Below are 288,358 nucleotides of genomic sequence, written 5' to 3'. Positions count from 1 at the left end.
GGTGAGGCAGGTCGAAGTGCTTCTGAATTTCATTCTTGAAATATCTAGTTCTAATTTCTTGATCATGCTTCCTACACTGGACTCCCAATTAGAAGAAAGTGATCCTCCCAATCTACCCTACGAACTCCCCACAACATCTTTAATCTCCTAAATGATGATGAATGCAATCTCAGTTTGTGTAATCTCTCTTCATAACTTAACTCTTACAACCTAAATATCATTCTGGCAAATCAAACTGCACTCAGATGCCTTTTTAAATCCACATCCGTAATGTTCACAGCAGAACTTGTGTCAAGATTCTTAAGTCCTTGGCACATTGGTGAGATTATGCTGAACTTAGTTAAATATTGCTGGAGTAGTGTACAGGTTGGAGTAAAACCTCTTTAGGAAGGATGTAAATGCACTGAAGAAAGAGGAGAAAACAAATTGCGCCAGAGATGAGAAACTACAGTTATAAGAATAGATTGAAGAGGCTGGGACAGTTTCCTTTGGAGAAAGGTGAGGAGATAGCAGCTTCCAAAATCAAAAGGAGTCTGGTCAGTGTCAATGGAGAGAAACATTCCCTCCGAGGGCGGCACAGTGGCTCAGTGGTTAGCACTGCTGCCTCACAGCACCATGGTCCCATGTTCAATTCTAGCCTCAGGCAACTGTCGGTGTTGAGTTTGCACATTCTCCCAGTGTCTGCGTGAGTTTTCTCCGGGTGCTCCGGTTTCCTGCCACAGTCCAAAGATGTGCCGGTCAGGTGAGTTGGCCATTCTAAAATTACCCATAGTGTTAGGTACATTAGTCAGAGGGAAATAGGTCTGGGTGGGTTACTCTTCAGAGGATCAGTGTGGACTGGTTGGGCTGAAGGGCCTGTTCCCACACTGTAGGGAATCTAATCTAAAGTAAGGAGGATTGACAGCCCAAGGGAGGGCTGGCAAGGAATGGCAGAAGAACTAAACATTAAGCAAGAAAGATCTTTCCACACGGTGAGTAGGTAGATCCTGGAAGTGTTGCAAAGGTAGATACAATTCAGGTATTTCACAAGGGAATTAGATGACCATTTAAAATAGAACATCATTCAGGATGATGGAGAAAAGCTGGAATGGTCAGAGAGCTAATGCAAATATCATGTGCCAAACAGCCTCCTTCTGCACCATAACAATTGTCATTGAGGTTTTCAAAGAATTCTCTTCAACTGATCAGGCACTTAAACACATTTGTCCATCAATATATGACAGTCTGCATTTTTCCACTGACTTAAGCAGTCAGCAAACTTACCTGAAGTCCACCTCAGCCAGAGTTTCTAATAGCTCCGTCCTCACTAGCCAGTAAGAGTTATTCTTCAAGGTCAAGAGGTCAATCATGAGCTGCAAACCCAGCTCGCTGTAGCTGCTGTTGCAGAGGCTTGTGATACAGTGCTAGGAAGAAGGAAATCAGATGAAAACAACCATACTCAACGAGCCCAGGGCAAAATCTAAATTATACAAAGGTTCAGAGTTGGACAACAATACATCAAATTAAAGTTTTTAAAATATTGTCATGGAAAGTGGGTGTCACTGGTTGGGCCACACTTATTACCCACCCAGAGTTGTCTTTGAGAAGATGGTGGTGAGCTGCCTTCATGAACAACTGCAGTCGATGTGCTGTAGTTACGACCACAGTACCATTAGGGAGGGAAATCTTGGATTATGACCCAGTGACACTGACGAAACAGCAACATATTTCCAAGTTAGGATAGTATGTTTGCAGGTGGTTGCTCTAGATGATGGTTGTCAAGCGGTTTGAAGCTGCTGTCTAATGCACCTTTGCATATTACTTTAAGCAACACAAGAATGGAGACCAGGAATAGACAATTCAGCCCCTTGAGCCTTCGCTGCCATTTAATGCAATCATAGCTGATCTCATGTTGGCCTCAACTTCACTTCCCTGCCTGCTCCCATGACCTTTCAACCCATTACTAATTAAAAATCTGCCCATCCCCTCCTCAAACTTACTCAATGTTCCAGCATCTAGTTCACTATGTTCGTGGATTTCTAAGATTCACGAACCTTTCAGACATGTAATTTCTCGTCTGTTTTCAATCTGCTACCTCTTATCCTAAAACTATGACCTTTCGATGCAGGTATAGTCAGTTACAACATTTTAAAGACATTTGGACAGGGTACACAAGTAGCCAAAGGTTTAGAGGGATACAGGCCAAGCACAGGCAAATGGGACTAGCTTAGTTTGGGAAACTTGGTCAGCATGGACAACATCCAACGAGCAGCGAAATCGACGTTTCAGGCAAAAGCAATTCATTAGGAATAAAGGGCTTTTGCCTGAAGTGTCGATTTCGCTGCTCATTGGATGCTGCCTGAACTGCTGTGCTCTTCCAGCACCACTAATCCAGAATCTGGTTTCCAGCATCTGCAGTCATTGTTTTGACCAGCATGGACAAGTCGAACCGAAAGGTCTGTTTCGTGCTGTACAAGTCTATGACTATGAGATTTCCTCTCATTCTGCAAAACTAGACAGAGAATATATTTAAATTGCTCAATCTCGTCATAAAACAAACCTTGCATCTCTGGAAACAATCTAGTGAACCTCCTCTGAACCACTTCCAGTACAACTATATTCCTTAAGTAAAGGGATCAAAACTGTATACAATACTCCAGATAAAGTTTCACTAGAAACCTTCTGTGTTGACGAGAGTGAGAGCATTCAATACACTACAGGGGGTGACTTTCTAGTTTCTGGCTACAGGCCATTGTGAACACAATGGAAAACAACCATAATATTGCCATTATCTGAAATACTCATTTTAGAAATCATCAACGATCACCTTAAATGAAATTCTAAACACTATACGCTCAATTTGCCAACTTTACCAGGTAAAGATCACCACAGAAAAACAGATGGAAACCATCCTGCAGAAGTATTTTCAAATGTCTGCTGATTTGGGATATTGTGGTTGAAGTTCTCTGGTAACCCACCAGGTGGCAGATTCATCCCCCAAATGAAGACCAAAGCTGCTGAAAACCAACAGCTCGCCTATCAGAAGTACTGGGTGGGTGGGCAGGTAAAGGAAGGAGGGAGGGGGGAAATGCACTAGTACAATTAGTCAGTTCTTCTATAACACAATTGCACTTTTGTGCAACCCAACATTATGGAAAGACCACACTTTACAAAACAATGCCTAAAGTGTTGGTGCCGTACAGCCAATATAGGTTTTATAAGTTTGCACTTTAGAAACAGCATCCCCAATATGTCAACTGCATTACAGCAATTTGCTTTGACAAAACACACTTTATAACAAAATGACGTATAAACTGTCAAAGGCAATAATCTCGGCAATTCTGGAATCAATGGGCATCAGTGGGCAAATCCGCCAGTGGTTAGAGTCATACCTGACATACAGGAATGATTTGGAGATGCCGATGTTGGACTGGGGTGTACAAAGTTAAAGATCACACAACACAGGTTATAGTCCAATAGGTTTAATTGGAAGCACACTAGCTTTCGGAGCGACGCTCCTTCATCAGGTGATTGTGGAGGGCTCGACCGTAACAGAATTTAAAGCAAATATTTGCAGTGTGATGTAACTGAAATTATACATTGAAAAATTGATTGTCTGTTAAGCCTTTCATCTGTTAGAATACAGTGATAGTTTCACTTCTTTCAAAAACCCTTTTTTTTCAAAAATTTGCATTCTTGGGTTAGCTGTTAACAATGGTGATAGCTAGACAATGTGTTGAAGGTGTTAGCCCACTGTGTTCTCCGTCTATGACCTGATGTTTAGATCGAATCTAATCTTAAAAAGTGAGATAACAGAGTTCTACATGAATGCATGCAGTTTTTGAGCAAAGTGCAATGTAACTCTGCAAGTACAAAATCACCCCACAAAATGTGTGCGTATGTTCCCCTCCCAGTTGGGGAACACTTCAGTGGTCCAGGACATTCAGCCTCGGACCTTCGGGACAGGCAACAGAGGAAAGTTGCCGAGCAAAGGCTCATAGCCAAGTTCAGTACCCATAGGGAGGGCCTCAACTGGGACCTTGGGTTCATGTCACACTACAGGTGATCACCATTGCACCGCACACGCACACTCACACATATTTTGTGGGGTGAATTTGTACTTGCAGAGTTACATTGCACTTTGCTCAAAAACTGCTACCATTCATGTAGAACTCAGTTATCTCACTTTTTAAGATTAGAATCAATCTAAACATCAGGTCATAGACAGAGAACACAGGGGGCCATCACCTTCAACACATTGTCTAGCTCTCACCATTGTTAACAGCTAACCCGAGAATGCAACTTTAAAAAGAGGTTGTGATTTACAAATGAAAGAAGTGAAAATATCACTGTATTTTAACAGATGAAAGGCTTAACAGACAATCAATTTTTCAATTTATAATTTCAGTTACATCACACTGTAAATTTTTGCTATAAATTCTGTGTTACGATCGAGCCCTCCACAATCACCTGATGAAGGAGCGTCGCTTCGAAAGCTAGTGTGCTTCCAATTAAACCTATTGGACTATAACCTGGTGTTGTGATTTTTAATGACATGCAGCAAGATAGTCTTGGTTACTGGGGGTCAGTTATCTCAGCTCCATGACAACTCTGCAGGAGTTCCTCAGGTTAATGGCCTAAGCCCAACCATTTTGAGCCATTTTATCTATGCCCTTCCCTCCATCATAAGGCCAGAAGTAGGGCTTGTTTGCCAATAACTGCATAACGTTCAGCACCATTCACAACTCCATGGATACCGGAACAGTCTATGTTCAAATGCAACAAGTTCTAGACAATTCCCAGATTTGGACTGACAAGTTGCAAGTAACACTTGAGTCATACAATGCCAGGCTATGACTATCACCAATAGCAGATAATCTAACCACCACCACTTGACATTCAATGGTGTTACTATCACTGAATCCCCCATTATCAACATCCTAGGGGCTACCATTGTACAGAAACACCAATAAACACACAGTGGCTACAACAGCAAGTCAGAAGCGAGGAATATTGTAGCAAGTAACTCACCTCTGAACTCACGAAAGCCAATCCATCATCAACAGGGCACAAGTCATGAGTGCGATGGAATAATGCCCACTTGCCTGGATGGGGACAGCTCCAACAATACACAAACAGCTTGACGCCATCCAAGAGAAAGCAGCCTGCTTGATTGGCGCCAGATCCCCAAACATCACTCCTTCCACCATCCACACTCAATGGCATTAGTACATACTATCTAGAAGATGCACTGCAGAAATTCACCAAATATCTTCAGACTGCACCTTCCAAACCTGTGACCACTTCCATCCAGATAGACAAGGGCAATAGATACATGGGAACACCACCACCTTCAAGTTCCTCTCCAAGCCAGTCACCATCTGGATTTGGAAATACATTGTCATTCCTTCACTGCTACTGGATCAAAATCGTTGAATTCCCTCTCTAACCGCATTGTGGGTCAACCCACAGAAGGTGGACTGCAGCAGTTCAATAAGGCAACTCATCACCACCTTCTCAACAGCAACTAGGGATAGGCAATAAATGCTAGCCAGCCAGCAACATCCACATCCTACAAATGAGTTTTTTTTTAAAAAATCAAAGCCAAAAAGCCTTGGCAGTTCAAGGCGACACTTTCTCCAAGGCAACTGGGAATGAACAATAAACGCTGGCACTTTAATGAATAGAACAGACAGAGAAGGTTCACTTGACTCATTCCTAGGACAAAGGGTTCATCTTACGAAGAAAGGCTTAACAGATTCGGCCTATATCCAGTGGAATTTAGAAGAATGAGAGGTGATTTAATTAAATCTTGTAAAACGCATCTGGATAGGGTGGATTCCAGGATAATGTTTCCTTTGGTGGAGGACTAAAACTAAAATAAAGGTTAGGCTGGTTCACTGTGCAAGATACTGTAGCATAGTGATTATACAACCAGGTAAGCACTCTCTAGGTCAGGGCTAATAATCCACAGGTTGAATGCTCAATTTCCATCAGACAGCCTGAAAATAAAACTGGCTTAAAGTTAAAGTACAGAGTATGACAGTAAGAGATGAACACATATGTACCCGGACTGCAGCACAAGCCAGTTTGCAGGTGACAGAGGATTTATCCTTCAATGTTTTCTGAAGTAAAGGCACACAATCCTCCAACGAGACGCCATGTCCTGAAAATGAAGAACAAGGAACAGGTCTCTCATATTTTAGGAAGAAAGGTTTTAATAATTTGCACTTATTAGCTTTTGCACACACTATTAACTTTTAGCACAATTCCAAGCAGTTGTAGGAAGGAAATTTCAGGAGGGTGATTAAACATGTGCCTTAGCAGTTAAGTTTTCAAAGAGACTTTTAATGGAAGAGAAAGTGTAGCAAAGTGAAGAGGTACAGAGAGAGACGTCAGGAGCTGAATAAATCACTTCACGACCAGTGGTACATCAAAGGACCAACAGTGCCCAAAGCTCTCTACCTCTGGGGTTTCTCACATTTTTGTGTCTGAATACTAGGATGATGATGTCAGCGTGTATGAAGGGGCATAACTACAAATTGAGCGGTGATAGGTTTAAGACAGATGTCAGAGACAGGTTCTTTACTCAGAGTGGTAAGGGTGTGGAATGCCCTACCTGCTAATGTAGATAACTCAGCCACATTAGGGAGATTTAAGCAATCCTTGGATAAGCACATGGATGATGATGGGATAGTGTAGGGGAACGAGCTGAGAATAGTTCACAGGTCAGCGCAACATCGGGGGCTGAAGAGCCTGTTCTACGCTGTATTGTTCTATGAACCTGAAGATTGATTGATTAAAATTGCATTGATTCATTGCAAATGCATCATACACCTCCCAGAATAGCAGAAGGAAAACTAGAAGTACAGTTAAGACCATAAGGTACAGAAGGAGAATTAGGCCTTTTAGTCCATCAAGTCTACTTCACTATTCTGATATGTTTCTCAAACCCATTCTCCTGCCTTCTCCCCATAATCCTTGATTCCACTGCTAGCAAAGAACCTGTCTTATATACAATAAATAACTTGGCTTCCACAGTCTCCTGCAGCAATACATTCTGCACATCAGGCTAAAGAAATGTCGCATTTCTGTTTTAAAGGCCCCTTCACTCCAATGCTGTGCCTTTGAGTCACAGTCTTTCCTACTAGTGGAAACATCTTCTCCGCGATCACTCTACCCAAGCCGGAGTTCTAAGTTTCAAATGAGAACACCCCCTCATCCTTCTAAACTCGGGAATTTAGACAGAGTCCTCAGCGGCTCATCATTTGACAAGCCGTTCATTCCCAGAATCGCTCTTGTAAACTTTGTCTACTATTTCCCCAATGCCAGCAGATTACAAAAGGATCTTGATTAGATGGGCCAATGGGCTGAGGAGTGTCAGATGGAGTTTAATTCAGACAAATGCAAGATGCTGCATTTTGGGAAAGCAAATCTTAGCAGGACTTATACACTTACTGGTATAAGGGAGTGTTGCTGAACAAAGAGACCTTAGCGTGCAGGTTCATAGCTCCTTGAAAGTGGAGTCGCAGGTAGATAGGATAGTGAAGGCGGCGTTTGGTATGCTTTCTTTTATTGGTCAGAGTATTGAGTACAGGATTTGGGAGGTCATGTTGCAGCTGTACACGACATTGGTTAGGCCACTTTTGGAATCTTAAATGCAATTCTGGCCTTCTGTTAGAAAGATGTTGTGAAACTTGAAAGGGTTCAGAAAAGATTTACAAGGATGTTGCCAGAGTTGGAGGGAGCTATAGGGAGAAGTTGAACAGGCTGGGGCTGTTTTCCCTGGAGTGTCAGAGGCTGAGGGGTGACCTTATAGAGGTTTGCAAAATTATGAAGGGCGTGGATAGGGTAAATAGGCAAAGTCTTTTCCCTGGGGTGGGGGAGTCCATAGGTTTAGGGTGAGAGGGGAAAGATATAAAAGGGACCTAAGGGGCAACTTTTTCATGCAGAGGGTGGTACATATATGGAATGATGTGATGGAGGAGAGTACACTTGCAACATTTAAAAGGCATCTGGATGGGTATACGAATAGGAAGGGTTTGGAGGGATATGGGCCAGGTGCTGGCAGGTGGGACTAGATTGGGTTGGGATGTCTGGTTAGCATGGGCGAGTTGGACCGAAGGATCTATTTCCATGCTATACATTTCTATGACTATGTAGTTCTCTAGATACAGGGCCCAAAACTACTCAACATTCCAAATGTGGTCTGACTAGAGACTTTTACCGCTTAGGATGTATATGTCTGCTCTTATATTTAGCCCTCAAAATGAATCCTGACATTGCAATTGATGCCCTAACTACCAACTTAAACTGCATTTTAAATTTAAGAGAATCCTGAACTAGGACACACAGTCCCTTTGTGCTTCACGATTTCCAAAGCCTTTCCCCACTTAGGGAAAAAAAGTTTACTTCTATTCTTCTTAATAAAGTTCATAATCTCACACTTTGCCACACTGTATTCCATCTGCCAATTCTTTGCCGGCTCTTCCAACCTGTCAAAGTACTTCTACAACCTCTGCCTATCTTGGTGTCAAATTTAGCAATAACGCCCTTATAGTTCCTTAGTCCAAATCATCCATGTATAACATGAATAGCCGTGGTTGCATCACTGACCCCTGCAGAACTTCACTAATCACCAGCTACCATCCTGCAAAGGAACCCTTTCTCCCCACTCTCTGCCTTCTGCCAACATGTTTTTCAATTGAGCAATTGCTAAGAGTATGCAGTAATACAGCAGCCCTGGAACGAAACCTGAAGAGAGCTAGAGATGAAATTAAAAGCCATGTGAAACATTCTACTTGCCTGTTGTGCCTCGTACTGTGGCAAGCCAATTTTCTGGATTAAACCGAGTCTTGGTCAGAACCGAGTGAATGAAGGTTGAAGAGAGAAGGGCAGTGGCACCTCTGATCTGTGGATCTCCATGGTCGACATACTTTAAAATATCCGATATGCACTGCTCCTCTGCAGAATGAATGGAATCAAAGATATGTATTTTACCTCTGATATATTCACAAGATACCAGGAGGATGAAAATGTGTTGGAGGAAGTTCAAAGAAGGTTTATTAGACCATTAACTGGAATAAGTAGACTGTCTGATGACCGAAGGTTGAACAGGCTGAGTTTGTACCCAAAGGAGTTTAGAAGAGCAACAGGCAACTTGATTGAGGCGCACAAGGCCCTGAGTGGTGCATATGAAGAGGAAATTTCTTCTGTTGGGAGAATTGAGAAGATGGGGTCACTGTTTAAAATCCGGTGTCACCCATTTAAAATAGGGATTTAATGAAATGTTTTCTGAGCATTGGGAGTCTTTGGAACCCTCTTCCTGAAAAAGGATGTAAGAGCAGTCATTGAATATTTTAATGCAGTGGTAGATAGACCCTTGTTAAACAAGGGGCTGAAGGGTTAATCAGGAGTAGACAGGAATATGGATCTGAGATTACAGTCAGATCAATGATCTTTCTGAAATGTGGAGCAGGCTTGAAAGGCTAGAAGGTCTACTCCTGCTATACATGGTCAGAAATCACAACACCAGGCTATAGTCCAACAGATTTATTTCAAATCACAAGCTTTTGGAGTGTTGCTCCTTCATCAGGTGCAGTCACCTTTCAAAGGAGCAGCGCTCAATAAGGTTGTGATTTGAAATAAACCTGTTGCACTATAACCTGGTATCATGTGACTTTGTTCACCACAGTCCTGCTATACATGCTCATACTGGAAATAACAGATTGATTCACTATTATATACCACAGTATAGTGATCATGCATCTGGACTATCAAGCCACACATCAGGACGAATAACCCACAATATGAGAGCTCAAATTCCATCATGGCAGTCTGAGAAGAGCTCTGATCAGTTATTTTAGAAATCTGATATTGTCAGCAGTTAACAGCAACAATGAGGCTGTCGGATTGTCAAAAGTACAACTGGCTTCTTGACCATCCTTTCGGAAAGGAAAGATGAAGCCTTTACTTGATCTGGATGATCAAGGTTGACTCAAAAACTGCCTGGAAACCATTCTCAACAAGGGGTAGACAATAAATGCCAGTAGTGTCAGGATGTACTCATCATCTATTAAGACTTCAGCTTACAAAGCAGATCCTTTACTCGAAGCAAGTTGAGTGCACTTTCATTTAGTATTTGGAAGAGCTATGCCAGGGATCATACCAACATAGTGAATGTGTTTACCTCTTACTTTCAAAGTTTTGTTTTCATTAACACAGTCTATAAATTTCCAGTCTACAATGTGTGTGTTGAGAATAAACTCAGTAGGAATAAACTTCATCTAAAAACAGAATATCCTCGAAATAGAAAAGGTGGCTGCAGCTCATTGTTATTCACTCTCAACATTAGCCACTCCTGCATCTTCCAGATAAGCTGCTTGCTACTTTAATCAGACTTCCAGCTTTTGCAATTATTTCTTTCTCTACTGCCACACAATAAATTGTAGCTAACAGTTTCCTAAAAAACAAGCATACTTGCAAGCCAAAGCTTCCAACATTAATTTGCAAGTTTTGCTTTGAAATGAAGGAATAACTGAAAGAGCATTCAAACAAGTTTCCTATTTACTTATTGCAAATTCGACAAAGGAAATGGAAGAATCATTCATTACTATATCAAAGGGGCACATTCTCTCAACAGATGATTATGAAGGCAGATACTTGACAAACATTTAAAAAGGAAAGTACTACAAGCATTGCAAAGCTGAAATACAAAGTCGCTGGTTTTACTTAAATGGTCGAGCAGCATCTTTGGAAAACTAAAAAGATTTCAGGATGGCAACGTTTCATCAGAAAGATATCCAATTTGTTGACCTGAAAACATTTCATTTGCTATTTCCTCTAAGATACCGTAACAGCTGCTGAGTATTTCAAGCTTGTTCTATTTCTCTAACATAACAGACATCACGAATCATGAATAAAAAGCAAAAAAAAAAATTGCAGATGCTGGAAATCTGAAACAAAGAGAATGTTGAGAAACTCAGCAGGTCTGGCAGCATCTGTAAAGAAATAAAAACAAGTTAATGTTTTATTCCAGTATGACCCCTCCTCAGTTCCCAAGTTCTTCTTTCCACAGATGCTGGCAGACCTGCTGAGTTTCTCCAAAATCGTGATCATCTATCAAAGAGGAGGATGAGAATGGAGTGGTTGTGGGGAGGGCAGGACAAGAGAGATAAATGTTGAGGTGGAAGAGAGAGTGAGAGATGTCGCTGGCACCCTTCAATATCAAACTGAAGAAGTAATCAATGAACCATGTCATGCTAAATGCACTCGTTAATTAGAAACATTATTTTTCCATTACCTTGACTCTCTAGAACTTCAAGTGGGGTCCTATACAGTTTAATGAAGAAAGCCTCAGGATGAAGTCCAATTGCTGCTCCAACACAACTCACTGCCAGTGCTTTGACACTGACCCTCACTTCTCTGTCAGGGATAAGACCTATATCAAGGCAAAGTTCAACATAAGGATCAATATTGTGCAGAAAAAAAAACAATAGTGCACATTCAAGTCACGCAGATTATCTTGCTTACCATTCTTCTGTCCCATTAAAAGAAACGATGCACTAAGGAGACGAACACAATGGACCAAAGGGGCAGCATTCTCATCTGTATAATGACCAATGTCGCCTTTTACCCGGCAAGGCTGCTTTTGGATAAAAAACAAACAAGTGTACAATTTTTGTGCTGATGAAATCAAACACTGCACTTTTCTAGAATGCAGAGCCATCAGGTATTTTACTTAAGACTCTTACTGGTCATTTAGCTGCTGAAATGAATAGCAGACCAGTTCTGATCAGAGCAGTCCAACCTTATATGTTTTATCACCTTTGTTGACCTTAGCAAGAAATACCATAATTGACCTCAGAGTTACGCAAGAGGGAATTGGCCACCAAGGATTGGAGAAACCACAAGATTTTGGACATTTGTACTCCACCTTGAAGTACCTAAGCACGTTCCAGAAAATAAGGCTGTGAAACACAATTAGTACGTGGAAAGTGAATATTTTGAGAAACTTAGTGGAAACACAAAGCATGCAAAAATCCCAAAACGTAAAATGAACCACAGTTATTACGCCACAGGAAGTGGTTTATCAATAGCTGCTGAGTGAGCAAACAGGACAACCTAACTCTTGCAGATTACAGGAAAATTCTGCAATTATATAAATTAGCTTGTGTTGACTTCAAAATTGGAGGAATAACTTTAATTTCTATAGTACTTTTCTAGAACTGACAACCGGAAGCGGCAGAGACAAACCACTACAAATGCCGGAGGAAACATCACAGAAGCGCTTCACGGGAGGCTCCCAAGCACTGAGGATGTCACCTAGACAGGGGACGAAACGTTTGCAACACAAATTCCCAGCTCGGCGATCAGAACCACAACACCAATTAACCAACACCACTAAAAGTTGATTGAAGGAAGGAATGCTGCCAAATAGAGAATTAGGTATCTTTTCTGGACCATAAACAGATAGAAGGTTTAAGGTTTATCTAAAAGATCACACCTTCAACAATGCACCAACTTCTTGGTACTGCCCAATGTAACTTAAGATGCTATGTTCAGGATCCAGAACGTAACTGAGAACCCCAATTTTCTAACTAATTAAGTTCATACAATCATACAACACAAAACAGGCCCTTTGGTTCATCAAGTCCGTACTGTCCGTGTATCATCCTCTGGGTGAAAAATATACCTCAAGTTTCTCTAAAGTGAAAGGTGGGAGGTTTAAAGTTATACTTTCTCGTTACTGACCCTGCAACTAAATAGAACAGCTCTTTTCTATTGACCTCATCAGCACCCTCAATCTTATACACCCCTATCAAGTAACCCCCTCAACACTCTGTTCCAATGAAAACAACCAGAGTTTATCCAGCCTCATTTCATAATTGAAGTGCTCAATCCCAGCAACATCCTAGTGAACCTCCTTTGCAAATACATCTTCCCTATAAGGTAGCGACCAGAACTGCCCACAGTACTCCAGATATAACCAAAATACTATACAGTTCCCTGCTCTTATAATCTACGCCTCATTCACTTAATGCAAATTTACTCAATTGTTAGTAGCCAAGATTCACGTTATAACTTGAGATATAAAAATAGAAAATGCAGGAAATATCCATACTGAGAGAAGCAAGAGTCAGTTCCGGTTAATGACAGTTCATCAGAACCAAATGGCATGTTATCAATCTGAAACCTTAAGGCTTTCCTCTCCACATATGCCGAGTGTGAGATGAGTGGTGTTCCACAGGGGTCAGTGCTGGGAACTTCTCAGTTCATGATCTACATAAATGATTGAGAGGAAAACATAGATGATCTAATTAGTAAGTTTGCAGATGATACAAAGATTAGTGGAGTTGTCAGAGGATACAGCAAGATATAGATCAGTTGGCAACATGGGAAGAAAAATGGCAGATGGAGTTTAATTCCAACAAATGGGAGGTGATGCATGCTGGAAAGTAAAGTACAGTTGAAAATTATACAGTAAATGGTTGAACCCTTTGGAGTATTAATATGCAGGGGTATCTGGGTGTGCAGGACCACAGATCACTAAAGGTGGCAATGAAGGTAGATAAGATAGTTATGTCATGCTTACCTTCATGGGAAGGGGCAATAAGCATAAGGTTAGGCAAACTGCTGCAACTTTATCGAATTTTAGTTTGGCCACACTTGGAAAATTGCCTATAGTTCTAGTCACCACACTACCAGAAGGACGTAGATGCTTTAGAGAGGGTACAGAAAAGGATTACCAGGATGTTGTCTGGTATGGAAGATTTTCACTGTGAAGAAAGGTTGGATAAACTGGATTTGTTTTCACTGGAACGCAGGAGGTTGAGGGGGTAACCTGATATAAGTCTAAAAGATTGTGATTGGAATGAATAGAGTAGAAAATAAGGCTTTTTCCCAGGGTGGATAGGTCAATTACTAGGGGACACGGGTTACTAGGGTTCAAGGTGCTTGGGGGTGGGGGGGGGGGGGGGGCGCGGCGGGGGGTGCTTACAACAGATGGGCGAGTAACATTTTTCATCAAAGTTGGGTGAGTGCCTGGAACATGTTGCAGAGGTGGTGAAGGAACCAGACACAATAGCAGCATTCAAGAAGCAATTGGACGTATACATGAATAGGAAGTGAAGACAGTTTTAATATGGAAGGGGAAAAAAATCTATCACCGCAGGCTTGGAGGTATGATAGGTCTGTTTCTGTGCTGTACTGTTCTTCATTCTTAACATCTTGCCTTTTTATTTTTGACTTCCAGTATCTACAATATTTTGACTTTTCATGTATGGTATTTGGTTTCACCAGATACATTGGGGCAACAAAAGGGTTCATTTCAACGTCAAGTTAATAAAGTATTAACTCAATTAACTCAATTGCCTGAATTAAAGTAGGACCCTATAGACAGAAGGTTCATGAAACGCTTCAGGTTAAAGCGAAGTCTGCAAGTATGAAACTCCCTGACATGCAAATACTATTTTAGCTTTCAACTTACCAAAACTAAATGACATTGACAATAAAACTACGGCAACATTATTTATATGAAATGCATATCTTCAAGTGAATGAGCAATTGGTGATGGCAAGACGCCACTACTCTCACCTGAACCTCTATGCTTCTTTCTAAATCCTATACCATTGTTCCCAAGCCAATATAAATTAGTTATACTTTCACTTCTGGCTCAGAATGCTCAGAGCTGAATTCTCATAAAAAGCCTTGGGCACACAATCTGGGCTGACCTAGCACAAGAGAGGGTGCAGAACAGATTCACCAGGATGTTACCTGGGCTGGTGCCATTAGCAATGAAGAGGGACTAGATAAGCTGTGACTGGAGGACTAGATTGAGCTGTGCAAAGTTACAAGGAACACAGATGGGGTTGATAAGGATAAACCTTTCCCCCTCAGAAATTAGGTGGGAGCTGGGGTCAATAGTCTGGGAGTTCCTTTTACAATAAAGAGAAGGTTTAGAGGGGATCTGAGGAAAATGCTTTTCAGCCAGAGGGCAGCGGTATCTGGAACACTCCGCCTAAAATGGTGGTAAAGGCCAAAATTCTCAAGGCCTGTAAACAAGTATTTAGAGGAGCACTCAAAATTACATTGCATTTTAATTTGGGGGAAAGATAGAAATAAAGATAGAAATGCCCAGTAGATGGAGTAAAGAGAAACATTAAGTACTTCAGATTGATGACCCTTCATCAGAATCGACGGTGTGTTTTACCAATCTGAAACCTTAATGCTTCTCTCGCCATGTACGCCAAGGACCTGCAACATCTTGCCTTTCTTTTGACTTCCAGCATCTGCAATATTCTTATTTCTCACTATGGGATATAAGACTATGAGCCAACTGCTGAAAAATGGGATTAGAGTAGCTGAATATTTGGTGACTGGTATGAACACAATAAGCTGAAGAACTTTCTTCCATACTGTAAAAGCTCTAGGACTCTATCAAGGGAGAACTGCACAACTGGGAGATGCCATTCAATAAACATCCCATTATTCGGCTCCAATATATGTTGACCATTACATAGCATTAGTACAGAATCTTCTACAGCCCCAGTCAATATACATCGTACAACCCAATTTCGTCAAAATTATCAGCTGATTTGGGAAAACTGAATAATCAGCTATTACTGAATGATTTGAAATTAGTTACTTTTTAATGCTTAACCACGTACCAGTGCCTGAGCTTCAAAAAAATATATATCGTGCAAAACCATTTAAGAGTTGTCTCCACAATAGTAAATATATTACATTTACATGATGCTGAGTATCACAAGTTTTTAAGAGGAACAATGGTGAGTTAATGCAGTGTATCTTCTAAAAAGTATACACTGTTGCCACCATGCATCGATAAAGGAAGAAGTTAATTCTTGTGGATATGGCACCAATCAAGCACTATCCTGGTTGATGTGGACCTTCTGGAGTGTTGTTGGAAAGGCACTCATCCAGGCAAGTGCACAGCATTGGAAAAACATTGACTTTTTACTTTTGCGTCTTTAAAAGCTGTGGACTATGAGGAAAGGGTAGTTTTTAAAACAGGGGTGACTGCATATCTTCATAGCAAGGAAACTGATACCTATTGTGAGCTGTTTTGTAGTTATAGATCCCTGCAATATGCAGACATGCAGGAACAGAGGAGTCATCTACAAATAAAGCTGAAGCTGACTGGTTCTCAGCTAAACGAGAAGGTGAGAACTAGAAACAAATTAGAGAGACACATACACAAAAAGAAATAGACAAGTGTGTTCTGTTGTTCTCAGGCAGAAGCTGCCTGTTCTCTGCGATAAGAAACTCAGTTTAAACTTGAAAAAGTTAACTTACCTGCAACAGTTGCTGCAAGCTAAGACTTTTGAATTTCCAAAAGTTTCAGAGACATTTTCTAGGTGAATTAATCTGTACTTCTGACAAAACAGTGCTTCCAGAGAAAGAAAAACAAACACCAAGTATCTGGCTAGCAAAAGAGAATCATTTCAACAATGAATTCGGGAAGCAAAGCGCAGTGTTGGCTGCCACACTATATGAAGGATATGGAGACTTTAGAGGGGGTGCAAAAGAGGTTTACCAACATGTTGCTGAGATTGAAGCATATTAACTAAGGAGTGATTGGGCAAACTGGGATTGTTTTTGCTAGAAATGAGACTGAGGGGCCAGCTGATACAAGTATACAAAAAAAAGTATGAGGCGCATGGATGGGGGTGGATGGAGGTCTTTTCACCCCCAGAGTGAAAATATCAATCATGAGAGGGCATAAGGTAAAAGGTGAAAGGGAGTAGGCTCAAAAAGGAACTATGCGATGCAAGGTTTTATTTTAAAAATCACACGGTGGTAGATGCCTGGAACACATCACCAGGAGAGGAAGCAGCTATAATAGCAACATTTAATAGACATTTAGACTGACACGTGAACAGGCAGGGAAGAGAGGGATAAGGACCATATGCAGACAGATGGGGATTAGTTCAGAATGGCATCATTGTTGGCACAGACAGGTTTGGCCAAAGGGTCTGTTCCTGTGCTGTACAACTCTATGTAAAGATCACAGAACTGATTTTTCAGCTTTTCCTCCAGCAATAATTCATTTTCCCTATTTGTTTGTGTATGTGTCTGAGGAGGAGTTTATAAAGGGATTAGAGTTTCAGTTATTAGTGCTGCATGCCAATGGTTTATCACTATTTACTTGTAGCTATAGAACAAGTATTTGTAATAAATATAATTCTTGTTTAGTACAAAAACCCAGCCCAGGTTTTCTACTGACCTTGGTATGAAAGTCAAGTAAATTGTGGTACTATGCAAACCCTCAAAAAAAAAGAGGCTTTAATAATTGGCACAACTCCATAAATAGTGGAGCCCAACTTACAGTAGGTTGTAACAATATTGCATCATGTCTGATGAGTGCTTTGCAGATAGTGGAAAAGCATGTCCATAGTATTTACATGGTTGGTATAATTCAGTTTCTTGTCAATGGTGACTCCTAGGGAATTGAGAGTGGGGAGATTCGCTGATCCAGATTCCCTTCTGGAAAGTACAACAGTGGCCCCACCACCTTAAGAACTTCAGTTCTAGAAGGCAGTTCACCACTACCTTCTCCAGAGAAATTAAGGTGAGCAACAAATGCTTCCCACACCCTGTAAACGAATAGTAAGGAAATACCATTAAGGATCAAGAGGCTTTAGTCTGATTCCTCCTTGTTGGAGAAGTCAGTACCTGGCAGAAATACAGTGTGAATATCGCTGAACAATTATCAGCTCAAGGAGCAAGTGAGGACTTCTGATGCTGGACAGTCAGAGTTGAAAAGTGTGGAAAAGCACAGGTTAGGTAGTGTCCGAGGAGCAGGACAGTCAGGCATAAGCCCTTCATCAGGAATGTGAAGGGAAAAGGGGCTGAGAGATAAATAGAGGCAGTGGGAGTTTGGGGGAGGCGAGGTAGTTGGGAAGGTGATCAGTAGATGCAAATGGGGGGGGGGGGGGTTAATTGCAATGAGTCAGTGGGGAGGGTGGAGCAGATAGGTGGGAAGGAATTGGACAGGCCAAAAAGTGCAGTGCCGAGTTGGGTATGGGGGGGGGGGGGGGGGGGGGGGGGGGAGAGAAGAGAGAAGAGATTTGGAAACTAGTCAGGTTGATGTCATGTGGTTAGAGCATCCCAAAAGGTAGAAGATGAGGCATTAAACCTCCAGTTGTTGGGTGGCTTGGATTTGACAGTGGAGGCGGTCCAGGACGTTGTTTGTCCTTGGAGGAGTAAGAGGGGGAATTGAAGTGGTCGGCCACAGGGCACTGGGAATGTTTAGTGCCTATGTCCCAGAGATGTTCCCTGAAACCTCCGTGAGTTGGAGTCCTGTCACCCCGATGTAGAAGAGACCACATCAAGAGCAATGGACATAGTAGAGGAGGTGCAAGAGAGTGAGATTAAAAAAACCTCAATAGTTTTTTAAAAATTTTAGATAGGCAACTGGAGGCTAGAGAGTAAAAACTGAAAAATGGGATTAGGTTGGATGACAAGATGTTCAGATTAGTTTCATTTGCTGTGCTTTACAGTACATATTCTATAATCTCTACACCTGAGTAAGCAGAGAATTCGAAAATGGTCCACTTTAGAAAACAGAGAACACTTATTAAAAAGTAACAATGTCCCAAATTGGTTCCTTCTGCAATTTAAGGCCTGATGAATAGAGTGAAGATCAATTTTTGTGTACTCTTACTACTGAATGGAAAGAATTGAAGAGAACACACAGGTTAGCCAAACTGTGCAAGTTGACAACATCAACTCTTAACTTGGTGGGAACCATGAACATTTATCATATCTGTACCAACAGCCAAAACCAAACTGCAAAACCACACACTTTAATTTAAGGGGTGGTAGGTATAGGACAGATGTTAGGGATAGATTCTTTACTCAGCGAGTCGTGAGTTCATGGAATGCCCTGCCAGTAGCAGTGGTGGACTCTCCCTCTTTATGGGCATTGAAGCGGGCATTGGATAGGCATATGGAGGATAGTGGGCTAGTGTAGGTTAGGTAGGCTTGGATCGGCGCAACAGAGGGCCAAAGGGCCTGTACTGTGCTGTATTTTTTCTATGTTTCTATGTTCTACACTAGCCCTCAGCTGTCATAGCAACTTCATACTGGCAACAGCAGTCAAGAAATTAACAAATATTGATTCATCTTAAATCAAATAGCAACAAACATAAACCTGTGCTCCACACCAGACTTTTCCCACATTCTGTCATCTCACCCTATCAACATTAAATTTACAATATTCAATCCAATGCTTCCCTGCTACACAAGGGCTTCCTGGTCTGAATTTCCAGTATTTCCTGCTTCTACAACATATTCTTAATTAATGGCTTAGTCTGTCTTGATCACATCCTTTGGTAGTCCATTACACAGGTTTACACCCTTTGTTGCAAATCTCTAGCATTCAGTCTTGCATCTACAGCTCCTGGTCCTAGAATGACTTCATAACTTTAAACATTCCATAATTTCCTATTCTAACAAAAACAAATCTATTTCTTCAGACTTTGCTTGGAATTTTTCAGTTGCAAACCACCACTCAAATGAACGCTTACTATGCTTATTCTATTGCCTCAACACTTCATGATTGTGTAAAAGCCTTATAAACCCTGTTCTTTACGTGACACCATTACATTCCAAAATAAACAGTCATTAATACAGGGAAATGCTGACTTCAAGAAGATGCAAAGCACTGTCTCACATGACCCCTAAAAAGAGCCTATCCTATTATTTTCCCCTTTGCCTGATAGAACAAGTCTCTAAGATCATTGATTACTTACGCTAAGGTTCTGATCTAACCACTGCAGAATAACTATTTACAGTTTATATTTAAAGCTACAACCAATTTTGAGTTTGCACAGTTGTTTCCAGCTCTCTGAAGCTTTTTTTTGGGGGGTGGGGGGGTGGGTAGGAGTCACCATCCTGACCTCAGGACCACAAGCCTCCTTACTATTCCCACACAAAACAATAACCTAGCTAGATTACTGTCCACGTAATGTGTGCAATGTAATATTGTTGTGAAGACCTACATTTGGACCCAAGCATTTTCACTGAGCAATTCTGACATGAGTTTGGAGAAAAATATATATATAGAGTTAACACTTCCAGAAGAGTCATATTAGACTCAAAGTACCAACTTCATTTTTTCCACCGTAAATCCTAGCGAGACCTGTGAGTTTTTCAAGCACTCTTTTTCCTTCTGATCTCCAGCCTCCACTAGTTTGATTCTATATTATTAAAACACTATATAGATTTTGCATTTAACAGGCTGGAATGGAGAGATCGTGCAGGTCACAATATCAGGAACAAGGATGACTGGCATCTGTTTTTCTTGTTGATGTATGGAAAACCTGACAACAACCTGCATTGATACAGCAATGATCAAGCAGTAAAATTTCCCCACATATGACAGAGCCAACTTCCACAAGAGCAGTATCAGAAAAACAAAATCAACCAACACTAGACTGCAAGTTGATATTAGCAACAGGTTACAAAAAGCTTGGCCAAATCTTAAAAAGGAGTACAGAAGCGAAGTAGAGAGGGAACTCTATAGTTAATACTTAGGCTGCTGAAGGCACAGTGGTCAAATTTTGGACAAAGGAAATCAGCAATGTTCAAGGGGACAGAATTGAAGGATTGTAAATCTGGGAGGATAATTAAGAAGCCAGCTTCCAAACCTATGCCCATTCCCATCTCAAAGAAAAGCACAAGGGAACACCACCATCTGCAAGTTTCTCTTCTAGCCATTCACCACTCGAACATATGAAAATATAATTACCATTCTCTCAATGTCACTGGATCTCCCTCCCTAACAGCATTGAGGGGTCTATCTATATTAAATGGCCTGCAGTGATTGAATAACACAGCTCCCATCATCTCTGCCAGACAACATCCAGCATCACACACATCCAGTTAATAAAAAGTTGTCTTAGTAACTGATGGTTTGCTATACTGTGTAATCTGATTTACTGTAACACAACAAACAGTTATGGGCAGAGATTATACAAATTAACCTTCTAAATTTGAGAGAAAAGAGGCTTAAGGATGACCTGATCAAAGTCTTTAAGGTAACAACAGGAAAAAGACAGGATAGACAAAAGATAAACTATTTCCAATGATTGGGATTCCAGAATTAGAGGTATAGTCTGATAGTTAGACTAGACCATTCAGCAAGCACTCCTACACAAAGGGTGGCAAATGTTTGGAACCCTCTTCCACAAATGGCAGTGGATGTTAGATCTGTTGTTAATTTTAAAATCAGAAATAATACCTTTTGCTTAATAAAATGTACTAAGGGATATAGGCCAAAGCCAGGTATATGGAGTTAGGCCACAGATCAGCCATGATCTCACTGAATGGCAAAATCACCCAATTTTCTAATTAAATCATTCATAGTCTCCCCTTCAACCATTCTCCGAGGGGATGTTTTAAGTCATTACCATTCGTTTTGTTATAATTTTTTTTTCCCCCCGAACAGTCCATCACATTATGCAGGCACAAGGGCTTCAGATGAAGGATAATTCAAAGTAGATTCACAGTAACAAGATTCCAAATGGTAAAAGCTGTAAACTAACACTTTCTACAGCAGTTAGCCATTATCACATCATCCAAAGTCTCACAAAGCATACATCATCTCTGAAAATGATCAAAGTAATAGCTACCAGAAAAAACAAAATCATATTTACTACTGACAGAAAATGGAATCTTGTGGGAAGGACCACTGCAGAAATGTCAGGATACAAACTCAATTACCTGGGAAATAATCACTAGCCATTGAAATCTCTCCCTTGTTAAAGTTTAAAATTTCAACACTGTGGTTCTCTAGGAAATCATTAAGACTACATAACAGAAACATTTGGAATCTTGCATATTATGGAATGATACAGTACTGGAAGAGTATTGGCCTATTGTGTAATAGATCTTTGAAAGAACTATACAATTAGTCTCTTAGTTCCTCACTCCTTCCCATTCTCCCTTTTCAATAAACTTTGAAAGAATTCATTTGCTTATTCCAGATGTTTAGGCAATAGATTCCAGGTCATCAGTTTGCTCCCTGATGACTAACTCTTATCAATTATACTTCCTTTCAACTTACTCTGCTGCAAGGTGGCAACAATTGCAATTTCGCCAACTTTTTGAACATAGGAATTAGGAGGAGAAGTAGGAGCTCACTCAGCCCCTCAAGCCTGCTCTGCCATTTAAGATGACCACTGCTGATCTGATTAATCAACATTCTCACCTCCCAAGAAAGCCTTCAACCCCTGACTTCTCAAAAATATAACTACTGCCTTAAAATATTCAAGCACTCTGCTTTCACAATATTTTGAGGGAAAAATATCCAACACAAGGCCTTCAGAGACAGAATATTTCCTCATCTGCTTTAAATGGACTCCTTATTTTAAAACAGTGATCCCTACTTCTAATTCTCCCATAACAGGAATCCTTTCTACATGTACCTCTCTGGATCTTATTGGTCACCCCTTACTCCTCTAAACTCCAGGAGGGTACAGACCTAGCCTGTCTAACCGACCTTCATTCAGACAACCCACTGGATATTAACCAAGTAAACCTTCTCTGAACAAATTTCAATGTATTTCTATCCATGCCTAAGTGAAATGACCATTACTATGCCAGTAGTCCAGATATGGTCTTAACAATCCCTTGAATAACTGAACTATGATTTCCCTACTTTGATATTCAATTCAATAAACAACATTCTATTATCTTTCCTTTTTAGCAAGTTTTGAGAAGATTTGTAGCACAGGTTGAGATTCTGGATACAGGCTTGCTCACTGAGCTGGAAGGTTAGTTTTCAGACGTATCGTCACCATACTAGGTAACATCTTCAGCGAGCCTCCAAATGAAGCATCAGTGGTGTAGCCTGCTTTCTATCATTGGGAAACTTAAACATCTGAATAGAAAGCGGGCTACATCTTCAGTGCCTCATTTGGAGGCTCACTGAAGATGTTACCAAGTATGGTGACAAAATGTCTGAAAACTAACTTCTCAGCTCAGTGAGCAAACCTACTTTGTTTTCTATTTCGTATTGCATCACCCGAAAATGTAGCCTCAATACCTTCAGATGCTTCACCCATTGATATAAATAGCAAATTACTCTTACAAATAGAAAATAACCCATTTTTGCTTACTCTGTTCCCTGCCTCACTAATCTTCTACCCATGATGATACTGACATCATGAGCTGCTTTTTCTACAAAAATCTTTGAAATGGCACCCTACCAAGCAACTCCTGGAAATCCAAGTACAGTATACCCACCAGTCTGCTTTATCCAGAGCGTGCTACTTGTTCAAAGAACTCCAAACTGGTTAAACATTTCTCTTCCACAAAATCATGTTCATTCTACCTGACTATTTTGACATCTAAGTGCCCTGCTAAAACAGATTAGATGAGTGTAGAAACAGGTCATTCAACCCAAAAAGTCCACAGTGACCCTCTGACCCACCCAAACCCATTCCCCTACCCTACATTTACCCCTGACTAGTGCACCTATTATATATAACAGCAGTTTTGATTCCTGATGAAGGGCTCCTGCCCGAAATGCCGATTTTCCTGCTCGACCTGCTGTGCTTTTCCAGCACCACTCATCTTGACTTTAATCTCCAGCAATCCGCAGTCCTCACTTTCGCCCACTCAGACCCATTCACCTACATTTACCCCTTCACCTAACATTACGGGCAATTTAGCATGGTCAATTCAGCTGATCTGCACATCTTTGGACAATAGGAGGAAACCCACAGAGACATGGAGAGAATGTGCAAACTCCACACAGACAGTGGCCCAAGGCAGGAATTGAATCCAGGTCCCTGGCACTGTGAGGCAGCAGTACTAACCACCGAGCCACCATGCCACCCACAGACTATTATATAGAAGCGCAGTTTTGAACATCTCCCTTATGACAGCTATTAAGCTAACTAGTCCTTAGCTTTCTGGCTCTTTTTTTGAAAAATTGGGAGTTGCATCCACATTTTGCAACCTAATGGAACCTTCCCGGATTGTGGGAAATTTTGGAATTTCCAAGTCAAAATATCTTACCCATCACCTTTTAAACACTCTAGGATTAAATCCATCAGAACACAGGGACTTGCCTGCAGCTCCAACCATTTGTTCAGTACTGCTTCCCTAATGGATTTTTTTTATTTGAGTTTTTCCCTCCTTTCCTTTGGAGCAGTTTCCAAGATGATACTATTATTAAGACAGATGCAAAATAACTGTTCAATCATCTGCCACATCCTTATTTTCCCATTATCAACTCCCTAACTCACTTTCTAAAAGGCAAACTCTCATTTCATTACTTCTTTAAATTTTAAGTTTTTAAATTCTCTCATTCTTATGAACTTTCAACAATAAATTGCATTTAAACAATGCTTTTCATAGAGTAAAGGTTTGCACGCCACCTCACAGACGATTTTCAAACCCAATCTGACACTAAGTTGAAATGTTGATGTCACGACAGATGACCAGAAACATAGTTGAAGAGACAGATTTTAAAGAGTGACAGGAGAGGATAGGAAGACATGAGGAGATCTAGAACAGCAATTACAAAGTTTGGGGCCCTGGCACAAAACAGGTATAGTTGCCAAAAATGGAGTTAATAAAACTGGAGATGCATAAAAAGGTCATAATTGGAGAAATTCAGAAATCATCTCTGTACCCTCTTTACGGCTTCAGCATCCTTCCTACAAAGACGATGGCCAGAATTAGTCAGTTCATTCTAGTCTCTCACCAGTGAAACAGTTTCTCCTTATTAACTGTATGGAAACCTCAATTAAGAAGTACAACATAAAGATATCTCACCTTGGTATCAAGATCTGCTGAATCAACGCAGTCATCCTTCGAGACAAAACGATCAACACTGCTGTCAGAGGACTGCCGGCTGTGGCCCATGTGACTTAACAAATGAGATTTGTTTACTGCTGTAAGATTAAGAGAAATTATTTTTCTACTCTGCTTTTCTAAATTAAAATATAAAGATTTTCCCCTAATTTCGTAGGTCAACTTGTGCCACTTTCTGGCTATATTTAGAAGCAGATCACCTACTCTCAGGCAGCCACAATGCTAAGCTGCAGTCAGTCTTGAGCACGCAATCTTTGCTGACATTCTAACATTGCGCTGAAGTATTTCCCTGCATTTTATAAGGCCTTAACTTGTCAAATGAGGTACATCAAGGTTATCTTTCCCCAATCTGGTGATTCAGGTGAAAATCAAGGGTCCATGGCACTATTCAAACAAGTATAAAAAGTTCCCCTGGTGCTTTAATCTAACATTTCTTCCTCAGCAACACCATCAGAAAATGATTAACCAGCCATTAACTCCACTGCTACCTATAAATTCTTATTGTGCATCAAATAACTATTGCCTTTGCCAACGCATCACTTGATGAACTTCAAATAAAATTCACCATACATAAAGCGCTTTGAAACTTTTGAGACGCACATCACGGTGCTATATCAATGCATTGAAGTAGTCTTCTGATCAGTGAGGATGCGCAAGTGAGATTAGCTCAGTCTCCAAGTATACTTAATTTACTTTTCTATGGCAAGCTCATGATTAAGGTCTTCCTGTGTAACTGAATTGGGGCTCCAAACTTGCAACAGCAAAAAAAAAACAGCATGAGCGCAGCATGCTGGAATACCAAATGGCAGTACCTTTGCCATGCAAGTTCAGTTTCACAGCTTGAATTTTCCAATTTCAACCACATCCTTAGCCTGACATGTTAGTTAAAGGAAAGCACTTCACCATGCAGGAGTGTTGAGGGTCAAGTGGAAAGTTTGATTGGAGCCAACAATACACACATCAGGTTCCAAAAGTTGCTAAGTTTGAGCATTGGTGGGATGACTGGATTAGTGCATTGGGGGGGAAAAAGGAATACAACAGAAATTACTTTCAAAATACCTCACTGGCCTTTCACAAAGGTCTTTGCAAAGCTGGGTCTCTGAGATAATGCAATGGAATCTCCAACGTACCATAAGCACCCAACTCTCACCATATTTATGACAGTCCAAGACTGAAAAAGTTTTTGCGTTTTATCAATGAAATTTGGTTCTGATACAATGCAATAGTTCTGTTGTTGTGCAGTCTAGCGTAAGAAGAAAATCACGCAACAGCCACACCATTTAATGGGACTGGAATAACAGTCAATACAAGTAAGCAAAGTTCACGCTCTGCAAATAACAGTCTAAATTCTTCAATTACGTTGAAGCTAATTTGCAGAACCGACAGTGCTAAAGTTCACATTAATTTGAAGATTTGCCTCTTGATTTTCTAATCTTTCCTATGAAAGGTTTGCTACCCATTCATGATGGCAAAATCACCATACCAAAACATTTTATATTGCAGATAAATAATGAGGAAATAAACAGGATCAGTCAGGGACAAACACTGGAAAATTTCTTCCTGAACACACCCAGCCCTTCAAACATCAGGCAATGAAGTATGCCGTACTAAAATGTTGATGGTACTCAACATAACTTCCTTTGCGTTGAGAAGACGACTCAAATAGGTGCCCAACACTATCCATCAAATCACCCTAACTCCAGCAGCAGAAATCTAACACCACTATTCAAGAGAAGGTGAAGGAAAAGAAGCAGTTATGCTGACATTAGTCAATCATTGCAAAAAAGTGCTAGAATATATTTTTAAAGAAATCTTAACAACATACTTAGAAAAGCACAATGATCAAATAAAGTCAACATGGTTTTACAAATAATGTTTGACAAATTTATGAAGAGTTTCTGAAGATCTAACCAGTAGGGAGGATGAAGGAAGATCAGTATTATACTAAGATTTTAAAAAGACATTTGCTAAGGTGCCACATAAAAGGTTAAGGGGCAAGATTCATGTGGTTAGAAGTAATATACTACATCGACGAAGTACTGGTTAAAGGACAGAGAACAGAGGGTAAGGGCAAGTGATACACAGTGCAATGGCAGGTTGCAATAAGTGGAGTATCACTTGACTAAATGCTAGCCCCTCAGCTATAGATAGAATCCACATTAATGACTTAGATACGGAGCCCCACAGCAATTAACCAAGACTTGTCAACAATATAGTTAGGTGGCAATATAAGCTGAAAAGAGGATACATGTATAGGCAGGTTAAGTGAACAGTCAACAAGGTAGCAGATGTGTTATCATGTATGGAAGTAAGATGTTATTCATTTTGGTATTATACTGTAATAGGAGACAGAGTCTAAACTTTAACCTTCATTAACCTTCAGAGCAGAGAAATTTCACATCAGAATCTTCAACGGTTAAATCCTTATTCTGTGACAATGGTCCCTAGTTCCAAATTGTCCAGCTCAGTATCTATTCTGTCCTCCTAAAAAGGCTTGCACACTTCAACTTAACCACTGATCATTCTTCTTAACTCCCAAGAACATTACATATTATCTCACCACATAGGATAGTATTTATACAGGGAATAATTCTACAACAACTAGAGTTTGTGGTATCTTCAAGATAATGAAACATTAAAATTGCTCCACAAGTAGATGACATTAGGGTAGATGACCAATAACTTGTCCAAAAAGGAAGCTTTGAAGAACATTTAAAGAGGAAAAAAGAACAGAGTTACAGATTCCAAGAGGTTATTAGAGAGAATTCCAGGAGCTTAGTGCCTGAGCAGCTGAATCAACAATGATGGAGCTATTATAATAGAGGGTGCTGAAAAGATCAGAATGGAGAAATGGCAGACAACTGGGATGGGTGCAGGACTGGAAACGTTTAGAAATACGGAGAGCCAAAGCCATGGAGGAATCTGAAAAAAAAAAGGGATGAGAAACTGAAAGCTGAGGAGATGCTTAACCTAGTGTTAAATGCACGTCAGCAAGTACAGGGATAAAGCCTTTGTTGTACTCCTTCTGTGATAAGTATAGAATTTCTCAGGTAATGAGACCAGAACTAAATCATTGTCCCTGGTGTGTGACATCACTAAAGCCCAATACAATTCAGTTACAGAATTAGGGAGTAGTTTTAATCTGGGTAGTCACTCCCCAACTATCCAAATTTCAGGGAATTCAACTCAATTTTGTAAACGGTCCTCGTAATTTAACCATTTGAATACAGGTGTCATTCTAGAAAATCTGCACCACACTCCCAAGATTAATAAAGCATTATCAAAGCATGATGCCCAAACCAAACATGTATCCAAATTTGGCCAAATTGGAGGGTTATGGCCATAAGAAATATGAACGAGTGAGAGGCATTCTGCCCCTCTAGCCTGCTCTGCCATTCAGTAGGATCATGGCTGATGCAACAGTCCTCACATCCACTTTCCTGCCTTTTCCACATAATACTCTACTCCCCAACTGATCAAGAATCTATTTCAGCCTTAAATATACACAAGGAATCTGCCTTCGCACAGCAGTCTGTGGCACGGTGTTCCAAAACTTTTCAACCCTCAGAAGTAATCCCGCATTTCAGACTTAAATCAGTTGCCCTTTACTGAGTGTGCACCCTCTGGTTCTAGAATTTTAAAACAAACGTCTCACTAGAAAAAATCTGCAGTCACCTCTTCACTGTCGATAAAATCCTGTACGTTGGAGGAAATAATCCAGAACATGTGGGATTTACAAACTTGACCGTCTGCTCAAACAAAGCTTCTGGGGAACTTAATACCACGCAGGTTAACAAAGTAAAAGTAAATAGCATAATGGGAAACAGACAGCAAGAGCTAAGGAAATCTGATCAAAACTCCTGGAAACACTGTCAAGCTTTGAAAAGTAAACGGTCAAATTTTGGCTATCTGAAGACATTTTTACCACCAGTTTGAGAGGTTTAGACCATGCACGTTACAACAAGCATTTTAGGGCTATGGTCCCCGTCCTTTCCCCAATGTTCATGTTTTGTTTGACCTTTTATACTTGAGGGTCCCTTTAGACAATTCCAAACTCAGAAGCAGTGGGATCAGTTGACAGTCTTCCAATTCTCTTGCCGATGGAATTTACAGCAACAGTTTTCATTTATAGATCGCCAAAATATTACAAAATTTCACAGCAGGATAATCAAACAATTTAACAAAAAGCAATATAAGGAGGAGTTAAGTTCTAATTAGTATCGCAAAAGAATGGAAAGAAAGGCAGAGAGTTTGAAAGGAGGAAGCTGCAGAGCTAAGGGCCCTGGCAGCTGAAAGCATATACGCTAATAAGAGAACAATTAAAATAAGGGATATCGAATTGGCAAGATTTGAAGGAACACAGATCTCAAGAGGGACGAGGAAATGGGGGAAGGAGCAGGGCTGTCGGAGTGAGGTTGAGAATTTGAATTTAGACGCTGCTCATAATGAAGCCCAATATTAGGCAGAGAGAATACAGCAAATTAAACTTGATGCAAGTTAGTGCATGGCAGCAGCTTTGGGTGAGGATTAATGTGAGACACCAGCTAGGACTGCTGGACTAGTCATGCCATAAGTCATGACATAGAAATAGGTCATTCAGCCTAACTGGTCTACGCCAAGTATGTACAGCAGCTGAACTCCTCCAAAACTACTGCATTTCACCCCATCAACATGTGTTTTTATTCCTCCCTGCCTTGTAAAATCATCATATGTATTAGAATAATAGTCAAATTTTGACATTTTAAGGTTAATTTTATGGGGTCAACTATTACATGGATACCACTTTTGAGTGACTGAAATTCATACCGTATCATTACAGATTCATAGAGATGTACAGCATGGAAACAGACCCTTCGGTCCAACCCGTCCATGCCAGATATCCCAACCCAAATCTAGTCCCAACTGCCAGCACCCGGCTCATATCCCTCCAAACCCTTCCTATTCATATACCCAGCCAAATGCCTCTTAAATGTTGCAATTGTACCAGCCTCCACCACTTCCTCTGGCAGCTCATTCCATACACGTACCATCCTCTGCGTGAAAAAGTTGCTCTTGAGGTCCTCTCTCACCCTAAACCTATGCCCTCTAGTTCTGGACTCCACGACCCCAGGGAAAAGACTTTGTCTATTTATCCTATCCATGCCCCTCAATTTTGTAAACCTCTATAAAGGTCACCCCTCATCCTCCGACGCTCCAGGGAAAACAGCCCCAGCCTGTTCAGCCTCTCCCTGTAGCTCAGATCCTCCAACCCTGGCAACATCCTTGTAAATCTTTTCTGAACCCTTTCAAGTTTCACAACATCTTTCCGATAGGAAGGCAGAAACCAAAGTGATCTCTAAATGAATAAGAGAAAAATAACGAATTACGATAATTCTGAAAACCCAGAGCAGAATGTGACAGCCGGCTGACTGACACATAAACGCTGATCTATTGTTATCTGTGAAGAACTAGGATCCACTTTAACATGCGCTATATGGAAAATTCCAGACATTTTCATCAAAAATAGGGGGCTGGCTTTTACATGAGATCGACTAGAGTATACACGGCACCTAACTTCCCTTTGCAGTTGATCAATGAAGGACATGTTTACTTTGTCTAAAACAGATGAGGTGGAAGGCTGGAGTCAAATCAGTTGTGCTATTGAGAACCTGTAACATCTGAATTCAGCAACCTTCATCAGGGACAGCTCTGCAAATTCTCAGCAAAGCCACGCAATACAGCGTTTCACATAAACAAAGCCTAGTGTATACATTGGACAAGTTCAAGTAAATACGACCTACACAGTGCTAATACATTTTAATAAATGTACTAAGCTTTTATCATGTCAATTAGTTTCTTTCATTTTTTTCAATTAGAATTTAATACTTCAACCCTAAGTTTTTAAAAAGAAAATTGACTGTCAAGATAGAAATCAGTGATGAAGTTTAAAAATATCCATTGTGGCTTGATTATTTTTACATATAGATTCTATGCTGTAGAATCTGTCAGTGTTTACGCTGGAGAATCCTCACTTTCCTACATCTTACCCTGCCAGCACATCTTTCTATTTCTTTGTCCTACACGTATTAATCTAACTTTTGTCTTAACTATATCTATTGTATTCACTGCAACTACTCATGGTGATAAGTTCCGCATTTTCACCACTTTCTAGGTAAAGAAGTTTCTCCTATCTATATATATGTCTTATTTTTCATTTCCAACACAAATGAAGACATTTTCCCTGATATTGTGCTATTTCTTGCCCCCAAAATGAAAATGCAGGAGAAACATGCAAATGGTTATAACTCAAAAATAAGAAATATTCAGCGCATAATAAAGACTATGATGTCTAACATTGCTAGACGTATAAAGTAAGTGTTTTAGTACAGGCCGTTCTGCTGTAACAAAATGTTTCATTATTGCAAGTTCACTATAACATGATTTAGAAACTGTGCCCCCAGTTTGTCAAAGGGCAAACTTTTAAAGCATGCGTTGGTTATAATGCAATTTCAGCTCCATCAGTTTCGATGGTGCTGCTACAATGCAATTTTGTTGTAATATTGGCTTACACAAAAATGGAACTACCACATCATAGCAGAACTGACTGTAATATCAAAAATTAGGTTTAGAACAATAATGCCATTTGTAATGAGGTACAATGGAACTGAACAAAGCTGCATTAATTCTCAATTCAGTCCTTACTTTAATAGGACATGACAACATACCAAGAGTGGAAGTTGTGAAGCTGTCTAGAAGCACATCTCCAGGAGTATTTGATGTATCCTCCTCCTCATCTTGAAGCTGTCCAATCTGCATTGCTGAATACTGACTATCTGTCCCGTCGAGTACCTGGTTCAAACAAGCAGATCCAGTGTTTATTTGCAGTAACAGGTTTTGCATCACTTGCAGCATTTTCCTCTTAACTGAATCCTCATTGCTTCCCACTTCCTTCCAATAAAGGTGCCGACCACCCACTTGATGGTTGCACGTACCAGTAATTATCTTATCTAACTGATGACAGCTCGGAAGATTAAAAGTATAAACCGGTGGAACATTTCCAAAATCAAGAGGTGTTTATAATCAGGCAAGTGGTCTGTCAGATTGTCTTGTTGTTAGAAGAGAACAATAGCAACATCTTCAGATAAAAGCAGATTGATTTCTCCAGGAAGAGATAGCGATGGAGGCTAATTACATTCCAATTATGAGTGTAAAACCAAGTAGCACCTACTCAGGGATGACTGACATTACCCAATCAATTATCATGGTCCTTATTTGAGTGCTGTTGTCACTATGTAGCCAAGAGAAAAAAAGACTGCCTGCACAACAGAATCCATGAATTCTTCAAACAAAAAAAGAAATTTTAACTGTCTTTTGCCAAAGAAGAACAGAAACAGTTGGAGAAAATCAGTAGGTCTGACAGCATCTGTGGAGAGAAAAACAGTTAACATTTCAAGTCCAGTGACCTTTTGCGAGATGTAGCGACTGAACTTAAAACATTAGCTGCTTTTCTCTCGACAGATGCAGCCAGTCCTGCTCAGTTTCTCCTGCACTTCCTGTTTTTATTTAAGATCACCAGCATCCAGAGTTCTTGGCTGCTTGCAATTAGTGGAATGAAGTGCTAGATTACAGTAACATTGTCATCTTGCATCAAAGGCTGTTTGTCTTCCAATTCCAATAGTTCAATATTGGGTTTGGGCAGGGGCGGGGGGGGGGGGGGGGGGGGGGGGGCAGGAGGAGGAATGGGGATGGGGATAGGGATGGTGGTGACTAGAAACAGTGAAACCATACATTATTTCTGTACTGATTTATGGAATGATACAAGTGGAGAGTCTAAAAAGGTGGAAATGCACAGCAGGTCAAGAGTTAAGCCAAGGGCTCCACCGGTAACAGAATGGATGAAATCCACTTCTGGAACTGCTGTCACAAGTGTAGCCCACTGAAGGCTAACAACTGTAATTTTGGCAGAAATGGTTCAGAAATGTAAACAAAAGATGCACCAGAATTCATTTTGCTATCACTATCAGCTGTCAATGAAAATTTAGACATCCATGATAACAGCACCAGCAAGTGGGTATTACAAAAAAGGTAAAAACCAACAGAGGCAAACAGCAATAAAGACACAATACCTAAAAAACATTAGTAAACATATATTTCAATTAACAGACACATTTAAGAAGATAGAAATAGCTCTAATCTTGGACGAAGATAAGATGTGTGAACATGAAGCTATATATTCTACTCAATTCTCAAGACAGCATCAGACTGAAAGATTTGGTCAAAGTTGTCTCATGTAGAAGAAAATTTTTACTTCACATACTTCGGACTCCATTAAAAATCTTCTTAGCATGCCTTTTCAACAATGAAAAACGTTTGCACTCTGAAAGCCCCCAATAAAAAAAAATCAAAGATGTTCACTGCAACTTCCAGGAAAATCCAACTTAACTTCTCAAAGCATTCAGGCCAGCATGCAGCAGTGGTGATGTGGGCCAGCACCAGCAAACCATGCACACTAAGCTCTGGAATTCAGTCAAGATGCTGTACGGAAGGGTCACGTTGTGGCCAGTCGTTTATTCAAGGGGTCCAGCAAAAATAACGACAGTGATAGAAGTCAGTGGCACAAGGAAAAGGAGCTGAGGAGACTTGGCAGTGCAATACAATGGTAAAAGTCACCACTGAAAGTCGGCTGGAGGGGGGCACAAATTGAGACCGTCAGTCAGCACAGGAGGAGAGTCACCAGTCAGATGCGAGGAGGGATAGGAAAGAGCAAAACTGAAGTGAAACGGAAGTAATAAGACACCACAGAGGAAAGAGGTGGTGAGGGGGAAGGTACGAGAACAGGATAGGGGAGGTGGGAGGGAAGACACTGAGATCAGAGGTGAAAGGTGAGAGACTGAGTGGGAAAGTGACATAATGAAAAGTAATAGTAAGAGGAAAAAAAAAGTAGAAGAATCACTTTAGGCCACATGTGCAACTTGCGACCAGCATCAGACGATGTTCAGAAGCCAGAAGCCCTCACAGCCATAGATGGGTCAGAGCAGCAACTTTGGAAAGGAGTTTTTTTTAACAAAAGTATTTCAATGGGTACAAGCTGCTGACCTTGTCACTGCTACTAGCTGAGGAACTGGTGGAGAAAGTGGTAGTATCCAAGTCTGAACCCTCCATGGGGGAGCTGTGAGAGATGTCAGGACCCTCAGTGGAGGACTGGGAGCCCCCCTCAGCCCGCTGCACACTTACAAGCTCAGAACTGTCGGACGGGGTCACGGCTGAATCTGGGCCCTCGGTGGTCTGCGAGCTCTCACTGAGTGGAGATATGGCCTGATTGGTCCTATCGTTCTGGTCTACGTTGGTGTCTGACTGAATGGTGCTGATCTGGCTGGAACTTCGGCTCAGTGCCTCATCAACCTCCCCTTCAACTGTGAGACCTGTCAAGTCTGATGTCGCTGAACTATTGAGATCGACAGACTCAGCAGTCTGCAATGTATGCTGAGATCGAGGCTGTTGGGTAATGATGTCATGTCCAGCAGTATCTGGAATTGGGCTTGTTGACTCCAGGTTAGAAACCCCTGAAGGTGATGGAACCTCAACAGCTCCTTCACTGTTCATTGAACCTAAAAAAAAGTGTAAAAACACATTAGCAAGCTCACATATCTATTGAATACTTTAAAAAAATAAATACTTGACTATAATACATCACAAAATGGGATCATTCTCACTCAATTATCAAATGCAATGCACAAATGCGGTACATTATTCAATAAAAAGGATGAGAACACTAGTTCTTGTGCTCAAGCCTTTGGAGTGCCATTATGAGCCTACATACATGCAGTTGTCCCACAGAACAACAAACTCTGATCCTGAATTTCCATGGGATTGTACTATCTCAGGATAGAATTTTCAGGGGGAAAATGGATCCTATGACTGCCACTGCAGTTACTCCAGCAATTCCACTGATCTCTAATCTCATAGCTGTTGAGATCAAAACCCGAGAGAAAATTCAGGATCTCCAGCCATATTACGAAAGAGCATTTGTCAGCCATGAAGCTGTCAGGTTAAGCACTGATGTAGCGTTAGAGACCAGTTGGGGTGTGGAAGCAAGTTTAATGACAGTCTTTTTCTAACAGCGCCACATGGGTTTAGGACTTTGGTCAGGCAGATCTGCTATGCCTGTGGGGAGTCAATCCAGACTCAGATAAGGTCAGATAAGATAATGCTCTCAGGGAGCGGCAGGGCCGGGTGCAGACTAAGAACAGTTTCTGCAAAGGTGGGAGGAGGGTTTAAATCCTGGGTAGTGAAGGGAGAGGTCAGGCACAGTGGGAAAGTGGTTGTGCAATGAGGGATTGGGTCCTGTGGCTTGTTGGGTCAGGGTTTGGGTCTAGTAGGTGCGTTGTTGGATAGAATAAGGTAAGCATGGGGTCAGTTAGACAATTACTCAGGAATTAGATTATGTATTTAAGGGTCAAACTTTTCCCAAGTAACTACCCACTTAAATTCATCAGCACCTTTCAAAATCACTGATGTAAGTGAAGACTTTCAGTGGGTTACAGATGTCAATTAATTGCCCAGCAGAATGTTCAACTTCCAGGGATGTTTCTTTGGAGTCTACTACAATGGAGATTCTGTAAGGTCCCTATGTGCAACTCCCATCTACATTGGAGTAATAAATGGCCATTGGAAAATCCAGGCTTACAGTTCCTAGAGCAGGTGGTTTTTCAGGACGAGGACCTGTATTTGCCTTTGGAGCAAAATAAAAGGAAATCACCCTTATGTATTATTTGTCCTGGTCCGATTTTCACAGTGAAGTAGGAAACTGGGAGAGAGCTACGAGCATCAGCAGAGGAAATGGCCGGTCGGCCAGGCATTGTAAAATGAGGTCTGAACACACTGCCGATACATACCTGGAAAAGTAGCAGTGCTGACCTCTGATCGGGTCTCCGGATCATCTTCAAGTCCATCCTCTTCTCCGGAAACCATTTTACCTATTAACACACAATGGGTGAAAATAAAGCTTCAAGTGTAAACAAAAAAATTTTATGTAAACTGCCAAACACATTTAGATGTTCAGAAAGTTATCAAAAACAAATTTGAAACAAATCATCCAAACTGGTAAGCCTACAGAAATCTTCAAATTCCTAATGCATCCATACACTTAGTACTCCCACTACTTGCCGGTGATAAAGGGAGTGAATGTTGAAGAATGGTTAATGGGGTGCCAATGAAGCACACTACTTTGTACTGGACTGTGCTGAACTTCTAGAATATTGCTGGAAATTGGACAATATTCCATCACATGCCTGACTTGTAGACACACATGATGAGGTAAGCGGTAAATACAGAGGAACCTCGATTATCCGAATGTCAATTATCCAAATTTCGGATGATCCAAAGATGATCTCAAGGTCCCAATAGAAACACTACAAAAGAGATGTTACCAACACTGATCAAACCTTGCGTTTACAAGTGATTAAGAGTGAATTTAGCTTACTACAATGCTACCAAGAACGGTCCCCACTCCCACTCCCACATATTTTCCCTGGAGGTCGAGACAGGGTGTACCCTAAACTTCCCTTCCCCAGATAATCTCTCCAACATTGTCAAAAAAGGTGTGTGTGGCTGCATGCGAGTGTGCTATTTTGTGGCTCACCCCCCAAAGGCAGTAGTCTTGCTGACTGCGTCCAGTCCGGCTTGCTGTCTCCATTCTGGCAGCAGGACAGGGACTTTGGGAGGGGGGGGGGGGGGGGGGGGGGGGGTGGTGCAGGGCAGGGCATTGCACAGTGTGCTACTGCCTAGTCTCCTGAACGGGGAGTGGACATAGCAGGTGCTCACTCTGTCAATCCCATTGAAGTGGAGCAGTGAAGGGGAGAGGCTACAGCAATGCTGCAGGTCCCTTACACACAAGTGTGCGTCTGCTCAGAAATAAACCCTGAAGAGGGAGGGAGGGAGCAAAGCAAGCAGAGAAGAAAAAGGAAACGTCAGAAAATTGAGGCCCAGAGGAGAGACATTGAATCAGTGAACAATCAATAATCCAAACGTAGTACTGCCTGCCCATCTCGTTCGGATAATCGAAGTTCCTCTGTATACAGAAATCCTTGAAGGTGACAGGGTAAGTGTAGAACACTTAAAAAGGGCATTAAAACAAGGCTCAGGAATAAAAAAAGGTACTGAGTAAAAATACAAGAAAGGAATTCTAAACCTTTACAAATCAATGGTGTGATTCCAGCTGGGACAGTGTGCCCAGTTCTCTCACTTCAGGAAAGCGGTCAAGGCCTCAGCCAAAATGCAGATGATATTTCTGAGAATAATAACAGTTACAAGGAGACTGAAAGGATGGGACAAAAACAAAAATGCTGAAAAACTCTCCAATTCTGACAGCATCTTTGGAAAGAGAACAGAGTTGATCCTTTCAGTTCACTATGACTCCTCACCCTCATTGAAAAATTGAAGGACTGGAACTTCCCAACATTATAGTCCCTTCCGTACCCCAAAGGTGGAATGGGGCACCAAGATAAATAACTAGTGAATTTGTTCATGGTGGTGCTGGTTGGGAGGTGAATGTTAGCTAGAAGAATTTCATTGGGCGAAGGAGACTTCTGAAGACGACACATCTGACAATGCAGTGTCCTAGAACACCAAATTCAGCGTTGATTATCAAACAAATCCAACAAACCCTAAAGTGAAAGATCAATGGTCAAACCCCTTCCTTTTGGTGAGAACGTTGCCATGAAACCAAGATATTTACTTATATTTAATACTTATTTAATTACTTTAACGAAAGTAAATATGTATAACCTTCAATCATGCCATTACATGGTACTTTACAACATGAAAATAAGAATTTTGAACCAACAGTTCCATGCCACTATCTGCTTCACACAATCCTGGTTCCACCCTTGTTCATCTAATCTTACCAAGATCATAAGAAATTAGGCAATTCGGCCCATCGAGTCTGCTGAGCCATGGCTGATCAGCTTCTCAACCTCATTCTCCCTCTAAACTTTGGTCCCATTAACAATCAAGAACCTATCAATCTTGGTCTTAAATATACTCAAATGGCCTGGACTCCACAGCCTTCTGGGGCGATGAATCCCAAAAGGTTCACCACTCTCTGGCCGAAGAAGTTTCTCCTCATCTTTGTTCTAAAGGGTTTTCCCTTTACTCCAAGGCTGTGCCCTCAGGTCTTAGTCACTCCTGCTAATGGAAACATCTTCCCAGCATCCAGTCTATCCAGGCCTTTCAGTATTCTGAGTTTTAATTAGATCCGCAGCATCCTTCTAAATTCCACTGAGTACAAAAGACAGAGTCCTCAAACATTTCTCATATGTTAAGCCTTTCACTCCTGAAATCATTCTTGTGAACATCCTCTGGACCAGATCCTGAAGTACAGGGCCTAAAATTGCTCACAATATTCTAAATGTGGTCTGACCACAGCCTTATAAAGCCTCAGAAGTACATTTCTGTTTTTATATTCAAGTCCTATCAAAATAAATACCAACAATGCATTTGCCTTTCTAACTACTCACTCAACTTGCAAGTTTACCTTTAGCGAATCATGGACTCGGACTCCCAAGTCTTCAGATTTCTGAATTTTCTACCCATTTAGAAAATAGTCTACACCTGTAGTCTTCCTACCAAAATGCACGACCATACACTTTCCCACATTGTATTTCATCTGATACTTCTTTGCCCACTCCTAACCTATCTAAATGCTTCTGCAGCGTCCCTGCCTCCTCAATAGTACCTGTCCCTCCACCTATATTTGCATCACCTGCAAACTTAGCCAGAATGCCCTCAGCTCCTTTAACTAGATCATTAGTGTATAACTTGAAAAGTTGTGGTCCCAACACTGACACTTGCGTAACACCACTAGTTAACGGCTGCCATCCTGCGAAGGACCCTTTTATAGCCAGCCAGCCAATCTTCTATTCATGCTAGTAATTTGCTTCTAACACCATAGGCTCTTATCTTATTCAGCAGACTCTTGCTCGACAGTTTGTCAAAAGCCTTCTGGAAGTCCAAGTTGATAACATCCATCGGCTCTCCCTTGTCTAACCTGGTCATTACCTCAAATAATTCTAACAGATTTGGCAGGCATGACTTCCCCTTGATGAAACCATGCTGGCTTCGTCCTACTTTACCATGCACTTCCAAGTATTCAAAAATCTCATCCTTCACAATGGACTCCAAAATCTTACTAATATCAGGCAAATTGGCCTATAATTCCCCAGCTTTTGCCTCACTCCTTTCTTAAAGGGTGGGAGACCTTACCGATTTTCCACTCCTCTGGGACCCTCCCGAACTCATGATTTGTGAAAGATCATTAACTTCTCCACTATCTCTTCAAAACTCTAGGGTGTAGTCCATTAAGTCCAGGTGATTTATTTACTTTCAGGCCTTTCAGTTTTTCTAGCATCTTCGCCTTGGTGATGGTCACCATACCCACCTCTGCTCCCCCTCAGACTCTTGAGAATTTTTAGGATGTTACACTTCTTCCACTGTGAAGACTGTTGCAAAGTATTGTTCAGTTGCTCCACCATTTCTTTGTTCCCCATTACTTCTCCTCCAGTTTTATTTTTCAGCAGCACAATGTCCACTTTTGCCTCTTTTAACTTTTAGATATCTGAAGAATCTCTTCCAATTTTTTTTATATTACTGGCTAGCTCTCCTCACATTTCATCATCTTCTTCCTCCTTTCTTTTATCATTGCCCTTTGTTGGTCATTGTAGGCTTCCCAATGCCCTTCGCCATGTTATGTTTTCTCTTTTACTTTTATGCAATCCCTGACTTCCCTGGTCAACCATGGTTGCCTCATCCTCCCTTTAGTATGCTTTTTTTCCTGGCTATGAAGCTCTACTATGTCTCCTGAATTACTCTCAAACTCCTGCCATTGCTGTTCCACTGTCTTTCCTGTTAGGCTCCTCTGTCAATTCCAGCCAGCTCCTCTGTCATGCCTCTGGAGTTGCCTTTATTCAACTGTAACACAGTTACATTGGATGCCAGCTTCCCCTTCTCAAATTGCATCATTCTACCATAACTTTTTCTTTCTATTCCTTTCATCAGTGTTTACCTATCTTCCACTTAAATGCATCAATATTACCTACCTCAATTATTTCCTGCCATTTTCAGTCCTGCATTCTCATCTAGTTCCTTCTCCTGAATTACTTGTTCAATTTATTAGTGACTATTGCTACAGTCCAGAGTGGAAGCATCTTTGCATCCATCTAACTAAAACATTTCATAATCTTGAAGACATCAGACTTGGAAACAGGTTGGGGATCTTGTCAGTGCTTGCCTGTGAAGCATTTTTCCAATCACTTTGAAATCCAGAGACTGACGGAGGCAAATTCTGGGCATGATGCTAAAGTGTCCGAAATTATTTTGAAAGACATTCAATACTGAACTATTCATCTTGTCCCATTCACCCACAGCTACTTTCAAGATGGCAAAAAGTCAAAATAATGTAAAAGAGAAATGCACAAGTAAAAATCAATATGGCAGCATGTCAAACTGCACTGCAGCATCAGCCTTATTCTAGTGTAGAGCTGAGCATCACAATTTACTCAGCAGGAAAGGAGAATGCCTCCTGACAGCAGTTTCTTCATTAGTGCAAGCAGATGTTTATCAGAGCATCATCATTTAATACATTTTAGAGAAATGTATCAGAAAGCTGCACTGAAAGATTTGGGAATCTTAATGCATGAATCACAACACATTAGCATCCAAGTTCAGCAGAATATAGAAAAGGTAAATGGAATGCTGGTCTTTAAAGGTCAGGAGTCTTGCTAAAACCAGACAAGACACTGGTCAGACCATAGCTAGAATAACGTGAACAGTCCTTCACACCAGGTTATAGTCCAACAGGTTTAATTGGAAGCACACTAGCTTTCGGAGCGACGCTCCTTCATCAGGTGACAATCACCTAATGGAGCGTTGCTCCGAAAGCTAGTGTGCTTCCAATTAAACCTGTTGGACTATAACCTGGTGTTGTGAGATTTTTAACTTTGTAAACCCCAGTCCAACACCAGCATCTCCAAATCGTGAACAGTCCTGGTCCCCTTATCTAAGGGGAGAAAGGCAAGATTCACTAAGGTGATCTCTGGTATGCAAGCATTTCTCATGAGGACAGATTGAGCAGGTGGGTTCATACTAATTGATTTCTGTTTACTCTTAGATTAGATTACTTACAGTGTGGAAACAGGCCCTTCGGCCCAACAAGTCCACACCGACCCACCGAAGCGCAACACATCCATACCCCTAACCTAACACTACGGGCAATTTAGCATGGCCAATTCACCTGACCTGCACATCTTTGGACTGTGGGAGGAAACCTGAGCACCCGGAGGAAACCCATGCAGACACGGGGAGAATGTGCAAACTCCACACAGTCAGTCGCCTGAGGCGGGAATTGAAGCTGGTGCTGTGAGGCAGTAGTGCTAACCACTGTGCCACCGTGCTGCCCACTATGTTTAGGAGAACGACAGATGACCTTATTGAAACACAAGATTCTGAGGGAGATTTGGCAGGGTAGATGCAAAGAGGTTATTTCCTTTGTGGGAGAGTATCAGACCAGAGGGCATCTCAATGTTAGGACAAAGAGGACGAAAAATTTCTTCAGAGGACAGTGAATCTGCTGAACTCTTTACCACAAAGGGTTGTTCGACCTGGGCTATTAAATACATTCAAGAGAGAGTTCAACAGATTTTTTTAACCAGTAAGGAAATCAAAGGTTATGGGAAAAAGGCAGGAAAGTGAGGTTGAGTGATTTCAGATCACCATGATTTCACTAAATTACAGCATGGACCCAATGGGCTGAATAGCCTACTTAATGTTCCGAGGGTTTATGGTCTAGCTAATTGGATTGGTAAGTGCAGTTATTCATGAAAGACACAAAACTAATAGCCATGTCCTAAAATGTGCAGTGTTCTCCACATGGTGTACCATGGCCCAGCAGACAATTCCTCATAGTGCAACCTAAACTAGGATATGCCTTCAAGAAGTAGAAAGGAAAAAGGAAATAGTGGAGTGGTTAGCAGGAAGTGAAATTTATATTGTAATTATCACTTCTTCAAAACTTCAACACACAGTTTAAAGTGCATTCACGGAAAATAAGTTTTCTTTCTACACCTGACATTGAACAATTTGATCCAGGAGACATGCAGTGCTTGGCAACTTGGTACCTACTGCTTGTCAGTGAAAGATGCAGCAGTGATCCTTATGTAATCAACAACCCATAAACAAAAAGGATTTCTACAACCCAAATCCTAAACATCTTTAGTTTGGAGTCAGCCATTTTCAACACCAGTCAATTAAGCTCCATAATCAAAGTTATAGCTACTGGGTGGTATCGGCTATCACTGCAAACACAGTGCTAACAGAGCGACAATTTCACCTTCCTCCAAAACATGGATAACCCAGGTTTACTTAACATGGCAGAGTCTCTCTCACATCCAGTTACTTTCAATAATTTATAACATTGTTGTCACAATGATACTGATGCCACTAAGCTACATGAAAACTTGTATTAAAACTCAATGGTGTGATTCAAACCATTAGTTAAAAAAAAATCACACCACACCAGGTTATAGTCCAACAAGTTTATACCACTTGGTGTGGTATGATTTTTAAAAACTGTCTATCCCAGTCCAACACCAGCTCCTCCACATCATGACAAACCGTAAGATTTGCATGCATAATTTTTAATGTTATTTGGTGAGAGTTTGGGTTTCTGGTTTTTGAGTGTGCATCTAGTAGGATTTTCAGTAAATCTGAAGTTATGCATTTGTGCATTCTCCGTATTTCCATGGTAATTTATTTTGAAATTAACTTTGAAGCCTGGCTGAAAAATGAATGGGTTTTGTGCACAAATGAACTTTGGTTAATTTTAGATTTTTTGTCACCCAGTTGGTAAATAGTGGAGCCTCAAAAAGGTTTGTAACAGTGTGACGGAATTTGTTTTCCTGTAAGTCAGGGGGAGTGCATGAATATGTTATGCACGTGCCATTGAGGGGTGGGGGATGCTGTGGTGGAAGAGAAGAGAGGGAACTTTTTTTGTTTCATGTTTGACCTTTACTGAGGCAACCGTGTGATTCCTTAGAACAGGGTGGCTGAGGGAAGACTGATCAATATACTGAATTAGATTACTTTAGACAGAAGAGAGTTATTATTAATCCCAGAGCAGAAAAGTAAGGGATTAAATACTTGAAGTGGAGGACACATGAAGCTCAGATGTATGGTAACTCCAAGAAGAAGTTATTGCAGTTCAGTGTACGTTATTTGGAGGTGTTAAGCACAAGGATATTGGAGTGATGATTATACAAGTGGTGTTTTGGGAACTGTACCATGGTGCTATACAAAAAAAACTTTCTAATTTATAAACAAGTGCTTTGGGATTAAATGCGATTATACTTTTACTTTGTTTGAAATTATTGAATATTATAAATTTTAATTGAATTGATATTATGATTCTTAATTGAATACATTTTCTGAGCTGACACCAATGTTAAAGTTCACTTGAGAATGTAACTTTTTTAAAAAAGTTCTGCAATTTACATAAGAAAGAAATAAAACTACCATGGTCATTCCAACAGATGAGAGACTTAAACAATCAAGGCATTTTTCTACGTATAATTTCAGTTACATCACACAGTAAACTTCTGTTATAAATTCTGTGAGTTACAATCACGTACTCCACAACCACTTGATGAAGGAGCTGTGCTCCGAAAGCTAATGCTTCCAATTAAACTTTGACTATAACCTGGTGTTGTGTGAAAGCAAAATATGACCTATTAAGCCAGATTCCTAACTGGGATATAACTTTCCCAGCAACAACATCAACGGGATCAAAATGAGCTTTAATACAGCAGGGTACAGACTCTTATGAACCTAATTCTTCTATCAATCACAGTACTGATGCAGCTTTCAAGGCACAAAGCAAGTTGGAGAAGGTAAAATTTGGGGCATTTTCCTGAAACATGAAAATATAATCTATTGTTAAACAAGTTTCACTGAAATCCAGCCACGCAGTTTCTTAATAAAAGCACAATACTTGTGAAGGACACAAGAACGAACAGCACAGCTTGAAATTCATCGTTCAATAATATATATTGTAAGGATTGTGGATAGTCACCTTTCTGCTTCCTGAGGACAAGAGGACTGCCTGGAGAACCCCCTCCAGCTGCATGCAACAGAACAGAAGAAGAAAAAAAGACAAGAAATATAGAGCCATAAAAACAGACTGAAGCCACAATGAAATATACAGCCATGAAAAAGGAGACTGTAACCCACAATTATTACAAATGGTAACCTACACAAAACAGATCTAAAAGAAAAGTCAGAAAGAAAATCACTTTCCTTGCCTATTCCCCTTGCATTCAGCATGTAAACAATCCTAACAATTCTCATTTATAGGTGCAGGACACTTAAAATGAGAAATTAGTTTGTTGCAATATTCCTCCATTACACTGTTCAATGTATTGCCATCTGTCAGCCGAAGAGTTTGCATTCTTAGCACAAAACAACTTGCTCTCACTACGGCTTCAACAGAAAAGAATGACCCAGAAGCAGTGATATACTGAGTGGTGATCAGTAACCTACAGGACATCAGGAGAGGAAGAATGAAATAGAAAATTATTTGAATCATGACTGTCCAGAAAGGCGAATTACTTTGAATTCCTCCTGGGCATTCACAAATCAGATCAAACTGCAAAACTGGCCCAAACACACAGTGTGAGAACTACTACCTCTTGGCAAAAGATAGGAAGTACCATAAAGAATTAAAGACTATTGGTTACTATGAACAAGCTATTGTAAGAGTTACAAAGGGTAAACTGGAGGAATATTTGGGCGGGGGAGGGGTGAGGAAGTTTTAAGCTTTGAAAAGGGCTGAAGCAAACTGGATTGATGAATGCAAGCTATAAAACATTCATTTTGGTTGAAAGTCTGAAACCTTCAAAATATTTAAATTCAAGGTATTCCCTTCCCAGCCAAGTAGCAAGCTGATTTTGAATGCTATCTCCTTCCCTACACTGTCGCTAGATCAAAATACTGGAACTTCCCAGCATCACTGAGGATGTACTTACACTGGATGGACTTCAGCTGTTCAAGGAGATAGTTTACCACCTCCTACTCAAGGGCAATTAGGGGTGGGCAGCAAATACTGGCCTTGCCAATAACAAGCACAGCCCACTGAAGAGTTTCTAAAAGTGTTTCAAATTAGCTATGTAAAATGGTTCTGGGAACATTACTTCCAATCCCATTACAGCAGATAGTGAAATCTGAATTCAATAAAAATTAAAAAGCTTAACTAACACAGAAATAAAAATTTTAAAAAGCTGGCAACACACATCCACAAACATTCAGTCCTTTTAATAGCAGTAGTACATACCAACTACAAGATGCATTGCTTGAAATTCACCAAAAGGTTTTTTTACAGCATCGTCAAAATACATTGCCACTTCCACTTAAAGGGTAATGGCAGCAGATATACAAAAACCACCACCCCTTCATCCCGACTGTTCCTTCAGTGCCAAAACCAATAAGACGTCAAAATCTTAAAACTTCCTCCAGTGCAGCATGGTAGATATACACCCTAAGACTGCTGTTCAAGAAGGCAGCTCACCACCATACTCTCAACAACGCCAACACATATTGGAAAAGCTGATGGTGTTTTTTGTAAATTCATTCACAGTATGTGAGCATTGCTGGCAAGGCCAAACTTCTTTGCTCGTTCATATTTGCCCATAGTCAACCACATTTGTGTCTGTGGAGTCACATGTATGGTGAAACGGTTGGGGGGTGGTGGCGGTTGTCATCATCTCCTCCTCCTCGGATACCATAGGGCAATTTAGTATGGCCAATCCACCTAACTTTGGACTGTGGAAGGAAACTGGAGCACCAAGGAAACCCACACAGATGCAAGGAGAACATGAAGACTTGATATAGACAGTCGCCTCTACAGCTGGAATCAAACCCAGGTCACTAGCATTGATAGGCAGTGGTGCTAGCCACTGAGCCACCCCTATTCAGGGACATGTCAGCACTGCATTCTAATTATTTTATTAGTGTATTGTTTTAAACTCCTCTCTTCACATTTTTATTTAAAAATTATTTGAGAGATTATTTGTGTCTGCCACAGTGAAGACAGACGCAGTGTTTCTGTGGAAGTCATTTGCCATTTCCATATTTTCTACTTTTAATTCTCCAGACTAATGACAGGAGTGATGCTCACTTTGGTTCCCACTTTCCTTTTTAAATACCAGATTTGGCTATAACTATTGTGGATGTTGTTCAATTAAAATAACTCAACTACTTATTTTTCATTTCCATCTAGTCTTGTAAGATTAACAGCCTAACTCCAAACTCAAGTCCAGTAATCCAAATAATTTTTTTGCATTTTCTATGTAAAAATTCTTTGCGACAATGAATGCTTCAATTCAGTAAATTGCAAATGCTCCAAGCCTACAAATAATGAAAAAGGAAGATCCCAGATCTTTTACGGACACAGCAATCTGCGTGCATCAAGCAGACCAGGAAGCACTGCCATGAAGGACAAGCATTACTTCACTGTAGACTCCTGAGCATGCAAAAAAAAAAGTAGAGAGATTTCATCAGCAGAACTTCTATTGCTTACATTGCATCCCACTTCTCAACATGACTCACACGGTGCTCTCTTCCCACATCAGCTAGAGGCCATGAGGGCAAGGGTGCAGAATAAAAGCTTAGCGACATTAAAAAGGGTCTTGCACAGAAAGATAAATCAATACTGAATTACCAAAGCCAAAAAACAACAAGGAGGGAAATTTACTCAGTGGGTTCTCAATATTTGGAACGTACAGCCTATGTGAGAGCGAGCGCAAGTATTTCGACCTCCTTTAGACACAGATGGTCAAAACTAAATACTGAAAAAATTCTGCAATGTTCACATAACCCACATTAGTTTATTCAAATTAAAGCAGCACAGTAAGAGCTACACAATTACTATAAAAGAGCACATTAAATTTATAGTGAATATTAATACTACACCTTAATAAATTACCATGTATCTTTACTAGCTTCACTTTAAAAATTAACACAGCAATGAAAAAAGATCAAATATTTTGATTGCTAGACTGTTTCCTATTTCTCCTATTCTGACTTTTGCATTAATCTTTCTTTCTCCTCCTTTACCTTGTTAATTGTTTCAACAGGTCAGGGAGCATCCAAGGAGGAGAATCGACGTTTCGGGCAGGAGCCCTTCTTCATGTCCGAAACGTTGATTCTCCGGCTCCTTGGATGCTGCCTGACCTGCTGCGCTTTTCCAGCAACACATTTTCAGCTCTGATCTCCAGCATCTGCAGTCCTCACTTGCTCCTAATTGTTTCAACAGTACTGCATCATAAACATCAGCATCTTGTTAAGAGTAACTGTTTCTGTGAGAGCTGAGATTTGTTTGTGGGGGGGGGGGGGGTTCAAAGGAGCTGAGAGCATACTCTCAGTAAAGCCAGATTCTGACTTCACCTCATGTCCACACTTACCAACCCTAACCCAGGTTGCTGAAGCTAATTGTCATAAAGACAATTGCTGTCACATAATTAAAACAAGTAGATTTGGTATCTATCAGCCAACTCAAATAGCATCAACTCTGCCCTTACACTGACTGTTGGAACAGAAAGGCCTCCAAACATTTTAAGCTAAAGTTACAAACATAATATTGTTCTGCTTCAAGTGCTATGGTTACATCATTGACAAATCGAACTAAAATCAATAGAAAAGACTTGAAATATAGAATTTGCTGCAATTGGGATCAAGGACAGAATAACCTTTCATACTGTAGTATTCTGATGGTTATATATCTGTATTAAACTGGAATAACAGGAGCTGTTGCAAGAAAAGACACTTCAAACAAATATACAGCCACATTTCTGAATGGAATGTTGGTTACTGGAGAGATGCTAAATTGTCTAGAAGACAGCTAAGGATTATATGTACACAATAAAGGCTTTTTATGCACTGCAGAGATCAAGGGTCATGGACAATCGCAATGTGCATTCACACACAGGGAACATCCAGAGTGTAAAAGGCTTCAATTGACATTGAATAGTAAAGCTGGACTTAGAGTCATAGAGAAGTACAGCTCATCCACGTTGGCCAGATGTCCCAACCTAATCTTGTCCCACTTGCCAACGCTTCGCCCATATCCTTCTAAACCCTTCTTATTCATATACCCACCCAGAAGCCTTTTAAATGCTGCAATTGTACCAGCCTCCACCACTTCCTCTGGCAGCTTGTTCCATACAGACATAATCCTTTGCCTGAAGAAGTTGTCCCTTAGATCCCATCTTTCCCCTCTGACTCTAAACCTATGCCCTCTAGTACTGGATTCCCTCAACCCAGGGACAAGACTTTGGCGATTTATTCTATCCTTGCCCCTCATGATTTTATAAACCTTGATAAGATCACCCCTCATCCTCTATGCTCCAGGCAAAACAGCCCTAGCCTTTTCAGCCGCTACCTATAGCTCAAATCATCCAACTTTGGCAATATCCTTGTAAATCTTTTCTGAACACTTTCAAGTTTAACAATATCATTCAGATAGGAAGGAGACCAGAATATTCCAAAAGTGGCCTAACCAATGTCCTATACAGCTGCAACATGACCTCCCAACTCCTATACTTTATGCACTGACCAATAAAGGAAAGCACACCAAATGCCTTCTTCACTATCCTATCTATCTGTGACTCTACTTTCAAGGAACTATGAACCTGCACTCCAAGGTCTCTTTGCTCAGCAACACTCCCCAGGACCTTACCATTAGGCACATACGTCCTGCTCTGAAGTACATCACATTTATCTAAATTAAACTCCATCTGCCACTCCTCAGCCCATTGGCCCATTAAGGATTGGTGCTGAGTCCACTACTTTTCATGAATTTTATATATGATTTGGATGTGAACATTAGGAGGAATAGTTAGTAAGTTTGCAGAAGACACCAAAATTGGAAGTGCAGTGGACAGTAAAGAAGGTTACCGCAGAGTACAATGGGATCTTGATAAGATGGGTTCACTAGCGCTGAAAATGTGTTGCTGGAAAAGCGCAGCGGGTCAGGCAGCATCCAAGGAGCAGGAGAATCGACGTTTCGGGCATGAGCCCTTCTTGAGGATTGAGGAAAGTGTGTCCAGCAGGCCAAGATAAAAGGTAGGGAGGAGGGACTTGGGGGAGGGGCTTTGGAAGCGCGGTAGATGGAAGGAGGTTAAGGTGAGGGTGATAGGACAGAGTGGGGGTGGGGGCGGAGAGGTCAGGAAGAAGATTGCAGTTTAGGAAGGTGGTGCTGAGTTCAAGGGTTGGGACTGAGACATGTTGGTGGGGGGGGGGGGGGGGGGAAATGAGGAAACTGGAGAAGTCTGAGTTCATCCCTTGTGGTTGGAGGGTTCCTGGGCGGAGGATGAGGCGTTCTTCCTCCAGCCATCGTGTTGCTATGGTCTGGCGATGGAGGAGTCCAAGGACCTGCATGTCCTTGGTGGAGTGGGAGGGGAGTTGAAGTGTTGAGTCACGGGGTAGTTGGGTTGGTTGGTCCGGGTGTCCCAGAGGTGTTCTCTAAAACGTTCCGCAAGTAGGCGACCTGTTTCCCCAATATAGAGGCGGCCACATCGGGTGCAGCGGATGCAGTAAATGATGTGTGTGGAGGTGCAGGTGAATTTGTGATGGATATGGAAGGATCCCTTGGGACCTTGGAGGGAAGTAAGGGGTGAGGTGTGGGCACAAGCTTTGCATTTCTTGCGGTTGCAGCAGAAGGTGCCAGGAGTGGAGGTTGGGTTGGTGGGGGGTGTGAGGACCTGAGGAGGGAGTGGTCTTTTCGGAACGCTGATAGGGGAGGGGAGGGAAATATATCCTTGGTGGTGGGGTCCATTTGGAGGTGGCGGAAATGATGACGGATGATACAATGTATATGGAGGTTGGTGGGATGGTAGGTGAGGACCAGTGGGGTTCTGTCCTGGTGGCGATTGGAGGGGCGGGGCTCAAGGGCGGATGAGCGGGAAGTGGAGGAGATGCGGTGGAGAACATAGTAGATCACGTCTGGTGGGAAATTGCGGTCTTTGAAGAAGGCGGCCATCTGGGTTGTTCAGTATTGGAACTGGTCCTCCTGGGAGCAGACGCGGCGGAGACGAAGGAATTGGAAATATGGGATGGCGTTTTTACAGGGGGCAGGGTGGGAGGAGGTGTAGCCTAGGTAGCTGTGGGAGTTGGTCGGTTTATAGTAAATGTCAGTGTTGGTTCGGTCACCCGAGATAGAAATAGAGGTGTCCAGGAAGGGGAGGGAGGAGTCTGAGATGGTCCAGGTAAATTTGAGGTCGGGGTGGAAGGTGTTGGTAAAAGTGGATGAACTGTTCAACCTCCTCGTGGGAGCACGAGGCAGCGCCGATACAGTCATCGATGTAGCGGAGGTAAAGGTGGGGGGTGATGCCAGTGTCGCTGCGGAAAATGGACTGTTCCACATATCCGATGAAGAGGCGGGCATAGCTGGGGCCCATGCGGGTGCCCATGGCTACTCCTTTGGTTTGGAGGAAGTGGGAGGATTGGAAAGAGAAGTTGTTCAGGGTGAAGACCAGTTCAGTCAGTCAAAGGAGGGTGTCAGTGGAAGCGTACTGGTTGGTATGGCGGGAAAGGAAGAAGCGGAGGGCTTTGAGTCCTTCGTGATGGGGGATGGAGGTGTACAGGGACTGGATGTCAATGGTGAAGATAAAGCATTCGGGACTGGGGAAGCGAAGATCATGGAGGAGGTGGAGGGCGTGGGTGGTGTCCCAAATGTCCCCCACCCAAACAAATTAGATCTTAAATTCTAACACTAATGCATTCATTGAGCTTATTAGTTACTATATACTTCTGATCACTTGAAAGTGTCAATTACATTTATCCATCGTAATTTAAGACATTTCCGTTGCCATTCATTCAAGGAATGTATGAATTGAAAAAGGCCATTCAGCTCCCCAAACTTGTTTTGTCATTCTCTCAGATTGCCACTAAATTGTATCTGACCTCCATCCAGCTGCCTTGGTTATCAGCTATAGCTTAGTAGGAAATTAACGCAGACCAGTCGGATACCACAAACGAAAGACAAAGCAGTTAAACAAACTTCAGTAACTGATAAATTTATCAATGGGCAGGCACACACGCCCTCTTTTAAAACACACAAAAAAAAGAACACAATCTATGCGACTTACCTATTAGTTCCACGATGCTGCCGCTGCGAACACGGTTTGAGACGTCATCACGAGCAATGCTAACTCTAGTAATACTGCCAGAAGTAGTCAAGGCCCGGAGCAGTTCAGGAGGAGGGGTACGGAACAGTTGCTGCAGCATTTCCAAAGCTGCTGTCACCACATTGTGATCCCTATGCTGGGTATAGTGTAGTGTCAATTCGTACGCCTGTACCAAAGGAAACAAAAGAGGCTCATTGTCTTTGATATTTCTGCTGGCAAGAATAATGCAAATTTGCCAGTAGTACTTGATACTAAAATACCTTTTTTTAAAAAAAGTATTACGAGCAAAGCTAGTACTACAGACGCACAATTACAGCTGAAAATGTGTTGCTGGAAAAGCACAACAGGTCAGACAGCATCCAAGGAGCAGGAGATTCGACGCTTCGGGCATGAGCCCTTCTTCAGGGTGTGAAAATACCAGTAGGAATGATAGATCAGCAAGGTCCACAATGAGAGGACAGTTGTGTAGGGCATAAGAACTGGCATAGGCCAATTGGGTGGGATGGAAGGACGAACGGACGCGAACATACACACACAGTCAACTACTTACAAGTTAACATTTACAAATCAAACCACTGCATTCTCTCCTTCCTACTCTGGCTGTACACATTTAATCACACAAAAGTAGATATAGTAGACATATTGCTAATGGCACTGACTGGTTAAATCACAAGATGTTAAGAGGAGTTTCATTCAGTTGAGATAAAACAAATGGTCTACACCTGCAGCAGAATTAAATAAGCTATCAACTTGCCCTGTCTTTACCCGAATGGACAATTTAAACACCTCCAACAAACTTCTGACGTTTGACCCAAATACAACACCTGTAGGAGTTGCTCCAAGGACGGAGAAATTTCAGCCTCCTTCCGGGTCACACCAAAGCTGCCTCGTAAACTGGTATCCTTCACTTGCTGCCGCAATAAAGGCATCAGGTACCGCAACGTGAGCATAACTCCCAGAATAAGAGGAGTGGGTCGGTCTTCTTCCACAGGGACCATAAAACCTGCAGCAGAAAGTAAACAAGCATTGTATATTTTCTCACAGTCAAGTAAAATCAATCGGCATAAACCCCGTTTAATTACTAAGATTAAACAAGTATGCAATTATGACCACTGGTTGGCACGGTTTGTATTTTCATTGTTTTCTAACTTTACAGGTGTTATCAAATCCTTTATGAAATGGCATCAGTTTTTTAAAAAGAAAATATTGGTCGGGTCAACACTCTTCAATTTAAAAATGAAGAGAAACACCATATCAGGAAAAGAGCCTTTTGGTCCTCTGAACCTCATCTATCTTGCAATAAGGTAATAGACAATTCTTTCTCCACCTCAACCTACCACATTAGCCCCATATCATTCAATTTACTTATGTACAAAACACCCATATACAAGTGTATTGAATACACAAAGACATACAATCTGCAATGTTTTCCGGCATGGAAAATTCCAAAAGATAAGTAAATTTATCAGAGAAGAAATCTTTCCAAGATGGCTGACCGCTTTCCTGAAACAGCGACCCTGAATTCTATTTTGTCACCATTTCCCCCAGTCAAGCCCCTGAAGAATTTTATGGGTTTCAATTAGATCACTGCTCATTCTTGCAAACTACAGTAGTCATCATCTACTCAACCAGACGTGGGAGAACAAGGAGCAATTGATTGTCCCCAGCAACTAATGTCTGCAGGAAGTGTGTCCAGCTGCAGATCATCTCAGGCCACATGGATCAGCAGTTGGATGCACCTGAGGAGCATACAGGAGGCAGAGGGTGGAATAGACAGTAGCTTAAGAAGGTTGTCACACCATAGATTCAGTCAGGTAGATGGGTGACCATCAGGAGAGGTAGGCAGATAATGCAGGAATCTCCTTTGGTCATCCTCTCAAAGAAGCATACCACTTTGGATATAGTGGTGGGCTGAATAGCTTCTCAGGGGAAAATGGCAGCAGCAATGATGACTGGCTCTGCTGTAAAGCAGGGTACAGCAAAATCCAAGTATGGAACTGTGATAGGGGACTCCAGTTAGGAACATATTGAGGTGTTTCTGCAGCTGTAAACAAGACTTCAGGATGGTGTGCTGCCTCCCCAACGTCAAAGACTTTTCACAGGAGTTACAGCAAATTCTCAAAGTGGTGCATGAGCAGCCAGAGGTCATTGGTACCAACATCAATAAAAAGAGGTGGTCCTGCAGAGTGAATATAAGGAGTTAGGCAGGAGGTTAAAAAAAAAATCAGGATCGCATGGATAGTAATCCATGTATTACACACAATGCCATGTGATAGCGAGATTAGGAATTGGAGTGACTTGGAGATGCTGGTGTTGGTGTACAAAGTTTTTTTTAAAAAATAATAAAAATCGCACAGCACCAGGTTATAGTCCAACAGGTTTATCTGGAAGCACTAGCTTTTGGAGCACTGCTCCTTCATCAAGTGGACAACCACCTGATGAAGGAGCAGCACTCAGAGCTAGTGCTTCCAAATAGACCTGTTGGACCACAACTTGATGTTGTGATTTTTAACTAGGAATAGGAGGATAGGACAGCAGAATCATGGCTAATCAGCTGGTGGAGGTATTCAGATTTTTGAATCACTGGCACCTCTTCTAGGGCATAAGACGGACAGATTGCATCTCAACTCTTGGACCAATATCCTGGAAGGGAGATTTGTTAAAGCTACTCGAGAGAGTTTAAACTAGTCTGGCTGAGGGATGGGCCACAAAACAGTACTTAGGCAAAAGAGAAGGTTGAAGCTAGCGTACAAGTTAAATAGACGTGGAAGGCAAGAGCATGGCAAGGAATGAGGGAAGGCTAATGAATTAAACTGTATTTCTTTCAATGCAAGAGGTGTGAAAGGTAAGGTAGATAAACTCAGGGCTTGGATTGGAAAAAGGAATGGGATATCATGGCTATTACAAAAACATGGTTGAGGGAGGGACAGGATTGGCAGCTCAATGTCCCAGGGTACAGATGCTGTGGAAGGATAGAAGTCGTGACAAGAGGGAGAAGGTGTCTTTGATTAGGGAAAACATCGCAGCAGTACTTAGAGAACATTCCTGACTGGTCATCCAGTGAAGCCATATAGGCGAAACTGAGAAGGAGTGATCTCTTTAATGGGATTGTCTATAGTGAAAAGGACGAAACTTGAGGAGGAATTGCAGAGTCCTAGTGGACATATTTGCATCATCAACAGCCACTACTGAGGTGCCAGAAGGCTGGAGATGTATAATTATGTGCCATTATTTAAGAAAAGCTGCAAGGACAAGCCAGGGAACTACAAACCGGTAAGCCTAACATCAGAAATGGGTAGATTGGAGGGATTCTGAAAGGCAGAATCTACGTGAATTCACAAAGGCAAGGAATGATTACAGATAGTCACAGAAGGCCATTGTGCATAGGAATACATGTCTCTCAAATCTTGAGTATTTTGAAGAGTTGACCAAAATGATAAATGACGCCAGAGTGTAGAGATTGTCTACATGAACTTTAGCAAGGCCTTTGACACGGTTCCACATAGTAGACTGGCTAGTATAGTTAGATCATATTGGATACAGGGAGAGCGAGCCAGGTGGATAAAAACTGGCTTGATAGTCGGAGACAGAGGGCGGTGGTAGAGGGTTGCTGTTCAGACTGGAGGCCTGTGAATAGTGAAATGTCACAAGGATCAGTGCTCAATCCACTGTTGTTTATCATTTATAAAAGTGACTTGGATAGGAACAAATGGAGGCATAGTTAGTAAATTTGTAGATGACACCAAAATTAGTATAGTGGACAGTGAAGGTTATGTAAGAACACAACAGAATCTTGACTAACTGGGCCAGTGGGCCTAGGAATGGCAGATGGAGTTGAGACAAACCAGGGCAGTTACTGGTAGAGCCGTGGGCAGTGTTGTCACACAGAGACCTAGGGTGCAGGTACATAGTTCCTTGAAAGTGGTGCCATCGGTAGTATAACAGAGTGGTGAAGAGGGCAATTAGCACATTTGCCTTCATAGGTCAGAGCTGTGCCTACAGGATTGGGACATTATGTCATGGCTACGCAAGACATTGGTGAGACCACTTTTGGAGTATTGCATACAATTCTAGTCACCCAGCTATAGGAAGGATGTTACTAAACTGGAAAAGGTGGGGAAAAAAAAAATTTAAAAGGATGTTACAGAGACTAGAGAGGTTGAGTGAAAAGGAGAGGCTGGATAGGGAGGGACTTTTTCCCCTGGAGCATAGGAGGCTGAGGGGTTATCTTATAGAGATTTAATAAATCGTGAAGAGTACAGATAAAGGTAAGGAATTCTTTTCCTCAGTGTAGGAGAGTCCAAAACTAGAAGGCGTAGATTTAAGTTGAGAGGGGCAACTTTTTCCTCACAGGATGGGGCATGTACAAAACAAGCTGTCAGAGAAAGTGATAAAGGCAAGTACATTTACAACATTTAAAAGGCATCTGGACAGGTACATGGATAGTAAAGGTTTAGGAGGGAAATGGGCCAAATGCAGGTAAATAGGATTGGTCAATTTAGGAAGCCTGGTCGTCATGAGCAAGTTGGGCTGAAAGGCCTGCTTCTATGCTGTATGACTAGGACTCTCCTCATAGGTCAACGCAGGAATCAGTCCAGTGAATTTTTGTTACACTCCTGGTATAAAGAACATGAATAAGCTTAAGCAAGGAGACAAAAACAGGACACTGCTGCCAGAGGTATTCTCAGGTGTTCCATATAATTCATGCAAGACACACTTATTTGTATACTCAAACACCTTTGAACAAAAGCTAAAAACAGCAACTGCTTTGCCATTTGCTTGCTGAACTGACATGCTAACTTACCGGAATGCCAGGTTTCTCTGGAAGTAAATATTTCCTAATCTCTGAAGTCAAAATATTCTTAGTTTCCACTTTTCCTGTCAAACTTTACATTGTGTTCCATCTGTGTACTTGCCTACTCACCTAACATGTCTATATCCTTCTGTCGTCTCTTTGCATCCTCCTGACTAATTACTTCATAAAACTAAGTGGAAAAGCAAGCAAACTTCAATAGATTACACCTGTGCCCCTCATTTAAATCATTAGACACAAACTGCTCACGCCATTTACTAATCCTTGTAGTAACTTGAAAATCTCATTAATTTTGACTTGATCATTCTTTTGATTTCTGCTATTACCCGCAATCATGAGTGCTAAGTTTCTGAAATAAAGTCAGAATAAACCATTAGTTGAATTTAAAATTGTACAACTTTGAGTTTAATGTCACATTTCTTGAATTCTATGCCAATATGAACCCACTTTATTCTGATTTTATGCACTTTCTGCTAACATTCTCTATATAAAAATTCCTATATTCTCATCTACAATGGACATTGTGGTTACAATGCAGCAGGGCCAATATAGTCCACCAGTAGATTATGCAATATTGTGATTTTTTTCTTTAATTAGCTCATGGGATATGATCATCATGTACTAGGCCAGCATTTATTGAGCATCCTAATTGTTCTGGAGAAGGTGATGACAGTGTTGTTCGAGAGGGAGATGCAGAATTTTGACAGTGACAGCAAAGGAATGGCAATATAGTTCTCAGTCAAATGTGCAGTCTGGAAGAACATTTGCAGGTGGTGCTTTTCCTATATACTGTGCTCTTGTCCTTCTAGGTGATGAGTTCGCTCAGTTTGGAACATGGTTTTGGAGGGATCTGATGAGTGTATCTTTAAAATGTACACTGTTGCCACACTGCCAGTGATGAAGTAATCTTTTGTAGACTGGATAGGATTAGACTGGACTAAGATTTATTTTCACATGTATATAAAAATACAGTGAAAAATATTTTTAAGTGTGCAAAAGGCAAAGTGTTGCCATGCTCCGGCGCCATCTTGAAATACTGAATACAATGTAAGATTTTACTGTATCTTTCCCAGTTCTTCTTGTTACCCTCCAAGATGACTCTGCTCGCTGCTCAACATCGGCCGAGGTCTCTGTATTGGGTTCCAGGTTCTCAATTACAGGCCCACCACTGTCATCACCACCATTCCCACAACTGCCGCATCCACACTGAAGCAGTGAGCCTACTTCACACCTCCCTGATGCTACTCGAGACATTGCCACTGGTCACCAGTTGCCGGAGTCCTGACTCCAAGCTCCTCCACCACCAACTCTAAAGCCTGTGGCCTAAGCAGCAGAGCTAGTCATGGATCTGGGGCAGTGCACGGCCTGGCCCCAACCAACACCACTGGAGAAAGACATAAAGCCACCACTGCACCAAACAATGAAGATGTGAGAGGGGTTATGGATACTGCAGTTGCGGCAGGCTCTGCTGCATCGTACCCTTGAGTGGCCGAGCCCTGGGATCAGAAACTGAACACTGCCAATCTCAGCAATACCATCTTAATATGTGGTGAATATCAAGTGATTTTATCCTGGATCATGTCAAACTTCTTGAATATTGGTGGAACTGCACACATCCTAACTTGGGTCTTGTAAAAGTGGACATGCTTTGCGAAATCAACTAAGTTATGAGAGTCATCAAGTCATAGAGATGTACAAAACGGGAACGGATCCTTCAGTCCAACTTGTCCATGTTGACCAAATATCCTAACCTAATCTGGTCCCATTTGCCAGCACTTGGTCAGTTTCCCTCCAAACTCTTCCTATTCATATACCTATTCAGATGCCTTTTAAGTGTTGCAATTGAACTAGCCGCCACCACTTCCTCTGACATACACGTACGACCCTCTGCGTGAAAAAGGTTGCCCCTTAGGTCTCATTTTATCTTTCCCCTCTCATCATAAACCTATGCCCTCTAATTCTGGACTGCCCCGCCTCAGGGAAAAGACTTTGTCTATTTATCCTATCCATGTCCCTCATGATTTTGTAAACCTCTAAGATCACCCCTCAACCTCAGATGCTCCAGGAAAACAGTCCCAGCCTTTTCATTCTCTCTCTATAGCTCAAATCCTCCAACCCCAGCAACATTCTTGTAAATCTTTTCTGAACCCTTTCAAATTTCCCAACATTGTTCCGACAGAAAGGAGACTAGAATTGCACGCATTATTCCAACAGTGGCCTAACCAAGATCCTGTACAACTGCAACATGACCAACCAACTCCTGTACTCAATATCCTGACCAATAAAGGAAAGCATACCAAACGCCTTCTTCACTATCCTATCTACCTGTGACTCCACTTTCAAAGAGTCATGAATCTGCACTCCAAAGGTCTCTTTGGTCAACAACACTCCCAGGACCTTACCATTAAGGTGTACAAGTCCTGCTATGAATTGCTTTTCCAAAACACAGCACCTCACATTTACCTAAATAAACTCCATCTGCCACTCCTCAGCCCATTGGCCCATCTGATCAAGGTCCCGTTGTAATATGCAAGGTACCCTCCTTCGCATCCACTAGACCTCCAATTTTGGTGTCATCTGCAAACACACTAATGATACCTCCTTTATTCACATCCAAATCATTTATATAAATGACAAAAAGCAGTGGACCCAGCACCAATCCTCATGGCACTCCACTGGTCACAGGCCTCCAGTCTGAAAAACACCCTCCTCCACCACCTTCTGTCTTCTACCTTTTAGCCATTTGTTTCCAAATGGCTGGTTCTCCCTGCGTGCCATGAGATTTAACCGTGCAAACCAATCTCCTATGGGGAACCTTGTTGACCACCTTACTGAAGTCCACATAGATTACATCTACCGCTCTACCCTCAATCCTCTTACTTCAAAAAACTCAAATCAAGTTCATGAGACATGATTTCCCATGCACAAAGCCATGTTGACTATCCTTCATCAGTCCTTGCCTTTCCAAATATACGTACATCCTATCCCTCAGGATTTCCTCCAACAAACTGCCCACTACTGATGTCAGGCTCACTGGTCTATGGTTCCCTGGCTTGTCCTTACCACCTTCCTACCAAGCTATCCAGCCTCCAGTCTTCCTGCACCTCATGTGTGACTATCAGAGATATAAGTATCTCAGCAAGGGGCCCAGCAATCACTTCCCTAGTTTCCCAAAGAGTTCGAGGATACACCTGATCAGGTCCTGAGGATTTATCCATCTTTAGGCATTTCAAAACATCCAGCACTTCCTCCTCTGCAGTATGGACATTTTTCTAGATGTCACCATCTGTTTTTGTACATTGTATCTTCCATGTTCTTTTCTACAGTAAACACTGATGCAAAATATTTGTTTAGTATCTCCATCTCCTGCAGCACCACACACACAAGCTGTCTTACTGATCTTTGAGGGCTTACTGAATCGTGAAAGGGGATGAATACTGTGCAATCAGCAAGCGTTCCAACTTCTGACCTTAACCTGAAGGGAAGGTGACTGATGAAGCAATTGAAGATGATGGGCTGAGGATACAATATATTTCTTCAGCATTAAATAAATAGCTCGAATATTTGTACACACACTTCTGAACTGATGTACCTCTATTGTTAAAAATATTTTTTTTCTGATATGCCTGTACAGACAGAAAAATAGAAATAACGAATACAAACAAAACTTGTTCAAAAAGAACTTTTGCATGCGGAGGAAAGGCTTTTAGCCTGGGAAAACAGGAGTTTTAAGGACAAAAAAATCTGTTTTGAATTATCTCTGACCTGATCAATGCACTGAGGCTCTGGACCCACTTCCCAGCCTCTTGCTCTGGTTAAGAAGCATACTGTATCTAGCCTATTTGAACTGTGAAACAAGCTCATGGGGTTCAAATGCTCCTAAAGGTTGAGAGCACCCTTTCTTCAGTTTATACAGATTGCTTTTTCACCAAAACATACAGTTTAACAATCCATTCAACCATCTCGACAAACTACACAGAATTAAAATGTTCTGACAGTCTGACAACTGCTTTGTCAGAAAACATTCATGGTTCTGGATGTAGGTTTGCTCGTTGAACTGAAAGGTTTGTTTTCAGACATTTCGTCACAATACTACATATAATCAGTGAGGCTCCAGATGAAGCACTGGTGATACGGCCTGCTTTCTATTTGTGTTTAGGTTGCATGGGTTTGTGATGTAATTTCTTGTGGTGATGTCATTTCCTGTTCTTTTTCTCAAGGGGTGGTAAATGGGATCCAAGTCAAATGTGTTTGTTGACCAAGATCCCGTTGGACTGCCATGCTTCTAGGAATTCTCGTGTCTCTCTGTTGGCTTGTCCTAGGATGGATGTGTTGTCCCAGTTATTTATGGTGTTAAAATATACAGTAAACACATTCCTTCAGAATGACATTCCAGCTACAGAGACTCCCATAGGGGTACTAGGACACTTCACAGATTGCACTAACTAACAACTGTCAGCCCACTGAAGCAAGCTATAAAAAGGGAAGTCTTAATTTTGATCGAAAACCACACTTGAAGAACATACTGTTACGACCACAGGCTAAACCCTCCTGCTTAATTTAAACCAGCAACACAAAAGAATTATCCTGTGCAGTAATCCAACATTTGAGAGACCAACTATTTAAAGTAAAAATTAACAACTTTATTTCTTAAGGTATAACAGAGAATAATTAACTCAACTATTTACACCTCCTTCCTCTAACTTATCTTACCTTTTCCTTCTACAATACTAGTTGTGCTAGCTTTGAACTTTCTTAAAAGGTACAGTACACCTACATCTTCATAACAATACATTATTTATTACTGTCAACAACTCAAGCATATCACTACAAAGATGACATCTGACATACACTACACTACTTAGAGTCAAAAAGAGGTGACAGCATCCCACAGAACTTTATTTCTCACGATCACCCTTATTTTATTGCTTGCTCTTTTCTTCCAGGTGCTGACTTTTTAAAGCCGCCAAGATAGTACTAATAAAAAAAGCAAAGCCACATCCAGAACAGCAAGCTGTTAGAAACAGTAATGACACAGTTCTCCAACTATGAGCTATGCACAGCAGTCCTAAGAGTTGTGTTTGACAGGTCATGGTCACACAAAATAGGAACCGAAACCAGTCATCTCAACATTCAAACTTGCTCTGAATTCATAAGATCACAGCTGATTCATTTGTATTTCAAATTGCACATTCCTATCTACCCTTGATAACCTCAATCTCTTGTCTAACAAGGATCAACCTACCTCCACCTTAAAAATATTCAATGATCCAACTTCCACTGCTATCTAAAGATGAAGATATCCTTCAAGACACTGGGTTTTACAAAGTGTCAATCAGTCTCACTTCAGACAATATAATGAGCTCAATGCTTGGGGAATGCACTGGCACCAATGAAACATTAAACAGTCATTACCAGCTATTCACCTAATCAGTGGGATCTTTCTCCACTCAAAAGAATCTGCCACATTTGCTTCCCATCACTGAGAGGTATTTGACTTTCCATTGTTATCGTTTGTTTTGTTAAATTTCATTTCTCATTTCACTAATGAGAACTGCCCATAACAATACAGTGTGAGAAAAAATTCTGGCCCCTTGCATGCAGTCTGCTTTTCTTTGACATTCCTTCCCTCGAAGGATTGCCTGAACTGTTTCAGCTCTCAGAAGAAATCCCTCAGATAAAGACTGGATTACTCTGTGCTCAGCATGACCTTCAGGATGAAGATAAAGCAGCGAAGCAGATTAACTTTGCCTTTTTTAAAAAAAGACTTCAGTGAACAGTATCATTTCAGACACAAAGGAAGGCACTAGGAGGAAAAGGAGCAGTAACACTGTGGGACCATCAGCACCTCCAATTCACACAGCAACCTCCCCTGAGAACGTAGGGCCATTGCTTCATGGGTTGAAGACTGAAATAGAACTATACAACTACGTTCACCATATGGACGGCTGTGCTTAAGTAGAAAGGTCATTACCAACACTCTGACAAGGAGGGGGCTAGAAAGTAACAAACAGACTAATATGTAGATATTTAAAAACAATCCTTGACCATACTAGTTTTACCTAAAAGCACATTCAATAACCAAGTGTAGAAGTACTGGGTTTTTCTTGAATGTTGACAGATGCTCACAGCAGAGCTGGCTGCAGTCCTACGAATGGTTGGTGAACTTGATTTAAGGTTCCCAATGAAGGTTTTCAATAACATCTGAAATTTTGAAAGTAGATAATAGATGGTTAAAGCCTCTTAGTTATACCATAGCCTTTGGTAAAATTCTATTAGGAACATTTAATAAATAAGCAACACCATACAGTACAATACCTAATATCTTCTCAGTCCACATTTCAGTACTATACTGGCGTTGCTACAAATGTTTGTACACTTTTGCAGAATACTACCGTAATGTTTAATTCGTGGATATTTACCTTTGTAAAATATCCTTCTTGATTTATTTTTCAAGACACTGTTCCAACTACAAGACAATGGTGCTATTATAACCACATTTTCTTCCCTTTATTCTTTCATTAGATGTGAATATTTAACAAGACCAGAATTTGTTGCTCAGCCCTAAATGCCCTTGAAAGTGAGTGGCTAGCTAGGCCATTTCAGAGGGCAGTTAAGAATCAACAACATTGCTGTGGGTCTGAAGTCATATCAGCTCAGGATTACATATTTCCTTCACTAAAAGACATTAAAATCTGATCGGTTTTGAGGATCATAGAACTTCTAGTGTAGAAAGAGACCATTCAGCCCATCAAATCTGCACCAACTCTCTAAACAGAATACCACCCAGACCCACCCACCCACCCTAACCCACCCACCCACCCTACACCTTTACCCATCCAATCCCTGTATCCCCATACATTTTTTTCATCATGGCTAACCCAAGTTACCTGCACATTCCTGGATACTATGGGGCAATATTTTGGATAGACAATCCATCTTTGGATGCTGGAGAAAACCTGAGCATCTGAAGGAAGCTCATGCAGACATGAGGAAAATGTGCAAACTCCACACAGATAGTTGCCCAAAGCTGGGATCTAACCCAGGCCCCTGACACTAAGATACCAAGAAAAAAGGTAGAATACTGGGGCAATGAACAATGCAGGCATGAATTTCACAGCTTGGCGCTCAAGATGCTCAACACTTGGCCACCACCAGTGGAATGAGTTCAAAGAGTACACTCAGAAGTGATAGCTTCCATTCGTTGGTTGAATACAATGTTGGAGGAGATTACAGAAATAAAGTGGCAATGGATCTTGGAAGGGTTATAAACCGACTGAGAATTCTAATATTGATTCATTAAGTCACTAAACACATGGGTGATCAGTGAGTGGGACTCGGTATGAGCTGATACAGTATTAACATAGTTCAACATCCCAAACAGTTTCACAACAGCTTCAAACAAAATTTGAGACAGAGTTAAATAAAGAAATATTACAATAGTGATCAAAAGCTATTCCAAGAGTAGATTTTAGGAAACACTGAGGATACATAGCTAGGTAGAGAGTAAGTTAAGATATGGAAGGTGGAATTATGGCAAAGTTTCAGTTTACAGTGCGTACAAATTGAAAGGTAAGCCAGCATGGCAACAGATTAGTCAAGTCTCCTGCTAATGAAGGCACTAGTAAGGGTTTCAGCACCAGCTGTGGAGATTGATAATATGACACAGGTAGAGATAAACCCGAAAAAGTAAATGCAAGGCTGGTATCAAAGGCCACTTTGACAAACAATACTTAGATATCTGCAATGGTTTCAGGGAGCAAAAGTATAATTGTTGTAATTATTTAAAGAACAGTGAATGAATACTTTAGGTAAAGAGGGGTGGGGTAGTTCTCTTTGAACAATTGAACAAGGTGAGTTAAGTTGAAAGACATCTTGATCTGGTCAGAAACAGCATCTCAAGACTGTGGCATCTTACATTTCACTGAAATAGTGATTAAGCTGGTGACCCAGATATCCCAATAGCCAGAGAGCCATCACAGCAGAATAGACTGGACTTGCACATTATGACCATGCAGAACCCTGACACATCTGACTTTATGGAAATTACTCAAGAAAATTAATTTTCCGATGAGTAATTCCCATGTCTTATGATCCCCACAAGAATCCATTGAAATCAGAGAAATTTGACAGCTCCAAGTCACTTAAGGTTAATAGTTACCCAGCAAATGTACTTGACTCCTAGGTAACAATTAAAAGGGCACATCACTGACTGTGAACTGATTTCCCCCCACCCCCACCTTCAAACAAGTACATTTCCCATTATCCTGTCCAGTCCCCCAACCAAACTGTTCCCTCCACATATCTACACTGTCCCCAACCCCTATTTCACAGGAGATGTCAAAGTGGTTGACTGTACTGTACATTTAAAATCAGAAAACTCAGCTTGCTGACTGCTGCAAAAAGGGTGTGGTTTCTATGAAGATTTTCTTCACATGGGACAAATGTTAACAGTGGTACTGCAGTGACCAGTATTAACAGAGTTTTTTTAAAGTTTTGAATGCTAAGAATTCTTGCCTCTGATTTATTAATTAATGCAGTGCCCCAAATTTATACCTTATGATATTTGAAGGAAAATAAAAGTATATTTTTTGGAACAGATCCTGAAATGGTGTTTCCATTCTGTAAAGGATCTCTAAAACCTGCCCTACTCAAGGCAGACATCAGAGATGAGAGAAAATACATGACATCAGACACTAGATTTAGCTCATGATACACCATCGCATTCCCTTGACATCAGTTATTACACACACACTGTTCCGGCATGTTTACATCAAGAGCAATCCAGCTTTATACTGCAAATAGAACAAAGGCTTTAATTTAAAAATATAGGAGGAGAGCTAGTTTATTGTCAAATTCATTTTCTGGCAAACTGGTGGAAATTCTGATTGCTCAAGGAACAGTGGTCAGTAATCACAACTGACTTCTGAATTGACAACCAAAAAAAAACCCAAATAGCCTTCTTCTATCAAATACAATATAATCCCCAATTAAATCTCTATTGTGCAAAGAAAAACAATGACTACACCCAGAATGAGCATACTGATCAAATCCCTGCCCCAGTTCCTAATCTACCTGGTCAGCACATCACTACTTTCAAACTCGCTGCAGAGCCTCTGCCTCTAGCTATCACCTTTCATCTTTCTCTTTAAAATCAGTGCAATAAATCGGATTCAGGAAGGTGAAAGCCCTTTATGATAGCAACAATCTTACATCAATTATATCCCATTGTGGGCCTATGCTAGCAAGTTAGGGAACTTCATAATCAACACCATGCCTAGAAATTATATTCATGAGTGAAGTAAAAAAATACTTCCTGATGTTACTGCTAAACTGCCTAACACCATTTTTCAGAATTATGAATTTCTCCACCAGAGGAGACATTTTATCCATCTTACCAAATCAAACCTCTATCGTTGTAAACACCTCCACCCCCTTCTAATCACACTGATAAAAACCAGGTTTACACACAAAATCAAAACACAACATTTAAAAGGTATCTGGAGGGTAGGGTTTGGAGAGATATAGGCCGGGTGCTGACAGGTGGGACTGGATTGGAATCTCAGGTCGGCACAGAGAAGTTGGACTGAAGGGTCTGTTTCAATGCTGTACATCTTTATGACTCTAAGTTCCATGTATCCATGTTAATCCTGTCCTCATAACTTAACCTTAAGCTCAAGTATTTCTGCAAATATGAGACATACAAGATATTAGTGAGAACGGTGTGCAGTTCTGGCCTCTTTATTTAGGGAAGGATATACCGGTCCAAAAGGTAGGATAATCAAAAGGTTTACTAGACTAAATGCTGGGATAAGGTAATGGACTTGAGAGAGGGGGAAAATAAAAAAAAAAGGTACCACGAATGAATTATAATGTTGAAAATTCTTTGGGGCTTCAAAAAAGTAGATACTGGAGAAAAATGTTTCCCCAGCTAGGGAATCTAAACATGAGGCTACAGTTTCAGTATAAAAATGTTATTAAAAGATTATTTAGGACTGACAAGGAGAAATTTCAACTTTCAGAGGTCTTGAATTTTTATAATTCTTTACCCCAGGGAACTATGGTCAGTCTTTGAGCATATTAAAGACAGAGGTCAATAAATTCTTGGGTACTAAAGGAATACAATGATATTGTAACTGGAAGAGTCAGGAGATTTCAGCAAAGTTCTTGGTGATGAGATCAGAAAGTTCAAAGAGCAAATGGCCTATTCCAGCTCAATTTATTTACATTCTGCCCAAAGCTTACATATAATTCTTGACAGCAATGCTCCCAACAGGACTTGACTAAGACTCTGTAGAATTGAATCATCTGTCGGTTTTGAAATCCAGCCTCTCGTAAGATACAGAGCAACATTCCATTTGAATTTTTCATCACGTTTTGCACCTCCCCCCTAATTTGAAGAACAGGGTCATTATCCTTGAACGTAGAAGGTTCAGGGCCTCATGTGATTAACATTTCCAACATAAAGGGGAAGCAACTGGACAGATATAGAAAAACTTTTTATCCGTCAGACAGTCCAGGATCAGGGACATAGCCTGAAAATTAGAGCCAGATCTTTCAGGGTGAAGTTACAAAATAATTCTACAGTGGAGGAGTTGCTTAGACCAATTATCCAGATAATAAGTTAAAATTCTTAAACTTCTGCAGTGTCATTTGAAATGTGTTTAAAACGAAATAAAACAAGAGTGATTATGAAACAGTCAGATTTACATAAAAGCGCAAGGAAAGATATAGAACATAGAACAATACAGCACAGAACAGGCCCTTCGGCCCACGATGTTGTGCCGAACTTCTAACCTAGATTAAGCACCCATCCATGTACCTATCCAAATGCCTCTTAAAGGTCGCCAATGATTCTGACTCTACCACTCCCACGGGCAGCGCATTCCATGCCCCCACCACTCTCTGGGTAAAGAACCCACCCCTGACATCTCCCCTATACCTTCCACCCTTCACCTTAAATTTATGTCCCCTTGTAACACTCTGTTGTACCCGGGGAAAAAGTTCCTGACTGTCTACTCTATCTATTCCTCTGATCATCTTATAAACCTCGATCAAGTCACCCCTCATCCTTCGCCGTTCCAACGAGAAAAGGCCGAGAACTCTCAACCTATCCTCGTACGACCTACTCTCCATTCCAGGCAACATCCTGGTAAATCTTCTCTGCACCCTCTCCAAAGCTTCCACATCTTTCCTAAAGTGAGGCGACCAGAACTGCACACAGTACTCCAACTGTGGCCTAACCAAAGACCTGTACAGCTGCAACATCACTTCACGACTCTTGAATTCAATCCCTCTGCTAATGAACGATAATACTCCATAGGCCTTCTTACAAACTCTATCCACCTGAGTGGCAACCTTCAAAGATCTATGTACATAGACCCCAAGATCCCTCTGTTCCTCCACCTGACCAAGAACCCTACCATTAACCCTGTATTCTGCATTCTTATTTGTTCTTCCAAAATGGACAACCTCACACTTGGCAGGGTTGAACTCCATCTGCCACTCCTCAGCCCAGCTCTGCATCATATCTAAGTCCCTCTGCAGCCGACAACAGCCCTCCTCGCTGTCCACAACTCCACCTATCTTCGTATCATCTGCAAATTTACTGACCCACCCTTCGATCCCTGCTCTAAGTCATTAATAAAAATTACAAACAGCAGAGGACCCAGAACTGATCCCTGCGGAACTCCACTTGTAACTGGGCTCCAGGCTGAATATTTACCATCTACCACCACTCTCTGCCTTCGACCGGTTAGCCAGTTTTCTATCCAGTTGGCCAAATTTCCCTCTATCCCATGCTTCCTGACTTTCCGCATAAGCCTACCATTGGGAACCTTATCAAATGCCTTACTAAAATCCATGTACATATCTTGTCATTCTTACCAGTCTGGTCTGTATGGGATTCCAAACTTACACCAAGGTGGTTGAGTCGATTAACTACCCTCAGTTTTACTAAATTGTAACACAGCAGTTCAAGGTGGCCATTCAAGACAACCTTCATCATAATAATTTAGTCTTTGACTAGATAGGGTGCTGTAAAACAGGAACCCAGAACACTTCTTCTGGGAGGCTATGAAGGGTCCTCTATGTCCCATCAGGAGTACACCTGATCGCGTCCCTCTAACCCATGTTCCTGCCTTCCATACTCAACTTGTCACATGTTTTGTCTCGCAGCTAGGCCTGCCCAACTTCCCGCACTTGCGTCAAGTTTGGGAGGTATCTTTTTCTTTGGGACTGCTTGCAGCCCCAGCAGCGAGCACTACTTCCTCTGCTGCAACTAAGACTACAGAGTTGCCAGCCAACAGCTTTCTAAGATAGGACTTCCTCCCAAATAGGGACATAAGTTCCACACGGACCCCATTTAGGCCACCCCCACGATAACAGGGGGCTGCAGGGAAGCCAGGCTGATGGTCATCAAGGTGCCAGCTAACCTTTCAGTCAAAGTAATTTATCTCCTGATAAAATCTTGCCTCAGAGTGAATAAAGAACCACCTATCAGCATAAATACTGCTCCAAAATGAATTAAGGCAATATCTCTCAAAATAATGAAATAGCTCAAGATTACAATCCAGCCTTGAGATTCAGTTGACACAAACTAGTTGAGCTTCAAGGACATGGCCAAGCAATGTTACAAAGCTATCTGAAAAGCATATCCAGAACTGCATTTTTTCATGATTACACAAAGCGCTTAACAATGCAATGGCCAGGCAACACTTGGGAATCCTGAACGGAATTCAGAGAATCAAGCCAAGAGAAACAAACAGAGAAGGAGCAGATAGGGCTGGCATCAAATAAGAAAGAATGAGTCAAGATTAAGACTAACTTGTGTTTTGAGAGCAGGAATTTTGCAACTTAATGTTTTAAAATCTCTAAGTTTAAACACAGTATTCTAAAAGAGGATGGTGGTCATACAACACCCCACCTGAAAAAATGTAATCTACCTGTAATGTGGTAAGAAAACCTAGTGAAAATCAAACGGAAGATTACACCCCTTGTCACAAAGTGGGACAATCACATTTTAAAGACAGAGATATTGAGAAACAGTTGTTGACATAAAGATCAAAAAAGAATTATTTTCTTGTTAGCAACCAAGCTAAATGCTGATTTTCTTCCCTTCCAAAGAGAGGACGACTTTTGGATTTGCAAGGAGTAAAGTATCACAGTGGTGGGCCCTGGTGGTGGAAATTGGTTCTGAAACACTGAGTAGGCGGTGAAAAAACAAACTAGCATGGCAGGGGGAAGTGAGCCTGTGCAAATGCTGGAAGTAACTTGGGGCTTAATTTTTAATGCTACATATCAACGTCAGTAGGAGGTAGAATAAAAATATTTTATGAACCATATTTTAGCTTCAATAGCTAGTTAATGTGCAATCAGATTTTTTGTTCACTGTATTAATTAATTGTCTATAGTATGTTGATTTTAGTTTATTAGTTACAGAAAAAGTCTTACAACACAAGATCTCATCCTTCAGTAATTTTCATCTAAAGCTATCAGGTTCTATGTGGATCATAACAGTCTGACAAGGTGGTGATGGGACACTAATAAAGGGGTTTATGAGCAGGATCTGGCAAATAGGAGACGACCATCTGGCCCCCTAATGTTTTGTCCATGATAATTCCTCAAATACCAATCATATTTTTGCTTTCCCCATAATGCAACAATTTTGTTAACACTTATTAGAAAATTTATGTTTGAGATATACATATCACAGCTCAGCTAGCATTCATTGTCCATTGCTAACTCCCACCTTCTCAGGTCACTGTACTTGATATGGTAAGGTACTGGGAGAAGTATTAGGGAGGAGAGTTCCTCAATTTGGATCCAGGACAATAAAGGATAGGTCGGGCACATTCCTGGATCTGAAGTGAAACTCCCATAAAGTGGTATTCCCATGTCTTAACTGCCCTTGTTCTTCAAGGTGATGGAGGTTGCAAGTTTGGGAGTTGCTGTCAAAGAAGGTTTGGCGAGGTACAAGAACATAGCCTGTCAATGTTATATACTTTGCCATTGGGCACCAGTGGAGAGAGTATAACAATTTAAAATATCGGATGGTATGCCAGTCAAATAGGCAGCTTTGCCCAGGATGGTGCTGAGCTTGGAGAATTATTGGAGGTACAGGTAACTAGGCAAACAGACAATTGCATTACAGGCCTGAATTAGGCCTCAAGGTTCGAGGCAGGTTTTGAGGAGTAAGGAATGTCATAACTCTCACCAGAATATTCAGTCTCAGGTCTGCTCTTGAAACCACAGTATTCATATGGCTAGCCTAGTTAAGCTGCTGGCCAAACATCTTGGATGTTAAGGCTGACCCTCACTGTAAAACATTCCGCATTCAAATAATACATTATTTGAAAGTACCGTATATAATCATGTAAATGGTGATCACATGTAAAAGTCGACCCCTTATTTTTGCCCAAAAAAAAACCTTTTATTTTCCATATATCTCATGTAAAAGTCAACCCTATTATAATCACATTAGTAGGTCAGGAATAAAAGAATGACAAGAGTTAAATTAGGGCCAATCAAGGATAATAGTGGGAAGTTGTGTGTGGAGTCAGGAAATAGGGGAAGCACTAAATAAATATTTTGAGTGTTCACTATAGAAAATGAAAATGCTGGCAAGGAAGGTACAGACACACTTGTATCTAGACTAGAAGAGATTGAGGTTCACAAGGAAGAGATATTAGAAATACTGCAGAGTGTGAAAATAGGCAAGTCCCCTGGGCCGGTTGGGATCTATCCTAGGATACTCTGGGAAGCAAGGGAAGAGATTGCAGAGCCTTTGGCATTGATCTTCAAATCATCATCATTGTCTACAGGAATAGTGCCAGAGGATTGGAGGATAGCAAATGTGGTTCCCTTGTTCAAAAACGGTAGTAGAGACAACCCTGGTAATTACAGACCAGTGAGTCTCACTTCAGTTGTTGGTAAAGTGTTGGAAAAGGTTATAAGAGATAGGATTTATAATTATCTAGCCAAGAATAATCTGATCAGGGACAGTCAGCACGGTTTTGTGAAGGGTAGGTCGTGTCTAACGAATCTTATTGAATTTTTTGACAAAGTGACTAAACAGGTAGATGAGTGTAAACCGGTTAATGTGGTGTATATGGATTTCAGCAAGGCATTTGATAAGGTTCCCCACAGTAGGCTATTATACAAAATGCGGCGGAATGGGATTGTGGGAGACATAGCAGTTTGGATGAGTAATTGTTTTCTTTCAGCAAGCCAGAGGGTTGCAGTTGATGGAACATGTTCATCTTGGTGTCCAGTTACTAGTGGCGTACCGCAAGGGTCAGTGTTGGGTCCACTGCTGTTCGTCATTTTTATAAATGACCTGGATGAGGGTTTAGAAGGGTGGGTTAGCAAATTTGCGGACGACACTAAGGTCGGTGGAGTTGTGGATAGTAACGAAGGACGTAGTAGGTTGCAGGGAGACATAGATAGGATGCAGAGCTGGGCTGAGAGGTGGCAAATGGAGTTTAATGCAGACAAATGTGAGGTGATACACTTTGGACGGAGTAATCGGAATGCAAAGTACTGGGCTAATGGCAAGATTCTTGGGAGTGCAGATGAGCAGAGAGATCTTGGTGTCCATGTATACAGATCCCAAAAAGTTTTGATTGACAGGGTTGTTAAGAAGGCATAGATGGCCTTTATTAATAGGAGGGATTGAGTTCCAGAACCAGAAGGTTATGCTGTAGCTGTACAAAGCTCTGGTACGGCCACAGTTGGAGTATTGTGTACAGTTCTGGTCACCGCTTTATGAGGAGGATGTGGAAGCTTTGGAAAGGGTGCAGAGGAGATTTACTAGGATGTTGCCTGGTATAGAAGGAATGTCTTACGAGGAAAGGATGAGGGCCTTGAGGCTGTTCTCATTAGAGAGAAGAAGGTTGAGAGGTGACTTAATACAGACATACAAGAGATAATCAGAGGGTTAGATAGGGTGGACAGGGAGAGCCTTTTTCCAAGTATGGGGATGGCAAACACAAGGGGACACAACTTGAAAGTGAGGGGAGATAGGTATAAGACAGATGTCAGAGGTAGTTTCTTTACTCAGAGAGTAGTAAGGGTATGGAATGCTTTGCCTGCAACAGTAGTAGATTCGCCAAGTTTAAGTGCATTTAAGTCGTCATTGGACAGGCATATTGGACGTACATGGAATAGTGTAGGTGGGATGGGCTTCAGATTAGTATGACAGGGCGGTGCAACATCGAGGGCTGAAGGGCCTGTACTGCGCTGTAATGTTCTATGTTCTATGAACCTCTACAAAGGAAACTGCATGTTCCCATTAACCCACTAAAACGAAACTGCATTGATTCATTCTGGCAAGTCTACTCATCGCTCTTTGTTTACCATGTTGCATCTCCATTCATTCATAACTCTACTTACCACACTTGGTCTACTACAGCATGTTTTGTTTCATTCATTCATTCATTCATTCAGACCGGTACCAAGTCTCTATGTACTTAGCGCACTTTGTCCACTATACATCCAAAAGTTAATATCGTTAAAAAGTTAATTTTAATTGTGCCATTATATCAGAATAAGGGATATGAACTACATGTATCCTTAATTCTTTGACAAATTTGTTCATGTTGCTGAGGTTCATAACATTAAGAGGGTAAATGGGAGGGAAACTGAAGAATGTGGCAAAAAGTTAAAGACACTTACAGACTCAGATTTTAATAAAATGTTTCATTTTAAGTGTGCCACTATACCAGGCCATGACAATATATTAAGCAGTGAGATTTTGCAGGATTTCAATTAATCCTTGACATGTTAAATTTTCGTACTGGTACGTATAAATAAAATTTACAACCAGTAATTCATTGTTTCTCTTGCTTTTATCCAGTGATTAACTTTACCGCAATTCATTGTGTTTCTCTTCTTTACCCAGGATCAGTTGTGCGATCACATCGACTTCTGCTAATATGGTATTTTGAACTGCAGCATGAATTTCAGTCCCTCAAAACTAGGACCCATGTATTAGTCAGCCCTATAATTTAAACGTTTGAAAACACTCCAAAAAAAACTTGACACTTTCCACAGGTATATATGGTAACACATCAAAACTTGATTTAAAATCTTCATGTACAAATCTAAGGAATGTGCCTGAACAGATTGTTTAGCAGAGGGGACCATGATTGACCAGTCCAGTCTCATCAAATGTTCATATTTCAAAAGCTTCACTGGAGAGCAACATTAACAAGAGCCTTTGGTCTTATTATCCCACAATCTAAGGGAGAAAGGGCCAATTAAACTACCCATATGATGTGTGGCAGGAAGGAGAGAGGAGCTGATTACTTAAATGGAGAAAGATGGCAGAAAGCTACAGACAGAAGGATTTGGGAGTCCTAGATCATGTATTACGAAAAGCTAGCATTCAAGTTCAGCAGGTAATAGGGCAAACAAATGGAACACTGGCCTTGAGTTCCAAGAAAATGAAGTATAAAAGTACAACAGGTTTTCCTAAAAGTATAAAGGCAGTACAGTCAGACCACAGTTTAAATACTATGAAGACTTTTATCTGAAGAAAAACCAACTAGCATTGGAGTCACTCCAGAGACCAGCTACTAGGTTGCTACCAAGTATGGGGGGACCATTCTTGCAGAAGTTAAGTAGCTTAGATCTGTACTCATTGGAATATAGAAGAATGACAGGCAACTTTATTAAAGAAACAATATGCTTAAGGGGACCTAGCAGGGTAGATGCTGAAAGGTTGTTGCTTCCTGTACCAAAGGACATAATTTCAGAATAAGAAGGAGTTGCACATTTAAGATACTGATGAGGAAGAATTTCTTTTGAGGATTGAGAATCTGTGGAATTCTTGACCACAGATGGCTGTTGAGGTTTGTTTCTTAAGAATATTGAAGATAGACAGGTTTTTAAATCAGTATGCAATCCTGGTCTCCTCCCTATTGGAAGGATGTTGTGAAACTTGAAAGGGTACAGAAAAGATTTACAAGGATGTTGCCAGGATTGGAGGATTCGAGCTACAGGGAGAGGCTGAATAGGCTGGGGCTGTTTTCCCTAGAGTGTTGGGAGGCTGAGGAGTGATCTCAAAAGGTTTATAAAATCATGAGGGGCATGGATAAGATAAACAGACAAGGTCATTTCCCTGGGATGGGGGCATCCAGAACCAAAGAGCATAGGTTTAGGGTGAGAGGGGAAAGATATAAAAGAGACCTTAGGGGCAACCTTTTCAGGCAGAGGGTGCTGAGTGTATGGAATGATCCGCCAGAGGAAGTGGTGGATGCTGGTACAATTACAGCATTTAAAAGGCATCTGGATTGGTATACGAATAGGAAGGGTTGAGGGGGATATGGGACAAGTGCTGGCAAACGGAACTCTATTAGATTAGGATATCTGGTCCGCGTGGACGAGTTGGACCAGAGGGTCTATTTCTGTGCTGTACATCTCAATGACTAAGTAACTTGCAAGGAGTTATTTTAAACGTTTAAAAAGACTTTTTTTTTAAAAAAAGACTCCCTTGTGTTGACCACAAAAGCAACTGAATGACCGAACACAGCTAAACCTGACTTTCTTTCTCCAAAGACTCACCAGTATCTCCAAACGTACAAAGTTACAACTGGAGTCTCCTGTGTAGGGCATTCCTTTTTTTGGGTGAATGTTATGAAAACAAACAATAGTCACACAAAGGCAACGGCTTGGGACTGAGTGCAGTAAGATGCTTAACTCTTAGAATTTGATGAATTAGGAATTTCAGTGCAGCCAGAGGGGCGATGCTCACAGGGAGACACACAGGGAGACACACAGGGAGACACACAGGGAGACACACAGGGAGACACACAGGGAGACACACAGGGAGACACACAGGGAGACACACAGGGAGACACACAGGGAGACACACAGGGAGACACACAGGGAGACACACAGGGAGACACACAGGGAGACACACAGGGAGACACACAGGGAGACACACAGGGAGACACACAGGGAGACACACAGGGAGACACACAGGGAGACACACAGGGAGACACACAGGGAGACTAATGTGGTGAGCAAGATGATGACTGGACCAGTACCAGAAAGATACAAAGTTAACTCGCTTAACTCCATAACACAACTATAGTTAAACTTGAAATCTAACTACTAAAACAAATCACGAAGATGGTACAACAGGTGGGGTATTGCAGCTATGTCAGGTGAGAGGTGACAGACACCTGAGAGATTCAGGCAAATCATATCTGCACCAAGTGGCAGCTGCTGATTAAACTGAAGTTTAGAGTGGTTAAAGCTGGAGTCCAAGCTAAAGAAGGGGAAAGTTACATGAGTATTTGTTCCAGGAAACAGCCCCATCCTTTAGGCTAGGTATTTCAGATTTAGTCAATGGTCAGATACAGAAGGGAGTTAGAGAGGGAGGCAGTTAAGATAAGGATCCATTTCTGTGATGGAAGACTATGCAAGAGAGAAAAGGAGAAGAACTTTGAGTCGGTAGGAAATGGCCTGCATCGAAGGATCTTAAAGTAGTACTCTAAATGGCTGCAAAAAATAGCATTTAAATTAGTTATAATCTTCCATAATTCTTAAGATTGTGGAGTACTAGAGCATTGGAAGAGATAATGAAACACCTTTGTGCAAGAAGGGGTGGGGGGGGGCGGGTTTAGGGCGGAACCAAAATGCAGCAAACTGTAGGCATAGATAGTTTGCTTCACATCTGTCATAGGGAAATTGCTAGAATCTGTTATCAAAAAGGCTCTGGCAACATATTTTGAAAATTGTAACAGGATGAGGGAAAATTGTACTTCATTTACTTGAGTTTTTTTTTTAAGATTACCACCAAGTGGATAAAAGGAGAACCAGCAAATGTAGTGCACTGTACTGCCAAAGAATTTGGTAAGGTAGCATATCGAATGTTACCTACACAAGAATACATGATTTGAAATACTGACATTGTCAGCATGTGGATCACCAAGCCACTTAAATTGTCTGTACAAAATTCCTGAAGTGCAAAATTATTTAAACCGGTTTAACACATTAAATCCCAGTAAACCTTATTTTAATAAGAACCCAAGAATTATCAATGTATCATAACTTAGTGGAATTACCTTGGTTTAACATGTTCAGCAAAGTTCTGTGCTAATATCTAAGAAAATAACTAAATAAAGTGTTGCCTCTACAATGAAGTACAAAGTGACTAATTAAAATACCTTGATTTCACTATCATTTGCAAAGTTTCCCAAAGCCATCATGATCTTTGGCACAGCACTAGCAAGTGTCTCCTGCACGGATTCTTCTGATCGCTTGCTGATCCGAGCCAAACAGGGAAGCAGGTTCACAAGGTATGGCCTAGATGGGGGATAAAGGAGTTGGGGGAAATAAAGCAATTTTACTCACTGAAGCCAGAAGGAAAATATTGAGGAAGAGTTCTAATATATTAGATTTAAACTTACCAGCTCTAGAATTAATATATACTTCGATACTTAAACAGTTTTCTTCCATTTCTTTGACAATCAACATTGACATTTATCACAGAATATCTTCAACAAGATGTCAACGTTGAGAAGAAAACAGTTATGCTTTGATTTTCAAAATGGCCTGGCCAATATGGTTTCCTATTTAGACCTGGTGCCTTGCACTGACAAAGTTTAGCGCAATATGGAACAGGAAATAGAGAGGGCTCTGACATACAACACCATGAAGTGGATAGAGGAGAGCTGTATTTACTATGCGACCCTTCCTAATCCCAGTTGCCCTGCACAATAGGTGCCAAATGAAGATGAAGAATTCCATTGAAAAAATTCAAACGAGGGAAAATAATACAAACTACTAAAAGTACTCAACAAAACAACTCTGATTAGCCTTTCTACCTACTAGGTGCTGTGACAGTTCTTCACTTTCAGGCACAGAAGACAGATTTAAAGGCATAACAAGGGATGGAATAGGATAAAATACTCAAATTGGATGTGCTCACAAAGACTTGAAGTTAATCACTATACTCATTTCATGAACAATTCTGCATTACACAGTGCCGAAGGAGGTTGCAGGTTACAGAAGGACATAGGTAACCTGCAGAGCTGGGCTTAGAAGTGGCAAATGGAGTTTAATGCAAAAATGAGAGGGGTGATTCACTTTGGAACCAGTTAACAGGAATACAGAGTACTGCACTAATGGTAAGATTCTTGGTAGTGTGGACGTGCAGAGAGATCTGCGTCCATGTACATAGATCCCTGAAAGTTTCCATCCAGGTTGATAGGGTTGTTAAGAAGGCGTACGATGTGGTAGTTTTTTTAAATTGGTAGACAAACGGAGTTTCGGAGCCATGAGGTCATGCTACAGCTGTACAAGACTCTGGTGTGGCCGCACTTGGAGTATTGCGAACAGTTCTGGTCGCTGCATTATAGGAAGGATGTGGAAGCACTGGAAAGGGTGCAGAGGAGATTTACCAAGTTGTTGGCTGGTATGGAGGGAAGGTCTTTGAGGAAAGGCCGAGAGACTGGAGGCTGTTTTCGTTAAAAAGAAGGTTAAGAAGTGACTGAATAGAGTCATACAAGATGATCAGAGGATTGGATAGGGTGGACAGTGAGAGCTTTTCCCTCAGATGGTGATAACTAGCATGAGGGGACACAGCTTTAAACTGAGGGGTGATAGATACAGGACAGATGTCAGAGGTAGGTTCTTTACTCAGAGCATAGTAAGGGCGTGGAATGTCCTGCCTGCAACAGTAATAGACTTGCCAACATAAAAGGGCGTTTAAATGGTCAGGGGATAAACATATGGACAATAATGGAATAGTATAGGTTAGATGGGCTTCAGACTTTTACACAGACCTGTGAAACCAGAGAACTAAAGGGTCTCTACTGTACTGTAACGTTCTGTGTTCATTGCAGATGCTTTAAACATTATTAGAGTTTACAACAGTTTGGAGATGTTGAATTCAACCGTAAATAAGTGCTAAAGTGATGGGCAGAGATGAATTTCAGGTATTGTAGGTTTTCAGATTTTAAACACCCAAATGAAGTTTGATTTAACAGAAATACAACAGGAATCTGGAACAGTTTTCCAGCTTGAAGACAACAGAAGCCAACTAAAAAAAAGAGACATACACACAGAACTGACCTACACTTCTGTGGTCGAACAAGGTGAGCCAGCTCAGCAAACCTCCAAAGTGCAGCTCGTAAACTCCTTGGTGGGCCATTCTGTGTAACAAAGGGGAAAAAACATTTGCTCAACTAGCACGTGATTATGTGTTGAAAACAGAAACTTCTGAAAAACAGAGAACTCAACCATTGGAAAAACAAGTACACAGGATAGCAAGAGGAAACTAGTGTTTCTATTTCCCCACCATTTCTGCCATAGAAACATCAATATTTCATACTCACTGGGTTTAAATTCGGAAACTCTATATTAAACACAAAATGGAAGCACCATCAAACAGGCAACAGTATTCAAGAATGTGGCCCACTACCATCTTCTGAAGGAGAACCAAGGACATGCATGTGTCAAGATTAGAGTGGTGCTGGAAAGGCATAGTGGGTCAGGCAGCATCCGAGAAACAGGAAAAAAAATAAATAAAAATCGACCCTTCGTCAGGAAGGGCTCCACTCTAATCTTCGCTCTTATCTCCAGCAGCCGCAGTCCCCACTTTCGCCACAGGCACGTATCAGCCGTGGTTTAGTGGGCAGCACTCTTGCCTTTGATTGTTTCCTTTTAAGTGTTAGCCAGGCTAGCATGTTCACATCCCAAGAATTTTTTAAGAAAAACTTTGAGGAGCACAGGTAAGATATGTCACATCAAATCTTATTAACAAAATGCAGTTACTGTGCATTATTTTCCTAGAGCTCTAAGCACAAAAATCTAGGTGACATTTCCAGGCAATATTGGGAAATTTGCTACAAAATGTTGGAGATGTCACCTTTCAGATATGACTTTCAAATAGATGTCCTGCCTATCTTCTCAGGTAGACCTACTACATTCCAGAGTATTATTTTAAAAAGGGGAACATGGGAGTTGTTTCTGCTCTCCTCGCAAATAAATTATCTCTCGATGAACATCATTAAAACAGATTATCCACTTTGCATTATCTTATTGTTGTTCAAAAGAGCTTACTGTATTCAAATTGGTTGTTGCATTTCCCGCATTACAAATATACTTCTTGCTGAATAAAATCACACTGGGAAGCTCTAAGCTCCTGACAGGATCTCTCAAGTGCTACCCTAGAATAGGAGGACGAAGTTTGTTTCAAACTTCCAACTTCCAGATTATTAATAGCTCATGTACTAACTGGAAAATACAGTTACTGTGCATCATTATACCTACTGATACAACAACATCATCTCAACTTCCCCAAATGAAATAGCTCCAAATCCCCACTCTAATAATTTCAATGCTACTCAGCTTTAAACTGCACAGCCAGTGTGTTCCAATTTTATCTCCTAACAATAGTTATTTAAATTCAATGACATTGCTAACCATTACACCCATATCAATTTGACCATTTCACCCAAAGCTGGATGCAGGGCATTAGTGGACTGATCAGTAAGTTTGCAGATGACACAAAGATTGGTGGAGTGGCAGAAAGCACAGGGGACTGTCAAAGAATACAGGAGAACATAGATAGACTGGAGAGTTGGGTGGAGAAGTGGCAGATAGAGTTCAATCCAGGCAAATGTGAGGTGATGCACTTTGGAAGGCCTAATTCTAGAGTGAACTATACTGTACACAGAAAATCCTTGGGAAAAGTTCATGAGCAGAGAGATTGGGAGTTCAGGTGCATTATTCACTGGGCAGCCACCTTCAGTGTGCAGAGTGGTCAAGGCGGCCTTCATCAGGCAGGGTACTGAATATAAGAGCCAGCAGGTCATGTTAGAATTGTATAGGACTTTGGTTCAGCAATATTTACAATACTGTGTACAGTTCTGGTCGCCACATTACCAAAAGGATGTGGACATTTTGGAGAGGGTGCAGAGGAGGTTCAAGGTGAGAGGAGAAAAGTTTAAGGGGGATACATGCAGAAAGTACTGTACACAGAGGGTGGTAGATGCCTGGAACACGTTGCCAGCAGAGGTAGAGGCAGGCACAGTATTTATTTAAGGTGCCTCTGGACAGATGCACGGGTAAGAGAGGAACAGAGGGATATCGATCCTTCAGAACTGGGCAATAGGTTTAGACAGTGGATTGAGATCAGCACAGGCTTGGAGGGCCGAAGGGCCTGATCCTGGGCTATAAATTTTCTTTGTTCTTTGTTCAATCATTTTGATTCAGTTCCTGACGAATTCTAATACACTCAAACATCACCAATATTTACAACTGGGCATTAGGGCAAATGCTATCATAATCCTAGCTGACATTACTATTGGACAAGTCAAATCGTGGAATAATATTGATTAATAAAAACAAATTATTCTTGAACATAGTATTTCACTGGAACACGAGGTTACAGATTTGGTTTTAACAAAAATGTTTAAAAAAGAAAAACCAAGCTGTGTAAATAAAACAGTTCTAAAGGTTTTTTAAAAAAGCACACTGCAGTTTATAGTTAACCCAAATCCAGAGAAATTTCCTTTCCCTATCAAAATGATGGTTTGACTTAACTGCTTCTGATCGGTGCCTGTCCTGTGAGCTGCAATGTTTATTCCCTGGTAAACACAATTCAGCTTAAACTGCCTCAGACTTGTCATGATCAATACAGGTTTCTAACCAAATTTTCCTGGTCAGGAAGTTTACACAAACTAAAACCCTTAACTGCCCTAAACAATGACGTTTTCTAAGAAAGACTACATTTGCATTTGACCCCATTCAGGCCACGTTCAAACTGCTGCCAAAAGGCTTTTCTCCATCCACCCATCCCCCAAGAAAAATACTCTGATAAACTAATGGCTTAAAATGTTTTCTCTCTCTCACTGCAAACTGACACAATGTAAACATGCCAGAATTCTTGCCAACCTGCACTCTGACACACACACACACACATTTTAAAGTCACGATTGCATAAAAACTAGCTAAGTAATTCGCAAACCTTTTTCACAAAATTAAAGCCAACACCTATATGCCACCAGGTTAAAATCCACTTTAAAAAAAGTTAACATATATAAATGTTACAGTCTGCAACATTTAATTTGAACTTAATGCTTACACTAAAGACTAATCATCCTGCTACTTTATGCAATATGTAGGTTCCAAAGACTCATTTTTAACATAAAAACACAAGAAATTGTGTTGGTCAGCTCTAAAAATGACTGATGTGCTACTTAGTGATTAAAATGCTGATGTTTGAACATTCTTTAAAAATTTGACTACACATTCCATTCCCAAAAACTATCTTTGTGAAGCCAGACTTAAAAACATTCCATCGAGTAAACTCACCAAAAGCTTGGTTGCATATAATTACTACTTTGATTCATTTACAGGAAACATTTCTCTCAACTGTTACTAACCTTTTTAATTTCTTTATACAATTCCAGTTGTAACCGAGGCAAATTTGAGTCAGTTAAGGCCTGCTAAAACAGAAAGGGTCATGAATATATTTCAATAATTTCCACTTCGCATAATTTTGCATTGCAGGAAACAAATTCCAACATCTTGCTCCACCCAGTACCCCCAGTGCTTTTAAATAAGTCTCTTTTCCAATATCTACCCAATTTATTTGTCCCAGAATTTTCTTAGCCTTTTACAAACACCTGTCTTGGAGTCAAAATTATGTAATCATAAGGCAACTTTTTCTTTTAGTTTCTGCAATGGTGTGAGACAAAACACCCTGACCATGTATCTCCATTGGCAATTTCAAAAAAGGATCACTGTACTGGATGATACCCGCTGCAACAAGTGTCACAAGTGTAAATTGACTAATCATCCTGCTACTTTATGCAATATGTAGGTTCTAAAAGCACATTATTAGCTTGCCAATAAACATGAGAAACTATTCATTTTCTTATTACTGGACACAAGCAATGCAGTTTCAAAGCAGTGGGTAGATTTGCTAAAATCTTAGTTGATAAATCTCCAAACTGTTATACTTTGGACTATTTTTGATGGAAACACAGCTTAGCTCAGGGATGGTCAGTGCTGTGAACTCGAATTTCTCTTACTCACTCCCCTTCCTTGTGCAAGTCCAGGAAACACAATCCAATTCATGTTGAAATCTGCTGTTTGACAGGGACTAACTATTGGGATGCTCAAGTAGAAGAGATGTCTAAGAAGTAACTTACCTTAATAATCTTATTTAAGCATTCATCTGCTACCATCCGGACATCAGATTCTGCGTCATCACAACACAACAAAAACATTTCCATAGCAATCCCCAATAACTTCTGAAATTCTGGTGAGTTTCTGAAAAAAAGAAATGCAAATAAGTATTGTTGGAATAAAAGGCTGGCATTTGTCTGTAAATTCAGCACGATTAGAGCTGTGCTCTAGTCATAAAAGTATTATTTTCTCATCTGCTAAGTTCCTTAAACAGAATGAAATACAATAAGACATAGCATGCTAATGTCAGCAAACAAACTTTGACACCAATTAACTTTGAATAAGGAGAGATCAGGATAGACCATGCTTGAGGGAGGTTTAAGAACTGTCTGAAAAGGAAATGGAAAAATGAAAACATGAAAACAGATCAGCGTTAGAATTCCAGAGCACAGAACATGAGAAGCTGAAGTGAAACGAACTAAATTTGGGGAAGCATAATTAGTCAGAATTGGAGGTACACAGGATTCTTTGCTTGTTGTAAAGCTAGGAGAGGTTATAGCATTAAGGAAGGAGGCAGCCATGGATCAGAATGTTCACATTGACCTATATTTGACAAAGTCTCAGTGAACACCTCAGTTCTCAAGTGATGCTGCTCAGATTTGAAAAATTTTGCTGCTTTTGCACAAGCAGGAATATTACAACATCACACATTCAACATATCACTAAACTGTAAAAATACAGCTCTGTCTCATTTGACATCTCTTGAAGATCATGAACTGCAACTGTAGTGTTTTCTAAGCTCAGTGCCATAAGAACTTCCATTGCCATATCCCAATTTCATGTTGTCTGCAAATTGCAACATCTTATTCTGAGTCCAGAGTCTCAAGCCTAAATATACGATAAATTGAGAATGGCAGTGGTGCCAGCACTGAACCCTGTGAAGCAGCCCTAGCCACCTTTTGCTAGCCTAAATACTTAGCCACTGAATGTTGTGTCTTGTAAAAGAATCAAGGATAAGGGGCTACAAGATTTAACGCAACTGACAAAAGCGCCAAATGTGATGTTAAAAGACTATTTGGCTCTTGAACGTGTTCCCTGGAAGACACTGACGCAAGAGGGTACTGATGATTATCTAAATAGAAACAAATCAGCTAAGATACAGGGAAAAGGCCAGAGGATAGTACTAAGTTATAAAACTTTTTTGGAGAGTTACTGCAGACATTCTGGCTGAACGGTCTCCTTCTGTACTTTTGTGATTGTGTTTTTTTTAAGCCAAGTTGCTACTCATTCTGCTATCTATCACCAAACTCCATTTGCTCTCATCTTAGTAAACAGTAATATCTGATCGTGAAGGAATTCTGAAAACTCAAATGTTATTTCTTCAAATAATTCAGTAGTATTAATCAAATCCCTTTCAGAATCTGTGATGATATCATAGAACATAAGGCTATTCCATTCTTGACCATATGCCTAGCCAATGAGCATTTATATGCCCTTAAAGTTGGCGAGTCTTCTACAGTCGCAGGCAGTGTATTCCATGCCCCTATTACTGAGTAAAGAAACTATGTCTGACATCTGTCCTGTATCTATCACCCCTCAATTTGAAGCTATGTCCCCTCATGCTAGCCATCACCATCCTCAAAAAAAGGCTCTGTCCACCCAGTTGAACCCTGTGATCATCTTATATGTCTCAATTAAATCACCTCTCAACCTCCTTATCTCTAATGAAAACAGTCTCAAGTCCCTCAATCTTTCCTTGTAAGAACTTCCCTCCATACCAGGCAACATCCTAGTAAATCTCTGAACCCTTTTCAACGCTTTCACATTCTTCCTATAATGCGGTGACCAGAACCGTGTGCAATACTCCAATTGCGGCCACACCAGAGTCTTGTACAACTGCAGCATGACCTCATGGTTCTAAAACTCTATCCCTCTACGATTAAAAGCTAACACACCGTATCCTTCTTCACAACCGTGGCAACTTTCAGGGATCTACGTACATGGACACCAAGATATTTCTGCTCATCTACACGACCAAGAAACTTACCATTAGCCCAGTACTCTGCATTCCTGTTACTCCTTACAAAAGTGAATCACCTCATACTTTTCCACATTAAACTCCATTTGCCACTTCTCAGCCCAGCTCTGCAGCTTATCTATGTCCCTCTGTAACCTACAGCCTCCTTCAGCACTATCCACAATTCTACCGACCTTTGTGTCATCTGCAAATTTACTAACTCATCCTATGCCCTCATCCAGGTGATTTATAAAAATGATAAACAGCAGTGGACCCAAAACAGATCCTTGCAGTACCCCACTAGTAACTGAACTTTAAGATGAACATTTCCCATCAACTACCACCCAGTCTTCTTTCAGCTCACCAATTTCAGATCCAAACTGTTAAAACACCCTCAATCCCATGCTTCCATATTTTGTGCAGTAGCCTACCATGGGGAATCTTATCAAACACCTTACTGAAATCCATATATACATCAACCACTTTACCCTCATCCACCTGTTTGGTCACTTTTTCCAAAGAACTCAAGATGATTTGGAGGCACAACATACCCTTCACAAAACCTTGTTGACTATCCTGATCTCAACTTTTTCTAACACTTTATCAACAACCAAAGTAAGGCTCACTGTTCTATAATTACCAAGGTTGTCTCAAGTACTTTTCTTGAACAAGCGAACAACATTTGCTATTCTTCAGTCTTCTGGCACTATTCCTGTAGACAATACCAACAAAAAGATCAAAGCCAAAGACTCAGCAATCTCCTCCCTGGCTTCCCAGAGAATCATAGCATCAATCTCATCTGGCCCAGGGTATTTATCTATTTTCACACTTTCCAGAATTTGTAACACCTCTTCCTTGAGAGCATCTATCCCATCTAGTCTTGTAACCTGTTTCTCAGTATTCTCCTCGACAACATTGTCTTTTTCCAGTGTGAATCCAGATGAAAAATATTCATTTAGCACCTCCCCATCTCCTCTGATTCCACGCACAACTTCCCACTACTGTCCTCGATTGGCCTTAATCTTACACCAGTCATTCTTTTAAACTTTTTTTTCCTAATCCTATGCAACAACTTCTCATGTCCCCTCCTCACTCCTCTTAGCTTTCTCTTTAGGTCTCTCCTAACTACCTTGTAACTCTCAAGCACCCCAACTGAACTTTCACATCTCATCTTAACATAAGCCTCATTTTTTTTCTCTTGGCAAGAGATTCAACTTCCTCAGTAAACCACAACTCCCACACTCGACAACTTCCTCCCTGTCTGACAGGTGCATACTTATCAAGGACACACAGTAGCTGTTCCTTTAAAAAATTCCAATTTTCTATTTGCCCATTCCCTGCAGTTTCCATCCCCATCCTAAATCTTGTTTGATCGCATCATAATTGCCTTTCCCCTAGCTGTAGCTCTTGCCCTCTGGTGTACACCTGTCCTTTTCCATCGCTAAAGTAAACATAACTGAACTGTGGTCATTATCACCAAAGTGCTCACCTACCTTCAAATCCATCCCCTGGCCAGACTCATTACCCAGTACCAAATTTAGCGTGGCCCACCCCTTCTTGGCCTGTCTACACACAGTCAGGAAACTCTCCTGCACACATTGGACAAAAACTGACCCATCTAAAGTACTTGAACTATAGTATGCCCAGTCAATATTTGGAAAGTTAAAGGCCCCCATAACAACTATCCTGTCACTCTGTCTCCTACCGAGAATCATCTTTGCTATCCTTTCCTCTACATCTCTGAAATTATTCAGAGACCTATAGAAGACTCCCAAACAGGGTGACCTCTCCTTTCCCGTTTCTAATCTCAGCCCATACTACCTCAGTTCATATGAAATATCATTTTCAATATACAGTTGTGCTGAGATATTAAGCAATGGTATTAAGGTATACAGGTCAAAGGCAGGTATATGGAATTAGGCCACAATCAGCCATCATCTCACTGAATAGCAGAACAAGCTCAAAGGACTTTATGTACTGTTCAAACTTTAAACAAGTGACTGATGCAAAAATAACTGGGTAAATGCTTCTCGGACTTATTCAATCATCATTTTTAATTAACATGAGCTGCCATCAGTCCTCTATTATAGAGACTCTACTATAACTTCCTTGAAGTTTTCTTTTCATTCTTGCATGTCATATCACTTGCAATGCCACATTTGTTGCCTATGAATTAGCCTTCAAACAAATGGTTTGCTAGGTAAGCGGCAACCATATCGCTGCAGATCTAGAGTCTGATGTAGACCAGACCAGATTAGTTCAGCATATTGTCTTCCCTAAATATATTCGCTAAAAATGAATCAAGTGGCTTTTTATGACAATCAACAGTGTCATGATTAAACGAGGTTGTAAATCCAGGTTTTTATTGAATTCAAATTTAATCACCTGCCTGACAGGATTCGAACCTGTGACCCAGAAAATTAGCCTGGGCTTCAAGATTGCTGATGACATTACCATTATGCCACCATTTCCAACTGGAAATTATATAATCCAGTCTAGTTGGTCCTATGTCTTTGTGATATTTTATAATATCACATTCATATCGCTGGCCTCTGTGGTAAATGCCAAGGGCAAATAATTAGTCAATATTTTGGTGATTTTGTTATTATCTGAGAGTTTATCCCGTAAGTCTCTTAATAGCCAGGTTCCTAGCCTCTGATTCATATTTGTGCCTGCAGAATAGTACATTTGTTTTTATAGTACACTTATTTTATTTAATACTTCATAATGTTTTTAAACTTATTTCTGTTTCACCACCTATTTTGATAATTAGCATATGCCTTTATCTTTCTTCTCAACTGATTCCCCTTTCATTCTGTTCATTTTTGTTTGTTCATTCGGGGATGACAGCACCATTGACTAGGTCAGAGTTTGTTGCACATCCCTAATTGCCCAGGGCGCAATTACAAGTCAACCACATTGCTGTGGGTCTGCAGTCACATTTAGGCATTTCCTTCCTTAAAAGGATACGAAGCAGATGGGCTTTTCCAATAATTGACAATGGATTCATTGGCCATCATTAGATTCTCAATTCCAGAGAATCTTTTTTAAAAAGTACAAATTCAATATCTACCATCTGCCATGGAGGATTTGAACCAGGATCCTCAAAATATTACCTGGGTCACTGGATTAACAGCCCAGTGATAATACTACCAGGCCCCTGCAATAATATCCATGGTATCTCCTTTTTGATTCCTTTTTTCTAAGGAAATCCAGACTCTACTGATCTCAGAGGAATAGGAGATTTATTTGGAGATTCACACAATAATGTTCCTCACAGTGTTAATTCAATTCAGTGGGTCATTTCAAAAATCACTTTCATCCCATTTGAAAAGTGCAAATGAGTAACTCATGAGCAGAAATTCAACAGATGTTAAAATGCAACTAACTTACCTAAGAGACTGCGCAACAATGTTTTCACATATAGTTAGGCAGTGAGTTACACGGTCTTTCTTCGTTGTGGCAGATTCTTTCTTCCTAGAGAAAACAGAAGTGAGAACAACAATTAACCACCTCCAATCAATGCATACTTTGAAAGGGACAGAATTATACCCCTTTCCAAAACAAGATATTGCAAAAGAGAAATTTTAAAAATGGCAGACCAGTAATCTTTACTTGATGTTTTCAAAGGCAGAGTAAACTACTCAGTGTATTGCTTAGAGGATCACGAAATGGTGTGTGACCAAAAATCATTTGGTCCACTGGCTCTGTCCTACAGCTCTTTCAAAAGAGTTACAACAATCAGTCTCAATTCCCAACTCTTTCCTGGAATTTAGCTCCCCTTTAAGTATTTACAAATTCCCCTCGATTCAGAAAACTTCTCAACTTTTCCCTTCAGATTTCTGGTATTCATTTATTCTGATTACCAATTTGATGTGCAATGCAGGAGTTGGTGCCTGAAGCTGAAGTCACGTCAACATTTAAGTGTAGGTTAGGCAAGTGTTCAAAGGAAAGCATGTTTACATATCTATTTAAGTGAACATATTCTGCACCTGGATTAAAACTGATCTTGTAGAGATAAACAAATGGTCAGCCAAACAGATTATGTAGAAATTGTGACATGGAACTAATGACCTGATTTGCTTGCTCAAACTCTCTGGCAACTTAGAAGAGATTGCTGTTCAAAGACACATACAAGATGTTGCTATTGAAATACTGTCTAAATCAGTGGGCAAAGTCCAGAACAAGAAGGCATATCTTAAAATCAGAGCTAGGCCATTCAGGAGAGGTGTCAGGAAGCAACTATTCACAAAATGTTCACTCCACAAGACTCCCCCATCCTACAACCAGCCCACCCAATGACAGTTTCCTCAAAAAATATGAAGATCAAATGTAAACCTAATGAACAGTGGGGGCTCATTACCAACTTTTCAAGGGCAATCAGAGATTGGCAATAATGCTGGCCCTTGCCAGTGGCACTTCTATTCCAATAATGAATGGAAAGGTGTAGCAGAACAGACTGAGGTGACTTAATTATCTCAACCTGACCCTGGGTAGATAGACGCAGGTTGATTCCAGTAAGTTAGAAAAAGAGGCTACAAATAGAACAATAAACAAAAAACTCTACACTCAGACTTGTAAAGCTGCACAAGTTTTTGCAATGTTGATGATAGAGGGAGAAAACTTTGAAAATTGAAAATTGAAGATTCAATTGGATAGGTGAATGAAAGAAACGAGAATAAAAAAAGGATACAAGAACAAAATGAGAATATCAGGCAACCAATATTGTTTACATGGAAGATACATGTTGACACTTAGTAGGGAAGACATGTGGCAAGATGGGAAGCTGTGCTAATTGAACCGATTGTTTGGAGGACTAGGCTTTTGACTATTCATGTCCCTAACAATGAAAGCGACGAGAGCTGCTTTTTTTGGCCCTTGGATGGACTCCCTCCTATACTGACCTCTCTCTCTCTCACCCCTCCCCTAATAAGCAGACGTGTGCCTGCACTCACAGCAACTAGACTCTCGAGAATTCATCAATATTGCACATTGGTGCTTCAAAAAGATTGGATCACAGTATCATCCAGCTGTGTTTTTATTTTACTTTGCGGTCTTAGTTTCTTCTCTGTAGGTCACCTATTTGGGGAGATGCACAACACAACTTGATTAGCCTCCAGTACCTTGAAAAGAAAGAGGCTTTACTTCAGGTGGAAAAGTCAATAGCAAGTGGTAGCAGAGTACTCGTTTATATGGGATGTCACTGTTATTATGCTCAATCCCTCTCACATATACGTGTGCACACACTCTCACAATGACAACTAAGCAAGGAACACTGGATAACATTTGAACGCAAAAACATTTTCCCTGTTGCCTCAGTGAGATCATTGAACAATCAATGCTTTGGCAACCAAGTCTCAGTGACAGATTATTTATTGCTAATTTCCAAGCCTTGGATAATTTACTTGGTAAGAAAATGGACAGCAAATTCATCACAGCATGAGAGGTATCCAGAGTCCTAGCCAGTATTTATTCCCATAACCAAAAACTTGAAAACAGACGCCAGAGTCCTTAGAAACTTCAGGAGCACAAATTAGCTGTCGTGTTTCCTAGCTTTCAACAGTGAATGCACCTAATTGGTGATATTTTTAAGAGTACAATTGTAAAGGCAGTGGAGGATCACAGGGACTAAGATGTGCATGTATACAAAAAAATGATAGGACAGGTTGAGGGAGCAATTAACAAAGCATTAAAACATCCATATCCCACCAGAAGATGGAAATTCTGCAGTGAACAACTTTCCTTCTTATTCTCCAAAGTCTGTTCATCATCAGCAAGGCTTTAGTTGGGTGTATTATTGGGTGAATACACTCCAATTGCAGAGACGAGTCTAGCTCGAGCATCACTCAAGATTCTTGAAACCATCCAGAATAAAACAAATGGCTCATCCACTGAGGCAATAATGGCAGAGCTCAAAAATAAGACAGGTACAAAGGACTTTGATAGGTTTATACAACATCTCTCCAATAGCCACCGAGACATTGAGGAAAAAAATATGGATGTAGATTATTGAAAGATGTGTGAAAAAAAAATGAGAATTGACAATGGTCATGAACACCAACACTAGAACATAGAACATAGAACATAGAACAATACAGCACAGAACAGGCCCTTCGGCCCACGATGTTGTGCCGAACTTCTATCCTAGATTAAGCACCCATCCATGTACCTATCCAAATGCCGCTTAAAGGTCGCCAATGAATCTGACTCTACCACTCCCTCGGGCAGCGCATTCCATGCCCCCACCACTCTCTGGGTAAAGAACCCACCCCTGACATCTCCCCTATACCTTCCACCCTTCACCTTAAATTTATGTCCCCTTGTAACACTCTGTTGTACCCGGGGAAAAAGTTTCTGACTGTCTACTCTATCTATTCCTCTGATCATCTTATAAACCTCGATCAAGTCCCCCCTCATCCTTCGCCGTTCCAACGAGAAAAGGCCGAGAACTCTCAACCTATCCTCGTACGACCTACTCTCCATTCCAGGCAACATCCTGGTAAATCTTCTCTGCACCCTCTCCAAAGCTTCCACATCTTTCCTAAAGTGAGGCGACCAGAACTGCACACAGTACTCCAAATGTGGCCTAACCAAAGTCCTGTACAGCTGCAACATCACCTCACGACTCTTGAATTCAATCCCTCTGCTAATGAACGATAATACTCCATAGGCCTTCTTACAAACTCTATCCACCTGAGTGGCAACCTTCAAAGATCTATGTACATAGACCCCAAGATCCCTCTGTTCCTCCACCTGACCAAGAACCCTACCATTAACCCTGTATTCCGCATTCTTATTTGTTCTTCCAAAATGGACAACCTCACACTTGGCAGGGTTGAACTCCATCTGCCACTCCTCAGCCCAGCTCTGCATCATATCTAAGTCCCTCTGCAGCCGACAACAGCCCTCCTCGCTGTCCACAACTCCACCTATCTTTGTATCATCTGCAAATTTACTGACCCACCCTTCGACTCCCTGCTCTAAGTCATTAATAAAAATTACAAACAGCAGAGGACCCAGAACTGATCCCTGCGGAACTCCACTTGTAACTGGACTCCAGGCTGAATATTTACCATCTACCACCACTCTCTGACTTCGACCGGTTAGCCAGTTTTCTATCCAATTGGCCAAATTTCCCTCTATCCCATGCCTCCTGACTTTCCGCATAAGCCTACCATGGGGAACCTTATCAAATGCCTTACTAAAATCCATGTACACTACATCCACTGCTCTACCCTCATCCACATGCTTGGTCACCTCCTCGAAGAATTCAATAAGACTTGTAAGGCAAGACCTACCCTTCACAAATCCGTGCTGGCTGTCCCTAATCAAGCAGTGTCTTTCCAGGTACTCGTAAATCCTATCCCTCAGTACCCTTTCCATTACTTTGCCTACCACAGAAGTAAGACTAACTGGCCTGTAATTCCCGGGGTTATCCCTATTCCTTTTTTGAACAGGGGCACAACATTCGCTACTCTCCAGTCCCCTGGTACCACCCCAGTTGCCAGTGAAGACGAGAAGATCATTGCCAACGGTACTGCAATTTCCTCTCTTGCTTCCCACATAATCCTAGGATATATCCCGTCAGGCCCGGGGGACTTGTCTATCCTCAAGTTGTTCAAAATGTCCAACACATCTTCCTTCCTAACAGGTATCTCTTCTAGCTTATCAGCCCGTTTCACACTCTCCTCTTCAACAATACGGTCCCTCTCGTTCGTAAATACTGAAGAGAAGTACTTGTTCAAGACCTCTCCTATCTCTTCCGACTCAATACACAGTCTCCCACCACTGTCCTTGATCGGACCTACCCTCGTTCTCGTCATTCTCAGGTTTCTCACATACGCATAGAATGCCTTGGGGTTATCCTTGATCCTATCCGCCAGGGATTTTTCATGCCCTCTCTTAGCTCTCCTAATCCCTTTCTTCAGGTCCCTTCTGGCTATCCTGTATCCCTCCACTGCTCTGTCTGAACCTTGTTTCCTCAACCTTATGTAAGCCTCCTTCTTCCTCTTTACTAGACATTCAACCTCCCTCGTCAACCAAGGCTCCCTCACACGACCATTTCTTTCCTGCCTGATCGGTACATACATATCAAGGACACGTCGTATCTGCTCCTTGAAAAAGTCCCACATTTCCACCACATCCTTCCCTGACAGCCTATGCTCCCAACGTATGCTCCTCAAATCCTGTCTTACAGCATCGTAATTTCCCTTCCCCCAATTGTAAAAACTTCCTTGTTGTGCGCACCTATCTCTCTAGGGGTGGGAGAGTCCAGAACAAGAAGGCATAGGTTTAGATTTAGATTTAGATTTAGATTACTTACAGTGTGGAAACAGGCCCTTCGGCCCAACAAGTCCACACTGCCCCGCCGAAGCGCAACCCACCCATACCCCTACATCTACCCCTTACCTAACCCTACGGGCAATTTAGCATGGGCAATTCACCTGACCTGCACATCTTTGGACTGTGGGAGGAAACCGGAGCACCCGGAGGAAACCCACGCAGACACGGGGAGAACGTGTAAACTCCACACAGTCAGTCGCCTCAGGTGGGAATTGAACCCGGGTCTCTGGCGCTGTGAGGCAGCAGTGCTAACCACTGTGCCACCGTGTCGTTTAGGGTGAGAGGGGAAAGATATATATTAAAAAAAAGACCCAAGGGGCCACTTTTTCACAGAGGGTGGTGAGTGTATGGAATGAGCTGTCAGAGGAAGTGGTGGAGGCTGGTACAATTACAACATTTAAAAGGCATCTGGATGGGCATATGAATAAGAAGGGTTGAGGGATAAGGGCAAAATGCTGGCAAATGAGACCAGGTTAGGTTAGGATATCTGGTCAACATGGCTGAATTGGACCAAAGGGTCTGTTTCTGTGCTGTACATCTCTAGGACTCTATATAGAGACAATAGGGTTGCCATAATGAGTGACTTAAACTTCCCCAATATTGACTGGGTCTCCCTCACAACAAGAGGCTTAGATGGGGCAGAATTTATGAAGTGCATCCAAGGGGGTTTCTGCCTTCTTCACTATCCTATCTACCTGCGACTCCACTTTCAAGGAGCTATGAACTTGCACTCCATGGTCTCTTTGTTCAGCAACACTCCATAGGACCTTACCATTAAGTGTATAAGTCCTGCTAAGATTTGCTTTCCCAAAATGCAGCACCTCACACTTATGTGAACTAAACTCCATCTGCCACTTCTCAGTCCATTGGCCCATCTGGTCCAGATCCTGTTGTAATTGGAGGTAGCCCTCTTCACTGTACATTACACCTCCAATTTTGGTGTAATCTGCAAACTTACTAACTGTACCTCTTATGCTCTCATCCAAATCATTTATGTAAATGACAAAGGTAGAGGGCCCAGTACAGATCATTGTGGCACTCCACTGGTCACAGGCCCCCAGTCTGAAAAACAACTCTCCACCACCACCCTCTGTCTTCTACCTTTGAGCCAGTTCTGCATCCAAATGCTGAAAAATGTGTTGCTGGAAAAGCGCAGGTCAGGCAGCATCCAAACGTCTAGTTCTCCCTGTATTCAGTGAGATCTAACCTTGCTAATCAGTCTCCACAGGGAACCTTGTCAAACGCCTTACTGAAGTCCAAATAGATCACATGAATTGCTCTGCCCTCAAAATTCTTTGTTACTTCTTCAAAAAACTCAATCAAGTTTGCAAGACATGATTTCCCACGCACAAAGCCATGCTGACTGTCCTGAATCAGTCCTTGCCTTTCCAAATACATGTACATCCTGTCCCTCAGAATTCCCTCCAACAACTTGCCCACCACCAAGGTCAGGCTCACCGGTCTATAGTTCACTGGCTTGTCTTTACCGCCCTTCTTAAACAGTGGCACAACGTTTACCTCCAGTATTCCAGCACCTCCCCTGTGACTATCAATGATATAAATATCTCAGCAAGAGGCCCAGCAATCACTTTTCTAGCTTCCCACAGAGTTCTTGGGTACACCTGATCAGGACCTGGGGATTTATCCACTTTTAACCGTTTCAAGACATCCAGCACTTCCTCCTCTGTAAACTGGACTTTTTGCAAGATGTCACCATCTATTTCCCTACAGTCTAAATCTTCCATATCCTTTTCCACAGAAAATACTGATGCAAAATATTTATTTAGTATCTCCCCCAGTTTCTGCGGCTCCACACAAAGGCCGCCTTGCTGATATTTGAGGGGCCCGATTTTCTCCCTAGTTACCCTTTTGTCCTTAATATATTTGTAAAACCCCTTTGGATTCCTCTTAATTCTATTTGCCAAAGCTATCTCATGTCCCCATTTTGCCCTCCCGATTTCCCTCTTAAGTATACTCCTACTTCCTTTGTACTCTAAGGATTCACTCGCTCTATCCTGTCTACACTTGACATATGCTTCCTTCTTTTTCTTAACCAAACCCTCAATTTCTTTAGTCATCCAGCATTCCCTATACCTACCAGCCTTCCCTTTCACCCTGACAGGAATATACTTTCTCTGGATTCTTGTTATTTCTGAAGGATTCCAATTTTCCAGGTGTGCCTTTACCTGCGAACATCTGCCTCCAATCAGCTTTCGAAAGTTCTTGCCTAATACCGTCAAAATTGGCCTTTCTCCAATTTAGAACTTCAAACTTTTAGATCTGGTCTATCCTTTTCCATCACTATTTTAAAACGAACAGAATTATGGTCGCTGGCCCCAAAGTGCTCCCCCACTGACATCTCAGTCACCTGCCCTGCCTTATTTCCCAAGAGTAGGTATATCCACATACTGAATCAGAAAATTGTCTTGTACACACTTAAATTCCTCTCCATCTAAACCTTCAACACTATGGTAGTCCCAGTCGATGTTTGGAAAGTTAAAATCTCTTACCATAACTACCCTATTATTCTTACAGATAACTGAGATCTCCCTACAAGTTAGTTTCTCAATTTCCCTCTGACTATTGGGGGGCTCTATAATACAATCCTAATAAGGTGATCATCCCTTTCTTATTTCTCAGTTTCACCCAAATAACTTTCCTGGATGTATTTCCGGGAATATCCTCCCTCAGCACAGCTGTAATGCTATCCCTCATCAAAAATGCCACTCCTCCTCCTCCTCTCTTGCCTCCCTTTCTATCCTTCCTGTAACATTTGTATCCTGGAACATCAAGATGCCAGTCCTGCCCATCCCTGAGCCATGTTTCCATAATTGCTAGGATATCCCAGTCCCATGTTCCTAACTATGCCAGGAGTTCATCTGCCTTCCCTGTTAGGCCTCCTGCATTGAAATAAATGCAGTTCAATTTATTAGTCCTATCTTATCCCTGCCTACCCTGTGTTTGACTCACACCTGTTCTCAGCTGTACCAGTCTCAGATCGATCTCTTTCCTCACTATCTCCCTGGGTCCCACCCACCCCACCTTATTAGTTTAAATCCTCCCAAGCAGTTCTAGCATATTTCCCTGCCAGTATATTAGTCCCCTTCCAATTTAGGTGCAATCCGTCCTTCTTGTACAGCTCACTTCTACCCCAAAAGAGATTCCAATGATCTAAAAATGTGAATCCTTCTCCCATACACCAGCTCCTCAGCCATGCATTCATCTGCTCTATCCTCCTATTCCTGCCCTCACCAGCTCATGGTACTGGGAATAATTCAGATATTACCACCCTTGAGGACCTCCTTTTTAAATTTCTGCCTAACTCTCTGTAATCTCCCTTCAGAGTCTCAACCTTTTCCCTTACAATGTCGTTGGTTCCAATATGGACAATGACCTCCTGCTGGCCCCTCTCCCCAATGAGAACATTCTGCACCCTCTCCGAGAGATCCTTGATCCTGGCACCAGGGAAACAACACCATTCTGCTTTTTCTCTGCTGGCCATAGAAACATCTGTCTGTACCTCTGACTACAGAATCCCCTAACACAACTGATCTCTTGGAAGCCAATATACCCCTATCTATGCATTTCATAATTTTAGACTTCTATCAAGCCTCGCAGCCAATATTAGAGCCAGTCTCAATACCAGAAACTTGGCTGTTCGTGCTACGTTCCCCTGAGAATCCATCACCCCCTACATTTTACAAAACAGCATACCTGTTTGAAACGGGTATATCCACAAAAGACTCCTGCCCTCGGGGCCAACCTCTCTCACCCTTCCTGGAGTTAACCCATCTATGTGACTGTAACTGAGACTCCCTTCCCCCCCCCCCCCCTTCCTATAACTGCCATCCATCACATACTGTTGCAAATTCCTCATCACTTCTATCTGTCTGATGTAAGGTTTAGGAAGCTAAAATCGGATAGGGGCCTTGAGGAATTTAAAGAAAGCAGGAAAGAACTCAAGGAGAGAATTAGGAGAGGAAGAAGGGGCCACAAAATGACACTGGCATGTAGGGTTAAACAGAATCTCAAGATATTCTATAGATACATTAAAAAAAAGGTGGATAACTAAGGAGGAAGTAGAACCACAAAAACAAAATAAAGGAAACTTGTGCTTGGAGGCAGAGGGTGTAAGTGACATACTAAATGAGTATTTTGTGTCAGTATTCACTCAGGATATGGAGGATAGTGAGATCTGTGGAGCATGTTAATATGCTAGGATTTTTGAGATCAAGGAGGAAGTGGTGTTGGGTCTTTTGAAGAGCATTAAAAGGTGGATACATCCCCAATGCCTGATGGTATCTACCTCAGGTCATTGAGAGAGGCAAGAGGGGAGATTGTTGAGCTCTTGACTAAATTTTGTGTCCTCATTAGCTACTAGAGGGGTCCCATAGGACTGAATAGTAGCTAGTGTCCTTGTGTGCATGATGGAAAATATGGATCTTTCAGGAAACTATAGACCAGTGAGTCGCACATCGGTGGTTGGGAAGCTGTTGGAAAAAATTCTTAGGGTTAGAATTTACGCTCATTTGGAAAAACATGGCCAGTCATATCTTAGTAACTTCATTGCATTTTTTGAGGAGGTGACAAAGGTAATCAATGAAGTTGGAGCAGTGGATGTTGTCTACATAGATATTAGTAAGGCTTTTGACAAGGCCTCTTATGGTCAGCTCATCCAGAGGATTAAGATGCACGAGATTAGAGGTGACTTGGCCTCATTGATTCAGAATTGGCTTGCCCAAAGAAGACAGAGGGTAGTAGTAGAAAGGCGTTTTTCAGACCGGAAATTCATGACTATTGGTGTTCCACAGGGATCCATACTGGGACATCTGATGTTTGTGACGATACAAAGATCAGTGGGTTTGTGGATGGTGTAGAAGGCTGTCAAAGGATAAGTGGGATATAGATCAGTTGCAAATATGGGCAGAGAAATGGCAGATGGAGTTTAATCCAGATAAATGTGAGGTGCTGCACTTTGGGAGATCAAAGGTTAAAGAAATGTATACAGATAATGGCAGGACTCTGAACAGCATTGACATATAGAGGGATCTTGGGGTTCAAGTCCATAGCTCCCTGAAGGTGGCCACAAAAGTAGATAGGGTGGCAAAAGGCAGCATGTGACATGCTTGCCTTTAGTAGTGGGAAAATGGAGTACAAGAATCAGAATGTCATGTTACAGCTTTATAAGACTTTGGTTATGCTGCATTGGGTGTACTGCAATCAATTCTCATCGCCACGTTATAGGAAGGATGTGGAGACTTTTAGAGGGTGCTGAAGAGGTTTACCAGGATGCTGACAGGATTAGAGGGTATAAGCTATAAGGAGAGGCTAGAAAAGCTTGGGTTGTTTTCTTTGGAGTGGCGGATGCTGCTTGGAGGCTTGATAGAAGTCTAAAATTATGAAATGCATAGATAGGGTTGATGGTCAGAATATATGTCCCCCAGGTTTGAACTGCCTAATATTGGGAATCATGCATTTAAGTTCAGACGGTGAAGTTCAAAGGAGATGTAAAGGGCAGTTTTTTTTTAAAGTGTGGTAGAAGTGTGGTGCAGGGAGATTCAATCGGGGCATTTAAGGAACTTTTAGATAAACACATGAATATGCAAGGAATGGAGGGATATTGATCAAGCGTCGAGAGTGCAGTGCAGGAAAAGCATAACTGGTCAGACAGCAGGAGTACGAGAATCAACGTTTTGGGCATAAGCCCTTCATCAGGAATGAGGTTTGTGGGTCAGGGCTGAGAGATAAGTGGGTTGGGGTTGAGGGATAGGTAGCTTGGAAAGTGATAAATGGATAAAGGTGAGGTAGAGGTTATAGATCAGAGGGGGCAGTGATGGATAGGTCCAGAGGACGGGGCCGAGTTGGAAGCTTAGAACTAGGATAATGTGGGAGGAGGGGAAATGAGGAAGCTGTTGACATCCACTTTTATCCACGTGGTTGCAGGGTCCCAAGGAAGAATATGAGGCGTTCCTCCTCCAGGTGCCGGGTGGTAACGGTTTGGCGAGGGAGGTGGCCCAGGAACTGCAGATCTTTGACAGAGCAGGAGGGGGAGTTGAAGTGTTCAGCCATGGGGCTCTGGGGTTGATGGGTGTGGGTGCCCCAGATATGAAACAATCTGCAAGAAGGCATCCTGTCTCTCTGATGTAGAGAAGACCACACTGGGTGCAACGCATGCAGTTGATGACATTGGGAGAGGTGCAGCTAAATTTCTGACGGATGTGGAAGGATCCTCTGGGGCCTTGGACGGAGGTGAGGGGAGTGCTGTGGGCGCAGATTTTGCACTTGCAGTGGCAGGGAAAAGGTATCAGGAGTGGGGTGTGGGGGTGTGGACCTAATGAGGGAGACGCAGAGGGAATGGTCTTTTCAGAACACTGATAGGGGTGGGGAGGGAAATCTCTCTCTGGTGGTGGGGTCCGTTTGGAGGTGGCAGAAGATGATGTATTGTATGCAGAGGCTGGTGGGGTGGAAGGTGAGGACCGGGGGGGGGGAGTCTGTCCTTGTTGCATTGGAAGGGGTGGGGTTCAAAAGGCAGTGGGGCATGAAATAGAGGAGATGCACTGGAGGGCATCAACCACATGGGAAGGGAAGTTGCAATCATGGAAAGAGGAGGCCATCTGGGACTTTGAGGTGGAATTGGTCATCCTGGGAACAGATGCAGCAGAGGCAGAGGAATTGAGAATAAGGGATCGTGTTTTTACAGGAGGTAGTGTGGGAGGTGGTGTAGTTGAGGTAGCTGCGGGCTTGTAGTATGTGCCTGCGGTTAGTCGGTCGCCAGAGGAGGGGTCCAGGAAGGGGAGGGAGGTTGCCGAGATGGTGATGATGCCGCCGGTGTCGGTGTAACTGCGGAAGGTGGACTGTTCCACATATCCGGCAGGCAAAGCTGGGTCCCATATGGGTGCCCACGGCTATCCCTCTGGTTTGGAGGAAGTGGGAGGATTGGAAAGAGTTGTTGTTGTGGTGAGGACCAGTTCAGCCAGGCGGATGAAGGTGTCAGTGGAAGGGTACTGGTTGGAACAGCGCAAGGGGAAGAAACAGAGGACTTGGAGACCTTCGTTGTGGCGGATCAATGTGTACAGGGACTGAATGACCGTGGTAAAGATGAGACGTTGGGGGCCGGGGAAACGAAAATCTTGGAGGAGGTGAAGAGCATGGATGGTGTCATGAATATAGGTGGGAAGTTCCTGGACTAAGGGGGACAGGACGGTGTCGAGGGAGGAGGAGAGGAGTTCGGTGGTACAGGTGCAGGCTGAGACAATGGGTCAACCAGGGCAGTCAGGTTTGTGAATCTCAGGAAGGAGGCAGAATCGGGCAGTATGGGGTTCACGGACAATGAGGTTGGAGGCTGTGGATGGGACATCTCCAGAGGTGATGAGGTTGTGGATGGTCTGGGAGATGATGATTTGGTGATGGGATGTGAGGTTGTGATCAACGGTGCAGTCGGAGGACATGTCTGCGAGTTGGCACTGGGGTTCAGTAGTGTAGATGTCAGTGCACCACACTATTAATTCACCACATCCCCCACCCAGATCTCAAGTCCCTTTTTTGTGGTCCTGAGTTCCTACTGACTTTATACTCTAAGGATTCACTTTCTCTCTCCTGTCTATACCCGTCATATGCTTCCTTCTTCTTAACTAAACCTCTCTAGTCATCCAGCATTCCCTAAATCTAGCAGCCTTTCCGTGCACCCCAACAGGAATATACTGTTTCTGGACTCTTGTTATCTCATTTTTGGAAACTTCCCATTTTCCAGCCATCCCTTTACCTACAAACATCTGCCCCCAATCAGCTTTTGAAACTTCTTGCCTAATACCATCAAAATTGGCCTTTCTCCAATTTAGAACTTCAAACTTTTAGATCTGGTCTATCCTTTTCCATCACTATTTTAAAACAAATAGAATTATGGTCACTGGCCCCAAAGTGCTCCCTCACTGACACCTCAGTCACCTGCCCTGCCTTATTTCCCAAGAGTTGATCAAGTTTTGCACCTTCTGTAGTAGGAACAACTACAAACTGACTCAAAATTTTCTTCAACAAACTACTCTCCATCTAAACCCTTAACACTACGGCAGCCCCAGTCTACATTTGGAAAGTTAAAATCCCCAACCATAACAACCCTATTTTTCTTAGGGATAACTGAAATCTCCTTACAAGTCTGTTTCTCAATTTCCCGCTGACTATTAAGGGGTCTACAACAAAATCCCAAGAAGGTGATCATCCCTTACTTATTTCTCAGTTCCACCCAAATAAATTCCCTGGATGTATTTCCAGGAACATCATCCCTAAGTACAGCAGTAATACTATCCTTTATCAAAAATGCCTTTCCAAATAATTACTATTACAGCCATTGCCTGTCAAAACTAAAATTACCAGATGAACCTATTACATTTAAGTTCATGGATAACAGCTCGAGAGAGAGTTCCACAAGCAGTACATATGTTACATTTGCTTCAACCAAGAAAGTGAAATAAGCTCAGGTAATCCACAGTCATTAGGAGGACATCACCAGCTTACTCAAGCAACAGGACACAATGCAATTGTCTGCAAGGTGACAAGAGTGCACTTCCAAATTTTATAATGCAGTTTGTCATTTACTACGTGCTAGCTAGACGCACTTGCTTTGGAAGTTCTTATTTTATTCCAATTGACTGTATAGTTTTGCTTTTCAGGACTAAAGTCAGCAACACTATTAAACTTTCGAGCTAATAATCCATAATACAACTCATTGTGTCAAGGTCCAATGAAGAGTAGTATTGGACTCAAGATATTAACCACCTTTAGAACTGTATTCTAAAAGAAGCACCAATTAAGTAATTTAGATGTATTTCTCATGCCACAGATGCTGCCTGACCGAGTTTCTCCAGCAAGGTAAAAACAATGACTGCAGATGCTGGAAACCAGATTCTGGATTAGTGAGTGCTGGAAGAGCACAGCAGTTCAGGCAGCATCCAAGGAGCTTTGAGAACATTGATTTCGAAGCTCCTTGGATGCTGCCTGAACTGCTGTGCTCTTCCAGCACCACTAATCCAGAATGAGTTTCTCCAGCACTTCAGTTTTATTTAATTGTGCTCTCTAGTCTTTCTATTCATTTTCTTCTTGCCCCAGTCAGTCCTCCACTCAACCTCATTTTTTGGCAAGGGATCTTGGGATGGTTTACTACAGACACACATTCAATCGTAACTTTCAGTGTGGAGGTGAATGAATTCACTGGGGGAATGTTTGCATAGCTATGGAGAAACCTGGGCAGAGGGGTAGAGGATGTTGGATTACTTCCATAAAGCCAAAACACAATGAGCACAATGACCACCATTTGGCCCAAGACTAGTTCTGATGATCCAGAGATGCCACAACACACCTCTCTGCACATTATATAAGGTAAAGTTTATTACCAAATAACTATATAAAAGGTAATGTTAAAAAAAATTGCGTCTTGTTGAAAAAAAAAGTCTTTAGGTTTTTGACCTTAAATCATCTGAGTGCAAAATGAAAAACTTCAACAAAATATCTTTATCATCAATACTTATCCTTATATCCTTCTACCTCTTTCTCACTCGTGTTGTTCCAGCCTCCCCTCCCTTTAAATACATCTGTGCTATTCACCTCACCTATTCTGTGCAATGGCAAGTTCCATATTCTAACCACACTGAATGAAGAAGTTTCTCCTGAAGTCCATATTGTACTTATTAAATCATTCCATTTGTATTTCATTATAAAAGAAACATATAACACAGTTTCCTCTGTTTCAAATAGGTACAAATTAGTACTGCAATTAATGCCACAAAAGCCAAAGATTACTCAGCTGAGTTGAGATCAGATTTCAATGTGGATTTTCATATGATGATTAAATATAAAACACAAAAGTCAGTTATAATTTGCTGGGTAAATGTTGTCCAATTACAGAATTACATTCCAGCACTTTCCCGGATCATTTCAAATGAGAAGCATTGGCCAACAGCCAATTTAAGATTGTGGTGCTGGAGAAGCACAGCAGGTCAAGTAGCATCTGGGAGTAGGAGAGTCGAAGTTTCGACGTAAGCCGGCTCAGGCCCGGAACATCTACTCTCCTGCTCCTCAGATACTGCCTGACCGGCTATGCTTTTCCAGCATCACACTATCAACTCTGGTGTCCAGCATCTGCAGTCCTCACTTACACCTATCCAATTTAAGATAGTCAATTGGGCTTGTGGTGCAGCACACTTGCAAATACTGCAACTTAGTATACATTAATAATGAACCTGCTTTCTGAAGACAGAACATTTCTATTTGAAACTCAAACAAAATTACAGCCATGCACTGGCACATTTCCCAGGGCGTTTCTCTGACAAACCAAAGTAAAACTGCCTGGTTTAATATTTAAACAAAGCCTAGAAGTTAACTGTCAATCATCAGTCAGCACAATTCTCCATGGTAATCTCTCCGAACAGAATTCACTTGCTGACCAATCAATGTTTGGCTCTGATGTAGCATAAATGCAGTTTTCCCCCTTAAAACAGGTAAACTTGCATTCATCAGAACATCACAAGTGAAGAGCTTAAAACATGTTTCTTTCCATCAATATTCTAGTTATACACAGGGAAAGAGTGAGGACTGCAGATGCTGGGGAGTCAAGAGCCAAAAGGTGTGGTGCTGGAAAAAGCACAGCAGATTAGGCAGCATCCAGGAGCAGGAGAGCCGATGTTTCGACATAAGACAGCTTATGCCTGAAAAGTCGACTCTCCTGCTCCTTGGATGCTGCCTGATTTGCTGTGCTTTTTCTAGCACCACATTTTTCAGTGCAAGTACAACCAAAGTATGAAATTTAACTATCTCTTACAATATGAAACTTAATAAAAGCCAAACAGCTCTTTTCAATACTGAACGCAATAAATGAGAACACAAGAAATAGCAGTATATTCAGCCACTAAAGTAATCTCTACCAGTCAATAAGATCATGGCTGATCCAAGTTGTGGCCTTAACTTCATTTCATAAATCAGAAATCTTGACTCCCTGGTTGATTAAAAATCTGTAAAGACTATGCCGGACATGAATCATTAAAACAAGTAATATTTACTTGAACCGAAGTGAGCAAATGATTTCTTCTTTATTGAAAGTGAGGAAATCAAAAGAGGGCCACATCCTCTGGTAAAATACCAAAATACCGTCATCTACTGGTTCCTCACTACTTCATAAACAGCACTCAAAACATCTGTGGATTTGCTTAACTCTCACCTTTAGGTCAGCAGGTTGTAGGATTGAAACAATATTTGAACACAAATCACATTTGTACTGCACCTTTAATGTTGCATAATAGCACTCCTGAAATGTTTTGTGACATCAAATCCACAACCAAAATCCACATTAGGAGACATTAGAACTTGTGGGCAAAACACTGGCCAAAGTAATACGTTTTAAAGGAGCCACCCTAAAGCCACCAGTTAGGAGAGAGACAAAGTAGTTTCAGAAGAGAATTAAAAGTTGTGGCCTTGATAGCTGAGAACACAGCTGCCAATGGTCGTGTAGTTAAAACTGGGGATGCACAGATGGCAAGAACTAGAGGAGGTCCCAGAGGATTATAAAAGCTTACAGAAAAAGGGAGGTAACAGCTTATGCAGAGATCTGAAAACAAACTTGAGAGCTTTAAAACAGGGAGAACATCTAGCTGAAAACTAAAGATCTGCTGTGCTTTTCCGGCAATTTCTGTTTTAGTATTGGATTTCCAGCATCCACAGTTCTTTTGGTTTTAAATAGAAATACAGGAGTACAGCGAAAAGTGCACACAGTCGCCATTCATCGGCACCATCCTGGTTACAAAACCATGATTTTTTTTTTAAATTCTAAACCTAGCAGAAACAGAAGAAAAAGAGCAGACCTTAAAGTCCTTGGCCTGGAATCTCAGACAACCGGCAAGTCTCAAATCAATCACCAGTAAGAAGCCACATTTGTGCTGTCACTGTGGCTGCCGCCACTGATTCAGATCGACCGGAGGAGATTAGTGGTTACCCCAACTGCCAGGAGTCATCGCAACCTCACTATAGCAGCGACTGTCACCTCCGATCACCAGGCTGCTAGTATAATGAGATACAAAGTGACTTAAGATACTCGGAGTACTGGTGGGTAGTTTTGAGATAAGCTCAAAAGATAGAGGATGCAAGGCCTGCCCGTAAAATGGAAAGTGAGGCGGACAATCAGTGAACTGCTGAATTTTCAAAACTGCCTTCTTTTTGAAGGGGCTAAAGTTGCAACCCCCCGTTAAAATACGACTGTAGAGATAATATTCTGGAAAAAAAAATGGATGAGGCACCTTCCTGCACCTGAACCATGTTAAACTGTTCCCAGGTTTGAACAAGTTGAACTGAAGGATCTCTTTCCACACTATATGACTTAATCATGTGGAATGAACTGCCAGAAGAAATGGTAGAAACACAGAAACAGTTGCAGGAGTAGCCCATTTGGCCCTTTGAGCCTGCACCACCATTCTATATGATCATGGCTAATCATGCCATTTCAGTATACCACTCCTGCTTTCTCTCCATAGCCTTTGATCCCTTTACCTGCAAAGCGACATATCCAGTAACTTCCTGAATGTATCTAATGAAGTGGCCCCAACAGCCGTCTGTGATACAGAATTCCACAGATTCAGTGAAAAACATTCTTCCTCACTTCAGCTCTAATGGCTTACCCATTTATTCATAGACTGTGGCACCTGGTTCTGAACTTGCCCAACACTGAGAACATTCTTCCCGTATCTAGCCTGTCCAAGTTTCATCAAGATTTTATATGTTTCTAGGAGGTCCCCACCCCATCATTCTTCTAAATTCCAGAAAGTACAAGCCCAGTCAATCCAGCCTTTGCTCAGATGTCAGTCCTGCCATTCTGGGAATCAGTCTGGTTAACCTTCACTGGACTCCCTTGATAGCCAGGGTTTAGATCAGTGTGGTGCTGGAAAAGCACAGCAAGTCAGGCAGCATCAAAGGAACAGGACAATCAACATTTCGGGCAAAAGCCCTTCATCTGATTTTCCTGCGCCACAGATGCTACCTTACCTGCTGCGATTTTCCAGCACCACACTGATCTAAACTCTGGTTTCCAGCATCTGCAGTCCTCATTTTTGCCTCCCTTGATAGCAAGAATGTCCTTCCTTAGCCTCTGAGACCAAGCTCCACACAATACTCAAGATGTGGCTTCACCAAGGCCCTGTATAACTGCAAGGAGAAAGTAAGGACTGCAGATGCTGGAGATCAGAGCTGAAAACGTGTTGCTGGAAAAGCGCAGCAGGTCAGGCAGCATCCAAGGAACAGGAGAATCGACTTTTCGGGCATCAGCCGGAAGAAGGGCTGATGCCCGAATCGTCGATTCTCCTGTTCCTTGGATGCTGCCTGACCTGCTGCGCTTTTCCAGCAACACGTTTTCAGCCCTGTATAACTGCAACAAGATATCCCTATACCCATCCTCAAATCCTCTTGCTCACTCATAGCAGGTTCAATTACAACATTTAAAATACATCTGAACAGGTACATGAATAGGAAAGATTAAAGAGATGTAGGCAATGCGCAGGCAAAAGGGACTAGTTTAGTTTGGAAATTCTGGTCAGCATGGAGGGGTTAGACCAAAGGGTCCATTTCCATGCTGTAAGACTATGACTGGCTACTGAGTCAGCAGAGGGAATTATCTCTCACTATTTGAAAGCACCGTGTCAGTCTATGTCCCTCTTCATTAGAAAAGGTAAAGTCATCATAGTCCCAGAGGACCATAATGCTACTCTCTCATTAGAGTGGTCGTTTAACCAGAGGGTCACTATGCCTCAGTAATATGGGAATTGAACCTGAACTGTTGGCACCACTCAGCATTGCAAACCAATTGTTCAGCCAACTGGGTTAAAACCTCATTGGTAATGCACCATGCCTTTGTTTTGCAATAATTAAACATTTTATTACATACGTATGGGAGTATCACTGAGTGTTGCAGTCATTGCCCATCCCAGGTAAACCTAACATAGTAGATCACCTTCTTGAAGTTCCAACAGTAGTTGTATACCAATGCAGTCTGCTGGACCACTTCTGAGAGCACCAACAAATCAACAATGTTTCCCATTAATAAAAACATTTGGCCCTCATTCATGAAGCAGTTTAAAATACAATGACAAGTAACTAAGGAGGTTTTTCACTTACTGTTCACCATTAAGTTAAAAACATTTTCAAAATTCAAAAACTGCAAGTGTCTACAATGATTTCCTATGCTTTGTACATTTAAAATGTACAGGTAAAAATGTTTTCCATAGTAATTCACAGTAACTCAACCTTATCACTTAGTATCAAAAATTGCATGAAGCCAACTTGTTAACACTGTCAAATCACTTTTCGGACATTACAAATCAAAGAGCGCATAAAAGCATTACTAAGCTAGCAATTAGAGCTTGAGGGATAAATGACAAGTACAGTTGGTGACAGTAAAAGTACTTTGCATTACATTGAAGTGAGCAGCGGGGTTTTCATTTGTTTATGTTTGAGCAAGAATTTTATTAACTGATATAAATGAGGTGATTAGATTACTTCCATCCTTATTTCCCATCCCCCAAGGTAACTGCAAAGGATGCATATGATGGTGCAGAGGTAGGTGTTGTCCTCAAGTGGAGGAATTTATGATGGATTCTAAATGGAACAGACTAGATGGTTTCAGTTTATGAATGCCCTTTTGTCATTCAGCACTCCAGGCAACTACTGAGAAAAAAAAAGCCCAGTCAAGAACTGCTTAGAATAGAGGGTATAAGTTTAAGGAGAGAGGAGAAAGATTTAAAGGTGACCTAAGGGCCAGCTTTTTCACAGAGGGTGAATTGCCAGAGGAAGTGGTGGAGGCTGGTACAATTACAACATTTAAAAGGCATCTGGATAGGTATATGAATAGGAAGGCTTAGAGGGTGATAGTCCCAGTTGCCAGCATTTGGCCCAGGTTAATTTAGGATATCTGGTCAGCACGGACGAGTTGGACCGGAGGGTTTGTTTCTGTGCTGTACATCTCCATGACTCTCCAACTTACACCCTCATGAAACTCAGCATTGGGGCTCCCTTTTGTTCTTGACTCCAAGACTGATCAGAATTTACAAGTGAAAAGTCATCTCCATCACTACAGACAGCAAAAGAATGTAAAACATCAAGGTGATGTTTTATAGATACTCCTTAAGGATTCTCCTTCCCCCAACCAAGTAACCAATGCTGCAAAGGATCTTTTCATCGTGTTACTGATTTTTCCAATAAAAAAAAATCAACATAAGATGTAAACGCTGCTGTAGCAAAGTGATCAATAGAGAATGCCCAGACTCGTCAAATGCTACTAGCTGTTACACCCTTAAGGTTACATCATATCCATACCACCCACCTGCTTAACAATCACTGGCAAACCTCTAGTTATATACAGAGAGTAAAGTCCAATTCCCAATAAAGCAATATTTTTTAATCCTTTCCAGCAATCTGGAAGATGCTCACGATCCCATCATTTGCTGCCCATCCATAACTGACTTTGAAGCAACTTACGAAGTCATTTCAGAAGACAGCTAAGAGTCAATCATATTGCTGTTGGTCTAGAATCACACAAGTTAGTGCAAGTCAAGATGGCAAATTTACTTCCCTAAAAGAACCAAATAGGTTGCAACAAGAACCAATATTATGTTTTGTGATTTTCCAGTTAAGCAAGAAAACATGCTGTTGGTACTAAGTTATAGTTAGGCACAAGATAATGGTGGCAATTACACTTCGATTTACCACAGGGTTACCTGAACTCAACATATTGTATCTCAAGAAGGCACTGTCCTCATGTATTTGATCTACTTGCCAATATGGTTTATGAATAGATATCACTTTATTCCAAAATTGCAGTATATTTGTTGAGTTGCCCTTTCTAAACAGCAAAAATTATACTTCCAAAAAAAAACTTACTTACAAGTTGCCTACATTTTGAATAATACACAAGTGGAAACAAACAAACAGTTGTAGTTCTATTGCATTTTATCAATCTCACAAAGAGGCACAGAAAGCCTGAGTCTCCTATTACACAGATCAATCAGCAAGTGTAGCTCAGCAATGTACACTTGTACACTCCACTCTAAGGATTTCACTAAGGTGTGGCATCAAATGCAGGTTGTTATCAAAAGCATAAAACTGGTAACATCCTCACCAGCTGATGCACCTTCCACCTAGTTTTGTCAACTTCACTTATGTTACCTGCTCCACCCAAATTCCAGTAACCTTCTTATCAATATCTTTATTCACTCAGTATAACAAAAATGCAAAATATCCCTCTTCAAACTGTACCAAGTGCAAAAAGAGATCCAGAGCTAGTTTTAGAAAGTGACTGAACATGCTGGGTAAGTGGAAATTCTTGAGTTTAAAATATACTTTCCCTCCTCCCTACTAAGTTTTTGAGAAACATAATGGCAGCATGGTGGCTCAATGGTTAGCACTGCTGCCTCACAGCACCAGGGTCCCAGGTTCAAATCCAGCCTCGGGCAACTGTGTGTGTGGAGTTTGCACATTCTTCCCATGTCTGCATGGGTTTCCTTCAGGTGCTCTGGTTTCCTCCCACAATCCAAAGGTGTGCAGGTCAGGTGAATCGACCATGCTAAATTGCCCATAGTGTTAGTCAGAGTGAAATGGGTCTGGGTGGGTTACTTTTCAGAGAGTCAGTGTGGACTGGTTGAGCCGAAGGGTCTGTTTCCACTCTGTACAGAATCTAATTTAATCTAATAACAACAATGCCATTGTTTATGGATAAAGCTCAAGAGAAGATCCCATATTAATATTCCCTCCCCCACTAGATGTTCCACAACCTGAGTTTCCACCCCATTAAAAACAAATCAGCATTGTCCATTAAATCGATTAAGCCATCCCAACATCATCTACCTCCAAACAAATTGGACTGTAGCCTGGTGTGTGAGATTTTTAACTCAAAAACATTGTTAGCTAAGCTGAAGCAAGAATCGGGCAGATCCTGGCTGGAGATGCTCAGATGATAATACGAACCCTTCCCCAGAAGCAAATGAAACTTACTCCAGCAGAAGTTGTCTTTAGAAGGCCACTACTGGCTCCCTATCAGATTAAGCCTAGTCGGTTTAGAGAGTTGCATGCAAGAGATAATGAAATGCTTGGTGAATTCAACTCAGGCTATGACTAAGTATCATTTCCAGATGGCAGAGGTGCAGGAGGTACCACTACCTGCAGAATCATTAAATCTTGACTCCCAACCAGGGGATCAAGTACTGGTTAAAACATTGAACCAAAAGGCATTGATGCCCAGATGGGAAGGACCATATGATGTCCTGCTAATGACACCAACTGCAAAATAAAAAAAAAACTTAAGTGGATACATGGGCGGCACGGTGGTAAGCACGGCTGCCTCACAACGCCAGAGACCCGGGTTCAATTCCCGACTCAGGCGACTGACTTGTGTGGAGTTTGCACATTCTCCCATGTCTGCGTGGGTTTCCTCCGGGTGCTCTGGTTACCTCCCACAGTCCAAAGATGTGCAGGTCAGGTGAATTGGCCATGCTAAATTGCCCGTAGTATTAGGTAAAGGGGTAAATGTAGGGGAATGGTTGGGTTACGCTTCGGTGGGTCAGTGTGGACTTGTTGGGCCGAAGGGCCTGTTTCCACACTAAGTAATCTAATCTAAATGTTGACATATTCCCAGCAAAAATAATACACAAATACATCCAAAACTAACAGACATTGCACAAGATGAAAACTAGAAAAGACTAATAATGAAAACTAGGTACATTCAACAAGTCAGTCAGCATGTGGAGAGATCAGAAAAGACAGCATTTCAGGTGTAGGTTCTTCAGCAAACATTAACTTGTTTTTGCACCTCATGCTGATTAACCCAGTGAGTCGTGACAGCATTGTTTCACAATTTGAGCATTTGCAGTTTATAATTGATACCCTTTCCCCATGTCTGACAGTACATCAAAAGCAGAAACATCTTGCGTGCAGCATTGCAACAGAAAAGATACCAATAAATACAGAAATAAGATAACAAAAAGAGTGAAAACTGATCATCTCCCAGATTTCCTAGAGTGCCCTTGAGTTTGGCAGGAACTGTATTTGACAACGTGGTCTGTGCACGTGTGTAATTGTATGCCAGTTGTCTATCATTTCGGTGCACTTGGGTAATAAGGAATGTCAACACACAGTTTGTATATTAGAGAGTCAGCATTGACGTTTTGTACACTGGTTCTTCAGTATTGCTCTACATCAGCACAGCAAGCTCTGTCCTTGGACACCAGCATAGCAGCACATATTTTTGTATATTGGTCTATCAGTACCTGTTTTTGTACACAGGAACATCAGGGTGCACTTTACTGTCACAAGCAGGGTGTGATTTTTGTACACTGGCATGCACGTATTCATGTCGGAGAGATTTTCTGTTCGTGTTTGTATCCTTGTGATACGTGTTTCCCCGTTCATGGATCTCTAGAAGTACTTGTGTGTCAGCGGTGGTTCACCACCTCCCAACAAATCCCCCCCGCAATCTTTGTAAGACCCTTTCTCACCAAGATCGTTTTACTCACAGTTTCTGGCCTGTCTCCTCACTGGACGGACCCTGCTGGAATGACTTTAGTGACTCGAAGGCCTTCATCAATTTCTCCATGGTTGCCATTTTATTAGACAGAGGGAAATATGATGGGACGGCAGCAGGAGAAGCGCTCGGGAACAGCGCTTATTGCAAAAAGAAGTCAACTCGACCGATAAACGCACTGAACTCGTCTCCTCCGCGTCAGGGCCGATGGACGGCTGAGAAGCTTCTAGCAGCGACGGGCACGCGAATAAATCCGGTTACAATCGCAGTCGCCAAAACCGGTGACCACCGCCATCTTGCCAAGGGTGATGCCCCACAACTCATCCGCGGCAACCAAACCTGACGATACCACCTGCCCCGCCTCCAAATAACTGACTGACTGCCCCGTCCACCGGTCGGCAAACGACATTTGGTCGCAAGGACCAATCGGAATGGGTTGGGGGCAGGACCAAATTGGGCAACCTAACCTGACGTCATTCTCGCCCGCTCGGATTTGCTTGCTGATGGAAAAGTTAACCAATCGACGGTCGGTGTTTGAGGTCAGCAGAGAGACCAATGAGAATCGACAGTGTGCGGGAGACATTGGACCAACCGTGGCAGCGAACACGCGGTTTGACTCGCCCTTCACTTAGTTGACGGGCAGAAGAGCCAATCCACTATCGGCCAACCAAAGTTTTCGCTGAAGTTTGGAGGTGGGACTGACCCGCACCGGTGTAATTGATGGATGGATTAACCAGTAAAGATCGGGAAGAGACGTGATTGATGTATGTATTAACCAATCAATGGCTAGACAAATGACCGGGACGCGGAGGCGGGACAGAATTGGAAATTAACGGCGGGTGCCGCTGGCGGGAAAGAGAGCAGTGATGGTTGTGTTGACCAATCAACGGCCAAGTTAGGGCCAATGAGAGAAGGAAAGGCTATCTCCTTGGGCTCCTCGTGAACAGTTTATGTTCGAAACATGGATTCTTTTGCTCTTGGGATGCTGCCTAATCAGCTATGCTTTTCCAACACCACACTTTTTCACTGTGATCTCCAACATCTGCATTCCTCACTTTCTCCTAGGCTCTTTGGATTGTCAATGCAAATAAATTTAGATCCAGAAGATTGGCTTGACAGTATTATGGGCTATCTTTGGAATTTGGGATAAGGTTGGTAGATAGATCCCATAAGATGGGAATTTTCAAGACTAAGGCGACATTTTTTAAGGAGAGACATTTAAAAAATACATGAAGGATATTTTGTTCCCATAGAGGGTGGTTTGAGTGTGGAGTCAACTTTCTGATGAAGTGGTGCACACGGGTATAGTTACAAAGTTTAAAATATATACATGATTAGAAAGGGTTAGGAGTGATGTGGGCCAGGAGCAAACAGATTGACTAGTTTAGTTTGGGATTATGTTTAGCATGGACTGTTTGGACTGAAGGGTCTGTTTCCATGCGGTATAACTCTATGTTTAGAAAATCATCCCCTTCCATGCTACTGCTGAACCTGACCATGGTGAGCAAGAATCCATCGTCCACCTCCTTGTGGTACATGCTTTTTTAAAGAAGAGATGCAAGATTGATCTTGCTGCATTTTGACATTGACTGCTTCAGAATCTGAGGAGTCACAAATTATGCTGAATGTTGAACAATAACCAGTTAGTCTGTAATGGGGAAGTTGCTGGAGTCAATCATAGAGAAGGAGATAACTGAACATTTGGTAAAACAAGGCTCAATTCATTAATGTCAGCATGGTTTCATGAGGGCAAGTCATGCTTGACAAACTTGCTGGAGGATGTAATCAGCAAGGTGGGTAATGGGGATCTGGTGGATATGGTATACATAGACTTCCAGAAGGCATTTGACAAGGTGATACATAAAACACTGATCCAGAAGATTAGATCTGAGGGGGTTACAGGTAAAGTATTGGTTTGGATAGAGAATTGGCTGACTGACAGAAATCAGAGGCTCAGAGAAATGGGTCCTTCTCTGGATGGCAAACTGTAACTAGTGTTTTGCTGTGGGGTTCAGTTCTCAGGCAAAAATTATTTATGATCTATATAAATGATCTTCAAGCAGGGACAGGGAGTAACATAGCAAAATTCACAGATGATATTCAAATGCAGGTAGTTCTCCTTTAATGCCTTTGTTGCGTTCCAGCAAAGTCTCATCTAATCGAAAATCACGAAATAAAAGGGGGGGGGGGCTTATGGAAAAATGAGTGTAGGGGCAGACCAGCAAAAACATATTACTCACAATCACTCAAAAGTCACCCAGACATCTAACACAAATTATAAAGTAGCCTGAATTAAGATTGAAGTCATATTTATTAACGAAACAAAAATAAATTTAACACAGTACATATAAAAAATGTAAGAGACCTGCTGTCACAGACAGCTGCTCTGTTGGAAGCTATGATTTGGAGGTGCCGGTGTTAGACTGGGGTATACAAAGTTAAGAATCACACAATACCAGGTTATAGTCCAATAGGTTTACTTGAAAGCACTAGCATTCGGAGCACTGCTACTTCAGGTGGTTGTGGAGTATAAGATCGTAAGAAACAGAATTGAAAGCAAAGGTTTACAGTATGATGCATAAGAGGTACAGTTAATAAGTTTGCAGATGACACCAAAATTGGAGGTGTAGTGGACAGCAAAGAGGGTTTCCTCAGATTATAACAAGATCTTGACCAGATGGGCCAATTGGCTGAGAAGTGGCAGATGGAGTTTAAATCAGATAAATGCGAGGTGCTGCATTTTAGGAAAGTAAATCTTAGCAGAACTTATACACTTAATAGTAAGGCCCTAGGAAGTGTTGTTGAACAAAGAGACCTTGGAATGCAGGTTCATAGCTCCTTGAAAGTGGAGTCGCAGGTAGATAGGATAGTGAAGAAGGCGTTTGGTATGCTTTCTTTTATTGGTCAGAGTGTTGAGTACAGGAGTTGGGAGGTCATGTTGCAGCTGTACAGGACACTGGTTAGGCCACTGTTGGAATATTGCATGCAATTTTGGTCTCCTTCCTACCGGAAAGATGTTGTGAAATTTGAAAGGGTTCAGAAAAGACTTACAAGGATGTTACCAGGGTTGAAGGATTTGAGCTATAGGGAGAGGCTGAACAGGCTGGGGCTTGTTTCCCTGGAGCTTCGGAGACTGAGGGGTGACCTTATAGAGGTTTACAAAATTATGAGGGGTATGGATAGAGTAAATAGGCAAAGTCTTTTCCCTGGGCTGGGGGAGTCCAGAGCTAGAGGGCATAGGTTTAGGGTGAGAGGGGAAAGATATAAAAGAGACCCAAGGGGCAACTTTTTCACACAGGGGGTGGTACGGGTATGGAATAAGCTGCCAGAGGAAGTGGTGGAGGCTGGTACAATTGCAACATTTAAGAGGCATTTGGATGGGTATATGAATAGGAAGGGTTTGGAGGGATATGGGCCGGGTGCTGGCAGGTGGGACTAGATTGGGTTGGGATATCTGGTCAGCATGGATGGGTTGGACCAAAATGTGTGTTTCCATGCTCTACATCTCTATGACTCTATGACTGTATAACTGAAATTTTATATTGAAAACGACCTCGGTTGTTTGTAAAGTCTCTCATCTTTTAGAATGACCATGTTGCTTTCAGTTCTTTCATATGTAAATCCCAGAACCATTTTTTAAAGTTACATTCTCAAGTGAACTTTAATAATTGGTGCCATGTCAGCCCAGATAATGCTTTGAAGGTGTTGAGGTGCCCTCTTTGAGGCTGCCTGTGCCCCAGTGTTCACACTGATTCTATTTCTAAAAAAGGGATTTACAGAATCTTGCATGGATTCATGCAGTTTTTCAGCAAAATAAAACGTAATTCTGCATGTACAAAATCACCCCATAAATTTATATGTGTGTCTGCGCAGGATGGAGGTGGGGGTGGGGTGGAATGGGTTTGAGTGTCTGTGAGAGAGTGTGTGAGTCTAAAAGGGTATAAGTCTATGAGAGGGTACGTGTGTAGGTGTGAATGTGTGTGCCTATGAGAAAGAGCTTGTGTATGAGAGAGGGTCTGTGTGACTGTATGGGTCTGTAGGTGTGTGTATGTAGTGCAGTGGGGTCACCTGTACTGTGACATGAACCCAAGGTCCCAGTTGAGGCCATCCCCATGGGTACCAAACTTGGCTGTCAGTCTCTGCTTGGCCACTTAGCGTTGTTGCCTGTCCCGAAGTCAACCTTGGAGGATGGTCACCCAAAGGTCGAAGGTCGAATGTCCAGGACCACTGAAGTGTTCTCCAACTGGGAGGAAACACTCTGTCTGTTGATTGTTGGGTGGTGTCCACTCATCCGTTGCTGTAGCCACTGCTTGGTCTTGCCAATGTACCATGCCTCAGGGCATCCTTGCCCGCAGCGTATGAGATGGATAATGTTGGCTGAGTCACATGTGTATCTGCCACATACTTCCATGTACCACTGTCAGCAGCTGACATTGGCGCATGTGCAAAACAGCATGAAGACCAGCATTGACATCACACGTGCAGAATGACACGGACACTAGTGCATGTGTAGCATGGCACTGACATCGGGGCATGCACAGAATGAAGCATGCAAACTGATCCCCACTGGAATCGCACTATTGCCAACAAAGGTAAACGGTCTGAAAAACACCGTTCCTTAATTCTTCAGCAACACTGCTGAAACGCGCATTATCCCACAACTACCTGTAGATGGGAACGTAAGCTGTGATGAGGAGATAAAGAGTTTACATATGAATATTGTTAGGCTAGGGGGATGGGCCAGAGTCTGGAACGTGAGGTTTAATGTGGATAAGGGTGAAATTGTCCATTTTTGGCCAGAAAAATAAAAGGCCAAATTATTATTTAAATGGGAAGCAGATTCAAAGTGTGTCAGTGCAGAGGGACATGGATGTCCTTGTGCATGACTCGTAGGAAGTGGTATGTAGGTGCAGTATGTAATAGGAAAGAATATAATAATGGAATCCTGGCATAAACCAAATCATCCAACGACATTTCCGCCACCTCCAAATGGACCCCACCACCAGGGATATATTTCCCTCCCCACCCCTTTCCGCCTTCCGCAAAGACCATTCCCTCCATGACTACCTGGTCAGGTCCACGTCTCCCCTCCCCAACAACCCACCCTCCCATCCTGGCACCTTCCCCTGCCGCCACAGGAATTGCAAAACCTGTGCCCACACTTCCTCGCTCACCTCCATCCAAGGCCCCAAAGGAGCCTTCCACATCCATCAATGTTTTACCTGCACATCCACCAATATCATTTATTGTATCTGTTGCTCCCGATGCGGACTCCTCTACATTGGGGAGACTGGACGCCTCCTATCAGAGCGCTTTAGGGAATATCTCCGGGACACCCGCACCAATCAACCACACCGCCCTGTGGCCCAACATTTCAACTCTCTCTCCCACTTAGCCAAGGACATGGAGGTCATAGGCCTCCTTCACCGCCGCTCCCTCACCACCCAACGCCTGGAGGAAGAACGCCTCATCTTCCGCCTCGGAACACTTCAACGCCAGGACATCAATGTGGATTTCACCAGTTTCCTCATTTCCCCTTCCCCCACCCCACCCCAGTTCCAAACTTCCACCTCAGCACTGTCCTCATGACTTGTCCTACTTGCCTATCTTTCTTTGCACCTATCCACTCCACCCTCCTCCCTGACCTATCACCTCCATCCCCACCCCCATTCACCTCTCATTTATCTCTCCACCCTGCAGGCACTCTGCCTGTATTCCTGATGAAGGGCTTTTGCCCGAAACGTCGACTTTACTACTCCTTGGAGGCTGCCTGAACTGTGCTTTTCCAGCACCACTCTAATCTAGAATCTGGTTTCCAACATCTGCAGTCATTGTTTTTACATAGCCAGTCGTATTTGGATAGGATAAGTTATTTCGGTATTCTGTTTTCTGTTCTTTGTGGTTCATTCAGTAACCTTGTAAATAAATTCTGTTTTATTTAAAACTAAGTAGTCTGACCAGCTGATTCGCTCATAGAATATCCACTGTACTCTTGCTTAAATCAAATCACAAAATTAAAGTCTGGACTACCTTCCTTAAGCGTTTTGAAGGGTCCGGCCTGGTCCATAACAGATTGCGGGCTCATCCGGGATTTTTTGTAGTTCCGAATTGGGATGTGGGCTTCAAATTGGGACTCTGAGGCAGCGAGTGGTAGGTTTTGGTGTCATCATTCCAGGGGTTGATTGGTTGGGTAAATACAGCTTGGGATAGCTATGGCTCTTTCAGAGACCAAGAGTTTTCTGGTGGTGGAAGAAGTGACCTTGGGGGTTTTACAAAAGGTGGTTAAGGCCAAGCTGTGGGAATTAGCAGGCAAGCTGGAGTTGGAGCTACCTCTTACCATGAGGAAAGACGAGACAGTTACATTGATAGCTGAGCATTTAAATTTGCTGGAAACACCATCAGGATCTGTAGAGGTGGCAAAAATTCAATTGCAAATGAAGCTGCTTGAGTCAGAGGTGAGAGATAAGGAAAGGGCAGCAGAAGTGAAACAGTTTGAGTTACGGTTAAAAGCAGGAGAGAAAGAAAAAGAACAAAGAGTTTTAGCAGAAGAGAAAAAAGAGTTTGCACCTCCAGAAAATGATACTTAGAAAAGAAAGTCAGCTTAAAAGGATGAAGTTGAAGGCTGAAGATAAGCGTAGGGAGGAAGTAGAGTGAACTCTTGTGGAAGAGCAGAAAGTTAAAACGGCAACGTTAGCAGCTGAAGTGACTGATGATTATGAGTTGGTCCAGAAAACATGGTTCCACTTCCAGAATCAACTTCAGTCCATGAGGGATAGCAATTGAGGCAAAGAGAAATCCTCACCTGGAAAGGGAAAGGTAGATCTTGTGGAAGATCATAAGGATAACTTACCACGGGTTAAAAAGGAAACCATTGAAGGGGACAAAGAAGTTGAAAAGCTCCAGTATTTTCATTGCAATAAAGTAGACTGTATGAAATTACAGTGTTGGTGAGCTAGGAAAAGCATTGGAAAGCCAGATGTAAGAAAACACATCAAGCCTGGGAGTTTTGTTGAAGTGGTAACAGAAAGCTCAGTGGAGGCTCGAAAGCTGCACCAGAATGTACAAGCTGGTCGGAGGTTGGTTAAGGAGGAAGTGCCAGATCAGCTTCAAAGATATACCTGCAAGGGTAAAGTTTATTCATATAGGCCAGGAGCAGCAAGTAAAGTGGTTACAATACTAAGAGACACAGTATCCACTCATGCTGAAAGATGAGGAGATGTGTACTTCTGAAGGACTATTGCCAGAAACAGGAATTCACGGTGAGTGAAAAAGTGCTCAATTATGTAAAGTGAGGTTACAGTGTCCAGAAAAGAGTGGAGAATTTATGGTAGGAGTACTGGAACAACTCTCAGCCCCTGGAATACAATTTGTTCTTGCTAATGAAGTAGCTGATTCATTGGTAGGAGTGCTGCCCTCTGTGGTTGAAAAGCCAGGAGAAACTCAGGCAACTAAAATAATGCAGGACACACATATCCTGGAATTTTTCCTGACTGTGTGGCGATGAAGTCACAAAGTCATCAGTTGAAACAGGAGAGATCAAAGAGAACAGATAAGACAACTGAAGTGGCATTAGCAGAGACTCTGTTTGATCGGATGGTTGAAACAAAACAGAAGCAAATAAAACGCTATGCAGACAGATTTAGTTCAGCTAAATTAATTGAGTTACAGCAGAAAGATGAAAATGTAAAGCAGTTGTACCAAAAGGCATATACAGAGAAGGAATCCAAATGTATCCTTGAATGTTATTACCTTAAAATTTATGTCTTAATGAGGAAATGGAGACCATCACATATTCAGGCAAATGAGAAATGGGCAGCAATTCATCAAATCATATTACCAATGGGGTATAGAAAGGCGGTGCTGCCAGTGGCACATGAGCTACCACTTGGTGGTCATTTAGGAGTGAGGAAAACACATGCTAAAATACAAAGACATTTTTACTGGCCTGGACTTCACAAGAAAGTCACCTCAGGCGACTGACTGTGTGGAGTTTGCACATTCTCCCCGTGTCTGCGTGGGTTTCCTCCGGGTGCTCCAGTTTCCTCCCACAGTCCAAAGTTGTGCAGGTCAGGTGAATTGGCCATGCTAAATTGCCCGTAGTGTTAGGTGAAGGGATAAGTGTAGGGGTATGGGTGAGTTGAGCTTCGGCAGGTCGGTGTGGACTTGTTGGGCCGAAGGGCCTGTTTCCACACTGTAGGTAATCTAATCTAACCTAAAGGATGTGGTTGAATATTTGCCAGACATGTCATACATGTCAGGTAATTGGAAAACCACAGGCAGCAATAAAACCTGCACCTTTATTATCTATTCCAGCATTTGAGGAACCTTTTACAAGATTGTGTAGGTCCCCTATCTCAAATGAAAAGTAGGAATCTGTATTTGTTAAAAATAATGGATGTATCGAATAGATTTCCAGAGGCTATTACATTACGCAATATCACAGCTAAAAGGGTTGTAGAGGAATTACCCATATTTTTCCTTAGATACGCCAATAGAGATACAGTCAGATCAAGGGTCAAATTTCACATCAAAATTATTCAAGGAAGTTATGGTCAACTTGGAAATAAAACATTCAAATCTACTGCGTACCATCCAGAATCGCAGGGAGCACTCGAAAGGTGGCATTAGACATTAAAGACCATGTTGAGGGCTTATGGACAGGATTATCCAGATGATTGGGATAAAGGAATTCCGTTTGTGCTTTTAGCGATCAGAGATGCCCCAAATGAATCGACCAAATTCCGTCCATTTGAATTAGTTTTTGGGCATGAAGTGAAAGGACCACTAAAATTGATTAAGGAGAAATTAGTTAATCAAAATTCAGAGACCACCCATTTGGACTATGTGTCAAATTTTAGAGAATGATTAAATAGAGTTGGGGAGTTGGCTAGACAGCATTTAAACATATCACAGCTTACAATGAAACAAGAAGTGGATAAGAAATCAAAAATCCGCAATTTTGCAATTGGGGATAAGGTATTGGTGTTACTTTCAGTGATAGATGAGCCTTTAAAAGGAAGGTTGAGTGGATCTTATCAAATTGAAAGGAAATTGAGTGAGGTGAACTACTTGATTGGGGCTCCAGACAGGAAAAAATCTCACAGAGTGTGCCACGCAAATATGTTCAAAAGGTATTTTGATAGAGAAGGAAAGCAAAGGGAAAAGGTGTTAATGATTGCAACACAGAGGGAAGAACCAAGTTCAGAGGATTCTGAATTGGACATTTCGCAAATTAATTTGGACAATGAGGAAGTTGTCAAAAATTGGGATAAATTATTGAGTTACCTTCCTGAGAAAAATCAGAATGACTTGAAAGAGTTATTACTATCACATGGGGAGATATGCAGAAATAAAATGTTAAGTATGGAAAAGGAAATGGAAGATATGGAATGTAGGGAAATAGATGGTGACATTTTGAAAAATGTTCGTATTGCAGAGGAGGAAGTGGTGGATGTCTTGAAATGCATAAAAATGGAAACAATCCTCAGGACCTGATCAGGTGTACCCTAGAACTCTGTGAGAAGCTAGAGAAGTGATTGCTGGGCCTCTTACTGAGATATTTGTATCATCAATAGTCACAGGTGAGGTGCCGGAAGACTGGAGGTTGGCTAATGTAGTGCCACTGTTTAAGAAGGGTGGTAAGGACAAGCCAGGGAACTATAGATCGGTGAACCTGACGTCAGTGGTGGGCAAGTTGTTGGAGGCAATCCTGAGGGACAGGATGTACGTGTCTTTGGAAAGGCAAGGACTGATTAGGAACAGTCAACATGGCTTTATGCATCAGAAGTCATGTCTCACAAACTTGATAGAGTTTTTTGAAGAAGTAACAAAGATGATTGATGAGGGCAGAGCGATAGATGTGTTCAATATGGACTTCAGTAAGGCATTCACCATGGGAGACTGGTGAGCACGGTTGGATCTCATGGAATACAGGGAGAACTAGCCATTTGGATGCAGAACTGGCTCAAAGGTAGAAGACAGAGGGTGGTGGAGGAAGGTTGTTTTTCAGACTGGAGGCCTTGACCATTGGAGTACCACAAGGATCGGTGCTGGGTCCTCTACTTTTCATCGTTTATATAAATTATTTGGATGTGAGCATAAGAGGTATAGATAGTAAGTTTACAGATGACACCAAAATTGAAGGTGTAGTGGACAGCAAACAAGTTATCTCAGATTACAACGGGATCATGATCAGATGGGCCAATGGACTGTGAAGTGGCAGATGGAGTTTAATTTTGATTAGTGTGCAGTGCTGTATTTTGGGAAAGCAAATCTTAGCAGGACTTACACACTTAATGGTAAGGTCTTCAGGAGTGTTGCTGAACAAAGAGAACTTGGAGTGCAGGTTCATAGCTCCTTGAAAGTGGAGTCATAGGTAGATAGGATAGTGAAGAAGGCATTTAGTATGCTTTCCTTTATTAAGTACAGAAGTTGGGAGGTCATGTTGCATCAGTACAGGACATTGGTTAGGCCACTGTTGGAGTATTGCGTGCAATTCTTGTCTCCTTCCTATTGGAAAGATGTTGTGAAACTTGAAAGTGTTCAGAAGAGATTTACGAAGATGTTGCCAGGGTTGGGGGATTTGAGCTATAGGGAGAGGTTGTATAGGCTGGGGCTGTTTCACCTGGAACGTCAGACGATGAGGGGTGACCTTATAGAGGTTTATAAAATCATGAAGGGCATGGATAGGATAAATAGACCAAGTCGTTTCCCTGGGGTGGGTGAGTCCTGAAGTAGAGGGCATAAATTCAGGGTGAGAGGGGAAAGATATAAAAGAGACCTATGGGGCAACCTTTTCACACAGAGGGTGGTACATCTATGGAATGAGCTGCCAGAGGAAGTGGTGGAGGCTGGTACAATTGTAACATTTAAAATGCTTCCGGATGGGTATATGAATAGGAAGGGTTTGGAAGGCTATGGGTTGGGTGCTGGCAGGTGGGACTAGATTGGGTTGGGATATCAGGTCAGCATGGCTGAGTTGGACCGAAATGTCTTTTTCCATACTGTACATTTCTATGACTCTACGACTAAATACGAAGCTAATTGTGCATGATGTAGATATAGGAGATGCTGTTCTGAGTAAGCAACATCCTTACGGTCATAACCCTTTAAAGTTGGCACAGGTTTAAAAGGAGATTGAACGTATGCTCCAAAACAACATAATCAAAGTGAGTTACATTGACTGGAGGGCATGTATAGGAATGGTGCCAAAACCAGATGATACCCAGCAGTTATGTGTGGATTATAGCAAAGTCTATGCACTTACAAAGACTGATGTACATCCAATTCTGCGGTTGGAAGACTGTGTTGAAAAGGTGTGACAAGCAACATATATTTCTAAATTGGACTTGCTCAGAGGATATTGGCAGGTACATTTGTCAGAAAGAGCAAAGGCAATTTCGACTTTTATGATGTCGAATGGACTGTATCAAAAAAGTCATGCCATTTGCTGTGACAAACATGCCAGCCACATTTCAGAGACTAACCAGTAAGGTCTTTGCCAGATTACCCAACTGTGTCATTTACATTGATGACCTGGTGATTTTTAGTCACACACGGAAGGAACATTTACCACATTTATCGGTCTTCTTCAATCAACTTCGGAAGGCAAGCTTGGAGATAAACCTGGCTAAAAATGAATTTGCCAAAGTCCAAGTGCCCTTCCTGGGCCTTGTTATTGGACACAGAGAAATAGCCCCAGGGGATGTGAAAACTAAGGCAACTGGGGAGTTTCCTATACCATCAATAAAAAAACCCAGTACTATGGTTCCTGGGATTGAATGGATTTTATCAAAGGTTTGTGCCAAATTTTAGCAGTGTGGCTGCTCCATTCATTGAGTTGCTAAAGAAAGGCAAGAAGTTTCAATGGACAGAAGATATTTGACTGCCTGAAAACTGTGTTAACCGCTGCCCTGGTATTAGCCAAACCTAATCATGTGAAACCTTTCAAGGTGGCTATCGATTCAAGTGACATGGGTGTCAGTGCTGTGTTCCTGCAGGAAGAAGACGAGAAGAAAGACCTATTGGGTATTTATCTAGGAAGATGAACATTTATGAGCAGGAATATTCGACAGATGAGAAGGAGACTTTGAGCTTGGTGTTTGCATTGCAACATTTCAGTGTTTATGTTACCAGTAACACATCTGAGACAATTATATACATTGATCATAACCCTTTGAAGTTTGTGGAGAAATTTAAGGACAAAAATGCCAGACTGTTTAGATGGAGCTTGTTGTTACAGCCATTCAATTTGAAAATTGTACATGTGGCAGGTCGAGAAAATGTTATTGCCAGTGCATTGGTGAGACTCGAATGAGATACGGAGGCGTTTGGTGGTGGGAGTACGACAGACTGAATCTGAATGTAGTTGTGCATGTTTACATGTTTATAGTCAGCAGAATGTCTATGTGTGTTTTAGGGTACTAACCATTTTTGTAAGGGGGGGGGGAGTGTGACAAGGCTGCTCATTCTGGCAAGTTTATGTCATTTTGGGGTTTTTTCCAGAGACGTTGTAAATGGTCCAGACTCCAAGAAGTCTGAGAGTTTGGATAGATTTTAGGGCCCACTTGTTTACAGCTAACAGATAGTACCTCAGATAGAAGGCTTTCAAGTTTTAAAAAAACTTGTATAATGAAAGGGGAGTGGCTAGTACAGGAGCTATGGCAGTTCAACAACAGAATGCATGAAGAAGCTGCCATTCTCTCTCCTCTCTCACTTCAAAGCTGTAAGCTTTTGTTCGAGGTATTGAGAAAGCTTGTAGCCTTACACATCAGCTACAGGAGATGCAGGAAAGTGCTTGACCATGGCGGGGAGGGGGGGGGTGCATATTTTCAGAAGAATTAAGGATATCTGTTCTTAGTGTCAATGGATCAGTGTAAATAAGGTGATAATATTTGTTCACTTGTGGAATGTGTGGCAATACTTCCTTCTCACCCCGGGGCCTGGAAGGTGCGCATATTCCACGGTGAGATGTTGGATAAACTGAGTTTCTGGTTTAGATTAGATTAGATTCCCTACAGTGTGGAAAGAGGCCCTTTGACCCAACAAGTCTACACTGAACCTCCGAACAGTAACCCACCCAGACCCATTTCCCTCTGATTAATGCACCGAACACTATGGGCGATTTAGCATGACCAATCCACCCTAACCTGCACATCTTTGGACTGTGGGAGGAAACCGGAGCACCCAGAGGAAACCCACGCAGACACGGGGAGAATGTGCAAACTCCTCACAGACAGTCACCGAGGCTGGAATCAAACCTGAGACCCCGTGAGGCAGCAGTGCTAACCACTGAGCCACCGTGTTTAAGTTGAAGACTGTTAACAAAACTCATACTCAATCGGAAAAGAACTTGTAATTTAATAAGCTGAGAGGAATGTGCATGTTGTAGGACAATCCGTATACATTTCCACACTGAGCAGATTTGAATTTATGAAGCTCAGCTCCCTAACCTCGACTGTTCTGGAATGTGAATGTGTCATTACCCTTACAGGCTAGGAAAACACAAAGGCTGAAACTGAGATAGTAAGGAAGTTGGAAGATGTTCATGTGTGTGAGAGTGAGAGAAAACATTCTTCTGTAAATTACATTCACTGACCTAAGGGTTCAAGTGACATTGAGAGAGACAGGGAGAGACAGGAGGGAAGCTGGTGGAAACATTAACTCTTCATGGTCTGATTTGAGTGTGCACTTGCATGTCATTGATTGAATGTTTGTGTGTTGTCCCCTGGAGCTTGAGATCCAAGAATATCATGAATCTAATTTGCATTTTGGAAATTTCAGATGATTTTAAAAGAAAAAGCCATTTTGTAGGACAATGGTACTGGGCACATTAGCTGAGCGAGGTTACCTCATGATCTTTTCCACAGAGTTTAGACTAGTCTCCTATTATGATGTCCTGTTAAAAGGGAAGGTTATCTAGCCAAAGCAATTGCCCATTTGGCCTCGCTTGATCAGGGGTCCCACTTTGAATTGCATGTAGCTTAATTAGTCAAGCGCACTCAGACCTGTTAATGAGTTTCTCTTCCTCTGCAAACTTTTGCCATTTTATTGCTGCTTATCTGATTAAGGACATGTGACGTTATTGTAATTTTAGTACCAATTTCTGTATAAAGACAGCTTGTTTGCAGCAATAAGGGGAGTGGCCTGAGAGTGCTTTTAGGGTTAAGAGCTGGAGCCGCTACTCTGCTAATGCTTTTAGAACCTTAGCTCAAGCCTGGCTTGTAGGTATCTATGTTATAGTGCAACATTGATGCTATTGGTAAATAAAGGTAATAATTTAAACAATACTGTCGGTAAGAGTTTTATATTCCAGATTATCACAGAGTACGATGTCCGGAATGAACCAAGAGAGGCTACAGGTCAAACCCATCAGGGATTCACTGAGCCATCTTGAATAGGTACTTCAACAGTCTAAGGGTATTTACTCTCTCCTCACTTGTCTTTGAGTTAGAGGAGAAAAATAGAATATGCAATATAAAACATATCTAAATATATAAAATAGAATGAGAAGGCTAATTTCAACAATACTAAGCAGAAGCTGGAAACATTAGATTTGGGGGTGGCTGAGAGTAACTCCACATCTGACATAAAAACCAGTTGATAAGAGCTGAGGACCAGTATGTGAGGATGAAAGATAAGGATGGTAAGATTCAGGAACCCTGGATTACACGAGATAGTGAAAGATTTTTCAAAAAGAGGAAGTAAGAATATGTGAATTATAGGAAACTGAAATTAGACAGTTCCATTGAGGAATATAAGGGAAGCAGGAAAGAACTCAAACAAAGAATTGTGTGGGGTAAGAGGATCCACAAAATGTCCTTTGGCATGTAGTATTAAGAAGGATCCCCAAGGCATTTTATACATATATTATGAGCAAGAGGATAGCTAGGGAAAGGGTAGGTCCACTCAAGCACAACAGATTGAATTTATGAATGGAGCTAGAGAAAGTAGGTGAGGCCTTCAGTGAGTACTTTGCATTGATATTCACCAAGGAGAAGGACACAGATGTTAGTAAGATTTTGTTGACATTCTTGGGCATGTCAGTATTAAGAAGGGGGACATGTTGGGTAACTTGTAAAATATTAAGACAGATAGGGATGGAGTCCCTAGCTGTGCACTCAGATCCTGCACAGATCTAGCTGGTGGGAGCACTTGCAGACATCTTTAATGTCTTCTTTCTGCGATCTGAGCTTCTCACCTGCTTCAAAAAGACCACTATTATCCAGGTGCAAAAGAAAAATCAGACAGCGTGCCTTAATGACTACCACCCGGTATAAGAGCATAAGACATAGGCATGGAAGTAAGGCTATTTGGCCCATTGAGTTCACTCTGCCATTTTATCATGGCTGATGGACATTTCAACTCCACTAACCTGCACTCTCCCTATAGCCCTGAACTCCTTTCAAGATCAAGTATTTATAAATCTCTACCTTGAAAACATTTAACTTCCCAGCCTCCACTGTGCTCTGTGGCAATGGGCCCACCACTCTCTGGCTGAAGAAATGTCTCCTCATTTCCATTCTAAATCGACCACTTCTAATTCTAAGGCTGTGTCAACAAGTCCTAGTCTCCCCGGCTAACGGAAACAATTTCCCAACATCCACGCTTGCTTAAGCCATGCATTATCTTGTAAGTTTCTATTAGATCTTCCCTCAACCTTCTAAACTCTAATGATTACAATCCCATGATCCTCAGCTGTTCATCATATGTTAGGCCTACCATTCCAGGGATCATCCATGTGAATCTCCGCTGGGCATGCTCCAGTGCCAGTATGTCCTTTCTGAGGTGTGGGGTCCAAATTTGGACACAGTATTCTTAATGGGGCCTAACTAGAGCTTTATAAAGTCTCAGAAGCATACCGCTGCTTCTATATTCCAACCCTCTTGAGATAAATGACAACATCACATTTACTTTCTTAATCACAGACTCAACCTGCAAGTTAACCTTTAGAGAATCCTGGACTAGCACTCCCAGATCCCTTTGTACTTCGGCTTTATGAATTTTCACACCCTTTAAATAATAGTCCATGCCTGCATTCATTTTTCCAAAGTGCACGACCCCACATTTGCTCACGTTGAATTTCATAGGCCATTTCCTGGACCACTCTCCTATACTGTCTAAATCTTTCTGCAGCCTTCCCACCTCCTCAGAACTACCTGCCTGTCCACCTCATATTATATCATCAGTGAACTTCGCCAGAATGCCTCCAGTCCCTTCATCCAGATCATTAATATATAAAGTGAGCAGCTGAGGCTCTAATACTGAACCCTGCGGGACACCACTTATCACCAGCTGCCATTCCAAAAAAAGGATCTTTTATCTCAACTCTCTGCCTTCTGTCAGACAGCCAACCCTCAATCCATGCCAGTAGCTCACCTCAAACACCCAGGCCCTCACCTTATTCAGCAGCCTCCCATGAGGCACCTTATAAAAGGCCTTTTGGAAGTCTATCTAGGTAACATCCACTGGTTTTCCCTGGTCTAACCTACTTGTTACCTCTTCAAAGAATTCTAACAGGTTTGTAAGACACAAGCTCCCCTTATTAAATCCATGCTGACTTGTTCTAATCTGACCCTGCGCTTCTAAGAATTTAGAAATCTCATCCTTATCGATGGATTCTAGAATGTTACCTACAACCAAGGTTAGGCTAATCAGCCTATAATTTTCCATCTTCTGTCTTGATCCTTTCTTGAACAACAGGGTTACAACAGCAATTTTCCAATCATCTGGTACTTTCCCTGACTCCAGTGACCTTTGAAAAGTCAACCTCCGCTGTTTCCGAGATAGCCTTCGCTATTTCCTCAGCCACCTCCCTCAGAACTCTAGGATGTAGTCCATCGGGGCCAGGAGATAGATCAATTTTTAGACCTTTTAGCTTTTCTATCACTTTCTCTTTTGTAATGGCTACTATACTCAACTCTACCCCCTGACTCTCCTTAATTGTTGGATATTACTCCTGTCTTCCACTGTGAAGACTGACACAAAGTACTTATTATGTTCTTCAGCTATTGCCTTATCTCCTAACACTAGCCTCCTGCATCAATTTGGAGCAGCCCAATGCCTACTTTTGCTTCTCATTTGATTCTTATGCATTGAAAGAAACTTTGACTATCACTTCTAATATTACTGGCTAGAGTACCTTCATATTTGATCCTCTCCTTCCTTATTTCTCTCTTTGTTTTTGTAGTCTTCCCAATATTCTGATTTCCCAATGCTCTTGGCCACTTTATAGGCTCTCTTTATCTTTTATACATTTCCTGACTTCCTTTGTCAGCCATGGCTGTCTAATACCCTTCCCCCACCCCTCCACCCCAATAATCTTTCTTTTCTTTGGGATGAACCTCTGTACTGTGTCCTTAATTACACCCAGAAAGTCCTGCCATTTTTGCTCTCCTGTCTTCTCCGCTACGGTCTGCTTCCAGTCAATTTTCGTCAGTTCCTCTCTCATGCCCCCGTCATTATCTTTAACCATTACATCCAATTTTGCCTTCTCTCTTTTAAACTGCAGACTGAACTCTATCATATTATGATTGCTGCCTTCTAAGTGTTCCCTGACTTTAAGACCTTTTATAACGTCTGGCTCATTACATAGCGCTAACTCCAGAATAGCCTACTCCCTTGTGGGCTCCATCACAAACTGTTCCAAAAAGCCAACCTGGAAGCATTCCATGAATTCCCTTTATTTGGAGCCACTGGCAACATTATTCACCCAGTCCACCTGCATATTGAAGTCCCCCATAATCACTGCAACTTTGCTTTTCTGACATGCCCTACCTATTTCCTGGTACATCTTGTGCCCCTAGTCCTGACCACTGCTGGGAGGTCTGTATAACTCCCGTTATGGTTTTTTTGCCTTTGTGGTTCCTCAACTCCACCCACACAGACTCCACATCATCTGACCCTATATCATTTAATGCCATAGATTTAATTTAATTCTTAATGAACAAAGCAACCCCACCTCCTCGTCTTGTTGATAAATTGTAAGTTCTTGGATGTTTAACTGCCAGTCCTGAAACCCTGCAACCACAACGATTTATGTTGTTAGTTCATCTACTTTGTTACAAATACTATGGGCATTCAGTTAAAGTGCCTTAATGCTAATTTTCTTATTATTAGAAATGTTGGAAATCATAAGGATATGTGCTAAAGATTAGATTACTTACAGTGTGGAAATAGGCCCTTCGGCCCAACCAGTCCACACCGACCCGCCAAAGCGCAACCCACCCAGACCCATTCCTTTACACTTTTACCCCGTCACCTAATACTATGGGCAATTTAGCATGGCCAATTCACCTAACCTGAACATTTTTGGATTGTGGGAGGAAACCGGAGCACCCGGAGGAAGGTCATGGAGACACAGGGGAGAATGGGCAAACTCCACACTGTGGCCGGAGGCGGGAATTGAACCCAGGTCTCTGGCGCTGAGGCAGCAGTGCTAACCACTATGCCATCATGCCACCCTTAAAGTTATAGAGTCATAGAGATGTACAGCATGGAAACAGACCCTTCGGTCTAACCCATACCTGCCGACTAGATATCCCAACCCAATTTAATCCCACCTGCCAACACCCGGCCCCTATCCCTCCAAACCCTTCCTATTCATATACCCATCCAAATGCCTCTTAAATGTTACAATTGTACCAGCCTCCACCACATCCTCTGGCAACTCATTCCATACACATACCACCCTCTGAGTGAAAAAGTTGCCCCTTACGTCTCTTTTATATCTGTCCCCTCTCACCCTAAACCTATGCCCTCTAGTTCTGGACTCTCCAACCCCAGGGAAAAGACTTTGCCTATTTACTCTATCCATGCCCCTCATAATTTGTAAACCTCTATAAGGTCACCCCTCAGCCTTCGACGCTCCAGGGAAAACAGTCCCAGCCTGTTCAGCCTCTCCCTATACCTCAAATCCTCCAACCCTGGCAACATCCTTGTAAATCTTTTCTGAACCCTTTCAAGTTTCACAACATCTTTCCACTAGAAAGGAGACGAGAATTGCACGTAATATTCCAACAGTGGCCTATCCAGTGTCCTGTACAGCGGCAACATGACCTCCCAACTCCTGTACTCAATAATCTGACCAATAAAGGAAAGCATACCAAACGCCTTCTTCACTATCCTATCTACCTGCAACTCCACTTTCAAGGAGCTATGAACCTGCACTCCAAGGTCTCTTTGTTCAGCAACACTCCCTAGGACCTCACCATTAAGTGTATAAGTCCTGCTAAGATTTGCTTTCCCAAAATGCAGCACCTCACATTTATCTGAATTAAACGCCATCTGCCACTTCTCAGCCCATTGGCCCATCTGGTCCAGATCCTGTTGTAATCTGAGGTAACCCTCTTCGCTGTCCACGACACCTCCAATTTTGGTGTCATCTGCAAACTTACTAACTTTACCTCTTACGTTTGCATCCAAATCATTTATGTAAGTGACAAAAAGTAGAGGGCCCAGCACCGATCCTTGTAGCACTCCACTGGTTACAGGCCACAGGTCAGAAAAACAACCCTCCACCACCACCCTCTATCTTCTACCTTTGAGCTAGTTCTCCCTGTATTCCATGAGATCTAACCTTGCTAATCAGTCTCCCATGCCTGCCTTGAACTTAAGCCCTGCACACATGTTAACCTGTTGCTTATCTTTTTACCTGACTCCAAATTCCCTGTTGCTTTCCCTTTCCCCTCCCCCAGACTCTCAAGTTTAAGGTTCTAGTGACCACCCTATTTATCTTTTTCGCCAGAACACTGATTCCAGATCTGTTCAGGTGGAGACCATTCCATCAGTACAGATCCCCCAGGTTCTAAAACTGATGCCAATGTCCCTTGAAATGGAATCCCTCTTTCCCACACCAATCTCTTAGCCACATGTTTACTTCCCTAACAAACAGGTCCGCCTTCCTAGCCTTGCTGATGTTGTTACTGCCAACATGGACCACAAGTGGATCTTCTCCCTCCTGCTCCAATATCCTTTCAAGCTGGTTGGATCTGTCCTGCACCCTGGCACCAGGCAGGCAACACATCACGCGGGACTCTTGATCCAGCTCCCAAAGGATACTATCTGTCCCCCTAATTAGAGAATCTCTTATAACAACTACTTGTCTTTATATTCTCCCCTCTTGAATGGCCTTCTGCACCACGGTGCCGTGGTCAGCTGGCTCATCCTGTCCTCAGTCCTTTTCCTCATCCGTGCAGGGAGCAAAAATCTCATACCTGTTGGACAAGGTCAAGGGCTGAGACTCCTCCACTCCTCCACTCAGAAACCCCTACCTGCCTCATGTACAGTCACACCCTGTTATTCCTGATCACTAACTGAATGTGAATTACTTAATCTCTCGGGTGTGACTGCCTCCTAAAACAAAGCGTCCAGGTTACTCTCCCCCTCCCGGATGTGCCCCAGTATTTGAAGCTCAGATTCCAATCATCATTTCTGATCTGGAGTTCTTCCAACAACCAACACTTGCTGCAGATGCAGTCACTGCCGTTCACAACAGGATCAGCCAGCTCCCACATCATACAGTTACAGCACATCACCTGTCCAGCCCTCTCCACTTAATTAATTAATTTATACAAATTTATGAGTTAAATAATTTCTAGTACTTCTCAATGGTCTTATTCAACTAACTAACTAACAGTAAACTTCTAATCAATCACATGATACACAAGAAATATCAATTGAAACAACTTACCTTAGCAACACATGAGTCCTTTATTAGTTCATACAGTTTTGGATTACTTGTTACTTTGGTTAGACCCTCTGCATGTGACTCTCACCTACAATATCTTGGTATTCCAGCCATTTGGTTTGTCTCCAGCACCATCTTATTTTTAACGCTTTGTAATTATCTCTCTGCCTCAAGTAATTAGATTATTGGTCATGTCATTCACTTACTGTTCAGCTGTTGACAGTTCACTCACACCATCTGACACTCCGGATCACCTGCAGAGATTTATTATTTGACACTCCACTGACACCATTTGTAGGATCTTTTGATCTCTGCCGATAAATTCTGTGCCTGTATGCTTTTCTTCACTTCATCTGATGAAGGGCAGTGCTCCGAAAGCTTGTAATTTCAAATAAAGCTGTTGAACTATGACTTGGTGTTGTGTGATTCGGACCCTGTCCACCCCAGTCCAACACCAACACTTCCACACCTTCTACTATTGCAGTCCATTTCGGATAGGTAGACCCACAAAGCATTCAGGGAAAGAATTCAAAGATTTTGATCCAACAACACAATGAAATTTTCCACCCCAGATCCCTGATGTAAGAGGGAGGACCTCATTGTAGAGGGCCCTCCACTGGACATCTCCACTGCTGGAGGGTAAAACTGTATGAACTAATTAAGGTAGAGAGATCATATGTTTTCAAGATGTTGGTGTTAAGACATGACAGTAAGGAAGATTCTACAAATACAGAACAGAATGGTGGGATTCAAGGTCGTAGCTCACTACCACCTTCCCATGGACAACTGGGGATGGGCAATGAATGCTGGCAGATGTGTTGATTTGGTTGATGGAGTATTATTTGGGATAATGTGATTATTTACTTTGTGAGGAAGAATGAAACAATATTATTTAAACAGAGTGATTACAGAATGCAAAATATAGATTGAGGCAAAGTGTGAAATGAGGAAAAACATTTTCATGCAGCAACTAGTTACACCAGTTGGAAGCGTGGTGGAGCTTAGCAGCTTTATTTCTGACAATTGAAGATGGAATTTATGAAAATCTGAACGATCAAACATCACCAAACACTCTTTAGTGAGCAATGTAAGATCTAAGAGCCTTAGCTTAAATCCAGTGAGGCAGTTCTGTGGCCAACATTAGGAGGGAGCTTAACAGACAGGCAAAAGTTGGAATGAAAAGGATAATGGAGTTTTAAAAATTCAGGCCATTTGATGGTTGTTTGAGAACAAGAAGCTGATTCAGTTCGGATCCAACCACTCCTCCTCCATCTGTATGTGTTGTTTGAGCAGTGAGTACTGGGAATACTGGTGAGTGGGAGAACTCCAGTAGGACCATAGCAAATGAGCTAATGCATCTTCCTGAGGACTGAACTTGAGGATGCTTCATTCACCAATATCAGACAGTGAGACTGTATACAAATGGCAGTATTTATTAATTTAAAACATTTGAACAGAATAAAAAAAAACCCAGTGACACAAGGCAAGAACCCAAGAAAGTTCCCAGTTCAGGAAGAATATACACACTGGATTAAAAAGAAACACATGACTTACATTAGCACAAAACAGTCACCAAGTAAATTGGAATCAGACCTGTTCGACATGAGATTCTGATATCTAGGTGCAGAAATGCCTGATCAATAATAATTTTGCAGATACAATAACTACATGCTTTTTTTAAAATACAGTTGGAAAATCTCTTTTGAGAACAGGCAACATCTAAAAAATAAAATGCACTTAGTGCAAGACATTGAATCACAAAGGTCAATATTACAGGAAAAAAGACCATCAACTTAAATCCTTCACAGCTTCTGGTAAATGAATCATAGGTAAAATAACCAACACTACACAGTTTTCTTTCTAAAATGTTTGGTACGGATCAATCTGTTGTAATCAGACCTTTAGATTTATAGATAACGTAAATATTGGAATGCTTTCACAGATAAATGAGGTTACAAAGCTTTTGATGAATTACCAGGGCCACTGGTTCACAGTAGCTAACCAAATCAACTTCTGCTTTAACTTCATTGCCAGGAATTTTTAAACTAGGAGTTACAGGAGAAGTGATGTTGTGTGACTTGACCCATTTATAGAACAAGGCCAAGCGAATTAAGGACAGACAAAGTATAAGTGTCATTTTTACTCAATATGAGATTTTCACTGTGTCGGGGGTGAGTAAGGATTCACATTCTATGCTGGAATTAAGAGACATCAAATGTGTCAATTTCCTTTTTATACCTTTGCATGAAATTGAGTTTCAAGGGTTGTATTCTGACTTTTATTAATCCCCCTCAAGACTGTAAAGCAGTGGCCTTAGTTACAATCTCTTTTTAAAGATAAAACACTAGGCCTATGAACACAGCAATAAAGGTTCAATTCCAACAGAACTAAGGCAAAGAAAATGAACAGAATTTACATAATTTGCATTGAGGCAAAAGTTTACCTGGAACAACAGATGCTATTCCAGGTTACACATTTATACACACACACACCCCCATGCACACATATCTACACATTATGTACAGACACATATACATTTGCACATGCATACACATACATACTCTGTGGTATAATTATTAGCAAGCACCTAGACAGCAAATGCTTGTGTGCATAGGCCCATTCTGTACTGAAATAAAATCCAGCCAAGTCACTTGAATTACAAGTTGCAAACAGCACACCACAATTAACATTGCTGTGCTTTATCAGTATTAAAAAAATAATTAAAAATAAACTTTTAAATAGATAATTCCAAAGTCATTCCTGCTAAAATTAATGTGTGCATTCAAGTGGTACTTAATATATGGCTTCTTGTACAACTTTAGTGAAAATATACATCTAGGACATAATTCAAGTACAAATGTACAAAATATGTAAACTCATACAGCAGGTTATTTTTGTTGCAATATAATACATTTTAATACATGTTCCCAGTTTAACCTGAAATATATCAGTTTCCTCCTTTTTATGGTGACATGTGGTCAGCAGCTACAGAGTTTTTGAAGGGTCATCTTCATCGTCACTGAAGCTACTCTTGAAACAGACCTAGAACAAGAGAAATGTACACATTAGGTATTGTGACTGTGTTCAATTTTTGTCACCTCACTTCAAGATAGGACACGGTAATTTTTTGGGGGGTGGAGGCTCACCAGACTATTCTTGGAGTGAGGGGACTGGGGTCATGAAGACAGATTTAAATAACTGTTTCCTGGAGATTACAAAGGTGACAGGTGGCCACTATAACATTGAAAGTGTTTTACAGGGTAAATGCTAAGAGATTGCTCGTGTCTTTCTGACTGCAGTGAGAGGCCATTGTCCCACGATAAGGGGGAATGCTGTTCACGATTACGATTAGGAGGAATCTTTGGAACACTCTACCCTCCGAGAGTTGGGAATACTCCATTGAACAATGTATCTATAACTGAAATTGGCTCTTTTTGGCAATAAAGGGATCGAGTAAGGTACAAACAAAGTTAAAATAGATTATCAGCCACGATCTAACTGAGTGGCAGTCTGGACTGAAGGGACCATATAACCCACTCCTCTTAATTCTAATGCCATAAGCAGCCTTTAACTGATTCCAGCTGGAGAGAAGTCAGCAGTAGTAATTCATAGTGTCTCATATGAAAACATACATCTCTAACTCTGTAGTGTACCTTCACTAAGGTCAGCAGTTTTGATTTTGTGTCCAATACTCCAGATGTGGACTTTAATATCCCAGATGCTTTACTAAACAAAATACAACACTGAACCAAACAACATGTTATCAAGGCAAATGACAAAAACCAAACCGGTCTCTCTTGGATTAAGTTTAAGGGAGGAGCTTGAAGGTGGTGAAAGGGGCTCAGGGAGAGAATTCCAGTGTTTGGAGGGCTATGGAAGTTAAAGGCACAGTCACCAACAGTAAAGAAAATAAAAGTCAGGAACAGCTACACAAATATTGCTGACAAGGGACAGGCATGTTCTTGAAACTTTGCAACTTAATTAACTAAGAGCTTGAGGAGCCTAAGTTCCCCATAGTTTTCTCCATGGCAACATCTCAGCCAATCAGATAACACTGACCAACCAATCACCACCCTTTTCACCTGTAACAAATTGTTTTGATCATTTCAAATTTGGCATTCTTGCATTTATCCTGAAGAATGGCTGGGGTAATGTCTCTCTCTTCAGCAAAACCAGGGTTGTTAAGCATCAGAATGAGAGAGTACAGCTGTCTCAGACAATGGCAGGGCAGGAGGAGATAGCAGTTAGAGATGCATAAGCTTGAAAGGATCTGAAAATAGGGTGAGACTTTTAAAATCCAAGTTGCTTAACTGGGAACCAATGTAGGCAAATGATCGGAAAGCTATGAAAATGATAGGTGAATGGTTTGGTACTAGTTAGAACCTCACTAGTAAAGTTTTGGATTAACTCAGTTTACAGAAAATAGAAGATAAGCCAACTAGGCATGTATGGAAATAAACAAGTCTAAACATCATTAACAAAAGCATGATGAACACACATTCTGACTCAGTTATGGGTAGGTGCACTCTGAGCAACAGAACTGCAGAAAAATCCTTGCTTAACATGGTTTAAATGTTGCCACTGCAATCAACTTTTAGAGTTTTTACAGATGCTTGGTGGCATTCCCCAATGGGGAAGATAGACTTGGAAGATATAAAGTGATTGGGGGCTGTATCAAAAGGGTAGAAGATTTCTGAAATAGATTCAGGTTTTTCAGAAGAGGAAGAACGAAGAGAAACCTGGGTGAGCAAAATAAAAATGGTGGTGATGTTTGGAGGAGAAGGAGACGTTGGTTACAGAATTTAAAGCAGTTTACCTCTCGTCTGCAAAACCTGTACAATAGGCCTCGTTTTGGAGGTGGGTTGGGCTTGTTGCTGTCCGGTACTGGTGATAATGTCCCATCAGTCCCATAGGTATTTACCTCTTTAAAACATTCTGTATCAATCATCTGCAACAGAATTTTAAAAATTAATTTACAAAGAATAATCAATCAGCGATTTTTCTGGTATTCATTCTCAGTGAGTGTCACTGACAAGGTCAGCGTTTATTGTCCATCTTTTGTGGCCCTGAGGTGGTGGGTGTGAAACATCTTGCTGGCACAACTGAACAAAATTTGTTGGATCACTTTTGCTGGACAGTTAAGAGTCAACCATTTCAATACAGGATTAGAGTCAAATATGGGCCAGACTTACCAAAGGTGACAGGTTTCCTTCCCTGAAGGACTTTCACAGACCAAATGGTGTTTGTTTTAAGAAATGATTTTGCACATGCAATCTGCTTTTCGTGACTACAAAACGTCTCAAAGAACTTCAAAGCACTTTTTGTAGTCATTGTTACAGCAAAAAATTAGCAGCTAATCAGTACAAAACAAATTCTTACAAACAGCAATGTGATAGTGACCAGATCGTCTGCTCCTTTCTGTGCTGTTGATTGAGTATTAAATATTGGCCATGACAGGGGATAACTTCTTTGCTGTTTACAGAAGTACTGTCATGAGATCTTTTGCATCCACACAAGCAGGCAAATGGAGCCTTGGTTTAACATCTCAAGCAAAAGATCATATCTCCAACCATGTTGTGTGCCCTCAGTACTGAGCTAGAACGTCAACTTTGATTGTTGTGCTCAAATACTGGAGTGGGACTTGAATCCAGAGCCCTGTAATTCAGAGGAAAACCTGCTACTAACTGAGTCATGGCTGACATACTATTTTAACGTTACAATGATTTTAAACAACTTTGTGGGCATTTTTACAAGCATTAGTTTCCTATTTTCAGATACTTTTTTTACATAAAAGCAGAAAACAAATTATCAATCTATGATTCAAAATTTACTTTTTGCAAGATTGTCAATAGCTTGGTTATTAAGGCAGTACCTAACATATTAAGGTTGTATATTTCATTGTAACATTGAAGCATTGCAGATGACACAAAAGTTGGAGGTGCCATTGATAGTATCGAGGGCTATTTTAGGTTGCAGTGTAACATAGACAGGGTGTAGAGCTGGGCCAAGAATGGCAGATGAAGTTCAACCTGGATAAATTTTGGAAGGTCGAACTTAAATGCTGAATATAGGATTAAAGACAGGATTCTTGGCAGTGTGGAGAACAGAGGGATCTTGGTATTCAAGTGCATACATCCCTCAAAATTACCACCCAAGTGGATAGGGTTGTAAAGAAAGCATATGGTGTTTCAGCTTTCACTAACAGGGGGATTGAGTTTAAGAACTCCGACATTTTGCTACAGCTCTACAAGTCCCTGGTGAGACCACACTTGGAATATTATGTCCAGTTCTGGTCATCCTACTATAGGAACGATACAGAAGCATTGGAGAGGGTGCAAAGAAGGTTTACTAGGATGCTGCCTGGACTGGAGGGTTTGTCTTATGAAAAGTGGTTGACTAAGCTTGGACTTTTCTCTCTGCAGAGAAGGAAGACGGGAGGTGACCTGATCGAGGTATACAAGGTAATGAAGGACATGGATAGAGTCAAGAGCCATAGACCTTTCCCAGGGCAGGATTGACTGACACGAGAAGTCAGTTTTAAGCTATTAGGAGAAAGGTATAGAGGAGATGTCAAAGGTAGGTTTGTAAACACAGTTGTGAATGCATGGAATGCATTGCCAGTTGAGATGGTGGAAGCAGAGTCATTGGGGACATTAAAGCGACTGCTGGACATGCACATGGAGAGCAGTGAGTCGAGAGATGTGTAGGTTATTTTATTTTACATTAGGATTAATCCTCCATACAACATCATGGACCAAAGGGCCAATTCTGTCCTGTACTTTTCTATGTTCTATTATAGAGCTACAGAGAATTGCTCGTTTGCAAAATGCTGCAACTGTTATTTAAGCACACCTTATGGGCAGCCTGTATCAAAAGCACGTCATAAATAGCCAAGAGATAGCATCACACAGCACAAAGAGAGGCTGTTCAGCCCACTGTGTCTGCATCAGCTACTAAAGAACTAATTAATCCCACTTTCTTACTCTTGGCTCAGAATTTGGCAAATGTTTCCTTACCAAGGATTTATCTAATTATTGTTTGAAAAGTCATATTGAGTCTGTTTCCAACTCTTCAAGCAGTGTTTTCCAGACCACATCAAAAATATTTTCCTCACCTTACCCCTGCCAATCCTCTTAAAAAAGTGTCCCCTCCGCTCACTGAAAGTAGTTCCTTCTCATCTACTTGACCAAAATCCTTCATAATTCTAAACAGTATTAAATCTAACCTTAGCCCTCTCTGCTTGATTACTAAAGACCCTCCCCTTGATATTATTCTTGCAATTTTATTTCTGCACTAAGATTTACAGTGATGTTGCCAGGGTTGGAGGATTTGAGCTGTAGGGAGAGGTGGACTAGGCTGGGGCTCTTTTCCCTGGAGCATCGGAGGCCAAGGGAGACCTTATAGAGGTTTATAAAATCATGAGGGGCATAGTTAGGATAAACAGACAAAGTCTTTTCTCTGGGGTCGGGGAGTCCAGAACCAGAGGGCATAGATTCAGGGTGAGGGGGGAAAAGATATAAGAGAGACCTAAGAGGCAACTTTCTCATGCAGAGGGTGGTAAATGTATGGAATGAGCTGCCAGAGGAAGTCGTGGAGGCTAGTACAATTGTTACATTTAAAAGGCATCCAGATGGGTATATGAATAAGAAGGGTTTGGAGGGATATAGGCCGGGTGCTGACAGGCGGAACTCGGCTGGGTTGGGATGGATGAGTTGAACCGAAGGATCTGTTTTCGTGCTGTACATCTCTATGACTCTCTCCAAGGTCCCAATATCTTCCTGAAGGTGTGATGTCCACAACTGGACAGCAATTCATAGAAGTTTACCATAACTTTGCAGCTATGAGGGGATCCTCCTGCATCATGGAACAGACGGTCACGGCCAGAACATATGGATGAATCCAAATAAAACATCACACTACCCTCAATATTAACTCTCAGCCAGGCAGCAAGTATCAAATCCCATCATTAGTATCTGACATTTTGCAAGGAACCTCCATGTACTAATACTGTTAGTCACTGCAGACAGGTTACATTACCTCATTTTGCCAAGGAATGGAGACGCTGCCTGTAACAAATTTGGAATAAAAGTCATCATCTGTCGGATCCAGGTTTACCCCTTTGACTGTGGAAAACTGTTCAATATCCAGGACATCTTTGCAGTAAACTGCTCTGGGCTGCAAAACAAATTTAAAAATCATCTATACAGCACCTTTAACAACTGTCATTGGTTGTGAAGCACTTTACAAGTATTGCCAAAATGTAGTTATTTCTGGATTGTATGAAATGCAAAAACCACTAGTCCACAGCAAGATCCCACAAACAAGGAGACATACAATGGTGATACATTAAAAGAGAAGTGGGTTAAACACATGGAGGAAAGAAATAGAGTGATTGGGTTGGTTGAAGTAGGGTGAAGATGTGGTGAGCATTGTGTAAAACTCCCAGTTTAGACTATTATTTGGCACAAAAGGCCCGTTTCTGTGCTGAATGGTTCACATAACCTTCTGTAGTTGTTTGGTAGTACAGAACTTGAGCACTGCTAGGAAAAGACAGTTTGTTGAAACTTTTCATCTTGCACTCATCAGGATATTTTGTAAGAAATACCAAAGCAAAAATGATGTTTATGTTGGATGATAAGTCAGTGCTGGTTGGCATGTTGGCTTTCATCAGTAGAGGAATTGCCACGAAGAATGCACCAGTAAGATGACTGACAGTTAACTGCCAAGTTTTGTTTAAGTTTTAAACCAGGCAGATTGACTCCAATTTCTCAATATATTGCCCCAAGAAATGAACCATCAAGTGGCTGTCACCCATTTTGTTAAGTTGAAATAGATGCAATGTATGTATACGATCTGGCTGTCTGCAAAGAACAAGTGAGCTCCACGGTTCTTCCTAACAGAAGCCTGGGGATATTTACATCTAACTGAGAGGGCAGATGAAAGATGATTCTGCAAGTATGGTCAGGATTGCAAACCAATCGATTCTTCTCCTCCTCTCAGTTATCCTTTAAGCTCACGTCTGACACCTCACCTGACTGAAGAGTCAGCATTTAGCCTCTCTACTTAAAATAGCGAGTCCACAAATGGGTGAACAGCCAGGTGGATATTTCAACCACATTGATATTCCATAGGCAAATTTGTAGTTTTGTGACAATAGTCAAATCACTGCATACTCACATCTGGAACAAAAGGAGGGTCCCACATGTTTGCCTCAAGTCGTTTGAAGTTGATGTGTCGGAATATCGCATGTTGCTTGACCTCACAAGCTCCCCCTCCTTGACAACCCAATCGTTGCTTTGGATCTTTAGTCAGCAACTGCAAAAGGCCATTGAGATGCAAGAAAATTAACACAAATTAGAGAAACATAGAATGGTTACAGCCCTTGGCCGTGTCGATCTCAACTCTCTGCAAGAGCAATTCTGCCTAGTGCTTCTCTCTTCCTTTCACACTGCAAATGATACCATTTCAGATAATTATCGGTTTGAAAGGTTGTATTGAATTCAGAAGTCTGAAGAATCATACCACATTGAAACATTAACTTTGTTTCTCTGTCCATGGATCCTGCCAGACCTGCTGAGTTTTTCCCAGCATTTTCTGTGTTTCAGATTTCCAGCATCTGCAATATTTTTCCATAAATTAGAGGACCTGTTGGTCCCCACACACAATTTTGTAGGGAGATTGCGCCCAAGTCCTGTGATCAATTCCTCCCTTTCCAAGCTGCTCTAACCTTCTGGACATCCCGTGTTACCACGGCAGCTTCACAATAAATCTTGCAGAAACTACTCACCATCCTACAGATAGAACGTGGCTCTTCTGAGAATTTGTCAGAATATTCCTCCATATCCTCTTTGACACGTCGGTCAACCTCCTCCCGTTTCACTTTCTCCTTACGCTTTCGAAAAGGCGACTGACCCTGAATCATCTCGTAAATCAGACAGCCGAGTCCCCACCAGTCAGGGCTGAATGTGTAACGCTCATTGTTGATAACCTCCGGAGCTTAAAAACACAAAGAAGAATTGCTTAGAATTTACAGCTGAGGCCACTTGGCCCAGCTGGTCTGTGTCATCCGCATGCAAAGACGACCAGCCAGTCCCTCAAGCCTGCTCCGCCATCTTACAAGATCATAGTTGATCTGATTGTGGCCTCAATTCCATTTTACTGTCTAGCCCTCCTAACCTTTGACTTACGTATTAGCCAAGAATCCATCTGCATCTGCCTTAAAACATTCAACAAACACACCTCCTCCGCTCTCTATACAAAAGAATTCCTCAAACCCACAGCTCAAGATGAAAAAAAAAATCCCTCATCTCCACCTTAAATCATGAAGTCTCTGCAGTGCAGATGGAGGGCATTCAGCCCATCAAGTCAGCACTGACCCTCTGAAGAGCGTCCCACCTGATTACAAGCTATATGAGGGATGACTCATGGCTCATTTGCTGTTAGAGTCTCCCACAAGGGGAAATATATGAACAAAGATGGGTAGGCCCCACCATTCAATATGATCGTGGCCAATTTAATAACTCCCATATTTCCACATACTTCCAAAAAACCCTTTAGGGCGGGGGGGGGGGGGGGAGCGGGAGGATGCTTTTGGATGCAGTGCCAATCAAGAAAGGTGCTTTGTCCTGGATAGTGTCAAGCTTCTGGAGTGTTATTGGAGTTGCCCTCACCCAGCTAAGTGGGGAGTATTTCATCACAATCTTGACTTGTGCCTTGTAGACGATGAACTGGCTTTGGGGAATCAGGTGGTGAGTTAGTTGCTGCAGGATTACTAAACCTCTGCCCTGACGTTGTAGCCACTGTATTTATGTGGCGAGTCCAGTTCAAAGTTCTGTTTCTATTGCTTTCATAGAAAGTGAGTTCCAAAGATTTTCAACCCTTAAAATTCTCATTGCTGCTTTAAATTCTTTCAGCATCTACCTTGTCAGCTGCGTTACTATTGGTAGAACCCCTGTCTAAATCAGAAATCATGGATTTACATCTCACTCTAAAAAGTCTCAAATGTATGTTCTTGGCTGATAATCTCAATGCCATACTGAGGGAGTGCTACCTTGTCTAATCAGACATTAAATCCAGGAATTATCTGCCCTTTTAGATGAATGTAAGAGATCTGATAACACTGTTTCAATGAAAAACTGTGAACTCCCTAGCCAGTATCTATCACTGCAACAGATTATCCAGTCAGTAACTCAGTACTGCTGCTGGGAGTTTGCGGTGCATAAATTGGCTTTGCCACATTCCATCAGTGGCACTTCAGAAGAACATCATTGGCTCCACAGCACTTTGGGATACCCTGGGAGTTACTCTTAGAAAAACATCCAAATTAGTCTTTCTTTCTCACCAAGAACAGTGACAAGATGCACCACACCTTTGCATTAAGACAAAATCAAACATAAATCTTGAGCTCTTTTTGACACTAGCTCCATTCTGACATTTATTACCAGAGATTTGTGGGAAGGAATAAAGATGTCTTGCTTCAAGTGTACAAATCTTAGTGAGACCACATTTGGAGTATTGTGCCATTCTGTTCTCCTTACCCAAAGAAAGAGATACTTACCTCACAGGGAGTGCAATGAAAGTCTACCAGACGGATTCCCGGGATGGGGGATGGGGGGTGGTGGGAGGAAAGAGAACGGATATATGAAGAGAACATAGGATTTTTTATGAAATGTGGAAGAATGAAAGGTGATCTCATTCAAATGTGCAAACTTTATACAGGAATCAACAGTAGAAGTGGGAGGGGGCTAGTGGTGAGCACTTCTAGGACCAGACCAATTATGAAGTGAACGAGGAGGAATTCCTTCACCTCAGAGTGGTTGATGTTTGGAATCCTTTGTCCCAGGGTTGGAGGTTTAGTTTCTCCATGTTAAAAACATCAGAGGAACAGAGATTACTGCAGGAAAATCATGTTAAAGTAGAAGAACAGCTGTGATCTCATCGCACAATGAGGTGGCTCAAGGGGCCATCTATTCCTGCTCCCAGATCCTCTGCCCTTATGATGCTGTAACTCTGCAATCGCACCACACTTAGCTACTCCAAACAGGAGGAATCCAAGTTACAGAATCAGGGCTCACGGTCTAAGGACACAGGGTGAGGCATTTTGGACTGAGTTGAGGAGAAACATCTTCATCAGAGAGTGATGAGCCTGTGGAATTCTCTGCCACAAAACAAAGCCAAATCACTGAACGTTTTTAAGGAGTTAGATATAGTTCTAAGGACTAAATGGAACAAAGAGTACAAAAAATAAGTTTATTTTTATTCATTCATGGGACGTGGGAGTCACTGGCTAGGTCAACATTTATTGGCCAGCCCAGAGGCAGAAAGAGTCATTCACATTCCTGTGGGTCTGCAGTCACATGTAGGCCAGACCAGGTAAGGATAGCACTTACTTTCCCTAAAGGGCATTAGTGAACAAGGAGGATTTTTCTGACAATTGACAAGTTTCATGGTCATTATTAGACTTAATTCCAGATTTTTATCTGTGGAAACAGGATACTAAGTTGGAAAATCAGCCATGATCATATTGAATGGTGGAGCATGCTCCTACTCCTAGTTTCTGTTTCACTGTCTCTAGGAAGAGGAAGATCAGACAGGATTCGAACTACAAATGTTAAAAGTAGCTAGAGATGTTTTAACTAGAATTTAGAATATTACAGGATAATATGGCTCTTCCTTTCACAGGTTTAAAATCTTGACTTTTCCTTCCTAATCAGCATCGTGGGTAATTCACCTTTTCAAACACAACTTGATGAGGAATATCTACTTTCAGTCAGCAATAATGTGATCTTGGCCTCGCGTGAGGGGGTGGTTGTTGTACAAGAACAGACATCACCTTATACTTGTGGACTGGAGACACTCTTTTTTAAAAACAGTTTGACCTGTTCCCATAGCATGATGAGCTAGCAGTGAAATGTCTTCACTCAGCCCACGTCCTGTCGGTAAGGCTTAGAGGTGCCCGCACTCACCCATGTAACCAACAGTTCCAACTCTCCCCCGAATCGTCTCATCCTCTGGGATCTGTACGGCTAAACCCAGGTCAGAAATCCTGATGTGCCCTGAGGGTGAAGCAGATTATACAATGTTGGATGGTGAGCAATGGAAAGAGCATTTATCCTGATTGCATTTATACAACACCTTTTAATGTAGCAAGGCATTTTGTAAGAGTGTCTCCTAATAGGATAACAAGAGAATCAAAGGGCATTTGTCCAAAATAACACTAGTGAGTCATTGATGGTAATGTCATGGTCATCCCTCCTGAAAATAGCTTTCACTTTCAGCATTACTAATTCATTGAATTTAAATTAGACCATCTGCTCTGGTGATATTTGAACCCATTGAAGCTTGCTGGGCCATTTCAGAGGGCAATTATGAGTTAACCACATTGCTGTGGTCTGGTGTCACATGTAGGCCAGACAGAGTAAGGACAGCAGATTTCCTTCCCTGCAGAAGCTTAGAATAAAGAGCTTGTTTTGGAAGTCATCTCATGCAAACTATATGCCCTACCTAACTTGACTGACAGTAACCTGAAGGGCTTATGCCCAAAACGTCAATTCTCCTGCTCCTCGGATGCTGCCTGGCCTGCTGTTTTTTTCCAGCACCACATTTTTCAACAACTGACAGTAACCTGTGCCTGCACATTAGAGATACTGGCCTTAAAAGGGCCAGTGATGTTGGAACAATTATCCTGCCAGCAGACCTACAGTACTAGACAGCTTTACTACAATGATCAGGATTCTGAGCATTGGTTTTTAAGCAGTTTAGTGTTGAGTCAAAGAACCACTTTTAGATGAAACAGAGACAGAGTGGCAGAGTCGGAAAGTTGGGCACTGGACAAGCACAATAGGTCAGATAGCAAACGAGGAGCAGGAGTGTCGACATTTTGGGCATAAGTTCTTCTTCAGGAATTTCTGAAGCAGGGCTTATGGCCAAAATGTTTAATCTCTTGCTCCTCATTTGCAACCTGACCTGCTGTGCTTTTCCAGAACCACACTTTTCAACTCTGATCTCCAGTTCCCATTTCTTCTGAGACAGAGTCACAGCATACTATAGGGACAGTCAAGTTGAGGAAAATAACTCCACGCAGTGCAGGATTGAACCCAGAAACCCAGACTTCATAGGGGGCAGAATCCATGAGGATCAGCCAACACAGTTGTATTTATGTTATCAGGGAAACCAACTGAAGCATCTCAACTAAAAATGGCTCAATTTTATAGACTTGAGGTCACCCCTCAGCCTTTCGTGAAAAAAAACCCAACTTGTCAATCCTTGGTTGAAAACCAATTTTTGCCCCCACACCAACAAACCAAGTGCCATTTTCATTTTTAAAAATCTTACCATGATCGTCCAGTAGAATGTTCTCTGGCTTCAAATCTCTAAATGAGGGAAGGGAAAAAGAATTAGATGTATTATGTTTCTGACAGGAACAACAATGTTTAAGATTCAAAAGAAAATCGGATAAATACTTGAGATGAGAAACAATTGCGGAACTATGTTGGAAGAACGGAGAGAGATTAATTGGACTGTTCTGATATTTTCTGATCAAGCTGTTCAGAGATGTTATGAAGAACCCCTGGAACAGGTATAAATCAAAGTCAGGCCTCCTGTCTTAAAAGGTAGGGACACTACCACTGCACCACAATAGCCTGCACAACTTTTTGAGTGCTCCACCATGATGGGTTGGAATGGCCTGCACCTGTGTTGCATTATATAATTCCAGAACACAATTTGGGGAGATATGGCATGGTGTCAATGGGTTATGAATCCTGAGGGCCAAACTCATACCCTGGGTGACTTTTGTCCCCCCAGTCATTCATTGGATGTCAGCATCACTAGCTGGACCAGCATTATTTGCCCATCTCAATTGCCCCTGAGAAAATGGTGATGAGCTGCCTTCTCCAACCACTGCAGTTCATTTGGTATACATACACCCACAATACTGTCAGGGAAGGAATTCCAGGATGAGTGAAATATTTACAAATCAGGATGTTGAGTGATGTAAGAGGGAAACTTGCAGGTTCCCAAGTATCTGCTGCCCTCATCCTTCTTGATATTTGTGGGTTTGGGAGGTGATGTTTAAGAGCCTTGATAAATTAGTAGTCACTGCTACAGTGATAGTAATCACTGCTACTACTAGATATCAATGACAGAGAGAGTGAATGTTCATTGACGTGGTGACAATCAAGCAAACTGTTTTGTCCTGGATGGTGTCAAGCCTCTTGAACGTTGTTGAAGTGCACTCATCCTGGCCAGTCAGAAATATTCCATTTCACTCCTGACTTGTGCCTTGTAAATGGTGGCTTTGGAGAGTCAGGAGGGGAGTTACTCACTCTTCTTTCTGACACCCTCCTGCCTATCACCCTCACGTTAACCTCCTTCCACCTATCACATTTCCAACGCCCCTCCCTCAAGTACCTCCTCCCTACCTTTTATCTTAGCCTGCTGGACACACTTTCCTCAATCCTCAAGAAGGGCTAATGCCCGAAACGTCAATTCTCCTGCTCCTGCCTGACCTGCTGTGCTTTTCCAGCAACACATTTTCAGCTCTGATCTCCAGCATCTGCTGTCCTCACTTTCTCCTGGGATTTGAACCAACCTACCCCAGATCATCAGTTTAGGCCCCTCCATTACCACTCCACCATCACCTTCCTCAACATTCATATAATGCCTAAAAACAGAAACTTACAGGCACTTTATTTCATTCTAATCACAAATTGTCACTTGATATTGGAAAGAAAATCGAAGATGGCTGAATCAAATAATATCAAATCATAAAATGATTTTTTTAACAGCCATTAATTCTGATTTAAAAATCACAACACCAGGTCATAATCCAACAGGTTTAATTGGCTAGCTTTCAGAGCGTCACTCCTTCATCAGGTGGTCTCCAAATCATTCAGTCTGAGAGTATTTTGCCCAGTAATTCCCATGTTGTCCACTAGAGGGATCCATGTATAGATCACGAGAAGGTGAGGGTGAACAAGAGGAAGTGAAAACAGCAGGAAATAAGAAGGAGACACACCACTGCTCAGTTTACACCAGGTACATGCATCATAGACATACCAGCCCCACCCACAGGCACACAGAGACACAAAAACACACACACACACTCCAGCATCATTACCTGTACACAATTCTCTCTTTGTGCAAGTCCTCCAGGCCACAGCAGATCTCAGCAGCATAGAATATTGCTCTCTTCTCATCGAAACCAGGGTTGCCCATATTGTAAATGTGAAACTTCAGGTCCCCTCCATTCATTATGGTTAGTACCAGACAAAGTGCATCCTTTGTTTCATAGGCATACGCTAAACTAACCTGGAAAAAAAAAATCAACATAAAAACAAAAGTCTTCATAATGATCATGTAGACACACAAACACAGGAACAGCTGTGCTATGGTTATTTACCATTAACAGAATCATGCTGCCAGTCCAAAAAGACAGACATTGCATCCACCACACAATTAAAGAGCCTCATGCACGTGGACCAGTACATCTACAATTGGCTGATAGAACCACATAAAAGCAAAGTTCTGTGGATGCTGGAAATCTGAAATAAAAACAAAGTTCTAAAAAAGAGAGAGTCACAGAGACCCATTCTCTGCAAAAACAAAACTCAAGCCTTGCACCTTTCTTGAATTAACAGGAGCTTGAGGAGCCTACAAACCTCCCCCCCCCCCTCCCATTGGTTTTCCTATGGGAAATCCTCGGCTAAAAATTAGTCAGCTTACTAACCAATCAGCATCCCTTTCTACTGAAGTGTCAATTGGAGTGCGCATTTCACATTTGACATTGTTGTACGTGTCCCGATGAGTACAAAAAGGAACGCTTCAGAAACACGAGTCTAGAAGTGTAAGGGCCGACTTGTTTGGACCACAGAAAATCCTGAAGGATCTTGACAATTCGGATGTAGAACACAGTTTAAAAACTAGGGGGTGTTCATTTAAGACAGTGATGAAGATATTTTTTCCTCACAGGAAGACCTAGAGTCTTTGGAGCTCTCTTCCTCAAAAAGCAGCAGAAGCAGTGTTTGAGTTTTTTTTTGTGGTGATAAATAGATTATTGATCAGCGAGAGTGTGGAAGGTTATCAGGGATGAGCAAGACTGTGGAACCAAGGTTGGAATCAGATCAGCCACAATCTTATTGAATGGTGGAGCAGAGACAAGAGGCTGAACGGCCCACCCCTGCTCCTAACTCGTCCATATGTTCCAGTGTGTATCAGCAAATGTATGAAAAAAAGGGCTCACTGGTCCTTCCCCTTTTTAAAAACTCTCCACATTCTTCACCTAATCCCCACCTCCCCCAAACACCAATGTTTCCTATTCCACAGCCAGGATCTGTATTACATACATTTCATTGAGACTAAATGTCACAAACCGAACATGTTGGAAAATTTAAATTCTGCACTGGACTGATAATGAGGATTGGAAAGAAAGGCTATTCTGTTTGACCATGAGATAAATGTTCACCCTAATGTTTGCATCATTACTAACATCATCTACCTCCACATGTAACACCTCAACCCTTCCCCCTCTTTTTAGCTCATCTGCAGCCCCAACTATGCTTTTGATAGTTCTAGACTCAACTATTTCAGTATGTTCCAGGCTGGTCTTCCATCTTCTGCCTTCCGTTAAACTCATTCAAAACTCTATTGCTTTTGAAAACCTCAGAAGCTTTGCCTATCCCTTTCTCTGTAATCTCCGTTCACCCTTCAAATATCAATGCCCATCTAATTCTACTCTCAAGTATCCCCACTTGAGCACTCCCCAGCAAAGATGGTGACATGTAGCGTCATTAGACGAGCTATCGCAAGGCCCAAGACAATGCTCTGGGGATGCATCTCACTACAGCAGCTGGAGGGGAATTTAAACAATTTACAGGATATGGGTCTCAGTGTCGAGGCCAGCAAGTGTCATTCCTGACTGCACCTCAAGATGTCTGTGCATTTTAATTGGAGCAGTTACTGTGTGGAACAGGTATAGGAAGGAGGCAATTACACTTTGGTTGTAAGAATTAAAAAGGGCGACTTATCTAAATGGAGAGAAACTTCAAAATGCTTTGGTGCAGAGAGATCAGAGCATCCTCATGCATGAACCACAGAAACCTAGTATGGCAGGTATGGCAGGTAATAAGGAGGACAAATGGAATTTTAGCATTTATTGCTGAAGGAATGGAGTTGAAGTAGAGAAGTTTTGTTGCAACTGTACAAGGCATTGGTGAGGCTGCATTGAAAGTACTCCATATAAAATTTTGGCCCCTTTACTTGAGGGAGGATGTAATTGCATGGGAGGCACTTCAGAGAAGATTCAATAGATTAATTCCAGAGACAATGTGGAGAGATTGAGCAGTTTTGGCCTATACTGTTCGGTTTAGATGAATGAGAAAGATCTAATTTTTGCGTATGAGATACTAAAGGAGATGGATAAAATAGATAGAGAGAAGTTATATCCCCTTTAGGGCAATCTAAAACAAGTAGTAAGTCATAGTTTTACACTAAGGGATGGGAGATTTAACACAGAGACAAGAAGGATTAACTTCTCTCCAAGGCCTACAAATCTGTGGAATTCATTGCTGCAGAGTGAAGTAGACACTGGGACTCTTGAGGAGAAGGTTGGCAGAGTTTTAATTTCGCGGCAAAAGTAAGGACTGCAGATGCTGGAGATCAGACTCTAGATTAGAGTGGTGCTGGAAAAGCACAGCAGGTCAGGCAGCATCCGAGGAGCAGGAAAATCGACGTTTTAGGCATTCGCCCTTCATCAGGGATTTTCAATTATCACCAGGTTAAAGGGATATGGAGAGTGGGCAGAATTACAACATTAAAAAAGCATCTGGATGGGTATATAAATAGGAAATGTTTAGAGGGATGTGGGACAAATGCTGGCAAATGGGACTAGGTCAGAATGGGATGTCTGATCAGCACGGACGAGTTGGACCGTAGGGTCTGTTTCCATGCTGTATGACTCGATGACAGGGGAATGCCAGCTGAGCTGAGATCAGTCATGATCATATAAAGTGGCAGAGCGGGCTCCAGGGACTGAATTACCTACTTCTGGTCCAAGTTCTTATGTTCTAAAAGGAACAAAAAACAGAGATAGTGCAAAATAAAAATCAGTAGCCACAGTTCTTAGCCAACCTTGCAATGAGCTCAGTGCAGAGGTGAGCAGCAGAGGCAGAGATCCCAGGGAACTATGAATTATACATAATCATGACTATTAACTCAACTTAAATCAGACCCACGATTCAGTAACACTGCATCTATTCATGAGACTATTTTGCTGGAACCCTCTCTCTCTTCCTTTTGAAGGACTATTATAGTTAATTTTGACCAAGTTATCAATTACCCATCATAATAGCTTCTGATATGGCCGAGTACCAAATTTTGTCTAATATTGCTGTTTTGAAGTAAGTCGAAACATTTTATTTCACCAAAGGCACTGTATAAATGCAAGTTGTTTCAGCACAACAAAAATATATTTTCATAACATAAATAGACACAGTGACACTTACAACAAATCTACTGTTAACTTTCTCTAAAATCTTCTTTTCGTTTAACGCCATGTTCTCTCCTTTACGTTTTTTTATCCTCTTCTTTTCCAGCTTCTTACACGCATACATCTTCCCTGTGGCGCGGACCTGACAAGCACACACCTGGTGGTGGTGGAAGAGAGAACAGGTGAAGTTCAAGGTCAGGTGTAACAATTGATCTAAAATTGCATCAGATTGGAAAGGGGAGGTTGACCAAGACAGCAAGTGGATTCTCAGCTCCTTTGTAACTTACTGGGATCCTCATGTCTGCCTGAAAAGGGCCAGCAGGAATCTACAGCATAACATGATGCAAAGGTTGATATTTCTGCTCACGCTGCTCCCCCACCCCCACTCCACGTCACTGTCATTTCATAACCCCATCCAGAGTGCACTCACCTTTGAGTCAGAACTCGTTCACATTCCCAGTCCAGAAGCTCAATCTAAGGTGTCAGACCCAGTGTAGTGGGAGTGCTGCAGTGTCAGAGGTACGGTCTTTCAGATGCGATGCTTGTCTGTTTTCAGGTGCTACTATTTTGGAAGAAGAACAAGGGGGTTCTCCCTGGTCTTCTGTTCAGTGCTAGAACTAGGGGTCTCGCATTTAGAGTCGTGCTGAGAGTCATTTTTTTTTTGAAAAGGCAGAGACAGATGATATTCTTGACTCCCAAAGGGTACACAGGTAGATAGGAATGTGAGTTGATTGCACAAACATATCAGACACAATCATATCACATCATGGAACAAGCTAGAGAGGTCATGTGGTCTACTCCTAACTCAGTACACATATTTATGTAATAATAAGTTCTCAACCAACATCTAAAGCAGATTAGCTGGTTTTAATCACATTGCTGTTTTTTGGGAGCTTGCTCTGCACCAAACGGCTACTGTATTTCTTACATTGCAGTGAACATGTATATTAATATAGTCATAGAGATGTACAGCACGGATCTGTGAATTGGTGTGTCCTGAACTTGTGGAAGTTGCAGCAGAAATGCATGTCTCTCTCTTTCTCTGGTGACCATCTAGTGCTCAAATCCCACAGGCAAGAGTTCCACCAACAGGGGTTACCACGACACTGTTCAGGTTTGCAGTGGTCAGTGAGAGCATTCTTTCTCCCAGGACCCCTCCCCACCCCCGCCACATTGCACCTTTTGCAAAGCTGAGGGGCAACTAAGTAATCAAATAAACCATAAGGATATAGCAGAAGCAGGCCATTCAGCCCATCAAGTCTGCTCCACCATTCATCAAGCTCATGGCTGAGCTGATAATCCTCAACTCCTCTTTCCCTCCCTTCCCCCATAAGCCTTCCTTAGTCATTAAAAATCTGCCTTAGCCTTGAATATACTTAATGACCCAACCTCTACAGTGCTCTACCTTACAGATTTCTGCAGATTTACCACCCTCAGAAGAAATTTCTCATCTGTCTTAAGCATGCAATCCTTTATTCTCAGAATCTGCCCACTGGCCCTAGATCCCTTCAGGCAGAACAGCCTCTCTGCATCTACCCTCATGTGTTTCAATAAAGTTGCCTCTCATTCTCCTAAACTCCAACGAGCAGGCCTAATTTACTCAAATTACTTAGAGGCTTTTGTGGACAGTGTATAGCGAAGAAAAGGACTTGCATTTATATAGAGACTTCCACAATCTCAGCATCCCAAAATACAGCCAATGAAATATTTTCTGAAGGATAAGTATTGTTGTAATTTTGGAGACACAGCATCCAAATTGAATACAGCAAGCTCTCAAAAGTAGTAATGAAGCACATAATAATATCACATTTTAGCAAAAGATTCACATGGGTTTGCGAGGTTAAATATTCACCAGAAAACCGATAGAAAGATGCCTGCTCTTTAAGATAACTGGGAAAGACAGTCCAACAATGGATTGTCAGTTTGGTTCATGTGCCAAATATGGAAGTGAGACCTGAACCCATAACCTTGTCACTCAAAGGCAATACACTGCGCCAAGGTTAACATACCAAGTGAAGAAAATCAAAAATTTCATCAGGATGCCAACCCGATACATTAGAGAATCCCAGAGCTTCACTTTGCTTTTGCTCACTTTCTACCTCCCAGAATTGAAACATCAGTCTATTCTGGCTTTATTCTGGCAAAGTCCTGGTCAATGTCATCCATGATACTCAATCAGACTGGTAATGAAATCCTCCAAGAAATATTCACCCCCTGATCCCTTCTCCACACACCCTGAGCAATGGGAGACTCCTTACTGGAGGAGGAATGGACTTGCAATGGAAGAAATTCAGAGATCGCTCCCTCGGTTGAACCCTGGGATGAAGAGTTTGTCCTTTGCTCATTGGTGTTTAGAAAAATAAACGATCTTTTTGAAATACAGAGGTTCCTCAGAAGACTGGACAGGATGAATGCTGAGGGACTATTTCCTCTTTTGGGAGAATCTGGAATGAACGGGCACAGTTTCAAAATAAGGCGTTGCTTACTTTGGACTGGAGGTGTGGATGCATTCTTCTTTCAGAATTGTGAATCTGCAAAACTCTACCATACACACTGTAGAAGAGGTTGGGGCTTTGAATGCATTCAAGGCTAAATTAAACAGAATCTTCAACTATTTTTGATGGTGGTTGAGGTTGTCAGGGTGGAGAGGGAAGAAAGAGGAGGTCAAGGTTTACTGCTATGAGGAATTGGCAGCATAGTGGAGTTGAGGCAGAGATTAAATCAGGCCTGATTTTGTTAAATGATGGAACAGCCATGAAGGTTCGAATGGTCTAATCCTGCTTGTAATTACATTCTTGCTCTCTTTCACCTTTTCCTTGTGACACTCAGGTGAGATACATCCCAGATCCAATTCTCCAACTCTGTACCACCCTCTTGACCTATTCTATCTGTCCACCTTCCTTTCCACCTATCCAATCCACTCTCCCCACCGACCTATCACCTTCATCCACTTATCACTTTCCCACCTACCTTTGCCCCAACCCCCTATTTATTTCTCATTTCACCTCCCCCCCCCCCCCCCCACATCGCTGATGAAGGGCTTGTGCCTAAAACGTCGACTCTTCTGCTGCCTGACCTGCTGTGCTTTTCCAGCACTACCCTTTTCGGCTCGGGCGAAATACAATTCTACCTGTAGTTATCACTCTGTGTGGCTAGAGTCGAGAGCGTGGTGCTGGAAAAGCACAGCAGGTCAGGCAGCATCCGAGGAGCAGGAGAATCAACTGTGTGTGGCTAGCTTAGTGATTACCAATGAGCTAGTCAACCACAGAGTGGACCACCTTTCATACAGAGTTCAATGTGTAGGAGATCAGTACCAGGGAAGCCTCTCCTGTCTAGGGTAGCAGATCCCACCCTGCTGTCAGCCTGGACGGTAAGCAGACACCACAACACAAATTGGAGATTCTCTATCTTTATGGGTCAATCATTCACTGGCTAAACTCACTGAAATGTCAGTGGATCTCTTCCAAGGCTGTTTAAAGACACTCTGGGACTGGATGTGAGAAGTAACTTGAGCAGGAAGTAGCTTTTTCCTTCTCATTAAGGAACATGATTATTATTTTGCCAACAGATACAAGAATAATCTTCAGGTATAGTCAAGTACAAACATCATTGCTGAACTTACCTCACCAAATCCTCCTTTTCCCAGTACTCGATAATGTCGAAACGTGTTTTTTGTTGCAGGTTGCCTAAAAGATGATAGAAAAGAGGCATGAATCTAGGACAAGTAAGGAAAGTCAAGTCTGAATCCATGTGTTAAAAACCCCTATACCCTCAGTATAACAAGTATACACACAAGTGCGCACTGGTCATGTGGGCGCTTCTGAGATTATACAGTGACTGTGCTGCTCTATGAATCTGTAACTCACTTTGGGGAGATGTAATCCAGGCTAGTAATCCTGTGTACCAAACTTTTGCTTTGGGAATACAGGTTCAAATCCCACCATGCAAACTGGAGGAAGTTAAATTGAATTATTAAACGTGGAAGAAGGGAGCATAATTTTAAAGTGAAAAGCAAGAGGTTTGAAGGGGATTTGAGGAAAAACGTTTTCATCTAGAGGGTGCTTGTGACATGTAGTGAATTGCCTGGGAAGAGAGTGTTAAGGCAGGAGACATCAAAACCTCAAAACATCTTTGATGAGGACTTGAAGTGTCATAACATTCAAGGCTATGGGCCTAGTGCTGGTAAGTGGGACTAGTGGAGGTGGTAGCTTATTTTTGACAGTAAAGAGTATTCCATCTAACTCATGACTTGCAGATTACGGTCAAAATCTAGGGAGTCAGATGTGAATTACTGCAAGACTTCTAGCCTCTGACCTGCTCTTGTAACCACAGTATGTGACTAGCCCAGTTCAGTTTCTAGTCAATGGTAAACCTCAGAATGTTGATGGTGGCGTAGAACAGTGATGGAGATTTCACTTAACATCAAGGGGAGATGATTAGAGAATCTGTCTCATTGGAGATGGTCATTGCCTGGCACTTGCGTAGCATGAATGTTACTCAAAAGAAATTCTTTAAAACAAAGACAGTAAAAAAACTTCTGAAAATATCATCAAATTTCTACTGGGGAAAGGTGGAAATTGAAGGGTGTAGTGAGAAAATGGAGCAGTGAGCTTGACACCAGTGCACAAGTAAAACAGTTCCATGACCTTGGAGGGTCCCCCTGACTTTATACTGAGAATAAAAGTGGCAAGTCACCTATATGCAACAGCAGTCTGACTGCACTTCATCAAGTGAGGTCTGGCAGTAGGTACTAACACTGCCACACTCATTTTACCAGATGGAAAGGGTGTGGTCGCAATCAAAAGCAATAACCAGAGACATGGGAAGGAAAGCCAAAAATCAAAAGATGCAAAAACAAATTATTCATTTCGTTACATATCATGGTGTTCACAGGACCACCACCAATCAGAAGGGAACATTTCCCATAGATGAAGTCTCCCCGTTGGTGGAGGAAGGAATAGTTTCCTGGGGACTTTTTTTTGGGGTGGATGGAAAGAGAGAAATAGTTATAGATAAAGCTCAGTGATCAGCAAAATTGCTCACCATCTGAATATAATGGGCTTCTGTACCTGAAGAAATTCCAGTGAGATCAACCTGATCTCTTTACTAACTGCATCGTGGTTGAATACCAGCAAATCAGACTACATCTGGCACCTCTTTAGAAAGGTATCAACTTAGTTGTTATCAGAATTGTAACTGAAGATATCCCCATATCACATTACCTTTCTAACCATTTCCACTGTAGGAATCGTGAGAAGTACATACTTTCTTGGTATTCCGTGAATGGTTTATCACTTAGATAATCATGGACAGCTCTGCAAATAAAATTGGTGAAACTAAAATGAGAGACATTAATAAAATTCCAACAAGAAGCTACAGGTTTAATGTCCAAAATCCAGCTGTCCGCAAACCAGATATCTTTACAACTCAGAATTGTTACAGAATCATTACAACTGCTATAGAAGGCCATTTTTGCAAGGGACTTATCATTATCAGCTGGATGACTGAACATTTTTCCAAGATGATGAGCTATACATATGGTAACATATTGGTTACATTACAAGACCAACAATCCGGAGACCTGAATAATTGACCCTGCAACATGGTCACAACAGCTGAGAAATTTGCATTCAGCAGTAGATCTGCTATAAAAGTAGCTTGTCTCCATATTAATAAAACCCCTCTGGTTCACTAATGTCCTCTAGGACAGAAGAAGTGTTGTTACTTGGTTTGCCCATGTGACTCCAGACCAGCAGCTATATGGTTAACTGCTCCAGCAAGGCTTTTTATCATATATGATGGTGCAAAACTGCCACCTACTCAAGGGCTATTAGGGATGGGGACAATGAATGGTGGCCTCGTAAGTGGTGCCCACATCTCATGAATCAATTTAAAGCAAAAGATTCAAGCTAAATCCTTTTGAACAAGATTGATTGCTTAATATCTGGGTATGGCTGGCTAGGTCAGCATTTATTGTGCATCTGTAGTTCCTCAATTAGTACTGATTTTTTAAAATTAATGAATCTGGCTCATTCATGGGGACTGGAGGTGTACACAGAACCAAATTACTAAGAAAAGGTTTGCTTCCCTGAATTGAAGGAACTTGTAAATGGATGAAAACACTTCACTTTGGCAAGGCTTTGCTTTTTGCAACAGCTGTAACTATGTAGCTCAACACTGAAATGTTGCTGGTTTTGACTTGTTTAGGCAAACTTGAATGGGGAGTTTAAGGTAAAGGAACCCCTGAGGGGACAGTGATCACAGGATGATAGAATTTACCCAGCAGGAGAAGCCGGAAACAGATGTAACGTGACTATAATTGAGTAAGGGTGACTAAAAATCACGTGAGGGAGGAGATGGCCAGAGAGCCAGAGGTGGTTGGAAGGGGATCCAGGCAGTGGAACAGCAATGGCAGGATTTCGTGGGGTAATTTCGGAAGCACAGCAGAAATTCATGCCAAGGAAGAAACATATTACAGGGAGGAGGAGGCAACCATGAGTGACAAGGGAACACAACAGGGGGGGGTCACGGTGGCTCAGTGGTTAGCACCGCTGCCTCACAGCACCAGGGTTCCAGGTTCAATTTCAGCGTCAGGCGACTGTCCGTGTGGAGTTTGCACATTCTCCCCATCTCTGTGTGGGTTTCCTCCGGGTGCTCTGGTTTTCTCCCACAGTCCAAAAATGTGCAGGTCAGGTGAACTGGCCATGTTAAATTGCCCATAGTGTTAGGTACATTAGTCAGAGGGAAATGGGTCTGGGTGGGTTACTCTTTGGAGGGTCAGTGTGGACTTGTTGGGCCAAAGGGCCTGTTTCCACACTGTAGGGAATCTAATCTAATCTAATCCTAAAAGCAAATGTTCACAGCACAATGTGGTGAAGATTAATGGAGAGCCAGAGGATAACTAAAATAGCAATGAGGGAGGAAAAGATGATTAAATGAGAGATGTGATGATGCTGCTCCTTTGACAAGGTTATTCTGTCCTTTTTTTTGGTTCCTGGACAGGGCTTGTAAGCGCAGAGGTTCCGACATGTCTGGTTTGTATGGGTTTTAGGGCCAATTTGATTATAGCTAACAGATACAGCCTCATGAAAAAGGCTTTCCAATTTTTACAAAATAAACACTTGTACAATGAAAGGGGAACGGCCAGTTCTCCTGGCTCTGCTTTTCTCTGGTTTCTTTTTGTATCAGTAAGCTGCTTTGTTTGCAGTTGCTGGTTAAGTTTTAACTGGGAACCCAGAGAAGCTGCTGGATCCAAAGAAACAGCTCCATGCTAATTCTCTCTCCCTCTCTCTCGGACATTGCTCCTGTAAGAAACTGTGTTTGATTTTACCTTTTTTGCCAAGGGTGCATTATGGGATGTTGCAAGTATTTGGAACAGCATCATTAAATTGTAATAGTGTTCGTTGGATTTTCAAATAGTTATGTTATTCTAAACTTGTTTTTTTTTGTTAGTGTATAAATACATTCTGTTTCATTTAAAATAGTGTGTTTGGGCCAGCTGCATCACTCCTGAAATATCCATTATACACAAGCTTAAAACAACAAGAAAAGTTAGGGCTACCTTCTAGAAATGTTTCAGGGGGTCTGGCCTGTCCATAACATACAGTAAGCTAGATAGTAATATAAAAGAGTATTGCACAAGTTTTTTTTAAAAAAGGTATCTACAAAAGAAAGAGAGGGGTAAGACTGGACACTGAATCACTGGAAAATGAGGCTAGAGAAGTAGTAATGGGGTACAAAGAAATAGCATAGGAACTGAATAGGTACTTGGCATCAGTTTACACAGTGGAAGACACTAGCAGCAAGCCAGAACTTCAAGACAGTCTGGGGCAGAGGTAGGTGAAGTGGCTATCAATAAGGAGAAAGTGCTGAGGAAGCTGAATGGTCTGAAAGTGGATAAATCACCTGGACCAGATTGATTAAACCCCAGAGTTCTGAAAGAGATAGCAGAAGAAATTGTAGAGACATTGATCAGAATTTTCAGGAATCACTGGAGTCAGGTAGGGTGCCAGAGGACTGGAAAATGGCTAATGTCTCACCATTTGAAGAGGCATGGAGGCAGAAGACAGGAAACTATAGGCCAGTTAGCCTGACCTCGTTCATTGGTAAGATTTTAGAGTCCATTATTAAGCATGAGATTGTGGAATATTTGTAACTGGAAAGTAAAATAGGGCAGAATGAGCACGGCTTTATCAAAGGGAGGTCATGCCTGATGGATCTGTTAGAATTCTTTGAGGAGGTAATGACAAAGTTAGACTAAGCACAACCAGTGATCATGAAATATTGATTTCCAGAGGCCTTTGACAAGATGTCACACAGAAAGCTGCTAAACAGCCCATAGTGTCAGAGGCACGATACTGGCTGGATAGAGGATTGGCCGGCTTGCAGAAAGTTGGGATAAAAGGATCTTTTTCAGGATGGAGCCTAGTGACTCATGGGGGTTCTGCAGGAATACATGTTAGGACCATAATTAACTCTGCAATTTTCGAAAGAGCAAACATCTCTTTGAAAGTTACTATCGATTCAAACAATTTCTCAGTCAGTACACTCCAGCTCATGACAGCTCACCACAAAATTCTCCCCTCCCCACCCCTAGCTTTCATTAATCCATCTAGTGGAGAGTCTCCTCTTGGCTTCCTTTCTCAACATGGGTTAAAAAAAAAAGGTCTATAATATTTGCTTCAGCCTAATTTCTGCTTTACTACAGTTGCTTTAGCCATTGTGCATATTCACCATTCACAATCAATTTCTTATTTAAGCAAACTAATTTTTAAAAAATATATTCTCCAGCTCTACCTTGGTTTTCTCTCCTTACCACTTTTTACAGACATTCAAATTCTCCACTACACAGGATTCAATTAATATACTGACTACAACACATTATATACATTAGCAATGGATTAAAAAGTTATGGAGTGTGGGCAGGAAAGCAGAATTGAGTCAAAGATGAGATCAGCCATGATTGTACTAAATGACGGAATAGGCTCGAGGGGCTAAATTGCCTACTCCTGCTTTTTAAGCTCTTCAACACAAAATCGCCAGTCATTTACTCAAATGTAATCAAGTGTAGACTTACTTCACACATTCTGTAAAGATTTCCTTACAAGGACTTTCCTCCAATTTCTCTTTGCACTGCTTCACCATTTCCACAGGCACTTCAGGTAAATGAGCTACTGACTGCAAATACATAGCACCAGCATTATAAAAATAATTACTCAACAATAACTTGCACTTATCTCACTTTTGCCATAGCAAAATGCCCCAAAGATGCTTTCCAGGACTGTAATTAACCAAAATTTGCAACTGAGCCGTATAGTGAGATATTAGGGGAGATGCCCAAACGTTGATCAGACAATTGATGGATTTAGATTAACAATTGATCTAACAAGATTGATACTTCCCTTTTGGTCAGCAGAAGTGTATGGGAAAAGTAGTTTTAGACAATTAGCCCATAAATGAGACAATGATCTTGTTGAATGGTGGAAGCAGCTCGAGCTAAATGGGTGACTCCTTCTCATCTGTACCCACCATGGTAGGCACCAATAGTTGTGAACTGTCTCTAGGATTGTAAATGTTAGAAATTAAAATGTTACTTTCCAACATTTATTTGATTTAGTTCAACAAGCTTGCAAATAAAGGCAACTGATAGCAACTTTTAACTATTCAGAACCTGGCAGATAAACTTAAGAAAGAGAGTTTGGTGTAACTGCTGAAATCCAATTGGGTATTTTTAAAATTCAAATCAATCATTCACAGGTTGTGGCCATCACTGGCCAAGCCAGTATTTAATCCCCAACCCCAATTACCCAGAGGGGAATTGAGAGTAGGCCACATTGCTGTGGTTCAAGTCCCTACTGTGGGAATCATGCCAAGACGAGGGATTGCAAAATGAATGAAATCTCATCATTGCTCACTGCAGGGCCTCTCACCCCAACAATGGGGTTATAGCATTTAACAACTGAAGCTTATAGAAGACTGATTGCCTGAATAGCTGACAGGAGGGAGATGGCATTCCTACAAACAGATGTTGTCGTATATTTAACATTCTCAGCAAAGGGCATGGGAGACAGAAGATAAGATTTGGGCAAAAAAATAATTTGGTAGGTAACGGAGGAAACGGCTAATTGACATTTTTTTTAAAAAATGCATTTCAATATCTTAACAGAGAAAAAAAACTTTCACAAATTGAATTTCTCCATAATTGTATATCAAAAGATGACAAATTAGTTTGAGATTATGGAAAAATTGCATACCAACATACCCCATTGTTGAAGTAGGTCTCTAAAAGCTGGAGTCCGCAATCTCGACGCTTCTCATCCGGAGCCACTTCATAATCTGCCTAGAAACAGATAGTATCACAATCAGACCATTGTCAGGAATGGAGTGGAGCTAAGGTTAGAATTTAAACAATCTGATTCACGTGTATTGGCTTCTTAAAACAGGACAACAGTGAGAAATTAAAAATGGTACCATCTCTTTAATTGGCATTATAAACTGATGTCTAATCTTGGTTTGTTGCTTCCACTGATTTTCCTCTTTGTTGCTCACATTGAATTCCTTCCAATCTCTGTATCCTCCATTGACCTCAATGCACCAGGAACTCTGTTCTTCCAATTCCAGCTTCTTGTGCTTACTGCACCACTACTGATCTTCCATAATCTAAACCCCAAGCCCCAGGTAACCCTTCCCCTAACCTCTTGACTTCTCTCACCTTCTTTAAGTAGTCAAGTCTTTGACCAAGCTTTTGACACCTGACCCAAATGTTCCCTCCGTTAGTTCTGGGTTACTTTGTCTGTGGCACCGCTGCAAGGCATCTGGAGACATTGTGCTAATTGAAAGACGCTTCATAAATGCAAAAAGGTTTTTCCTTTATTCTTTCACCTATTGTCCATATCATTCCTGTCATCAAATGATAGACTTTTACAACACAGAAAAAGGCTCATCAAGTCTGAAACAGGCAACAAAACAAACAACCTGTGTGCGTGTTTAACTTCTCTGTACCCTTATCTCTCTCGGCACCATATAGAGATGGGTTAGCACTGGTGCCTCACAGTGCCAGGGACCCAGGTTCAATTTTAGCATCAGGACCCTGTGGAGTTTGCACACACTTCCAGTGCTTGCGCGGGTTTCCTCCAGCAGTCCAAAGATGTGCCGGTTGTGTGGATTGGCCATGCTAAATTGCTCAAAGTGTCCAGGGATGTGCAGGCTAGGTGGGTTAGCCATGCAGGGTTACAGGGACAGTGGTTCTGAGTGGGACGCTCTTCAGAGAGTTGATGTGGATGTGGACATGATGTGCCAAATGGCCTGTTTCTATACTGTAGGGATTCTGTGATTCTTTTGTAGCTCAGAAGAGATTCTTAGCACAGGTTTTCACCTGCTCTGATTAACCACCAATCAACAGCAGGTTTAGACGTAGGAAGGAATGTACTTTACAAAAAGGGCATGATCCTATTGTTGGTTCCCACCCACTCCTACAGCTTTCCAGATCTTTTAAAGTTTAAAGTTTCCCATGAGCAATGCAAGGTGACTCATTTCACAACCTCTCCCACATGGTAAATGCCTAACCCTGTACTTAACACTTCTTGTGATATGGAAAAAGTTCTCTCATCAAGCAAAGACGTTTCAACCCATCAGATTGGCTCTTCAACACATGCAGAGGTTTGGTTTCTCTCCAGGACTCAACATTTCCTCCATAATTACTGAAACCATTGAACACAACTCCAATTTACAAATCCCCCTCTTGATCAGGACTGATCCAAATACTTTCCAAAAACCTAGAACTAACTGCTACTTTTGTCAACAGTTTCACACACTCACTCTGTCGAGTTTTAAGGGGTTTGGGGTTCTGGATGAACCAACATTCATCAGGAATTATATTTTAGGAACTTCTGCCTACTTAGACCATTCAGCTAAATTTACATTTCTCCATCACAACATTCACCTCTCCATCTGAGAAGTTTTAAATTTGGAAGTGTTTATGCAAAGAACTGAAACCCTAAACTTGTCTTTCACTAATTTTAGCCTCGTTCTTCAAGTTGTATGAAGTTGTGCGTGGTAAAGTTTGGAAATTAGGCAGAGATGAAATGGACACTCAACACATCAATATTGAGAATAACTAGCCCAGGTCCTGCCAACAAAAACCAAAATACTGCAGGAGCTGTAATTCTGAGACACAAACAGAAAACACTTAGCCAGTCAGGCAGCGTCTGTGAAGAGAGAATTAAAGTTAATTTTGATGAAGAGCAGGAGACATGCAGTAGGATGCTGGCACAAGGCCAAAAAAGGGAAACACTGAGACAGGTAAAGAAATACAAGACAGATCTAGAGAACCAGTTAAAAAAATCTTATTCTTTTAATAAATTTGGTTGAACCTGGTATGATATATCTCCATGATCATCAGATGAGGAAGTTGGAATTTAACCCAGATCTTAAGAGCACTACCACTGTGTCACAAGATCTAGATAATCTGTAAGTAGCAACAATGACATTATCGTCAAGTGCTGCAGTCCAAAGCAAAAGGTGCTAACAATACGACAGCAAAGAATTGAACTGGCTATTCCGAACCCAAAAGCCAAAGAGTGCTAAATTGGAAGGGGAGGTGCTGTTCTTCAAGCTTCTGTTGAGCTTAATGGGAACAGTGTAGTCTTAGGCAGCACACAGAGGTCAAGAAACAGAATGCCAGCACACCTCTCTATTCAAAGATGATGCAGAGACCTGGGTGTTCCAGCAGCCTCTACTTTTTGTCATTTACGTAAATGATTTGGATGTGAGCATAAGAGGTACAGTCAGTAAGTTTGCAGATGACACCAAAATTGGAGGTGTAGTGGACAGCGAAGAGGGTTACCTCAGATTACCACAGGATCTGGGCCAATGGGCTAAGAAGTGGCAGATGCAGTTTAATTCAGATAAATACGAGGTGCTGCATTTTGGGAAAACAAATCTTAGCAGGACTTATACACTTAATGGTAAGGAGTGTTGCTGAACAAAGAGACCTTGGAGTGCAGGTTCATAGCTCCTTGAAAGTGGAGTCGCAGGTAGATAGGATAGTGAAGGCGGCGTTTGGTATGTTTTTCTTTAATAGTCAGAGTATTGAGCACAGGAGGTGGGAGGTCATATTGCAGCTGTACAGGACATTGGTTAAGCCACTGTTGGAATATTGCGTGCAATTCTGGTCTCTTTCCTATTGGAAAGATGTTGTGAAACTTGAAAGGGTTCAGAAAAGATTTACAAGAGTGTTGCCAGGGTTGGAGGGTCTGAGCTACAGGGAGAGGCTGAACAGGCTGGGGCTGCTTTCCCTGGAGCGTTGGAGGCTGAGGGGCGACCTTATAGAGGTTTACAAAATTGAGGGGCATGGATAGGATAAATAGACAAAGTCTTTTCCATGGGGTCAGGGAGTCCAGAACTAGAGGGCATAGGTTTAGGGTGAGGGGGGAAAGATATAAAAGAGACCTAAGGGGCAACTTTTTCACACAGAGGGTGGTATGTGTATGGAATGAGCTGCCAGAGGAAGTGGTGGAGGCTGGTACAATTGCAACATTTAAGAGGCATTTGGATGGGTATATTAATAGGAAGGGTTTGGAGGGATATGAGCTGGGTGCTGGCAGTTGGGACTAGATTTGGGTTGGGATATCTGGTCAGCATAGACGGGTTGGACTGAAGGGTCTGTTTCTGTGCTGTACATTCTATGACTCTATGGCAAGGGTAACAGGAGGAAGGCAGCATCAGAGAGCTGCTGTCACTGGACTAGTAATCAAAAGATTCATGCTAATCCTCTGTTACAGTATGAGAGAACCTCAGATTCGTAAGAAAGTGACAAAATTTGAATTCAATTAAGAAATCTGGAATTAAACGCTAGTCTAATGGCAATCTGGTAACTACTGGAAATACAGTGACACAACGGAGGGTGGCTCAGTGGTTAGCGCAGCTGCCTGACAGCGCCAGGGACCCAGGTTCATTTCCAGCCTTGGGTGAATGTCTGAGTGGAGTTTTGCACCTTTTCCAAGTGTCTGTGTGGGTTTCCACTGGGTGCTCTGGTTTTCTCCCACAGTCCAAAAGATGTGGGGGTGAGGTGGATTAGCCATGCTACATTGCCACATAGTGTCCAGGGATGTGCAGGCTAGGCGGATCAGCCATGGGAAACATGAGGTTATAGGTATAGAAGATGGGGAGTCTGGGTGGGATGCTCTTTGGTGGGGCATTGCAGATTCAAATAGGCTGAATGGCTTCTTTCTGCACTGTAGGGATTCTGCGATTATCATAAAATTGCACCTAGTTCATGAATGTCCTTTAGGGAAAGAAATCAACCATCTTCATCCAATCTAGTTTACGACTGACTCCAGATCCGCAAAGCTGTTGGCGCTCAACTTCCCTCTGAAGTGGCAGAGTAAGTCATTCAGTTCAAGAGCAAATTAGGGATGGACAACAAAAGCCTTGCCAGTGACCCCCCACATCTAAAAGAATAAATAGAAAATAAAGAAGAGAAAAGTTGATATATCAGCAGATTGGCCTGAATTTCCCATTTGCTTTATGAACCCACTATAAAATTGCATAGATACTGGCAGGTGAAGTGTCTATCTGGTCTTATCATTGGGAGTGCTCCAGAATCCTGTCCATAGAAAAGTACAAGATCAAAGATCTGAATCTAAACATCGTATATTGTCAGAAGTCACATACACCAGGTTATATATAAATTATAAGCTTCCAGATAAACCAGTCGGACTATAACCTGGTGTCGTGTGACTTGTGACCTTGTCCACCCCAGTCCAACACCAGCATGTCCACTTCAAAGCTTGCACTTGACCACACAGTTTTCTCCTTAACTCTTTGCAGTAGACTGTTTTGCAGTCAAGTTATTGTCCACACAGAGGTTAGTGTAAAGCAGCACTCAGCCAGGTGCCTCTCCTCAGGAAGAGAAGCTGCAACTCAGGTTTCAAACAAGAGTCACCAGTCTGGTTTCAGGCCCTCAGGGGAACTAAGTTATGAGAAAGCTTCAACAAACTCAATAGTTTTCTTTAGTCTGGCCAAAATGAGAGGGAAGGCAAGCCAACATTTTAAATATTGGAAATCTGTAGTCTACATTTTGGTGATAAGGAGCAGGAACTTGAGCCAATTTAGTCCTCCTTATCCAAAATTGCATCTACAGCTAGAGTAATAGCCTGCTGCTGGTTAACTCTAATAGATCTGCAGTTAACTCAGTCTTCCTATCAAGGAAAGATATACCACCAGAGGAGCACTAAACTAATTCCTGAGCGCACAGGAATTGAGAAGATTAAGTCTACATTCGAGTTTTCAACAAATGAGAGCCTATCTCACCAAAATACTCAAAATTCTTAAAGGGGTCAACAAGGTACATGAGGAAAGATCTTTCCCGTTGAGGGGGTGAGAGAGTGGTCAAGAAACAGGAGAGTGTCTCAGAATAAGAGATAGACCATTTAGATATAAACTATGACCAGAGGTAGGCCATTCAGCCCTTCCAGCCTGCTCCATCATTCAATATGATCATTGCTGATCCAGTAACTCAGTGCCACTCTCTCTCCATTGATGCTTTGAATATGTTTAAAACAAAATCAATCCCTCTCTCGAATATACTCAGTGATCAGCCTCCACAGCCTTGTGGGAGCAAATTCTACATAGTTTGACCATCCTCTGGTGAGGAAATGTTTCCTCAAGTCATTTCCTATATGGGAGGTAAAAACAAGGACTGCAGATACTGCTCCTCGGATGCTGCCTAACCTGCATGCTTTTCCAGCAGCACTCTAAATTTCCTATCTGGTCTACCCCATATCCTGATATGGTGTCCCCTAGCTCTACACTCACTAACAGGGTGTTGGGGGGGGGTGGGGGGAGGGCGCGTACATCCTCCCTGCATCTGTTCAGTGCAGTCTGGTTCAAGTTTCAACCAGATCTCCTCTCATTCTTTCAAACTCTCGTGATCACAGGCCCAGTCGATCCATTTCCGCACAGGGCAGCCCTGCCATCCTTGGCATCAGCCCAGTGAACCTTCGCTACACTCTCTCTATGGCAAGAGGCCAAGATGAAAGATGTATTATTTTCTTTTATATTCATTAGTAGGATGTGGACAGTACTGGTTGGGTCAGCATTTATTGCCCATCTACAGTTGCCCTTGGGCGAGTTGCCTTCTTGAACCACTAAGATCAATTTTATTAAATGTGCTGGGTCAAAATTCTTGAATTCCCTTCCTAATGACACTGAAGGAAAGGGATATATTTCCAAGTCCTTCCTTTTATTGCTATTGTTGACCTTCTGTAAGAGGTCATGGGTTTGGAAGGTGCTATCCAAGGAGTTTTGATTAATGCATCTGTAGGAAGTACACACAACTGCTACAAACATCCCCATTTCAGATGTTATGACAGAGAGAAGATCATTGATGAAACAGCTGATGTTTGGATCTCTCTTACTTCCCAGAGGAACTCCTGCAGAGATGTCTCAGAGCTGAAATGACTGACCTCCAGATATATCTTCAACCAGTGGAGAGTTTATCCACTGATTCCCATTCTCCAAGTTTGAACCAAGACTGTAATAAGATCAGCAGCTGAGTGGCCCTGTTGGAACCCAAACTGGGCATCAGTGAGCTTGATAACACTGCTGAAGACACCTTCCAACAATTTACCGATGAGCAAAATGTGCTGAGCTCCCCTATCATTGAAAATGGGGATATTTCCCAAACCTCTTGCCCCAGTGAGTCGTGAAATGGCCACCACTATTTAAATGGTTTGATCAGTTTGTCATGGAATCACTTAGATTCGCAACACTAAGTGAAGCTTTCGACTTCTCTACCCCAGAATGCCATGGAAATGTAGTCATGAAGTATGTTCAGGTTAGAGATTTCTAGATATAAAGAAATATCATGGAATTAAGGAAAGAGCATTGAAAAAATGGTCAGGAGGTAAATCAGCCATAGCCTCACTGAATGGTGGGACAGGGCTCGATAGAGCAAATGGCCTATTCTTGCTCCTATTTCCTACTTTTCTAAATTCTAGAAAAGTCCAGAAGCTCAACTAGCCATCGCTTTAACTAGTGGAAAAGCTACTTCCCTTATTGAAGGTTCAAATAAGTTTAAACCAAATCTAGTACTGTATATAATATAATGCATTAGATGCTATACAGTAGTGAAATACAAATGGTTGACTAGTGTGTTGCGCAATTTGCTGTCATGCAATCTAGTTAATTAATTAACCCTTCTCTATACCTTAGGTACACATAAATAAGGAAGAAAAAACATTGTTCGTTTTTGACCATTTACATCAAACTTTGGCTCAGTGGAAAGAGTGAGGTCAGAAGGACATATATTCAAATAGCACTGAACAATAAAATGATTAGATTCCCTACAGTGTGGAAACAGGCCCTTCGGCCCAACAAGTCCACACCGACCCTCCAAAGAGTAACCCACCCAGACCCATTTCCCTCTGACTAATGCACCTAACACTATGGGCAATTTAGCATGGCCAATTCACCTGACCTGCACATCTTTGGACTGTGGGAGGAAACCAGAGCACCTGGAGGAAACCCACACAGACATGGGGAGAATGTGCAAACTCCACACAGACAGTCACCCAAGGCTGGAATTGAACCTGGGACCCTGGTGCTGTGACGCAGCAGTGCTAACCACTGAGCCACCATGCACAATCCCATGACATTCTTCGAAATAGTGTATGGAGATTCTTCCCCAGTGTTCTGGCCAACAAAATAAACAGATTATCATGTCATGCATTGCAATGATTTTTGTGGGAGCTTGCTATGCATGAAAATTGGCCACCACTGCAGCTACATTACAACAGTGATGTTCAAAAGTCATCAGCCAGGAAGCTTTTTAGGTTCATCTTGAGTTTGTGCAAAGAACCAGGAGCTACATCAATTCATAACTTTCTCAATAAACCATCTACACAGTTGGGTAAGGTGAAGGGGATAAACTAGATTGAGGCAAATTTTAGAAAGATGCAAATTCATTTCCCCATTTATAAAAGGTCCAACTACTCAAACACAGCATGATTTGATAAATCGTTTCTTCAGACTGAGTCACGCCCAGAATCTATCACATCAACATATTGCATTTCACCAGGACGCACCTATTTGTCACTGGAGCAATTGTATGACATCTGCATCAAAGGCTGTTCTCAAATTTAATTCTGGCTTTTCTGTGCCCTCAGCTGACTTGACCCTAAACTGAACTCTCTCCTGAAACCTCTTTCTCTCTTCCTTCACAATGCTCCTTGAAATATATCTCTTTGACTAAGCTGTCACTTGTCCCAAAATCTCATGTGGCCATGTGTCAAATTATGACACTGAAGTACTTTTGGATAGGTTACTATATTAAAGGCACTTTATCAAAGACAAATTACTGCCATTGGTTTTTAACCAGATACAAGGTCTCTCTTTCCATAGTAAAAGTTAAAAATCACCCAACACCAGGTTATAGTCCAACAGGTTTATTTGGAAGCAAACTAGCTTTCCGAGCACTGCTCCTTCATCAGGTGGTTATCAACCACCTGAAGAAGCAATGCTTCAAAAGCTAGTGCTTCCTGTTGGGCTATAACCTGATGTGTGATTTTTAACTTTGTCCACCCCAGTCCAATACCAGCTCCTCCAAATCATGGTTTCCATAGTAAGTCACTTTAGAGTGATACAAGGATTGCATCTGTCACAAGTAGCTAGACAAAGGCACAATAAAAATATAATTTTTTTAAAATACTATTTAATTTCTCAAACAAAGCTGATACGAGAGGTTTAAGTTGCTTGCAAATTGTATACCTATAGCTACGAGACTGAAATCTATCTGGCAACATGGAAAATTGCCCAGGGGTGTCCTGTACACAAAAAGCATGACAAATCCAACCAGGCCAATTCCTGCCCCCAGTCTGTTCTCAATGATCAGTGAAGTGATGGAAGGTGTCAACCAACACTGCTATCAAGCAGCACCTGCTCAGCAATATCCTGCTCACTGATGCTCAGTTTGGCATCTGCCAGGTCTCTTCAGCTCCTGTCCTTATTACAGCCTTCATTTAAACATAGACAAAAGAACTGAATTCCAGAGGAGAGAGGAAGGTGACTATCCCCGACATCAAAGTCACATTTGATCAAGTATGGCATCAAGAAGCCCTGACAAAGCTGGAGTTATTAGGAGACAATAGGAAAGCTTGTTGCTGGTTGGATCATGTATGGCACAAAGGAAGATGGAGGTGGTTGTTGGTGATCAGTCATCTCAGCTCTAGCAGTTCCTCAGGGTCCTAGGCCCCATCTTCAGCTGCCAACCTTCCTTCCATCATAAGGTAAGAAGTGGAGATGTTCACTGATGATTGCACAATGTTCAGCAGCATTAGCAAATCCTCAGATACAAAGGAAGTGGTGCCCAAATGCATTAAGACCAGGACTACATCCAGGTTTGGGCTGACAAATAAATTCATGTTACACAAGCGGCCAGATAATGACTATATCAAACAAGGCAGAATCTAACCATCATCCCTGGACATTCAGTAGTGTTATCATCATTGAATGCCCCACCATCAACATCCTAATTGACTGCAATTGATTGCTATAATTAATCAACAGTTCCATCACTGATCCATCACAGATTAATTGGATGGTAGAATACAAACTAGAAGGATCTTGGTCGTCTTCTCTCGTGAATCTGACTTAGATGTTATGATTGCGCTGAAGTGAAGACTTACCACTGCATCCAGGAATTCAATGCATCGCTTCAATTCAACTCTGGTCTCACAGAACTGCCTGAAAAGGGTTCTTCCAATTGGTTGCTTGTCACACAGGTTGTAATAATCCCTTTCTGAAAAATAAAAAGCAACATTATTTACGAGAAAAGTGCAGAAGCCACCAAACAGTCAATGTGATGTCAATGGTCCATATCTTTACAAATTGACAGGAATACTTAACATGTATAAGATGAATGACTATACAGATAATATCGTCATTTAATCAAAAGTTCTGGGAATTAATGGCAAATTAATCAGCTTGAGAGGTTTAATACTTTTAATCTTGCTTTACATTTGATCAAATCAATATTCCTTAAGGATGTAATTTCACAGAGAGGGGGGATTGGTAGATATCTGGAACGCCATTCCACCCCAACAAACATATTGAGATAACAGGTTATTTAACATGTCAAAATGGAGATTGAAATAGAGTTAACACCGAGTCCGGTATGACTCTTCAGAGCAAGTTGCTGAGTTTGTCCAACATTCTGATTCCCAGCATCTGCAGTATTTTGCTTCAACATCTTAACTCAGTTTCTCTCTCCACAAGCTGTCAGACCTGCTGAGTTTCTCTAGCATTTTCACTTTTGTTTCAGAATGCCAGCATCCACAGTATTTCACTTTTAAGGATTTATGGAATGGGGTCCCATGACTCCAGCAAAGAGTAGGTTTGGAAGGATTTCATTTAAATATATAATGCTATAAACTGACTTGGCAATGTATATATGGGCATATTATTTTAAGTTAAATATTAGGAAGAAATAAAACAAAGGGTATGCAAACCTTGAAACAGATTAGGCACCAGGAAATAATGTGACTGGACTAGCAATCTGGAGGCCCTAGCTAATTTTCTGAGGACGAGTTCAAATCTCACTCTGGCAGCTGGTGAATTCAACTCAACTAATAAATCTGAAATATAAAGCTTGTTTCATTCTTGAGGTCACCATTACGGTTATCGATTACTGTGAAATTATCTGACTCACCAATCTCCTTTAGGGAAAGATATCTGCAATCTGTACCTGGTCTGACTGATATCAGACTCCAGACCCACACCATTGTAATTGATTAATTGACCAAAGACACCTCAGAGTGCTGGTTCATCATTCCTTGAAAGTGAAGTCACAGGTAGATAGGATAGTGAAGGAGGAGTTTGGTATGCTTTCCTTTATTGGTCAGCGCACTGAGTACAGGAGTTGGGAGGTCATGTTGCGGCTGTACAGGACATTGCTGAGGCCACTTTTAGAGTACTGTCAAACTTGAAAGGGTTCAGTAAAGATTTACAAGCATGTTGCCAGGGTTGGAGGGTCTGAGCTATAGGGAAAGGCTGAATAGGCTAAGGCTATTTACCCTGGAGCAGAGGCTGAGGGGTGACCTTATAGATATTTACAAAATTATGAGGGGCATGGATAGAATAAATGGACAAAGTCTTTTCCCTGTGGTCAGGGAGTCCAGAACTAGAGGACATAGGTTTAGGGCGAGAGGGGAAAGCTATAAAACTATCCTATCTACCTCTGACTCCACTTTCAAGGAGCTATGAACTTGCACTCCAAGGTCTCTTTGTTCAGCAACACTCCCTAGGACCTTACCATTAAGTGGATAAGTCCTGCTAAGATTTGCTTTCCCAAAATGCAGCACCTCACATTTATCTGAATTAAACTCCACCTGCCACTTCTCAGCCCATTGGCCCATCTGGTCCAGACCCTGTTGTAATCGGAGGTAACCCTCTTCGCTGTCCACTATACCTCCAATTTTGGTGTCATCTGCAAACTTACTAACTGTACCTCTTAAGCTCGCATCCAAATCATTTATGTAAATGACAAAAGGTAGAGAACCCAGCACCGATCCTTGTGGTACTCCCTTGGTCACAGGCCTCCAGTCTGAAAAACAACCCTCCACCACCCTCTGTCTTCTACCTTTGAGCCAGTTCTGTATCCAAATGGCTAGTTCTCCCTGTATTCCATGAGATCTAACCTTGCTAATCAGTCTCCCATAGGGAACCTTGTCGAACGCCTTACTGAAGTCCTTATAGATCACATCTACTGCTCTACCCTCATCAATCCTCTTCATTACTTCTTCAAAAAACTCAATCAAATTTGTGAGACATGATTTCCCATGTACAAAGCCATGTTGACTATCCCTAATCGGTCCTTGCCTTTCCAAATACATGTACATCCTGTCCCTCAGGATTCCCTCCAACAACTTGCCCACCACCAAATTCAGGCTCCCTGGTCTATAGTTCCCTGGCTTGTCCTTACTACCCTTCTTAAACTGTGGCACCACGTTAACCAACATCCAGTCTTTTGACACCTCACCTGTGACAATCAATGATACAAATATCTCAACAAGAGGCCCAGCAATCACTTCTCTAGCTTCCCACAGAGTTCTAGGGAACACCTGATCAGGTCCTGCGGATTTATCCACCTTTACCCATTTCAAGACATCCAGCACTTCCTCCTCTTTAATGTGGATATTTTGCAACATTCTATACCTTCCAAATCCTTTTCCACAGTAAATACTGATGCAAAATACTCCCGTCTTTTCCCCATGAAAGAAGGTCCAAAACTACAGTACATAGGTTTCAGGCAAGAGTGGAAAGATATAAAAGGGACGTAAGGGGCAAGTTTTTCATGCAGAGGGTGCAGCGTGCATGGAATGAGTTGCCGAAGGATGTGGTGGAGGATAGTACAATTACAACATTAAAAAGGCGTCTGGATGGGTACATAAATAGGAAAGATTTGTAGGGATATGGGCCAAATGCTGGCAAATAGAACTATGTGGGATATCTGGTCTGCATAGACGTGTTGGACAGATCTATTTCTGTACTGTACATCTTTATGACTTTAATGATTCTTAACTGTCTGTTGAAATGCCTTAAAGAGCCAATCATTCAAGGGAAATTAGGACTGGCTGACATTGAAGTGCTAGCATTGTACCTTTGTCCCACAACATAGGTCATAAACCTCCCCTCACCCAACCCAAGAATCAGGGCCATATTGGACTAAATTGATAGCTCATGCAGTAGACATGGAGTCACTGGAAGGGTCCAGAAAGGGAGCTGGACAAAGTCCATAATGCAAGTTGATTTCACTGCACATGAAAGAACAAATGAGATGATATGCAAAATACCTCATTAGGAATTTATTTTGATTGCCAATTGATTTCAATCCAATTGCATAAGTGGAATAGGACCAGAGCTGAATAGCCTACTCCTAAACTTGTACAGATAGTTCTAGACTGTTCTGGAATTGGCCCAAGCATTTGTTTTGAATTCATTAGGTTATTTCGTACTTCCTGGGACTTCTGACGTGGAGAATTTTGAAATCAAGATGGGAGTATCATGGCCGAAAGGAACAGACTCTGTCTGACCTCTGGATTGTTTGTCCTGCGTTTATCACTTGCAGCTTACTTCAAATCACAGAGATCCTCCGATACCAGAAAAAGTCTGAACTGCCTGCCAACCTCTCTCACCACTTAGAAAGTAGCGCAGGCAGTGCACATACACACGCGTATACATATACGCACGCAGATGCAAGATGGCACCACACTCCACTCCCAACCAACAAGTCTACAAATTCTAATTGAATCCAGAAGCACAACAATGTCACATATTTTGAAACAAAATTACAGAATATTGAACACAGGGCAATGCAATCAAACACAGGCCACAGTAAACCTCCTGCATCTCCCACATAAATCCTGCCACTACCGACAAATAATTATCTCGATACAATTCACTTACAGTATGAACAGCTCAATGCTCTCAAAACAAAGTGAAACACAGTTATACAAGTGGACGATTTGACAAAGGAGTTAACATTTTACTTCGTACTTGAATGAGGTCTCTGTCTCTCACACACACATGCACCCAACCAAGCACCAGTAATTGGTCTTGTTCCATCAGCAAGATGGTGGAAACAATGCTGGATTAATTAATTAACAATCGCTTTTTGGCTTTTATCTCTGGCCAAGGGCCATCTTTAAGATTATCCAAGGATGCTTCCATTCAATAGAGAAATCAGAACTAGGTAACTGTAAATTTAAGTGACTAACCAAATCCCACAGGGAATTCAGGATCAACCTCTTTGGTAGCTCGCTGGAGCAAGTTTGAGATGTTGAATGGCCTACTCCTGTTCCCAGTTTGCTATTTGCAAGTTTGGAAAGTGGGGAACATGTTACTATAGTAAGTATCTTAGCCTGCTGGACACACTTTCCTCATTCCTGAAGAAGGGCTTATGCCCGAAACATCGATTCTCCTGTTCCTTGGATGCTGCCTGACCTGGTGTGCTATTCCAGCAAGACATTTTCAGCGACTATAATAAGTAATCAAGTAAAATGGGATCATAATAGATGGTGGTTTCTGATGGTACAGACTCATAGAACATAGAACGTTACAGTGCAGTACAGGCCCTTCGGCCCTCGATGCGCGCCGACCTGCAAAATTGATCTGATGCGTATCTAACCTACACCATTACTATCCATATGCATGTCCGATGCCCATTTAAATGCCCTTAACGTCGGAGAGTCTACTACTGCTACAGGCAGGCCATTCCACACCCCTACTATTCTGAGTGAAGAAACAACCCCCAATATCTGTCCAAAATCTATCACCCCTCAATTTAAAGCTATGTCCCCTTGTGTTGCCTTCACCATCCAAGGAAAAAGGCTCTCCCTGTCCACCCTATCTAACCCTCTGATTATCTTATGTCTCGATTAAGTCACCTCTCAATCATCTCTCCAACGAAAACAGCCTCAGTTCCCTCAGCCTATCCTCGTAAGACCTTCCTTCCATACCAGGCATCATCCTAGTAGATCTCCTCTGAACCCTTTGTGAAGCTTCACATCCTTCCTATAATGCAGTGACCAGAACCGCACGCAATACTCCAGATGCGGCCGCACCAGTGTCTTGTACAGCTGAATCATGACCTCGTGGCTCCAAAACTCAATACCCCTACCAATAAACGCCAACACACCATATGCTTCTTAACAACCCTATCAACCTGGGTGGCAACTTTCAGGGATTTAGGCACCTGGACACATCTCTCTGTTCATCTACACTGCCAAGAATTTTACCATTAGCCCAGTACTCTGCTTTCCTGTTACTTTTTCTCAAATGAACTACCTCACACGTTTCCGCATTAAACTCCATTTGCCATTTCTCAGCCCAGCTGAGGGTTGCAGGATGTTTCCAGGGTTGGAGGATTTGAGCTATAGGGGAGGCTGAACAGGCTGGGGCTTTTTCCCCTGGAGCATCAGAGGCTGAGGGGGTGACCTTATAGAGGTTTACAAAATTATGAGGGGCATAGAGTGGATAGGGTTAATAGGCAAAGTCTTTTCCCTGGGGTCGGGAAGTCCAGAACTAGAGGGCATAAGTCGAGGGTGAGGAGGGAAAGATATAAAAGAGACCTATGGGGCAACTGTTTCCACGCAGAGGGTGGTACGTGTATGGAATGAGCTGCCAGACGAAGTGGTGGAGGCTGGTACAATTGCAACATTTAAGAGGCATTTGGATGGGTATATGAATTGGAAGGGTTTGGAGGAATACGGGCCAGGTGCTGGCAGGTGGGACTAGATTGGGTTGGGATATCTGGTTGGTATGGACGGGTTAGACCGAAGGGTCTGTTTCCACGCTGTACATCTCTAGGACTCTATCTTATCTACATCCCTCTGTAACCCACAACATCCTTCAGCAATATCCATACCTCGGCCTACCCTAGTTTCAACTGTAAATCTACTAACCCATCCTTCTATACCACCTCCAGATAGTTTATAAAAATGACAAACAGCAGTGGCCCCAAAACAGATCCATGCGTCACACCACTGGTAACTGAGCTCCAGGATGAACATTTCCCATCAACCACCACCCTCTGTCTTCTTTCAGCAAGCCAATTTCTGATCCAAACAGCTAAATCACCTTCAATCCCAAAATTCCTTATTTTGTGAAATAGCCTACTGTGTGGAACCTTATCAAACACCTTACTGAAGTCCATATACACCACATCTGCCGCCTTACCTTCATCCACCTGTTTTGTCACCTTCTTGAAGAACTCAATAAGGTTAGTAAGGCACGACCTAGACTTCTCAAAACCGCGTTGACTACCCCTAGTCAAATTATTCCTTTCCAGATGATTATAAATCCTCTCTTGTAACCTTTTCCAATACCTTACCCACAACCGAAGTAAGGCTCACTGGCCTATAATTACCAGGGTTGTCCCGACTCCCTTTCTTAAACAAGGGAAAATTTGCTCTCCTCCAATCTTCTGACACTAGTCCTGTCAACAATAATGACAAAGATCGATGCTAAAGGCTATGCAATCTCCTCCCAAGCTTCCCAGAGAATCAGAGGATAAATCCCATCCAGTTCCAGGGTATTATCTATTTTCAGATCTTCCAAAATTGGGAAATCCTCCTCTTTGTCACCCTCAATCCCATCTAATCTGGTGGCCTGCATCTCCATATTCTCACTAACATTGCCCTTTTCCAATGTGAATACTGATGAAATGTATTCATTAAGCGCTTCCCCTATGTCCTCAGATTCCACACACAACTTTCTACGACTATTTTTGATAGGCCCTAAACCTTCTCTAGTATCTTACTCGATGGGCCAAAAGACCTTTTACTGTGCTATCAACCTGAGTTAAAAGTGTAACTACACTTTAAAGCTAGCTCAATCATTGTAAATCAGTTTGGGAGACACTGAAAGGCATAATACAGAAAAACAAGTCTTTCTTTACTCATCTTCCAAAGCTATTAGTACCTCACAAATCTCCTTTCCCTTCACCAAGAACTCTTAATGACATTAATCAACTTTTGTCGATTCAGTCACTTGAGATTACCTAGAAACTATATCCATCTGGACCCTTCTGGTGTCAAAACTCTCTAGAGAGTGTACATCACACATACTGGATGTTGGCATCTTGTTTTCAAAACAACATCCAAGCAGCATTACATCATGTGTTGACTATCCCCTCCTGGAGTAGGAGTAGACAATTCAGCCTCTTGGGCCTGCTCCAATTAATACAATTATGGCTGATCTCATCTTGGCCTCAACTCTATTTTCCTGCCTGTTCCCCATAACCCTTCAACCCTAATTGAAAATCGGTCTATCTCCTCAAATTTCTTCAGTGTCCTAGCATCCACCACACTCTAAGGCAGTAAATTTACAGAGTCATTTCTCCTCACTGATGTGTTTTAAATTTGCCACTTTTGTTCTAAAACTATGCCCTCTCATTCTAGATTGCCTCAAGGCAAAATATCCTTTCTCCATCTCGGTTACCAATCCCCTTTAACATCCTGAATATGTCAATTAGATCTCCTCTCATCCTTCTAAACACCACAGTACAGGCTTAATCTGTTCAATCTCTCATCATAAAACAAGCCTTTCACTTCTAGACTTAATCTAATGAATCATATCTGATATAGGATTGATTCGCAAAAACAGGAAGGCAGATTATTATCTGAATGGTGGCGGTTTAGGAAAGGGTGAGGTGCAATGAGATCTGGGTGTCATGGTGGAACAGTCGCTGGATGCTATGAAGAAAGCGAATGGCATGCTGGCCTTCATTGCAAGAGGATTTGAGTATTAAAGCAGGTCTTGCTGCAGTTGTACAGGGCCTTGGTGAGGCTACATCTTGAGTTTTGTGTGGACTTTTGGTTTCCTACTCTGAGGAAGGACATTCTTGCTACTGAGGGAGTCCAGCAAACATTCACCAGACTGATTCCTGGGATGGCAGGACTGACAGATGATAAAAGACTGGATGAAATGGGCTTGTACTAGCTAGAGTTTAGAAGAATGGGGGTGTGTGTGTGTCCGAATGTGTCACAGTACCATATAAAATCCTGATGGGACTGGACAGGCTAGATGCAGGAAGAATGGTCCTGAAATTGGCAAAGTCCAGAACTAGGGATCACAGTCTCAGAATAGAAGGTAAGCCATTCAGGACTGAGATGAGGAAGAACTTCTTCACTCAGTTGTGAACCTGTGGAATTCTCTCCCATAGGAGGCTGTTGGGGTCAGTTTGTTAGATATATTCAAGAGGGAGCTAGACATGGCCCCTTGTGGCTGGAGGGATCAAGGACAATGAAGAGAATGCAGGAGTGGGATACTGAGATTGCACGATCAGCCATGATCATATAGAACGGTGGCGCAGGCTCAAAGGGCCCAATGGCCTACTCCTGCGCCTATTTTCTATGCCTCCAATGCAATAACATCCTTCCTATTCCACTGGTTAGAATCATAACTGGCACAAAGGTAGTGGTTATTAAAGGTCAAGCCTTTCAGCCAAAAGGCATCACTGTAGGAGTTTCTTGAAGGTAATGTCCAAGTTCCAACCATCTTCAGTTCTAACCATCTTCAGATGTTTCAATGATCTTCCCTCCATCATAAGGTCAGAAGTGGGGATGTTCTTGATGATTATACAAATGTTCAGCACAAAGAAACATAGAAAATAGCAGGACATTCACAGCCCTTTGAGCCTGCATTACTATTCAATATGATCATGGCTGATCACGCAAACTCAGTACCCCATTCCCACTTTCTCTCCATACCGCTGGATCTCTTTAGCCACAAGAGCCATGTCCAGCTCCCTCCTGAATATATCAAATGAACTAACCCCAACAGCTTCCCGTCAGAGAATTCCACAGGTTCACAGCTCTAAAGACATTCTTCCTCATCTCAGTCCTGAATAGCTTATCCCTTATTCTTAGACTGTGACCCCTTAGTTCTGGACTTCCCCAACATTGGGAACATTCTTCCCACATCTAGCCTGTCCAGTCCCATCAGGATTTCATATGGTTCAAGCCCAGTTGATCCAATCTTTCCTCATATGTTAGCACCATTTAGGACTCCACAGACACTGAGGTAGTCCATGTCATTTTGCAGTAAGGACTGAACAATATTCAGGTTGGGGCGATATAGCAACATCAGCATGTCCCAAGTGCCAAGCATCGACAAGATCCAATATAATCATCACCCCTTCTTCCAAAATGCACTGGAGTGTCAGCGTTGAAGTCTGTCCTCCAGCCCTAGAGTAGGGTTGATCCCATAGGCTGTGGCTTAGTGTGTAAAGTTTCTGAACCATATGGCTGGCATATTTGCACATGATTACTGTAGTCTAATGATTTGATATAAATGGATCTCCAAATCTTTATGCACCGTCACTATTCCCAGTTTTCACCATTTAAGTAATGAAACAAGTCTTAGTTTTACCTTGCATAATCGATTCATCAACACTGCCCTCCTGCACTGAGTCAACTCCATCTGCAACGTAACCAATAACCAACTCCTATCAGAGCTGCCATCTCTGTGGAGGTTTTAATAAAATGCCCTCCAACCCCAAACATCCTTATCCGTCCTCCCATACACCTTTATTTTATAACCAATAAACAAATTAATTCAATTAGAATAGTTTTAAACAGCTCTATAATTTTGCTGCCATTGGCCCAAAAGATTCATCTTTATTTCTTGAAGGGTTAAATTAATACCAGGCAAAAGGAAAATCAAATCTAAATTGTTATAACATCTAAAACAATTTTGAAGTCCACACTCTCCGTTACCTTTCGTAGTACCGGAATCATGTTGCAGAAAAACATGGCTCCCACCTTTCACTCAGTGACCAACTCCCAAATCTCCACAACAGGAACAATATGAAATGATGAGTTAAATCACTTTTCCTTTGCTTACTGTCCCAGGGGTGCCTCAGCTTGATTTCGTACTGCCATGGAATCACAGAAACAGACCATTTGGCCGAAGGGTTCCATGCTGATAATTACACTTCACCCTCATGGCCTCTCCTCCCCACCCCATCACTTCATCCTCTCTTCCCCTCTTCCCCTCACGTAGGCAGCAAGCCTCCCTTTGACAGAACAGGGTCAAGGAGCAAAATGACTAACTCTGGCTCCTGAATGCATTTAACCCTCAATAATGACTAACAAAAACATCACAGTTGTTTCCGCAAAGACCGTTCCCTCCGTGACTACCTGGTCAGGTCCACGCCCCCGACCAACCCACCCTCCCATCCTGGCACTTTCCCCTGCCACCGCAGGAACTGTAAAACCTGCGCCCACACCTCCTCCCTCACCTCTATCCAAGGCCCGAAAGGAGCCTTCCACATCCAAAGTTTTACTTGCACATCCACTGATATCATTTATTGTATCCGTTGCTCCCAATGTGGTCTCCTCTACATTGGGGAGACTGGGCGCCTCCTAGCAGAGCGCTTTAGGTAACATCTCCTGGACACCTGCACCAATCAACTACACCGGCCCGTGGCCCAACATTTCAACTCCCCCTCCCACTCTGCTGAGGACATGGAGGTCCTGGGCCTCCTTCACCGCCGCTCCCTCACCACCAGACACCTGGAGGAAGAACGCCTCATCTTCCGCCTCGGAACACTTCAACCCCAGGGCTTCAATGTAGACTTCACCAGTTTCCTCATTTCCCCTTCCCTCACCTCACCCTAGTTCTAAACTTCCAGCTCAGCACTGTCCCCATGACTTGTCCTACCTGCCTATCTCCTTTTCCATCTATCCACTCCACCCTCTCCTCCTTGACCTATCACCTTCATCCCCTCCCCCACTCACCCACTGTACTCTATGCTACTTTCTCCCCACCCCCACCCTCCTCTAGCTTATCTCTCCACGCTTCAGGCTCACTGCCTTTAGTCCTGATGAAGGGCTTTTGCCCGAAACGTCGATTTCGAAGCTCCTTGGATGCTGCCTGAACTGCTGTGCTCTTCCAGCACTACTAATCCAGTAATGGAATCTTGCTGTGCAGAAAGCTTGGCCCTCAGCTTCAGTTGTCAAACAAGCTTTGCTTTCTTAGCTTGTGAAACAATGAGAGGCCCTGTTGGCATGCTTGGTGCTATTCAAATGCCAATTTGTTCCTTCCTTCTATTGCTGCAATAGAAACTTTGATTAATAAAAGTCTGCCTTTCCACACTCTATTAAATAATCCCTCCTGAAGTGATAACTTGCGCCGTGCAGCTATCCATCCAAAGCCCTTCTGTTAATGACTGACGTATTTCCTATGTTTCAATTGTACTGCCATCCCCACAAGCACATAAAACAGCAGACAAACTCTTCCAAATAAAAATCAAGAGACTTGGCTTAAAGACTATAAATTTCTTTTCTTCTTCCCAAACAAAAGTCAATATACATTGACAATCAACTTAATGTTTGGTTCATTTAAATCTCTAATCAGTCACAGATAATCCCACAGTTTATCTGTGTTTATAAAATTTTGCACATAATCTCCATGCACCCCACTTAGTTTTCTTTACCCTTCCATTCCAAATTAAAGCAAATTAACATTCCATTAAAAATGAAATCGCATTCCAATTTTTTTGTTTGTTCATTCAGAACATTGGCTCCCTCAGCTAACATAGGTAAAAAACGCTCTTCCCTTTCTCCCTCACCTTGTCAGATTTGTGGATAGATTTTGCTTTGATTGCTGGGATACATTAGTAAATGTAACGGCAGGAAGCCAAGGTACTGACGTCACTTCCTGTCATGGGAAACGAAAATCACGTCAAATATAAAAGCAGATTTGGCTGCAACTGGAAGATTACACGACAGCATCAAGACACAGTACAAACTGGGTGAAATCTGAAAGTGATGTGGATCTGGAACAGGCATGATGGTCAGAATGGCCTTCTCCAGTGCTGAAACCAATTATGAACAATAAGATCATATGAATTAGGAACAGTAGTAGACCATTCATTCCTACAAGCCAGCCCTCCATTTGTTAAGATCATAGTTGATCAGCCTATGCTCCAAATTACTACATTCCCATCCATCTCCCAGTGAAAATGTTGGGGTCTTGGGGTGCAAATGTGGTCCCCATTGGCTGTTCCTTGTGTCTGGATGAAGAATGGATTGTCAAAGGTGAAGACATTGTGGTCGAGGATGAAGAGATGAGTTCTAAGATGGTGCCTGGAGATTGATAGTCGTTGGCGTTAAGGACTGACTCTGTTGTAGCAATGCTGTCATCATGTGGGATGCTGGTGTAGAATGCCGAAATGTCCACTGTGACGAGGAATGTTCCTAGTGCACTGGTCCGTGGGTGCTGAGTTTCTAAAATAAATCTGTAGTGGCGGGAGACACAGGAATTCATCAGATGAATGAGACTCTAGGAATTCTTCCAAGATGCCACCAGCAAGCCTAGTGAGACAGCCAACAAACCGGAACAGTTGACAGAGAGATCTGTGGTGGAGTGACTCAAGGAGTCTTTAATTCAGACCTCTCTGGAGGGCTGCTGCCCTGGGCTTGACATATACGCTCCAACCATCAGGAAATGCGTAAATGCCAAATTCATCACCCGCACTCAAGGTGGAGCAAAATATCACCTGATCACAAGGCAGCGCCATCCATGCTCTGAAGACCAACCGCAACACTGTCATCAAACCAGCAGATAAAGAAATAGCCATCATCATACAGAATAGAATGGACTACTGCAAGGAAGTGTACCGACAACTGAACAGCCAGGAACACTACAGGCAATACTACTGGCCTAACTGACCAAAGAACACACCCATGAACTAAACAGATTGATCAAGACCTATGATCCAGTCCTTCAGAGTGGTTTATGCACTCTCATCCCACCTACATCTCGTGTAGGAGACTTCCACTACCTTCTGAAGATACACAAAGCCAACACACCTGGACGTCTCATTGCATTGGGCAAAGGGACCCTGCATGAGAATATCTCTGCCTCTGTTGAGGACACCCTGAAACCCATTGTACAGGGAACCCCCAGCTTCCGGCATGACACTACAAAACTTCTTACAGGACCTCAGCACCCACGGCCCAGTCGAACCAGGAAGATTCCTCATCACTATGGATGTTTCGGCACTCTACACCAGCATTACCTATGATGACAGCATCGGTGCAACATCCTCAGCACAACCGCCAAATCTCTAGGCACCATCCTATAACTCATCCATTTTCATGCACAAGCTCAAAAAAGACTTTTGCTGCACAGGGCCTCCAACCAAGCTATACACCAGATACATTGATGTACCCTCCCCCACTAGCTACCTGACAAAGAAGCAGCACTTCGAAAGTCAGTGCTTTCAAATAAACCTGTTGGACTATAACCTGGTGTTGTGTGATGCTTAGCTTTGTACACCCCAGTTCAATGCCAGCACCTCCACATCACGGCAATAATCGACACCACCAACTGCTGGCTCAAAGTGCAGAGGATCTCCAAGAAGATTGCGCATATTGATACAGACATCAAGTTTCTGCAGAAATGCAAGAAAGTAAATAAGATCCCAAAAGGACAATGGATCAGAAACCCACTCAGTCGACCTACAATGCACACATACATCCTCTCACAGGAGTACTGTTATAGATCAGGCCAGGCCACCTCAAAATATTTTAAGGTAACCCAGACTAACTGTTTCTTATTTTAAAGGCAGACATGAAGTGGATATTCTCGGTGTGATGCAGCTGGTCAAGCCACTCAGCTTTAAGCAAAACAGAATTTATTTAAAGACTACATTTGAAACACGAATAAAGAAAACAGAATTTAGAATAACTTAACTATTTGAAAACCCAACTCAATACATCAACTTAACTAAGGAGTTGTTCCCATTCCTGCAACATCCCATAGACATACCCCTTGGCAAAAGGTAAATTCAAACTCTGGTTCTGACAGACAGGAGAGATTTCAGAGAGAAAGCCAGTCAGAAACTATCGGAAGTTTAGAACCTTGCTCCAATGCAAGCAATTTCTCACAGTTACAACGAAAAAAAAACTATTAAAAAACCTGAACTGGAAGAACGGTCACTCCCCTGCCATTGTTAAAACAGGCTCACGTCCAGACATTTCAGCACCTTTACCTTTACGACCTCTTTAAAAAAAACAAAATAACCTTGATAAAGCGGCAGTATCGTCACAATGTACTGTGTCACACTCGTGCACACTCCCTCTCAAGCACGCACACACACTGTCCCCCTCTCTCTCGCATGCACATACAAATCTATGGAGTGAATTTGTAGTGCACATTTGCATTTGCGGATACATTCTATTTTGTTCAAAAAACATCCAATCTGAAGGTAATATGATATTTTATAAATTCCTACTTTGTGTATCCCAGCCTGGAGTCAGACCAGACAGATTCGATCCTTACACCTTTGACACATTGTCTGAGCTGAGATGTCACTTTTTAAATACGATGATGAAACCTTAAGTTATCCTGGGGCAGTGACTTGAAATTAATTCTGGAATTTACATATTAAATCAATTGAAACCTGCATCCCCATTCTAAGTGATTAAAGACTTAACAGCCATCTAGATTTGTCTTCTAAATTGCGGTTATATGATTGTTGTTTTACTTATAAATTCTAACTATGTCCTATGTATCCTACCCCACTAGTGACCTGGGGAAGGAGCAGCACTCTGAAAGCTTGTACTTCCAAATAAACCTGTTGGACTATAACCTGGTCTTAAAAGATATTTGAGTAAGTCCAGCAATAGCAACGGTTTAGAAGGATATGGGCCAAGTGCAGGCAGACGGGACTGATTTAGTTTGGGAACATGGTCGGCATGGACTAGTCAGACAGAAGGGTCCATTTCCGTGCTGTGTAACTCTTATGATAGCCGTTTTTTCTAAATCACATCTCTCACAATTTCAGCATGTCTGCTACACGTCAGATGTACTGCACTGGCTGTGGGGTGTACATTGTGATATCTTAATGAACTGCAATTCTCTACTTTTAAATGTCTTTCTCAACTTATGTTAGTTCCTTTTCTGTTGCTAGCACGTTCGCCCCAGGACTGCATCAGTTTCCTCCCACAGTCCAAAGATATGCAAGTCAGATGGTTTGGCCATACTAAATTACCCTAGACATGCACGGGCTAGGTGGGCTAGCCATGGGAAATATGGGGTCACAGGGAAAGGATCATGTATTGGGTCTGGGTGGGATGCTCCTCAGAGGGTTGAGGCAGGCACGGTGAGGCAAATGGCCTCTTTCAGCACTGTAGGGACTCTACGATTCTCTCTAAATGTCTTTTAGGGAAGAAAACCTGCGAGTTGCACCCGATCTGCTTTACATAGGACTCCAGATCCTCAGGCAACATCTGTTAAACACCCTTGACTAATTATCAAGCGTAAACCTCTGCTGTTGTTGTCTGGAGTCCAGGCAGTCCACCAGCCCATTCAAACCGAGCTTATTGGGAAGATTTTCAGTCTTCACCACACCATCATTAAACTCCCAGGGACTTGCTAGTTTGCTTCCATACCATAGATGCACTGGCTTAGAAAGCCACTCAATTGCATTCAAAAATAACAGCTCACCATGACCTCCTCAAAGCAATTGGAAGTGGCCAATAAATAATGGCCTTACCAGCAAACTGACATAAATAAACCACTTTCATTTTAATGCGTTACAGAATATCTTGAGGTTGTGAACAGTGCTATATTAATGTATGTTTCTCCCCCCCCACCTTTCCAGATTACATATAAATTGATACAATGTTCTCTAGACATGGCAGGTAATTTATCTGGAACTCAGTACACAAGATTATGCAACAATCCAACAGGAGAGATATAGTTGTAGCATTAACAGAAAGAGAAAGAGATAATTACATTGTCCATCAAAGCAAGTTATTCTTGTGCCATTAGAATTCCCAAAACAAAAGTAGCAGCAACCTTCCCTTTGGGAAATATTAATAGAACGTATTCTCACATAGTCGGAGAGATGCCAACTTGCCAAGTTACAGGGGATAAGCTGCTACCACTTGCAATTTATTTGAGTGAGGCTTTCACCTTATCCAAAGGCCAGAGACCATCATATCTGTAAGTCTTGCAGGACCCTGCACAGACCAGCCTCAGCATTCCAGATCACCTCAGTAAATTTCATCTGAATAAAACCCCTTGCATAAAAAAATGTGAAAAAGCAATCAACCACTCAGTGCCTGAAATTGAACGGTCTTTGCTTCAAATCCCTTTACAATTATCCTGACTTAAAAGTTTCAGCTGACCCTGCAGTCCCCAAAGCTTTGACATGCAATGTCATGAGGTGATAAGAAAAGATGTATCTGGATCTCACTCCTAAAGGGATGTGCGTGCAGATTTAGGACTTCATCATTCTGTTGGGGATTTCCTCAACAGAAACTGGATTCTCTGGATTATTCTTACCAAATCCTGATTCGTTTTCAAGTCCTTGTTTAGATCACCCCACAATCTCCCCAAGTCTGGTGAATAAAATCAACATTTCTGCAACATCCCTCAGAATTGTACCCTTTAAGTCCTGATATAATTCTGGCACAATGTGCTGTGCTTCTTGCCAAGTCAATATATTCTTCCTGAAGCGTAGGACACAGTACTAAACGGCTGACCATGGTTCTATTGTACTCAAGCATCACATCCTCCCTTTGTAACTCAGCCCCTATTGAGATAAAAACAAATATTCCAGGAATCTTTTCGATCACATTTTGCACCTGTACACTTCCCTTTAGTGACCTATATTCTGCAAATTCAAAACTCTCTCCAGTGAGAAAATATTTTAACTCTGCCTTTATCAGATTCAAAGTAAGCTACTGAACACTTCCCCCAATTGAACTCAGTGACATACTTTGTCATATATCCCTTTGTAACTTCCGACGATGATTGACGCAACTTACTATCCCCTCCTAACATAAACCACAGCAAGATCCTGACTCCTAGCCATACAACCACACCCATAACTCAATAGCATAGATGGACTCTGTGGAGCCTCTTGGGTGGATGCAGTCCATCACTTTTCAGGCAACATCTGTTAAACGTCCTTGACTAATTATCAAGCATAAACCTCTGCTGTTGTTGTCGTGAGTCCAGGCAGTCTTCCGGCCCACTCAAACCGAGCTTATTGGGAGGATTTCTAGTCTTCACCACACCTTCCTATTTAATTAGCATTAAACTCCCAGGGACTTGCTGGCTTGCTTCCATTCCATAGATGAGAGAAACAAAACCTAGATCAACATTATAAATCACACAACGCCAGGCTATAGTCCAACAGGTTTATTTGGAACCACTAGCTTTCAGAGCGCTGCTCCTTCATCAGGTGGTTGTGGAGTATAAGATCGTTAAGACACAGAATTTATAGCAAAAGATTATAGTGCCATGCAATGATACATTGAACAAACCTGGATTGTTAAGGCTTTCATCTTTTAGAATATGGGTTTCAGTTCATTAATATATAAATCCCAGAACTTCTTTTAAGTCACCTTCTCAAGACAATTTAAGGTTTTATAGCAAAAAAGGTGACAGCTCAGACAGTGCATTAAAGGTGTGAGGTCAGAGTCTGTATCCCAATCTTGAGTCAGACTGGTTCTATTTCCAAAGTGAAATTTACAAAATATTACATGGATTGCCTGCCTGCAGATGTGCATCTTTTGAGCAAAATAGAATGCATGTGTAAATACAAATTCACCCCATAGACTTGTGTGTGCGCATGCATGAGAGATAGAGAGAGAGAGAGAGCGCATGAGTCTGAGTGCACGTGACAGTGCGTTTGCGTGTGTGCATGCTTGGTAAAGTGTGTGTAGGTGTGATGGAGTACAAGGCTGTGTGCGTGAGCATGTGTGCACATGAGAGGGGGTCCGTGCGAATGTGACAGTATGCACGACTGTGTGCGTGCAAGACAGAGTGGAGAGTATAGTGGAGTCTAGTGCAACATGAACCCAAGATCTCACTTGAGGCCTCATAAGTACCAAACTTAGCTATCGGCCTCTGCTCAGCCCCTTTGCATTGTTGCCTATCCTCAAGTCCACCTTTGAGGATGGTCACCCAAAGATCTGAGGCTGAATGTCCCTGACCACTAAAGTGCCCCTGAGTAGAAGGCAGCACCCCTGCCTGGGATTGGTGTGTGATGCCCATTCATCAGTTTTCATAGCATCTGCTTGGTCTCAATGTACCATGACAAAGGGCATCCTTGCCTGCAGTGCATGAGATAGCCAATGGTCGGCCGAGTCACAAGTACCTGCCGCGCACACGGTGGCTGGTGTTCCCACGGATAATGGCGGTAGCCGTGTCGATGCTCTGACGTACCTTGCAGTGGTTGCCATGACAGGGTTGTACGGTGTTGTGGTCGATGTTGTCCTGAAGGCTGGGCATTTTGCTGCGAACAACTGTCTGTTTATGGTTTAGTGGTTCTTTAAAGGCGAGAAGTGGAAGCATAGGGAAGGTCTTGGCGAGATGCTCATCCTCATCGATAATGTGCTGCAGGCTGCGAGAAACATGGCGCAGTGTTTTGGCTCCCGGAAAACATTGGACAATGAAGAGACGATGATGGAGAGGTCCAAGAAGGGAAGGGAGGTTGCCAAGATGGTCCAGATGACTGAGGTCAGGGTGGAAACTGTTGGGAGAGATGAACTGTTCAACCTCCTCCTGGGAGCACAAGGCGGCGCTGATACAGTCAGCGATGTAGCAGAGGAACATGTGGGGGGTGGGGCCGTGTACTACACATATCCGACAAACAGGCAGGCATAGCTGGGTCCCATGCGGGTGCCCATGGATACCCCTTTGGTTTGGAAGAAGAAGGTGTTGAGGGGGAGGACCAGTTCAGCCAGGCGGATGAGTGTGTCGGTGAAAGGATATCCTACCTCCTGTAAAAACGCAATCCCTTATTCCCAATTCTTCCGCTGCATCTGTTCCCAAGACGACCAATTCCACCTCAAAGTCCCAGATGGCCTTCTGCTTCCATAATCGCAACTTCCCTTCCCACGTGGTTGACATTGCCCTCCAGCCCATCTCCTCCACTTCACGCACCACCGTCCTTGAACCCCATCTCTCCCAACGCAACAAAGACAGACCGCCCTGGTCCTCACCTTCCACCCCACCAACCTCCACACACAACGCATTATCCTCCAAACAGTCAAGATGTATTTCCCTCCCTACCCCTATCAGCGCTCTGGAGAGACCATTCCCTCCGCAACTCCCTCATCAGGTCCACCCCCCTCCCCCCACACCTGGCACCTTTCCCTGCCACTGCACGAAGTGCAAAATCTGTGCCCACACCACTCCATTCACCTCCATCCAAGGCTCCAAATTTGCCTGTACCTCTGCTGCATCCAGTGTGGTCTCCTCTACAGAGACACAGGATGCCTTCTTGTGGATCATTTCAAAGAACATCTCTGGGACACTCGCACCCACCAACCCCACCACCCCCTGGCTGAACACTTAAATCCCCCTCTCACTCCATCATGGACATGCAGGTCCTGGGTCTCCACCACCACCAAACGCCACCAGAAGGAAGAATGCCTCATTCTGCCTTGGGATCCTGCAACCACAAAGGATAGGTGAGCTTCCTCATTTCCCCTCCCCCCACATTATCCCAGTCCCAAGTCTCCAACTTGGCACTGCCTCTGGACCTGTCCAACACTTTCATCCACCTATCACTTTCTCAGCTACCTTTCTGAAAACCCCACCTCCTCCCATTTATATCTCAGCCCTGGCCCACAAGCCTCATTCCTGATGAAGGGCTTATGCCCAAAACGTCAATTCTCCTGCGCCTCAGATGCTGCGTGACCTGCTGTGCTTTCCCAGCAACATATACTCTCAACAAAGCGAAGTGGCCGAGCAGAGGCTGATAGCCACGTTTGGTACCCATGGGGATGGTCTTAACTGGGATCTTGGGTTTATGTTGCACTATGGGTGAGCCCACTACACTATACACACACACTCTCACACACCCCGCGCGCCCCCCACCCCCACACTCTTACAGGCTTATACTCAATCACACCCATACACAAACTTTACCAAATATACACACACGCAAACACACATACTCACGTGCACTCATACACACTCTCATGCACGCGCACACATACAAATCAATGGAGGTGAATTTGTATTTGCAGAATGCGATTGCAGATACATTCTATTTTGCTCAAAATGCACAATCTGCAGGCAGTCAATCCATGCAATATTTTGTAAATTCTACTTTGAAAATAGAACCAGTCTGACTCAAGATTGGGATATAGACAGACACTGACCTCACACCTTTAATACACTGTCTGAGTGGAGATGTCACCTTTTGCTAAGTTGTCTCGAGAAGGTGACGTAAAAGTATTTCGGGGATTTACATATTAATGAACCGAAACCAGCATTCTAAAAAGATGAAAGACTTAACAATCCAGATTTGTTCAATTCATCACTGTATTACACTGTAATTATTTGGTATAAGCTCTGTGCCTTATGATCTTATACTTCACATCTACTTAAAGAAGGAGCAGCGCTCCAAAAGCTAGTGCTTCCAAATAAACCTGTTGAACTATAACCTGGTAACTTTGTCCACCCCAGTCCAACACCGGCTCCTCAAAATCTGGATTAATGCAGCGTGTAGTACTGAAGGAATGCTGCACTGTCAGAACTGCCATCTTTTGAAGGAGACATTAAACTGAAGCCACAGCTGATCTCTCAAGATCCCAGAGTGAAATATTTCAAACTGCAGCAGAAACGTCCTGCTCAATAGTTTTATTTTAAGATTAGATTCCCTACAGTATGGAAACAGGCCCTTTGGCCCAACAAGTCCACACCGACCCTCCGAAGAGTAACCCACCCAACCCATTCCCCTACCCTATACTTACCCCTGACTAATGCACCTAACACTATGGGCAATTAAGCATGGCCAACTCACCTGATCTGCACATCTTTGGACTGTGGGAGGAAACCGGAATGTCCATTATCACTAAAAACAAATGAGCTGGTCATATCTCCTAGCGGTTTACAAGACCCTGCTGTACGCAGATTGGCCATCACTTTCAGCACTACATCAGTGACGTTTTTTTATGCAGTCATGGGATATGGCTGTCACTGGCTGGGTCAGCATTTATTGCCCATTCCTAATTGCTCTCAGAGTCAACCATATTGCTATGGGTCACGACCAGGTAAGGATGTGAGATTTTGTTCCCAAAAGGACATTAGTGGAGCAGGTACATTTTTATGGCAAATACCATCCACAAGTACTCACTCACCATTAAGCAAACTTTTTATTCTAAATCCTTATTGGATATTTGGTGTTTCAAAAACAAAATCTTTATTTTTGGTCATGATGTCGAGGAGCCAGTGTTGGACCGGGATGGACAAAAGTTTAAAAAATGACAATGCCAGGTTATAGCCCAACAGATTTATTTGGAAGCATTAGCTGATAAGGGAGCAGCACTCTGAAAGCTAGTGCTTCCAAATAAACTTGTTGGGCTATAATCTGGTGTTGGGTGATTTTTAACTTTAGTTTTGGTGCTGCTGGCAATGCCAGCAATCATTGCCCATACGGCAACTTTGAGTCAACCATATTGCTATGGATTTGAAATCACGTGTAGTGCCAGGTAAAGAATACCTAGGAGATGCCAGTGTTGGACTGGGGTGTACAAAGTTAAAAATCACAACACCAGGTTATAGTCCAATAGGTTTAATTGGAAGCACACTCGCTTTCAGAGCACCGCTCCTTCATCAGGTGATAGTACAGGATGAAGAAGGAGCGGCACTCCGAAAGCTAGTGTGCTTCCAATTAAACCTGTTCGACTATAACCCAGTGTTGTGTGATTTTTAAACTTTAAACTAGATGGGTTTTTATAAATAACCAACAACAGTTACACAGTCACAACTAGACTAATACATTTCAGATATTTTTTTAAAAACTAAATTCAAATATCACCACATGCCATGATGGCATTTGTACCCACGTCCCTGGAACAATTGCCTAGGGCACTGGATTATTTGGTCCAGTGACATCACCACTGCATTACTGCCTCATTGACTATAAAGTGTTTGGGAGCTCCTGAGGTTGTGGAAGAAAAATACATTCCTTCGGGATTTGGGGAATGTTTTTCCCCCAAAGCGGTTTTGTTGAAATAGGCAGAAGTATCCCTCTCTTCAACCCACACCCCCACCCCCCCTTACCCCCCCACCCCCAGACCTCTTCTTGGGCTCCCTAAGGGAGTGGTACTACCAGTTAGTTATGGAAGGTGCAACATTCATGACTATTTTAAAAGGACCAAACCTTCCTTGCACATTTTGCTTCATACAACATAGCATTTTCCATGACCTGGCTACTCTCAATTCAGCTCCTAATTGGTTCACCCCTGTACAAACATTAAATGTCAGGAGGCAGGCTACCTCTTCCTGCCAAGAACTCTGCTTATCAATTCTTATACTGTATCAGAAAGTCTGAACAGAATATCTCCCTTGTTCACCCTTCAGTACGTTGGAATGTATCCATTGTAGTCAACAAGTTTCAGCTAAGCTAACCTGCCAGCATCATTGGCTAGCCGTCCTCCAGTCTGAGTCAATGACCTAATTTCTGATTGATAATGATAACTATTGTTTGTTCAAATCGTGTCGAGATTTATCACATAGGAATTAGATTTAACCTTCGATAGAAATCCAATCAAACATTGATGTACTGGTTTGAAAGCTTTGGCTGAACTTCTGTTTGACGATCCAAATTGAGTTAGCTGATCTGAGTCAGTTAAAAGAAAATAATTTATGTAGCACCTTTCATGTCCTTAAGGCATCCCAAACACTTTACAGCTAAATAAGTGCTTTTCAAGTGTAGTCACTGTTTTAACACCGATAACACAACAGGCAGTATATGCATGATCTCAGTGTGATGTAAACTGCATGAGATATATATAATAAATGTTATAAACATTTCATAAATTTGGGGTTTTGGTTTGAGTTAGTAACCTGTGTGTGCATATGTCCAAAGCTAATAATTAACTTGTAAGAATTTCTCAAGCCGTGGTAATTTCTTGTAAGTCAGTTGAGTGAATGATGTTTTTGTTAAATGTTTCTCCCATTGTTTTGCAATCTAGCAAGCGAAATAAAGGGCCCTCAAAGTTTGTTAGAGGCTGTGGAACATCACAGAGAGGAGGGCTTCTAATTTCAGTTCTCTTTTGAATGAGGCAATCCTGTGAAATCCTTAGAATGGGATGGCTATATAGACCAATATTCCTGAGAAGGGAAGGATATTAGTGAAATGGGTCATCTTAATCTGAAGAACAGATATTAGCCTCAGACCAGAAGTGCCGAATTAAAAATACTGAAGGGGTTAATTAAAGCAGAGTACATTCAAGCTCAAGTTTGTGACTAAAAGTTAAAATCACAGTGATTTAAACTTATCATGGTGTTAGACACAGGGGCTTTAGTATCGTACAGTTGATGTTTTGGTTACAGTATAAGGCATGTGTTTTGGATACTATTCAAAAGCCGGCTCTTCCTTTTCAATTTACAGGGGAGTGTTTTGGGATTGCATTGTTTGGTTTGAAACTCTGAACTTGTTGTCTAATTGGATGGCTTGCTCTATTCTATTTCACCTTAATTTATTTTGTTCATAAACTTGCATTTTATTGTTAAAGCAAAACTGTAGCACTGTCAGCCTACATTTCAGCGAGAGACTATTTCACTATAAACCAAAACAAAGCAAGATATCATCTATCGAGCCATGTTTCTTTCTGAACTCTAATTTAGGTCCAGGTATGTCCTGTACACAAAAAGCAGGACAAATCCAACCAGGCCAATTACTGCCCCAGTAGGTCACTCTCAAGCATCAGTAAAGCCATTAAGCAGGAGCTGCTCAGTGATACCCAGTTTGGGTTCCACCACGGCCTCTCAGCTCTTGACCTCATTACAACTTGGATTCAAACATACACAATCTGATTTCCAGATTGAGATGAGAATGACAGCCCTTGACATCAAAGCCACATTCAACTGAACGTGGCATCAAGAAGCCTTAATAAAACTGGAATCAAAGGAATACCTGGTGCATAGGAAGATGGTTGTTGTAGATCAGTCACCTCAGCTCCAGGATACTTCTGCAGGAGGTCTGCAGGGTAGTGTCCTAGGCCGAATCATCTTCAGTTGCTTCAATGATCTTCCCCTCATAAGGAGGTCAGGAGCAGGGATGTTCACCAATGATTGTACAATGCTCAGCACCATTTGTGACTCCTCAAATATCGAAGCAGTCCATGTTCAAATGCAATACTTGGCCAACAAGTAGCAAGTAACTAGGCAAAAATGAGGACTGCAGATGTTGGAAACTAGAATTTAGATCAGAGTGGTGCTGGAAAAGCACAGCAGGTCAGGCAGCATCTGAGAAGCAGGAAAATCGATGTTTCGGGCAAAAGCCCTTCATCAGGAATACAGGCAGAAAGTCAATTTTCCTGCTCCTCAGATGCTGCCTGACCTGCTGTGCTTTTCCAGCACCAAGTAGCAAGTAACCGTCATGCCATGACAATATCAGGCAATGACCACTGAACCACTGCCTCTTGACATTCAATGGTGTTACCATCACTGAACTCCCCATCATCAACAATCCTTAGGGCTACCATTGAGCAGAAACCCACTGGGCTCACCACATAAACAAAATGGCTAAAAGACCAGGTCAGAGACAAGCCGAGTGTGGTGAATAACAACTTCCAAGTCCCCCAAACAAGTCCTCCATCTATAAAGGCTGATATCAGGAATGTGATAGAATACTCCCCATTGCCTTGATGGCAGCTTTCAATAAACACTCAAGAAGCTTGACACTATCCAGGACAGCTTGATTGACACCACAGCCACAAGCTTCCACTCCCTGTGATCAGAGGCAGCAGTGTGTATTTTCTACAAGATACACTGCAGAGATTCACCGAAGATCCTTATACACCTCCCTCCAAGTACATAACCACTTCCATCTCGAGGGACAAGAGCAGCAGATACAGGGGAACGCCACCACCAGCAAGTTTCCCTCCAAGCCACTCACCATCCTGAGTTGGAAATATATCGCTGTTCCTTCACTATCGATGGGCCAAAATCCTGGAATTCCCTCCCCAAGGACACTGTTGGTCAACCCACAGCACACAGATTACAGCAATTCAAAGCAGCAGCTCACAGCACCTTCTTAAGGACAACTACAGACAGGCAATAAATGCTGGCCAGCTAGTGACATCAGTGTTCCACAAGTGAATTTTTGAAACAAAAGCACCCACATCCGTCTGTACCACCAAGTGCTGGAATGTCCCGAAATTTAAATATTTAAAAAGTGTAGTAGGTTTCTATTTTTGCTACTAAAACAGACAAGTTCACAATTGCCCATCTGCCAATTTTCACTTAACCCATCTATATCCTTTTGGATCTATATCCAACTCCCCTTGACAACTTATTTTTCTATTTAGCTCAGTGTCATTGACAAGCTTAGCTAGGCATATGTCGCCTACCTTGAAGTTCTCCTCCTCTCTCGATAAAAATCTCAGAGTCTCTCTCTCACTGCGACCCCCCCCAAGTCATCTCCTCTGCCTGGAAGCTCTTCAGCACCATTACCCCCACTTCCATCCACCTACTGCACTCTCAGCTACCTTCTCCTCAGCCCCACCGCCCCACCCCCCCCTCCCCCCCATTGTCTCTCCACCCTCGAGGCTCCCAGCCTCATTCCTGATGGAGGGCTTTTGCCCGAAACGTCGATTCTCCTGCTCCTCGGATGCTGCCTGACCAGCTGTGCTTTTCTAGCACCACACTCTCGACTCTAATCTCCAGCACCTGCAGTCCTCACTTTTGTTACTAATGTGTTTGATCAACACAAAATTATTGCTACAGATTGCAAGTAGTTGAGAACCCAGCACTGACCCTTGTGACACTACAATGAAATCCCTTTCCTGTGTATCTGATTTCCTCACCAAAGAAGCCAGAATTGTTTAAGAATTGAGGCATTCGGAGCACACTCCATTTCAAACACTGTTAGGCAGTGACAGTCAATTCTGCCCAACAAGAGAGGCAAGGCTTTTTCTGAGATAGGAGTCATTTGATTTATTTTCACTATATTTGTAATAAACGTGACAAGTGTGGATGCTGTAAATCAGAAACAAAAACAGAAACTGCTGGAAAAGCTCAGCAGGTCTGGCAGCATCTGTGAAGAGAAATCAGAGTTAACGTTTCAGGCCAAGTGACCCTTCCTCAGAACTGCAGTGTTAACTGAAAACTGTTGCTTAGTGTCACCACTCTCTGGTACCATCTTAAAACACAGTAAGTGAACCAAAACACAGCATACAGCCAGAAAAATACAGCAATAAAGTTAATCTTTTAGCCTAACCACAATAAAGTTCAGTGGCCTTTGGAACAGCTCCCGATTCTAGCTCAGCCACGGGCCTGTACCCGGGCTCCCTTCACTCCGATCCTCAAGTCCCTGCTGATATAACTGTTTATACTGCCACGACCACATTTCACCATGCTGCTGCCGCTGGAACAAAGCGTCACCACACTCCAGCGTCATCTTGCCAATGTAGCCCCCGGTGCTGCAGGGTCCTGCACTGCAACCAAACTCATCGCCGTCAGGGGCTCGGGCCTAGCCATGGACCTGTAGCCTCGGCTCAGCCTGTGAATCTGCATCAGGGGATTAGGCTTGGGACCTTCTCCTTACTCACTATATTAAATGCGCTGACCTTCAGCTATACTGTAAGGAGGGCAACTGTGTAGTGTACAGTTGTGTAGGCTTAAATTATGTGGTTGGAAACTCATTGAGAAGTCAAGAGCAGTTACTCGCTCTATGTAGCTGGGATTCGAGAAATCTGGGGGCAGGGCAAGGGAAGTACAAGTACAAGAAAGAGGAAGAGAAGGGGAGAGAAAGAAAGGATGGACCAGGAGGAGGTGGGGGTGGTATAGGTGTAGATGGTAAGAAAATCAAGCTTGAGGTGGTGAGGCCTGGGGTAGACCTGCCAACATTTCATCAATTAGTGGGACTGGCTTGAAGCTGATCCTACTCCGACTTATGTTTTAATGCTCTCACATTGTGCTGCTGAAAAGACAACTGAAGTATTGAAGAGATGACCAATAGCATAAAAAAAGCCAAAGTTGTATAGCTGTCCAATAGTCTGTAACTTTTAGAGTTCTCCTCCAGGTTCATAATGTAAATTCGACAGTTTAATGTAGAATCATAGCACATTCCATTAATGATCCATTTACTATTATCCTAGCTCCTTGTTAGCTAATCAATCCTCTCTCACGCCAACAGTTACCAGCACTCTACTGCAACTCAATGGGATACCTCAAAATGCCTTCTGGAACTTGAAGTGCATTATATCTATTGGATCCCCCCTATTATCAAAAATGCTACTTTGTTAAATAATTCTAAAAATGTTAGTTAAACACTTCTCCTTCACAAAGCCATAATGGTTCGCACGATAACATCATAATTTCTAGGTGCCTGTACATAACTATCTTAATAATGGATTCCAATGTCTTCTTAATGAGACACGTTAGGATAACTGGCCCATAGCTTTCTATTTCCCCTTAAACCGGAGTTTGGATAGAGTTACATCAGCTATTTTCCAATCTGCTGGGGTCAGTCCAAAATGTAATGCATTTGGAACAGTGTAACTAATACATCTACATACAAGCAAGAAATAGATCATTCACCACTTCAACATCATGGCTACTATGATTCTAACCTTAATTCTATGTTCCTGCATTTCCCAGTACTCTTTCTTTTCCAGTGGTGATTAAGAACCTGTCTACATCTACCTTAGAAATACTTAAAAAGATTCTACCCTTTGAGAAAGGACATTCCAAAGATACACCCTCAGAAAAGTTGTTCTCTAAACTCTGTCTTAATGAGTGTCTTACTTTTAATCAATGAATCCTAGTTTTAGATTTTCCCACAAGGAGGAAACCTCCTTTCGACATCCACCTATTCAAATCCTCTCAGGATCTTGTATGCTTCAATTAAGTTATCTCTGATTCTTCTAAACTCCAGAGTCTACAGACCTTACCGTTCCAGCCTTTCTTCTAAAGGCAATCCACTTGTTTCAGGTATTAATCTAGTAAATCTTTTCTGAACTGCTTCCAACGCATTAATATCCTTCCATTGGTACAGTGACCAATACTGTACACAGTATTCTAAATGTGGTCTTACTAATATCTTGTATAACTAAAACATCACCTCCTTACTCTTGCATTCAATTCCTCACCCTAGTTTAGTTATTCTTTGCCTCTTTCGTTACGTATCAAAATTCTTATGATCGATTTTTATAGATCTAGCTAGCTTTCTCTCATGCACTACATCTATCATTTTAGACATTCATTACTGGTTCTTAAGGTCTTCCCAATCCTCTGGCCTACGATAGTCTTTGCAAATTTTTTAAGATGAAAAAGGAGTTGAGATCAAAGCTTGCTAATTAGTACCTTGATCCGAATACATAGTTAATGCCTTTCATGTTTCCATGGAGAGACAGGGCAAAGGAAGCCATTTTGAAGTCGGAATATAGGCTTTCCCTATAATCAGTGAATATTACAGATCAGCAGTTCTCAAGGGTCAGCAGAATATGACGTCAGTGGTAGTGCCCCTACCTCTGGACCAAGAGGCCCAATTTCAAATCCTACCTGCTCCAGAGGTGTGCACACATCTGTACAAGTAAATTATGGGCAGGGTGATAGATTTAAGAAACTCCCTGAAAACAGAGTAGCATTTGAAGGCGATCACTTGAAGTTACAACCTGGCAAGACAGGTGTGTAGGAACCAATTACAATCTGGGAGTAACAGAGAAACATTAGCTCTGTTTCTCTTTGTACAGATGCTGCCAGACCTGCTGAGCTTCTCTAGAATTCCCTGCATGTTTCAGATTTCCAGCATCCACAGAATTTTATTTTTATTACAGTAGACTGCTTGTTAAAAGAACCTGAATTCTGTGGAAGACATGATGGGCCAGAAGTATATAAAGTGAATGTTGCATTTTAAAATGGAAGTACAAGTTGCCTTTTGGGGAGATGGCAGTGTAGCTGCTGGGCTAATCATTCACAGGCCCAGACGAATACTGAGGAGGCAAGTTCAAATCCTACCACAGCAGTAGGTGCATTTTAGATTCCATTAATAAAACTAAAGCTAACCTCAGCAACGATAACCATGAAACTATCATCGATTGCTGTTTGAAAAGAAAATTTGATCCTTTAGGGAAGAAAATCTACTGTGCTTACCCTAACCTACATGATGCCCTAGACCCACAGCAATGTGGTCAACTCTCAACCACACTCTGAAATGGCAGAGTGAAACTTAGTTGAATGGTAATTAAATGCTGGTCTTATCAGCTTTGCCACATTCCATGAATTTGTTTTCTTTTAAAAAGATCATTGTGTCTCAATCGTATGAGTTTAAAAATATTAATTATTGCCAGATTTCAGCTAACATGTAGAAATTTGAAACTTCAATGTTAACAGACTCTACAGAGATCGTGCTGCCTAAGGTGAATCAGTAACTGAGTGCAGAGCAGAGAGAACCAAAGCCCTTGCGTCAGCAGCAATTACGTAATGGACATGACTGCAGAACACTAACTCAAAGCGGATGTGTAAACAAGCCTTTAGCCAAAACTCCCAAACCAGTTAATCTTAATGAAGTGAATTAGAAACTAAAACTCCAGCCAGCGTGCAGCCAGGCTGAACTTCTGCGTTGTCCAAAGAGGCTTGACGCCATCTGTTTCGTGCCAATGGAATCAGCCCAACAGTGGCTGATTCCTTGACGTACAGAGGATGATCTTGGATGCTAGAAACCCCTGCAATACCAGACAGTGGAAAAAGCCCTTTTGTCTTTCACAATGGGGTGTTTTCCTTAAAAACTTATTAACAGGGTGTGGGTGTTGCTGGCGAGGGCAGAATTTATGGTCCACCTTTAATTGCCCTCAGGAGTGTGCTGGTGACACACGTGAGACTCCGGACCTACAGAAATGTGGCTGGTCATGCCTGACAAATTTGCTAGAATTCTTTTGAGGAAGTAACAAGCAGGATAGATAATTGGGAAGCAGTCAATGCAACATGCTTGAATTTTCAGAAGGCTTTTGATAAGGTATCACACAGGTGACTTCGTAAGAGCCCATGATATTGGGGTAGTATATTAGTGAGGATAGCTGATTGGCTAATTAATAGAAGACAGTTCAGTGAATGTGGGCATTTTCAGGATAACAACTGTAACTAGTGGAGTGCCACTATGTTTGAGCCACAATTAATTAGAATATGTTATTAATGACTAACGAGAACTGATCTACCATAGCCAAGTTTGCAGCTGACAAAAATAGGTGGGAAGGCATTGGTGAGGATGACAGCAGAGATAGAGAGATACAGACAGGTTAAGCAAGTGGTAAAACATTTGCTATATAGAACTTAAAGTTACTGAGTTATGCACTTTGGTAGGAAGAACAAAAAGAGCTGTTTTGCAGTTGGATTCAAACAATTTACAAGATAATGCATGGCTTAGAAAGGGTGGATGCTGGGAATTTGTTTCCTTTAGGTGGGAATACTAGGACCCGTGGGCACAGCCTTAGAATTAGAGGGGGTCAATTTAGAATGGAAATGAGGAGACATTTCTTCAGCCAGAGAGTGGTGGGCTGTTGGAATTCATTGCCATGGAGCACAGTGGAGGCCAGGACATTGGGTGTCTTCAAGGCAGAGATTGATAAGTTCTTGATCTCGCAAGAAATTAAGGGATATGGGAAGAGTGCATATAAGTGGTGTGGAAATGTCCATCAGCCATGATTAAATGGCAGAGTGGACAGGATGAGCCAAATGGCCCTACTTCCACTCCTACATCTTATGGTCTAATTGTGGCCACCCTGAGTGGTGTGAATCTCTAACTATACCTTCAGTGTGTAATGTCATTTGACCAATGTTGTGGTTGTATCTGTTTAAGGTATGGGCATCACTGGCTAGGCTCACAGTTATTTTCTGAGGGGGTGATGGTATAAGCAGGTTCACCCACTGCAAAGGCAGGTGTGGTTGCAACATTGCGACCCAGTGACAGTGATGAAAGGACGATATCGTTCCGAGTCAGGACACGGTTTAGCTCGGGGGGAGATTTACAGCTAGTCTTATTCCTACATCTACTGGCCTTGACCTTCCAGATGATCCAAGTTTCTGGTTTGGAAGATGCTGTTGGAGAAGCCGGAGCCAGAACATGCAGGCCCTCCCTGTGACATCTAAATATCCCTTTAAATGATATCCAGATTTTTTTAACCTCCTAAAACCCAGTTCTGAATATTGACAATTGAGTGTGAAAGTGAACTAGTCTAAAAATTCCTGATTTAAATCCTAAATCTTATCTTTTAACTTCCTTCCCTTTTGAAACAGCTTATTACAACATTTCAGCTTCAATTTTTTTTGAATTCCTGTAAGTAACCTGCACCTTTGAAACCTGTCTGGCAGAGAAACATCTGACATGCCAGTAAAGTCCAAGTTTCTCTTGAAGTCTTGCCTCACAACCTTTGACGCAAGGTTTCATCTTGTAGCTCCGCTCCAGTGCAAGAGAGCTTTTCTTGGCTAGGAGCTCTGGGTACAGTGCTCTAGGTGTGGCCTGACCACAGACTGTACAGTTTGTTCACCACTCCTGGAACTGTGAAATTTCTGCATTTCTTTAATTCTGACCTCTTAAGCATTCCCGGTTAAGATTGCTTCATTGTTGGCAGCCGTGCCTTTAACTGACTAGGTCCCAGGCTTCAGAATTTCTTTCAGTCTGCCTCTTTTAAGAGGTGACTGTTTTGACTGTTTTCACTCACCATGTCGACTTCACTTTGCACAATTCACTGTGAATCTTATTTCTGACAATGCATCTATGAGTTGCTTTGGAATGGTTTACCACTGAAAGCCTCTCTATAAAAGGCATGTTGTTGTTCAGGTAGTTCAGCACTGAGTTAGATTTATTGGTTCTGCTCTGCATTTGCTGGGCATGTTGAGTTTGTAAAATTTTTTGGGGTGCCTTTTCTTGGTCACTTCCTCGGTTAATTCAGCAGCAAGCCCAGTGTATATGTCGTCTTTTCCTTTCACTTCATGTTATGGTCCTTCAGTCAGTAGCAGATATATTTTAGTTGGTGGTATCATCATCAGAGTCAGTGGTTGTGGGGTCAAACCCTGTTCTCAAGACTCATGCCTTAAACCAAGGCTGACAACTCCAGTGCATTACAGGGGGAAGTGCTACACCATTGGTGTGACTTCACCTGACGAAGAAGCAGTGCTCTGAAAGCTTGCAATTTCAAATAAACCTGTTGGACTATAACCTGGTGGTGTGGGACTTCTGACTTCATCTTAATATACTTCGCCAACATCATGTATTCTTAACTTTAATAGTCTGTGTGGTACCTTATCAAATTTGAAAATTCAAATATTATACATCCACTGACACTCCCTTTAAAAATCATCCTCGTTACCTCAAAAGAGTCCAGTCAGGCAGGATATCCCCTTCTCAAAGCCACACTAACTCTGCTTTGATCTGCTCTCCTTTTACATCCTTTATACTCAACTTTAACATTTTCCCAATGACAGATATTAAGCTAACTGGCCTACAGTTAGCTGTTCGAGTCTCTGTCCCTTTTCAAAGAAAAGGTGCTATCATTGGCAGTTTTGCGATCCTAAGGGATTTTCCCAGAACCTAAAAGATTCTTAGAAGATCACTACCAGTTCATTCACTATCTCTGTAGTGGTTTGCTTTCCAATATCCTAGGAGGCAAGCCATCAGCTTCAGGCCTTCAGACCTATAGATTCACTAGTGATAGTTATTGCGTTCCTCTCCTCCAGAGTCAAAAGCCGGGAATTTGCTTCCTAATGGCATTGTGGGTCAACCTAGAGCAGGTGGACTCCAGCGATTGAAGGAGGCAGCTCACCACCACCTTCTCAAGGACAACTAGGGACAGGTAATAAATACTGGCCCAGCCAGCAATGCCCACATCCTAAAAAGAAATTTGATTATTTGTTTATTTAAATATTTCAGAATGTTAGTACTATTCTCTACTTTGAAGATTGATATCAAGTGTTTATTCAACTCACATGCCATTTCCTGGTTCTCCAATATTTCCCCAACCCCATTTTCCAGTGAGGTTCTGTTCCCTATGGGGCCTATGTTCACGTGGCCTTTCTTTATATATACTTAAAAGGAGCTCTTCACGTCCAACTTTGTCCACTAAATGCCATTACTACTTTGTCCTTAGGTTACCTTTTCCCTCTATTATTATTTTAGTCATCTTTTGCTCACTTTCAAAGCTTTTGCAATCCTCATGCTAAAAGATTAAATTGGAATATCTCTCTGGATATTGATGTAATATTAAAGGGTTAAACTGCACTGACTGAACATTCTGGAAGTGGGTGGAGATGACATTCATGCAGGAACACGGATGACTCCCGCTCCATTTAGACAGTCATTTGCTGCTACTCCCCGAATATTATCAAATCAAACTGTCAGTGCCTTCCATTCAGAAATGCTTTCATAGCCATCCCCCGAAACTAGGGGATAACACACCTACATTGTCTTGGGGAATCACTGAGTCAGGAAATCATCTGCAAAAGGATTCCCCAGAATTAGGGCATTTACATTATCTCAAGAGGATGACTCATCCTACCATTGTGCCTGGGGTAACATGTGACAGTGAGAGTGTGGCTGGGGGTTGTCTTGAGTGGCATGTGACTGTGGGGGAGTGGCCACAGTATCTGTGAGCATTACCGACTGACCTGTATAAAGGGGATGCATTTGCTTTGTTCGGGGCCTCACTTTGACTCGACTTTGCATGCTGCGAGGGGGGTCACCCAGCTTGTACAAACTTTAATAAACTTTAACTGTTTGCAGAAGTTGGTGTGTGCGAATTGCATCTTGTGTATGAAATCTCAGGAAAAGAACCTGACACTCCGGAACAGCACTAATCTTTACCACATTGTAGACAGTTTCTCATAGAATCGTGACAGTGTGGAAACAGGCCATTCGGTGCAACAAATCCACACCAACCCTCCAAACAGCAACCCACCCAGACCCATTTTCCTACCTTATTATTCTACATTTACCCCTGACTAATGCACCTAACCTACACATCCCTGAACATTACGGGCAATTTAGCATGGCCAATTCACTTAATCTGCACATCTTTGGATTCTGGGAGGAAACCGGAGCACCCAGAATGGGCAAACTTCGCACAGGCTAGAATTGAACCCAAGTCCCTGGTGCTGTGAGGCAGCAGCGCTAAACACTGAGCAACTGTACCACCCACCATGTTTTCTTTCAATGTGATACCATCCTTAACTTCCTTATTTAACCCTGGTTGTTTCATCCCCTTCTTAGAATTGTTCTTCCTCGCTGGGATATATCTTGGCTATGAGTGTTAACCTATTTTCTTAAATGTCCATCATTATTCCTCAATTGTCTTTCCTGCTAAACTCCTTTCCTAGTACATTCCAGCCAACTCTGCCCTCCTCCCTGTAGAATTATACTTTAGTTTAGCACAGTTGTTACCAACCCAAGTTTCTCATTTTTAAACTGAATGTTGATATGGTCACTGTTCCCTTGGAGATCATTAAATCCACCACAGTACCCAAAACAGCCCGATTCCTGGTTGGATCTACAATATGGTATTCTAGCAACCCCAAATCCGCTTCTTTGCAGCTATCTTTGCCAATTTGATTTTCCCAAATCTACAAGATTAAAGTCATCCAGATTGATATACTGCCTCTTTCATGTGGCCCCCCAATATCGCTTGATTTAGTCTCTACCCTGCAGAACAGCTATCGTTTGGGGAGCCTATAGATTGCTCCCTCCAGTGCCTTTCTCCCCTTGTTAGTTGTTACCTCTACATATTCTTATTCTAAATCTTCAAATCAGAGTCACAGCATGGAAACAGACCCTTCAGTCCACCCAGTCCATGCTGACCAGATATCCCAACCCAATCTCATCCTGCCTGTCAGCAACCGGCCTATAACCCTCCAAACCCTTCCTATTCATATACCCATCCAAATGCCTCTTAAATGTTGCAATTGTACCAGCCTCCACCACTTCCTCTGGCAGCTCATTCCATACACGTACCACCCTCTGCGTGAAAAAATTGCCTCTTAGATCTCTTTTATATCTTTCCCCTCTCACCCTAAACCTATGCCATCTAGTTCTGAACTCCCTGACCCCAGGGAAAAGACTTTTGCCTATTTATCCTATCCATGCCCCTCATAATTTTGTAAACTGCTAAGGTCAACCCTCAGCCTCCGACGCTCCAGAACATCCTAGAGCCTTTCTTAACATTCTTCTATTTTACGGACTCTATTTAGCTGGGAATTGTTGCTTTGTATTTTAACAAATTGGAAATGGCTTTGTGCGTGGGAGATTGTGTTTCACAAACTCGATTGAGTTTTTTTGAAGAAGTAACAAAGAGTATTGATGAGGGCAGAGCAGCAGACGTGATCTATATGGACTTCAGTAAGGCGTTCGACAAGGTTTCCCACGGGAGACTGATTAGCAAGGTTAGATCTCATGGAATACAGGGAGAACTAGCCATTTGGATACAGAACTGGCTCAAAGGTAGAAGACAGAGGGTGGTGGTGGTGGAGGGTTGTTTTTCAGACTGGAGGCCTGTGACCAGTGGAGTGCCACAAGGATCGGTGCTGGGCCCTCTACTTTTTGTCATTTACATAAAATGATTTGGATGCGAGCTTAAGAGGTACAGTTAGTAAGTTTGCAGATGACACCAAAATTGGAGGTATAGTGGACAGCAAAGAGGATTACCTCAGATTACAACAGGATCTGAACCAGATGGGCCAATGGGCTGAGAAGTGGCAGATGGAGTTTAATTCAGATAAATGCGAGGTGCTGCATTTTGGGAAAGCAGGATTTATACACTTAATGGTAAGGTCCTAGGGAGTGTTGCTGAACAAAGAGACCTTGGAGTGCAGGTTCATAGCTCCTTGAAAGTGGAGGCGCAGGTATATACAATAGTGAAGGTGGCATTTGGTATGCTTTCATTTCTTGGTCAGAGTATTGAGTACAGGAGTTGGGAGGTCATATTGCGGCTGTACAGGACATTGCTGAGGCCACTGTTGGAATACTGCATGCAATTCTAGTCTCCTTCCTATCCGAAAGATGTTGTAAAACTTGAAAGGGTTCAGAAAAGATTTACAAGGATCTTGCCAGGGTTGGAGAATTTGAGCTATAGGGAGAGGTTGAACAGGCTGGGGCTGTTTTCCCTGGAGTGTCGGAGGCTGAGGGGTGACCTTATAGAGGTTTACAAAATTGTGAGGGGCAGAGATAGGATAAATAGGCAAAGTCTTTTCCCTGGGATCGGGGAGTCCAGAACTAGAGGGCATAGGTTTAGGGTGAGAGGGCAAAGATATAAAAGAGATCTAAGAGGCAACTTTTTCATGCAGAGAGAGTGGTACGTGTATGGAATGAGCTGCCAGACAAAGTGGTGGAGGCTGGTACAATTGCAACATTTAAAAGGCGTTTGGATGGGTATATGAATAGGAAGGGCTTAGAGGGATATGGGCCGGGTGCTGGCAAGTGGGACTAGATTGAGTTGGGATATCTGGTTGGCATGGATGGGTTGGACCGAAGGGTCTGTTTCCATGCTGTACATCTCTATGACTCTATAACTATCACTAGAGCCAAAAACTGTACATAATAATTAAATTCAAAAATTGTTCACTGACAGAAGGTTAATTATATTATGCAAGGAAGAGAGATAAGCTCTTTCTTTTAGGCCCAATTAAATAAATGCTTTAAAACGATGACAGAATCTGTTTCACACATCTACAGAATGGACAGCTTTGATATGTTAATTAGTCTGACACAGCTGAGTCACATATCTGTGCCACAAAATGAAGTAAAACACAAATTTGTGACCTTCTTGACACAGAATGAAACTTTGAACAAGCCAAAATTCCATAATAGTTCAGGTGACCACAGTCAAAGTTCAACCCAGTTCATGATTCAGACATACCAACATGAAACAACAGTAAACCACTCGGTTCTTCAAGTCTGCTCTAGCCATTATCTTATTGAATGGTGATCAGATTTTAACCTTAACTCCACCTTCCTCCGCTTCAACATTTATTGTACTGTCCCATTCCACATTCCTATTCATCTACTGCAAGCACTACATTGTCTGGGCTGACCATGATGTTCCTGTCTCCATGTAACATTGCTGGGGATTCAATGATGCACCAACTTAACAGGTAACCATTTGGCAGTGACCAGGGAAGTGAACCATCTGTGACACTGAGGAAACATTTGGACTGGCTGCTTACAGCTCACCATTTTACCAAAGATGGACAACTTTCAAGTTTGCATGTGCCTGGTCAGTGAGTATTGAGATCTCATAACACATTTTTAAAAGATGGAGAACAATTACACACACCTATATAAACAAAATATTGCTTTAAACACAGAACCAGAGGAGGCCATTCGATCCATCCTAACCATGCTATAAATTATTACATCTTTCCTCCTCTTTCCCCAGGTGGCCTCAATCACTTTCCCCTTCCAACTATTCACCAATGTTTTGTAAGTTATTACTAAAACTGGCTTTCACTATCCTTTCAAGCAATGCATTCCAGACAATCTTAATTCAACACATTGAAAAATATTCTAACTGCCCTTTTTTTTTGCCAAATATCTTAAATCTGTGCCTCTGATTCCCAGACCACCTGTCAGTGGAAATGTTTCTCCCCTTCCCCATCCATTCTGCCAGCATGCTTCTTCATTTTAAACACAATCTTTCTTCCCCTCTCTGGGCAGCTGTTTGAAGTCATAAAACATACACTTAAAATGTGAAAGTTTGTTTGACAACCTTAATGAACAGCCCAAGTGCAGTTCCTTGCAAACATACAAGTACCTGGCACTCGAACACACATTCAAAATACAGAGGTAGGAAAGGGCCAAAGCCGCATTAAATTAACAAGTTGGATTTAAAAAATTTACTGAGTGACATGCGATCCTTAACTTCACAAAAGCTAGATGGCAATTTATTTGAGGAGGGGGAAGTAAAAAGTTGAGTTGTAAGAACAGTGTGGAAGAATTTCTCCCTGCCTCAAACAGACCTGTCCTTCCTCGGCTTTCCACGGTCAAGGAAGAAAAATATCCATCCCTATTAGATCCCGATTCAAATCCATGCTTAAAAACTACCACCAGGAAAAAATGTTTCAAAGTTTGCCAGCACAAAAGAAAATTCAAATTTGTTACAGATGCCAAAAAAGTCCTTGAACAAGGGGAAGGAGATGATATGTAGCAAAATAGAGGGTGACCAGAGATAAAGATGACAAGAAAAGCCGAACAAAGGGGAAAAAAAAAACCACAGGAAGAGGAAATGAAGGAGAAATGGAAGAGACAGAAAATAAAAGGGAGACATGAGAGAGAGAAAGACAAGAAGAACACAAATGCGAACAGAATAATCATTTAACTATGATAGATGTTCAATGTTTGCAATGCAGAGTGTTGCCAACAATGTGGTTCAATTCCTGCACCAGCCACGGTGACTGTGAAGGATTCTCCTTCTCAACCAATCGCCTTACCTGACGCATAGGGAGTCTCGAGTTAAACCACCACCAGTCACCTTTCTCCAGGGAAACAACACTCTATAGTCCACAAGGCCTAGAGACGTAAATCATGGAAACAGACCCTTTGGTCCAACTCGCCCGTGCCGACCAGATATCCTAACCCAGTCTAGTACTATTTGCCAGCACCTGGCCCATATCCCACCAAACTCTTCCTATTCATATATCCCTCCAGATGCCTTTTAAAATGTTGCAATTGTACCAGCCTCCACCACTTCCTCTGGCAGCTCATTCCATACACGCACCACCCTCTGTGTGAAAACATTGCCCTTAGGTGTCTTCCATATCTTTCCCCCCTCACTCTAAAACTATGCTCTCTAGCTCTGGACTCCCCCACCCCAGGAAAAATATCTTCACCTATTTATCCTATCCATGCCCCATTTTATAAACCTCCATAAGGTCACCTCTCAGCCTCTGACACTCCAGCCCCAGCCTATTCAGCCTCTCCCTGTAGCTCAAATCCTCCAACCCTAGCAAATTCTTGTAAATCTTTTCTGAACCCTTTCAAGTTTTACAACATCCTTCCAATAGGACAGAGACCAGAACTGCACGCAATATTCCAAAAGTGGCTGAACGAACCAATGTCCTGTACAGCCGCAACATGATCTCCCAACTCCTATACTCAATACTCTGACCAATAAAGGAAAGGATACCAAAAGCATTTTTCACTTTCCTATCTACCTGTGTCTACTTTCAAGTATTTGTGAACCTGCACTCCAAGGTCTCTTTGTTCAGCAACACTCCTGAGGACCTTACCATTAAGTCCTACTGATTTGCTTTTCCAAAATGCTGCACCTCATTCATCTAAATTAAACTCCATCTGCCACTCCTCAGCTCATTGGGCCATCTGATCAAGATCCCGTTGTAATCTGAGGTAACCTTTGCTGTCCACTACATCTTCAATTTTGGTGTCATCTGTAAACTTGCTAACTATACCTCCTACATTCACATCCAAATCATTTATAGAAAATGATGAAAATAGTGGACCCAACCCCAATCCTTGTGGCACTCCTCTGGTCACAGGCCTCCAGTCTGAAAAACAACCCCCCTCCTCCACCACCACCCTCTGTCTTCTACCTTTGAGCCAGTTCTGTATCCAAATGGCTAGTTCTCCCTGTATTCCATAAGATCTAACCTTGCTAACCAGTCTCCCATGGGGAACCTCGTTGAACGCCTTACTGAAATCCATAGAAATTACATTACTGCAAAATGCAGTAGATACTGGAAAAGAGGGAGGACAGAAACATTAACAACCTCCACCAAAAGAACCAAAAACAAAATCATCTTTTCTTTCACGAGTGGAGTGTTGCTAACAACACCAGCATTTGATGTCTGTCCCAAACTGCCCTTTAACTGAGCAGCTTGTGAAAAACCATAGTGCCGTGGGTCTGGAGATAGATATCAGCTAGACCTGGTAGATTTTTGTCCTTAAACAAAAACTTGGACAATTGTCATAGCTTTGCCCTTCAGACTTAGATGAACTCAACTGAAATCCCAAGTGATCATGGTGCGATTCAAACCAGTGCCCTCACAACATAGTCTAGATTACTGGATTACTAATCCAGCAACGTTACCACTATATCAAAGCCTTTCCTATCGCTTGTAGAGAGAGGGAAAATAATGGAGTAGGATGGGATGAGAAGGAGATTGGAGGAATATTATTTTTAAACAGGACTTTGTTTTCCCTTCTTTGTGCTGAGCTTCATTGACTGGGTTGGTCAGAGTTTCTAGTTTCTGTGTTTCCACTCGTCTGATACGTTTTAAGTTGAAATAGTTCAATTGGTCTAGATAAAAGGCATGAGTGGAAAATGTAATCTCTGAAGGCTTGCAATCTCAGTTCACCAAAATGAAAACTGTCGGGTGCAAAACTGGCTGGTGTAAGAGTCGCTGTGGCACAGCGAGAGACTTATAACCAGAGAAGATTTCAACAATACAAAAGCAGCAAGGACTGCAGGTCACTAAAATAAATTTCATCATAGTCCTGTGAACCACTGAGCAAATCTACCAGAAAGAAATGACTGCTGGTGAGCTTAATTTGAAGGTCACCACATCTCAGGCAAGGGGAGTGGTTGAGAAGGAGAATTCATCTTGGTAACCTCAGCCAGCACAAAAACTGAGCCACTGCTGTATCCCTCTGCATTGCAAACCAGCCATCAAGCAAGATGATTGTTTTTAAGCCATTCAAAACACCAACCAGCCAAGGAACAGATCTAGTCTTCATTTTGAAGAATGAATCTGGGTAGATGGAGAAAGAGTTTAGTTAGAGAGAGCAAGTGATTGTAGGAATGGTTATGGACAAGTCTGGGGAGGCAATGGTCTAGTGGTATTATCACTACACTGTTAACCCAGAGACCCAGGTTTGATTCAACTGTGCAGATGGTAGAATTTTTTGTTCCATAAAAGAAAAATCTAGAATTAAGAGTTTATGAAATGGTTGTCAATTGTCGTAAAAGCCCACGTGGTTCATGAATGTCCTTTAGGGAAAGAACCCTTTAGACAATTAGGGAAATGCAATAAATTTAGCTAGCAACGCCCACATCCCATGAATGAACAATTTTAAAAAGTCTAGAGTTAGACCAATTGTAAAAAGATTTAAACTGAGGAAAGGCCAGTTTTACAAAAGGAGGTGTGACGTGTCAAAAATGGACTGGAAACAGCTTGAAGTTAAATACCAGAGTAATGGGAGATATCAAAGAGGTAAAAGTTAGCGATTTGAATAAATACATTCGCACAAAGTGAAAAAGTGGACTCAAATGTAGACACCAGTCCCATGAATGTCAAAGGGCATACTGGGAGTTGGACAACACAGGGGGAAAAAAAAGCATACATCAGACATCAAAATACTTCCATTAAGCCCAGGGTATGGAAAATACAGAGGGGAGATTAAGAAGGAAATTAGAAAGACAAGAAAGAGGGTGGGAGAAAACGTGCAGCAAGTGCAATCCTAAAAAACAGACACTCTGACCATCATTTTGCAACCTTGCCTGGTTCCATTTCCGGTGCTGGTGAGCTTACAGGAACTGAAACCTTGTTCAAAGCAAGAAATGGCTATCTGGGGCAGTCAGCCTCACCTCAGCAGTGGGCAAATCACTGGAGAAAAATTCTGAAAGATAGTATAAAAAAACACTCCATTCTTGCAGTAACTATTCTGTGACAAACATCAAGCTCAGTAACAAGGGGCACATTTAAAGCAATTGGTAAAAGAAAGTGGAAACTGCAATTTTTCTCACCCAATGGTGGGGACAGCAAGGGGATATGGCTAGGTCAGTATTTATTACCCATCTGGAGGCAAAAATACTCACTGCATTTGAAAAGCATCCGGATCAGCACTCTAGGTACCCTAACCCACATGGCGACAGATTAAGAGCAGGAAAGTGGTCTCAGACCAGGCAGTTCTTTGACAGCTAGCATGTACAACCCTGTATCATAAAATCTTTCCACACATGAATGGGGAAACATTCATGGCAACCACAGGTTGCTCAGTTAACTGAAACTGCAGTTTAGTAAGTGGGCAGAAGGTTCATTCATGCCCACATCCAAACAGAACATAGAACAATACAGCGCAGAACAGGCCCTTCAGCCCTCGATGTTGCACTGACCTGTGAACTATTCTAAGTTCATCCCTCTACACTATTCCATCAGCATCCGTGTGCTTAGCCAAGGATTCTTTAAATCTCCCTAATGTGGCTGAGTTAACTACGTTGGCAGGTAGGGCATTCCACATCCATGCCACTGAGTAAAGAACCTGCCTTTGATATCGGTCTTAAATCTATCACCCCTCAAACAAGCCAACGACATCATCCTTGGAAAAAGTCTTTCACTGTCCACCCTATCTAATCCTCTGATCATCTTGTATCTCTCTATCAAATCTCCCCTTAGCCACCTTCTTTCCAATGAGAACAGACCCAAGTCTCTCAGCCTTTCCTCATAAGAGCTTCCCTCCAGACCAGGCAACATCCTGGTAAATCTCCTCTGCACCTTTTCCAATGCTTCCACAGGAGTTAAATAAAAATATTTCAAGGGAAAGAGGGTGGAGGGCACTGAAATGGAAGAGGGCTTTGACATACAAATACTCTGTTTGTTAGCCTTTAGCATGGTGGCATGCATTGCATTGATGAAAATGGCCATATCTTCAGCCTGCTGAGTGTCAGCCAAAGCTGAGTGGGTAACATTCCCACATCTGAATCAGCAGTTGTCAGTTCAAGTCCCAGTCCTGCCGGAGAGTTGTGCACAGGGGTCCAGGCTAACAGGCCAGTGTGCTGCTGAGTAAGGCAGTGATCAGAGGCACAATCTTGCTTCCCAGGTAGATGAAGGGTCTCACTATTTCAAAAGCAGTCCATTTCTCTCTAATGCCCTGACCCATCTTAATCTCTCAACCAGCATCACTCAAAATTGCTTGTATCTGTCCCTCAAGCTGTTGTTTTTGAGAGCTCTCTGTGGATAATTTGGTTGCCATATTTCCTGATAACACATTCCAAGCACTACACAAACTCAATTTTTTTTTTAAGATTACAGACTAACCGGAATCTTCACTGAAACACGGAAGCAGAGATCTGCAATGCCTTCAAACACTTAACAGAACCTAGGTTTTGCCGTTGAAAAGCATCCTGCCTGATACATCCGCTCCCACGAGGTGAAGCTTTTAGCTGTTATCAATGCCTCACCACAAACCACTGTGCATCCTGTCATTTGGCAATTAATAAAAGATAGAGTTTTCTCAACATATGTGGCCTTGATTATGGATCACACATACAGGTGATCCATTGGGGTGGAGGTTGGGAGAGCAAGAATTACAAACTACGTCAAAGGGAAAGCTAAATGAGTTAAGCCCTGGAGTTCAAACGATAAATCAATCCAAGAGTGAGTGCTCTCAGAACATTGGTGGTGATAGCGGGATAGACCTTTAACCTAGTAATCTTGTCATGGGAACGGATGTAACAGACAAACCACTTAAAGGCAAAGTTTTGCTTCTGTTAAGTGCTTAGCAACAGAAGTAGGCCGTTCTGTGCTCCCAACCCTGCTCGGTCATTCTTGGTTCATCACTGATCATCAATACAATGCCATATTCCCACATCATCCCCAAATGCCTTGAGGCGATTTATGAATCTCCCTCGAACATGCTCAATGATTGAGGTTCCAGTGTTTGAAGCTGTTGGAGATCTCTGCTTCAATGAAGATCCGGCCAAGTCGGTAACCTCAATCCCAGCAGCATTAAAAGGAAGAACAAACTTGCATTTATATAGCACCTTTTATGATTTAGGAAATCCCAAAGTATGCTGAAAACTAAATACTGTTGTCATAAAAAGAGAAACCAATTTGTGCACCGAAAATTCCCACAAACGGTAGTGCCAGACAGAAGCACGTTTTAGTTGATTGTTAATATAGATCGAGACATGGGGAAGAAATGATCTTCTTTGAAACAGAAACTAGGAGGGGTGGACCATTCAGCCTTTCGAGCCTCCTTTACTATTCAAAATGGCTGATCCTCCACCTATTCTTGCTTTCTTTCCATCTCCCTTGACACCATTAATGTCTAAAAATTGAAATAAATCTTTTTATAACCAGCTGAGACTAAACTATCTTTGCCTCATCTAAACCGATATGTAGCATGCATTTCCTCAGCAGCACGCAGCCTGTTAGCCTAGATTTGTGTACACTAATCTCTGGAAGCACAGAAACAGAGAAAGTAGGAGCAGCAGTCGGCCATTTGACCCTTTGAGCCTGCTCCACCATTCAATACAATCATGGCTGATCAGTCAACTCAGCCCCCATTCGCCCTTCTCACCATACTCTTTGATCGAAAGGCTGAATGGTCCACCCCTCCTAGTTTCTGTTTCAAAGAAGATCATTTCTTCCCCATGTCTCGATCTATATTAACAATCAACTAAAACGTGCTTCTGTCTGGCACTACCGTTTGTGGGAGTTTTCGGTGCACAAATTGGTTTCTCTTTTTATGACAACAGTATTTAGTTTTCAGCATACTTTGGGATTTCCTAAGTGATAAATGGGCTCAAAGAATTATATCCAACTCCATCTTGGAAAGAAATGTTTTGGCCTCAGCTGCTTTCTGTGGCAGAGAATTCCTCTGAGTGAAGACATTTTCTTTTTCATCTCAGTCCTCAATGGCCTACCCTGTGCCCTTCGACTGTGATCCCTGGTTCTAGACTCATCGGTCATCAGGAATGTCCTTCCTACATTTGCCCGGTCTCATCCTTTTAGAATTTCACAGGTTTAAAGATCCCTCTTGTTCTTCTAAACTTCACAAACAAAAAAAAACAAATTGGAGAAACCCAGATCTGGCAGCGTCTGTGGAGTGAAAGTGGAGTTAACATTTCAAGTTTAGTGACCCTTCTTCAGAACCTAACCAATCCAGTCTCTCTTATGTAAATCCTGCCACCTCAGGAATCAGTCTGTAGTGGGACTCAAATTGACAGCCTCCTGACTCAAAAGGCTGCCCACATAAGTGTCTATGACTGAAACTCCATAGACTGAAGAGATGACCACTCTCAGCATTGCAAAGTACATCACTGTGACTTAGTGGGAGCATTCCTGCCCAAGTAGCTGCACAGCTCGAATCTTGTAGGGTTAGAAAATGTGGATCGACAGCCAGTGCGCTACTGAAAATTCAAACAATCCTCTGAGTTCTCCATAAAACTGTCCTGCCTTTCAAGGCCAATCCTACCCAAGCTAGTTGATCTAAAGATGGTTATAACTGTGAAAGATGGATTCACATGTCAGTTTGAAAACAAAAAAAAAATGCTGGAGATCACAGCGGATGAGGGAACATCCATGGAGAGAGCAAGCTAATGTTTCGAGTCTAGATCACAAAGCTCTGATGAAAAGTCACTGTGACTCGAAACGTTAGCTTGCTTTCTCTCCATGGATGCTGCCTGACCAGCTGTGACCTCTAGCATTTTTTGTTTTCAGTGCAGGTCCAGCATCTGCTGTAATTTGCTCCTACATGTGTCAGTTTGTCAGTCCAACCAGCAAATCCTTCCATTAACTCCACACAATTCGCAAAAAAAAGAGAAGATGCAAAGAAATGCAGACAAGCTCAGACATGAACATTGAGAACAGTAGTTTCTAAGCTTTTCAGTATTGAGGTTCACCTCAATGAGGCAAGCAATTCCACTTTTTTAATATAATAGCTGAAGTGATGCAAATATTCTCTCATGCTCAATAGCATAAGTATTCATATACATGCTCAATATGCAGAAGTGTTCAGTAGGGGACTGATGTTAGCAGGTAACTGCCTTCGATAATCGACTTCTTACCTTGTCACAGAACAAGTCAATTGAAAACCATTGGTCTAGAAACTGAAAAAGCACAACCAAGATACTTACTGCAAGAAGGTGAATTCAAACATTACTTTCTCCACCAACAGGGCAAAAGTGTTGAAGGGGAAGAAAAAGAACTAAAGTCTAATTTATTCCATCAAGTTTCCACAAAGAAAAGTTGAGGCTCCTCAAGAATGTAACTGCAACAGAGTAGGACTGATGCACTCCCCCGAGGAGGAGGACTGGTGTAACATGGCAAGGGTTAGCTTAAATAAGGAGCTGCTGAGCCCAATATGAAGAATCCTATGAGCATTCTCTCAGAACCAGACAAGTTCTGCAAAAATCACTTTGGGACAAGTTTACGAATTTTGCACTTTAGCAACTCAGCTTGACTTGTGCCAGAGGGAACTCACAATCTAAATACCTCTTTGTCCGATCAATCAGCACCTGCAATGTGAAATTCAATATCCTTCTTTCTGTTGGCGCTTTCTCCTGCACAGTACTTCAGCAAAACTGGAATGTTGCAATTAAGGTCTATCACTTGGGGTACCATAATAGGTTTATTGCATATACATTTACAAAGAAACAGTGGATTATTACAGCACAGGAGCCAATTTGGCCAAATCATGTTTGCAACTCTTCATGTGAAATTTTCACTTGATGCCATTCTCCTGCCTCTTTCCCATAACCTGACTTAATAGCCTAGTTTCCTTTAGAATGCCTCAATTGAATTGGTCTGCACCACGCACTTTCAGAAACGTGTTCTCGTGGTTCAAGCCTATTAGTAATTACAGTGGTTCAAAATTAGTGCACTGTCTGGAAAATGAGACGAGTGTAGGTTTAGCAGAATTTTGGCAATACTACTCAGTAGGCAGGGGAATGGGGTTAATAAACATGATAAAATGGTAAAACAGATTCAATGGGCTGAATGGCCTAAGTCAGCTCCTATATCCTATTCCTCAGGATGCATCAGTTTCTTCCCACAATCCAAAGGTTAGGTTAATTGGTCATGCTAAATTGCCCATAGTGTTCAAGGATGTGTAGGTTAGGTGCATTAGTCAGGAGTAAATATAGGATAATAGGGTAAGGAAACGGGTGTAGTTGGGTTACTATTCGGAGGGTCAGGATGGACTTGTTGGGCCTAATGGCCTGTTTCCACACTGGAGGGATTCTATATATGATATCTTACAGTTTTATTTGTGCACAGACTCCGATCACATTATTTATAATGTATTACATTACAGATGGCACGTGTCAATGTAAGGAGTAAGGTCTGCATCAAAAAGTCTGGGTTCAAATTCTACTTGCCTTGGAAGACGTCCTGACACATTCAAACACACAGACATTTTTTATTTGTCAGCGTGGTAGCTGCTGACCAGTTAAACTGATTAAGTGACTGGGTGGATCGGGTGATGCTTGACACATGTGACTGAGTAGTCAATAAACTCTACCCTAAAGGAAAGGTTGCCTTAAGTTCTGTTTGACCAACAGGCTTCGATCAGAGTGAACAGCACATGCACAGTCAGGAGGGCCATAAAGAATTCTAAAACCTACAATTTTACATCTTCTTCACAAATCACCAGGAAGCGGCAACAGTCAAACACTTCATAGGGACATGTGGCAGATGCCAAAAGAAATTGAGGGGGAGGTGGTAAAGATAAACTGAACAGACTATTGGCAGATTTGATAAGAACAAGTACATACATGTGCAAGTAAGCTAAAGATAATTAAGGAATGGATTGTAAAACAATTAACCAGCATTTGAAAGGACAATTGACCCATCTCACACCACATCACATCTCTATTTAACTACTAGGTGGGACCATTTGCACACAATATTTGAGTACATTCAGGGAGGTGGTGATGTAATGATCAGGTCATTGGACTCGTCATCTGCAGCCCCAGATTCTGGAACCTCCTCCCCATGGCAGGTAGTGAAATATAAATTCAATAAAACTCTGGAATTAAAACTGGTCTAATGGCAACCATCTAACTACTTTTGATTGCTGCCCTTTCCTGGTCTGGCCAACGTGCGAGTCCAGACATCTTTTGAAATGGCCGTGCAAACCACTCCGATCAAGAGAAACTTAGGGATGGGCGATAAATGCTGTTGCAGCCAGTGATGCCAATATCCCATGAGTACTTCTTATTAAGAAGTCTTTCATGTCGATTGTGAGATTAAAAGAAACACTTGTATTTAAACTACATTTTGATGCATTTGAAATGAACACTCAGACTAGTTCAGAAGTTACATGACACTAGTTAGAGTCCAACAGGTTTATTTGAAATCACAAGCTTTCTAAACGCTGCTCCTTCATCAGGGGACTTCATATCAGATTGGACAAGACTCTCCCAAAAAGTTTTATCCAGGATCCTGTGCATTAAAGAGTTTAATCCAAGACTGGACTGAATTGTAATCGCTGCTCCAAAGTGAAAGGTTACTGCGCATATACAGTGCTCCAATAGCATTCAATGTTGAGAAGTCAAATTCCATACAAATTACCATTGATCATCCTAGTGATAATAATCCTCACAAATCAATGAAGGCATTTCACTTGGTTTAACACATAAACCTTGCCCTGACCAGATATGGACTCACTTATTTTGAAGTAACATCCATGGACTTACCATTAATTAGCTCTACACCTGCAACATTGAACTGTTCCACACTTCAGCAAAGATGAGAGAAAGAGTTTGGAGGAAAGGTCACAGGCCATTGACAAACCCTGAAGTTGTGGAAAATCCAAAAGTGCTTGGCACACAGTAAGATCCTTTTCTCTTGGTGTTTGCTTGAGTTTCCACTAAGTACTCCAGTTTCTTCCCACAGTCCAAAGATGTGCAGGTTAGGTGGATTGGCCATGGGAAATTGTCCATATTTCAGGGATATACAGGCTAGATGGATTAGCTATGGGGAATATGGAGTTAGGGGGATTTGGGAAGGGGAATGCTCTTTGGGGGATCGGTGCAGATTTGATGGGCCGAGTGGCTTCTTTCCAAGCCTGAAATTACAATGCCTCACAGTATTCACTTTTGGTGCTTTGCGGGTGGAGGGGCAGGAGAAAAATGTTGACCGGGAAGAATTCCTCTGCCTCTCTTCAAATTAGAGGATACATGGTCCTCACAGATGTTCCCAATGGCCTGGATGATTCGGCAAGTCCAGAACCAGAAGAGGGTTCTGGGTGGGAAGAACACAGTAGGCCATTTAGGCCTGAGGTGAGGAGAAATTTCTTCATCCAGAGAAGAGAGTGAGCCTGTGGGTGAATTCTCTACCACAGAAAGTAGCCAAGGCCAAAATATTGAACGTTTTTAAAGGAGTTAGATATAGTTTTTAGGGTAAAAGGATCAACAGGGAGAAAGCAGGAATAGGGTATTGAGGTGGGTGAGCAGCCATGATCATACTGAATGACAGAGCAGACTTTAAAAAGGGCTGAATGGCCAATTGCTATTTCTATGTTTCTGTTTCACTCAGCACACCAAGTGGCTGCAGCTCTTCAGCGCTGCGCTGGAGTGTATGAGTGCAGGTCTATGTGCTTGTATCTTTGGATTGTGGCTCCAAACCACAATCTTCTGACTCAGGAGGGAGAACGGTACCCAGAGGACTGACTCCACAATGTGCAACACTAGTTTATGTCAGAGTTACAGAGCAGAAAGCAGCCTTTTGTTTAACCAGTCACTCATCAACTATCTGGGGAACATAGTCACACACGTCACAATTTACAGAATTAACAAATTAACACCAGCAGAATATCATTTGGACTCAGAATATAAATTATAACTTTGATGCAGTGGTACTGTCCCTATCCCTGAACTGAGAGACCAGGTTCAAGTCCTACCATCTCCAGAGCTGTGTAGTAACATCTCTGAACTGGTTGATTAGAAACATTAGCTAATTCTTTTAAAATTATAACTTGGTTAGATGAAGGAGTGAGATAATGGGATGGGGATCCTTCTGGTTTTTGTGGTTAGATTGTTTATTTTATTAAGTTCTATACAGCGGGTGGTAACGAATAACCAAAAATAGAAATCATCTTCCAGATGTGAGGAATTTCTTTAGGTTTATTCTTTGGCACTGGACCCATGGGCATGATCAAGAATCCTTTTCTTCCGATTACATAATCACACTCACAGAAGCAAGCAAAGAAAAAAAGTGATATTTTTACAAGATAGCTCAGTAGTTAGCACTGCTGCCTCAGTACCAGGGTCCCAGGTTCGATTCCAGCCTCAGGTGATTATGTGTGGAGTTTGCACATTCTCCCTGTGGCTGCGTGAGTTTCCTCTGGATGCTCCCATTTCCTCCCACAGTCTAAAGATGTGCAGGTCAGGTGAATTGGCCATGCTAAATTGCCCATAGTGTTCGGTGCATTAGTCAGAGGGAAGTGGGTCTGGATGTTACTCTTCGAGGGATCCATTTTCCCCATAATCTTAGATTCCCTTACTCAATAAAAATGTCTTTCTCAGCAGTGAACATAGCTGACAATCCAACTTCGACAGCCCACTGTGACCCTCTGGGAAGAAATTCCTTTTCATCACTATCTTAAATGGGCGAGGTTATACCCTCAGGTCCTAGACCCTCCCATGGAAACAACCTTTCTGCATCTATCCTGCCAAGTATCCAAAAACATCCTGAGGTGCTTCACAGGAGCAGCCAAAGGGAGGGGTGCAAGATTAGGTCAGTTCACAAAATTTCTACTTTTGACCAAGATTTTGAAGTAGAACCTTGAAAAGGAGAGAAATACTTGTGAGTGATAATTCCAGAGTTTAGGACCAACATGGTTGAATGCATAGATATCATGGTGTGGTGGAAGTGCAGGAAATGGAGAATAGGATATACAGTTCTACATCTACCTGCCACTGTGAAGGAGTCAAGTCGACCTTTCTAGTTAGTGGTCGAGCAATAAACAGATTTTGCAGTGGTAAATGCTGGAGGAGTTGCACTGTAAGTGAAGGGGTCTAAAGGGGAAATGAAAATGACATGCTACATTCCTCTAATTCGACACCTTCGCTTCTTGACGGCTAAGAACAAGACATTTCGGATCAGGATACTCCCTTAAGTCATTCCATAACTCTCATAGTGAAAGTTTAAAAAATAGAATTACATAGTCAGCATAAGGGCAGGAAGGAAGCAGAACTGGGTGCAAGAGAGAGATAAGGGAGAGGGAACTGAAAGTGCCCTTCCACTACTGGGCGGGGTGGAAGACATTTCAATGGTGCACTTACCAACACTGTCAGAGCAACATCACTGGGTTGATCCCGAATCTTTCGTGTCCAGCCAAACTTGCGTCAGAGGCTGCCAGCCAAGATTATTAAAACATCCTGATCCTGCAGCTTTAATCAGTGTGATTGCAATTCCTTATGCTCCACTTCCCAAAAGGTTAACACACACATTTGCAAACACAGCTACATAATCCTGCACGCTCTGTTCTAGATAGAGAAGCAAACTCTATTATTGCAAAGAAGGCCCCTGGATTAGTCAGGATGGCAAGGGCTGCAGTATAAAGTCCCACACGAACCCAGACCCAACATTACACACACTTGGCTCCATCATAAATTGGGGAGAGGGCCTTTATAGTAAACTTCATGGGATAGTCTTAAAGGGACTGTCACAGATTGCTCCCCTCACTGCTGCAGGTCTACAGGAAAAAGAGCAGCCCATTTTAAACTGGAATACAAAGCTAGCCTCAGGAATCGTGACCCACATCTAGCTTGCTGATTCCCACTCGTGAAGAAAATCTGCCCTCCCTACCTGGTCTGACCTAAATTTGACTCCAGACCCGCAGTAACACTGAACTCTCACCTGCTCTCTGCAATAGCCTAGACAGCCAATCAGGGATTGATAAGTTTCAACCCTCACCACTGACACAAGTTTTTTTTAAAAAGGAAATAAAAATATAGCTCATGTTGGGAATCTGCAACAAAAGTGGAAAATGCTGAGAAACAGCCAGCAGGCCAGGCCACTTCTGCAGAGAATGGGCACTTTAGCATGCTGCCTCTGTCTGATGATGGGTTATCAATATAAAACATTAATTTGGTTTCTTTTTCCAGGATGCTGCCTGGTCTACTGAGCATTTCCAGCATTCAAGTTTGGAGGGCAGCACGTTGACTCAGTGGATAGCACTGATGCCTCATAGCACAAGGGTCCCAGGTTCGATTCCAGCTTTGGGTAACTGTGTGGAGTTTGCACATTCTCCCTGTGCCTGCGTGGGTTTCCTCCAGGTGCTCCGGTTTCCTCTCACATTCCAAAAAAAAAATGTGCAGGTCAGGTCAATTGGCCATGCTAAATTGTCCATAGTATTAGGTACATTAATCAGAGGGGGCGTGGATTACTCTTCGGAGGGTCGGTGTGGACTTGTTGGGTCGAAGGGCCTGTTACCACACTGTAGGGAATCGAATCTAAAAGCACTACATTAACTGTAAACGATTGCGAGACACCCTCCAGTCACAGAAGTTGCAACACAAATGCAAGTCTGCTCTTTTTACTACCATGGAATTCATGGCTATGTAAAAACTTACTTCTGGAGTTTATATTTTGTTGAGGTCACCAGCTTCAAGGGAAGTGAAATTGCTCACATTATTGTCACATTTCAATCTTTCCCTTTTACAGAAAAGATAAATACATCATCTTTCCCCTTCAAATAATCTACTACTGGTGGCTGCATAACTCATCTGAAATGTCTCTTTCTGGAAACGGGCCAGAAATTGTTAAATGCCCCAACACGGTGTAGCTGTTTCAGTCTCAACACTTCCTGAAACTTCAAATGTCTCCAACCCTCACGAGCAACAAAACAGAAACCAACCTGACAGCTGATACGGTAGGACTTTGGTGAAATTTCCTGTAAATCAGGAAATTTGTTGTGTACGAGTTACAGCTGATGAAGTTTGTGTGTTAACTAGCTTATTGTTGACAGCAAGGAGCTACGCAGGTTTTAGATACGCCATTTTAACTTTTTTTTTTAAAATTGCCACTTTACCAAAACACGATGCATTGTGTGATCCTGAAGGTTTTAAAAAAAAGTGATGTTTCATTTGTAAAGCAAAACAAAAAGGGCTTGAGAAAGTCCAATACAGTTCGAAGCATTTTGAAGATGGGTAATCCGCCCCTGATGCAATCGCAAACCGCAGAAGATTTTATCACAACTCCTCAAACAGAACTTACAAAATCTGCCTATATAGGGAATAATAGCAGCCTTTCTCTCGGAGGGAGGCACAGCCAAACTTGGCAGTTAGATCACTTGTTTCACAACTCCACAGTAGCCCCAAAGTACTTTATGGCTACTGAAGCTAATCTAGGGGGTAATTATTAGACAGGACAAAACTACCATGTCCACAGTCATGTGAATTACATGTTTTATCAAAGAAGATGGTACCTTCAACAGTACAGCACTCCCTTAACATAGCGTCCACCATTATCTTTGCAGTGGGACCAAAACACTGGACTTTGACGCAAAAACAGAGCATGACTAATTGTGCTGTCTAACTAACCCCTCTAGCTTATCTCTCCACGCTTCAGGCTCACTGCCTTTATTCCTGATGAAGGGCTTTTGCCCGAAACGTCGATTTCGCTGCTCGTTGGATGCTGCCTGAACTGCTGTGCTCTTCCAGCACCACTAATCCAGTACTTGCTTTCCAGCATCTGCAGTCATTGTTTTTAACCTAACTGTGCTGTGGCTGAGTAAAACATTACAGGGCATCTGCAACATTGGGGTGTGGGGGGGGGGGGGGGGGCTTTCAAAAATGCTCTTAATAGATCCGGATGTGGAGGTGCTGATGTTGGAGTGGGGTGGACAAGGTCAAAAGACAGGAGGACAGCAGAGCCAGACATCTTATTGTGCACGCAGCAAAAACAAACAACAGAAGCCATGCATCTGGAGTATTACAAGTCAGAACCAGGGCACTCACTCTCAAGTCAAGGGTTACTTACCAATGATCTGTCGCAGCTCCTCACACTGACTGATGTGGGGTAACCTCAGCATCTCCCTCCATTTTTTACTGCGGCCTTTCCTTTTCCCTCCACCACCTTTAGGAAATAAATCATTAACAAAAGCTGACCATGACCATCTTTTCAAATAATTTTAGTTATACAAAAGCAACAAAAAAATTTACAATGATTGTGTTTCTAAAAACAAATGCCCCCTGACTAGATTAAAATACACATGCTAGGGAGCCAGACTCTCTGGAGATGTCCTGTTCAAACAAATACAAGGTATCAAAATAGAAAAAGGTGGTCAATATTAGTCGAACTTCATTTAAAATTATACTTCACTTATTGATTAACCACAGGAGGCAAAACGCACTGAAGACAAAGCCTATGGGTCCTGACCACAGTACTAAAGTCAGAATCTAAACAAGACCCCATCACAGCTCCTGTCACCTATCCGACAACTCGGAAAATCGCTCAGGTTTGTCCTGCCTACAAAAAAAGCAGGACAAATCTGATCTGAACAATTCCCAGCCCAGTCTGCTTTCAATCACTAGCAATGTGTTGGAGACATGATTGTACTGTTAAGCAGCATTTACTCAGCAAATTGCCTGTTGCGAGGGTCCCCTCAGCTCTAAACCACACCACAGCTCAGTGGTATGCATCAAAGAGCTGAATTCCAGAGGTAGTGTTTCAGAGAATGTAGCACCAAGCAGCCTAAATTGGAGTGTGGAAATATTGGACGGGTGGGACATGGAACGCTCCACTGATACAGAGCAAAAAATGGACTCCAACAGCCACAGCATTCATCAGAGCCCTCAATCTTCACAGTAAGTGATCCTCAGAGCAATGTGCAAAGTCTAACCATCTTCAGCGGCTTCATGAATGACAATCCATACATCAAAAGATTAAAAATAGGAATACTGGGTGATGACCATAATGTTCAGTTCCAACAGCAACTGATCTCGGTCATCGAGGAATTCAGAATGCGGATTCCAATACAGTAGAGGTTGTGGTCCTGTTCTATTGAATGTTGAGGTGGAATTCAGTGACACAAGCACACGTTTGTGAAGACTATCACCACTCTGAGTAGTGCCCTACGCACAAAACATCTTCAGCTGCTCTTTCTCTCCACTATAAAATCAGAAGTAGGGATGGTCACCGATGACTGCACAATGTGCAGCATCATTCTCAACTCCTCAGGGACTGAAGAAGTCCATGTCGCAGTCTTGCCGCATTTGGACAAGATCAACATTTAGGTTGAAAGGTGGCAGGTAACATTCACAAGTGCTAGGCAATGATCACCTCTAACAAGAGAGAATCTTGCCATCATCAACATTTAATGGCATCACCGAATCTCCCACTACCAACATCCAAGCGGTTACTACTGACCAGAAACTGAACTGGACTTGCCAAATAAATGGGGAGGGGGAGGGGTCACAGATTTAAAGCGATGGATAAAAGAATCAAATGTGAAACAAGATAAAACAACTTTCACACAGCAAGTAGTCAGGACATAAAAGGCAGTGCCTTGAACCATAGTTCGATAGAGATATTAAAAAGGGTCTGTATGATTATTTTGATTGAAATCGTGCGCAAGGGTATGGTTAGATAAGCAGGAGGTTGGCACTAGGTAACAATATTTGTTTCCAGAGCCAATTTAAATTTGATGGGCTGAATGGCCTCCTAGACCACAACAGTTCTGCGATTCTGTACTCTGCTCATAAGAATGTGATTAAGTTGCCCTAAACCAGGGGTCAATTGAAGCAAGTGTCTCAGACAGGGACAGAGAGGAGGGAAAGTCACAATGCAGAAGGTGGCCAGTTCGTCACATCTGGTGGCGACTGGAAAAGTAATCCAACTATCCCATGCTCTAGCTCATTCACCAGAAATGCACACTTTCCCTTTCTTTCAAATATAAACCCGATTTGCTTTTGAAAATTATTGAAACTGTTGCCACCAGCGTTAAGACAGCACAGTCCAGATTGTAACAATTATTAAATTTCCTTCTTCCTTTTCTCATTTTGCTAACTGTGCTAAACCCATGCACCTCCCACGTGTGGGAACAGTGTTAGCCCAAAGTGACCAGGGATCCTGCCAGAAAAGACACTATTCCCAGTCACCTGTGATACCATTCACACAGATGATTGTAAAGATGACGAGGAAGAGGAGAGAGAAAAGACACCCAAAGCTCACTGAATTCCCAGCAAGTTGTCAACACTATCAGGACAGGAGATGTACAGCATGCTCTCTGCTCCAGACAGTCCAAGTCACCCGCTGTGAGGTAATGATCCAAACTCTGTAAGCAAGATAGAACAGGACCCTGTGACTGATTCCCCAGTGTCAGGAAAGGGAGTTACTTGGAGGAAGTCGGTCTTGACGCTAACAAGATGGAGTGTTTTAATGTGCATGAATGTGGAATGCTTATTTTTCAAGGCAGCATGGTGGCTCAGTGGTTAGCACTGCTGCCTCACAGCATCAGGGTCAGAGGTTCAATTCCAGCCTCAGGCAACATGTCTATGTGGAGTTTGCACATTCTTCCCGTGTCTGCGTGGGTTTCCTCCGGGTGCTCTGGTTTCCTCCCACAGTCCAAAGATGTGCAGGTCCGGTGAATTGTCCATACTAAATTGCCCGTAGTGTTAGGTGCATTAGTCAGAGGGAAATGGATCTGGGTGGGTTACTCTTCAGAGGGTCGGTGTGGACTGGTTGGGTTGAAGGGCCTGTTTCCACACTGTAGGGAATCTAATCTAATCTTTCAGAAAGAGAAGTGGGGGAAAAAAAATGAGATTTTCCGAACAATGACTGGATAATGGAATTCTGTCCATAAAGCAATGAAGTGAAACTCTACCTTCTTTGAGTTCATTTGTCTTTAAGACAATGCAGCTGCTAACAGATAATTTGGAACCTAACCTATCATTGATGGCTGACTTGGTGATTTCCCCCTCCCCAACTGAGCCCAGAGCCAATCCACATTTTTCGAGAGAGAACGACTTCACTAAACAAGAAGAAACTTTTCACTATCATTCCACTGGCAGGAGGGTCAGTAACCAGAGGAAACAGATAAGATAATTAACAAATCCCAGAGGACAGGAGGATAACTTTTTTAAAAAAAGGATCATGAGATTAACTCGAACACACTGCCCAAATAGGTGGTGGAAGCAGATTCAAAACTAAATCAGAGAAGTAAAAGGCCACAGAGATAGGGTAGTGGGTTGAATTGTCTGACATTCTTAAACAGCAACACATGCACATCGAATGGAATGGCCTCCTTCTGTGCTGGATCGTTGCAATACTCCACAATTAACTGAAACTGGGAGAGGCAGACCAGTTCAGAAGGTTACAATTTCTCAAAGATGTTCCTGAGAATGATATTCCCTGTAATTTAGGGTGGTTCTGTATGGGTGATCAATTGGAAGGTTCACTGTTGCTGCTGGATGTACACCTGAACTTCTTCAAGTGCACACATTTGGTGGGGGGAGGACCGACACCTTGCCTCTTTATCGATCTGCCTTGGATGTACATCTAACCTCCATCCTCCAAGTCAATGTCCAGGAATTTCCTACCCAACACTACACTGGAGCATTATCACCATCAGGCTTATGATCGCACAACAGTACCTTCACCAGACAACAGGATGCCAGCGATGCACACAACTCAATCAAGTGAAACCCATTTCATTTGGGATGATGGCAATGCTGACCAATTCAGCATTAATTGACTATCCTCAACTACCCGAGAGAGAGTGATAATGAGCTGCTTTTTGAACGACAGCAGTCCTTCAGTTACAGGGACATCCTCAGTGCTGTTATAGGATGGGATTTCCAGAATATTGACCCATTGACAGTGAAGGAACAGTGATTCCAGGTCCAAGGCAGGATGGTGAGACCAGGAGCTGAGCCTTCAGATGATAGAGCCCCCTTGCAGCCACTGCCTTTTATCTGTCTAATTGGTAGAGATCCTGCATTTGGAAGGTGACACTGAAGGAGCCTTGGTGATAATACTGCAGTGCATTCTGTAGTCAGCACACACTGCTGCCCATGTACATCAAGGTTGAAGGCAGAGAAGGTGAAAGATAGTAAATAGGGTGCCAATTAGGAGAGACTGTGACATAGTGGGAATGTTGACAGACTCGTAAACCAGAATCTTTAGCATCCAGGGCCCATGGGTTTGAATCCCATGATGGCAGATGACGAAATTTGAATGCAATAAAGAAATACCTAGAATTAAAAGCTACTCTAAAGATTACTATGTAACCATTATCATAAAACCTATCTGGTTCACTAATGCCCTTTGGGGAAGGAAATCTGTGATCTTTACCTGGTCTGACCTCCATGGGACTCCAGAACCCTAAACGTGGTGAAGGTCTTGACAGTCCTCCAAATGGCCTGGAAAGCCATTCAGATCAAGGGCAATACTGTAAACGCTTGACTAGCCACTCACGTCCACGCCCCATGAAAATGTTTTTTTTAAATCATGTTACTTTGGTGGTGTCAAGCTTCTTGAGTGATGTTGGGGCTGCACCCATCCAGGCCCCGGGGACTTATCAACCTTCAAACCTAGCAGTCTCTCCAACAACAATTCCTGGCAAATATAAATTCCCTTAAGTTCAGGTCCTTCAGCCACTGTATTCCATCACACTCCTGACTTGTGCCCTGTAGATGGTGGACAGGCTTTGGGGAGTCAGGAGGGGAGTTACCCACTGCAGAATTCCCAACCTCTGGCCTGCTCTTGGAGTCTACAGTGATTAAGCATAGCAACAGGTCATTCGACTCACCAAGTCCATGCCAACCAAAAAACCACTAACCTGCACTCAGTCATTGTGACCCAGTATTTTAGGTGCTCAACCAGTTGCTTCTTAAAATGCTGCAAGAGTACCTGCCTCTTTTGTAGCCACACTATGTAAATGGCTAGCACAGTTCAGTTTCAGGTGAATGCTGACCCCCCAAGATAGTGGGGGATTCAATGACAATACTGCTATTGAATGGCAAAGGATGATAGGCATTCACATAGGGAATGTACCAATCTCTAACAAAGTTTGATAGCACCCAAGTCAAAGCAGCCCACTTTATTGACATCACATCCATAAGCATCTAATCCCCACCCAGAAAGCAGCAGTGTGTACCATCTACAAAGTGACTGCAAAATCTCCCTGAGGTAACAGTGGCTGAAGGACCTGAACTGAAGGGAATTTATATTTGCCAGGAATTGGTGTTGGAGAGACTGTTAGGTCTGAAGGTTCATAAGTCCCCGGGGCCTGATGGTCTACATCCCAGGGTACTGAAGGAGGTGGCTCGGGAAATAGTGGATGCGTTGGTGATTATTTTTCAGAGTTCGATAGATTCGGGATCAGTTCCTGCGGATTGGAGGGTGGCTAATGTTGTACCACTTTTTATGAAAGGTGGGAGAGGGAAAACAGGAAATTATAGACCAGTTAGTCTGACCTCAGTGGTGGGAAAGATGCTGGAGTCTATTATAAAGGACGAAATTACGACATGTGGATAGCAATAACGGGATAGGTCAGAGTCAGCATGGATTTATGAAGGGGAAATCATGCTTGACTAATCTTCTGGAATTTTTTGAGGATGTAACTCTGAAGATGGACGAGAGAGATCCAGTAGATGTAGTGTACCTGGACTTTCAGAAAGCTTTTGATAAAGTCCCACATAGGAGTTTAGTCAGCAAAATTAGGGCGCATGGTATTGGGGGCAAAGTACTAACTTGGATTGAAAGTTGGTTGGCTGACAGGAAACAAAGAGTAGTGATAAACGGTTCCATTTCGGAATGGCAGGCAGTGACCAGTGGGGTACCGCAGCTTTTCATAATATATGTTAATGATATAGAAGATGGTATTCGCAATAACATTAGCAAATTTGCTGATGATACTAAGCTGGGTGGCAGTGTGAAATGTGATGAGGATGTTAGGAGATTACAGGGTGACCTGGACAGGTTAGGTGAGTGGTCAGATGCATGGCAGATGCAGTTTAATGTGGATAAATGTATGGTTATCCACTTTGGTGGCAAGAACAGGAAGGCAGATTACTACCTCAATGGAATCAATATAGGTAGAGGGGCAGTACTAAGAGATCTGGGTGTTCTTGTACACCAGTCAATGAAGGTAAGCATGCAGGTACAGCAGGTAGTGAAGAAAGCTAATAGCATGCTGGCCTTCATAACAAGAGGGATTGAGTATAGAAGCAAAGACTTTCTTCTGCAGCTGTACCGGGCCCTGGTGAGACCACACCTAGAGTACTGTGTGCAGTTCTGGTCTCCCAATTTGAGGAAAGACATTCTGGCTATTGAAGGAATGCAGCGTAGGTTCACGAGGTCAATTCCTGGAATGGCAGGACTACCTTACACTGAAAAACTGGAGCGACTGGGCTTGTATACCCTTGAGTTTAGAAGACAGGGCATCTGATTGAGACATAAGACTATTAAAGGATTGGACATTGTGGAGGCAGGAAACATGTTTCCGCTGATGGGTGAGTGCCGAACCAGAGGATACAGCTTAAAAATACGAGGTGGACCATTTAGGACAGAGATGAGGAGAAACTTCTTCACCCAGAGAGTGGCGGCTGTGTGGAATGCTCTGCCCCAGAGGGCAGTGGAGGCCCAGTCTCTGGATTCATTTAAGAAAGAGTTGGATAGAGCTCTCAAGGATAGTGGAATCAAGGGTTATGGAGATGAGGCAGGAACAGGATACTGATTAAGGATGATCAGCCATCATCATATTGAATGGTGGTGCAGGCTCAAAAGGGCAGAATGGCCTACTCTTGCACCTACTGTCTATGATCCATACCCACAACCACTTCCATCTCAAAAGGACTAGGGCAACAGATACATAGAAGCACAAATACTGTGCATATTTGCCTCCAAACCACTCACCATCCTGACTTGGAAATAGATTCAATGAATCTTCCTTTAATGCTGCTGTCAAAATCCTGGAATTCCCTCCAGGAGGGCAGTGTGGGTCTGCCTACAGCATGTGGATGGCAGTAGCTCAAGGCGGCAGCTCACCACCACTTTCTCAAAGACAACTAGAGACAGGCAATAAATACTGGCCCAGCCAGCCAGCGATGCCCATAAAGTCAATAAAATATCACTGACCACTTGTCAGCCTAAAATGTAGGCAGTGTGCAAGTCTTGTTGCATGTGGCAGCACACAGCCTGGTTTGAATCTGCATTAAACAAACAGAAACTTCTATCAGCGTAGTTCACTCAGTAACATGCACTTGAGATTTAGAACATAGAAAAATACAGTACAGAACTGGCCCTTTGGCCCACGATGTTGTGCCGAGGTTTAATCCTAATGTGAAATATAGTAACTTAACCTACACACCCCTCAACTCACTGCTAACCATGTGCATGCCCAGTCGCTTAAATGTCCCCAATGACTCTGCCTCCACCACCACAGCTGGCAACGCATTCCATGCATTCACTACTCTCTGCATAAAGAACCTACCTCTGACGTCTCCTTTATACCTTCCTCCTAATATCTTCAAACTAGGACCCACGTACCAGTCAAACCTGTCCTGGGGAAAAGTCTCTGGCGAACATGTCAGGCAGCACAACTGCCCAAAAAGGGAGACCCCTATTAGAACAGTTAGTTTTTCAGCAGTTTCACCACACTGGCTCTTACCATTTTAGAAGCAACTACACTAACAAATATCATTCATTGGAAAGAGCTTTGGGGATTTCCTGAAACAGTGAATGTTGCTGCAAAAATGCAAGTTCTCTTTTCCTAAATAAGACCCAGAGAGAATATAAATCAACTGCCCTCCCACTGATATTACTCTTTAGATCTTTTCATAACTGTTAGTACTGCACTTTCTCACGCCCAAAATCAATTAGGTGCTTCCCACCTCCCCCCCCGGCCCCAACTCCAAACACAAACTTCAAAAGACTTAAATAGCACAAGGTTTCAGTTTTGAAAGAAAAAAAAACATTTATATACAGACAGTCCCTAAAATCAACTATTCATCTCAAAATGATAATTAGGGTGAACAAATCCATTGAGAAAAATCCTCATTTTCAAGAGGAATAGATTCAAAAAGCAGGAAAGTCGTGTTACTTGGTAAGACCACAGTTCGGGTGGTGACCACATCTCAGGTCACCATTTTACCAAAGATATTACTGCAGCATTAGAGATGGTACAAAAAAGATCTAAAAAAGATCACTCCATACCCGACGGTGTGTGAACCTCAAAAAAAAGACCAAATTCTAACAGGACTCGGAGTAAGGTGCAGGAAGGATGTTGATTAGGTGATTAGATTCCCTACAGTGAGGAAACAGGTCCTTCGGCCCAACCAGTCCACACCAACCCTCCAAAGAGTAACCCACCCAGATCCATTTTCCTTTCACTAATGCACCTTACCCACTATGGGCAATTTAGCATGGCCAATTCAAATCTTTGGAGGAAACCAGAGTGTCCAGAGGAAACCCACGCAGACACGGGGAGAATGTGCAAACTCCACACAAACAGTCACCAGAGTCTGGAATCAAACCTGGGACCCTGATGCAGTGAGGCAGCAGTGCTAACCACTGAGTCACCGTGGTTCTGGACTCCCTGGTCATCAGGGGTCACAGTCTGTGGATACAGGACAGGCCATTTAGGACTGAGGTGAGGAGATATTTCTTCCCACAAACTGGCTGAAGGCAAAACATTGAATGTTTTCAAGGAAGAGTTAGATATAGTAATAATAGTTGAGGCAAATAATAGAAACATTCTTAAGGCTAAGGCAGGAAAGTGAGGGAGGGAAACAGAAGCAGAAGGACATGTTGGTAGGATGACAGGGTGCAATGGAGAGATGAGACAAACTTTGCTTGATCCCAGTCAGAACAGACAGAATGTTCTGTGTTCATAGATAATCACGTCAGTGATTACCTCATGTTGCTGGGGAGTCAGCAGAGATCAACGAGGCTAAATGCTCCTAAAATCTGCTCATACTTCATCACCAGAAACCATGCCAGTGACATTGCAGTGAGCAGCAGTCTAAGTACCTTGAACTCACTAAGTTGTAACAGGAACCATGAGCAAAATTGGTCATGCTGATGCAGCACTGATTACATTGATAATGCTTAGACTTGTCCTTTATTTTATGTACATAAGCAGCATTTACTTCTACACTGCTGAAGCGAGGGCTCTCAAGGAAAAGAGAAAATAAACATGGAGTTGGGGGATGGGGGAGGCAATTGGGAAAGTGCAAGAGATTCAGTAGTTGGGGGGGGGGGGGGGGAAGATGCGGTGAAAAGAGAAGAGTTAACAAGAGCTATCACCTGCAGTAACCAAACTGAAAAGCTCCAGCTGTTATATAAAAAAATGAGGTCAATAACTGTATGATTGCATCCACAACTCCGGCAAAGTTAGCAACCTAGCGATGGAAAATTAAGAACTCTGCAGACCATACATCAAGGGAGCTTAGAAAGACATATAGAGTGGAGCCTGTAACAAATACTTCACAAGCCCAGAAAGTGACAAATTGCCTTGCACCTAACAAAGTACTGTTTTTTTTAAGTTTAGATGTTGTTGCACTGCAGGAATTGCAGCAGTCAATTTGCACACAGGGAGCTCCCACAAACCAGTGATAAAAAGGTGTTGATTGCAGGAACATACTGGCACAGTAAATAGAGTCATAGAGATGTACAGCATGGAAACAGACCCTTCGGTCCAATCCGTCCATGCCGACCAGATATCCCAACCCAATCTAGTCCCTCCTGCCAGCACCCGGCCCATATCCCTCCAAACCCTTCCTATTCATATACCCATCCAAATGTCTCTTAAATGTTGCAATTGTACCAGCCTCCACCACTTCCTCTGGCAGCTCATTCCATACACATACCACCCTCTGTGTGAAAACGTTGCCCCTTAGGTCTCTTTTATATCTTTCCCCTCTCACCCTAAACCTATGCCCTCTAGTTCTGGACTCCCCGATCCCAGGGAAAAGACTTTGCCTATTTATCCTATCCATACCCCTCAGTTTTGTAAACCTCTATAAAGGTCACCCCTCAGCATCCGACGCTCCAGGGAAAACAGCCCCAGCCTGTTCAGCCTCTCCTTATAGCTCAGATCCTCCAACCCTGGCAACATCCTTGTAAAACTTTTCTGAACTCTTTCAAGTTTCACAACAACATCTTTCTGATAGGAAGGAGACCAGAATTGCATGCATTATTCCAACAGTGGCCTAGCCAATGTCCTGTGCAGCCGCAACATGACCTCCCAACTCCTGCACTCAATACTCTGACCAATAAAGGAAAGCATACCAAACGCCTTCTTCACTATCCTATCTACCTGCGACTCCACTTTCAAGGAGCTATGAACCTGCACTCCAAGGTCTCTTTGTTCAGCAACACTCCCTAGGACCTTACCATTAAGTGGATAAGTCCTGCTAAGATTTGCTTTACCAAAATGCAGCACCTTGCATTTAGCTGAATTAAACTCCATAGGCCACTTCTCAGCCCATTGACCCATCTGGTCAAGATCCTGTTGTAATCTGAGGTAACTCTCTTCGCTGTCCACTACACCTCCAATTTTGGTGTCATCCGCAAACTTACTAACAAACATCCGCAAACATCCTGTTATGCTCGCATCCAAATCATTGATGTAAATGACAAAAGGTAGTGGGCCCAGCACCGATCCTTGTGGCACTCCACTGGTCACAGGCCTCCAGTCTGACAAACAACCTTTTACCTTTGAGCCAGTTCTGTATCCAAATGGCTAGTTCTCCCTGTATTCCATGAGATCTAACCTTGCTAATCAGTCTCCCATGGGGAACCTTGTCGAACGCCTTACTGAAGTCCATATAGATCACATCTACTGCTCTACCCTCATCAATCTTCTTTGTTACTTCTTCAAAAAACTCAATCAAGTTTGTGAGACATGATTTTCCACGCACAAAACCATGTTGACTATCCCGAATCAAATCAGGGAGAACTTCCCAGGTCATCTTCAATGCAAGATCCTGGAATCTCTTAGTCACCCGAGGGGGCAGGTGGGCCCTTTGTTTACACATTTCAGCTGAAAGGTAGCGCCTCTGATGACACTGCATACTCAGTACAAACTAAGGAATGTTAGCTTGGGCTATGCTCAAGTCTCTGAAGTGGGGCACGGTGGCACAGTGGTTAGCACTGCTGCCTCACAGCGCCAGAGACCCGGGTTCAATTTCTGCCTCAGGCGACTGATTGTGTGGCGTTTGCACGTTCTCCCCGTGTCTGCGTGGGTTTCCTCCGGGTGCTCCAGTTTCTTCCCACAGTCCAAAGATGTGCGGGTCAGGTGAGTGGGCCATGCTAAATTGCCCGTAGTGTTAGGAGTAGGGGTATGGGTGGGTTGCGCTTCGGCGGGTCGGTGTGGCCTTGTTGGGCTGAAGGGCCTGTTTCCACACTAAGTAATCTAATCTAATCAGATAAACAGGAACACCTCCTACACGCTTCCCTCCAAGCCACTCACTATCCTGACTTGGAAACATATCGCTGTTCCTTCAGTGTCGTTGGGTCACAATTCTGGAATTGCCTGACAGCACTGCATACACGACACCACATGGATTGTAGTGGTTGAAGTTGGCAGCTTGGTTCAAGGTGACGACCCCACAATGAGTAACCCAATGTACTGACTCATAACTCAAGGTCCGACTCCCCGAAGTCTGTCCACTATCTACAAGGCACAAGGAGTGTGATGGATCATTCCCCACTTACCTGGATGGCCAAGAGACCACGTGTATGCCTTGCCATTCAACGAGATCATGGCTGATCCACTTTCTTACCTTTCCCCAATCACCCTTGATCCCCTTACTAAGTAAAAATCTGTCGGTCTCAGCCTTGACTATAATAAATGTCCCAGCCTAGACAGTTCTCTGCAGTAAAGAATTTCACAGATTCACTTCCATCAGAGAAGAAATTCCTCCTCACTTGTCTTCAATTTTATGCCCCTGTGGTTCTTGACTCTCCGTTAAGAGGAGACAACCTCTCCACATCTATCCTGTTTCTCCCTCCCCCCCCAGGAAACAGGTGTTTCATTAAGGTCACCTCTAGATTCTTCAAAACTTTGAGTACAGGCCCAACCTCTGCTCAAAAGACAGTCACTCCACACTCAGGACCTACCTGGTAAACTTTCTCTGCAGGGACTCCAATGCTCTATACTTTGCCTTGACAAAGGGCCCCAAAACAGGTCACAGCATTCCACTTGTGGTCTAACTTGTGCCTTGTATAGAGTTAGACAGACTTGCCTATTTTATACTCCATTCCCTTTGAAATGAAAGGCCAACATTCTATTTGGCCTTCCCCCATTACCCGCTGAACTTGGATGCTTGCTTTTGATTCAAGCAATATCCCCCTTAAACCCGTGCTCCAACTTTGACAGTCTTTCTTCATTTAAACAATATTCAGCTCCTCTTCTTCCTACAGACTCTCTTCTTTACTACTTGCCTCCTACTCATTTTTCTGTCATCTTGAACTTCGCTGTAATACATTCACCTCCTAAATCCAATATTCTGAATAGATATTTCAACTAGCAATTCTGACAACACTCAAGAAGCTTGACACTATCCAGGATACATCAGCCCGCTTGATTGGCACCACACCACAAACATTCATTCCCTCCAACACCAATGCTCAATAGCAGCAAAACGCACTGCCAAAATTCAGCCTTTAGATAGCATCTTCCAAACCAAAGCCAAGAAGGGGAAGAACAGTGGAAGTATGGGTACAACACCGTCTACAAGTTCCTCTCCAAATCACACCATCCTGATTTGGAACTATATTGCCATTCCTCATGTGTCACTGGATCAAAATCCTGGAACTTGTTCCCTAATGGCACGGTGGCTCAGTGGTTAGCATGCTGCCTCAGCGCCAGGGATCTGTGGAATTTATACATTCTCCCAGTGTCTGCGTGGGTTTCCTCCCACAATCCAAAAATGTGCAGGTCAGATGAATTGGCCATGCTAAATTGCCCCAGTGTTCAGGGATGTGTAGGTTAGGTGCATTAGTCAGGGGAAATGTCGAGTAATAGAGTAGGGGAATGGGTCTGGATGGGATACTCTGCGGTGTGGACTTATTGAGCCAAGAGGCCTGTTTCCACACTGTAGGGATTCTATGATTCTAACACATTGAGAGGTGGCTATGCCAAATGGATTGCAGTGAATCAAAATGGCATCCCCACCACCTTCATAGGGGCAACATTGGGATTGGCAATAAACACTAGCCAAGATAGCAATGAACATATCATGTGAGCAGACTAAAATATCATATTGACAGCAAGGAGAGAAATATAGGAAAGCCTGGGTTTTATAAAGAGGCATGATAAGGAAGCAATGCCAAATCACTATGGTCGCAAGCTTTGACTCAACTAAGGTGTTCAAATATGGGCACAACACTTTCGGAAAGATATCAAACACAGAACAGTCAGGGGAAAAAAAAATACAGAATGATAAAAATAGATACAAGACTTCTGCCCTTGGAGCCAAGAAAGAGGAGATGTGATTGAGGTATTAAAAATCATAGGAAATTTTGAACAAGTAAACAAGTAGACTTTGTTTCCACTGCCAATAGGGTTGGTCACCAGAGACACAGAACAATCATGACATATTAGGTTCTGGGTGAATGCGGTCTAAGGATGCCAACAATCCACCTTTTCGGTTGACCAAAATAAACCAAAAATAAACCAAGCAGCCCTGAAGGGTACTTGAACTAACCGTTGAGCTGAAAAGCACATGCAATTGAGCAAACTGCATGGTTTACTTCTGCTCCTATATCTACGTCCTATTGTAAAATGGTAGAGGTTTGATAACTTGTGACTGAGCAAGCGGAATATCTCTTGCATAATGAAAGAGTTTACTGCACATGAGCAATAGCTACAAGTTTCACTGACTAGTTGGGATAATCACGTCAGGGGCCAGCTGTCACTTCTGTCACCTACAAGGCTGACCGATTCCTCATCCAAAGACAGTGACATCAAATTGAACCAAGTCGATTGCAACTTCACCCCGAACTCTTCAAGAGCTGATACCTTATATGGTAAAAGAGAAGGCATAGGAGGAGGAGAAATTGTTTCACACGGAGAGTTACCACCATCTGAACTGCACTGCCCAAAAAGAGTGGGGGAAGCCAATAACTTCCAAAAGGAGACTTGAAAAATGTTCAGGAATATAGGGGAAAGACAACGGACATGAGTAACATTGACTGTGCTCGTTCTTTTTAAAAAGTAGTCCAATGTGCCAAATCACCAAACCCTAACCACCAGACACCTGGAGGTTCATCTTCTGCCTTGGGACCCTCCGACCACACGGGATCAATGTGGATTTTATCCGTTTCCTCATTTCCCCTCCCCCCACCTTATCCCAGTCCCAACCTTCCAACTCGGCACCTCCCCCTTGACCTGTCCATCTTCCTTCCCATCTATCAGCTCCACCCTATCACCTTCACCCCTACTTTCATCTACCCATTGCATTCCCAGTTACCTTCCCAACCTCCCCCACCCCCAAATCCCACCCCCCCCCTCCCATTTATCTCTTAGCCCCTTTGACCAATAAGCTTCATTCCTGATGAAGGGCTTAAGCCCGAAATATCAATTCTCCAGCTCCTCAGATGCTGCCTGACTGGCTGTGCTTTTCAGGCATCCCACTTTTCAACAATGTGCCAAATGGTCGATGTTAGATGCTTTGGATTCAATCCTGAGATTTTGAAAGAAAGAGGAGGAGACATCTGAATCCTGACATGCAAAACAAACAAAATGATGAGCCAACTGCCTTCCACAGCCAACTCCATTTTCTCATTGTCAGAGCAATGCTCTGCATTCCATATACTCATAACATTACCCCCTGGGCAATTAGAGATGGGCATTCAACACTAGCCTAGCCTGCAATGCTCACTCACATGCACAATTGAAAAGTCCTCAAAAGACAGTAATATTCCCACCGGAAAACCTCTCAAGCAGAGTCAACTCTTCTCTTTCCTGAGTTGAGTCTGCGATTTGTTTGCAGCTGGTCTCTCATTTCCACTTTTCAAAAAAATATCTGCCACTTTCTTGCTAATTCTGCCGTAAAACCAGAAAGCAGCTTTGCTTAAAAGCATCATGCACTCACACCTACAGCCATTATCAATCATAAATCACACAGGTACACTAAGGAAGGCCTTTTGACCCCATTGTTACTGTGCTGGCTCTTGGTAAGAGCTGACAGAGGAGTCCCACACCCCTCCACCCATCAGAGCCCTTGCAAAGTTTTCCTTTTCAAATTAAACCAATTTGTGTTTTGATTCATTTTAGCCAGATTACCATGCAGGACTTCCTCACACAGCATGCCTCCCCTTCAATTCTAAATCACAACACTAGCACATTCAATATACACACAAAGAGAGAGGGGAAGGAGAGGGAGGAGGGGTGAGAAGTCGAGGGCGGGGAGAGAGAGAGAGAGAGAGAGAGAGAGAGAGAGAGAGAGAGAGAGAGAGAGAGAGAGAGAGAGAGAGAGAGAGAGAGAGAGAGAGAGAGAATGGGGAAAAGGTTATGTAGCTGATCCCACTGTAGAGCATGGGGCTATAGAGATCAAAAGGTATGGGGAGAAAACAGGAACAGGGTACACATTAGATTAGATTCCCTACAGTATGGAAGATTCCCTACATTATGGAAACAGGCCCTTCGGCCCAACAAGTCCACACCGCCCTTCGAAGAGTAACCCACCCAGACCCAGTCCCCTACCCTATATTTATGCCTGACTAATGCACCTAACACTATGGGCAATTTAGTGTGGCCAATTCACCTGGCCTAAACACCTTTGGACTGTAGGAGGAAACCAGAGCACCTGCAGAAAACCCACGCAGATGCAGGGAGTACGTGCAAACTCCACACAGACAGTCGCCCGAGGCAGGAATCGAACCTGGGTCCCTGGGACTGTTGAGGCAGCAGTGCTAACCACTGAGCCACCTGGTACAGAGTTGACTGATCAGCCATGATCGTGTTGAATGACAGAGCAATCTCAAAAGGGGTGAATGGTTTACTTTTCCTCCTATTTTCTACATTACTACAGTATCACAGGGTCAAAATCTTGGAAGCCGCTCTCACAGTACTGTAGCTGTCCCTCCATCCCTAGGATTTCAGAGGTTCAACAAGGCAGTTCATCACCACCACCTCCAGTTATGAGCTATACAGCCAGTGACACCCACACCATGAAAGATTTGTACCAATGCTGTGCCCATTGTTTTCTCTCTCTCTCTCTTTTCTCCCCCCCCCCCCAACTTCAGATGCTCCATAAAACCGATGGCTTTGACTAAGCTTTTAGTCATCCGAGTTAATATCTCTTCTCGTGGCTTGGTGCCAGGTTTTTGTCCGCGAACACTTCTGTGGAGAACCTTGGGATTGTTTTGTGACGTCAGATGCACTATACAGATACAAGTTGTTATTGTTGTTTCAACAAAGCACTGGGCTGGAAGGAGCCAGCTGTGGCTCTGAGCAGCACTCACGGACTGAGTCATGGGATCAAGTCCAATGATTTGAGTCACATGATTCAGCCCGATGCTTCAGTAAAGTGCAGAGGGAAGGCTGCACACATTCTGATGAGTCAGCTCGCTGCACCCTAACTGCCCTCACTGGTGGGCATGATCCATTGCACTATTTCAATAATAAAGCAAAGGTATACACCAACCTTATCCTTCAATCAACCTCACTAAAACAAGTCTGATCACAGTGATAGAGTCATATCGATGTACAGCATGGAAACAGACCCTTCTGGCAGCTCATTCCATACACGTACAACCCTCTGTGTGAAAAAGTTGCCTCTTAGGTCCCTTTTATATCTGTTCTCTCTCACCCTAAACATAAGCCCTCTAGTTCTGGACTCCCTGACTCCAGGGAAAAGACTTTGCCTATTTACCCTATCCATGCCCCTCATAATTTTGTAAACCTCTATAAGGTCACCTCTCAGCCTCCGACACTCCAGGGAAAACAGCCCCAGCCTGATCAGCCTCTCCTTATAGCTCAAATCCTCCAACCCTGGCAACATCTTTTCTGAACCCTTTCAAGTTTCACAACATCTTTCCAATAGGAAGGAGACCAGAATTGCAGGCAATATTCCAACAGTGGCCTAACCAATGTCCTGGACAACCGCAAATTGACCTCCCAACTCCTGTACTCAATAAAGGAAAGCATATCAAATGCATTCTTCACCATCCCATTTACCTATGACTCCACTTTCAAAGATCTATGAACCTGCACTCCAAGGTCTCTTTGTTCAGCAACACTCCCTAGGACCTTAACATTAAGTGTGTAAGTCCTGCTAAAATTTGCTTTCCCAAAATGCAGCATAATTACATTGTTTGAGAGACCCTGCATGGCACATACTGACTGCCATATTTCTCTGTGACATTAGTGAGCATGAAATGTTTCGGGCATGTTCCTAAAAAGACATAACAGAAATACAGGTTTTTATAATGGCATTTAAAATTAGGATTAGCTCCGCATGTACCTGATCAGGCAGGTTCCAGCACCGCATCATCTCAAACTAAAGGAAGCGCCATAGTTGAAGTAAATGAGAGTAGAATTGATGGTACAGGGCATGGACAAAGAATTCCTCATACCCCACCTTGAAAGCACTTTGATTGCAGAGCTCAGTTCTGAACTCAACAGCTGACTAAACCAGAGAAAACCACGCTGCATTCTGTGCACAAATGCTGGATTCTTTGCCAGAAAGTCTCTGCTCTTGACATCTCCACAAGAGAATTCCACAGACAAACAATCCTCCCAACAAAAAAAATTGGTCTTCTTAAATGAGACAGCCCTAATTTTTAAACCCAATCCCCTAGATCTAGATTCTACACATTTAAAAAAATGAAACATTCTTCAGCATCCACCATATTCAGTCTTCTCAAGAGCTTACACGTTTCAGTAAGATTTCCTCATATGCCACTAAACTCCAATCTGCTCAACTTCTTGTAACCCAAGAATCATTTGAGTGAACCTTCTCTGAACTGCTTCACATGAAATGTTCTCCTTCCTTAAGTAAAGCCACCAAAAACTGTACACATTACTCTAGACACAGTGAAGGAACTGTGATATATGCTCTGCCACAGAAAGTGGTTGAGGCCATTAGATGTTTTCAAGGAGTTAGGTAGGGTTCTCCAGGCTAAAGGGTTCAAAGGGTATGGAGAGACACAGGTCTAGAGCATTGAGTTGGATGGTCAGCCACGATCATACTGAATGGGCCACTCCTGCTCATATTTCCAAGTCCGGATGATGAATAGCTTGGAGGGGAACTTACAAGTGGTGGTGCTTCCATGAACCACTACCCTTCCCCTTCAAGATCAAAGTGGTCATGGATTTTGGAAGGTGCTGTCTAAGGAGCTCTGGTTAATTTTTTGCAGCGTATTGTGTATTTGGCACAGATATTGAACTTCTACGGAGTGTGAGTGAGCAAACATTTGTGGATGCAGTGCCACACAAGGGGGCTTCTTTGTCCTGGATGGTTTCGGGCTTCTTGAGTGTTGTTGCAGCTGCATTCAACCAGGCAAGTGCAGAGTATTCCATCATACATTCTGACTTGTGCATTATAGATGGTTAGGGAGTAAGTGGGTGAGTTAGTTGCTGCATTATTCCTAGCCTCTGACCCATTCTTGCAGCCACAGTATTTAGATGGCTAGCCCAGTTCAGTTCTAGGTCAGTGGTAACCCCAAAGATGTTGTGTGGGGGGATTCAGGGATGATAACATCATTGAATGTCAAGGGGCAATGGTTAAGTTGTCTCTTATTGGAGATGGCCATTGCCTAGCATTTGTGAGATACAAATGTTACAAGCACTGATACTCTCAAACACACTGAATATCCAACATAAGCAATGGATAGAAGAGCAGGAGGATCTAATGGCAGTTCGCCAGTCAGCCCCACACAGAAATAAAACAAACCAAGAGTCTAGGTGGCTACTGTTTTTCAAGATGAGAAAGTGAAACTGTGCCAAGGGAGAACTAAAACTTGGACTGTTTTACTGTACACACATACATACAATTAAGCTGAAACACTTAACCATACACACGTGTACTCCCCCACACTCCTTTCTCTCTCCTCCCTCCATTCTCTTCCCCACCTGGCACAATCTGTCACACCAGCAGCGATCATAATAAAAGGACTCCCAACAACCTTGCGACGACAACTGAAGGGGGAAAATAGGACAGCATTTCATGTTGGCCCAACATAAATAATCGCCAGTTCCATATCTGACTACCCAGTTTTTTTTTTGTGTTTTTTTTAAAACAGTTTTACAGAAAAGAAACAGCCATCAATGCTAGTGTTTCTGCTGCATAGAAACTTCTTTACACTCTCATTCTTTCTACTGGTTTTTCCTTCACTTATTTTTCTGCCTTCCCTTAAATGCACTTATCTCAAGCTTTACGAGTTACCACTGCATCACTTGCAGATATACTGTGACCAGGGTAAAAGCAAAGCATTCAAAAACAGTAGATGTCAAGTTGTTGATGGTTCAGTCCCAGCCACACAGGACATGCAGCAAGAGAGGCGATTCAGCCCATCAATCCACAACCATATTTATGGTCCAAGCAAACCTCAATCTTCAGCACAGTCCTCTTTTGCTTTTTCTCTGCTGTACTGATCTGGCTTCAATAGATCAGTGTAAACTCAATTGAGAGTTCCATGTTCTCACTGCGCTTTGAGTGAAGTTTTGTCTGTATTCCCACTGGCATTTCTGTGACTGTGTCATAGTGTTGCTCTTCTCCAGAAACAGGAAGTGAAAGATGATCAGGGGCAAGCTTTTCTCAAAACCCTTCCACAATATTAAAGACCTCTGAGACCGGTTAGTTTTTAGCTTGGAAAGAAGAACAGATCCAGTCTGTCCATCCTGCCTTCACATGCACAGCCCTAACATTAATCACTGTAAATCTTTCTCTTTCGTGGTTCTGTATTTTTCCTATAGCTGCCAGATATGTATGTAATACTCCCAAGTTTTACACTGGTTTAAACAGGGTGCTCCCACAAATGGAGACATTACAGACATAAGAGAGTCCTTAACAAATAAAAAAAATTTCCCTCGAGTTTCTTAAGTTCAGGGAGTATTTGGAATGTGCAACTCACTGCCACAAGGAGTGGTAGAAGCGAATAGCATTCGACAGCAAACTATATAAACAGATGAGGGAGAAAGGCATCTCTCAGGAGGCAGTTTGTATGGAGTATATATATCAACACAGACCGGCTGGGGGACTGAATGGCCTGTTGCTGCATCGCTGATGGCATCGTCCCTTTATACTACTGACATCAATAACCTTACAGCATTTTCAGTATAAAAGTTGGGACATCATGTTCAGGTCTCTTCTGGAACAGTGTGTCCAGTTCTGATCTCCCTGTCATAGGAAGGATATTGTCAAGGTGGTGAGAGTTCAGAGAAGATTTACCAGGATGTTTCCAGGAAGTGCACGCTTGGGTCATAGGAAGAGGCTGTGTCTTTGTTCACTGGAGAGTAGGAGATTGAGAGGTGACCTTATAGAGGTTTTCAAAACCATGGAGGGATATAGACAAGGTGAATGGTAGTTATCTTTGCCCTAGGGTGAGGGATTTCAAGACTCGGGGGCATATTTTTTAAAAAGGTGAAAGGAGCACGATTTAAAAAGGACACGCAGGCAGTATTTTTTTAAATTTTAAAAAAGAAAAGAGAGTGGTTCACATGTGAAATGAACTTCCAGAGGAAGTGGTGGATTTGAGTAGTTACAATATTTAAAAGACATTTAGATAAGTATATGAATCAAAAAGGTTTGGTCAAAAGATGGGCCAAACACAAGCAAGTGGGACTAGTATAGTTTGGGATCATGGTCAGCATGGACTGGTTGGACCAAAGGGTCTGTTTCCATGCTGCAGGACTGTATAACTTCTGGAAGAGAAATGACAACATTTCACGTGAAAAACTGTTCGCAGAGTTCAAAACTTGGAATTCAGGATCAATCCTGTTTGATGACAGGAAACGTTTGGTGTCTTTACATCAGGTGAGCAAGGAGTGAGGCGGGGCGGGGGTGGGGGGTGGGTAACGTTTCATTACCTCATGGATGCTTAGGCAGAGCCTACCCCATACCAATTGCCATCAACGTTTCCTTCAATTACACCAATTACTACACTTAAAAGGCTCCTGCTTGACTGTTAAAAGCTTCAAGATACCTCAAGGTCACAATAGGTGCTACGTGAATACAAACAGTTTTTGCTTTATGCAGGTGGCATCAGGATGCGAGTTGAGACTAAGCCCATTCTAATTTACATCACTGAGTCAAATGCTAGAATTTACAAGCAGGACCAGGTTAATGAACTCAACGGAGTCAAAGAAGGCAGCTCTGGAAAAGGTCTGACCGTGGCAAGATATGCAGAAAGAACGAGGGGAGTTTTAAATACAAACAGACAGACAGGAAGGCAAGAAACAATTCAAGAGTGATGTTGTAATAGTCACGATCGAGGATGAAAGAGACCGTCAGTAGACTAAGTTTTCTAAAAGAGAGACCATCCCAACTTCTTTTGTATTGATAAACTTTAGTGTCTCCACCAGGCATTTAACCTTCAGAATCAGCAACCCAACAAATCACCATGACTGCAGGAAACAATTCACTTGCATCCAACCACAGGTACCATCACTGAACCATCTAGAAAGGACCCAATGAATTTGAGGGGCCCCTTCATTGTTTTGTACACCCCAGTCCCCAAGCAGCACGTGGATCCACATCTGCATATTAGCTAGGGCTGGGAAAGAGTAAAGAGTGAGTGGGTGGGTGGGTGAGTGGGTGGGGGAGGGGGGCGTCGCTGGGTTTTGGAGAGTGGGGACCTCCGATGTCACTTGGACTGTAAAGCTGCCTTCATTGCACTAGAAACTTCAAGCAGTCAGCTTCAGCTTACAGACAGCCAACCGAACATTGCCACGTGTACAACACTGGCCACAAACTATCCTGTGGTCAGAGAAGACCATCACAAAAGGAAAAAAGGACTGAATATGGCCACAGCACAATGTCCCAGAGCCTCTCACATCCACTGAGCTATCTCTGTCACTACTGCAGGAAACAAGAGTGTTGTGCACAGCAAGATCCCAAAATGAGATGTGGGGCCACATGATATGTCAACTGTTCTTTAAAAGAAAAAAGATGAAAAGTAATAACAGCAGAGAGATAAATATGTTGATAAAACTTTTGGCAGCAAACCCAATCATCCATTTAAATTGGTAACCGTCAATTTTGTTTTGGAGTTGTGCCAACTCACTGAATTCTGCTTTTACTTGGTAAAGTACTGGAAAGTAAAGCAAGGTATAGGTGGATAGGAGAGACAGCAAAGGTCAGGCAGAGAAAGACAGAGTCCAGAGTTGGAAGAGGAGGGTGGTGGTGATGAGGAAAGAGTGGGTACTTTAGGATACCAAAAGTTGTGACAGGTGATATCTAAATGAAAGGTTTTCTTTATTGGAGAATTAAATTCTCACCATGACCAATGAAATGTTTTGCAAAACATTTCAATTAACTGTAACTGATGAATATTCCAAAACAGTAATAGTCATCGTTATTTTAATCCACCAGCTCAAACATGTTATGACAGCAAGACTTGTACATGGACCACTTAGCCCAGAGGTAAAGACACTACCACTGCACCACAAGTCTCTCAGCAATAACTACACATGCAGAATTGCAGTCAAGCCTAATGAGCTCACTGACAGCAATAAACTTTACCAACATAAATATAATGCAGGTGAGCCCCCTTATAAATCACTCAGATTACTAGTGACAACCCAGAGCCCCACATTTCAACTGAGAACTCCACGTATAACCTACCAAAGTACACAACTAGCTGTTTACACACCATACAAATCTCCCCTACATCACTGCCTTTTACCCCGATCGAAACCCTCTTGGTAAAATTGCACATTAAGTTGCACTTTACGTTTCACTAATGGAAGAACCACACCTAAATGTTTACTCCTAAATTTTCAGTAAGTCTATAATGGATTTCCTGTTTGATGACACATCCTTGCATGTGGAGTCAGGCACTCAAATACAAGCACAATACTCAACAGGCAGGTTGATAATCCCTTGACTGTACATTTAAATCTCAGATAGAGGCTATGCTTTCAGTCTTTGTAATAGGCTAGTAATAATCTGGATTATTATATGGGCTGTCAGGTTTTTTTTTGGGGGGGGGGGGGGGTGGGGGAAGCGTGCAGGTTGCTTGCTAAAGTTGAGTACCACAGAATCCCTGGCACCAACACAAAGTACAGCCCCCTGTTTGTGAAGCATGGATTCCAGCATCTGCAGTTTTTTTTTGTCTCTAGTCAATCTAAAGTCAGGCAATGCATATAAAGGTGCAGCCCACTCACTAACTCGTCAAATAATAGTCACAAGAGCCTCCTCCTCTTCATCCTCTCATTTCTCATTTTACCTTCCTGGTCCATCTCTAAGGCTTTGAAGTTTCACCTAGGAGATCAGATGATATCAGAGATCCTACTTGTTTGGTTTGCCCCAGGCCAAGGAAGGGCCTAACTCTCCCACAGAAGCAGTCTCACATTGTCTCACATTCCACCCACCTTAATTAACAAGGCCGACAAACTGCCATTTGATCGGACAGTACTCTCTGCAAATTCTCTTGGGTTTGCCATCGTGAAGGAGGTAGAACTCCCACCTTGAGCCAATTAATAACCCACTGTCTGTGAAATAAATGCAGGCCAGCTCGGCCAAGGGGAGTGCCTGCATTTTCCAAGGGTGGGGGCAAGTGGAGAGGTCACAAGCTTGGCATGAAAATCAACAAACCGAGCACCATCCAGTTGCACCCCAGCTAACTGAGGGAAACCGACTCGCCTGCCAGTCTCCAGGGCAACAGATGGGGAGATGGACAAGAAACGTCAGCCCAGTCAGCAACCTCACACCCCAGAGAAGGAACAGCAGACCAGGAAGATCTGTGCTTCCGCCTGGAGTCATCCATTCCAGCCGACTGACTGATCATGGCATCTTACTTCATCGATGAGGCAGAGCAAGCCACAAACCTTCCAAAGAATTGCACAGCATCCATCCCAAAGAAACAGGTCCAACTAGTCTACGCTGGTGTTTATGTTCCACATGGGGGCTCCTCCTACTTGCAGTTCACCTAACACAGATCAATACATCCTACTTTTTTTTTTCCTCAACTACATATCTTACTTCACCTTAATTACATCTATAACTATTTGCGTCATCAACACTGAGGTGGTGACTTCCATATTCTCACCACAGACACTGTCCTGATTGTTAGATTCATCTCTGTGACTAGATCAGTCTTGCATTCACTCACAATAAGAAACAGTTTCCTGACGAATACCTTAAATCAATATTGTGATTTTAAAGAGCTCAAACAGGTCACTGAAAAGGTTTACAAAAAAGAGAGATAAGTCTTGCCCTCTTTTCAGATATTCTAGAATGAGAGGGTAGTCTCAGAACAAGCCAGGTTGGACTGAAACGAACAGGAATTTCTTCACTAGAAAGGTACTGAATCTTTGGAATACCATTGGGCTGTGGAAGCTCAGTCATTAAGTGCATTCAAGACAAACAGCTTGAATAATGACAGGCTGGAATACGAGGATAAAAACATTAAATTGATTAGCCACAATCTAGAATGGCAGAGCAAATTCAAAGGACAGAATGGCCAAATCCTCTGTTCTGAACCAAGCAAGTCCAATATTTGTTGTATTTATCTCCAGTCATTAAGGGTTGAGATTAAAATGCACTTGCCCCACGTCCCAATTCTGAGAGATCAAGGCAATGGGTCTCTACATGGAAACAGATGGGACTTCACAAAATTAAAAAGGATGGCACATTAGTCCTTCTCTTCTGAAGAAAATGGCATCTCATTTATTCCAAACTTAATCCCACTTATGAAGTGTCAATGTTCCATCAGGCAGAAGCAAAGAGTGTTGGAAATTTGAAGTTCTTTTCCGTAAACTGCAATGCATCAGTAAACTTCAAAAATAAAGATCAATCAATTTTTGCTACCTGAAGATAGAAGGGATATTTGGGTGTGGTGTCTGTGGCAGGTATTTGGGGAGTGGGTGAGGGTGGCGAAAACAAGTCATGATCTTCTTGAGTGATGACAGCTTTGGTCAGACCCAGGAGGTTCAGCCCTAGAAGATTAACCCTACATTCACACTGCGTTCGTTCATCTTATCAGGTGTTACATCGATATATAACATGAGAAATTATAATTAGCCTCTGAGGAACCAAAAGAAATTGCAACTCTCCCTCCTGATTGTTTGTGAAAATCACTTAATTATCAGTTGCGAAGACCAACCAATCATCCACGTCAACACCACGTCAGAGATTACAGAGGAATGATAGACGAGGTTCAAAATAGCAGAACCATACCCCAGAATGGAGCCCGATATCACAGAGGAGGTAAAATAACATGAACAAGTAGCAAGTATGATGCAGGAGGCTTTTATTTGGCCCATTGCATCTGCACTAGGACAAAGAACAAAGGTGGAGAGCGTGGTGCTGGAAAAGCGCAGCAGGTCAGGCAGCATCCGAGGGGCAGGAGAATTGACATGCCCAAAATTCAGTCGTGCCCAAAGCATCGGTTTTCCTGCTCCTCGAATGCTGCCTGACCTGCTGTACTTTTCCAGCACCACACTCTCGACTCTGGTCTCCAGCATCCGCACCCCTCACTTTCTCCAAAGAACAAATGTTCTTTCACAACCTCCGTGTCCTCAGCAATCAACAAGGTCACAAATTCTTATAGCACAGGAAAAAGAGCATTGAAATAAGAACTACCCAATTTGTCAGAATCCCCAGCTACATTCCTCAAAACTGAGCAATTTTCTGCCGCTTTGAATAATTACCAAGTTCCGTTCAGGAACACTACTGATTCTGCTTCCACTTTATACTGAAACAATTGTAAGCAAGTTATAGTCATAGAGATGTATAGCATGGAAACTGACCTTTCAGTCCAGCTCGTCCATGCCGACCAGATATCCTAACCTAATCTAGTCCCATTTGCCAGCATTTGCCCATATCCCTCAATGCTTCCTATTCATATACCCATCCAGATGCCTTTTAAATGTTGTAATTGTACCAGCCTCCACCACTTCCTCTACCAGCTCATTCCATACAGGCACCACCCTCTGCATGAAAACATTACCTCTTAGTTCCCTTTTATATCTTTCCCATCTCACCCTAAACCTATGCCCTCTAGTTCTGGACTCCCCCACACCAAAGAAAAGACCTTGTCTATTTATTTATCCTATCCATGCCCCTCATGATTTTGTAAACTTCTATAAGGTCACCCCTTAGCCTCCGACGCTCCAGGAAAACAGCCCCAGCCTGTTCAGCTTCTCCCTATAGCTCAAATCCTCCAACCCTGGCAACATCCTTGTGAATCTTTTCTGAACCCTTTCAAGTTTCACAACATCCTTCCCATAGGTGTAATGTCAATAATATTGTAGCAATTTCCAAACATCAATGAGATGTTATAATTCAAACAGGTTATAATTCCGTTCAGGGAATAAACAGTGTGTCCAGGACACAGAGGACCTCCCTTTCTTCAAAGCAGGGGCCTCTATATCTACTTTTCATGAGAGTGATAGTGCCTTAGTTTAAAAATCACACTCCCCAAACAGTGCAGTGCTCCATCAGGACTGTACTGGGAGTGTCAGCTGTATCACATACTCTGGTCTCTTAAAAGCAGGACTTGAACTCAGAGCCGTCTGACTCAGAAGCAACAGCACAACTGACTGAGCCATAGCTGACAATCAAAGGAGAATTAGACAGAGATACATGGACTCTAGCATCAGACTTTGGACCCTCGGCTGTGCTGGAAATATTGATTAGGGCCATTTCATACTATATCACTATAACTTCTCTGTTGTCTCTCATCACTCTTACACAATTCTAGCTTATTAGAAAAGACAGGGACATTGAGAATCACTACAGAGGGTTGCAAAAGGTGAACCGAAATTCAAATAACAGTTGCTAGTACATGAAAACCGATGGGATTTCATCAAACAAAAATGATGATACAGTGGTTCTTCCCTTCTGAAGAAAATGTGATCACAGACATCAGAAAGCACCACAATTGTCCACCACCGGGTCCATCTGGATATAAAAAATTCTGCCTGCACCAGGGTTACGTTATTTGCACATAAAGGGTGGGACGGGAGTTAGCAGGAAACATCCATGCATAGGTACCCATCCAGCAAGGGAAGTGGGCACAGGAAGACAGAAAACTAAACTAGGGGTTCTAGCCAAGCGTCCAGCCAGGGGCAAGGGGAGAAAGAAAAGATTGCTTTACCCTGAAAGGGGAGGTCGAGGTGGTGGTGAGAAATTAAAAAGGAAAGGGCGACTGAGGCCACCTCTTCTTTCCCATCCCTCTCCACGGTGGCGCCCCCAACAGCTGAAGCAGAGGCCAGGGGAGGAGAAAAGGCTGAGAGGCGAGACCATTTCCTGAGTCGCCTTGGACGCTCGTCCGTACCGGCCCGAAGATGATGAGGAAGGGACACCGGGGGGAAGAGAGAGAGAGAGCTCGGTCGCCGCTTCACCGTCCAGTGCAGCGGGTTGGTTGGGGTGGGAGAGAAGGCCATGCTTGCGGGAGGGGTGTCGGGGCTGGTTCGAGGCCCAGACCCTATTGGGGGAAGAGGAAAGGCCGCTCCCCGATAGCCCGGTACGGCTCAGAGAGAGAGAGAGAGAGAGAGAGCGCGCCTCCGGGGGGCCCCCGAGCGGCTACAATGTTTCTCTCAGCCATTGTCCTCCGCTACAATGTGGCCGCCCTTTGTTACTCTGTTGCAAATTCAATTTTTTTTTGTTACCTTCTCTGGCTTTCAGAAGCACCGTGTTGGCCACAATGTTTTCCAGCTCCATCCGTGCGGCCCCGTCTTCCCCTCACACCCAATGTGTCCGTGTGAGGAGGGAGTATGTCAGCTTCAGTCCTCAGGCAGCCTCATTGGTGCTGCCGCGAACAAAAACACTCCCCCTCATTGCTTCACTCGCCAATACTCGCCTGATAGATCGCTCTGTAGTTGTGGGCGCTTCGGAATGACGGCTTGAGCAGGCCATTCAGGCCTTTCAAACCTGTGTGCGCGCCTCATTCTAGCCCCACTCTTACTCTGGAAGCTAACATTCCACATTCACAACCGCGCCGTTGTTTTCTTTGCATTTTTATTAAATGCACATTTTAGTGACATATGTCCCTCAAGATTTCTTTGGGCAAGAAGCATAGGAAATAGGAGTGGGAGTAGACCATTCGGCCCAAAAGCTATTTAATATGATCATGGCTAATTATCAGACTCAGTACCTTGTTCTTTTTCTCTCCGTGCCCTGTGGTTCCTTCAGCCCTAAGAACTATATCTAAGTGCTTGAAAACACAAGAAAAATTAAAGATTAGCTTGTGTTTATAATTAATGAAAGCAAAATATTGTTGATACTGGAAATATGAGACAAACACAAGAAAACGTTGGAGAAACTCAGCAGGTCAGGCAACATCTGTGGAAAGAGAAGCAAGAGTTAGGTTTCAAGTCCAGTAAGACTCTTCTTCAGAACTGCATTTATGTATCACCACCGTGGCACAACCCCAAAAAATACAAACAGCCATCTAAGTTGAAATTACTTTACAGAGGTCAGTATCCCATCACCAAATCACCGTTTATTTACACGTGCATAGTGCTTGGAACTGATTTGGTATCCTCAGAGTCACCTGCCAGAGTGAGCAGAATCTCTGACACTCCTGTTTTTATCTGTCAAAAAGTATGGCAGTGACAAAACGTAGCAGATCAGGTGGCATCTGAGGAGCAGAAGAATCAACGTTATGGGCATAAGCCCTTCATCAGGAATGTGAGGGGGGGAAGGGGGTTGAAAGATAAATAGGGGGGGGGTGTTGGGCTGGGGTCTTATGTCCAAAACATGAACTCTCCTGCTCCTCAGATGCTGCCTGACCGGCTGTGCTTTTCCAGCACCACACTTTTCGACTATGATCTCTAACATCTGCAGTCCTCATTTTTTCCTGTTTTTATCTGTCAGCCAGGGCTCCCTGATTGGACCAGATTAACAGCCCAATCACGGAACTCGTATTCTATGCGGTCCACTGGGTTGACTTTGTTACAATAACGACATCACTCCCTCCTCTAAGTCCAGTGACATAGGCCTGTTCTTTTTCTTGTAGCCTCTCCTGAGGCGTTTTCACACCTGGGCCAGTGCCTCTGACTCAGCCTCAGATACAGGTGGCATGTACAGGACTGTAACCTGCCTCTTGCACCAGCAAGAGTTGTATCTTGGAAGAACTTCATCCTCTTCTTCAGGTGGTAAAGACAATGAGGCTGCAACATCCATCGTGTCCACCTCAGACTCCAAGGTTTCTTTCACATTGGATGGAGGGGGGGAATCCATGGGTACATGATTTCCGATAGCTTTTCTGGCTGTTCGAGGGGTTGGGTATGACTTGTTCCTGCTCCGTTGGTGAGGTTGCAGCTTTCAGGTGGTGCACATGCTTTTTCATGACCACCTCACCAACTGAACTTTATACATCACTGGACCTGACCTCGCGTCGACCATGCCTCTTACCTATGCAGGGCAATTTCTGTGGTTCCTTCACCAAACATCATCCCCTGAGGTAAACTGTTTCACTTAAAGTAGCCTTTTGTCAGACATTAGTATTCCTAATGTCATTTCACTCATCCACCCCAGGTTTGGGAAGAACAAATTTGACCTCGTGCAGGGTCTTCTCCCCATAAGCAACTCTGCTGGAACTCTCCCTGTAGTTGCATGAGGGGTGGTCCTGGAATCAAATAGGAACTGGCACAGTTTGGTATCTAGTGAAGCTGTATACTGTTTCTTTAATACTGGATTAGTGGTGCTGGAAGAGCACAGCAGTTCAGGCAGCATCCAACGAGCAGCGAAATCGCCGTTTCGGGCAAAAGCCCTTCATCCCTTTTATTCCTGATGAAGGGCTTTTGCCCGAAACGTCGATTTCGCTGCTCGTTGGATGCTGCCTAAACTGCTGTGCTCTTCCAGCACCACTAATCCAGTATTTGGTTTTCAGCATCTGCAGTCATTGTTTTTACTGTTTCTTTAAGCCTGCTTTCAAAGTTTGGATTGCTCTTTCTGACAGATCATTCAATGATGGATGGTATGGAGCTTACCTTATGCAAAATGCCACTCAGCTTTAGGAAATACTTGAATTCCCTGTTGGTGAATGATGGCTCATTAATTAGGAAGGGAAATGAATTTTGTCCTTCATTGCTAAAGGGATTGAGTTAAAAGCAGGGACGTTATGTTGCAGCTGCATAGGGTGTTGGTGAGACCACACCTGGAGTGCAGTTTTGGTCTCCTTTCTTGAGAAAGGATGTATTGACACTGGAGAGTGTGCAGGGGAGGTTCACTAGGTTGATTCCAGAGTTGAGGGGGGTGGCTTACGAGGACAGACTGAATAGACTGGCATCATATTAATTGGAATTCAGAAGAATAAGAAGGGATCTTATAGAAACATATAAAATTATGAAGGGAATAGATAGATAAATGTAGAGAGGATGGTTCCACTGGTGGGTGAAACTAGAACAAGAGGGCATGGCCTCAAAATTAGGTGGAGTAGATTTAGGACCGAATTGAGAAGGAACTTCTTCACCCAGAGGGTTGTGAATCTGTAGAATTCCCTGCTCAGTGAAGTAGTTGAGGCTTCCTCAGTAAATGTTTTTAAAGCTAAGATAGATTTTTTTTAAACAATTAAAAATCATACAACACCAGGCTATAGTCCAACAGGTTTACAGTATTTAAAAGCACTAGTTTTTGGAGAACTGCTTCTTCATCAGGTGGTTGTGGAGTTTAAGATTGTAAGACATAATTTAAAGCAAAAGTTTACGCTGTGATGTAACTGAAATTATATATTGAAAAAGACCCGGATTGTTTGTTAAGTCTCTCATCTTTTAGAATGATCATGTTGGTTTCAGTTCTTTCATACGTAAATCGCAGAACTTTTTTAAAAATTACATTCTCAAGTGAACTTTAAAAATTCGTCTCATGTGGGCCAGATAATGTATTGAAGGTGTGAGCTGCCCTGTGTGTGACTGTCTGTGCCACAATGTTTACACTGATTCTAATCAAAAAAATGAATTTACAGAATCTTACATGGATTCATGCAGTTTTTGAGCAAAGTAAAATTTAATTCTGCAAGTACAAATTCACCCCACAAACCTATATGTATACATATGCATGTCGGGGTGTGTGTGTGTGTGTGTGCGTGCGTGCGTGCGTGTGTGCGTGTGTGTGTGTGCTGGGGAGGAGGGGAGGGAGGAGGTGCGAGTTAATAGTGTCTGTGAGAGAGTGTGTGTATGTGTGTGAGTCTAAGGGGGTATAAGTCTATGAGAGGGTGAGTGTGGGAGTGTAAGTGTAAGCATATGAGAGAGAGTCTGCGTGAGTGTATGGGTCTGTAGGAGAGTGTGTGTGTGCGTATGTCTGTCTGTCTGTGTGTATCATGCAATGAGGTCACCTGTAGTGTGAGATGAACCCAAGGTCCTGTGTTTTTTTAACATTAAAGGAATTAAGGGATACAGTGAGAGCGCAGGTAAGTGGAGCTGAGGCCACAAAAAGATCAGCCATGATCTTATTGAATGGCGGTGCAGGCTTGAAGGACCAGTAGAACAAAGAAAACATTACAGCAGAGGAAGAGGATCTTCGGCCCTCCAAGCCTGCGCCATTCCATATACTCTATCTAAACCTGCTGCCTATTTTCTAAGGATCTGTATCTGTTTGCTCCCTGTCCATTCATGTATCTGTCAAGATACATCTTAAACGACTCTATCGTGCCCACCCCTACCACCCCTGCTGGCAATGCATTCCAGGCACCCAGAAGAAAGTTTCATGTATATCTCCCCTAAACATTTCTCCTGTCACTTTGAACTCGTGACCTCTAGTAATTGAGTCCCCCACTCTGGCAAAATGTTGCTTGCTATCCACTCTGTCCACACCTCATGATTTTGTAGGCCTCAATCAGGTCCCCCTCAACCTCCTTCTTTCCAATGAAAATAATCCTAATCTACTCAACCCCTCTCCTCATAGCTAGCACCCTCCATACCAGGCAATATCCTGGTGAACCTCCTCTGCACCTTCCTTAAAGCATTTACATCATTTTGGTATAATGCAGTGACCAGAACTGTATACAGTATTCCAAATGTGGCCAAACCAAAGTCTTATACAACTGTAACATGGCCTGCCAACTCTTGTACTCAATACCCCGTTCGATGAAGGAAATCATGCTGTATGCCTTCTTGACCTCTCTACTGACCTGCATATCCACCTTCAGGGAATAATGCACCTGAACGCCCAGATCTCTCTGTACATCAATTTTCCCCAGGACTTTTCCATTTTCTGTATAGTTCACTCTGGAATTGCATCTTCCCAAAATGCATCACTTCGTATTTGTCTGGATTGAACTCCATCTGCCATTTCTCAGCCCAACTCTCCAATCTATCTATATTCTGCTGTGTTCTCTGACAGTCCCCTTCACGATCAGCTACTCTACCAATCTTAGTGTCATCTGTAAACTTGCTAATGAGGCAACCTACACCTTCCTCCAAATCATTTATGTATATCACAAACAACAGTGGTCCCAGCATGGATCCCTGTGGGACACCACTGGTCACAGGTCTCCATTTTGAGAAACTCCCTTCCACTACTACTCTCTGTCTCCTGTTGCCCAACCAGTTCTATATCCATCTAGCTAGAACACCCAGGCAACTTCACCTTCTTCATCAGCCTACAATGGGAACCTTATCAAGTACCTTACTAAAGTCCATCCATATGACATCTACATCCCTCCCCTCATCAATCAACTTTGTCACCTCTTCAAAGAATTCTATTAGGTTTGTAAGACATGATCTTTCCTGCACAAAAACATGCTGCCTATCACTGATAAGCCCATTTTCTTCAAATGGGTATATATCCGTTGGCCTTCTCCTGCTCCTCATTCTTAGGTTTTTATGTTGTCTGTGACCAACACCTCCAGGAGTCCATCTATTGCAAAAGATGCTCACAGCTTTTTGATTGTCGCCCCTGTATTTGGCGAATGAACTCACTGCACATCCAACCACTTTGGGTGGTGTCCACATTGACTGTGATCGTTAAGCCCATGAAAAGGCCGTCATAGTCAATGTGTTACCAAGTGCAGGGTTACTTGGCCGCTCCCACAAATGTGGGGGAGCTGCTGGCCGTAAATTTTGTCCTCGTTGGCACTCTGGGCACTGCCCCATCAACATGGCTATGTCTGCATCCAATCCTGGCCACCAGACATAACTTCATTTTGTACACCCCTGGATGACCTTGGTGGAGTTCAGCCAGTATCTGGCAGCAACCTTTGCTCGGAACAATCTCTCGGAACAATATGCCATCTTCTATGGCAATCTGGTCTCGCTGGGTCCGGAAAGATTCCAATTTTAGTTGTGACGGCCCCATCACTACCTGCTGTTGTGGTTTTGCCAGGACCCAATCCTTTTGCATCCAATTTCTGATATCAGCAGTGACCAGAAGGGTATCCAGAAAGTTTAAAACCAGAATGGACTCCTCCAGTGACAGCAGCACCAGTGGAGATAGCTCAAGGCATCCGCATTTGCTCCTTGACCTCCCGGACAGAGTTCCAATGTAATTGTATGCACTAAGAATGAGAGCACACTGCTGAATTCAACCAGAAGCTTTGGGTGGCACAGCCCCATCCTCTTTGTCCTAGCAGGGATTTGTGGTCTGTTACTATTACGAATTTATGTCAGTAAAGGTATTGGTGGAACTTTCTCACACCAAAGATGACCACCAAACCTTCTCCAAAATCACAAACCATCCTTCTCTGTGCATATTTACACTCTGCATCAGCCAAAGTCCAGGAAGCATAAGCTATTGTTCGTTCCTCTCCATTAGGCCACCAGTGATCCAACATTACCCCTATACCATATGGGGAGGCATCACATGTCAGCACCACATCTCGCTTGGGATCATAGCATGCCAACACCATTAACAACAATAGCTGTTTCTTCTCTAAAAGCTATGAAACCATTTCCAAGGCTGACCTCTTTTTAATAGCAGATGTAAGGGTGCCAGGATAGAGTCCAGTTTGCATAATAATTCACCAACCCAAGTAAAGCCCTCAACTCCAGTACAGATTGGGGGAACAGAACATCTTTGATCACCCACACTTTAGCTTCCAGTAGAGGTAACCCAGTCTGATGAACTCTGTAGCCCAAGTAGGTCACTTGGGGTGCCTGAAACACACATTTTTCCCTTTCAAAGCATACACCTGCCTGGTAGAAATATCTAAGGACTATGTCCAAGTTCTTTAAATGCTCTTTTTAGCTCTTCCCTGTTGTTAGTATATCACCCAGAGAAGTGGTGACCTGGGGTAGACCATGTACAAAGGTTAGGTGAAAGTGAGGACTGCAGATGCTGGAGATCAGAGTCAAGGTTAGAGTGGTGCTGGAAAGACACAGCAGGTCAGGCAGCATCCAAGGAGCAGGAAAATTGACGTTTCGGGCAAAAGCCCTTCATCAAAAGGCCTCATTCCTGATGAAAGGCTTTTGCCCAAAACATCGATTTTCCTGCTCCTCGGATGCTGCCTGACCTGCTGTGCTTTTCCAGCACCTCTCTAATTTTGACTTGTAAAAAGGTTCTCTATGGTCTGCTGAAAAATGACACAGGCTGATAATACCTCAAAAGCCAGTCTCTTATATTGGTACAAACCCTTTTGGGTATTAATTGTAGCATACTTCTGGGAATCCTCATCTAATCGTAACTGCAGGCACACATGGCTCATGTACAGCTTCATAAAGGACAGCTCCCCCACCAACCCAGCCAGCTTTGAATACAATTCCGCTGTGTGAGGGATTCGGGATTTATCCAGCCGGGGGAAGCAGTTTACCATTTGTTTAAAATCCCCACCAAGGTAAACCAACCCATCGGGCTTCACGATCAGTCGACCAGTGGTGCCCATTCCACAAACTGAACTAGTTTGATGAATCCTGGGATTTCCAGCCTTCTGCTTTCTGCCTCTCCTCATGCCTGTGAGGCAAATGACACTGAGTGGGCCTTGCAGAAGCATGGCATGATGTCCTGGTCAACATGCAAGGTGACCTTGGCTCCTTTAATAGTCCCTAGATCTGGGGACCACTCGGACAGCCATTTTCTAATTGAAAAATATTGAGCCAATCAAGGTGAGTCTTTCTCAGTGTTAAAAAGTGTGGCACTGGAAAAGCACAGCAGTTCAGGCAGCATCTGAGGAGCAGGAGAATTAACATATTGGGCATAAGCCCTTCATCAGGAATATGGGGAGTGGGGAAAGGGCCTGAGAAATAAATAGCATGGTGTGGGGCGGTAGGGAAGGAAATAGGTGGATGCAGGTGGGGATGATTGTGATAGGTCGGTGAGACAAGTAGAGCGGATAGGTGGGAAGGAAGATGGACAGGTGGTACAGGTCAAGAGGGCAGACCTGGTCGGCCACAGAGCAGTGGGGTTATGTTGTCCCAGAGATGTTCCCTGAAATGCTTTGCAAGTTGCTGTTGTGTCTCTCCGATGTAGAGAGGACCTTACCAAGAGCAACAGACACTGTAGACTGAAGTGGAGACATTGTTGATTACATGGGAGGGGAAACTGCAGTCCTGGAAATAGGAGGTCTTTTGAATGTCCTGGAGTGGAATTGTTCCTCCTGGGAGCAGATATGGCAGAGGCAGAGGAATTGGGAGTAAGGGATCATGTTTTTACAGGAGGGAATGTGGGAGGAAGTGTAGTCCATGTATCTGTGGGAGAAATAGATTTCCATGTTGAGTTGGTCTCCGGAGATGGAGACAGAGAGGTCCAGGAAGGGGAGGAAGGTGTCCGAGATGGTCCAGGTGAACTTAAGGTCAGGATGGAAGGTGTTAGTGAACTTGATGAACTGTTCCACCTCCTTGTGGGAGCACGAGGTGACGCCAATACAGTCATCAATGTAGCGGAAGAAGAGTTTGGGGATGTTTCCAGTGTAATTGCAAACGCTGGACTGTTCCATGTATCCTATGAAGAGGCAGGCATAACTGGGGCCCATGCAGGTGTCCATGGCTACCTCTTTGGACTGGGAGGATTCAAAGGAAAAGTTGTTGAGGGTGAGGATCAGTTCTGCCAATTGAATGGGTGTGACTGTGGAAGGGTACTGGTTGGGTCGGCACAAGAGGAGGAAACAGAGGGCTTGGAGACCTTCACCTTGGCAATTTAAAGGGACTGGATGTCAATTGTGAAGATGAGGCATTGGGGGCTGGAGAAACAAAAGTCACGGAGGAGTTGGGGTGGAGGGGTGTGTCCTGAATATATATGGGAATTTCCTGGATGAAATGGGGCAGGACAGTGTCAAAGTATGAGGAGATAGTTCGATGGGGCAGGAGGAGGCGGAGACAATAAGTCAGCCAGGGCAGACAGGTTTGTGGAGTTTGGGTAAGAGGTAGAACCGGGCAGTGCTGGGTTCCTGGACTGTGAGGTTGGAGGCAGTGGGTGGGAGATCCCCTGAGGTGATGAGGTTGTGGATGGTCTGGGAGATGATGGTTTGGGTGATGAGAAGTGAGGTCTTGGTTGAGGGGGTGGGAGAAGGGGTGTGACTAGGCATCTGTTTTCTGCAACATAGAGGTGGGTGCACCAAACTACCAATGCGACCTCACCTTGTCTGCTGGTTTTATGGTGAGGTTGGAGTTGGAGCAGAGGGAATGGAGGGCTGTGCTTTGTGAGGGAGAGAGGTAGAGACCATTCCCTTCCTCACCCCCCACCCCCCCCCCCACCTCCATCCAATGCCCCAAAAGATCTTTTCATATCCAGAAGAGATTTTCCTGCACATTCACTCACCTCATCTACAGTGTCTGTTGCTCTCGACGTGCTCTCCTCTACATCAGGGAGACAGAATGCCAACTCAGAGCATTTCAGGGAACATCTCTGGGACTACACAGCCCCACCACTGAGGGCAACCAGGGCTGCTCTCTTGACCTGTCTCACCTGTCCCTCTTCCTTTCCACCTATCCACTCTATCTTCCCCATTGATCTATCCCTATCACTGCCACCCGTATCCACCTACCTCCTTGCCTACCACCCCTATACTCTCATTTATTTCTCAGCCCCTTCCCCCACCCCCCCCCCCCAACCCCCCCTCCCCCACCGCCACATTCCTAATGAAGGGCTTCTCCTGATCTTCGGATGCTGCCTGACCTGCTGTACTTTCCAGAGCACATTTTTCGACACTGACACTCCAGCATCTGCAGTCCTCACTTTCTCTCAGTCAAGGATCTTTCTCAACCAATTCAGGTCCATCAAGCTTGGGCTCAAGCATTTCACTACAATCAGTGGCAACTAAACCAGCTGCTTCTCATATGAGACTGGAACTGAAGTTGTACCCTTAATCTGTAAAGGTTCCCAGTATAGATTCTCAGTCTAACCAAGATCTTACACAAACTTAAGAGTTGGAGTCCAGAGTTAATTTTGTTAAAGACTGGTTCTGCAATCATTGATACAGCCATGTTGGTATAAACCTCCATTAGAACTGGGTTACCATACTACCAGACATTTATTTTGATTGGTTCTGATTTGGATGTTGCTAAGCAATTTAACTGTTCCATGCCAGATATAATTGGGCTTTGCAGGGTGTGCACCCTCCTGTTAACGACCTATGAGTTTACTTACTTGATTTAGGTCTAGCGCGCCTCTTTTGCGGTCTCTAATCCCCATCCAGCAGCAACTACAATGCTGCCCTGGATCCTGAAGAAAATGTTAACCGTTTGGCTGAGGCTTGGCTTTGTTTTGCTGTGGGCTGACCGAGAGTTCCTCTGTTCAGGATATGTCCAGAGTGAGACTATACAATTGCCTTCACTCAAGTTGTGCTCCCCCAAGCTCAGTCAAGCCTGGCGAGTCCACTTCCATTGGAATACCCTGTAACTTGCAAGCTCCACTTGCTACATTTTCTAATGACAAAGCCAATTGTAATGCCTGTTTGAAGTCCATTTGGGCTTCAGCTAATAGGCACTTTTATGTGGTTATGACATGAATCCCACATACCAAATGGTCTCTCAGCATCTCACTAAGGCTTAAATCAAAGTCACATGTCCCTGCCCAGTCATCTTAACCTTGTCTAAAATCCCAGTACAGATTCCCTTGGTTCTCAGACTGACGAGTAAAACCAGCAGCATCTCAGAATTAGAGGAAGCTTAGGTCACAATATTCCTTAACTAAATCCATCAACTTCTTGAAAAGTGTTTGTTTCAACTTCAGAAAATGTTAGGCCTCTAACCAAAAAAGCTGCAGATCCAGAAGCTGTCAGGAGTATTGCTCTTTGCATTACATCTGTCCCAACATCATTTGCCCTGAAAAAATGATAAATTCTTTCCACTTTCTGGACCCGGTCTTCGATGGCAAGATCAAACAAGTCAAGCTTCCCAAATAACGGAATGATGCCAGAAATGCTTATCCCAATTCAAAGCTGATTGTTGCAACCAAATTTCTTCAGAAGCATACTTTTCTCTCATTGTCACTGAAATACATTAACACAGGCTGGTTTCCTGTCACCCAAGTCATCCTTTATTTACACTGGCCCGGTTTCCTCAGAGCCGTCTCTCAGAGTGAACAGAATCTCTGACACTCCTGCTCTTTTTTTTATTAACCAGTATAAATTAAAAAGAAACAGTTAACATGAACAGCTGTATACAAGAAACAGCAATGTACGGGGGAAAGGGGTGGCAAGCCAGACCCCAAACCCCACCATACAACCAGTTCACAGGGAAATGAGGTAACCTCAAATCCCACTTTACATTATCGAAAAGGAAACAGTGAACACAATCACATACAGACAGTCTGATAAACTGAACAATAAAACAATGCATATAACACAGACACCCCAGGCAACCCAGCAAACCACCATCCCTCCACCTTCCAGCCTCCCAAAGGCAGCCCACCCCTACACCCCTTCCAGGGCACTACGGTTCTTATCTTCCTGCTTGGAGCTTCCTGATTGGAGCAGATTAACTGCCCTCAATCAGGAAACTCATATCCTATGATGTCCGCCTGGCTGACCTCAATACAATTACTACATAAGTACTTTTGGAAGTGTAGTCATTGTTGTGGGGTGCAATCTTCATCCTCTGAAAGTTTGGAAGCAGGAAGTCACGGGACTTCTCACCCAGAAAGTAATTCTGGGAAGGCAGAGTGTTTTGGGTAGTCCACCCTACCAGGTACCTTCCACCTTAAGAGAATTACCTTCTGGACAGAAAGTCCCATGTTTGACCTTCCCAACTTGCCACCAATTGAAGCCCTTAAATGAAGTCAAGGATTATTTAATGGCCCAAGATGAGTTTACCCCGGCGCAAGCATGTTGTAGTGTGGCATACCTGACAGGTCAAACAGCATTAACCCTCACCACCTTGAAAGGAAGGATGAGGGCTTCCCTTGGAACACAGGGTAGAGGAGGTGCCTCACTGAGACCCAATCTCCTTCCTTTCCTTATGCCATCCCTGCTCAGCCCTTTCCCCAAGGCCCAACCCAAATAAATTGCCTCTCCCACCCTACCCTTTGCAGATCACTTCAGAAAACCTTGGGTCTTCTGTGATCTCAGGACTCCCAGCATGCTCTTCCTACAGTAGCCTTCTCTGTGGCATTACAGTCTGCAGGAGCCACCACCTCTCCCTGATCTCCAGCTGCTTGAGAAGACCTTGATTGCCTGAGCCAAGATTCCACCTAGTCATGCTGGAAACATGGTAGTTAACGTTCACACCGCAAACTCTCTCAAACAGCAATGCTGTTTTATTTTGACCCTTTACATTTATTTATAGGTTATTGCCCATCCCTAATTGCCCTGGAGAAAGTGATAGTGAGCTGCCTTCTTAAACTGCGCAGACTCTGTGCTGTAGGGACAGCCACAGTGCCATTAGGGAGAGAATGCCACAATTCTGACTCAGTGACAGTGAAGTATTAGTGATATATTTCTTAGTGAGTGGCTTGGAGGGGAATTCGCAATTTTTAGTGTTCCCATGTATCTGCTGCTGTTGTCCTTCTAGATTGGAAGTGGTCACGGATTTGGAAGATGCTGTTGAAGGATTCTTGGTGAGTTACAGCTGTACATATCATCGATATTACAAAGTATTGCCACTGTGTGTTGCCAGTCGACGGAATGAATGTTGAAGGTGGTGGATGTAGTACCAAACAAGTAGGCTGCTTTGTTCTGGATGGTGTCAAGCTTCTTAAGTGTTGTTTGAGCTGGACTGTCCCAAGCATGTATTCCATCATCCTGATTTACCCATGTTGAAGTCTGTCACCATTTTACCCCATTATTTAATTCATTGGTACGTCTGTTTGTAGTTTTAATCTCCAATCTTTGTGTCGTGGACAATCTTGGTTGTTTGGCTGTTTATTGTTGTCGGAGCCATTGGTACATACCATGGGTTGCTGAAGTTCCAGGCTGTTGTGGGGCAACACTGGTCTCTCTCCTCCAATTCAAGTCCACCCCATTAGTCTTACTTAATCATTCCATGTGTTGGTCAATCTATATATGATGAAGACTTGTACTTATTGGAGGCAATTTTCTCTATATCAAAGTAGTGACAGTCACAGAGGACAGTTTTTAGCAATTCTGAAATTACAGAAGTCATTTTTATATTTCATTTTTCATATTTAGTAGCTGCTGCACCGTTAAAAACCTCCAGGCTGTGTCTTTTCCTCTCTACCTCCAGACAAAGGGCACAGGAGAAGGTTGTGGGGGGTGTAGTGATACTGAAGGCTCTTGAGGAATTTGTAATGTTCATCTTATATTTATTATTCAACCTCACGTGTGGCTCAGTTACACCATTGTATGAGAAGAGTGGTTGGCAAGTGAATGCTAGTTGGTAGAGGTGTTTCCATGGAGAATGCACCTTGACAACTATTTGGCAACTGATGTGGTTTCTGAGTGAAACACCACGGCCATTTGATATTGGTCTGCCTGTTCCAAATACGATAGTCATAGAGTCATAGAGAAGTACAGCATGGTAACAGACCCTTCGGTCCAACCCGTCCATGCCGACCAGATATCCCAACCCAATCTAGTCCCATCTGCCAGCACCCAGCCCATATCCCTCCAAACCCTTCCTATTCAACTTATAACATGAAGTCGAGGTTCTTGTTGATACAGATATCTTGAAGTTTATAAATAACACTGTTATAAGATCACAGACTTACATAAAGTCTGGGTTCTGTGTTTGTGGCAGTTACTGCAAATACAACAATAACCAGTGCAACTGAAGATGTTACTGAGGCAAGTACTGCCTGTCCTATCTCAGACCTATGCAACAATCCGATACCATACACAGTTAGCAACCAATCGGCATTGTCCTCTCCCACAGTATAAAATGTTTTCCTTCTATGTTGGCATTTTTTTTTGCAAACTGTCTTCATAAAAACAGCTTCGCCAACATGTGTCTTATTTTATTCATGCACAATTTTGTAATCCGTTTTTGGACTTCTTGTTTCTTGATTGTGTTTGGTGATGTAATCATATCACTGCTTCAATAAAAGAGATGAGCTTGTAACTCTATCATCCTGGTTAGCATTCTAATCCAGAACTGCCCTGCCAGAGGTTTTGGAACGGATGTTAGACTGAGGATCTACCTGCCCCCATAGGCGATTGTAAAAGATCCCACAGGTGCTGTTTCAAAGATAAGCTTGAGTACTCGTTTTCCCAATTAATAAGTGAAAAGTAATGTGAAAAGCAGATTATCTAACCATTTTAGATGCTGAAACATTGCTTTCCTCCTGTGGGAGATTCTCAGACCAGAGGGTGTATAATCTCAGAATAAGGAGCCACACGTTTAAGTCGGGTGAGGAGGAATTTCTTCCCTCAGAAGATAGTGAATCTATGACGTTCTTGTAGATTGAGGTTGCATCCTCAAGACTGTTCAAAAATGAGCTGGACAGATTTTTAATCATTCGGGGAATCAAATGTAACAGGGAAAAGGCAGGAAAGTGGAACTGAGGATTATTAAATGGTAGGGCAGACTCGACAGGCTGAATGGCCACTTCTCCCACGTCTTATGGTTTTATTGTTGTTTCGTTGGAGCAGGCTATGAAAAAATCTTTGATTGGCCATAAAGTGCTTTGGGATAGCCAAAGATGATCAAAAGGGTGATTAAAATGCAAGACTTTCTCTTGTTCTTCCATAGAGACATAGAAAATAGGAGCAGGAGTAGGCCATTCAGCCCTTCAAATCTGTTCCACCATTCATTATGATCAGAATTGATCATCCTGCACAGTGGCCTGGTTCCATTTTCTCTGCATACCTTTAATCATTTTAGCCCAACGGCCCCTGATTTCTTGAAAACATTCAACATTTTGGCCTCAACCACTTTCTGTGGCAGCAAGTGCAGAACTGAGCTGCCTTCTTGACCTAAATGGTACACCTACAACACTGCCAGGGAGAGAGTGGCTCAGCTGCTGACTCTCTGAACTCACCAGAGGCATTTTTCCAAAGTTATGCCTCTGGTGAAGGGGGAGACCTCACATGATGAGGAAATCTGGTCAGAAAACATGGCCTGAATTAACATCCTGGGAATTCAAATTGGAAAATTACCCGGGGGGGGTCATCAAGGAAGATCATTATAATGTTTAGGAAGATGTCAAGGGAACTTATTGACATCACCAGTGGATAACTGTGTTTGTCTCAATTAGAAATTAGAAAAGTCTGTTCAAAGTGAGAAGAGATTTTTCACTAGATGTTCCCTCCAGCACATGAATGCCTGACTGAAATTTTCCTAAGTTTCTGACTATTCGGTTTACATCCTATTCTTAAAGCAGAATGTGTCTATGTATGTCGACGAGTGTGCCTGAGGTTATTTGTGATTGCACTCTGTGGATATGTATGTGCATATGTCTATGTGTTTGTGTTATGTGTATGTATTTGTTTCTTAAGAATTCAGTCATAGCATATGGATGTTGCTGACTAAGCCAACATATGTTGGTCACCCCTGGTTGTCCTTCAGATGATGGAGGTGAGCTGCTGTCATGAAATGCTGCAGTTTCTGGGGTGAAAGCAAACGATCATTCAGGAGTTTTAAGATTTTGACCCATTCTTGACTCAGGAAGGAGTCAGGGTGCTGTGTGGTTTTGAGGAGACCTTTGAGTTGGTGATGTTCTCACTCATCTGCTTCTCTTGTAGGTGCTATTGAACTTTAGTTTTTAAACTGAGTCGTCCATTTCTATGCATTTGTGAGTCTGTGCAGTTGAGATTGTGTTCTGTGTATGTTTTTGTGTCTCTCTGCATTTTATGTCTATGTATTTGTGTCTTCATGAATTGTACATAAAGTGTGTCTGTGTCTCTGTATTGTGAGTTTGTACATCCACTTGTAAAAGGAACACAAACAAGAGGGCATAGATCGCAAGTAATCTGTAAAAGAACAAAGGCCGATATGAGGAAAACTTCTCCACATTTGATTTGATTTGATTTGATTTGATTTGATTTATTGTAGTCACATGTACCTAAGTACAGTGAAAAGCTTTGTTTTGCGAGCAGTGCAGGCAGATCATAGCAAACAAGGGCATACAGATCATAGGATGCTTAGAAAGAATGAGGCATGCAAGGTTATAGCTGCTTGGGAGGTATGCAAAGCAAGATCAATATTATTTGAAGTTAGAGACTCCATTCATCAGTCTATTAACGGCTGGGAAGAAGCTATTCCTGAACCTGCTGGTGAGAATGTTCAAGTTTCTGTATCTTCTGCCTGATGGAAGAGGTTGTAGGGGAGCATTACCGGGGTGGGAGGGGTCTTTGATGATGTTGGCAGTCTTTCCATCGCAACAAAAAGTGTAAGTGGAATCCATGGATGGGAGGTTGGCTTCCTGAGGGCCTGGGCTGTGCACACTACCTTCTGTAGTTTCTTACAGTCCTGGGCAGAGCAGTTGCCGTACCAGACAGTTATGCACCCAGATAGAATGCTTTCTATGGTGCACCTGTAAAACTACATAGTATGTAGTTAGAGTATGGAATGCTGGGAACTCTGCTGGAGGCAAGTTCAATTGAGGCATTTATGACGGCATTCGATGATTATTTGGACAAAGTAACGTGTAAGGGTATTGGGGGAAAGGAGGAGGTTGGCAATTATGCTCACATATAGCTTGTGCAGGACACAATGGGTCAAATGGCCTCCCCTGCACTGTAACACATCTGTGATTATGTGTACAAGTATCTCTGCCTATTTTATATGTCATGATTTAGAGATGTCGGTGTTGGACTGGGTGTATAAAGTTAAAAATCACACAACACCAGGTTATAGTCCAACAGGTTTAATTGGAAGCACTTGCTTTCAGAGCGCTGCTCCTTCATCAGGTGATAGTGGAGGACACAATTGTAAGGCACAGAATTTATAGCAAAGGTTTACAGTGTGATGTAACTGAAATGAGACATTGAAAAACACCTTGATTGTTTGTTGAGTCTTTCATCTGTTTGAATACCATTATAGTTTCACTTCTTTTATGTGTAAATCACAAAACCTTTTTTAAAAATTTGCATTCTCAGGTTAGCTGTAACAATTGGTGTTAGCCAGACAATATGTTGAAGGTGTTAGCCCCCTGTGTTCTCTGTCTATGCCATGATGTTTAGATTGATTCTAATCTAAAAAGTGAGATAACAGAGTTTTACATAAATTCATGCAGTTTTTGAGCAAAGTACAACGTAATTCTGCAGGTACTCATGTGACTCAGCCAGCATTGTCTATCTTATACGTTGCAGACAAGGATGCCTGGAGGTAAGGTACATTGGGGAAACCGAGCAAAGGCTACGACAACAGATGAATGGGCACCGCACAACAATCAACAGACAGGAGGGTTCCCTCCCAGTTGGCATTCGACCTCGGACCTTCGGGTGACCATCCTCCAAGGCGGACTTCAGGACAGGCAGCAGTGAAAAGTGGCCGAGCAGAGGCTGACAGGCTAACTTCCATATCCAAAGGGGCCTCAACCGGGACCTTGGGTTCATGTCACACTATAGGTGACCACTATTGCACTACACACACACACAGACACTCCTACACACCCTTACAAACACACACACTCCCACACTCACACAGAACATCCTCTCAGAGACTTAGACCACTCTACACTCACGCACACACATATACACTCTCTCTCACAGACACTCACAACCCCCCACCCCAGACACACACACACATTCCCACACTCACATGTGCACCCCCTCACAGACTTAAGACACTCTACACTCACTACACACACATATACACTCTCTCTCACACTCACAACTCCCAAACCAGACACACACACACAGACAGACACAAAGACCCACATGCATACATATATTTTGTGGGGTGAATTTGTACTTTGCTCAAAAACTGCATGAATTCATGGCAGAAACAGAGAATACAGGGGGCTAACACCTTCAACATATTGTCTAGCTCACACCAATTGTTACGATTTGGAGATGCCGGTGTTGGACAGGTAGCAGCGAAAAGTGGCCGAGCAGAGGCTGATAGCTAAGTTCGGTACCCATAGGGAGGGCCTCAACCGGGACCTTGGGTTCATGTCACATTACAGGTGACCACCATTGCACTACACACACACATTCTCACATACACACGGACACAGGTACACACAGACGCGTACACAGATACCCACACACACCCTTATAGACACACACACTCTCACACTTGCACCCCCTCACAGACTTAAGACACTCTGCACTCACTACACACACACACACACACACACACACACACACACACCCCAACCCAGACAGATACACACACACAAACAGACAAAGACCCATATGCACACATATATTTTGTGGGGTGATTTTGTACTTGCAGAGTTACATTGCACTTTGCTCAAAAACTGCATGAATTTATGTAAAACTCTGTTATCTCACTTTTTAGATTAGAATCAATCTAAACATCAGGTCATAGACAGAGAACACAGGGGGCTAACACCTTCAACATATTGTCTAGCTCTCACCATTGTTAACAGCTTACCTGAGAATGCAACTTTAAAAAAAAGGTTTTGTGATTTACACATGAAAGAAATGAAACTATCACTGTATTCTAACAGATGAAAGGCTTAACAGACAATCAATGTTTCAATGTATAATTTCAGTTACATCACACTGCAAATTTTTGCTATAAATTCTGTTACGATCGAGCCCTCCACTATCACTGGATGAAGGAACGTCGCTCTGAAAGCTAGTGTGCTTCCAATTGTCGCTTTTCCAGCAACACATTTTCAGCTCTGATCTCCAGCATCTGCAGTCCTCACTTTCTCCTGCTTCCAATTAAACCTGTTGGACTATAACCTGGTGTTGTGTGATTTTTAAAAAATTGTTACAATTAACCTGAGAATGCAACTTTTAAAAAGAGGCTTTGTGATTTGCACATGAAAGTAGTGAAACTATCATGGTATTCAAACAGATGAAAGACTCAACAGACAATCAAGGTATTTTTTAATGTATAATTTCAGTTGCATCAGGCTGTAAATGTTTGCTATAAATTCTGTGCCTTACAATCGTGCCCTCCAAAACCACCTGATGAAGGAGCGGTGCTCCGAAAGCTAGTGTGCTTCCAATTAAACCTGTTGGACTATAACCTGGTGCTGTGTGATTTTTAACTATGTTGTATATCTATCAGTGCCCCAGTGTGTGTGCGTGAGATATGTGTCTATATATATATATTGTGTGGCTGACTATTTTCCATAAAAGCTCCTGCCTCCAAATGTACTTTGAGGAAGGAAATCTCTTACCTCAGAGGCAAAACCTTTATATTGGTTACCGCCCAGTAGCCTTTTCAGCCCTGTTACTCCAGGTTTAAAGACTCACCAGGGAGCTCCTCAATTGCATTACCTGGCTTAGCTTAATGAGATCAGTATTATTTTCAATCCTAGATTTTGTTTTTGAGATTGGGTCTGATTGGAGCTGAGCTTCAAAGAGCTGCATTTAACTACACAAGAAAAGAAAATGGGTTTGAATACTACAGTATTTGTCAATTCCTCACCAATTTCCCCAACCCTACCACTCTTCTTCTGACCTCTCTGTTCTTCCACTTGGGTATTATTTGTATATAATATTATTTAAAGTTTGTCTCAGAGTTTGTCACAGTGATTAAACCTTCACCTCTGGATTTCAGCTCGTTTATAGAGCACATATTTGAGACTGACATTAAGCACAGTACCGAGAGGGTTTTTAAAAAATGTTGTTGATGGGATGTAGATGGTGCTGTCTGAGCCAGCATTTATTGTCTGCCTTGATGTATGCCCATCTTATCAAATACGTTTTGAAATTGCAAATACATCCACTGGTTTCCCCTTATCCATCTTAATAACTGTAGGAGTGAAATTCCTGATGAAGGGCTTTTGCCCAAAACGTCGGTTTTCCTGCTCCTTGAATGCTGCCTGACCTGCTGTGCTTTTCCAGCACCACTCTAATTTTGACCCATGGTTTTCTTTATGTTCACTCTTCCTCCTTTATGAAGTAGTGGTGTTACGCTTGTAATCTGCCAATCTTTAGGATGTGGTGTAGACTCAGTGTAATTTTGGAAGACCATAAGCATCCACAATGCAGGTTGCCAAGTCTTGTTAGATGTATTCCTGTTAGTCCTATTACTTTTTCCAGTATTGATTCATTTCTGTGGACTTCCTTAATTTCTCAGTTTCACTAAGGAGCTTCCACTTCCCCATTATTTCTGAAATCTCTTTTGAGTCTTTTACCATAAAGACAGATATGAAAGTGTGCTATTTAGTTATTTTCCATCATAATTTCACCTGCCTGTGCCTCTAATAGATCTATGCTTACTTTCATTAATCTCTTGGTTTAGAGCGGTGCTCCAGAAAAGGTGCCATCTTTTGGGGTGTAGTGTTAACTGGAAGTCCTCTCAGGTGACAGAGAAAGATGACATTGAAGAAAGAGCAAGTGAGTTCTCCCTAACAGAAACAGAAAAGGCTCAGTAAGTCCAGTTGCATCCGTGAAGAGAAGTCAGAGTTAACGTTTCGGGTCGGTTTCTATTTAGTTTTGAGTTCTCCCTGATGTCCTGGTCGATATTTATCCTTCAACTAATAAAAAACAGATTGCCTGATAATGTATTTCATTCCTATTTGGGAGTTTCTGATGTGTGCCATTTTCCTGACATATAAGAGGAGGTCAGCCCTGGGTAAGATCAGCCATAATCGTATTTCATGATGGGACAGGTTTGAGGGACCAAATGGTCTAATCCTGCTCCCTTTCTTATGTTCCCTGTATTACAACAGGAACTACACTTCAAAAGTATTTAATCAACTGTGAAGCACATCGAAGTCATGAAAAGCACGATATCGATGTAAGTCCTATTTCATAGCTGCATTGACACATTGAGTCATTTATTGATGTGTGAGTGTGTGCATGAGTGATTGTGAATGTGAGCATGGTGTATGAATGATTGTGTTTGAATGCATGTATATGAGAGAGTGTGAAAGTATAGGTGTGTGAATGAGTGAATGAATGTGTGTGAGTGTGATTGCATGTGTGTGCATGTGAGTTTATGGAGATGGGGGAGGTGGGAGCTAATGGCATGGTGGGGGAACATATTTAATTCAAAGATTTAATGAACAATTCAGTTTCACCGTACTGGCCATGTGTGTTTAGACATGTACGGCTTAATCTGTGAGACATGCAAATGCTACTGGCAGGATTAAATAGGTAGCTGAACCAACAAAGGCAAGTGGACGAACCAGCATGGTTTTGGGGGGGAGGTGGGGGGGAGGTGGTAGTGCCAACAAGTGAAGTAGCCATACCTCGTGGAGAGGGGGTAAAGGCAGAGGGGGAACGGCACAGCACACACCAGCCTTGCGTACGCATGCACACACACACACACACACACATATACACACAAACACGCGCACACACAATACCACACCAAACACATGGCCATGCACATGACCAACCACTCCCTTTCGTCACAGACAACAGGAATACGGAATACATAAAAGGTTGGCAAACACTTTTTATTCTCATTTGTTAGTAAACAGATGATGTAATGGTAGCATGTTGTTCTTTTATTATCGCACCTGTTGTGACCATTTGGGAATTACTGCAGTAACATGTGGTTTTCACTTTTTGTTCTGCTCTGAATTTCTTTGACAATTGACAGTAAAGCTTCTTCAGACATTGTCAACTTGGATTGAATGGCTCATATGTCCCTAAATAAACCTGAATTCCTTTTTGCTGAAGAAAAGCCATTTATTTATTTATGTAACATCTTGCATGAAGGGAGGGGTTGGTGGTGGAGTGATAATGTCACTGGGCTAGTGATCCAGACCCCCAGGCTAATAATCTGGGGACGTGAGTTCAAAACCCACCATGGCAGATAATGACATTTGAATTCATTAAAAATGTGGAATTAAAAGGTTTTATTCTTATGACGTTTATTTAAACATATACAGAGATGTATAGATCATATACAAAGGACAAGGAGAGAAATGAGATCGTGAGTGATATCTGTATAAAATATACAATATGTACAGGGGATATACACAATATAGGGGATAGGGAGAGCGAAATGGTTCCATGAGAGATTCATATAACGTTAAAATATACAAAATATATATTTATGTATAAAATATACAGGGAATAGAAAGAGGAAAATTGTCAGTCCGAGAGTTATATAAATTATACAATACAATAGAAGGTGGTAGTGGAGGGTTGCTGTTCAGACTGGAGGCCTGTGGCCAGTGCTGTGCCGCAGGGTTCGGTGCTGGGTCCACTGGTTTGTCATTTGTATGGGTGATTTGAATGGGGGTGTATGAGGCGTGGGTGATGGTTTTACAGATGATGCCAGGGTTGGTGGTATGATAGGTCAGGTGGATTGGCCATGCTAAATTGCCTGTAGTGTTAGGTAAGGGGTAGATGTAGGAGTATGGGTGGGTTGCGCTTCGGCGGGGCGGTGTGGACTTGTTGGGCCGAAGGGCCTGTTTCCACACTGTAAGTAATCTAATCTAATCTAATCTAATAGATAGTGAGGGGGCTTGTCTAGGAGTGTAGCAGGATCTTGACTGACTGAGCCAATGGGCTGAGAAGTGGCAGATAGAGTTTAGTTCAGATGGATGTGAGGTTTTTATTTTGGTGGGACAAATCAGGACAGGACTTAGAATCATAGCATTATAACAGCATGGAAACAAACCCTTTGGTCCAACTCGTCCATGCTGACCAAATATCCTAAATCGATTGTGTCACGTTTGCCAACATTTGACCCATATCCCTCTCAACCCTTCCTATTCATATACCTATCCAGATGCCAAACAAATGTAATTGTACGAGTCTCCAACACTTCCTCTGACAGCTCGTTCCATACACCCACCACCCTCTGGGTAAAAAAGTTGTCCCTCAGGTCCCTTTTAAATCTTTCCCCTCTCACTTTAAATTTATGCCCTCTAGATTAGATTAGATTACTTACAGTGTGGAAACAGGCCCTTCGGCCCAACAAGTCCACACCGAGCCGCCGAAGCGCAACCCACCCATTCCCCTACATTTACCCCTTTACCTAACACTACAGGCAATTTAGCATGGCCAATTCACCTGACCTGCACATCTTTGGATTGTGGGAGGAAACCAGAGCACCCGGAGGAAACCCTCGCAGACACAGGGAGAACGTGCAAACTCCATACAGTCAGTCGCCTGAGTCGGGAATTGAACCTGGGTCCCTGGCGCTGTGAGGCAGCAGTGCTAACCACTGTGCCACCGTGCCGCCCTAGTTTTGGACTCTCCTACCCTGAGAAAAATATCTTGTCTATTCACCCTATCCTCCTAATCATTTTATAAACCTTTATAAGATCATTCCTCAGCCTCCGAAGCTGCAGGGAAAATAGCCCCAATCTATTCAGAGTCTCCCTGCAGCTGAAATCCTCCTATCTTGGCAACATCCTTGTAAATCTTTTCTGAACACTTTCAAGGTTAACAATATTTTTCCTACAGCAGGGAGACCAGAATTTCACAATCCTGTCTACCTGCGACTTCACTTTCAAGGAACCATCCAACTGCACTCCTGGGTCTCTTTGTTTGGGTAACACTCCCCCAGGGTCCGACCATTAACAGTATAGGTCCAGCCTTGGTTTGCCTTATGGTGGAGCTGTACCTCACATTTATCTAGGTTGGGCTCCATCTACCACTGTCGACCCATTGGCCGGTGTGGTTGGGGTCCCATTGTGCTCTGGGGTGACCTTCTTCACTGTCCACTGCACCACCAGTTTTGGTGTTATTTGCAGACTTGCTGGCCATGTTCAGCCATGGGGTGGTGGGATTGGTTGGTGCAGGTGTCCCAGAGATGTCCACAGGACGCCAACTTGCAGATTATTTCAGAGAACATCTCTGGGCCAGGATGCCAACTTGCAGATGACTTTATAGAGGTTTATACAATCATAAGGGGCATAGATAAGGGTTTTCCCTCAGCTAAGGGTGTCCAAAAGTAGAGGGCATAGGTTTAAGACCATGCTCATGGAATCTTTTTACATGGGGAGGCTGTTGCGCTGCAGCTGCTTCTTGGCTCTGGATGACCAGGAGACTTCTTGGTGGGTTGGAAGGCCACATCCAAAGCCATCAAATTCTTGAAGCTGGAGCTTCTGATTCAGGGGCTGGTGTGCTACCAACTGTGTGACAAGATCTGTTTAGCAAGAAGCTTAATTAAACTGAAGCTCTTTGCAAATTTTCTCATCTCAGAACACATCATATGCATCTAATCCCTTTTCCCTCAAAAAGGGCACTCGTGAACTTGATTGGGTTTTTACAACAAAGTGGTACATTTCATGGCCATTATATAGTGCTTTTCAATTCCATTAACTGAACCTTGCTGCAACTTGGGGATTTGAAGTCTGCATCATGAGCTTGAACCTCTCAATTATGGGTACTGATAACACATCAGTATGCTACTGTGATTGGTGGGAAAGTTTTAAAAACAAACAAAATATAACCAAAAATAAAAAAGGAGGGAAAATAAACTTTGGGGGCAAACTAGCAAATAATACCAAGATGGACAGCAAGACCTTCTTTAAATGAATTGAAAGAGCGAAGCCAATTTGAACATAGACCCCTTAGAAGAGGAGGCTGTGGAAATATTACCTTGATTTTCTGAAGGTGTTTGATAAGGTACCACATATTTTAGGTTCTTTAATAAGAGCCTATGCTATTGGAAGTAGTTTATTAGCATGGATAGTGAATTGACTAACTGATAGCTGAAGAAAGTTAGGATGAGGGGACGTTTTTCAGGATGACAAACTGAACTAGTGGAGTGCCACTGGGATCAGTGAAGTCACAATTATTTACAATACTTTTGTTTTATTTCAAAAATATACTTTATTCATAAAATACTTTGATGATCTGTACAATTGGACATTCCATACATATGTAAACCTTCCGTTTCTTAGCATACTGAAACAGAGGAATCATTCCTATTTACAGGTCTGTGCGATTACATTTTTAGCTGAGGTGCCAGCAGAGCCCAAATGACTGCATGGGCCCCCTGTTCTTCTTTAGGCAGGCAGATGTTACACGGTGGTCTTTCCCCACCGCGCCTTGGCGGCAGCTGCCCCAAGCTTCAGCGCGTCCCTCAACACGTCGTCCTGGACCTTGGAATGTGCCAGTCTGCAACACTCATTCGGAGTCAACTCCTTCAGCTGGAAGATCAACAGGTTTCGGACCGCCCAGAGAGTGTCCTTCACCGAGTTGATGATCCTCCAGGCACAGTTGATGTTCGTCTCAGTGTGCGTCCCGGGGAACAGGCCGTAGAGCACGGGGTCCCGCGTCACAGCGCTGCTCGGGACGAACCTCGACAAACACCACTGCATTCCTCTCCAGACTTCTTCTGCGTAGGCACCTTCCAGAAGGAGGTGTGTGACAGTCTCGTTCCCCCCGCAGCCGCTTCGAGGGCAGTGTGCGGTGCGGCTGAGAGTCCGGGCGTGCATAAAGGATCTCACAGGCAGAGCCCTTCTCACCACCAGCCAAGCCACGTCTTGGTGCTTGTTGGAAACTTCTGGTGATGAGGCATTCTGCCAAATGGCTTTGACAGTCTGCTCAGGGAACCGCTCGACAGGATCCGCCCTCTCCTTTTCCCAAAGGGTCTCAAGGACACTACATGCTGACCACTTCCTGATGGACTTGTGGTCAAAGGTGTTTTTCTTCATAAACTTCTCCATGGAGGACAGGTGGTACGGAACGGTCCAACTACTCGGAGCGTTCCGCGGCAGCGAGGCCAGGCCCATCCTTCACAACACCGGGGACAGGTAGAACCTCAGTACGTAGTGACACTTGGTGTTTGCGTACCGGGGATCCACGCACAGCTTGATGCAGCCACACACAAAGGTGGCCATCAGGGTGAGGGTGGCATTGGGTGTGTTTTTTCCCCCGTTGCCCAGGTCTTTGTACATTGTGTCTTTTCGAACCTGGTCCATCTTTGATCTCCACATGAAGTGGAAGATGGCCCGGGTGACTGCGGCAGCACAGGTCCTGGGGATAGGCCAGACCTGTGCCACATATAACAAGACTGAGAGTACCTCACACCTGATGACCAGGTTTTTCCCGGCGATGGAGAGCGACCGTTGCCCCCATTTGCCTAGTTTCTGTCTCATCTTCCTGATCCGCTCCTCCCAGGTCTTGGCGCATGCCCCAGCCCCCCCGAACCAAATACCCAGCACCTTCAGGTGGTCAGTCCTGACGGTGAAGGGGATAGAGGATTGGTCGGCCCAGTTCCCGAAGAGCATGGCCTCGCTCTTGCCTCGGTTTACCTTGGCCCCCAAGGCCCGCTCGAACTGGTCATAGATGCACATGAGTCTGTGCACGGACAACGGATCCGAACAGAAAACGGCGACGTTATCCATGTATAGGGAGGCCTTAACCTGCAGGCCCCCACTGCCAGGAATAGTCACCCCTCTCAGGCTTGCATCCTTCCTGATGGATTCGGCAAATAGCTTGATGCAACACACAAACAAGGCAGGAGAGAGAAGGCAGCCCTGTCTGACTCCAGATCTTACAGGGAAGCTATCTGATTCCCACCCATTGATTGAGACTGCACTGACAATGTTGGTGTAGAGCAGTCTGATCCAATTACCGATTCCCTCCCCAAAGCCCATTTTGGAGAGGACATCCCTCATATATGTATGCGATATCCTGTCAAAGGCTTTCTCCTGGTCCAGGCTGATGAGGCAGGTGTCCACCCCTCTGTCCTGCACGTAGGCGATCGTATCCCTGAGGAGTGCGAGACTCTCAGAGATCTTCCTGCCCGGTACAGCACAGGTTTGGTCAGGGTGGATCACTGGTCCCACAGCAGACCTGACCCGGTTGGCGATGACCTTTGACAAGATTTTGTAGTCTGTATTTAACAGTGAGATTGGTCTCCAATTTCTAATTTCCTCCCTCTCCCCCTTCTGCTTGTAGATGAGGGTGATGATTCCTTTCCTCATGGATTCACTCATGGTACCTGCCAGAAGCATACTGACATACACCTCCAGCAGGTCCTGGCCAATCAAGTCCCACAGAGCAGAATAGATCTCGACCGGTAAGCCATCGCTTCCAGGAGTTTTATTTTGGTCAGCTCATCCAGAGAAAGCGGCTGGTCCAGCCTCTCTCGTGTTCCGTCGTCTAAGACCTCCGTAATAGAGGACAGGAACGACTGGGAGGCCGCACTGTCGGTTGGCTTCGAGTCATACAGACTGGCATAGAAGGATTTGCTGATCCTCATGATGTCAGACTGAGATGACATTACCGAGCCACCTTCTTCCTTCAGGCTGCTGAACACGGAGCTCTCTTTGTACACCTTCTGAATGAAGAAACGTGGGCATGTCTCGTCCTGCTCCACGGAGCGGACTCTGGACTGGAAGATTATCTTGGAGGCCTCCAAGGCAAAGAGCGAGGCTTGCTGGCCTTTCACGGTGGGCGGCATGGTGGCACAGTGGTTAGCACTGCTGCCTCACAGCGCCAGAGACCTGGGTTCAATTCCTACCTCAGGCAACTGACTGTGTGGAATTTGCACATTCTCCCCGTGTCTGCATGGGTTTCTTCCGGGTGCTCCGGTTTCCTCCCACAGTCCAAAAATGTGCAGGTTAGATGAATTGGCCATGCTAAATTGCCCATAGTGTTAGGTGAAGGGGTAAATATAGGGGAATGGGTCTGGGTGGGTTGCACTTCGGCGGGTCAGTGTGGACTTGATGGGCTGAAGGGCCTGTTTCCACACTGTAAGTAATCTAATCGAATCTTCACGTCCTTGAGGTCCTCCATGACATCGACCCCCAACATCTGCATACTTTCCTGGAGTTGGTACAGTTTTCCTCGCCTCCTGAACACCTTTGAGGATGAAGAACCTCTTGATGCTCCCTTTTACCGTTTCCCACCAGTCCGCTGGGGACTCAAAGAGGGGCTTTACGGTTCTCCAACCTGCGTAGTCCATCTTGAGCTCCTCGATGTTTCCCGGGGTCAACAGCTTAGTGTTCAGCTTCCACGTTCCCTTACCAGCCCGCTGCTCATCCTGTAGGTGACAATTGGCCAGCAAGAGGCAGTGGTCCCAGAAGAACACCGGCTTGACATTGGTGGTTCTGACCGAGAGCGTTCGGGACACAAACAGGTGTATCTGCCCGTGACCAGGTGTATCTACGCTGCGCTCCATCTGCAGGGGTGCTGAAGACGTCGTGCAGCTTGGCATCTTTGACCGTTTCCATCAGGGCTCTGGACGTGGCGTCCACTTTACTTCGTCCCCCCCATCCACATTCATCCATCTGCATCAATGAGACAGTTGAAGTCTCCGGCCAGATTGACTGGCCTGGACGTAGCCAGCAACAGTGGAAGCTGTTGCAGGACGGCCAACCGTTCACTCTTACCCACTGGGGCGTACATGTTGATTAGTCTCACGGGAGCGTTTCTGTATGTAACATCAGCGACGAGGAGGCACCCGCCCACCACCTTTTTAACCTCGGAGATGGTGAAGTTGCCTCCTCGCAACAGGATACCCAGGCCGGAGGAGCGGTTATCATTGTCCCCCGACCAAACTGACGGCCCATGGGCCCACAAGCTCGACCATCTCCTGTAGCTGCTGAGGTGCGGTATCCCACACTCCTACAGAAACAGGCATTGGCCAGGAAGGCCAGTGTTGAAACACATCGCGCACCAGATTTTATGCTGCGCACATTAATACTGGCAATTCTTATCCCCATTTTTAACAAGTTGTGAGGTTACCCGTGTCCATTTGCCTCTGGTCCTGCCCCTCTGGGGTAGCTGTCAGCATCCCCGTGGTGAACACGAACTGCTGGACCCTTGTGGGGCTGAGGTAGCTGTCCAGCTCCTCACTGGGCCCATTTGCCCGCTCCGGTGTCATCGGGCCAGGACCAGGGTCCGCGCTGTCTGCTTCTATATCTGACAGTGGGGCTGTCAGAGGGTCGCTGCTCCCAGTGACCTGGAGCTGTGTGGCGGTGGGACCCTCCTGGCTTTCACCTGGTGGGGAGTGGTCATTTCCCATTGCCTCAGGAGGTTCGTCTCTTGTTTGGCAGGTGCTGCCCTCCTTTCTCCCTGCAGTGCTCCGCCTCTTCTTTTGGTGACGACCCTCCTTGCGCCCGTCCTCACCCTCTGAAGAGCTGTCCGTGTCCTCCCCGTGCTGCTGCCGTTTCCCCCTTTTCTGAGAGGTTTTGGCGGCCTGACGGGTTTTCTTCCTCCTGTTTTGTACCCGGATCCATTCCTCTGCCTCCTTCTTTCCCTTTCCTGCTCCTCTGCCCGTCCTGTTGGAGTTTTGCTCGGCAGCTGTACTTCTCCAGTAGCTGACATCTGCTCTGCTGCAGCCTGTCCTTCCTTTTGTGTGCCCCCAGACACCGTTCCCTTGCTGGTTAGTGGTGCCTTGCTGTCCTTTTGCGGCCCACCTCCGGCCATCTGCGCGTAGGTGGCGGCCCCCTTGTATTGGGCAGGCCTTGTACACGTGGCCCGCCTCCCCGCACAGATTGCAGTTCTTGGCCTCCTTGCATTTTTTGGTCGGGTGACCCTCCTTCTTGCAGTTTCGACAGACGGTCACCTTACAATCCGCCGCCATGTGGCCTGACCTCCCGCAGGTTCGGCACACTTTCGGCTGCCCTGCGTACGGCAGATACCCTCTGCCCCCTCCAAAAGCAAAGCTAGAGGGTGGGTGGAGGATGTTCCCACTGGCATCAACCCTCAGGGTTACCTTGACCTGTCATTTGCTGGACCAGATCCCGAAAGGGTCAACCACATCGGTGCTTTCTCCCTCAACCTGCACATATCTTCTCAGGAACGTCAGGACATCGGTTGCTGGAACATAGGGGTTGTACATGTGGATCATAACAACCCGACTCCTCTGTGCAGGAAGCACACACAGCAAGACCACCGACAAGATGGAGAACAGCGGCTCCCCTTCCTTTTCCTTGAAGACCTTCAGGAGCTGCTCGTATTGCTTCACGCTTCTGAAGGTGACGTCAAAGTAGCCTGCCCCAGGGAAATCCTGCAGGCAGTACACATCCGCTGCAGCAAACCCACAGCACTCCAGCAAAATCTCCTTGATGAACACCGTCCGATTAGTGTACACTCCTCCACTTTCTTGACAGTCACCCTGACTGTGTTGCGAACGCCCTGGCCCAGGGTGTGGGCAGCTGTTGAGGCCATAGTTCTAAGGTTGGCTAGTCCCTGAATTGGCGTTAGGCCAAAGCCAGCATGAAGATCCACCAATAGCAGGTCAGCACTACCAAACGATCCTCCGACATCCAATCACGATCCAGCGATGATCTCCACTAGCTCTGATGACTCGCAGCTCGACCCCTGCCCTGATAAGAACAGACACTTGATCTTAGCCAAAAGGCTGAGAAGCGATCACATACTATGGCAACATTGAGTGACATTGTGGCTCAGTAGTTAGCACTACTGCCTCACAGCGTGAGGGACCCAGGTTCAATTCCAGTGTTGGGTGATTGTCTGTGTTGAGTTTGCACGTTCTCCCCGTGTCTGTGTGGGTTTCCTTCGGGTGCTCCTGTTTTGTCCCACAATCCAAAAGATGTGCAGGCCAGGTGAATTGGCCATGCTAAGTTGCTCATAGTGTTCAGGGATGTGTAGATTAGGTGCATTGGTCAGGGGTAAATAGAGGATAGGGGAATGGGTCTAGGTGGGTTACTCTTTGGAGGGTCAGTGTGAACTTGTTGGGCCGAAGGGCCTGTTTCCACATTCTTCTTCTTCTAAAGTTTGTGGATGACAATATAATAGGTGGGAAGGCAAATGGTGGGGTCAACAAAAAGAATCTGCAGAGGGATATAGACAGGTTAAGAAAGTGGGCAAAACAGCAGAGGGAATGTAATGTGGGAAAATGTGAGGTTTGGCAGGTAGAATAGAAGAGCTGAATATTATTTAAATGGAGAAAGACTGCGGGAAGGAAAAATTGCAGCACAGAGGGATTTGGGAGTCCTTGTTCATGAATTGCAAAAAGCTAGCATCCAAGTTGAGCAGGAATGGAATGTTGCCCTTTGCTTCAGACGGAGTGGAAATCTTGCTAATACTCTACAAAGCACTAGTCAGACCACAGATGGAAAACCGTTTTAGTCTCCTTACCTAGAGAAAAATATTCTGGCCTTGGAGACAGCCCTGAAAAGGTTGATATCTGGTATTGAGAGAGGTTGTTATTCTGAGGAGAGGTTGAGTAGGTTTGGCCCGGATTCACTGGAGTTTTGAAGAATGAGAGGATGACCTTTTTAAAATATATAAGACTCTTAGGGGACTGGACAGGGTAGATGTGGAGAGGATGTCTCCCCTTGTGGACATAATCTCAGAATCAGGGCCATACATTTAAGACAGAGATGATGACGAGGGATTTCTTCTCTCAGAAGGTAGTGAATCCATGAAATTCTTTACCACAGAACGCTGTCTAGGCTGGGCTGTTAAGTTTATTCAAGGTTGAGATTGACATATTGTTAGTCAGGGAGGGAATCAAGGTTCTGGGCAGAATCAGGGAAGTGGACCTGAGGATTATCAGATCACTATGATATCACTGAATAGCACTAATGGGCTGAATGGCCTATTTTGGATCCCTTGTCTGTTATGAAGGTGTACAAGTGTACCGTACCTTTAAGAAAATTAAAAGCTAGCAGAATTACCTGACAGCACCAAATGTTCTGAACCAGATATAACATAACATGTGATCCAGCAGCTAGTGTAGCTGGTTGCCTGGAGACAAAAACAAATTTGAATTAGGCCAATCGGTTTAAACTATACCCGAAAAAATACCAAATTCCAATCAAGTTTGAATTTAGTATATTGACAATACTATAAACCATTGACACAATCTGATATTTTGGGGGTATATAGCCAGGAAAACATGATCAGTTGAGAGAGAACTGCTAAGCCACCAGCATGCACAAACTGACCGAAACACAGCTCTCTTAAAGGAACATTTATCTATCAATGACTGGTGAAAGAGAAATCCTAAGAAGAAGAAAATCTATAGAGGAAGACGCAATGGGAAGATTCAACAGCTACCTGGTTTTGAAATTTGAATTTTGGTAAATCTTACTCAGGGGTTTTAACAGACTAGTATTATAGAAGGGAAAATAAATGATAGGTTAGAGGAAGCAGTTGTAAATAGTTGTTAGTTAATTATTCTCTGTCACACTTTAAGAAATAAAGTTGTTACTCTTGGCCTCTCGAATTTTCACAGATTACTGCATGAGATAAATCTTTTCTGTGTTGCTGGTTTAAATTAACAGAGGGGGTTTACCCCGTGTCATAACAGTCCCTTAGTCTTATGGTCTGTCCACTGACTACAAGGTCCAAGTCAGGAGTGTGATGGAATACTGCCCACTTACTTGGATGAGTGCAGCTCCAATAACACTCAAGAAGTTGACATCATTCAGAAAAAAGCAACACGTTTGATTTGCACTATCTCCAAGACTGACATACTATGGTTGAACTTTGTACCATTTACAAGATGAAATGCAGAAATTCACCAAGGCTCCTTAGACAGCACTTTCTAAACACATGACCACTACCATCGAGAAGAACGAGGGGAGCAGATACAGAGGAATACCATCATGTGCAAGTTCCTCTCCAAGCCACACACTATCCTGACATGGAAATATTTCCTGATGTGGAGGTGCCAGTGTTGGACTGGGGTGGACAAATTCCGAAGTCACATGAAACCAGGTTATAGTCTAACAGGTTTATTTGAAATCACAAGCTTTCATAACTTCACCTGAATAAGGAAAACATCTCAGAACTGACAGTCTGATTTCTCTGATCACTGGGATTCGAGACAGACCATGAACAGACAGCCACGCTCAGACAACTCATCAGAACAAGACCCAAAAGCCATCATGTGCAAAATAAACGTAATTTACAAGATTCCAGCAAATACTGCACGAGACAATATTTTTCATGATCTCCAGTAAACCTGGTGTTGTGTGACTTCTGAATCTGCAAATATATCGCCGTTTCTGAACTGTCGCTGGGTCAAAGTCCTGCAGCTCCCTCCCATCATCATGGTGGGTCTCCCTGCATCAAGTAGACTGCAGCAGTTCAAGAAGTCAGCTCACTACCATCTTTTCAAGGGCAACTAGAGAAGGGCAATAAATGCTTACCCCAGTGGCCTCCCCTGAATTAATAAAAAAAAACCTCTTTGCCCACGGTTTCTGGCTTCTCATCTTGTGGAAGGTAATTCTGATTTCTCTTTCTCTGGTCCAAATCACATGGCTTCCACAGTTCCCCTCCATTGTACAGCTCCACCACTAGACTCTGCCTAGTCATTTAACAAATCAAAGTCCCAAGGTGTTTGGTCTGGAGTAGTTTGGACAAAATATGTCTGTTGACTTGAAACCTTGACTCTGTTTCACAAGACACAGATGTGCCAGACCTGATGAGTATTTCCTGCATTTTCTGTTTTTGATTCAGACTATTGGCATTCTGCATTTTTTTTTCCCTTAGCAACACTTTGCTTCCGTCCAAATAACTCATTGTCCTTCCTGGTTTCGTGTTGTGTAATCTTGCGTTATATAAGCCTGATGTTAATCAAATCCATCACTGTACAGATCTACAATTATATAAATCTTCTATTGTGGAGCTCTGCTATTGAATTACCCTTCTGTTTTACCAACTATTTGTTGTGATATGTTACTGAGTCAGAAGGCATTCTACGTGTATACCATGTGACAGAAGGGATTTTTTTTTAAATGCACAGAAAATACTAAATAATTTGTCCCTTATGACCATTCTGATATTACTGAAAGTCAGGGAGGTTGGTCACAAGTAAAATGCAATGTTGCTACCTACAGCATTCTACTTTCCAAATTAAACCCTTACTATAGTGAAGGAATCATTTGCCATCCATTGTGTCTGAGTTGTTAATGCCAAACCAGATCTCCCTGGAGTGTGGAATGAGGAACACATTCATTTAGATTCGACAATATGCTCTTAAGCGTTCTCGCTTGGCACATGCTGGGTCATGTTCACTGCTTTCTTACCACTACCTGATATCAAGGATTGGTTGGAGGCACTGGATGCTGCAAAGGCTAAGGACCCGACAACATTCGAGCAATGGTACTGAAGAAGACGTGTTCCAGAATTTGCCGGCCCCCAGCCAAGCTGCTCCAGTATATCCATTACACCGGCATCCTCCTGACAGAGTGGAAAATGAATTGAATTGAATTCAATTCAATTCAATTTATTGTCACGTGTACCGAGCTACAGTGAAATGTTTTGTCTTGCGAGCAATGCAGGCAGATCACGGAGTTAAGTAGCATAGGTAAGTAAATAATAGGTAAACAGCGGCAAAAACAAAAACACAGGGACAGGCAAATGTTAAGAGTTTGTGAGTCCATTCAGTATTCTAACAACAGGAGGGTAGAAACTGTGTCGAAACTGGCTGGTGCGTGTGTTCAGGCTTCTGTACCTTCTCCCCGATGGTAGAGGTTGTAGAAACACATAGCCAGGGTGGGATGGATCTTTGAGAATGCTGACGGTCTTTCCTTGATAGCGGGCCTTTAGATGGATTCTTTAGATGGGAGGTTGGCCTTTGTGATTGTCCGGGCCGAGTTCACCACTCTCTGTAACCATCTCCGATCTTGAATGGTACAGTTGCCATACCAGGTAGTGATACATCCAGACAGAATGCCCTCGATGGCGCACCTATAAAAGTTGGCAAGGGTATTCGCCATCATGCCAAATTTCCTCAGCTGCCTGAAGAAGAAGAGACGTTGTTGGGCCTTTGTAACCAGCGTGTCCAGATGAAGAGTCCAAGAAAGCCTGTTGTGGATGACCACTCCCAGGAGCTTGACACTCTCCACTCGTTCCACTGTGCTGTTAATGTGTAGGGGGGCATGAGTAACATCCTGCTGGAAGTCACTAATGAGTTCCTTGGTTTTGTCGGCATTGAGAACTAGGTTGTTCTCAGTGCACCTTTTTTCCAGGTCTTCCAACTCCCGTCTGTAGTCTGTTTTGTCGCCATCTGAGATTCGACCAACTATGGTGGCATCATCAGTGAACTTGTAAATGGCATTAGTCTGGTATTTGGCGACGCAGTCATGGGCATACAATGAGTACATTAGGGGGCTGAGTACACACCCCTGGGAGGGTTCCAGTGTTGAGTGTTAGTGAGGATGAAATATTGTCCCCAGTCTTCACTGATTGTGGCCTGTGGGTCAGGAAACTGAGGATCCAGTTGCAGAGAGTGCTTTCAGGTATTTCAAGTTGTCCATATATGTCCTGCACACAAAAAGCAGGACAAATCCAAGCCAGCCAATTATCTCCCACACCCCCATCATTCTACTCTCGATCATCAGTAAAATAACGGAAGGTGTCATCAAGTAGCACCTGCTCTGCAATAAGCTGCTCAGTGACATGCAGTGTGGGTTCCACCAGGGCCACTCAGCTCCTGACCTCATTATAGCCTTGATCTAACAAAGGAGCTGAATTCCAGAGGTGAGATGTGTAAGTGACTGTCCCAGTCATTAAGGTCACATTTTATTGTGGCACAAGGAGCCCGAGCAAAACTGGAGTCAATTGGAATTAAGGGAAGTCTCTCCATTTATTGGAGTCATACCCAGAAAAAGGAGGATGGTTATAATTGTTAGACATCAGTTATCTCAGTTCCAGGACATGTCTCCTGGATTTTCTCAGGTTAGTCTTCTAGGCCCAACAAGAGTGGCACAGTGGCTCGGTGGTTTGCACTGCTGCCTCACAGCGCCAGTGATCCGGGTCCAATTCCAGCCTCAGGCGACTGTCTGTGTGGCGCATTCTCCCTGCGTTTGCGTGGGTTTCCTCCGGGTGCTCCGGTTTCCTCCCAGGATCCAAAAATGTGCAGGTTAGGTGAATTGGCCATGCTAAATTGCCCGTAGTGTTCAGGGATGTGCAGCTTAGTTGCATTAGTCAGGGATAAATATAGGGTAGGGGAATGGGTCTGGGTGAATTACTCTTTGGAGGGTTGTGCAGACTTGTTGGGCTGAAGGGCCTGTTTCCATACTGTAAGGATTCTATAATCTAATCTTCAGCTACTTCATCAATGACCTTCACCTCCATCATAAGGTCAGAAATGAGAATGTTCACCACACAAATACCAGGCAATGACCATCTTTAACAAGAGAAAATCTAATCAGCACCCTTGACTTTCAATGGCATTATCACTAGTTGACCAGAAACTGAACTGGGCTCACCACATAAATACTGTGGTTACAAGGGCAGATCAGAGACTAGGAATTCTGCAGTGTGTAACTCACCTCCTGACTTCACCACCACCTCATTCTTGCTCCAGTCTGTGGAGCTTTTCTCATGCTATGGAGACTTCCCTTTGACTCTGGGGTGCTTACAACACAATAAATGGATCAAACAGCTCTAGAACAAGCCAAATGGTCTAACCAGGCCATGCCATCATGCGTGCTCCACTCAAGTATCCTTCCTCATCCATCTCGATCAACGTAAACCTCCATTCCCTTCTCCCCAATCTGTATCCCGTTTCTCCTTCAATCCCTCAGTCACATACTGAAACAAAGCCAGGTGGTGAGTAACCTGTGAGGAAGGTACAGACAAGCTGCGAAGGGATGTAGATAAAAATAAAGAACAACAGACGCTGGAAATCTGGGGAACAAAAACAGAAATTGCTGGAGAAACTCAGCAGGTCTAGCAGCATCTGTGGAGAGAAAGCAGACTTAATATTTCAAGTCCAGTGACCCTTCTTCAGAATATTTTTGT

General features: G+C 42.8%; 2 protein-coding genes across 15 annotated transcripts in view; both read right to left on the bottom strand.

The window, feature by feature from the left end:
- The window catches only part of htt (huntingtin), a 264,314-nt gene extending 153,078 nt beyond the window's left edge, over window positions 1-111,236 (bottom strand). For 2 of the 14 annotated variants that reach the window (XM_072594050.1, XM_072594086.1), the window contains exons 1-19: window positions 110,890-111,236; window positions 87,407-87,490; window positions 82,020-82,140; window positions 81,249-81,311; window positions 77,932-78,011; window positions 76,023-76,161; window positions 61,911-62,052; window positions 51,860-52,038; window positions 50,997-51,201; window positions 43,928-43,975; window positions 35,703-35,783; window positions 33,904-34,415; window positions 31,533-31,656; window positions 24,790-24,908; window positions 11,512-11,626; window positions 11,282-11,419; window positions 8,785-8,943; window positions 6,048-6,145; window positions 1,264-1,403 (exon numbers count right to left, since the gene is read on the bottom strand). In XM_072594050.1, coding sequence (XP_072450151.1) covers window positions 1,264-1,403; window positions 6,048-6,145; window positions 8,785-8,943; window positions 11,282-11,419; window positions 11,512-11,626; window positions 24,790-24,908; window positions 31,533-31,656; window positions 33,904-34,415; window positions 35,703-35,783; window positions 43,928-43,975; window positions 50,997-51,201; window positions 51,860-52,038; window positions 61,911-62,052; window positions 76,023-76,161; window positions 77,932-78,011; window positions 81,249-81,311; window positions 82,020-82,140; window positions 87,407-87,490; window positions 110,890-110,978 — 2,636 coding nt within the window. In that variant the 5' untranslated portion in view covers window positions 110,979-111,236. The remainder of the gene's footprint in view (window positions 1-1,263; window positions 1,404-6,047; window positions 6,146-8,784; window positions 8,944-11,281; window positions 11,420-11,511; window positions 11,627-24,789; window positions 24,909-31,532; window positions 31,657-33,903; window positions 34,416-35,702; window positions 35,784-43,927; window positions 43,976-50,996; window positions 51,202-51,859; window positions 52,039-61,910; window positions 62,053-76,022; window positions 76,162-77,931; window positions 78,012-81,248; window positions 81,312-82,019; window positions 82,141-87,406; window positions 87,491-110,889) is intronic. The other 12 variants (XM_072594068.1, XM_072594077.1, XM_072594059.1 and 9 more) reach the window with 12 other exon arrangements.
- A 21,764-nt stretch (window positions 111,237-133,000) lies between these two features.
- LOC140494635 (G protein-coupled receptor kinase 6-like) lies at window positions 133,001-252,155 on the bottom strand. Its single transcript, XM_072594037.1, has 16 exons — window positions 252,015-252,155; window positions 224,264-224,359; window positions 170,755-170,867; window positions 161,331-161,408; window positions 160,146-160,246; window positions 156,292-156,384; window positions 154,692-154,755; window positions 151,086-151,226; window positions 147,704-147,894; window positions 145,918-145,955; window positions 144,549-144,638; window positions 141,371-141,579; window positions 140,761-140,898; window positions 139,621-139,758; window positions 136,400-136,531; window positions 133,001-134,625 (listed from the first exon to the last, which is right to left on the bottom strand). The coding sequence occupies exons 1-16, from the start codon at window positions 252,064-252,066 to the stop codon at window positions 134,569-134,571; spliced, it is 1,731 nt and encodes a 576-aa protein (XP_072450138.1). The 5' UTR covers window positions 252,067-252,155; the 3' UTR covers window positions 133,001-134,568.
- Window positions 252,156-288,358: the final 36,203 nt, after the last annotated feature.

This window comes from Chiloscyllium punctatum, chromosome 2, assembly GCF_047496795.1.
Source record: "Chiloscyllium punctatum isolate Juve2018m chromosome 2, sChiPun1.3, whole genome shotgun sequence".
Lineage (NCBI taxonomy): Eukaryota > Metazoa > Chordata > Chondrichthyes > Orectolobiformes > Hemiscylliidae > Chiloscyllium > Chiloscyllium punctatum.
Note: the sequence above shows the minus strand (reverse complement) of the source record. Positions and strands in the feature narration are given on the sequence as shown.

Bases quoted from the DNA above. Each gene is read 5' to 3' on its own strand.
- LOC140494635 (XM_072594037.1), bottom strand. From the start codon at position 252,066: ATGGAGCTGGAAAACATTGTGGCCAACACGGTGCTTCTGAAAGCCAGA. The intron at 151,227-154,691 runs GTAAGTTCAGCA...CACCACCACCAG, and splicing joins GAAAAGGAGGATTTGGTGAG to GTGTGTGCTTGTCAGGTCCG. The intron at 134,626-136,399 runs GTAAACTGCTTT...CTCTTGTTCTAG, and splicing joins ACAGGTTTTGCAGACGAGAG to GTCTGTTTCAAGAGTAGCTT.